Raw genomic sequence first — 223,879 nt, 5'->3', positions numbered from 1 at the left:
ACTATGGTAACAATGCTTCTCAACCAATCAGAATACAGGAAAGTTGTCAGATCTTACAACTTGTCGGACGAAAATATTTATGAAACACCACCCCGGTCTGAGCGTTTCTGGGCGACCGCGCGTTTGTTAGCCGACACAGCATGCAAATTTGCCATTCGGTTTTAGTCTGAAATGTATTCATTAATACTAATAGGCCCCCATTCCACAGAACGGAGACCATTGAAAGATTGGTGAGGTCTTACAGCGGTCTTCAAGATCAATGAAATTTGTCGACTCTGTGGAATGGCTCAGAAAGACCCCTCAAAGAACTCTGAAAGACTAGTTGGATATTTCTTGTCGTACTGGTCTTAGACTAGTCCTCTCGAGATCTTTCAATGGTCTTTCAGAGATTTTTTATGCAATAAGTGATCTTTCAGAATTCTTTCCATGGACTTTGCCTGGTCTTTCAATGGTCTTTCAATGATCTTTCAATGATCTCTCATGAGTCTTACAGTGATCTCCGCAAAAATCTTGAGAGACTGCTGAAAGACCACTGAAAGACAATTTTCCTGTAAGACCGTTGTAAGACTGTTTTGAACCGTTTCAAGAAGTTTTGGAGCCCATGAAGACCACGAAGACCACTGAAAGATTGGTCAGGACTCGCGTAAGACCTCAAAGACCATTGTAGGTTCATTGAGAGACCTCTGAAAGATCAACCAAAATTCATGGTCTTTCAAAGGTCTTTCAGCGGTCTTGTTTATTACACTGTAATAAGATGGAAAAGGGGCTTATCAAAGGTATGTTTCACAGAGGGACATGTTCGTCAAAAGACGCAAGGCTTACTATGATGTGTAATTGCCCCGTCAGGGGCGAATTTTTTTTCATTTTTGACAAAAGAAATGACAATTCTTAGGCAGAAAAGTGCCTTCATCGTTTACTTTTGTCCTTAAATAATATCATTTTTCTACTTTTAGGGGGAAAATTGGGGGGGGGGGCAAAATCTCGTTTTGCCCCCCCATAATTTTCTTTGGGGGGGCAAGTGCCCCCCTGCCCCCCCGCTTCCGGCGCCCTTGGACCTATACATCTCTTTATAATGTTCTTATTTATTTTCTCTTCGCCCCCCCCTTCACTTTTCGAAAGATCTTAGCGGTGGACGCCACTACCCCCCTATAGTATACAAATGATGCACGTAAGCGCGTGCAGGGCCAAATAATGAACGATGTGCGAGAAGAGCTAATTGATATACCGATGATATATTTTATTTAAATTCTAGTTAATTCTAGATAATTCAAGAACTCGTACTATCCTGCACTCTGACGTCAGAGTGCAGGATAGTGCATTTTGGATGCAATAGTGCAATACGGTGAACACCGTGTGATCCGATTTGGACCAATCAGATTACAGAACTTTCTTGGGAGTTCTATAATACTTACCAGAGTAGTAAGTAGAATATCGAATGTCAAAACCTGGTAGTGACCCATGAGCTTCTACGTCACTTCAGTATCAATTTCGGTTTGCAAAGTAAATGCGGTGGACCATGGACCTATGCTACTCTGTAGTAGGTCCATGGTTTGACCGAGAGCAGATGATACAAGAGTCCTCGCATTATAACAATCTATTGTGAATGAATGAATGAATGATGGTAGTAAAAAACAATGATGTTGCTTGTGAGAAGGGCCCCAGTATTATGTATAACTATGAAACAAATTGGTAACTTTTTTTGCTTTTTGCCAGGGAAATTGTATTATGCTGCGCAGACCTTGTTCCCCAGAGCTTTTTATCACTTACTTTGAATTACAAGACTCGAATATTATATCATTTTGAAGAATATCCGTAATCGGCGAAAGCGTATAAATACACGATGCCACACTTTTTTCACGAAGGATTTCATTCAAATAAACGCAAGATAAGTAGAAACAAAATTGACAAATCTTATGCAAAAATATTTACCAAAAAAGTGAAGCAAGTAATGATGGAATTAAATACCTTAACAATATATAAATATATAGAATGAACTCAGCCCCGACCCTCAAGTAATCTAATAATACATAATATATTGAAAAATTTGCAGAAAAAAAAACACACACACGCACCCACACGCATACCACTGGCGTAAATCCGTGTTGATGGGTGGGGGGATGACTGAAATATTTTGGCTTTTTTTTTTTGCAATCATGTTTTTAGATATGCAAGGAATTGTCATTGATATGTCCACACTGGCGTTCCGTGGGTCACGGCATTGTAGGGGCACCAGCAAATTTTTTGAATCACTGAGTGAGCGTGCGAAGCGCGAGCTAAATATTTTATATTCACACCTAAAAAGGGTCATTATAATCAAATTTATGTAATCATGATAGGTACCTGTCTTGCTAAACAATGCGAGCGCGAAGCGCGAGCTGAAATTTTCGTATATTTTGACCCCAAACAGCGATATTTTAAGGAATATATTTTAGGAATCCATTAAGAGTATGCATATCTCACCATAGTCATCTAATGCGAGTGCCAAGCGCTTGCTGATTTTATTAGAATTACATCTGAACACATGAAACACTTTTTGTAGTCATTGCAATCATGATTATCATACGCATCTCACCAATCAAATATTGCGAGCGCGAAGCGCGAGTTGAAAATTTAGATAATTCAGACCTGAAGTGGGGCATTCTAAGGTTTCTTTGTAGGGATTCACTAGGACCATATAGGTATTTCATTAACCAATTGATGCGAGCGCGAAGCGCGAGCTGAAAATTTTTGATATTCAGATCAGAAGAAGGGACATTTTGATTAAGGACTGATTTTAGGAATTCATGAAGAGTAGACATATCTCACCAATCCAATAATGCGAACGTAATCACGGACAGGAAATGTTTATATACGAAGACCTTAACATGGGGCAATCACTTTTTGAGTCATGTAAAAAAAGAATATGTCACTATATGATAACTCAAGTGCTAGGAAATATGTTTGGTTTATATTGACTTGAAAACGTGATGTTTTAGTACAACAGGATTATATATCTTGTTAAACAGACAATGCGAGCACCAGGAACAATGTAATAATAAGGACAGAAGTATTTCGTTTGCAAATGGTGAACTGGCTCTTTATTTGCATTTTATGATTCAATAATATTGTTTTATTTGTTAAGCGGTATTTTAGGAAGAATTTTCACCAACAAAACAATTATCTCTTGTGATTTTTTTTTCATTTCTTCCATAAAAAGTGGGGGGATGTTTGTACAGGCCATTCCCCCTCCTCGAAAAGTGGGGGGATATATCCCCCCACCCCCCCCCCCCGGGGATTTACGCCAGTGACGCATACCCACAACTACCGAATGCCATCCGATCTGATTTTTTTTAATGATTGCAAAGAGCTCATGGTAAAGATAAATATAATTCAACAAAACAATGTATAAAGCAGAAAATAACCAATAAAACATATGTCAACCATTTTAACCCCAGAGAAATAGCTGTGCAAAGTCCTGCATTGAAAATGATTAAAAAAAGTGGTTCGTGTATATTTTCGAAACATTGGTACCAACTACTAGTACATCAATTATCGCAATCCTTGAAATCAAGGACTTGGCTTTATCAACTCCACTCGAAACCCCCGAATAATCCGACTTGAACTCTACACTTCAATGACTCGGCTTACTTCACTCGACTTAAAATCATTCTGAGCCCAAAACAATTATCTACGATTCGGCTTATATCAAGTCCATAACAATGACTTGACTTACTCAACTTGACATGAAATCATTCTGAATCCTTAAATAGTTTGGCTCGACCCATAATGAAAATCCTCGTCCAACCTGGATCAAAGTGAAATGTAAGGAGATAAAAGGTTTATATTCCATCCTGCGGTGAAAAGCGGTTGCGATTAAAGATGTGTGACTAGGAAATCAACATCAACTCTAGTTTCGGAAAGTGATTTCAGAAGTTCGGTTTTATGTCTTGGAGTCCCATATCGTATCATTGTGGTACAACGCCCCAAGATCGCCGAACTCAATATTTTCATACATGTCAGTATCATCAGCCATCTTTCTATCACTGGGGACGATCTGGGTCATATCGCCTATGTTGGTGTATTCCGCTTCACGATAGGAACAAGGCCGCAGGTAGTCCTGGTTCTGATCCAGCTTATCAGGTTCTGGGTAAGGACCGGTCCTAAGCTCGACTTGTACTGAAACAGGTTCACCGCTGTTGTTTCCGGTATTCGTAATATTGGCATTGCCGCTTTGCCTGAAGTTAAAGAAACGAATATCGTTCTAATATCTTATTTTCCTGACGCAGGTTGGTTCCTCCCAAACCCTTGGGACTTTTGTGTGTTTAATGCCGAGTTTTCTCAAACATTGTCTCAATCCTTTTTTTTTTGTTACATCAAGTACAAATAACATGTCCCCCATTTAACCCCACACCTACCCGAGCCAATGCAGGAAGGAAGGAATTTGAAAGTGATACGATACTCTCCTGAATATATACACAACAAAAAAAGTAAGTCCCCCCTAAATCAAATTGCTGTACTTTTGAACCAAACTATTTTGAGATATGATATTTCATGGGTGGTTTTGTACACTCATTAACCAACTCCTGAGGAAAAATGAGATTGATCGGTTGAGTCATGCATGAGTAATTAAAGATTGAATTAAAAATGACCATTTTTGAAAGTCACAAGAGTCGTTTTTCAGATTGTGTAAATAAAAAAATTGGGCAAAAATTGTTTTTAGGTGAATTTTATGGTGTTATGCTGTTTTACCATCCATCATTTAACCACTTCAGACCAAATTTTGATATCGTATGTTCATGGTTGAGTGAGCACGATGTATTGCAGGGGCCGCGGAAGCGGGGGGGGGGGGGGTTCTGGGGCTTCAGCCCCCACTTTTTTCCATAAGCAAGTACAAAAATGTAATACGATTGTGATTTTTGGCATGGTCAGCCCCCCCCCACTTTGAAAACTGCTCTGTGGCCCCTGTATTGTGACGTATCATCATAGGGTTTTTTTTGTAGTATCTTCTACAACTTGTTAGATCATGTTAAAATTTGAAAATGTTGATGGCTCCCCCGATTATAGGCCCCTCCCCCATTTAAAATTCTGGATCCACCACTGATCTGTCCATACATTCAACTGATCCTGAGAAATTGTTAGGAAAAGAATACATTTATGCAGTATAGAGTATTCATTCCTAAGTTTTCGAATGTGCTCGCTCAACCATGAAAATGGTTAAAGTTCGGAAAGTGTTTGGTGATAGAAATGATGGATGATAAAAACAATAGCAATTAAAGACACATTTGAAACCAAATTTGCCCCAATACTCACTTTATTACCCTTTAAAATGAGTCTGTGACATTGAAAATACCAATTTTCCCACTTTGATGCGTGCTCACTCATCCATAACTAAACAAATCGATTTCATTTTTGCACAGAATTCTGCCCATAGGTTGATAAACATTACTGCCAAACGACATTGCTAAAGACAGCCTTGAAAAAAAGTTCCACCATATTGAATAAGGGGTTACGTATGCTTAAACATATGCACCCATAATGTATACAAGTCTATGAGAGAGGAAGTCAAAATTTTAACAAATATGAAATGAGGGTTTGTTTCATGGACGGTTTTTGTTATTTCTGCTAACAGTTATTTCATGAAACTTCGCACATGGCTTCAGAGTAACACTATCCAAAAAGTGCGCACACCAAAATAACCATTCGATATGGTACAGAGTGGGGCCAAGGCCTTGAACTTTCTTCTCATTTGCATAATTTTCGAATATTGTGTGCTCACTGATGCATTAAACATCGGGATTTTCATAAAAATCAAATCAAATGAACTGTACAAGGAGTTTTGTGACAGATATCCATAGTTACAAACTGCATTTTTTTCCAATAACGTAAAAAGAGCTAATCACATTCCACATGTTCATTCAAGCGTAAATGTTTAATTTGACACTTTAGAATCATTGAAGCATGTTAATTGGTCATGAACATAACAAAAAGTTGAGAAAATATCATTTTCAGTTACCAAAATGAAGCAATACTTGCCTACGATATTTGAAAATCGCATTTTTTGTTTCCAATAAATGTTCATTGAACCGTGAAACGATGAATATTGTTGAAGATAGTCTTCCCCAAAATAACTGTCATCATATTCTAGCATTTTTATTGATATAAATGTGTAAAAATCCAGTTATAGCAAATTTGGACTTAAGTTCATTCAACCGTGAAATTTAGCTAAAAAAGTTGTATTGTGTTTTATAAAGTACCTTTTACAAGCCTTCTGACTATTTTTCATAATGAGAATGTGGAATTAGTTCTAATAAAATGGAATCAAAGTCATGATATTTTGCTTGTGACTTTTGAAAAGTGACATTTTTGCCTTCTGACGGTGCTCACTGAACCATGACGTAAGATACGTCCACAACATTTACGCAGAGGGTAGCTTATAAAATTACCTACACGCTCATGTAAAAATATATCAAAAACTCGCATTGGTTCGGAAATTATTGATGTTTGTTTAGGGGGGGACTTACTATGTTGTCGTGTATAGATGTAAGCTATGTCATGCGAGGTGCAAGCAACATGTTCAGGGCAGTAGTCATACTGTTAAAGTGCTCAAAATTAACGGTATGAAGATATGTTCACACTGTGGACACCTCGACATTGTGACTGTTCACAGCATGTTCACATGGTCCACTATGTGAATATTTCATTCACATTGTTGAAATGCTCAAATTTAACAATGTGAAGGTGATTTCACATTGTATTTCACATTGTGAACACACCGTGGCACACACTTTGGGATATTGTGTTCTTTCCAGTAGGGTATATTAGGAAGAATCTTGGAAAATGGCGTTTGTGAATAATAAACAATCAATCACAATATAGGCTATATATCTTGAAATATGCATCTTATTTCCCAAGTAAAACACGTAAAGCAGAACTGCACTATGAAAGTGATTAATCCTTTTCTGCGTATGTTTTGTACAATGTCTAATCACGTAGTGTTTCTTTCAAACCATGAACTATATAGGCCTAATTGACGTTGACCATCATAGAATCAAAGTAGACGACTTTAACGAGAATGTCATTCAGGTTGAGACTGACAGTAAAAATCTATAAATTAATCCATCTCTTCGTACAAGTCCATTCTCTGAGAATCCAACTAGGGGTTACTTTAGGAAAATGAATTTTAATGGCGCGTTGCAAGAAACTTTCGGGTAATAACAAACAGAGCTCAAGTCCCCCAAAAGAATAAATATCCCTTTAAACTGAAATTTTCATTTGAACGCAAGTTACATTCATTCCTGTTACGAGAAACGCGCGATTAATAGCTTAAATCAAGCGCAATCTTCGCAATTTATTAAAAATCACACATGATAACTTAATACATGTTAGATTAGGGGGTACGCGAAAAATTCCCTTACATACCTTTTTGTTTTGAATACGCCCATAATTGCCATCAAAAGAACGACAGCAAGAAAGCCAATGGAGACACTACCAGCCAACACGATGATAAGCATGTAGTTTGGAAGGGATCCGGCACCTTTATTGGGTTGAAGAAAAAAACTGAAACTAAAGACAAATTATTTGATGCTGTATAATTCTTACGGCTTTACTTGTTAGTTTAGTGTTCAAGACTGGTTTGTCGTAGTTTGTAGATATTTCATATTAAGTGCACTTTGTCACAAAAAAATACGACCCCCATTGGGAAATAAGCCATGTCGGCTTTCATGGGCTATCCTGTCAAAGTATTTCGATACTTTCTGTTATTCCTGACAAATAAAATCAATCTTGAAGATACCGCACAGTTCTCATATTTTCGTTCACTCTACCCCTTACCTTATCAATATCATACCCTATTCTCTCTCGCAGGTGACCAGTAAAGTTAATAGATTACCATTATATCCTGCGATTTCTTATAGAGAATGGTAGGGAATATATCGCACAAGGTTTTCATGCAAGTCTGCAAGACATGAATTAGTGTGGGACAAACAATAATAGCATGTCAATGAGGGACATTTATGAACGATTTGTTTCGAATGTGTTAATAATAATAGTCATGATAGTTATGGAATTTCAATTCAAGCCCAAAAAAGTGTTGGACAAACCCAAATGTCTTATCATTTAGTGACATTTGTATAAAAACAAAAAAAATCGGTTTCCAATAAAAAAAAATCATGGCACAATATGCAGGAGTTAAAGCACCACACACCAATCCCGTGAGTTGCATTTTTCCTCGAAGTAACCGTTTTATTAAATGCAAATCTTACGCCCCCGCCCCCACCTCGAAGGGGGAATGTGAAGACCCTATGAAAAGGGATCAATATTTCCGAATCATGTACCTGATGTCCCTTCGTCAAGTGGTGTCGTTTCAGGGGTTGTAATGGCATCCATGGTGGAAGTTGCCATCACACAGAACGTGTTGCCGACGGTGATGAAAGGACGTTGCGACGGTCAATCGTGGTCGCTGCAATGTTAGGCAATGAAACAAATCAAAGCAAGGCAGGAAACTATCTCTTTTCCATGTATGAAAAAATAAATAAACGAATTCCAGAAACCAGGGCAATAATACTTCAGTGAATTTTGTACGACTTCCAATGTGAGAGGGTGCACTGTGAAAACTGTGGTGTTAAAACTGGCACCAATTGGTGTTAATAGAGGACCACACCCTGAGGTGTTAAAATAACACCCTAGAGATTGAACATACATGTAACACCAAAGAGTGTAAATGTAACAACCATAGGTGTTGTAATAACACCTATAGGTGTAAAACTAACACCACCAATTTAACACCGGTGTGAAATAACTGGTGTGGTCCTCTATGTACACCGGTTAACACCAAAAATTTTGCTGTGTGCCTCTCATATTATACAAGAAAGACATTTCAAGTCGTAACCCTCCTGAAATAAAAGCTTGTATATCATTGGCTCTACCATATCCAACCGATTTATCATAAGACTGTGACGAAATAAAAAGTTGTAAAACGAGGTAGATATGCTCAACAAGTGTTCTTTGGAAGAATGGACAGGAATTAACAGGTTGTATAGGCCTACAATTCATCACAATCAGAGAAAGGATACTTTAACATGTTTAAGGGATAATACTAGTATTTTATGATGATAATTGGTGTAATGCGATGTCTTGCTCATAATGGTATAAGGTACGGAGACTCGAATTCCAGACTTTCATGTTGTCATTTTTTTTTTTTGGGGGGGGGGCATATCAAACGATCATCGTAAATCTACACAATAACTGATTATAATACAATCAACCTCTCCTTTAATAACTTTATATATATATATATATTAGATAGAATTATGGTAACTATCATGGTAATAGGGCCAAGCAGCCTAATAATGACGAATCACGATTAAGACCTCCATGGTAGGTAGCAATAAGTATTATGAAGTTGCCATAGTTGTATAAGTTTTGAAACGGGTCTAAGGATAAATTGATCCCACGTACACAATTCGCATCCCATTGGATAGGCTAGGCATGTTATACATGTTTGAAGTATTCCGATTCAAACAAGTTTCCACTTCCAATTAGACGAGTATATTGGGCTCCATTGAGCAAATAGGCCTATGTGGGCTGGTATAGACCGGTAAGCATGCAAGGTAAGCCTATTCGGTGTAGTTAAACAAGATTGGGGTTAGTATACAGTATCTTGATAGGCTTGATAGCAAATCCTAGTTATACTTACATGGTACTCCTTACAGTATGGTGCTTGAAAGTGGAAACTAAAAAGTGGACCTTTCTTCTTCTAAAAAGTAAATCCTCTCTCCTCTATCCCAATGATCGTGATAAAAAAGTCATTTCTTTCCCGCTTGTCTTAGTTTCGATATGCGTTTTGTAGTTGAAAGTTTGATTTAGGCCTATATTTGTCTTGCGGTGTGGATCTCTCCATACCGTATCCATTTCCTTGTTGTTTTATGAAAATGCCATGTCATCCATTAGACGAGCAGTCCCTCCATGTTAATTAGCATTACCACGAAACCAAGAAAACATATTTGTCATGATTGTTAAATTGTTTACAATTTGAATAATAATGTCAAACGTGTTATACAGTACTCAAGGTTGAGGGAAGTGCTACGAGGGGAATGGTCAACATAAAAAGAGAAAGGAAAAAAATATCAAAGGAGAAACATTGACTTGGTAAATAACACTATTTATTCAAGGAGGAAAAATAGTTAAAGGAGAATGAAATCATTGGAACAAGATAGCTTGTGTGAAAACAGAAAAATCAAAGAAACAGATCAACAAAAGTTTGAGAAAAATCAGACAAATAATGAGAAAGTTATGAACATTTGAATATTGCGATCACTAATGCTATAGAGATAGCAAATTGGCAATGAGACAAAGATGTGTGATGTCACTTGTGAACAACTCTCCGTTTACTTTGGTATATATTTCACTAGAATTGCCTCTTTTATCACATCTATCCATAAATAATGTGTTCTGTTTACATGAGGGCATGTAATACATATTTTTTAAGAATACATCATGGATAAAGAGTTTGTATCATCATAAGAAAAAGCAAAAAGAGACATTTTGAGGGTATTTTATAGTCCACCAAAGGGAAAGTTGTTCATCAGTGACATCACACATCCTTGTCGCATTGCCAAAGTGAGGATCACTATAGCATTAGTGATTGCAATATTCAAATGCTCATAACTTTCTCACTATTTGTCAGATTTTTCTCAAACTTTCTTTATTCTTATTCTTTGATTTTTCTGTTTCTACACAAGCCTATTTGTTCCAAAGGTTTCATTCCCCTTTAACTCCCTTAGGCTTTAATACCCACATAGGTCGTTTTGCTCCCCCTCCCTATTGAAATATTTGGCACAAATTTGAAGTTTTAAGCTGGTATGGCAGGTGTCGAAAAACATAAGAGAATGTTGAGCCTTAGGCATGCAAGAAGAAAAGCCATTGGTCTATGTCAATCCCCCAAAATGTGTGATCTTCTTGCAATTACTTCTGAGCAGCAATGACTTGTCTCTACAATGTTATTACAGTTTTCTTTCCAATTAAATGTCTATGCCATTCTTAGTAATTGAAGTACATGAATATAACTTGTGAGTAAAAAAATACTTGACACTTCACATATCCCGATTTAAGGAAAAATATTAATATCATAAACGCATAATCATTATAAACTCCTCAAAAAAAAAGTTTGGAAATCTGAGTTTGGCCATTAATTTCTCCCAACTTCCAAGTTTATATGATTGGATAGAGTATCTTCTCTCAAATAACTTGATACCACCATGGACCTATCATAGGTCCATGGTACCACACATGACATGCCATATTTATGGGGTATGTCTTAACGCTTGGATGATCAGGAGGTATTCTGTGCAGTGATGCAAATTTAGATTTAAATCTTGCGCCAAAATATATATGCAGTGAAGGAATTCCAGATGCCAATGATGTCATAATCCTACACGAGTTTGCAAATCCCTTTTCAATGAAATTAATTTGAGAATTGATACTAAAATGTGTTTATTGAATAATTGTGATGTAAATAACTGAAAAGGGTGTTTTGAAATGGATTTTAATGCAACTCTTGTAGGATTAAGACATCATTGACATCTTAATTCATTCATTACCGCCATGCCTTACTTTGGCGCAAATCAAAATTTGCATCACTGCAAATAATTCTTCCTGACCATCCAAGCTTTAACACATACCACATAAATATGGTTTCAAAATATTTGGGAGATGTTCTTTCCATTGATATATAATGATAATGCATTCTTGACATTTTTATTTTTGAGGTGTCAAGGTTTTTTTTTTACTCACACCATTGAGTATTGGCAAAATGTAGTTGCTGCTAGTCAACCCTATCTATCTGAGAATTTGGACAAACAATCGTGGGGGGGGGGGGGAATGAGCGACCTCATTCGTACAGACCCTTCCTATATATTACTGATTCTTTGATATAGATAAAAACTTGAACAAAGAATTGACTCGAAAACGAAAAAAAAATAGGTTTGCTAAAATAATTGGGACTTAAATGCCGTGAAATATTTTGAAACTGTAGGCCTATAGAAAGGGCCTAGAAACGATTTCTGGCGACCACAGTAAGATTTAAAATAGGCACCCGTTTCACTAGAAAAAAAAATCAATCATAATTACAGATTGTTTCTACGTAATACACTTTATTTACATTATTTTGCATATTATTGTAAAGAATGGTTACACTTAAATCATTTAAAATCAGTGTGTGCTACATCAACCAATTGGTCACCTTGACCTATACCAATAATGTAGGAACCTTGCAGCATTGCAAGCGAAAGATTATGAAAATAGGTTAAATATCACGATCGTAAAAAATTGAAGTTTCATCACGGTGACGTCACAAGTTCACTCACATAAGCCCTTTCAGTGATATTGGAACTTACAGAATTCACATATGGGATATCATCGAGAAGGGCAATATTTATAAAGGTTGCTTGTCTAATTCTCTAACTAATTTGTATTGTTTTTGTATTTGATGGTTAAACCAATATATTAAACTGTACAAAAATGGATTGAATCCCGACATGTATACTCGCTCTCTGAACTGAGGTTCCTATTCGTCAACGATAGTTGGGGATGAAGAAATCGAACAGAACAGAATCAGATTCACATTCATATGAATTTACAGGCAATTTTTCAAGCCGTAAATCTGTCTATTCTTTCAGGAATACTAATACATTGGTCACATTTGCTCTACGGCGAGTCGAAAACAGCCCTTTTATTGATTTTTATATATTATTATGTAGCTATTATAAAAAAAAAAATGTCAAACGGCTGTTTTCGACTCGCTGTACGGCCGCCGTAGAGCAAATGGACCACTCCGTTTTTCCAACATTTTTGATATATTATCCTCTGTATGAGGTGCATATTCTATATATTTGGTTTACTTGAATATTTATCATTTGTATTTTCTGATGTTATGTTTTATTTATTGTAATTATTGCTTCTTAATTTCGTTGGAAAAATTGAATAAATGAATGAATGAATGTGACCGAGGTATAAGTCTTCTGATCAATTGCCAAAATTCCACCAGTATTTATGATGGGTACATACTCAATAATTGTTAAATCAAATAGACGCAGATATCAATCATAGTAATAATAAACAGTTCTTGCATACCGATTATAACATTATTATGATTATAACGTCTCTGAGCGGTTCAAAAGGACTTATTACAACGGATTTAGCTTGGTGGCCGTAATACATAATTACAGCGTACTCGCATAATTAATTCCTGTCCGGCACACACCTACCCGCTTTGACTGCAGCACAGTGTGGATCAATTTCATGACTTTGACATGCTATTCAGAAAATGATGTAACAATTAACCCATTTATCTTTTACCTCTCTCTTTTTGTCCCTTTTTTATCTTCTTGATCTTGAAACTGGGTGGGGTGCATGACCTAGTATGCAAGCAAATACTCATATTTGACACTTTAATCAATTTTACCATTTCTGAAAAAAAATAGACTGCAAATTGCAAAACTCTGTTTGTGCAAGATAAAAGGTGGCAATGGTAAATAATGAATCTAGTCTCACTACTTCAGACTCTACACTATGCGAGTTGCAACAAAAATGTCTGTGCATGCAGACTAGACATAGCACCCAAGCCCCCTTCCACATCTGTACGCCAGTGACTGCAACGAATATACCATCGAAGGCTTTGGATGTTTGGCGCTTTATACCTACATTGGATCCAATACGTGAAAATCTAAGACATATGAAACACGATATATTATGTAACAATGATTCTAAATGATTTTAAATGGTAAATCATGAAGAAAGCAGAAGGGGGAAACCAGCAAAATGCAGCTTGTGCTGGGAATACCCAAGATGATTCAAACATACTTCAAATTGAATATAAAGAGCGTTATGGAAAAAATGTTATATTACATGCAGTAGAATATGCAAGAGACACATAAACAGGGGAGGATTCTGATATTCTTCCCACAACTTAAAATTTTGGCAAGGGTAATCTATTTGGAGTGGATTAATTTTCCAATCTTACAAAAAGTAAAGAGACCATTGCATCTTTGTTCTGTTGATCTTTTCCAAATGCTGAATTTCGAATATTGGGCTAGTGACCGCCCTTTCTTAGAAATGTTTCATTACCTTCTTCTGACCCTTTAGCAATTATCTTTTAAATCTGTATAGTGATTAGACATAAGACGGCCTTCAGATAATAATGGCATCCTGTGAATGATCATTCTATGACATATGGATTTATATTTGAAGGATACACCGAGAAATCTAAATTTATTGTTCAACCGATCAAACAAAATGTTCATACCTTATCACAAAATTTATCCAATAAAACGCATTTGTATTTGTCTCGTGCACATTAGACTTGTTTTAAGGCAAACATAAAAAGATAAAATTTAACAATCAATCTCCAAAGTGCATTGGATTACCATAATTTTTAACAGACCCTTAGTTCGATAAGGATTAAAATGTTCTTGACTCTGTATAGCTAATCTTCTTGGACGACAAAGTACTCATTAGGCTTATCCTTAGCTTCCGAACGGGGCCGATGTTCATAATAATGATGATTGAGGTTCTTTGGCGCCATCATTGGTGAGGGCGTCATGTCGACGGGAGCGCGTTGGTAGCCTATCCTTGACTCGTACATGTTACCCACGGCAGGTGTGGCAAGCTCACCACCCGAGGGGGTAGGATCACAAACAGAATATTCCGGTGGGAGATCATCAACTTTGGGTATGTCTGGTAATGCTCCTAACCTACTCCCTTCAGAGGTACGGGGAATCTGTGTTGAGTATGTCGATGCGTAGTCATTAGAAAGTACATCCTTAGGAGCAGCATAGATGGGATCATCCAGGCCTAATATCTTGCTTTCAGCGCATGGCTGGGACCTACGTCCTACAGCACCCATTGGTACATTGGCAGCAGAGTTGGTATTACCGTGGAGGTCGCTGGCTAATGGCAGATCCCGGTTTCTTTTATTTACAAATCTGAAAAAAAAATATTAATAATATTGAGGTTCAGAATCACTTTTAATCATTTTTTCTCAAAAAGGATATATTGTAATCAGTTATTTACTCCTCCAGTAAATTACATGTAAATACCATTATATCAACACACAAGGTCTGCTCTACCACTGGCTTTGTATGTCTTCATTCATGAGGAGCTGATTTCTTGGATAAGGTACACTGTCTATTTTCCTTTTAAAAAATGTGCAAAGCGAGTGAAAAAATATATCTCATTATCCACTCTGTCACCTTCATATACATCTATCATTCCTGGCTATACGTTATATTTATTTATTTATTTGTTTGTTGTTTCCATTATATCATAATGCAGGGTAGGCATGTTCAGTTATGCAAAACTGCTTTCCAAAGGTGCCCTGCAAAATAACTCATCATCAATCGTAAAGTAAAAACAGAGTGAATCAACGAGTATTATGGAATCATTACATCAAGTTATTCAGTGGAATTACATGTACTATACAGTCAGAGGGAAGTGCATTTTTGTATATCACGAGGGAGCGAATTACATAACACGGCAGCACGAGAGATTTGCTTTCATAAACCGTCCTTGGGCAGGGTATATGAAGGGGACATTGTTAAGAAAATCGTGTTTTATAAGTAAATTACGTTATGCTGCATATGCTGTTATTATGTTATTATGCTGCATATACTGTAGAGCCCTTAGAGACTACTGACAAAGTAAGTATTAAGCGCTATATAAGCAAGTATAATTATTATTATTATTACGTTTGCAGATAATATTAATAATCCACTTTAATATAGCGTTTAATACATCGGAACGACGTGTCTAAGCGCTTAACAGATATTTTTCATACTCAGAATAATTTCTTCCTCCCCACCCCCCCCCCCCACCCTCTCTCTCTTCTCACATCATTATTTATGCAAACCGGGAAATATACTCACTTGTATAGGAAACATAGGCAGATTCCAATTAATAGAACGAACAATGCCCCAGCCACAATACCTATTAGAGCTGATATTGGCAACCCTTTTTCATCTGTGCACAAATAAAAAAGAGATAAATATATTATCAATCATTTGATAAACCTTGTATTTCATCTCTTTGCTGAGCATAAATTCAAGAGAAAGAACTAATACTTCACCGTCAAAATAACGTCAGATATGCTTTTATACCAATACTAAGATTATTTGTAATGATTTCAAGGCGATTCTAGAAGTAATCTACAATAAGAATAATTTATTCGTACATTTATAGTATAGACCTTTCCCGTGACACTAATTTGTAATGCATCACAAACACTACAATTTAAAATTAATGATTAAAAAATATGACCATTTACAGTGCATAGAAAAGTTCTTTGTATTAGAGCGTTAATGCAAGCTAAAATTTCCAAACTACATAATATTTATAATGAGGCTAACATCTTTACTGCTTTCATCAATTGAGAAATGTATTTGCCTGAATAGTTCCCAGCTAGCAGTGGCCAAATATTTTACATTTTCAAACATTCCATTGACATAGATAGGGAACGCAAATATTTCTAATTTAACGACAATTTCGAATCAAGCTTGTTAACAGAGTATTAGACACGGCAAGAGGATTTTGAAAAGAAGTTTACTTAATGTATATTACATGGAGTTTTGTTCGGTACCTGATTGACAATCTAGATCGGCCAACTGAATCCATTCTCCGGTGGCGCCATTACATCTCCAAACGACAGACGCATCTATCTCATCGCATTCGATCGTGATCAGAGCTCCTGCCATGTACGTACTCTGGGGTTGCGAAACATGGCTAAGAGGATGGTTCGGCAACGGACACGTGATCTCTGAAAAATCGATTAAAAGAAATGTCAACTTTACGCCCATTTTCCGCCATTAATTCGAGGAGGCTTTGACTGTTTAAAATGTTTGCATAATGCGAGTGGAGAAAGATTATAACGACGGTAGCTTATGATTTACGACTGTAGCTTTCCATAGGTGACGAACGACCTTGGATCCACTTAAAATTATTTGCACATATTAGTAAGGTATTTGTCCCAATCACAATGTCCCTCAGAAAGGACTTAAGTCGTGGTAAGTCATTTTACTTACTTCTATTTTTTTAGATAAAAGGGTGGTAAATGAATACCACTTAAAAAGCCAACAAACCTTCACTGCATGTGTCTCCGGTAAAACCCTCAGCACACTCGCATGTATATCCTAGTGATTCTTCCATGCAGGTGGCTCCATTCGTACAGGGTGACGGGTCGCAATAAGTAATGTCTGTAAACATGGCAAGACAAACGATGAAAATAAACTTCGGATAAGTAGTGTTACATCATAAGCGTGTTACTCTTTCCATGGACCTAGGTCCATGCTCTTTCAATGTGGATAATCATAGTCAGGAACCATATCATTAAACAATTTACTCCCGCATGTCTGGTGCATTTCCATCATAAATGTGAAGAAAAATAACCAAAACCCGCATGAAGGTGTTGGTACTGAATTTTTGTCTGGCGTGATTTCATTATGGTGGGGATAATACACACTTTTTTCTTTTCTTTTCTCTTATATTCTTGAAATCATTTCTTAATCCTCTTTTTGTTTCTATTTTCGTGTTTGTTCTTATACCTCTTCGTATAATTCTTGTTCATCCCTTTTCTCCTTCAAAATGTTTAGCTCGTTAATTTCTTCTCAATCCTCCTATAAATTTTCTTCCAATACATGTATATTTAATGATTTTTCCTTAATATTTCATCCCGGCATCCCTAGCTCTACATCAATGAATACATTGATAATAATAAATAAATAATTGACAAATCTTCCGATCTCTGGTTTGATTTAAAATATTGTGCAAATCAGTAAAAAAACAAATAATGGATGCCTCACAATTAGATTAAAAAGTATTCTTTTTAAGAATACTTAAAATATTCTGCCAAAATTTGACGGTAAAAAAATTATAGTTATCATTTTAACAGAGTTATGAACGGTTTTAGGGCCAACAGTTCTATGGTCCGTCACGTTTGAGTAAACATATTTAAGCCACGATCTTAAACCACAATTCAATTGAAACCAAACTTCAATATTATGAACATAAGGGCAATGAAATCCGTATTTTTTTAATGACAGATAGACTAATGTGTATTTCTCAACTGAACCAGATTATAGTGAGACTAAATGGCTTCCATTGGCTTTACATTCTGCATAATTCGTAATCTCATTTCAATAATAGTATACGTACTTATTTCGCAATTTCGGCCTGTGAATCCAGGTTGACAGGTACACTCGTAAGAAGCAACTTCAGGTTCACTACATCTCCCATGAATGCAAGGCGATGAATCGCATTCCTTGATATCTGTTGTCATGATAATGTTATAATCTTCACAATCTTCATAAGTATTTCACTGTTATCATTACTACCTGCCTAATGACGCACATGATGAATCGACGTTGGGGAAACAATGAGTATATTCCCTTAAAACAATAAAACGTTAAGGGTAATTGAATCTACGTCAGAGGGAATTTTGAACAATATAAGAGGACGAAAGATGTCCCCTACCGTGTGATGTATAGTAAGAAGTAGCCTTCTTTGCTGCTGCTGCTGTTGTTGTTAGTAGTAGAAGTATATAGTAGTAGTAGTGGTAGTAGTAGTAGTGGTAGTAGTAGCAACAGCAGCAGCAGCAATACTAGTAGAAGTATAGTGGTGTAGGTAGCAGTAGTAGTGGCGGTAGTATCAGTAGTAGTATAGGAGTAGAAGTAGTAGTAGTAGTAGAAGTAGTAGTAGTAGTAGAAGTAGTAGGTAGTAGTAGTAGTAGTAGTAATAGTAGTAGTAGTAGTAGTAGTAGTAGTAGTAGTAGTAGTAGTAGTAGTAGTAGTAGCAGCAGCAGCAATAGTAGTAGAAGTATAGTGGTGTAGGTAGCTGCAGTAGTATAGGAGTAGTAGTAGTAGTAGTAGCTGCTGCACAGCAATAGTAGTAGAAGTATATTAGTGGTGGTGGTAGCAGTAGTAGAAGTAGAAGTAGTAGTATAGTAGTAGTAGTAGTAGTAGTAGTAGTAGAAGTAGTAGTAGTAGTAGAAGTAGTAGAAGTGGTACAAGAAGGAGAAGAAGAAGAAGGAGAAGTAGAAGATATAGTAGCGTAGTGCTAATAGTAGCAGCAGTAGTAAATTAGTAAAAATAAATTATGTTTTAGATCTAAAAAATACAGTATATAGTGCAATTGTCATTCCAGATCAAATGGCCCGTATCCCCTTAATTTCCGATGCTGTCGATTAAATAAATGAAGTAATATGTTCATTTTCTTCACAAAAAATAGCAAGCATTCACCGTTATACTCTATAAATAATCATAGAATTGTACTGAACTGATTTCGCAAAAAAAATAATAACATGCACGGCATATCATTTATACATTCGAGCGGACTCTCATCCCTTTCTAACAGTCTCAATACGCCTCTTTGTCATTTTTCTTTTTAAAGTTTTAATACTTCCTGCATTATCATTGTTTAAAATTGGGTGCGGCATACAGCATTTTGAAAACCGAACTTGCCTTCATCGCAGTAAATCCCTGTGTATCCAGGTCGGCAAAGGCATACAAATTTGTTCTCAGGTTGCCGAGTAGTCAAAACACATGTCCCCGTGGCGGCGCAAAGGTTGAAGCCTGGACAAGTTGTATCTAAGAAATTGAAGAATTGAATTAATACGCATTATAATAATAATAATAATAGTAGATGCTTATATATCGCATAATATTCTACAGAATCTCTACGCGCTTTACAAAGGAGGTAATTAAGTCTAATACAGGTATACTTAGAATTAAATACATAAATACTAAATGAAAGATTAACAAAACATTGCAACATACCTATCCTAAACCAAATAATCTAATATGAGAACAAGTATGTTTTTAAAGATTTAAGATAGGTGGAAGTACATGTGATGGCCCTCAGATTATTAGGCAGTTTATTCCATAGTACAGGTGTTGCTAACTGAAAGGCACGATCACCAAACGAACATGTTTTAGATGTTGGTACAGTTAATAAATTCTGGCTAGAAGAACGGAGATTCCTTTGTGGGACATATTCAGTAATCAGATTATATAGGTACAATGGGGACTTACTAACTAATGTTTTATGACATATCGCTATTATCTTGAAAACAATCCTCATTATCGTCGTTCATTAATTTTTAATCATATTAGCTAAACTTGAAAAGTGACTTGGGGTGTACAAAGGTGGATTCAAGATTTAGTTTTTAAAGAATAGAAACAATATCATACAATTTTAGCCTTTCCACAAAATTTAACATTGGTCTATATCACTTAAAAATAAAGTATTTTTCATGATTATGTGAATATCACTGACCTTATTCATGTAATTGTACATTGTTATGTAAAGCAAGACCCTGCATTCCCAAAAGCATGTTTTAAAGAAATATATTACAACTGTGCATGCATGATACGCCATACTCTCAAAATCATATCATGTAAATCCGTATAGGTTTACTTTTATTCTTTCGTTCTCTCATCTCTCCTTTTTTGAGGGGGGGGGGGCTTAGACAATTTAGCTACAAGTCCACCTGCACCACTCCAGGGCCCCGTCTTACAAAGAGTTACGATTGATCAAATCAATCGTAACTCTATGGAAATCAATTCATGTCAAAATTTTTCTACATGAAATTTGCAAAATGTCCTTTTTAAACGAAGGAGAACACATTAGATTGTCAAGAAATCAATGAATTTATGGAAATACATTAATATCTACAGTAGATTAAAAAAAAACATGCATTTTAAATGTTGACTTTGCTGGCTTTCCGTAGTTGCAATTGGTTGGATCAATTGCAACTCTTTGTAAGACATGTAAGACGTGGCCCTGATCTGCATTTCGAACTGGCGCCCATCTTCATCAAAAACGGTTTACTAATTGGTGCCCTTTTAAAGACAGCTATATGACTGCCCCGTCTATTAAGTAATGTTTATGATTTATTTAACATGATTGCAGGATTTTGACAATTCAAATCACAGATGATTCAGGTACTTCACGTTCATTTTTTTTTACATTAGGTAATATGCGATGATAAGGTTTGTTATTTTGGAGAAATATAACCAAATCAAACAATGGGTGGAATATAATCTTTAATAAATTCACAACAGCATCACACTCTAAAACCCCGACCACACACACACACACCCAAACCCTCACCAACGAGCACACACACACACGTACTCTCCCCCGTTCCTTCGAAAATAAATCTTTCGACATGAAAGGGTTACCTGAATAGATATGAATATCAACAGGTGAGGGCAAAGCACGATCAATTTGAGCCAGGCTGCGATCGGGATAGTCGACAAGATACACAGTTTCCGATAGAATGTCGGAGAAATATAAATCCTCAAAATAATTTGCGATTCCAAACGGATGAATATCAAGGTTTATCATGAAATGTATTGATGTCGTCATAGTATCCAAGTTTATGCTTTCCAGGCTGTCTCTGTCCGTATCGGTCCAATAAAGGTTCGACTCTGCATGGATAAACATGAAATATTGAAGTAATGTTAAAATCCTAAAATAAATCGTCTTTGATTCTAGGAAAAAAATATTTTTATAAGCAGGCATACACAAGAAAATATGGGCTGTTTGTCAATGATGATCTTACGCAACATTCTGAAAAACAATCTATCCGAAATTTAGAAAGGTCATCATGCCCAGCAATTCAGTGGGCTCTTAAGAGCAAAACAAAATTAAAGAACATTATACAGATTTTATACAACGTGGTTAACTTTTACAAATTACGGTTTTAGGGCTCAAATAAATGTTTTAAGGATTTTTTACTTACAATTTTCAAGTTTTTTAGGCAATAGGCCTAAATATTAAAAAGCAAACCAATCTGTCGCTGTTGATCAGCTCATTCGGCCCAGATTGTATAATAAAGCGTCTTTATAATGTCAATCACTTTCAGAATGGCTAATTTCTAAGTGATAAGATTTATGTCTGAGGTGGAGGGTAAGATGACTTGATATTTTAAACAGTAGGCCTACACTGTTTATCTGCATGGTTCCCCCAACACAACCACTTCAGATTTTGCTTTAATTCTAACAATTTATCTTCAGATATTTTCGGTCGATTATACTATTATGTTAATGAAAAATGCAAACATTATCATCACCAGCGATTTTTTTTTATCAATATCTATTCCATTTGTAAGGGGGGCACAACATATTCTGGCCAACATCATGATTTTGAGAATGAAAATTGTTGATCATGAAAAAAGGGATCGCCTTTAAAGAAAGCGAGGATACGGTGCGAATCAACAATAATAAATAATAATAATGCGCCGGTAATCCGGTATCCATCATTAAAAGACGCTCATGGCGCAATACAGAAAAGAAAAAAGAAAAGAAAGATAGAAAACCTACTAAAAAAAGAGGGGGAGAATAACAATTACCTAAAAGCTTGTGTGAATAACCAGGTTTTCAGAGAACGTCTGAAAGTGGTGAGACAAGAAACATTTCGCATTTTTTTGGAAGTTAATCCCATAGGAATGGCCCAGTTGAATATGATTGATTCCCCCAAGAATTATGAGATTGTGGTGCAGCAAGTAAGGATGGACTAGAAGACCTAAGGTTGCGAGAGGGATTGTAAGGAGTAATCAAGGAATTAAAGATTAACGGGGCAGTGCCCCCCTCCCTCCTGGTGAATTCATTCTAACTCACCTGGAGAATCGAGGCATATTCCATTTGGCTTTACAAGTTGGGAGCTATCAACTAGGACTTGGCGACCGGTGCCATCGTGGTTGGCCATCTCAATTTTAGGCTCCGGTCCTTGCTCTGTCCAAAATATTTTCCTGAAATAGAAGGTCAATGTATACAATGCGATCAAATCAAAGTAGACCAATGTTTGAATGGAGTAAAGTGATTTGGTTACTTCTTAAAATAGATCATGATTAAATCTTAGTTTTAGAGGCCAAAATGCATTAAATGATTAAATCCACCATCTGCAAGCTTCTAAAAATTACAATTATTACACGGAGATGTACAAGATTTGGTCAAATTAAATTCAATAAAACTATTTCAGTGTCGATACCTTCTTATTCGTGAGTAAGCTACGCCAGCCGCGTTTGTGTTGAAGCCAGTTGATATCAAAACCTCTCGATTAGAGCCATCCAGATCAGCAATCTCTATCCTATCGCTATATTGATCAGCCCAGTAGACCTTATCTTCATCTAGGTTCAGGGCGATTCCAAAAGGATCTGAGAGGGAAAAAATCAAATTTTAATGTTCGCATTTGACAAAGTATACCAAAATCTATGTTATGGCTTTTATTAAATAAGTCTCGATGAGCATTTTCTGTTGTACTGTATTTTCCATATAAGCTGCTATACGTAAATAAATGCTTTGAATGTCAGGCATATCAAATGTATAAATAATTTTGGCTAATCTAAATCGAGGCAACATATCTTTTAATTGTTAAAAGAAAATAATATATAACACATAATATCTAGGGACGAAGCCAGGAGACTTTGGTAGGGCAGATAAACCTGAAGGCGGCGTCATATTTTTTAAATATGGATTATATGACCAATATTTCTTCTTTTATGATTATATTTTTTCTTTACAAATCCATTTCCCATATCGTCAGTACATAGAAAATCAAATTATCGGAGACTCTTGAACAACTGGGCGGCGCGGCGCCCCCAACCTACTTTATTATCTGAAGGAAGTAAAGGCCCGTAAAAACCCATAATGCTTGCAATTGTCGTGATCGTATTTTTTTTAACATACATTCAAAATCTTCTGGTATGCTTGTCTGGTCCAGTTGAGCGATGACCTCCTGCATAGAACCGTCAATGACGGCTCTGTTAATGGTGTGCAGGAAAGCGTCCGTCCAATACACCATCTCTGTCCTTGGATCATACTCCACACCGATGGGCTGTCGGAGTCCAGTGAGGGGAAGTGTGCTGAAGGTGGCATTGACGAAGCTTAACCCGTCGGTTTCGGCCATGAGGATGCTCCCGCCGTTCTCGTGGGCATCGGCAACGAATAACTTGTCAGCTGCATAGCAATAATGACATTTTTGTTTCGTAAGACCGTATCAAGAAAATTGCTTCACTGCAAAAAACACCAGCCCGGAATCTATATAACTATGTCCACACCAGAGAATTAGTGTTAATCAACACCAGTTTCGTTTTGGTGTCTAACACCAGATAAGTGTTTATACAACACAAATTAGTATTAAAACAGCATCGGTTTGATTCCAAACTGGTGTTTCAAAACTTCTCTGGTGTGGAAATGTTCCGGGCTGGTGTTAAATCAACACCGAAGTTTTTGCAGTGTGCCATGTGAGCGCATAAATAAATCCAACTCAAAATAGCTTTAATAGAAATTTGTCAAAAATAATACAATACACACATTCCTGGAAAATATTAATGTCTATACCTTATATCCTTACAAGTACACAGCAAAATCTGGTGTTAATTGCTGTACATAAAGAAACACACTAATCAGTTTACTCTGGTCTTAAAACAAAGTATTGGTGTTAGTTCGATACCTATGGGTGATATTACAACGTATTGCACCTATCATAATATAAACCAATCGAGATCTTGTTTTATCGAACATAGTTTACATAACAGGGTGCATACTGAAGCTTGACTCTGGTGATGTCACAAAGTGCTGCATTTTCAAGGATTTCCGCCAAATTTTCATTCATATTTTTATGATCTACTGCCCCGTTTTTATTCAATCAAACTTAACGGCATGGTGGACTCCCATTTAACGGGTCATTCGGAAACAATTTTCACACGAATCGCTCTTTGGTAATATTCTGACATCACTCAAAATACCATATCTTATGCTACGTTTAATTTTCATTCCGATTTTCAAGTATACAATGAAAACGCAAATAGATACTTACTGGAACTCGATGGAACAACAAAGAGATGCACAGTTATCAAGGAGATGATGCAAAAACGCCTCGTGATGTCCATTTCTATTTTGATCTGTCAAGGAAAAAATCAATATACTATCCGTAACATATTCTGTCAGATACGCCATTCTTGTATATATCGTCGGCGGTCATCCGAACCGTCGTATCACACATACAACAGTGCAAACCCATTTCAGAGAAAATCGACTTCAAAGTTTACTAGAATTTTTTTACGCTTAGTTCCCCAGCCTTACAATATATTCATTGCTATAGAAAATACATGGTTGGAAAGACTAAGAAAATTGCTTGACATTGGTATGTTTATTTTTACACAAAACTGAGGATCCGAGAAAATATCGCAAAAGAGCTTAATGCTTGTAATTTTGGTTTCAGCGGTTTAAGTTAAATTCTCCCTGTACAAAATAGGGAAAAGCGATACAACGTTTTGACTGACCGCGATTTCAATGCGCTTGATCAGTCAAAACGTCGTATCGCTTTTACGTGCAAAGTGGTGGTGCAAAGTGGAGGTGCCGTGGCCGAGTGGTCTAAGGCATCTGGCTATACATGGAAAGTCCGGGGTTCGATCCCCGGCCGCGGCACCTATACCCGTGGGCAAGGCATTTAATCTACAATGCTCTTTTATCCTGCTTTCAAATAAATGGAAATGCTATATGCATTATTGGTAACTAGGTGTGCACTTGTTTTAAAAAAAGTCAATGCAGTGCCCAGCGCCGATACGACGGTTTGGCTGACCGCGAGCATTAAAATCGCGGTCAGTCAAAACGTCGTATCGCTCTGTTACAATACACGTTTCGAATGGGATTTGCGCATTTTATCAAAAATTTGTATGTCACCGCCATGAAAAATCATCTGATATCTCAGAAAATGAAAAAAAATTGCTGCCTAGAAATTTAATTATGAATAGAGACGGACTTTCATTTTCTACTGATACGACGATTCGGATGACCGCCGACGCTGTGTGCTTCTTTGTCAATCTTTGCTCAACGACTCTGTCAATGACTGTTTTTTTTAGTAACGCTAATACCTAGTTAAACTCTTAAACAATTTGATGATAATGAAACTGAAGACTATAATGACGATGATGATGATGATGATGATAATGGAGGTGGTGCATGAGGATAATGATGACACTGCAATGAGAGATCAATGTGGAAACATAGCCGTATGCAACCGTAAACGTGGGGCACAGGGGCATGTTTCCCATCCCCCTCCCGAAATTTTGAAAATGTCTTAATTTTGCTGAAAGTTTCACAAAAATTCACTCAAAGTTTTGCACGAGTAATTTTCACTTCAGGAAATGCAAGAGCGTCCTAATAAAAAGCTGGGTCGCTTTGCTCCTTCGCTTTCGAGCTTCTTTTAAAAAATGTGTCTTGCCCCCCTTCCCCCGAAATAAAATTCTGCGTACGGCCATGTGTAGCAATATGATTTAATAATGAGTATACATGTAGTCTATTTTCAATAGTGTAAATCCCCTCTTTTCCCTCCTCTCTCTCCCAGGGGCCGCGGAACGGTTTTGAAAATGGAGGGGGGGGGGCTGACCATGGAAAAAAAATCACAATCAATTGGCCATTTTTATGATTTTGTACGTGGTTTTGGAAAAAAAGTAGGAGGCTGAATTCCAAATACACCCCCGATTCAACGGCCCTTTCTCCCTCCCTTCCTCGACCCCCCCCCCCTCTCCCCCTCTCCCTCTCTCCTCTCTCTTTGTTTGTCTCGCCATCATAATTGCTGCATAACAGAATACCATCCGCGTAAGCATTGTGGGTCAATAGATAAATTCTGTTGTTATCACGTACATTTATTTGTTTTTCCACAGCATGTCTGGTGAAAATCAGGACCTGTTCAACGGTGGCGTAATCGGAGCCACAAATTTTGAGTAGGCTAGATATGGCGTATAGCGTAATTTTTTTTTGCAAGTGAGCGAAACGAGAGAGCAAAATTTTCGACATTTTTATTGCACAAATCCAATTTTGTGATAGATATATTATTTTCTAAATATTACATCAAAATGTATCACAAAATTGGATATTCGTTATAAAAATGTCAAAGTTTGTGCTCGCTCGCTTGCAACATTTCCTAATTTTCATGTGAAATCAAATTCTGTGGTAGATTTTGTCATAATATTCATAAAATAATATCACATTTCACCCTTCTTTCTTTCCTTGTCTCTTTTTTTTCTTGGTCGTAAGAAATTCGAGGGCATCATAAGCCACCCCCCCCCTTCCCCACATCTGTATGCCAGTGCTCTTCAGCATACATGGTTAATTACATTCGATACGTGCTCACAAGATTTTCAAGAAATAAATTACATTCATCAAACAAAAATGGCGCGAATGAATACAAGTGACTTCAATAGACGTCAATACAATTGTATTCTAGTTCGGTGGCATAATGAGCCAAAAGTTTTGAGGGGGCGTGGCATGTGGAAGTAAACTAGAAGCCCATAATATTATGTTCTTTAATTTTGTTCTTGGTTACAGAATTGCTTAGAATGTCGAGTTTTCAGTTTGCAATATCACAAATTTTAGGCTCGCGCTTCGCACTCGCATTATTCGATTGTTTCATCAGTCACTAAATGCAGTCGTTATCAGGTTCGTTTTCTGGTCGGTATAACATTTAAGTTAGATACACATCTTTTTCATGTTAACAAAAACAGCTCGGAATGTTTAATTTCCATGTCTAATTTATTACAAGAATGTTTGAACTCGCGATTCGCGCTCACAACATCCCTAAGGATGCCCTTTTAACAGTATAATTAACGCCTTGATTGACCAAAAAGCTAATTTCACAACTTCAGATTTGATTTTTTCTAAACCGCTCGCTCAAGGAATAAATCAACCCTAAACTATGTACCGGTATATTAACAATAAAGAATAATTTTAGAGGCTTTGCTCAGCTTATTACTACAAAAAACACAACTACTTCACGCAGACGAGTATCCCATGGTGAAAATACCCGTTTGCATCAATATGGCCATTTCGACTTTACATGTAAGTGCCTTTTTATACCGAAATTACGTTCCGCCGCCCCTGCCAGAACCTCCGCCTCCATATTGTACGACAGTCATGGCTGGTGCAGATGTTTATACATCTACATTAAAAATGATGAGATGCACGCACATCCCACCTATGTTGAGCACGTCATGAACAGAATAGAAGTTTTGCCAGAATCTAGATGGCATATCAGAGTAAACATTAGTAACGGTGACAATTATTGATTCCAGTAAGCAAATCCGCGATACGTAACACGGCGAGGAATAAACTTTTGTCAATGCATTGAAATACTTGATTAATGAACCGTTTCTTTAACATAGAAAATGTTGAATTACAAAATGCTTTAAAATGTAAATGTGTTTGCATTTGATTTCTAACGACATCCAGCATGTCCAGAGACTTGTTCTATACTCGCTTGTTGTATTGTAATATAAATGGTGTACAATCCAATAACTCATACTGCAGTCTCATTTCCCCTACGGGAAGTGCCCTTTTCCGAATCAGTGCCCTTTTTTACTCAAAATGTGCCCCTCACGAACGCGTTCTGTGCCCCTTTCATACCTGAGAAGGACCCGCTTTATGCCTATAGCCAGTGCTCCTTTGCCTTTTAATAAGTGCTCCATCTCGTATTAGTGCCCCCTTTTGCCAAAGAAAAGTTTCCCTCACGTACGTGTTCTGCACCCCTTTCACCTAAGAAGCGCCCGTTTTATGTGTAAACGAGTGCTCTTGAAACAAGAAAACAATGTTCTCATTTTTATTTTATATGTTACTACTTATGAAGGAAAAACTTGTAAGAATATGAGTCTCATGTTAGTGGGGTAGATAAGCAGTGGCGTATACAGATAGGGGGGCTTGGGGGCTCTTCCTTCCCCCATATTTTTCATGACCAATTAAAAACAAGAGAAACGGAAAGAAAACGAAAGAGAGAAGGGTGAAACATGGTATTTCTTCTGAATATTACATCAAAAGGAATCACAAATTTGGATTTTCGTTATAAAAGATGTCAGCTTTTAATCGCTCGTTCTCTCAATTGCAACTTTTCATACTTTTTTGTGGTATATTTGGCATAATATTCATAAAATGATATCATATTTCAATCTTCTCTTCTTCCTTGTCTCTTTTTTTTTCTTAGTTGTGAAAAATTTGGGGGCATCATGAGCCCCCCGCCCCCCCTTCCCCACATCTGTATGCCAGTGCCCTTCAGCATACATGGTTCAATTCCATTCGATACGTGCTCACAAGAGTTTCAAGAAATAAATTACATTCATCTTACAAAAATGGCGCGAATGAATACAAGTGACTTTGAATAGACGTCAATACAATTGTGTTCTAGTTCAGTGGCATAAAGAGCCAAAAGTTTTTAAAGGGGGCGTGGCATGTGGAAGTAAACTAGAAGTAAATAATATTATGGTCTTTCATTTTGTTCTTGGTTACACAATTGCTTAGAAATGTCTAGTTTTCAGTTTGCAATATCACAAATTTTAGGCTCGCGCTTCGCACTCGCATTATTCGATTGGTGAGATATGGGTGAGATATGTAACTTTTTCATCAGTCACTAAATGCAGTCCTTATCAGATTCGTTTTCTGATCAGCATATTAACATTTTAGTTAGATACACATCTTTTTCATGTTAACAAAAACAGCTCGGAATGTTTAATTTTCATGTCTTATTTATTACATGAAAGTGTGAGCTCGTGATACGCGCTCACAACATCCCTGAAGGATGGCCTTTTAACAGTATAATTAGCGCCTTGATTGACCGAAAAGCCAATTTCACAACTTCAGATTTGATTTTTTCCAAACCGCTCGCTCGAGGAATAACTCAACCCTAAATTATGTATCTTATCAATCAAAAATACTTTAAAAGGCTTTTCTCAGCTTTATTACTAAAAAAAAAAAACTGCTTCACGCAGATGAGTATCTCATGGTGAAAATACCCGTTAGCACCAATATGCCCATTTCGAAATTACATGAAGTGCCTTTTTTATACCGAAATTACGTTCCGCCGCCCTTGCCAGAACCCCGCCTCCATATGTACGACAGTCATGGCTGGTGCAGATGTTTACACATCTACATTAAACATGATGAGATGCACGCACATCCCACCTACGTTGAGCACTTCATAACAGAATAGAAGTTTTGCCAGAATCTAGATGGCATATCAAAGTAAACATTAGTAACGGTGACAATTGATTCCAGTTAGCAAATCCGCGATACGTAACACGGCGAGGAATAAACTTTTGTCAATGCATTGAAATACTTGATTAATGAACCGTTTCTTTAACATAGAAAATGTTGAATTACAAAATGCTTTAAAATGTAAATGTGTTTGCATTTGATTTCTAACGACATCCAGCATGTCCAGAGACTTGTTCTATACTCGCTTGTTGTATTGTAATATAAATAGTGTACAATCCAATGACTCATACTGCAGTCTCATTTCCCCTACGGGAAGTGCCCTAAGTGCCCTTTTCCGAATCAGTGCCCTTTTTTTACTCAAAATGTGCCCCTCACGAACGCGTTCTGTGCCCCTTTCATACCTGAGAAGGACCCGCTTTATGCCTATAGCCAGTGCTCCTTTGCCTTTTAATAAGTGCTCCATCTCGTATTAGTGCCCCCTTTTGCCAAAGAAAAGTTTCCCTCACGTACGTGTTTTGCACCCCTTTCACCTAAGAAGCGCCCGTTTTATGTGTAAACGAGTGCTCTTGAAACAAGAAAACAATGTTCTCATTTTTATTTTATATGTTACTACTTATGAAGGAAAAACTTGTAAGAATATGAGTCTCATGTTAGTGGGGTAGATAAGCAGTGGCGTATACAGATAGGGGGGCTTGGGGGCTCTTCCTTCCCCCATATTTTTCATGACCAATTAAAAACAAGAGAAACGGAAAGAAAACGAAAGAGAGAAGGGTGAAACATGGTATTTCTCCTGAATATTACATCAAAAGGAATCACAAATTTGGATTTTCGTTATAAAAGATGTCAGCTTTTATTCGCTCGTTCTCTCAATTGCAACTTTTCATACTTTTTTGTGGTATATTTGGCATAATATTCATAAAATGATATCATATTTCAACCTTCTCTTCTTCCTTGTCTCTTTTTTTTCTTAGTCGTGAAAAATTTGGGGGCATCATGAGCCCCCCCCCCCCTTCCCCACATCTGTATGCCAGTGCTCTTCAGCATACATGGTTAAATTACATTCGATACGTGCTCACAAGATTTTCAAGAAATAAATTACATTCATCTTACAAAAATGGCGCGAATGAATACAAGTGACTTTGAATAGACGTCAATACAATTGTGTTCTAGTTAAGTGGCATAATGAGCCAAAAGTTTTGAGGGGGCGTGGCATGTGGAAGTAAACAAGAAGCCCATAATATTATGTTCTTTAATTTTGTTCTTGGTTACAGAATTGCTTAGAATGTCTAGTTTTCAGTTTGCAATATCACAAATTTTAGGCTCGCGCTTCGCACTCGCATTATTCGATTGGTGAGATATGGTGACTTTTTCATCAGTCACTAAATGCAGTCCTTATCAGGTTCGTTCATGTTAACAAAAACTGCTCAGAATGTTAAATTTTCATGTCTTATTTATTACATGAAAGTGTGAGCTCGCGATTCGCGCTCACAACATCCCTAAAGGATGCCCTTTTAACAGTATAATTAGCGCCTTGATTGACCAAAAAGCTAATTTCACAACTTCAGATTTGATTTTTTCCAAACCGCTCGCTCGAGGAATAAGTCAACCCTTAATTATGTATCTTATCAATCAAAAATACTTTAAAAGGTTTTGCTCAGCTTAATTACTAAAAAAAAAACTACTTCACGCAGATGAGTATCTCATGGTGAAAATACCCGTTAGCACCAATATGCCCATTTCGACAGCATGAAGCGCCTTTATTTTACCGAAATTACATTCCGCCGGCCCTGCCAGAACCCCCGCCTCCATAATGTTCGACAGTCATGGCTGGTGCAGATGTTTATACATCTACATTAAAAATGATGAGATGCACGCACATCCCACCTATGGTGAGCACTTCATTAACAGAATAGAAGTTTTGTCAGAATCTAGATGGCATATAACAGTAAACATTAGTAGCGGTGACACAATGGATTCCATATCTCACCGTTGTCATCTAATGCGAGTGCCAAGCGCTTGCTGATTTTGTTTGAATTACATCTAACACACGAAGCACTTTTTGTAGTCATTGTAAACATGATTATCATACGCATCTCACCAATAATATTGCGAGCGCGAAGGAAAGGAAATTCAGACCTGAAGAAGGGCATTCTAAGGCTTGTTTTTAGGAATTCACTAAGACCATACGTATTTCACTCACCGAATGATGCGAGCGAGAGCTGAAAATTTTTGATATTCAGATTAGAAAAAGGGACATTTTAAGGACTGATATAGGAATTCATGAAGAGCAGACATATATCACCAATCCACTATTGCGAACGTAAGCACGGACAGGAAATGTTTTATGTTAAGACCTTAAAATAGGGCAACCACTTTAAGTAGTCCTGAAGAAAAAGCATATGCCACTACATAAAAGCAATAATAACTCGAAGTGCGAAGAAATATATTTGGTGTATATTGACTTGAAAATGGGAGGTTTTAGTACAACATGATTATATATCTCATTAAACAGACAATGCGAGCATGCACAGAGAACAATGAAGACATAGGCCCTGAGCAAATTATGTTTCATGAAGTTATGAAAAAAAATTATGTAATATAACATAACATAATTATAAATTATGATAATGAACAATAATTTCTTCTTTCCCGCTAAGTTTCTTTTCCTTTCTTCCTCTTTTTCTCTCTTTCCTCATTTTTTTTTGCCAGCCGATGGGGGGGGGGGGGGTCACGTGCCCCCCAATGCCCCCCCCCGTAGTTACACCACTGTACATCTACATCAAAAATGACATCCCAACTATGTTGAGCACTTCATGAACAGAATAGAAGTTTTGTCAAATCTAGATGGCATATCAAAGTAAACATTAGTAACAGTGACACAATGGATTCCAGTTCGCAAATTCGCAATACGCAGCACGGCGAGGAATAAACATTGATCAATGCAATGAAATACTTGATTAATGAACCGTTTCTTTGACATAGAAAATGTTGAATTTCAAAATGCTTAAAAATGTAAAGGTGTTTGCATTTGATTTCTAACGACATCCAGAGAGATGTTCAATACTCGCTTGTTGTATTGTAATATAAATGGTGTACAATCAAATGCTGCAGTCTCCTTTCCCCTACAGACAGTACCCCAAAAGCCCTTTTGTCGAATCAGTGCCCCTTTTTACTAAAAAAAAAAGTGCCCCTCACGATTGCGTTCTGTGCCCCTTTCATACCCGAGAAGGACCCGCTTTATGCCATTATATAGCAAGTTCTCCTATGTCTTTTAAGTAGTGCCCGTTTTTACCAAAGAAAAGTGTCCCTCACGAACGTGTTCTGCACCCCTTTCACCCGAGAAGCGCCCGTTTTATGTGTAAACGAGTGCCCTTGAAACAAGAAAACAATATCTCATGTTACTACCTATGAAGGAAAAACTTGTAAGAATAATCCTACGTGCCTTAAGTTTCATGATGCTCATGTGATTGGGGTAGATAAGCAGTGGCGTACACATAGGGGCGCTCTTTCCTCCCCCATATTTTTTCATGACCAATTAAGAACAAGAGAAATGGAAAGAAAACGAATGATTAGGGTGAAATATGATATTATTTTCTGAAAATTACATCAAAAGCTATCACAAAATTGAATTTTCGTTATAAAAAAATTTCAAAGTTTTAGTTCGCTCGCTCTTCTTGCTCGCAACTTTTCATAATTTTGTTGCAATACGCCATATCTAGCCCCCTCAAAATATTTCGCTCATTACGCCACTGTAGATAGGTCATTTCTTCTTTGTTTTAAGATAGTGCCCTTTTCGAAAGAAAAGGTGTCCTTTATTCCATGTGCCCCCTACTTTCAACTTCGCTCCGCCGCCCCTGATCCCCTACACTGAGATTAAAACATGTGACACCGTTGGAAAAAATCAGAACTCTCTTATTTGTTCAACTTTGTGCAAAATTTCATTTATCTATCTGCTTCTCTTATTTAACTATTTCCCCGTTTTAAATAATGTCATAATATGGATTGGATCTTGATTCCCCATTTTGATTTATTTCGTCGTTTTCTTCTTCTCTTCTGTTTATACCCCTAACCCTTATAAGTTTGTTCATTCAATCAGTGAAGGCAAGTTTATCGCGATGAAATTGTATCAATATCAGAAAAAAGGGGGTGGTAAAGATTTGATGACAGTCATCAACGAATAAGATAGTTAAGATTTTTTTTAATTTAAGAATGATTTGATTTTTTTGGCGTCTTATGCGAGCAGCCGCTCCATAGTGAGTTTTTACTCATGTTAATAATTCATGATGACTGAAAACATACATGTTTTTTTTCGTATAGAATCAGGTTCTCAAAAGATTGATGATATGATAAGTGCACCGGTAAAATCATTCTCAAAATTCTGAGAGAACTGTATTTTATTGAATTTATATCACATGACCAATGGGACAGCTGCTTGTATGTGGCGTCAGAGAACCCAAACTTTGAAACTTCCCTATATTATCTTAACCTGTCGCCACTAAATTTTCACCAATATATTATTGTGTTTGTTTATATAAAACCATCTTCGCGCCAAAAGAAACTTCATAGTAATTTTTTGGATCGCATAAACGTATTCCTTCCCCTGTCATTATTAAGGATTACCAATCCATTTCACCTTTTTTTTTAAGTGATGGTCCAGGCTGGAAATATTCATATCTCAATAAATATAGTAAAATTCAAAACGCAAAATGCTGAAAATTTGATCAAAATTGGATAACAAATAACGAAGTTATTGAATTTTATTATTCCAGTGAAACAGTTCTTGGCATGTCTTTTATGAGATGGGCTCATGACGTCATATCCCCACTTGTTCTTTTGTATTTTATGATATGAAATTAGGTTTATTCAATATTTTTCAACCAAGAACTAAAACAATTGGATGGACAACTGATTAAGGGCATTAGGTATTTACTGCCGCAACTTATTTTATCATAATGGAGACACATCATTTACGTATGTATGAAAAAATGAAATATTTATGTTTCCATGTAATAACATATGAAAAAGGAAAGTGAGGATGTGACATTATCAGCCTACCTAATGAATATTCATGACGATATAACTATTCACAAATATTGATACAATTTGAAATTCAATAACTTCGTTATTTTGTTATCCGATTTTAATGAAATTTTCAGCATTTTGTTCTGTGAAATTTACTCTATTTATTTAGATATAAATATCTTCAGCCCGGACCATCCCTTCAATACCCCCTCCCATAAAAAAAGTAAAAAAAAACAACATTCATTTTTAAGGGACCAAATGTCATTTGCATTGTTAGGATACTAATATGCCTATATGCGTGAATCGGTTTTTTTTTAACCATGAAAGAATATAAATATATTCCCATTTTATACGGTCATGACTCGATCTGCTCAAAGTGCATGTCATTGTGACATCACTGCCTTTAACTCACCATCTTTGTGCGAATCGATATTCACAAGAAGTTTACTTTCAGATTCTTTTCAGATCCTTGTTTAAATATGAGTTGAATTTGCATTGTTTGCAAGAGCTATGACAACCAACATTATTAAGTTGATGTTTTATGCGTCATATTCTCAACATTTCATTGGAACAGCAATGCAAGTCATACTACTTATTTTATCTTTAACATGTTTAATCTGTAAGGTAAACATTCAAAATGAAAGGTGTTAGTCTGCACTTCAGAATTCAATTTGTAATTATTTCCGGTGCAAAAGTGGTCGCCCTCTTTTGGATTCACTGGATTTGTAACAGTTATTTTTAGTCCTGATATCATTATTCTCCACTTATTTTAAAAAATTCTCCCTGTCTTTATTTTTGTATATTTCGATTTGTATTTTTCATTCGAATACCTCAACAGAATGTTACCATCACTTGGTGTGTTATAATAATTATTAATCTCAAGACATATTCTATATTAAGAACTATAAAAAAAACAATGGATTTGTAGGCCTCAAAGATTTTTTTTAATCAAGTTGCGAGGGAAAAAAAACGATTACGATTTTCAGAGGGCAAATTCCTAAGCTTTTGAAACCAATGAGCATAACTTTTCTTTAACAAACTCTCTCACACACACATAAGGCATTAACTTTTTCCACTTTTTAACTGAAAAAATACTATCTACATTACAAACTACCTACTCTATTCGCTATTATAAAAAATAACAAAGAGGGGGATTCCCTTACACTGTAAAACGCTATCTAAATTTTCAAGCACGTTGTTTAAGAACTACTGTTTAAACATGTTAAACAACTGTTTAAACTGTTAACATATGTTGTTTAAAAAGATTTAACAATTAAAAGAAATGAACAACTTTTTGTTAGAGTGACAGGCCTAAACAACGTGCTATTTTTTTTCCTGTGCATATACAGTAACTAACTGAAGCATAGTCTTATAAAAATCCTTATGAAATACACCGAAGGGACAATATTTTAGTCTCTGAAATTCGAGCACACACACAATACAACGTATCATCGTACACCGACCCCATCCCAACCCCCCCCCCCAAAAAAAAAAACACCCACTGGCCTGCAAATATATATATTTTCTGCCGCTAGGTGCTAGCTTATCATAAGGAGAAACTTGTCTTTGCGTTTACTTCTTTTTAAAATGTGTTTTCAGACTATTGAACCTATATAAAACAAATACCAAGTTACTTCTACAGTGTTCAGAGAATGAGGTAGTAAATCAAATCAAATCAATACTCACATTTCTATACAAACATGCAGGTAATAAAAAAAAGGTCAATAGAAAGTTAGACCAGGAGAATTTGGTGTTGACATGGCACAGTATCCGTACGCGAAGGTGCAAAAAGTAAAATAACGGGATATCAACATCGGTTGCAGACTTGTACAGTATAAAAGGAACTCGGAGACAAATGTTTTGAAACCAATATAATTTCACTGTCTATTGTGTGCATGCTTGAAAAACCTAGGATTGCACGATGATAGAGATAAATACAAAAAGCCTCTCGACAAAAGCATAGTACGCTGGCTGGTACTCTGGTACAGATAGTACACTCGATTCGCATGAGTGACCAAACGCACCCCCATGAAGTTCCCCCTTTCATTGTAAGCATTACTGCACGGGACAATAATGCTTCCACTTTACTTTCCGAAATGATTTTCGGGCATCAAGTTCCTCTTTTTATTCATAAGGTTGTTTCCGTAAATTAGGGACTCAATAGCAAAATACCACCTTCAGTGACTTCATCAAACCATAATTAAGAAAGTACAAACCCGATGTCATTTTTAGCTTTTACTTTCCTAGTTAAATTGCAATGATAGGATTGAAATTTAATTTTCCATAGGAAAAGCATGCATACTTGATGGGGGGGGGGGGGGTAAATAATTAATCTTTAGGCAGAAATGTGTGACATTTATTCTTATTTGTTGTGAAAATACTAGTCTACAGCCTTGAATTGGAGTAGAATAGATTATACAGTCTCATAAATTGTACACAAAAAAGCTGATTTTGAAAATAAAAATCTGAAATCATTTAAGAGATGATTATTAGTTGGCATTAGTGAATCTCTAATGTCTTCACCGTGTAAGCTTTGCTGTCCCCAAAATCAGTTACACAGGAAACATTGCCCATTAAGTGTAGAATCAAGTTTAACCTTCTAAAGTGAGATATTTCAATTCTTAGCCTCGTCATAGTTTTTAATATATCTAAAGAATAATTATTCTAAGATTATGAAAATATAGTCATTATTACACTTTGCAGATGACTTTGGCGCCCCAACTTAATGCTAAATTGTGACATAGCAATGGTACCATTTTATGTTATCAGTGTTATTTGCTAAAGATGATTTTTTTATTAATATCGTATTATTGGTTTCTATACATACATAAATAAAAAGTGACCACTTCAAACACACTTTAAAAAAATGGAGAATAAACATTTGGCGACCCCATATAAGTAAAACACTGAAACATTTTTCCAGCATTACATTCGATTAAAAGGGTATATTGTTGAGTAAATGAATCGATGACTGACCTAATTCATTATCTGATTATGACCTCTCTTTCGGAAATAAGCATAAAAATCTTACTTCACTTGTTCTGGGGTGATCATATGTAAATGTTTCATGTTGGTGTCCCCATTCATTAGAAACACAATTTCTGTCCCTTAACCAGTATGGTGATTGTTTTTTCTGCTCTGATTTTAATTTTTTCTATCCGGTTTATTTCAATTCGAAGGGACTTTCTCAATAAGATCATTTCTACTAGTAGTTTTCAACAAAATGATGGCTATCTGATTCAAAAACGATCTGAAGATACAAACAAAATTGCACATGCAGTGTACATTGCAGGGCCCTCTTGCATAAAACTTACTATTATGGTATAACTTTACCATCCAGTGGTATATGGTAACATGACCCATCAGCAATATCAAGGATTTCATGAAAAATACAATTGGCTGGAAAAAAATACTATATTATAGCAACGGGGCCCGTTCTTTAACATCATGAACATGAAACAAGTACCCATTTTTTAATGAGGCGGGCGCTCTACCGCTGAGCCATCAAAGATCATTAATTCTCATACGCTCACCGTGAAACAATAATATAATTGCAGTTATATTGCATTTACCTCGAGTGCAAAGTGGTTTGCGATTGTAAGAGATTTAACTCTTGTCACTACACCTTGGCGTGCTGTTTCACCCCCCCCCCCCTTTATATGCTAATTAGATGATTATGCTAATTAAGCTAATTAAAAAATTGCTCAAGGTTGCCAAGGTGGCAACCAAGCTGAATTTACTTCAATACCCATCTAGAACACGAGTCAACAAAAAAAACTTGTACTTAACAACTTTTCCAGGTCTTGTACATGGCCTATGAGACCGTCTATTGGACTATTTTGATGTCATTTTGCGTCCATTTTAAATTCACAATACGGCTGTTTTCTCGTTTCTTATTTGTCCGATCTCTAAGACCTTAATTTTTCATAATGCCAGTCACGATATTTGTTGTCAGATTTCTCCAATGTATTTTTAGATAAACTAAAATCATTATGAACTTTGAATATATTATTCACTCTTTATCAACATTAATCGGTGCTTTCAACATGTTAACATTATTATTATTCGGTGATGAATTAGATTTGGGGCCAGTTGCATAAAAATTACTATTATTACGATAACTTTGCCATCCAATGGTAACTACCATGGTAACGATGCTCATCAGCCAATCAGAATCAAGGATTCCATGCTAGTTACCATTGCATGACAAAATTACCATAATGCACGTGGCCCTGGGACATATTTCATGTCATATTAACAACTTCGTAACGATGGTAATTACCATGGAAACTTATAGTACCTTTTAGTTAAAATTTGTCACACCAGCCCATACCCTCACCCGTTTATAAAAATGTCCCGTTAACTTATTAAAAAAAATACCTTGCAGGAAAAGTTTGTGCCGACATCGCTTCCTTTATAAGCGAGATTTTCTTTCCATATAAGTTGTCAATTTTTAATTGTTCTGACAAAATCCTCTTCAGGATCAAATATGCCCCTCCCCCTTCTATAAGCAATACTTGATATGTCCTTGGGTAGAGGCAAAAAAATATTCCTTATCCATATCAAGTTTATGCCGCACAAATGCGAACTCGGTTGTCCTTTTTTTAAAGGTTGGTTGACTTTGATACAAAATGGTTTTAATTGACTTTATGATTGACATGAGTATATACGGTAGTCTATTGTTACTCAATGAAGAACACGAGGTACGTGTACACAGGTAAGCGGGGGATGTGTACAGAATAAGTGGTGTGCTGGAAAACCTCGCCAGGAGGGCAGGGGTGGAAATCTCTCCCAAAAGGTAGGGGGGATAAGGGGCTGGAAAATTTGACAAGCAAAAATAAAAAAGGGTATTACCCCCAAATTTGAGGTCAATTCGACGAAAATAAATTTGACAAGCAAAAAAAAAGTTCTCATCCCCAAATTAAGGTCATCTCGTCCTAAAATACATGTTTTATTTTGATGTTTTAATGATGTATTTCTTACCATCATAAAAGACCACAAATAGTAGGGGGGGCATTTGATACTGTGCCCCCTACTACTTTGAGTAGGGGGACGCGTCCCCCTAGGATTTCCGCCCAAGCAGGAGGGGCAAAATATTCGGAAAAGCAAAAAAAAAATGAAATGAATAGGGCATAAATGGATAAAGTGATGATTGATGATGATGATTAATGATGATGATGATGATGATAGTAATAATAATAGTCATAATATTAATGATTCGGAAAAGCAAAGAATAAAAATGAGTAGGGCAGAAATAGATGATAATGACAATAATAATAATGATGACGAATGATAATAATAGTTATAATAGTAAGCCTACTACGAAGTGGGTTATAGAATGATTTAAACATAGATATAGATTTCACAAATATCATTATTATCATATACAACCTGATTTACTTACAAGATCAAACATATTTTTGATGATACATTGATAATAAATCTTCCTGGTCAAATTACGATTTAAGCAGCAGGCCCTATAAATAGTGCGTGTGCATTAAGAAAAACTGGGCCATTTCCTGTTATTCGGAATGATGACCGTTGAATATTAATATACCTCTCGTTTCGCTTCCACACTGACCATTTCACTAACGGGTGGCGCCGGAACGTTTTGACAGCGAGAGGTACAAGCGACCTAACTATGTTATTTATTTTTCTCAATTGAATAACAGATTAATCATAATAGCTCGCGGTCCGTTCCTCTTCTTTTGATACTCTTGCTTCTATACCTTCCCTTTTCTTTCTTGCATTACACATTTTCTATAATCTGTTATTTTCACATTGTTGGAAAAAATCATAGGGGGATATGATGCCCCTTCACCTTTTTTTTATTCCGCCACTGACTTCGCTCTGTCATCGCAATTAATACGAAAATGTCCTACTTCTTCAATCACACCCGAGTACCATTTCATCTCATTACACAAAATTGATGAGAGAAAAAAAGCACACATCAGTCAATCTGTGAAAAAGCAGCGATATTATTGGCTTAATCATTACCGCAGCTCAAATCAGTTAATGGAATGATTATGTCCAAATGAATAGCCCCGATCCTCAGAAAAGGACATTGAAGTGCTAATTTAGCCGAGATTTAAGTAACGTCGAACACAGCCATATTGCATGCATATAGCATTCCGACTTCCGCTGACAAGAACTACAATTTGTATTTTTTAATATTTGGTAAGATTGTTTTTCTTTACGTATTTTCATTGTATGTTTGTATAATAATCTAAACTCAATGCAATAAAGAAAGCGTGCAAACCAAATATACTGGGCATGCAAGCGTAATTTCATGTAAAACTTGCATTCATTTTAGAATTGGTAGTATGTTAGCTTATCCTATACACGGACATAATAATAAATTTAGTTTGAAGTGTTTTTTATGTCATTTTATCCTATTTTATAGCATCGGCCAATTACCATGGCTACCGAAGGCACCCTTGAAGACCGAGATGGTGGTGTATCGCAGGGAACGATGTTTGGTCCAATTTCAATCATGCGCACAGTACTTTTCGCCGTTGTCCCGCTCATTACCATAACGATAAACCTCTTCATCGCCGTCGTTTTGGCCGACGATGATTTGGACTTCACCGACGTGGAAACCTTTCTATACAAGCTAATCATTTCACTCGACATCGTTTCCTTGATCGTCTACCCTGTCATTGGACCCTTCTTTGGTTTTAATGTCCTCGAATCTCTGGATACTATTCAAGTGGTTCAAGTGTGCTTAATATCGTGTTTCGCGTTTGCTTTTCTTCTCCTCCTTACCACTTGGATGTTGTCCGCCATCGCAATCAACAAGTACATTTACATCACTTTTCCACTAAAATACCCGATTTACGTTACCATTAGGAGAGTGAAAGTATTCACCATCCTTACTTTTCTGCTTTCTGTGTTGTGTGCTCTGATGTTCCTGCCATTACGCCACTTTCCGTTTCTCGACATGCATGAATGTTCCCCAGAAGGCTTTCAGGCAACACTGCCGACGACTCTCCCATATCTTCTTATGCTGCCGATGTCCATGTCATTGCCATTGAGCTTGATAATATTCTTCAACTTCGCTCTGATACAAAAAGCGGTATCGCAGTCCAAACGCTTTCGCCGTGTAGCGGTTCAACAACACGCCGATGACGAGAACCCATCGAGGGACAACTTACGCGATGATGTTCAAGGCGTTCGAGAAGGGATACGACATCGGGGACTAAAGAACGTTATTCGCCTTGTGTCGGTAGCGTTGTTTAGCTTTATGACGAATGTTCTGACCATGATAACGCTTTGCTTTATTGATAACGATTCAAGGGTTGATGCAGTAGTTTTCCTCCTGAACGATGTGTCACAGTATGTTTGGAATAGTAAAATGGTAGTCTTGATGCTTAGCGATGTCAAGTTGAAAAGGGCCACGAGACAGAGAATGAAAAATATTGCTCGAAGGCTTAAGTTCAGAGGACAAGAATACTAATCAAATGCGAACTCACAGGGAAGATATGGAAGTAGGGACATGTGCCCCTCTTGCCCCCATCCCAAAGTCACGTATTTGTCATCCGAGTATGAGGTATTCACATTATTTCTGTTATAGCAGAAAAGAAACACAATTTATTTTTAAATCAGTGAAGAGTATAAAAATATGTCTTGTTGACTTCACCCAACCCCCCCTGCACTATCTCTCTCTGTGGGTAACCGTCTCTCCCACGCATCAGACACATTTTGTTTTTGTCTATTACCTCTTTCATTTCCCTTTTCACTCTCTCAATATCACTTTTTTTCTATTGTCTTCTCCCTCCTTCCCTTTCTGCATCCTCATTTTTCCTTTTATCACAACCTCCTCTTTTCTCACTGCCTCCATACCCACACTCTCGCCCTCTCACTCATATCCAAACTTTCTATGAATCTGTACCCCCCTCCTATCTTCTCTCTCTCTCCTTCTCTAGGTCAATTTGCCTCTCAACCTCCTCTTCTTGTTTAGTCCCCCTTCCCTAACCCCATCTTTCACCTCACCCCCTTCTTGCTCTCTCTCCCTGTCAATTTACCTCTGATATCCCCTTATCACTATTAATTTTCTTCCAACCCCATCCCATACTTTCCTTGTTTACAGATATTTTTCCAGGCATTGGATTATATGAAACTTGTATTGTCTTTATTATTATCAACTTCAAACTATAATACACTATGTTCCATTTTGATGTAAAGGATAGCAGACAAAGAGAACAATTCGAAAGTAACGTTCTTAATACAAAAATGAGCCCTCACCTTGACCTTACTGCAAAACTAGAATTACATAATATTCCAATGAATAATTTTACATCATCTTCTGAGTTGACTTGGAATTGGTTCAGGGCAGGGAGGGGAAGGGGGGGGGGGGGTGATAACAGATAGCTTGACGATGTTACTGGAGCCATGCACAAGTGATCATGTGAAATGGTAGGCCATGTACTTTGAGCTACATACATTCATTATAAACAAATATAATAAAAGACCGATCATTACACACTCTAAATTGGCAATGCAATTAAAAGTAAATGATTGTTTAAAGTGAAAAATCGAAATGCCTTTCCATATGAAATGTTAAGGCTTGGGGATCGTATATTGTAAATATCTTCTTTTTTTTTGCTTGTACCCAGTACAGATTGATTGATCTGATAAAGATCTGAGTAGAGTTATCAGATCTTTATCATATCAATCAATACAATTTTATTTACTGGGAACAAGCTAGAAACTGAGTATACAATATGGACATCCATAATTACAATTGAGGCCAAAAGTTAACATACACCCATAGAATTCAGTGATATTTGTTTGCTTGTGAAACATCGTAAAGTTTACAAAATTTGGCATTAGATGAAATAGCATATTAAGTTCTTTCACATGGTTTTGAAGCTGTTAGGATTAAAGTATATTTCAAGTGGAATTTTCTTTGATGAAAAAAATAATATTTGTGCCAAACGCATTCTACTGTTTATAATTATATTTTCAAACATCATTTCATAGAAATATATATAAATCTATGATTTATATAACATTTTCTATCATGATACATGTATGTCACCACTAAACAAAACAGTGAAATCTGAAAATAGTTGTGTTGAGAAGTAACTAGCAAAAATATGAAATGCCTTTGTCAAGTGTTTATTTTTAATTTGTCTAAAATATGAAGATTTGGAGGGAAAGAAGTGGAGTGCCTCTGGCATTCTCGCCTGTATTAAGTGAATCAACATAGCAGCAGTGCTGACTATAAAATGACTATAAAATGATTATTCCAGCTGCCCATAACTTAATATTATGTTTCCAACTGGAAGTGCATGCACAAGGTCTCAGTTCAAGGAAAAGTAGAACTCGGTCAGGGGCCACGGAAACAGGGGACTTTTTTTCAAAAACCATGTACAAAAATGTAAAAATGACCATACAATTGTGATTTTTATGAATGGTCAGCGCCCCCCTACTTTTGGCTCGGCCCCCCCCCCCACTTTGCAAACCGTTCCGCGGCCCCTGTCGGTAGACAAACGATTATCAATCCATCTTCTACATGAAACCTTTACAATTCCATAAAATGACTGCACATGTTGATTATCAAGTTTTGAGGTCCAACTTCTCTTTTAGAATTTGGACTGCATTTGATGTAAGCTTGGCAACGCTCTTATGAGATTCCTGTAACACCGTGCGTATCCTCTCTGTGGCATCTGCATTTCCACAATCCGCAAGGCTAAGATTATGTGATAAGAAAAAGGAACAGAAAAGCTTTCTTAGACATGATGCTACAAAGCTTGGCAAAAAAAAACTTAGCAAGATATAGCCTTTTGACAAGGCTTTGGAACCGAGGTAATTTTCACTTTGCATGCCACGCAGGAAAGTGAGAATAGACTCACTAGCAATAATATATTACACAGGAAGCACAAAATTTATATTTTACTTTAGGGGGCTAATTTTCACAACTACATCTGGAAAATTGAATAATTTTTTTACAATGTAGTGAAAGGGGTTTTTCCGGGGCTCTTTTTCTTTTTACTTTTCATGGCACTTTTGAGCAATTTGGAGGCAATTTGGTCCCTGTGTAAATTTTGATGTGACCCGGTGAATGTACCAAATCTCAAGGTGTCTTGGATTCTGGCCAAGACATGGGGCAAGGGCTCACTGAAGAGAATGTCATGGTCGCTAATTGGATTCTACATCCAAAGGAATGGATTCAATCCAGGAACAATGGTTAACACAATAAATCCTAATCAGTTTCCTAAAGGGTCTGTGGCTGGTACATTCACCATAGTTTGAGCGGTTAGTCTCTTTCTACTCATCACTGGGTTTCTGATATAAACATCATGGCCCTGTCTATTAACTCTTCATGCGTTCACCTGTAAACCCCCTGTGTGTTGCATTATTTTAGCAGTGATCCCCTCTACGCAGTATAATACAATCTGTTATTTAGAATGCGATAACTTTTTATCTGATCATTTTGAAAGAAAATGTGTAGCAAACTTGTAGAGTGTTTCCTTAGCTTTCTTATCGTATATAAATTTATTGGATAAATTATGGAAAAATGTATAGTAAATTACATTTTCTAAATGCTTTCTCCTAATACTTCCAACAAAATTTAGCCCCCCTTTTACTTTGGTTCTTGTGTTAGTGGCATGATTTTTATTTATCCACTTGGACTGTTCATTACATAAGCTTTGTATTGATACCAAAATCATGATAATCTGATAAAAATAGCCCATATATAGTGGAAAATAAAAGAGAGTAAATTTTTGCCTGGTCAAGGTACTGTACTCCATTGAAAGGGTCTCATTCACAATCGTGCCATGAGTCACAGACTCCTAACAATAAACCTGGCCATGGTATTGTTTGTGAGGAGGGTTTTATTGATTTTCTCCTCTCCTTTTTCAATGAACTTCCTGGCTGTGATCAGGATGTATTGATTTTTTGGGGGGTTACCTCTGATCTCTATACTATACATGTAGTATAAAGACCAGTGGGGGTTACTAGAAAAGATACAATAAAGTGGTGTTTGAAAGAGAATATATCAAAGAACCCCAGTAGTATGCTCCAGGGCATGCAATTGTTCGAAAAACAATGAGACAGGGGACGTCTATGGGAAATGTGTGGTTTTGCAAAAATGCGAACGAAACACGCCTACGGATGTGCAATAATGCGAACGTAACGCATGAAGAGTTAAAGGCTAAGCAAGAGAGCTCAGCAACATGTGTTTTTTTCATAAAATAGGATACAAGTCAAACACTGCTGCAGGGGTTTGTACAAACCAATGACATTCATCCCCAAAGACCACAATTCCTTCTGAAATTCCAGATATAAAACTTTCTGATTTATAAATTCCTATTCAATTACTATCCCATTACATTGCTCATGTATCTGATCATTTTGCGTGTATGGATACACACCTGTCAGGAGGCCTGGAGGCCGTTTCATAAAGCTGTTCGTAAGTTCTAGGCCAGGGTATTTTGGGAGTTCCTATGGCCGGGGGGGCCTCCCAGGCCCCCCCCCCTAAGATCTCAGCCGTCGACCGCGCGATCGCGCCGAAAAATTGGCACACGGGTCGTCTGGGACATAATCTACAAGTTGTATAGTAATTTATTTCATGCGAATCGCTATTAAGTGATTATGCTAATTTATGCATAATTAGTATGCAAAATCATACTTTTTCCTCTAACTCCCTAAATAAAGCTCCAAATGTACTAATTTTTGGTATAGAAACTCTTTGTGGTGTCCTTAGCAAGAGTACATGAAAAAAATTGTGATATCAAATCATTTTCTTATGTATTATATTGTTTTTTGCAATTTCTTATGTATTTCATTGTTTTTTTTACCTTTTGTTTTTCATTGTTTTTTCAATGAAATTTGTTGGGGACTCTTCTGTGATCATAAAAATCATAAAATAAATACATTTAGACTGGCAAAACTAAAAATAATCATACATTTATGAATTTTGGTTGAAAACACAATTTGCATTGACTTTGTACACGAAATCACGTTTTTGAGCAATTTTCGGTCTGACATGCACTTACATAATGTTGCGTAATTTCGGAACCACATACCCGGGTGACGCAAAATTGGTCTCAAAAGTTGCGCAAGACTTGAAAGTAAAAACTCAGCGAGCTGCGTGGTCAAAAAATTTCATTGAGCGGGGCCTCCGAGGCCCCCCCCCCGGCCTAGATAGGGCGACTTTAAGAATGACTGGTGAACCTTTCTAACGAACCTAACCAAATCGCCAATGAATATACCATTTACAACAAGAAAGGATCACCAGTCGTTCTTAAAGTCGCTCTTAACTTATGAACAGCTTTATGAAACACCTGCCTGATTAACTAGGGATGTGTTTCATAAAGATCTAATGGCAACTCAAGTCGCACTTGAATTCTAATTTGCAAAATTTGCATAATTACATTTTACATATATATGTATCATGCTCATTAGATGTGTGCAACACTGCTACTGATACAATGGCCCGTATTCTGAAGTAAGGTTTAACTTAGACCATGGTCTAACTCTGTGCTAAATTATGGGAAGCTTAATGTGTCAAATTATTTATTAATTTGTATGTTTCCTATGTTTACTGTTGTCTTTCCTGATTCATCGATGGTGAATACAATCATCATTTATACTTCCTACACAATTATGAATGATTTGAGAGCCAAATGAGCTGAAATATGATATCTCTACCGTTAGTGATTTATGTAACAATTGGCTGTCCATACTTAAACCACAACTTTAAACCTGAGTTTAAGTTAAACTCGACTTCAGAATACGAGCCATAGAGATTATGTGTATTCGCATCACTCTTACTTTTTGACATGTTTCACAAAGATTCCAGTGTGACGTAGAATCGCACTTGAAAGTCTAGTTGCATGCGGTATAATAGGCTTGACCGCATTGTCAGATCATGAACGTTATATATCACATACCGTCGGCATTTAAGTGCGACTCTAAGTCATACATAAATCTTTGTGAAACACCCCTCTGGTCGGACAGCATTCCTAGGTCAGGCTAGGTAAAAACACAAATTAAAAATATCAAACATACCTGACCAAGACTAAGGCCCCTCTATTTATCCTGAGCCAAGATTTGATGTTTTCATCTGATAACTCCTCTAGCAGACAACTCGATAATGAGCTTTGCACATCTATAACAAAACACATCATATAGCAAGATATTAATGGCTATTATTCAACACATTTATCAATTATCAGACAGATTCAAGAGGAAACTCGAAAGCAGATCATTGATGGCTATTCATCTAAATACATCAGACATATTCTGAAAGAAGCTCTTGCCAAATGAAATGTTATTACTTTATCCTGAAAACAAAAAAATAATGCAAGATTATAATTTCTTACCTCCTTTTTCTCTCTCTGTTTTCTCATGAGCCAACAGCCTTTTGAAGAGAAGATGTCCAGACGGATGCTCAACAATGTGCATCTGAGAAGAGGGAGGAGAAAATGAAATTCAATTGAATCTTTTAATCATATCAAACTGATTCAAATAACATAAAATTAAAATAAATTAGATATCGAATTTATTATTGAATTTAATACTAAGAACCGTACAAAATAATGTGGTTGAAACAAACATGAACAATATTCTGCAAATAAGGATTGTACATGTAATCAAATTTTTTGGCAAGAAAAAAAAAAGCCCACACTTAAAGGTTAATGTGCAAGTGATAAATTTCTCTGTTTCCCCTTCTTTAAGTCCTCCCTTCATGCGCTGCAGATACAAAAGTTTGACCCAGGAGGAAGTAAAGGTCAACTCTAGAAAGTATTCAATTCCAAACAAGAAGGTCATTAAATATGAATGAATGGGATCTCTGTTGTATTCAATAAACTCTCAATACAGTGCGTATCAAAAAAAAGTTTACACTTTGAAAAAATCCTGTAAGATTATACATTTGCAATATCCTGAAGATTTTTGCACATTTTAACATTGGTAAAGATCCATTTAAGCAAATGACGATTTTACTGACAAAAAATATTTCCGCTTGAGTGAGCACCACTTACTTTTGAAAAGTTAGTGAAAATGATTTGCGCAGAACTTTGAAATAGTTGTGCGAATAAAAGTAGACCTTAATCATGAAGAGCACGTTGAATTTAGCTAGTAAAAATGATTTGAAGATATCTTTTATCTTTTTAACTTGTTTCCTTGCCCAAAACACTTCGAAGAGTGCATTGCACCCCACCCCATTCCCCCGCACACCGAGGCCATCGTGAAGATATTTGCTTTACACTGAACTGTGATTTACATAAAATGGCTAAGGCTTGATTTTCATTTTGCTAATCATTGTCAAGCTTGGAAAAGGTGTGGAGAAACAATCAGTTAACAAAAAAATGAAATGTAAACCCACTTTAAATGCTAAAAACGTGAAAAGTGCTGGAGATATCTGAAATATTTTTTTTTCAGATTTAGTTATGTCCTCAGATCCAGCCGGCACAAAAAAGGGTAAATGTTGGGCTTATGTTTTTTAATTTAGGTCGCAAAATTGTTACTAAATGTTTGAATGTATCTGTTTTATTTCAATTGACTAAAAGTGCAAGGGAAATGTATGAGAAATGTTCGCCAGGTAAATTTGATTTCGCCCTTTCCCCCTGACACAGCGTGAAAACAAGCATTTCTGCGCAAACAGATTTCTGCGAGCTGTACAAAGATCGACAGTGCTCACTCAAGTGCAACATTCTGTCAAAACTTTTACCTTCATTGGATAGATGAGACCCAAACCCAAGATTATATATGAACAAAATACCCACATGCTGTATATTTTTTAATTCCTGGGGCTTTTCCAAAGTGTAAACTTTTTTTGATACGCACTGTATATGTATGTTGTATGATTGCCTTTCAAACTATTTCATGTCTCTCTCACCATTAAATGTAATGAATTTGCATCCTTAACCCTAAACCTAGCCAGGCTTTTTTGATGTTATATGACCGGGTCGAATCAACCCCCCCTCGGGATCTCAGCCACCGATCACGCGAATGCTGTGAAAATTGGCATGATAGTCGTGTGGGATGTGATCTAAGGCTGTATGGATAGTTTTTCAAAAATTATATTTTTTTTTCAATATGAATTAATTATGCTAATTTATGTTTAAATCATACTTTTGCTCTAATTCACTAAAAAAAGCTCCTAGAATGCCAGTTTGAAAAAACTTCTGGTTTGAAAATGAATTTCTTATGTATTTTAATGTGTTATGAATTTCTTAAGTATTTCTTTATTTTTCAACCTTTTGTTTTTCTTTCATTTTTGTGCCAAATTTATTGCAGAAACTTTGTGCCACAATCAATTAATTTACCGGTAAGCTGATGAAAGTTAAAATAGTCATATCATTATGAATAGGATGAGAATACTCAATTCATATTGACTTTGTAAACAAAATCAAGTTTTGGAGCAATTTGGGGTCTGACATGCACTTTACATATATATGTAATGTTGCATTACATGTACTTTTCAACCGCATACCAAGGCATTATAAATTTCGCGCAGAGCAATGGTCGCGGAAATGTCGAGGGGTGAATCACCCCCCCCTATTTTAGGGTTTTGATTCATAGACAAAACTGAAGTAGCCATGGAAGAGAAAGGAGAAGGTCCATCCTCCAGATAGTAAATTACATTCCTCCTTGTTTACAAATTAAGACCTGATATCAACACCTGTAATTTCTTGTACATTTCCCATCTCCTGTAATCTACAAGCTTGCCATTATTCTATATCTTCATGGAGTAAATTTCATGAAAGCATGTCCTGTGTTAATTACATGTAATCTACAACCTATCAATCAAATTGTGATGATGATACTCTCTTATTCTACAACCAGGGCGCAGGAGTAACAAATATAGATGATTGCATTTGAATGTAATGCTCTCAAGCATTTTGCTTATGATAGCTGGCCACTGCATTTTGTTTTATAAGTTATTTATTGCTTACATGTATATCTATGTAACTTATTCTTCTATTATGTAATCGTCACAATTTGTAATTCTTTCATTTATTTTTGTATTTCTTTATATTCATTATGATTACAGTGTGTTTCATATTTTGAATTTTCAATAAATGCAGAAACACCTGCCAAATGTTACTTATTATATATATTTAGCCACAGACAATTGAGCTTACTTTAACAATTGATTCATCTTTCATGTCATAGGACCTAAGAAAAATGAAGAAAATAAGATCCACTAATGACGGAAAGAAGACTTAAAAAAATATACATGTATTGATGAAACAGAATATAGTTAAAAAAGCTTCTTCTATTTTGTTTTACTTACATCATCCATCTTACTAGGATCATTGACCAGAATTGGAATGAGTTCCTCAGCTGCCAGTGTGGCCAACATACTGTATACTGCATTCTTATCACCTGTGATATAGTGAGAATCAACACATGCAGAACAAAAAAATGTTGAATATTGGTAGATCAGAGGTCATCAGGAAGCAATTAAACACTCAATATTATACTTCAAAACAAGTTTGATGCAGGCCTGCCGACATTTGAGAATGAAAAAAAGGGCAGTCTCAATTTTTCTGCTCAATGAAACGTGCTCTCCCTCTCTTTTTGTTTTGGTAATTAAGACAAGTTTAGCATTTTTATATTTAAACATTAAGAAATTATGACTGTTGAAATACAATATTAATCTTACATCACTTCCCCACATCACAAATACATATTTGGGCTGATTTATTTTTTGTCTTAAAAAAATGGAAAACGGAGTACTCCTCTTTTTGGTTGATAAAAAATCTTTAAAAAGGGGGATAACTCCTGGAAAAAAGTAGTAGTTGGCAGGCCTGTTGATGCCTATGTATTTCTGCCCATAAGTCAAAATCAACGAAAAGCACATATTGTCATCATTCTTGTCTATTCAGTCTTTAGAGTAGAACTCAGTGTTTTTGTTTAGAGGGCTGTGTTTGATTGCAAAACATCTGATGTTTGTTATTCTTGTTTTAAATATCTTTGGGCATGTGATCTACATAGGAGACGAGCATGAACAATTGTGTGTCCTCTTGCACACACATGCAAAGTTGTCAGGTGTATGTTCTCAATAGGATATTTTTATACAAACATAGTTTGGAAAAAAATATTTGTTATAAACATGAGTTTGTGTAGGAATGTTGATATTTTTTTGTTGTAATCACATTTCCCATGTACATGTATTCATTAGATTTAATTTAAGAGAATATCTGCCTGTGCATGAGAGGATAATAGAAAGACCGGAATAAAGGGAGGCTGGATAAGAGAGGTCAGACTGTAATATTTTAGAGAGAGTATAAAACTTGCATTACATAGAGTTTACATTCATATTTACCATGTATATGTTGAAGCATAGCCAGTGCTAGTTGACTATTTGATTTACTATAAGCCATTTCCTTGGTGTGTGTGATGAGAAGCTTCAGTAGAGCAGGAGATACAGCTTCCAACAGCTCCTTTCTTCTCACGACACTGTCCTTTTTACTGTATTTACAGCATTAAGGGAAAACAAACATATCATCATGATCAAGCCAGAACAAGCATGTAGTGCTTGAGATTTAGGTACAAACTTTAGTAGTGTATACTGTCAATATGTAGATCTGTAAAAGGATGGTGGTTGTGGTCATGAGGATGATGAAGGTGATGGTGATGATGGGGATGATGATGATGGTGATGATAATGGTGATGATGGTGATGGTAATGGTGTTGATGATGGTGATGATGATGGTGATGATGATGGTGATGATGATGGTGATGATAATGGTGATGATGGTGATGATGATGGTAATGATGGTAATGATGGTGATGATGATGATGGTGATGATGATGATGGTGATGGTGATAATGGTGATGATGATGATGGTGATGATGATGATGATGATGACGGTGATGATGATGGTGATGATGGTGACGATGGTGATGATGGTGATGTTGATGTTGGTGATGATGATGATGTTGACGATGATGGTGATAATATGATGATAATAATAGTGATGTTGATTATGATAAGATAACAAATCTGATAATGAAAGTGATGATTATAATGTTGTTGTTGAGGGTGAAGATAGTGATGTGATTTTGAGGTGTAAAGTTTTTTCTGATACACCTGCATTACGGTAAGAATATAATGTTTCTTTTCTTGCAATTCAGCATTTCATTACCATATTTAAATAGAGCACGATGAAAAAACCTTCATACCTATTTTCGACAGAACCTCTTTCATGTTTGCCCAAGTTACAGCACATACATACCAAATCACTCCGAATGAAATTAGTGTAATTGGCCAAGTCCACAACTCAATTTACAATCATTTCACTGGGGGTACATAAATATTCAGGCAGCCACATTGATCACAATGGCATACAAAATACTAAAATGCAAAAAAGGATGGCCCTTTGAAGACTAGAAGCAAATAAAAACTGAATTACCTGATTTGGTTACCATCCCCTTTCTGTAGTTGCTTTACAAGATCTGGATGGAAGTGAGAAGCATCTCTTGGAGCTAAAAGGTATAGCAAGACTTTCCGTCCGTACTGATCTGTCGCTACTTCATATGCATTCTTCATCATTTCCTACGCAATTGGAATTGAAAATACCATTGCATTACACATCAGATCTACGCAATTCATAGGTGAGCCAGCAGTATTAAGACATTTGTGTTGATCGACCAAATCATTCTTTTGGCAAGTGGATTCTATCAATTCCCATGGCTTTGTACAGGAGCCACTCTGTTCGAGCTTCAAACACATCAATAAAACTACTATGTAACTTGATGACATTATTGGGTCAGTCAACCTAAACCTCAATGAATTCAGACACTGTATATATATTTCAGATTAAGCCAGGATGATCAATAAATGAAAGGGCATTCAGTCCTCCATGATATCAAAGCCATTTATGCATGCATAAAGTATGTATATCTTTCATGACTACAATGTGAAGCATTGTTTTCCCAAATTGAATATCAGGGAGCCTTGGATCGGTGATGTAACATCTGTTACATTGGCAAAAAACTGTTGATATACACATGCGTGAGGCAGATGCTCTTGATCCATATCACATCGCTTAAATTCTCAAAAGAATTATCGGGCTATTTATCATCCTGTCAAATCGGTCATGTATTCCTTTGAGCTGCACATGCTGGATTATTTTTTTTTAAGTATACACATCATGACAACACTGGGTAGATGTTCCATAAACCTTACTATAAGTTACAAACAACTCTATGCATGACTAATGACCCTTTCCTTTTGTAAATGACATGCATTCTAGTTTTATGAAAAAAGTAATTCATAACTCAACGAACAGCTTTATGAAATGCCCACTGGTCAACATGACGCAATTAACTATAAAGTGCACACATGCCTGAAAATCATGGTTATTTATTGATTACTGAACTATTTGAATTAAAATAATAAAAACAAAAAATTACCTCAATGATGACTTTGCTAACAATCTTAGTATCATCTACACAATCAAAGAGTGCAAAAAGTACTTTGTGTCCAAACTCTTCCTTGCAGATCTTCAGAACAAAGGTTTTGAAAGACTTGATCATCACTTTCCGATCCTGTTCAAGGAGAAAAAGTATACTTGTTAAAAGAAAATCATATTCTGTTTATCAATTTAATATGATATGATAATGGTGATGATGAAAGTGGTGGTGATGATTATGGTACTGAGGATGATGTTGATGGCAACAGTGATGATGACTGGTGATAATGGTGACGATAATGATGTGATAACTGATAATGATGTAAATGATTTTTTTCAGAATGGTCAATCACATTATACTCAACACCATGCACTAAACAGAGAGCTCCAGTGTTTCTCAATATAGAAACAAACCCCATTTAAACCCATCAGGTTTCCTAGGACTTCACATCTGCACTACAAGTGATCAATCCTTAACCTTCCCTGCACTTGGAATTTATCATTCAGTTCAATTTTTTTCTTTGATTTGTCAGTCCTTACTTGTGGCTTATCAGGGGCCTGGGAACATCTGTTTTACAGGGGGTGCCAATTTGAAAAGTCAATTGGTCCCAAGAAATTTGATAAGCAAAAAAAAAAGTTCCTCTCAAAAATGCACATAATTTTTCTTTTATTTACCAGTTTTGCTACATTCTACCAGAATTCCAGGTGCTGCTGTCTATGGAAAATAACACACACAGCACCCCCCAAGATTTTCCTTGGAGTTGCTGCATGTATTATTTTCCATAGGCAGCACCCAAGCTTTCCAGGGCCACATGGCCTATGCTATTTCATATAAGGAAAAGTGGTTGGCCAAAAAGCCTCTCATGACTATGTAAAGAAATACAAGAATTGATCTATTACAGAGATGCTAACTGATAGCTCAAAAAAATCCTGAAAACCCAGGCCGGGGGTCCAGGGGCCCGCCCAGGGCCCCTGGCAGGGTCATGCAGGGCGAAGCCCCCTGAAGCTGGAACGTTTTCTTATTCTTTAGAGGGCTGAAATCATTAATCTACAGTAGTACATAACAAATAATTAATGACATAATAAACTTCATATCATAGGCAAGAAAGGTGCTCAAAAAAAAAAAAAATCATGTAACCCGTACTCATTACGGTACGGGTTAACCTGCTGCGGGTTAATATGCTGCGGCCAATGGGTGCGACTCGGGACGGGTGTATGTAGCAGCTGGGGTGCCCTTTTTCACTCACTGTATGGTAGTGGATCGTATTACCGAACACTTTTCATGAATTTGATCATATCAAACACATTATTCCAATAAAATTCACCAAACTTTCACCATAAATACACAAATACCTACAAAATATAAATATGCAGAAATTTTGCCGAAATTGTTTTTCATTTTTACGACATCAGCTTCCAATCGGACCCCTCTTCGCAAGTGAAATATTTTGGTCACTTGAAAAGGTATCGTATTACCGAACGTGTGTTTTCTATGGGAAAAGTTGGGAAAACAACAAAGTCACTCATGAGCTACAGTATTTTGACCATATTTTATTGTTTTGAGGATATAAAGACTTCGAAAGTGTGTTTTTGATAATTTTTCATCATTTTTCTATTTAAGTTCCCTTTGGAAGGAAGTTGCAAAGGTTTGAGCGTATTTGATTATTTTCTGACGCATATGATGCGCGCGTTCGGTAATACAAGGCCGGTCGGTAATACAATCACTCACTATACTCATCAACAAGACAATCCTATACTATTGAAAATCCATAAATCACAATTTCTATCAAAATGATGGATAGTTCACACATATGAATTGATGAATACGCACCAGAGAACACATATTTCATGGTAGCAAATAGGTTTTCAGCTGAAAATACAGGAAAATATGCAGTTCCACGCCGATTAGCTGAAATCCCGTGGCAGACAACCAATCACTCACGCAGCAGCAGGCAATCGCAGCCACACCGGGCCGTGCTTCGAGCGGTTCTACCGGGCGATCGCCCGACTGGGATAGCGCTGACACCCGTATCCCTGCAGGGTATAGGGCGGCGTTTGCAACTGCTACAATGTATTGCTCGCGCGTACCGTGCAAGTACAGTACCAGCTAAACTTCATGCTGCGCACAACGCTAATAATTTTCCGTCTGCGCAAATTGGCCATCCAAAATTGAAATTGCGCTCTCCGTAGCGAACTCCGTGACAAGATTTGGAGGGGAAATTTTTACGGATTTCACTTTGACAATCAATTTTTTTTTCCGGAATATTTTTCAGCAAAGGAAAAAATCCGGAAAATTAGCAACTCTGCTTTTACCTTTGCTGAGCCAAACCAGAGACAATGCATAGCTGCCCGTGCCCCATCCTGTGTGTGAAGAATCTGGACTACAACATCCCTCATAGCTTCAATTAGCTCCTGTTCAAATTAGAGAGAAAATGTATGAACATCTGACTTTATAATACTACTAATATCGGCACATTTACCCAGGGTAGCCAGTTCAGTTCTGAAAACTGTTCTCGCAGCAGGCTCTGCTATAACTATAACCCCGGCTTTAAATAGCTAGGCTCCCTAGGCGCTCAAGCATTTAATGAATTTCTTCCTACCGGGTATCCATTCACCTCACCTGGGTTGAGTGCAGAAGAATGTGGGTAAACTTCTTGCTGAAGGAACACACATCATGGCTTGGAATCGAACCCACATCTCTCAGACTGAAAGACGAGAGTCATGGCTAATAGACCACAACGACACCCATAAACAAAAAATAAAATAAAAATAAAAAGACTCTAGAGTTGTGGTTCATCAAGCTGTTCACATTTTAAGCATGACTTAACACAAGATTGGTAACACTTTATTGGGCCTTATCAGATTCTAAATCCTTTGGAATCACATGCATCAGCAGAAGGAAAATCCAATCTTTCTTGATTAAATTTCTTGCTTTTCCTTACCAACATGTGGATGCCTTGTTTATTATTCACCAATGTTCGATAAAGGATTTGGGAAATTCAGTCTTTGTTGAAACACCAGAACAATATGGTGTATCCTCTAATGATAAGGAAGGATCAACATTTGTGCATTAAGTCATGCTTATTTATTTATCTTACAAAGAGCCTTGAGAAACGGCTCCTGAAAAATTACCAGCCCCTAATTACAAAGGAAATTAGTATCATGACAGCACTATTACTGTAATGAAAAAAAAAACATATATAGAAACATTCTTTTTTATATCTCTCAACTTTTGAATACATAAAGGATTACTAACAGGGGCAAATTATAGATTCACAAGGGAATTATGGGAAGTGTCTTTTTAGAAATATTCATGGCACCTTTATATGGAATTCAAAGAAATGTAAAGTGAAGAGACTTCATGTCTTTGATTCTTTGAATAAAAAAAAATAATCTAGTTAAGTCAAAATTTGAAAAAAATATAGTTAAGGATATTTAAGTCATCAAAAATTAATCCATCACCATGCTGGCAGAAAAAAAATAACATCATGGCGATGTTGCCCAATCAAACAAGAGAGGGGGAACACATTTTCTAATATATTCTAAGATGAAAAATTATCATTATACAGGTTACTAAAATATTCTTTTGAGTGATTATTCTTTCATACCAATACCCTTTTTTCCAAAAAGGTTTGAAGAAAATAAATAATACTTACTGCTCTCATTTTATCAGGGGCATGAAGTAAGAAATCATATATGGCTTTGTGTACGATTGTGTGCTTGATTACAGTCCTAGAATGGAAAAAAAAGAACAGTGATGAGTAACAATAATACAACATATCTGATAAAAGCTGTAATCACATTGAATGTGATTTTTGTTTCAAGAATTTTTAACACTTTAACTCACTTTATGAATGCTAATTTTTTTTGTGAAAATAGCAATTACCACATTTCTAACAAATATCTAAAAAAAATGCCAAAACGTAATTAATTTCCTTCGCATTTCATTGTTTTTTTTCAATTCTTATGAATTTCTGTGTTTTTTTAACCTTTCTTTTCTATTGTTTCTTTCAGTGAAATATGTCAAGGAACCCTTTTGCAATCATAAATAGCATGAAATGGATCCATTTCAACCAACAAAAGTAAATATAATCACATGAATGATTTTTTGGTTGAAAGCTCAATTTGCATTGACTTTGTACACGGATTCACCTTTCGAGCAGTTTGGGTCTTACAAAATGTGACTTAAAAGTTTCGGAACCATGTACTTTGGTGCCGCAAATTTGGTCTGAAAAGATGTGCAAGTCTTAAAAGTAAAAAGTTACCAACCAGTGCAGTCAAAAGATTTTGTGCAGCGGAGTAGTGACAAAATTCATCAAAGGGGGGTGTCAAATTTCACCTCCCCCCCTGTTAAGGGTTAAATCATAATTTATACAAGAACTCTTTATCTATTCGAAATAACCAGTGACACATGGTCCCTAAACATATATGTAAGCCAGATTTTACTAGCAAAAATGCACTCTTCAATTTCTTAATAAAATCTGACTGGGTTAAATGAATGAAATGAAGATAATAATTAGGGAATACTTTCAAGAAATGTAAATTTTTATTGTTGATTCTTCCAACATTGGGAAAAACGGCACTTTCAAACCCACTTCCTACTTCTGGTTTGCGGCTAGAAGACATTTTCCCTCCAACAAGAATAACATAACAAGGTGGGGAAGGGGAAGACTGGATTTGGGGTGAAATATATGTATATAAACGATAGCATATTGTCAACAGGTTAGATCTTTCTAAAAGTGGGGTGGGGGACGGGGGAAAGGGGGAGGTTGGTTTACGGGTCTCATTTGAAGATAAAATAACTTACTTATCAAGAAGAGGAGTGAGTGTTTTAAGCATATGATCCATGATGCCTTGTCTGAGGGTTGGGTCTTTCTCAAGGATTTCCTCAAGGTTGTGTACATCTGAGGACTGAGGAAAGAAAATGGGTACACAAAAAAATGAAAAATCCGAAAATCCAGAATTCATTGTCTGAAATAGACATGAAATGAAATACTCCAAAAATTTGCTTTGCCCAATTGATCGTGGGCCCGGCAGCCACTGTGCAGCACCAGATCGATGAGGCTCTATCCCTTTAATCATTGAACGCCAAACAGGGTAGCAGCAACTCCCATCTTTTAATGTCTTTTGGTCTGACACGGCCGGGGTTTGAACCCCCGACGTCCCGGTTGTGAGACGAACGCTCTACCAACTGAGGGTACACAAAAGAGATCATTAAAATATTTGATCCACAATTGTAGAAGAAAAGACAATGTGATTAGCATTTCAATGAGTTTTGTGTCATTTTTTTTTTGGTAATGACTTCATAACACTTGATACCACAAATAACAGTCACACAATATGTTGAAATATTTAAAAAAGGCAGTTTTGATCATTTTAAAACAAAGTCTATAGCTTTTGGTCCCCAATCATACAGGGATATGTGAGAGCATTAAAATGTGGCCTACTTATACCTTGAACTCTGAAAACATAGCTCTATACAGATGTCATAGCATTGATCATTTTAAAACAAAGCTTGCAGCTGTCAGTTCCCAATCATATATTGATATATGAGAGCAGTAAAGACATGGCCTACAATAATACCTTGAAGACAGCAAACCTTGCTCCATAGAACTCCTCCAAGAGAGCCGACCTATCCTTGGCATTGGCGTGGTTGTTGTAGGCTTCCTCCAGCACTTCTGCAGCCTCCTTGTGCCTCACCAGTTGACAGACCTTGCCATGGAACGACTGCATTATGGCCTGTCGCTGCTCCTTCGACCCGTAGCGGAACATCTTCAGCACGTAGAACTTGGCGTACTTGCATTTGGCGAGCTCCACAACGTGATCTGGAGGGAAAATGAAAATTGGAAGAAATTCATATTGTACCAGGGGTGTGAGTGATCACAAATGAAAAGATCTGAAAAAAGCTGAAGAGTATTGAAAAAGTCTGAAATAAAAAGAGCTCCCATACTTTTTGTACGGAAAAAAGCCAAATATAAGCTGAAATTCAGTTGAAAATCAGAACAAAAAAATCTTAAATCAGATAAAAATCTGAACTCTCACACCCCTGGTATTGTACATGAAATTGATTGTCTGATTCTTAGCTGCTATGTTTCAAGAAGGACAATTCACAATTTGCAAAGCTTTATGGATAAATCACAGCATCCTACAGATAAAAATGTGGCTACTCATGTCAGAACTCTAAAACAGACCTATTTCTGAACTGTCTCAAGTCTTAAATTTGAAAAAAAAAACTCAAGTTTTCTATTTGTGTCAAACAGAATGAAATTACTGTAATAAATGCAATTTCAGAAGTAACCAAGAATGTTCATTGTGTGCATATTTGTAAGAGTAAATACCTTTTATTTCCTCAAAGATCTTTGTCCTCTGCTCAGGTGTCCCAAACTGAACACAACATTGAATCACTCGAACTGTGTCATGTGCCTTCACTAACTGCGTGAATACAGAAAACAATCAAGCAAATAAGAATTGTGGATCTGCATGTATCAGGGTTAAAACACATGAATTCAAGATTGATTTTTTTGCATTTTCATTCCTTTCTAATAGATATATATAAGCAATTTATTTTTTGTGTCGTTGTGAATTCATAAAACCACCACCATATTAGCATAATCATTGTACAGAGTATATTTACAACTTGTGCGGAAATAGATTAACCATTTTCACATAATTTGTCCAGCATTTTAAGTACTTCATGAAAAGCATAACTTACATCTAATACTCGCCCATCAAGAAGTTCACATAACTCTGTTATGTGCTTGGTTCTAGTTTCCGGTTTGCAGTTATGTCTGAAATAAAAACCACGTAAAAGACTACAATAGTCAAACCATGCCAACAGAAATTATTTGAAATCGAAAAAGAAAACAGAAATAAAAAGCTATCCAGAAGAAAACAGGAAATTTTATCAAAATCAAAAGTAAAATAACAAAAAAAGGTATTTGACATACTTCTGTTATTTTCAGAAAATAATGATACACACATCATGGATAGTATGCAGATGATTGAAGTGAGAGGCAGACGTCACACATTCACTATTTCCTCTGTCTGGAAGTATTATATTATTGAAATTTGAAATATTTCAATTTCAGTAGTATGATTTTTAGTTTTTAATATTGAATGGTTTCTCTCGATGACATATTGATTGAATTGATTTTACTTCATTCATTTCATACATGTACACTGTATAAAAGTCAATACATGTAAGTAAAAAACAATGATGAATATATACATACATGGTTATAGAATAACAACATAAGAGAACAATTTATGTCAAATGAGGGGTCAACAAAAAAGAGCAGTTTGCCTTGTTGAGTGTTGACCCAAAATAAATACATGATAGTGAGGAGGGTTGAACAAAAATGAAAAAGTAGAAGTTGTGGATTGTGGTAAACATACATGTATAATTTTAAGTTACTGAGTACAAGTTTAATATGTAACAAGCCAACATCCAAATTTTAATTAGAGACAATGATTGGATATTGTGTTCAAGATATCTATTACCTCTTACATGTATATTACGATATCGTTAAAATTTGAGATTTTAATGTGTTTCACTTTCAGGCAGAAAAAAAAATGCTTCGAAATTCTATGAACCCCATGAATTATCCCCACTGATGCACTACCCATACATGTATTTAATCCATCAAGTTCCCAAAGAAAGGGTAAAAAATGACATCTGTCATCTCTACAATGCAAATAGGTTGGAGAGACAACTAAAACTTTTAGGGTATGTTTCTACAAATATGTGTATGTACAGAGAATGGAGGCTTCAAAGAAGCAATACGAGTACCTACTTTCTCACAACCTCCCAAGCATTTTTGGCTTTCTGTGCTAGTTCAAAGTTGCTCTTCACTTGCTTCCTGACTTGCTTTCTCTCCTTCTTCTTCAACTCCTCCAATTTGAGCCGTTTACTCTTTTCTGGGAGGAAAATGGTCAAGGTGAAAAGAAAAATAAGGCGACAATAAATGCTTAATTCTGTTTATTTTTATATTTCAATTTTGCTTCATATCAACATGATAATGAATGAAAAGTCAAGATCAACAATAAATGAAACATTCAAAATATTTATGCTATGCATAATGTGACTCAAATGGAATATACACAAAATTATCATCAGTTTGTGAGCTTTAAAAGGAGAATGAAACTCTTGGAACATGCTAGCTTGTATGAAAACAGAAAATAAAAAAAAGATGCATGAAAGTTTGAAAATGACTGAACAAACAATAAGAAAGGTATGAACATTTCATTGTGGAAATCACTGATGCTATGGAGATTCTCCCATTGGCAACGCGACCAAGATTTGTGATGTCACAGAAGTACAACTCTCCCCTTTGTACACTGAAAATACACCCCAAACATGTACATGTATGTCATCCCATGAAAATAAAACACCTGACATACATGTACATGTATGGATAGAAGTGATCTATAACTTAAAGTACGTAGAAAAGTAAATGGAGAGTTGAACAAGGGTGACATCACACAGTTTGGTCGCATTGCCAATGGGAGGATCATTACTGATCTCAAAATTAAATGCTCATGACTTTCTTGTAATTTTTGCAAGCTTTATCAAACCTTCACTGCTCTTGTTCTTTTATTTTTCTGTTTTCACAGTCAGGCTAACTTGTTTCCAGGGTTTTAACTTTCTTCAAGTATTGAATAACATGAAAATTTTTTCTTTCAAATGAAAACTTAATTGTTCTTCTTTCTACAATATAATTTCTATTATTTCTTTATAGATTTAAATGAACACGAACTAAATAAAGCAAGCAAAATTGAATGAATACATTGACTATGGATACAAAAATATAGTAGACAAATCTTATGAATGAAGATGATCAAGATATAAAATACAAATATTTCATGAGTTAATACAAAAAATAAAAAAAATATTACATGTCATTGTCAGACAAATTGGTCATTATTAATTGAGAAATTTTGAAATTTATCCAGGAACAAAAGAAAAATGGTTACTATAATGAATTACAGTAGATGCATGTTTCATCTGTCAAGATGTCAAGCATAATCTTTTATGTATGGTTGTCTTCTACATGTATCTCAATCTGACATTTTAAATTAGGTTGAAATCTATGCAAAATTACGAAACAGTTACCTATGTCATCCTTGCCTCCTTTGCGCTTCTGTCCTCCTTTCCAAGGTTTATCCTTATCTTTCTTGAAGTTCCCCTTCTTTGGGAATGACTTGCCTCCCTTCTGACCTGGCTTACCAGCAGAATTCTCCTTTGACTTAGGAACTGGTTTCTTGGCACTTGGCCTCCTCTTGTCCGAAAACTTGGAGAGCTTATCCTTTCCATCTGGCGTCTTGGTTGCTTTTTTAGTCTCTGCTGTCCTTTGAGCTGGCGATTCTGTCTCTCGCTTGATCTTTTTTATTTTCCTATCCTTCTTAGCACTATCAGTGGAGCTGTCCATGTCCAAATGCTTTCTCTTTGGGGATCCCTTTCCATCCTTGGTAAGATCTTTGAATGTCATTTTCTACTAGGACAAAAAACCAAAAAAAAGTTTTTGTTGGCATTATTACGGTCTGTTCACCTGCTTGACAAGATATATATTTCAGGTAGGCAGTGTTTAAAGTGTATGTGTCTTAAACAAAATAGCATGTACAGCCACTTGTGTGTGGTTGTATCCAATTCACATCAGAGGTGATAAAGCAGCATGCCACTGTTAAATACACCAAACAGCAGATTCCTTATGAAAAATTACACCTTTTCACCATCTACTTTAAAATTCTGTCTACTTTTGTTTTCATAAGGATTTTTTGCTATCATCCAAGACAATATGGGCTTCTGACCTCAGGAAAAAAAAATCATCTCTTTGTTTGCAAATCAGGGGCCCCGTTTCATAAAGAGTTACAACTGTTGTAACTTTACCATTATGGCAACTACCATGGAAACCTTGATTCTGGTTGGCTGCTGAGCCCTGTTACCATAGTAGTTGCCATTATGGCAAAGTTACAACAATTGCAAGTCCTTTATGAAACGGGGCCCCAGATCTCCAACATGGGAGATTGTCTTCCATATTGGAGAGTCTCTCATACTGGCCGCTTTCCTGATTCATCGCACTTGTTCACTGCTACCACCCTGCCTGTGGGGAATCTAGAGGTAGGACTATGGTATGCTAATGTTGTACACAGCACACACTTTAAAAAATCATTAAAATATCACTTTTGTGACCAAAATTACTAATTTCCATACAGTTGCAATTTATTTTTTGTTAGTAACTTGAGAATAATTTTTTTCATTCACCAGAGTGCTCAAAAACTTGAATTTTGGGCATATATTTGGGTACGCCCTCTATTGGTGGAAAGTAATATGGCAAGAAAATTTTCATTTTTTGATCTCCATTTTTAATTAAGAAAAAAATGATTTAAAGAATCAAATTTAAATAAGAGCTAAGTTGTATGAATAATAGGTGTAATGGAAACTGTCAGTGTAAAAAAATCAAGCATTTGCCCCAAAGAAAAAGAGAAAATAAGCCAAACATTGCCACCCTTATTTCGCCACACATGGAGATATAACTGAGAACAAGGTTATATTATAACCTTGTTCATTGAATGAGTGCTGGCCGCGAACATCTACGGACCCACTCATCCCATGCACAAGGTTATGATATGAGTATTTTTATGATAGTGGAGAGATTATCCAACAGAGTTTTGAACATGTCATAAGTCACTGTTTTTGTTCCTTATAACTTCATTTTTCTCTGTTTTTTGGCAATTAATGCCAAGAGGGAATATAAATTTGCATTTTGGTCACGTTAATTTTCAAAATTTTTATTCATTAAAGACAAATATTGAAGAGCCCCGACGGGGGATTTTGCATTGCAAGTCCCCTAATGGTCGCTGCACGATAGCAAGCCGTCTGCGTACGACTACGAGGAGAAAAAAAAATGTTTAAAAAATCCTCGAAACAGACGGCTGTCAGCTGTCTACGCCTAGACTAGAGTATTAAGTCTGTATGGAAAGGGATTCAAGACTCCAATGATGAAGAAGTACATGTCAATTTTTTTAAAGACATCATCATGGAGTCCTCAAGACTAGGTAAGTATAGGGGTGTCGCCAAGAATGAAGTGGAGTGGAGCCTGCACGAGCATCGCTTGAGGTAGGGGCCGACAGTCTAGCTACAATGTATATTACATGATTTTTTTTTTTTTTTAAATACAGACAAATTATACATCACTTGAAAGGTTTTTTCAAGACAAATTCAATGGTGAAGACCAAATTACAATTGGAGCACCATAACTGAAGATATGGCCTCTTAAAGGGACGCTATACGCAGAACTTTTCTGCCACCCAAAACAAGTACCCATTGGGTGGCAGATCTACAGGTACTTGTAGATCTAAGAAACTTCCATACTTTTTTTTCATGTAGGTTACTAAGTTAATTTGACTAAAATGCAACACAAGAGGTGATCTTGTAGAGCATGGCTGTGTTACCTTCATATTTTTCTTATTCAAACAGCTTCTATTTGTGAAAATATAGTATACAAGAAGAAAGATAACAAATTAGAATAAGACAAGAGAAATGCATGGAATGCTTTGCGTTGTTAAAAAAAATTAATCAACTCTTGGGGGTCTCATTCCTCAACAGACTTTAATCAGAAAATAAAAATGAATGTCCTACTATACTTCCCGGTATCTGTAAGATTTATATCATTCAAAAGTAGAAAATTAAGTTTTGCAAGTAAATTTTTTTTTCTTTCTGTTTGTCCATGTTCACTCTGTATTCTGTATAATTACCATGATGTCTCTTTTTGTTTGCAGATCTGAGAATGCGAGATCAGACAGCTGGAGCTGCAACAGTAGCTAGAAATGTACTCCACTGCTTAGAATTATAGAATATATTAACATTAAATATATTGGAATATATAAAGTTAAAAAGCAAGTCTCTGACATTATCTGAATTTCTACTACATTTAAAATCACATTTACAAAATAATCTCCCTCCTAGTAAACATAATAAAACAGGGACCCATTATTGTGTACATCATGTGAATTGATGAGACAGCTTATTGATATGATGACACAAAACAACAGAATATAGATATAGTCATGTATCTATTCATTTTAATACCAGTACCAGGCAGCAGTCAATGCATGGTCTGCGCCTGTACACCATGAAAAAAATGAGACTGGAATTAAACGTGCTTTAATTCCCACCTGTTTTTTTTTCTTGAAATATTAAGTTGAAATTATCATTAATTTATCATCAATACACATAATTCATGCAGAAATCAAATGCACAACTTATCACCTACAACTAATTTCAATGGGTTTAACAATAACATACATGCATCAAGTACCACACCCACGGCCACCACGCCCACTCACTCCTTTCGGTCAGCCATGGCACCAAAATCACACTCTAGGCGGCACAACATGGGCTTGCATTCGCCTCTTGCGCAGCTATGCGACACATTCTTATATATCAAAATTAGATTTTCTGATACAAATACACTTCAAAGAATTAATTCATATCTGATATTTGACTGTTCCCTGGGAAATTTTCTGTTTATACGGCTTTGAAGTAAGAAAATAGAAACACGATTTACCGTAACACAACGAACAATTGTCCATAGACTGTGTACAACGGATAGATCGTCTCCGCACAGCGATTCGAAGACCGCTGATTGGTCAATCGCGCAGATCACGTCATGACCACGTGGTCCCAAAAATAATTCCTTCGGACTGCGTGCGGAAGTATCGATAGCGATAACGATATCCGGTCACGTTGTGTACGCCGTAGATAGTTTTGGTTCGTGATCGGATCGCTCCGGTATCGATCGAAAATTATCAAAACTCTGCAATTTCATGCATATTCACGCGACGCTCCGAAACCCGGAAGCCAATTGACTTTGTGCACGTTGCGATAGACTCTACAAATTCCAACGAACACGATGGCATATAGACGCTAATTCGTAAGATTTTGACAGAAAAGCAAGAAGTAATCGAAATTTGCTTACCTGTGCAGTATCGGTGAGAAAATAGATCCTCCGAGAATACCTTTCATAATTCATATAAAATACGGGAAAGTGAAATTCTAGGTCGATTTTGGTACGAGGTGATAGAGAATTGCACACTTGTTTTGGTGGAATTCTGTGTGGGGAAATAAAAGGCTTGCACTGCGCATGCTTACTATATTTTCATTCATAAATTGGTTCTCGGCAGGGGCTGGATGACGTCATGTAATAAGCAAAAATGTACACGACCGCTACGTTCACGCTCCGCTATCCGTTGTACACAATTGTTCGTTGTGCGTAAGTGTCCAAAAAACTCCTTTTTGTAACGAAAAACATTGCCGACATTGAACTGAAATCATCACTAACTTGTAGAAGTCTGCCGATTTTAATGATACATAACACATGGTTATTTGATGCCCCTAGAGGGTGTCAACAAGTAAAAGTAACTTGCAAGATTAACCCGGTTCTGGAGTCATATTTTCCAAAATGGCGACTTCCATCGTGTGACGACGGACAGGTGGTGCTCTCGAAAACGGCCTTAAAAACAACATTTTGGCGATGCAAATGTGAGTAAATTGACTAGAAATAAGAAGTTTAGATATAATAGAAAAAGATCGTAACATTTTATGAAAAAAGGATTTGAAATGTTGATACACTGGCTCAATGAATTTTGCCCATTTTGTGTGTTGGCAGAATAGGAAATGTGTTAAACGCGAACCCGTTGCGATCGCTACCGACACAATTTTTAGTTGCCGGGACTGATATTATTAATGTTGTGTGACTGCACACTGTCACAGCCTCTCCAGGCAAACACGTTTAAACATTAATGAAACCTGTAATTTCAATGATTATAACGCATTTTCTGAAGCGTAAGAACTAACATTAAGATAAGCAATCATACTTACCAATCTATTCTGTCACAATGATAAATACTTTGTCGGAATTACAGCAATTCCACACCCAAGCCGAGATCCACGTGAGAGTATGTATGGTAGCTTCAAGAAAAGCTTGTTTAAAAACATTAGAAAAAATATGGGGAAAATTTCGAGGAAAATAAGAAAGTTATTAAAGTTTTTTTTATTTGTGACGTCATACACGAACAGCTCTCCCATATTTAATAGAATACAAAGTGCAAATGCCTCATTTTTTTTAATGTTCATGAATGATGAATAAACTATTCTTTTTTTCAAGGAGCGGGTGAGAAATAACTTACCTATAAGCAGAAGCGTTTCACGGGGGGGGGCAAAAAAAGGTCTTCAACCACAAATATAGGATTTCGTACCAGAAAAAAAAATGACTAGCAAAAAAAAAGGTCTGCAAGCTCGTCGGGGGGGCAGACTGCCCCCGTAGGTACGCTAGTATATGGATATACTGAAGGTACAATAAATGAAGTTTTTAGAAAATTTCGTTTTTTTTTGAAAAATGGCATTTCCTTTACTTTTTATCATACAATATGTGGAAAGGTTACTCTTATATGAATCTACAAAGTATTAAGAAAATAAATAACTTTTTCAATCCTTGTTATTTCTGCTATTTTTACATTAACTTTTTATCAGGGTGAACTTCCCGGCCTTTAGGTCATTACAAATCTTGCTAGCGTAACTGAAGCTCATTAAAAAAAATCTTACACCAATGACATTAACAATATCGCCCATGACACTAAAAGTCTAAAATAAACATGTTAGAAATATTGACTGTGCTATTGTGCAAAGTCATACAAAAACATCTCAAATGTCCAAAACTGGTAGCAATGTTTACAACTATAAAATAAAATTTTCATGTCAAGTGAATGAAGCTTTGTACAGGTTCAAATTCAAACTTGTCTCACTGGTGTACAATTGGGGGTATAGGTGCTTGTGCTCCCTCATGACCAAGGAAATGAAAAAAAACAGGAAATATAAATAGTGAAACATTATTGTGTCCAATTTTACACAATAAAAATATATTTTTGTATTTAGTAAAAAGGTCTAAATCCTTTTGCTTATTCTCTTCGCTTTCTAGCATTAAAAAAAATCTTTTTTGGACCCCCCAAAACCTGTTACCCATAACGCAACTGCTGCCTGCCCTCTATAGGTTTTGATGTACACTTTTAACCTTTGAATAGAATCCTCGATGTCTTTTTTTTCTTCCTTTTCTTTCTTTTTTTTTTTGCCAAAGTCATAACAAAATAACGCATATTGTGGGGAATATTTCGTGCAATTGAGGAACCCCTTTCCCCCATTTTTTTCTTTGAACAAAATGGCTAGTGAAACTTTTTTTTGGCTTATTGTCAAATCTTTCCTGCCATAGGTCCTACATCACTAATGATTGGAAGTGAAGACTTTTTTCTGTACAAAAATGCCGCCCCCGCCCCCTTGCCCCTGCAACCTGACCGATCGTTCACACAAAAGCATGTCTGGAACTGGTTTCGCGGTTGCGACAGTACGTACAATTGAGCCCTTTGATGAAAGCTTTATCAATTGAATTTCAAGTTAAAGGGTCGAGTCCAGTGGTCAAGCTCAATGCATCGGTATCCGATCATTGTCAGAGTTTATTTCACGAAGAGCCTTCACAGTGATTTTCATTTACAATTGTGTTGCAAGCTACGAATTTCCTTCCATTCGATTGGCTGGTACTATTTTACTGTGTGTGATCACTGGCAGTGCTAGTGTTCCATGAGAAGTTCCCTCGTTTTAAAGCCGGGACTTTTGAATTTTGGAGACTCGTATACGAATTCGGTAGGGTGAACGTGATCTTCCTCTCTTCATTCATCTGTGGATCTGCGGGTAATGCCGGGGTAATGTAATATCAAGTTCTTTTTTAAGTCATATGAACAAAATAAATTCATTTTTAGGGCCATAGGCCGAGATAGCTTGTGTGAAAAAGAGAGAAGGTGAGGATTGTAATTGCCGTTTCCGGGGCCGGACTTCAGGCCTATACTCACTCGTTATATGAGGGGGCCTATACTCCCGGGACCCTACTGCTATTGTACGTATAATATATGTAGTTTTTCAAAGATAGATATTGAATTTGCCAAGAGTTTGGGTTTTTTATTCGATTTTCCCCCTATTCTGTTATATGTGCAAATGATATTCAATTCATTAAGTTAATTTTGCCGAGATGTTTTTATGTTTTACTGTACACATACAATATTGCTGTGTCTATCCATCACCATTTCTGCACTTCATGACCATGATGTGACTCCTTTCAGTGGCTCACTTTATTCATCATCCCAGAATAGTTTCTGTATGAGCTGCCAAATGGATTACCACATCAAGTATCAAGTACAGTAAAAAGAGATACGATTGATCCAATCACTTCAAGTATAATGGCAATCCACCAATCGTCATATTTTACAATGTCCTTTGTAAACACACAAAAAATAGAAGGTGCCAGGTAAAAATGGCAAAGGTAGAATGGCAGAGGGAATAATGACAGAGGTAAAAATGGCAGAGGTAAAATAACCATAGGTGACGTGTTTCTTATAGGTACCATTCTATCGATTTTGAAGGGGAAGTTCACCCTGATAAATGGTTTACTGTAAAAATAGCGGAAAAAATAATATTGGTGAAGGTTTGAGGAAAACCCATCAAAGATTAAGAAAGTTATTAGAAATTTGAGTTTCTTATCTGTGACGTCATATACGAACAGCTTCCCGTATTCTATGCACCAAAATGTATATAGGTCTACTTTTCAAATTTTGGCTAAAAAAAAATCTTTCAGGGGTGGATGGGAAATGATTTGTATGAGTATATACTTAAGGTACAATAAAAAAACATATTTTCATTTATTTTTTTAGAAAATAAAATTTCATTGATATTTTTACACCGTATACGGGAAAACTGCTCGCAAATGACGTCACCATTAAAATATGAAATTCTAATAGATTTTAAAATCTTTCATGGATTCCCTAAGACCCTCACCAATATAATTTTAATTGTTTTCTGCTATTTTTACGATAAACTTTATGTCAGGGTGAATTTCCTGTTTAATTAAGTACAATACTTGGAATCCAAAGTGTGCTTCAAAGAGCGATTTGACATGAGAAGACCGTGCATGTAAGTCCAGGAAAGAAAAAAAGAAATACTAACTCAAGTGTTATCAAGTTGATGCTGAAAATCTACAGGATGATTTAAAGAGGTTGCCCTTTTCACTAGTCCAACATTTTAATTGTAATCTTCTTCTCAGAACATTTCTTATTTAATCTAATGTACATGGAAGGGCTTTTGGATTTTTTTGGCATGGGGTTTAAGTCTAAATACCTCTGTGATCTTTTTTTTTATCTCAGCCATGTTTACCTCTGCCATTTTTACCGCTGCCATTTTTACCGCTGCCATTAATACTTCTGGCATTTTTACGTTTGCCATTTTTACGTTTGCCATTTTTACCTATGCCATTTTTACCTATGCCATTTTTACTTTTGCCATTTACAGTACCTCTGCCAATTTTACACCGAGTTGCATATATCATTATGTAGAAATGTTAAATAAACACGCAGTTTAGATGTTGATGTTGCTGTCTTTATAGTTGTTGTAGATCTCGTTGTTGATTGCATCAATTGTAGTTTCTTTGTAAGATGGGGCCATACACACGAAAAGGTTTAGGCTATTTATAAAGACCCTTGATGGGGAATAATTCAGTTTTATACCAAATGTATTTATGTCTTATGATAAATGAAATTGTAATTTCATTGTCTAATGTATTTCTGTTTGGTGTCAAGAATTTATTTATTGCAGGCAGTGGCGCAACTACGAGGGTGTCACATGCACCCCCCCCATCGGCCGGCGAAAAAAAGAGCGAAAAGAGAAAGAGAGAGAAAGAAAAAAAGAAAGAGAGAAAGAAAGAAATAAAGAAAAAGAAAGAAAGAAATAGAAACAGATGAAAGAGAAAAAAAAGGAAGTATACCCCATATCTTTTATTACGATTCACTTTGGTTTCAAATTTATAATAAAAAAAGTAAAATTGTATATATTCTACGTTAACTGCTTAATTTCATGCAATCTGTAGCCCTATGAATTTTGTATTTTTGTTGGAAATGAGAAAAAAAAATCTGAAACTGATGCTATGTAGATGTTCACCGTTACTGTCGCTCGGATTGTCTGTTTAATGAGATACATAACCCCGTTCAAGAGAAATATTATGGCTCTAAATCATTTTGTTTTCAAGTCAATATACACCAAATAATTTTTTTTCATGCTTCGAGCTTTTATTATTGTTTTTGGCACACGCATCTTTTGTTTTCTAAAAGTGCCTGCCCCACGCCCATTGGGTCTGAATCTAATTCCTCGTGCTTTGAGCTTTGTTTTTGACACATGCTTCTGCCTGCACCCCCCCGTGCGTTAATCAAAAAAAAAAAATACAGCTCGCACTTCGCATCATATTTTTGGATTAGTGAAATACTTATGCTCTTTATGAATTCCTACAAACAGTCCATAATGTCTTTTTTCTGATCTGAATATCCAAAATGTTCAAAATGTTCCGCAATATATTTGATTAGTAAAATAGGTATCACGTGCATGATTACAAAAGTGCACAAACCAGCCCTAATATGTTTCTTTTCAGGTCACTTTACCTGCCTAAAGGATGGAAATTACATGTAAGTTTGATCTTGCCCCCTCCTTGTCTTGACTCGCGGTGCGCCACTGCTTACAGGGGTGGTGGAGTTAGTTGAAAGCGGGGGGCACAGGGATCGAAATGTACTTTTTATTCAGCTGGGGTATGCCAAAATCTATTAAAAAAAATATGGCAGATCTAGGCCTACCACACTCTAAATGACAGAACGCAAACATTTTCAAACTTTATGAAACTTAAACGATAGCCCAATGTGGGATCAGAGACGGTACGACGGAGAGAATTTTACTAGACGTGGGGAAGAGCCGGGGTGCAATATTACTCTCCACAGACACACGCACATATAAAATAGACAAAAACAATGATATGCTTTTTTTAATCGACAAATGATTAATACTATTTTAAATTCGTTGATTCATTCTATAAATGCCCTTTAAAAGGTAAAACTGCTCTACTTTGTACTGATTATTTAAAAACCCCGCAGAATTTCTCTTGCGCAACCGCCCTACTCCCACGCTAAATCTTATATTACATGAATCTCCGAATTGGGCCGTTACGAAAGTGAATTGTATCTGCTGCATTACGCATCACGTGAGAATGGTCGAGTCAATTTATGAATAAGGCCTATTGCCTGATTATGAAATATAGTTATTAATCTAATTATAAATCCTTTAAATACTCTGGCATGAAAGGAGATATCCTATCTTGGCATTTTTGGGCAGGCGCGGCTCCAGGCACCTTTTCTGAGGGGGGGGGGCGGACTCGGCATACCGTGGCTTGGGTCACGGTAGGGGGGAGGGCACCACCAACATTGAGTCACTAAGTGAGCGCGCTCAGTTGCCGGTATACTGACATAGTAGAGACATTTTAAGAACAGTGCCATTAAACGCCTTGTATTTCCTGATTACTTAATGCGAGTGTGAAGCGCGAGCTGAAATTTTTTTATATTCAGATCTAAAAAGGGATATAATATGCATTGTTTTTTTCATTATATGATACGTACCTGTCTCGCTAAACAAACAAAGCGAGGAACAATGAAGACATAGGCCCTGAGCAAATTATGTTTCATAAAGTTATAAATAAAATGTTTCTTATGTAATAATGAACAGTAATTTTGTTCTTCCCCACTAAGTTTCTCTTCCTTTCTCCCCTCTTTTTCTCCTTTTCCCCGTTTCCCCCGGCGATTGTGGGCACGTGCCCCCCATGCCCCCCGTAGTTACGCCACTGGGCGGACTTCTGGATGCTTGAGCCTAGAAATTTTGAAAATTTAGTCATTTAATACAAGGTATATTGCCTCTCCATCATTCGTAGCACGGGGATGGGAGACTATACTGAAGCAGCAGCTGGGAATTTGTGTCTATACCCCCTCCCCCTGGCGCAGGAGCATTTCAAAGTGCATTGGATGTCTTTCTGATCCATTCACGTATGTGCTTAACACCAATTGGGGCTGATGTGTGGGTTGCGGCGAATGGGAAGATACATCCCCCAATTTCCATGAGGAGGGCCTGTGTACAATCACCCCCTTCCCGTATCAAGGTCGAAAAAATGATGAAAAATCCGCTTCTTTATACGACATAAACTTACGCACAGTAATACCATCCTCAATCAGCATTGTTAATATACATTAGTTGAATGAAGTAAGGAAAGGATTTTTTTCTTCGCACGCATCGCTGTCATTATAAATTAATAAGAAAAATCAGGCAGGAGAGCTTGTGTACACACACTCCATAAGTTTACATGTTTGCACACTTTCACACACAAACACATTATACACACAATGATGTAAAGATGGGGTGGGAGGTAACTTCCCGCTTAACCCCCCCCCCCCCGCCCTCACCCAAAAAAGAGTTCCTCAATTAACAAAGAAAATTATATTAAAATTAAATCTAATATATTATTCATTGAAATTTTGATTTTAAAGATGTTGGAAAACCCTATGGAATCACATCGATTCTCACACAGCATGCCGTCACGGTATTCATGACGCCACGCCGGTAGGAAATCACAAGATAATTCATTTTCGAAGCCCGATAATTGGAGCATTTCTTCAGCAAATTGCTCAGCTGAAAAGTGGTGAAAATGCATAACAAGTGGAACGCCTCTGAAAGTCTCGCATGCTTTACGCAATCGGAAATAGCAGCAGTGCTGACTTTGAAAACAGCTATTGAATAATTATTCACAAAACACAACATTCATATGACAATGGGTGACTTCAAGTTCAGTGTTGACCTTCTGGTGTTGGTATTAGGTAAATTTTTAAACGATTATAACACCAAAGATGGTCTCGAAAAGTCACTCACTAGTTGTTGAGATGTCAATAATGTGATCTGGATCAGTTTTTTTTTTTCAATATCTGAATAAGTTTTGAAGCTAGGGAAAGCAATCCAAATTTCAACACCAATACCAAGGCCAACATCTGGCTTGAAACCACCCAATATGATACTATGTCAATTGACCCGAAATGACCTTTGACCCTGATCATGTGACCTAAGACGCGTGAAAAACAATCATTCATACCTGATTACCTTTATGTCATAGTTTCATGAACTACATGTGTAGATCCGTAAACTTTCTAAGTTATGATGCCAATTCAAAAAATACCCCCAACACGACCAAAGCTCATTGACCTTTAATTTTTGATCTTGGTCATGTGACCTGAAACGCGCACAGGATATTCGGGAGACATTGGTTCACTTATGTCCGATTTTCATGAACTAGATCCATAAACTTTAAAGTTATGACAATTCCTCAAATCCCCCAAACAAGGCACAAGTCGTTGACCCTAAGTGACCTTTGACCTTGATCACGTGACATGAAACTCGGACAGAATCTTCAGTGATAGACTTTTACCATTATCTCTAAGTTTAATGAACTAGGTTCATATGCTTTCTACGTTATGACGACATTAACCTTACTTAAGATTTCCATATTGATTTTCCCCCAACATGGTCTAAATTCATTGACCCCAAATAACCTTTGACCTTTATGTGACCTGAAACTCAGGAAGGATGTTCAGTAAAACTTGATTACCCTCATGTCCAAGTTTTGTGGACAAGGTTCATACACTTTCTAAGTGATGGTGACATTTCAAAAACTTAACCTTGTTTAAGATTCCAATGTTGACCACGCCACCGCAATCGGAAAAACGGCGCCTATAGTCTCGCTCTGCTATCCAAGCAAGAATAAACTATAGGTGAACCGAACGCTCTGTAAGAATATTATTTTTTGTATTTTAAGTATCGTAGAAATAATGTTAATTTCTGTCTGGGAGATGGAGTCCTGAGAATGATGAGCCTACTGGGCTTGCCCTTTAAATTGTAGGTGAACGGAACCCCCAGTCAGATTTTTTACTTTTTTATTTAAGGTATTAGAATAATGATAATTTCTGTCTCGGAGATGGTGTCCTGTGAATGATGAGCCTACTGGGCTTGCCCCTTAAATTGTAGGAGAACGGAACGCCCAGTCAGATTTTCATTTTTTTTTACATTTTAGTATTGTAAGAATATTTTTTTTATTTTAAGTTTCGTAGAAATAATTTTACTTTCTGTCTGGGAGATTGGTGTCTTGTGAATGATGTGTCTACTGGGCTTGCCCCTTAAATTGTAGGAGAACGGAACGCCCAGTCAGATTTTCATTTTTTTTTACATTTTAGTATTGTAAGAATTCTATTTCAAGTTTCGTAGAAATAATTTTACTTTCTGTCTGGGAGATTGGTGTCCTGTGAATGATGTGTCTACTGTGCTTGTCCCTTAAATTGTAGGAGAACGGAACGCCCAGTGAGTTTTTTTTTTTATTCAAAGTATTAGAATAATGATAATTTCTGTCTGGGAGATGGTGTCCTGTGAATGATGAGCCTACTGGGCTTGCCCCTTAAATTGTAGGAGAACGGAATGCCCAGTCAGATTTTTTTTTTCATTTGAAGTTTTGTAAGAGCAATGTTAATTTCTGTCTGGGAGATGGTGTCCTGTGAATGATGAGCCTACTGGGCTTGCCCCTTAAATTGTAGGTGAACGGAACGCCCAGACAGATTTTTTTTTCTTAAAGTATTGTAAGAATAATGTTAATTTCTGTCTGGGAGATGGTGTCCTGTGAATGATGAGCCTAGCGATTTTTTTTTTATTTAAAGTATTAGAATAATGATAATTTCTATCTGGGAGATGGTGTCCTGTGAATGATGAGCCTACTGGGCTTGCCCCTTAAATTGTAGGAGAACAGAATGCCCAGTCAGATTTTTTTTTCATTTGAAGTTTTGTAAGAGCAATGTTAATTTCTGTCTGGGAGATGGTGTCCTGTGAATGATGAGCCTACTGGGCTTGCCCCTTAAATTGTAGGTGAACGGAACGCCCAGTCAGATTTTCATTTTTTTTTTTACATTTTAGTATTGTAAGAATTCTATTTCAAGTTTCGTAGAAATAATTTTACTTTCTGTCTGGGAGATTGGTGTCCTGTGAATGATGTGTCTACTGGGCTTGTCCCTTAAATTGTAGGAGAACGGAACGCCCAGTCAGATTTTCATTTTTTTTTACATTTTAGTATTGTAAGAATATTTTTTTTTTTTTAAGTTTCGTAGAAATAATTTTACTTTCTGTCTGGGAGATTGGTGTCTTGTGAATGATGTGTCTACTGGGCTTGCCCCTTAAATTGTAGGAGAACAGAATGCCCAGACAGATTTTTTTTTTCTTAAAGTATTGTAAGAATGTTAATTTCTGTCTGGGAGATGGTGTCCTGTGAATGATGAGCCTACTTGGCGTGTCCCTTAAATTGTAGGTGAACGGAACGCCCAGACAGATTTTTTTTCTTTAAGTATTGTAAGAATAATGTTAATTTCTGTCTGGGAGATGGTGTCCTGTGAATGATGAGCCTACTGGGCTTGCCCCTTAAATTGTAGGTGAACGGAACGCCCAGACAGATTTTTTTTCTTTAAGTATTGTAAGAATAATGTTAATTTCTGTCTGGGAGATGGTGTCCTTTGAATGAGGAACCTACGGAGCTTGCCCCATAAATTGTGTGAGAACGGAACGCCCAGACAGATTTTTTGTCTTAAAGTATTGTAAGAATATTGTTAATTTCTGTCTGGGAGATGGTGTCCTGTGAATGATGAGCCTACTGGGCGTGTCCCTTAAATTGTAGGTGAACGGAACGCCCAGACAGATTTTTTTTCTTTAAGTATTGTAAGAATAATGTTAATTTCTGTCTGGGAGATGGTGTCCTGTGAATGATGAGCCTACTGGGCTTGCCCCTTAAATTGTAGGTGAACGGAACGCCCAGACAGTTTTTTTTCTTAAAGTATTGTAAGAATATTGTTAATTTCTGTCTGGGAGATGGTGTCCTGTGAATGATGAGCCTACTGGGCGTGTCCCTTAAATTGTAGGTGAACGGAAGGCCCAGACAGATTTTTCTTTAAGTATTGTAAGAATAATGTTAATTTCTGTCTGGGAGATGGTGTCCTGTGAATGATGAGCCTACTGGGCTTGCCCCTTAAATTGTAGGTGAACGGAACGCCCAGACAGATTTTTTTTCTTAAAGTATTGTAAGAATATTGTTAATTTCTGTCTGGGAGATGGTGTCCTGTGAATGATGAGCCTACTGGGCTTGCCCCTTAAATTGTAGGTGAACGGAACGCCCAGACAGTTTTTTTTTTCTTTAAGTATTGTAAGAATATTGTTAATTTCTGTCTGGGAGATGGTGTCCTGTGAATGATGAGCCTACTGGGCGTGTCCCTTAAATTGTAGGTGAACGGAACGCCCAGACAGATTTTTTTTTCTTAAAGTATTGTAAGAATAATGTTAATTTCTGTCTGGGAGATGGTGTCCTGTGAATGATGAGCCTACTGGGCTTGCCCCTTAAATTGTAGGTGAACGGAACGCCCAGACAGATTTTTTTTCTTAAAGTATTGTAAGAATATTGTTAATTTCTGTCTGGGAGATGGTGTCCTGTGAATGATGAGCCTACTGGGCGTGTCCCTTAAATTGTAGGTGAACGGAACGCCCAGACAGATTTTTTTTCTTTAAGTATTGTAAGAATAATGTTAATTTCTGTCTGGGAGATGGTGTCCTGTGAATGATGAGCCTACTGGGCGTGTCCCTTAAATTGTAGGTGAACGGAACGCCCAGACAGATTTTTTTTCTTTAAGTATTGTAAGAATAATGTTAATTTCTGTCTGGGAGATGGTGTCCTTTGAATGAGGAACCTACGGAGCTTGCCCCATAAATTGTGTGAGAACGGAACGCCCAGACAGATTTTTTGTCTTAAAGTATTGTAAGAATATTGTTAATTTCTGTCTGGGAGATGGTGTCCTGTGAATGATGAGCCTACTGGGCGTGTCCCTTAAATTGTAGGTGAACGGAACGTCCAGACATATTTGTTTTCTTAAAGTATTGTAAGAATAATGTTAATTTCTGTCTGGGAGATGGTGTCCTTTGAATGAGGAACCTACGGAGCTTGCCCCATAAATTGTGTGAGAACGGAACGCCCAGACAGATTTTTTGTCTTAAAGTATTGTAAGAATATTGTTAATTTCTGTCTGGGAGATGGTGTCCTGTGAATGATGAGCCTACTGGGCGTGTCCCTTAAATTGTAGGTGAACGGAACGTCCAGACATATTTGTTTTCTTAAAGTATTGTAAGAATAATGTTAATTTCTGTCTGGGAGATGGTGTCCTTTGAATGAGGAGCCCACGGAGCTTGCCCCATAAATTGTGTGAGAACGGAACGCCCAGTCAGATTTTTGTTAAGTATTGTAAGAATAAAGTTAAATTATGTCTGGGAGATGGAGTCCTGTGAATGATTAGGCTACTGGGCTGCCCATTTAATTGCAGGAGAACGGAACGGCCAGTCAAGAGTTTCATTTTTTTTTACATTTTAAGTATTGTAAGAATATTATTTCTGTCTTAGAGATAGTGCCTTGTGTTGTTCTAGAACTTAAAAACTTGATTGGCTAATTTATTTATTTGTCAGATCATCATTGAAAATCTATTTGTGAAAATTAAGGGGACATTTTTAAATACAAAATAATAAATGAAATATGGATAAAAATTGGGGTACGACATCATCGACCCACCTATTGCTTATTCATAGCGACATGAATTAAATTATTTTCACGTAATATTGGGAAATTTTTGCAATTCAATTACTTTTTATATTTTTGTAAATCAGATTGGATGATTTTTTTTTTCATTAAGTTTTACTCTTTTCATTCAAGTAATATAATTTCCAAGCCTTCAGGCCGGAGTACGTCCTTAACGCTTAGCGAGGCGAACAGATCGTCCCGTCAATTTATATATTTGTTAAAGTATCTATAAAAATGTAGTTAATTTCTGTCTGGGAGGTGCACTCTTAGAAACAAAACGTGCGTATCGGAACTCTCTTGTCCCGAATTTGGAACCCTCGAGATAGAGGGTTCCCGTAAAGGTTGTTAATTTGCTCAAGAACCAAAGTGGTTTGTGGTATGTCGTAACATTCTGGGGAACTATTAAAGGTTTCAAATATGGAGCAACCATAGATCCCTCTCCGAAACTTTTTTTTTCAAAGAATATATTAGTCTCCTGAACCCCGGATGCATTTAAAAAGTTACCATTATTTTAACTTTGCTTTGCAATGGTGACTTGCATGGAATCCTTGATTCTGATTGGCTGTTGATTAGCGTTACCATGGACGTCACCATTGAATGGCAAAGTTACCATAATAGTATACAAATAATGCATGTAAGCGCGTGCATGCAGGGCCAAATAATGAACGATGTGCGAGAAGAGCCCATCGATATATCGCACTGAGGTCTGCAGGACCGAGTGCAGTAAATTCATTAACAAGTAGAGCACAGATTTCATTATTTTTGGGTCCTCTGTGCATGAAAATGCGTGCATTATTTTATACACCCCCCCCCCTTCCGACCCCATGTTACTGAGTTGCCCCTATAATGCTATATTTGATCTTAATTCTAGATAATTCTTAATTCCAGACCTTACACTCTCCCGCACTATGACGTCAGAGTGCATGATAGTGTATTTGGTATGACGTCAGAGTGCAGGATAGTGCATTTGGATGCCATAGTGCAATTCGCTGAATATCATGTGATCCGATTTGGACCAATCAGATTACAGAACATTCTTGGAAGTTGTATAATAACCGCTATATAACGGGGCTCTGGGACTGTCCCTTAAATGTTTGGAGAACCGAATGCCCATGCAGTCGTATTGATATTTTTTTTATTATTATTTTAAGTATTTATACGAATATTTTTAATATCTTTCAAGAAAATGATGCCCTGTGAATGATCAACCTAATGGGCTATAGCACTTTAAAAAGTAGGAAAACGAAACATTCATGTATATATAAATGTTGTGCAGCGTTGTGGCCCAGTGGATTGAGTCTTTTAAACAGAGAGTCGTAGGTTCAAATCCCAGCCATGGCGTAATTTCCTTCCGCAAGAATTTTATCCACACTGTGCTGCACTCAACCCAAGTGAGGTGAATGGGTACCCGGTAGGAAGAAATTCCTTAATGCTTTGAGCGTCAAGGCAGCCCAGCTAAAGCCGGGGTAATAATAGCAGGGCCCACTGGGAGAACAGTTTTTAGAATGAAGGTGGCTTCCCTGGTTAAATATACCTATATCACTATTATTATTATTATATATGATTACATATATATTCATTTCTTGCATGTACATGCACCACCTGTGGGAAAACGAGTTTCCAGGACCCTGGGATACACATAAGCCTTTATATTTACACATATTGTAAGGTTCAAGGTTGACAAAGATTCCAATAACAACATTGATTTTTTTTATATCGGTTGGATTGCATTATTGAATTATTTTCTGTGACTATACTACAACCTCTTGAGGTTTTTCAGATACGCGCCCCTGAATGAAATCACGACATGTTTTTACTTGATTGCTAAAAAAACATGAATTCTGGCAAGCAAGGAACCAGATGACCTGAGCCTATATAAACATCCACTCCGAGGTACCCGGCAATGAGGATATATGCCTTGCCAAAGGGTACTATTATAAAAGTGGGAATCGAACCCGGGTAATCGAAATCCGAACTGTTATAAGCTTGGCTTGTTAAAAAGAAAATGAAAAGCTCAAAGTGATTGATATTAAAACAGTATCGACATAATAAATCCTTTCTTGCTTTCATTCCTCAGATAAAAAAATAACTTGAATATAATTGGGTCACAGTGACTCCGTAGACAAATGTTTTGGTTTATGGGGATTTTATGTGCTAAACGATAGAGAAAGAGGATCGAGGCACACTAACATGACTAAGGTTAATGGAAGATCCAAGCAATCGCTCAAATTCGAATTTAATTACGCCACGCCTCTCCAGGATGGCTTCCCTTTCATCTGGAATATAAATCATGTAATATAGAGCAAACTGTGTTTATTTGAAAGAGGTAGACCACTGAAAAGATGATTTACATGAACATGGTGAAAGAAAGAATATATCCCAGCTGGAGTGAAAAGAACATAGTGTCCGTGTCACACAGAGAGATCACTATGACCGTATTCTGTTTGAAGTTGTAGTTTAAGTATGGGAAGCCAAAAGTATCAACATTTTCATTAGGTTGTATTTTTCTTGTGTTTACTGTGCTCTTTCCTGATTCATCGATGATGAAGACAATCATCTATATACTTCCTCGACAATCATAAATGATTTGAGAGCCAAGTGAGCTAAAATATGATATCTCTACTGTTGGTGATTTATGTAACAATTGGCTATCCATACTTAAACCAAAACTTTAAATCCGAGTGTAAGTTAAACCTACTATCAGAATATAGTGGATTATGTGAAAATATTATTCACACTGTTAAGATGCTCAAATTTGAGTGTGAAAGGAATTTCACACTGTGGTTGACTCCATGTTGTGGAATTTCAGTGTGCTGCCATAGTAGACATATGTGTTCTCATAGTGGATTATGTGAAAATATTATTCACACTGTTAAGATGCTCAAATTTGAGTGTGAAAGGAATTTCACACTGTGGTTGACTCCATGTTGTGGAATTTCAGTGTGCTGCCATAGTAGACATATGTGTTCTCATAGTGGATTATGTGAAAATATTATTCACACTGTTAAGATGCTCAAATTTGAGTGTAAAAGGAATTTCACACTGTGGTTACCTCCATGGTGTGGAATTTTACAGTATGTTGGCATAGTAGACAATGAGAACATGTGATTCACACTGTTTAAACGCTCAAAATTTGAAGGTGATTTTACATTGTGTGACACATTGTAGAACACTGTGTTCTTTCCAATAGGTGTAGTTTAGAAAATTGGTGACGATTTAACGAGTATCAGCAAAATAATTTAAGAGCTATGACCTTGATCAGTTTCGATTATTTGTGGCGACATATGTAATCAGAATTATGAATTCCAAATTCCCATGTAATTTATTAATTGTTCATACAAACATTCATGTTTGTTTTTCAGATACGAGTATGTGAAACGGCGTGTCTGATGATACACTGAACCCACTTTTTTTTAGAAATTTTGGCTACATGAGGAAACTTCTCGCAGCACGCATGTGACGTCATAGTATTAAAGCTTTAATTTCCGCCAAAACATCATTAATATGTTCTTTGTTTGGCTGCATTAAATAAAAGTAACTTTACGTCAGATGAACAATCCGTTCAAGGAAAAAATTATTTCCTAGGTGCATAAAGTCTTCTGTGCCGATAGATTCATAAAAGTTGTCAGGATTCAAGCCTATCATGCCTATAGCAAGACGGGTAAGGGACTCAAGTACCACTGAACATTATTTGTGAGTTTCATGTCACATGGCCAAGGTCAAAGGTCATTTAGGGTCAATGAACTTAGATTATGTTGGGGAATCAAAACGAAATCTTAACTAAGGTTAGTTTCTAATAACATGTTGTGTTATACAGGGCCCGCTGGTAGAGCAGTTTCCTAACTGAAGTGGATACCTCGGGTAAATAAAACGTTATTATTATTATTTCTTTATCATAACTCTGAAGGAATATGGATCTAGTTCATGAAACTTGGACACATAATCAAGCATATCGGTGAAAATCATGCGTGAGTTCAGATCACATGACCAAAGTCAATGAACTTTAGCGGTGTTGGGGGTATTGCTATTATAACTTAGAAAATTGATGGATGTAGTTCATGAAATGTGGACAAATGTGTGATCAAGTATCACTGATCATCTTGCACATGTCTTCGGTTACACGATCAAGGTCGAATGTCATTTAGGGTCAATGAAAATAGTAATTTATCATCATATGAATGGTATTTATGTAAATGATTATTCTATAGTCGTTTCCAAAGTCAGCACTGCTGCTATTTTTAGTCGCGTAATGCAGGCGAGACTGTCAGAGGCGTTCCACTTGTTTTATTCTGATGTATTATGTATATTATATATATATATATTATATATAGATGTGTGTGTATGTGTGTATTAATATAAATATTCTGCTACGGCTTCTAGGGAATAAAATAATCACAACTGGTATTAATAGTATAGTGCCGTAAAATTAAAATTGAATAAATTGAATAATATATTTTTGATGAATCGCTTCATCGGTATCGAAATTCCAATCCCCCACTCAAAAAATCCTGGATCCGCCATAGGGGGGGGGGTGGGTTCCGCCAGGTGGACGCCTGTTGAACCCCGCCCCCCCCCCCCCCGGTCTGGACGTGGTGGACATATAGCCCTATGTCGTAAACCGATGTATTGATTGGTTTATGATCAAAGTTATTACAATATTTTGTAAACGTTGGAATCATACCACCCATGGATGACTAAATGACAAATTATAAACATTATCACATGATGCAAGGGGTATAGTCTTTGCAACAAAGCTAGACGTAGGTATTTTGTCATGGTCAAACTCAGATGTGCATGTAAAATCAAGCGAAAAAGTTTGAAAGAAATCGGACAAGAAATAAAACAGTTATGGCTGAATTTCAAATTGGCAAGAAGGTAATTATTTCAATAAGTAGATATCATTTGAGGTAAAACTTTTGGATTTTTTTTTTGGGGGGGGGTGAATTCACCTTTAAGAACTTTTACGACATTAATAGATATGTTTACGCATTAACAATAGTCATGGTAGTATCCATCGTTTGATGATTAAAAAAGTTTCTGTCGTGAAAAGTGCAAGGAGGGGTAGTCACTGTACAGGTCATTCACCCTCACCGGCCGAAAATTGTGGGGGAGGGGTGGGGATACCCTCCCCTTGAATATACGCCAATGATTTGCGTCTTCCCTGTTCTTGTGCAAATCGTAATCATTTCACCTGAACGGCCAGAATATAAGCCCTAGATATCTTATAAAATATTCGGGAGTACGGACAAAAGTAGATGGCCTACATGTTGTCTATTGCAAATCAAATGATATTTTACTATATTGAAGAAAACTTTCAGCACATACACAAAACAATAGTTGAATTCTGCTAACGTAATGTCAATTTCGATTTTATGGTTCATTTTCACTGCTATAATAGACTACTTGTGAACCAATTAAAGCCAACCTCTCTTAAAAAAAAGATGTAAAAAAAATTGTTTACAGAAATGTTCGTGGCCCCTCTGAAGTCAAGATGTTGTGATTTACGAGTAAACAAACATTTCGACGAAAAAGGTAGAACATGGAAAAGCTATTGTGTTTTTTTATCTTGTCATTGTTTTAAGTAAGACCCGTTTATTGGTTCCATACTGGTCAATCATGAATCCACAGCTGTATATAGGCTAATGAACTTGATGTATGCTCTGAATTATATTAGCTGAAGAAAAACTTTTCGACCTTCAAATTTGAAGAATATGAGTAATTATTTTGATAAATAGTTTCTCTATTGAGCAGATTCCATTTGCTTCTAATTAGTTGTATCTCCCCTCGTCTTGTTCCATTTTGGCTTAAAGCTAAGTCTTCGCTTTGACACTGTAGGAGGTGACCTCGTGAACTTGACCCCTTGCTAGAGGTGGAATACCATCCTACTTGCCCCACCCCCTATTGCAGCCTTATAGACATGATAGGGCTACATTGGCCTTCCGTGATTTGTATAACATGTATTGTGATTTTCCCGTTCATCATCATCATGATGATGCTGCCAAAAATATGTGTAGGCCTGATCCTTTTAAAGGACGCACTTACCGCGCGTATGTCGACAAATAAATGAATACCCCAGCACTGGTATATTGGGAGGAGGGTGCTGGTGCGTTGAGCCCCCTCCTCCTCAAGTATTTGTAATCACTTCTTTACATTTTGAAATATCTTTTATTTTATCAAGTTTCTTTAAAATCATCTCGTCTGTCTGACCTACTTATTTTTACGCATAGTCTGGTGGAGAACAATGTCAAGCTTTTTGTTCTCTCGCGAATGTTTTTAAAAATACCTATACTGCTTTCTATTTAAACAACATCCCCCCATAAAATTTCATATTATATCCATGTCGATTTTCTCACCAAGTCGACTAATAGACTGTTGTATGGTATCAATGGTATCAATGACGACAAACAGGCATAGCTATTTGTAAGCCGGCTGCTAAGATAGTTGTCGCCATGTCGCATCAATCTTAAAAATCGACATGGCAAGCTACGTTGACATGTTAACGTACTTTTAATTAGTTTAGGGAGGATAGTTTGTCGACATACCGACAAAAATCGACACGGCAAGATATCTCACCATCTAATCTAATAAAAACTCGTACTTCAGAGTTCACTTCTTACGTTGTTGTTCTTGTGAATTTCATAACAATGCAACTCAGTAGTCTGCATGCACAGACCCTAAATATCCCTATAATCTACAAAAAATGTCCTAACAGAAGTATACTTCAAATTCCAACATATGATGCAATTTTTTAGTTTACGCATGCTGCGGGAAACAACTATATCAATAAAATTCGGCCCAGGGAGTCTGAAAAGTCAGATCACTTCGCGTGTTTCAAAGAGCCTTATGGCTTTAGGATTGCAGATGAAAACTAGCAATTCACCCGAATCCGAGAACAAGTTGAAACCGGGAGTAGCAGCTTCACATACTCAAATTAGTGTGATGAAAGTAGCAGTAATAATGGTCGAAGGGGAAGGTCGATTACCAGACACCGAGATGATAGTAATGACCAAATATGATTTGAATGTTACAAAGGACAAAGAAATTGTCATCGAAATTGGAAAAAGACTGTGGTAGAGGTTTCACGGAAGCTTTCAGTGTGATATCTTGAACCCTACAAATTTTTGTGTATCACGTGACACGGGTGATGCTCAGATGTGACGTCACAAAACTAAAAACTCTATAATTGTAGGATATCTGTAGAAATACCCTAGACAAATCGATTCATGTTCACCTGAAAACTGACCCTCATCTCATCTTTATAAGAGAGACAGGATGCAATGTCCCAAGGGGCAAGGGGTCCCGAGTTGACGGTATTTACAGGAAAATCTGAAGTTAATTGAACGCCCCTCTGCGCGGAATCTTTCTTTCTCCCTCTGCCCCCCCCCCCCTCTCCCTCCCTCTCTCTCTCTCTCCCTCTCTCTCTCTCTCTCTCCCTCTCTCTGCTCAGACTCTTACCATGGACCTATACGAAAGGGGGCGGAGACGGGTACAGCTATGCACTCGGCGGATTAACGACGTGGTCCAATTTCTGCTACAGTGCTACTCCACTTTCTCCTCAATGTTGGGATCTAGAATGCTGATGATCACACCTGTTCACAACCATAGGGACCAAACATATTCTCTGTAAGAAAAAATGGCCATCCAAATGTTGCTTGGAGTTTGCAGAATTGGAAATTATATTATTGTTGTGATGTTATTACTATCCCTCATCAGGAATCATGTCTATTCAGGTAATATAATCTTTTATTTACTTCAACCCCTTGATACTGTAATTGTCCATGCACAATTCCATGGTCGATGCTATATGCCAGGGAATTGAACATGGTTATGTATTCAGCTGTTTCACAAGGATGGGAGGACTTTCGGGGGAATTGAATGAACACTCCCCCACGGTCCTCTATTTGGCCGAAGTTATAAGTAATATTGCCATAGTATTTTCTTGCTGTCTTTATATATTATATAATTATATATATATATATATCACACACACACTATTTAAAATGATTTTACAAAAAAGAAGATTTTGCAGAAAGCATTAACAGAATCATAAATTCATAAAACATGAATTTTTCTGCAATTTAACAGAACAAAAATGAGAAAAGGGTGTTTTATGAATGAAATGTGTAAGGTTCCATACACCAAACACTCCCTCTGGTAAGATTACAGCTGTTTAGAGACTCTGCTGCAGGAACTTCTTTTATAAGGATAAATTTTCTAACAGTTTATATATATGTATATCCGATGTATAGTGTTGTATAAATACCCGGGGTATAAATATCATGATCATTTGAACATATATATTTCTATCCCATGAATACAACCACGTGTCGATCCTCCTCTCCAGTATTCTATATATGCTGGATCAGGGGCCACTTATAATTTTTCAGCCTGGCTTCATATGATGCAAGAAATGAAGTATATCCGGGATGGTACCTTGAATTGAAGTTTGATTTATCTTGCTTTCAAACTCATTCCATGAATTTTTCTTATGCAGCCTCATAATAAAGTCGTGTAATATGTTGCCATATATTTGGTAGCCGTAATAACTGCAATAAACATCAGACCGCGACAATTAAGAACCACCATCATCATCACCATCATCGTCATCATCAGAGCGATCACCATCGTCATCATCATCATCATCACCACACCACCTAGTTTGTTACGCAGACTAGCTCTGAATGGCTCGTGAGGTGGGAACTCAGGCGCTCGAAGCGCGCTGAAAGGGCGAGCGTAGCGAGCCATTTGAGGAAATTGGTACAGCTGATCTCCTAATATTTATAGGAAAAGCCGTGTTCTACCTTCATTCTTGCTTGCCAGAGTAGAATGGGATCCAGCGTGGGTCTACAGTTGTAGACTCACCACCCACCACCACCACCGCCATCACCATTTCATCATCACCATAGTCATAACCAGGGACGTCCCTGCTCTAATCACGACTGCATCATCATCATCATCATCTACGTCATCTGTATATACCACCAAAAGTGATCATCATGATAATCATCAGCACCTTTTCCCCATCATCCTAACTATCATAACCATCTCCATCTCGATAGAAGCCAAGCCCATCCACCATCATCACCAAATGTTATTATCGTCATCATCTTCATCAAAGCATGGACCTATAGGTCCATGATCAAAGCCATCATCGTCACCAGTCATCCTCATCATGTCCTCACAACCATGCATCATCCTCCTCATTAGAATCATTCATCTTATCACCGTCAAAATCATACTCTTCTTTATCACCTTCATCATCATCATCATGCACAAAAGCAAAAACACCGGCAACAATATTTTCAATAACCAACACAAAACCCCGCACAAAACGAAGATATGAAGAACAAATTTTCTGAAGAACAAATTTTCTGAAGAACAAATCTTCTTATGTGTACTGTCAAACTACTTGTCTATTTTCAAGGCCTGTTCAAGAGCCAGATGTTTGGCCAAGATTATGAGACTTAAACCGGCGACCTAAGCTACAAGGTGATCGGGGACTTGGTTTCCCCATGCGATTTACCGCATGAGAAAAAATGGAAAAGAATAAAGGTGTGGGGAAACATTATTAAAGGACAAGTCCACCACCAACCATTAGTTGATTTGAATAAAAAGAGAAAAAATCAAACAAGAATAACACTGAAAATGTCATCAAAATCGGATGTAAAAGTTATGACATTTTAAAGTAATTTCACAAAACAGTTATATACGTACATCCTTGTCAGCATGCGAATGAGGAGAGTGATGACGTCATCCACTCACTACTTTTGTATTTCTGTATATGAAATATTAAATATTCTAATTTTCTCCTCATTGTCAAGTGAAACAAAGATTAATTCCTCCCTGAACATGTGGAATGAGCACTGTTATAATACTATATGGTTCAGTCAAGTTGGTCCTTTTTGTAAAATCTGTAAAAATGAAATATTGTATAATTCAAACAATAAAAAACAAAAGAAATAGTGAGTGATGGACATCATCGACTCAATTTTATTCCTACAAGATTTTTGCCATAATATATCCCTATATACATTTAGAGTATTACAAAGTTTATACCCGCTGCATCATGGAACTGTAAGTACTTACATTTTCGATTGGATGATACCAAAGACTTTTAAGTGGGGTTATACATTTGATTATAAACCAAACTCAAAACATCTTTCGAATAAATTGGCGTGATGTGGGGGGGGGGGCATTTTTCTCGAAATTTTGAATGCTGCATCATCTCCAAATGTAATCTTAAATACTATTTAGAATATTTCCTTTCTGCAATATTTTTTTATTGCTATTGATAATTTACCGTTATCATCCTCTGTAATCTATGCATATCATTTTAAACGACTGAAGCAACAAGCTTTTTGAAGGCTCGCTTACTACGCTCACTCGCCGCATTTTTTTAAACAATTACACACAACTTGAAAGACGATTTTGGTCATCATTCTGTCTTCCAATTCTTAAAATTTTGCTCGCTTGCTCGCAGAGTAATATTTACTGTAATCCCAACAAATACATTACATAAGTATTATGTACACGGTTATATACCCCCGAATACACAGCCGGTGATCAGACCCTTATGGCAAATTTCATACCGAATTTCATTATTTCACTTTTAAAAATGGAAAGTTTTCCTCTTCAGGTCGCTTTGCTCTCTTCTTACATTCAAATAATTGTAACTAATTCTTGGATGGAATGACGTCATACTTAACCTCACTCCCATTCTTAGTCTCCCCACCTGGCCAAAACCAACGCCCCTTTAATATGATTTTCATACTGTATTTCCTTAAACCCATACTATCCTAAGTTTACCCCATACTATTTTTTTTCAGACTGTCTGTCGTAACCACACACTTTTCGACTGCTGTGATTGGCTATGATGCTTAGCCCCATCTTTCCTTAGCCCGTTTTGGTTTCACACTGCAGATCTTAGCACCGCAATAAAACCGGCTAACCCTGCTTTTTAGCAGGGCCAGATAGTACCGTACTACATCCGTGCCAGCCCACTTTGCTAAAATGTACTAGTAGTGTGAAACCGCAATGGGCTATAAGCTTAACCCCGGGAAATTGGTGGGGCTGAGCACCCCCCCCCCCCCTTTAGCCGCGCCTATTTCCCGGGGTTAAGGAAAAGTTCTGTAGTGTGAAAAGTATTTAATTTTGTATTAGAGATTAATGATTATGATTAGATTTCGTGATCCTGAGGTCACCGGTCCAATAAAGTATGTCACAAAGTCAAGGTTTGCATTACATTTTTTTCCAGATTTCAGGTTTTGATGTCTCTACCCTTTATAAAATAGTATATCGACACAAGTACTAGAATTGGTTGACTTGTTGACATAACGATATAAATATTTCCACAAAATAATGCAAAAAATGTAGGAGAGGAAAAAATAAGGGGTGTGGGATAGAGATATGTCCCCCAATATTTCACGTGGGATGGCCTGTTAATTAACCCATCCCATGATTTACGGTAGGAAATTGTAATAATTATGATGAATGTCATAATATGACTCCAAAATTATACTTCCAATTGATTCGAAATTGGTGTCAAATTTATTATATTTTTGTTATGTTATGAAGTCTTTATTAATTTGTCAAAAACTTCAATTCATATACAAAATAAAATATATATATCTCTTTACAAATTAATATACACTTTACATATTCCCCTTCTTTGCCCTGATTGTATGCTACAATAAAACTATATAATAAACTAAACGTACTCAATTTTTTTCTAGTGTCAAATATAAACAATATATGGAGGAGGTGCGATAGCTCAGTCGGCAGAGCGGGGGATTCGTATTCCGGTGACCCGGGTTCGATTCCCACTTGGTGCGCTAGTGCCCTTTGGTAAGGCATTGATCCCCAGTACCAGGTCCTTCGGAGAGGACCTTAAGCCGTCGGTCCTCTGGTTGCTTGCTTACAAGCATTCATGCTTTCTTAGCAATCAGGTAAAAAATCACCAATCAAAATATGTAAAAAAAAAAATGATATTACAAACACACACAAATAAATCATTAATAAAACCCAGTCGAATTAAATTTTACACCCCTCCCCCTCGTCATTTCCACTCATTTTAATTTACTAGTAATTATCAATTCATTTTGATGAATGCGGATTTGTTTATATTGTTTTGGGTTTTTAGGATGCGTTTCTTACTCAATGTTTAATTGCAAAATATTTCATTTTTTTTGTTTCTGTATCCCTATTGAATCTAACATTTGTGTTCTTAACTGTAGAGGGGGTACGGTTATTACCTACTTTACCCATAATTCGTCCATATTGTGTTATATTATCTATGTCACATATTGTTGTCGATCACTCGTGACGCATGCTACACCCCTAGTATTACGAGTAGTTTATTATTGTTTAGTTATTAATATAAATATTGCATATCAACCATTGGAATTGGACAGGAGGCTTAATGCCACAGTAATCTAGTTAACCTTTTCTGTCCCTGGCGTTCCAATGGTGATATTTTCATTTTGTATTCCTTATACTGAAATGTATTTTTGTATTATTTACCGAATAAATAATAATACCCCATCACGTCCACCTTATAACACATGATATTTCATATCCTAACCGCATAATCTCAGCCCTGGGCCCTTCCTACAACCCCTCCCACCGACCCTTTTTATTTTGTAATTTTTAAGGATGTTTTTATTGTATACTCTCAAAACAAAATACACATTCACACTCCATGAACAAGTTTGACAAATTATTGAAACATGATGATAAATTAAAAATAATTCCATACAAATATACATCAAACTTAAAAGATATTGGAAATTAACACTGACAATTACAACAATTACAAAATGAAATATTTACATGTTGTTTTAAATGACAAGAGAGGAAAAAAATGATTAAAAACTACGTTTTCATTTCAATGTTCGACCTATTAACTTAATAACTATTGACTATATCGTATTTGAAATTGATTGACTTGTGTGTGTGTGCTTTAAATAATTGTTTAAGTCATCATCTACATAACAATGTCTATAATAGATATCATGTGGCCAGCTATTATTAACCAGTAACACGATGGTTTTTCTACCAGCAATGTACAGTATAATCCCGAATTAATTTTTAAGCATTATTTATTCATCTTTGTCAAGTCTTGTGTGCCACATTAGGGTGATAGGGGAATGATCTTGTAACAATACTGTGTATTTGTTATTGCATTTGTGAACAAATCAAACTCCATTTGTAATGAATTTGACTGGTTATTATTGTATAATGTTTCTGTTAATGTATCCTTTTGCTTTGTTGATAATCCGTGAAGAGTAGTATTAATAAAATTTTATATGAATTTATATGACAAGGATGATCATGATGAAAAAGAAGTAGATGATGACCTGAGGATGGTGGTTCACTAGTTCATGTTTAATGTGTTTTATTCATGACATAATCTTTTCAAAATTTACCTCTCCACGTAACCAAGCGCAAGGGGTATGCTTCGTGTATTTTGCCAACCTTTTGAATATCACTTTTTTTGTGGATGGGGGGATTATTTATTCAGATTTATAATGTAAAATAATTTGAAAATAAAACATGAATTAGAATTTAAACTTCAACCGACAAGAGTCCTTAAATTGCCCATTATTGATCTCGTCCTTACGATTTAGAACTGTGAAAATACCAAAAATGTCAGGTAAAACTGTATGTGTGTGTGGGAAGGGGATGTGGTCAATGGATGGATGATAACTATCAATGTCAAGTAGTTCCAAATTGGTAAGTGTATTTCAATTTCTCAATCTTATGTCTCCCATGCCTGTTTACCATTGTAATTGTATGCATTTTATCTTTTTTATGCAAATGTCAATTAAAATTAATTATATCGAACTGAATGATCATGCGATGTCTATATAATTCAATGTTTCTATTACAGAGGATTTCGAGTGCAATTTCGATGAACCAGATTTGTGTGGTTTTACACAAGATACAAATGATGATCTGCAGTTTCTTCATCAGAGTGGGTTGACTCCAACAGAAGGAACGGGGCCACCAGGAGATCATACCTCAGGTTCGTACCACCCCCTCCCCCCCCCCCCCTTCATCACCAGCTAAATGTAAGGAGCGATTCTAGAGGGGGCAGGGGCCACCCTCCTGTCGATTTTTTTTTTCAAGTAGTAAAAAATGGGGAGAAACGGAAATAAAGGAGAACAGTAGAAAGGGACAGTATCTTTGAAAAAGAATGGTTTTGGTCGTGTAACCATCTATAACCTCTGTAATTCTGTCGAGAAACAAACACCCCCCCCCCTTGTCATGGTACCATACATGTAACTGACACCACCCCTGAATAAGATAAGAATCTGATAAAACGATATCATCAGTGCCACTAGAAAACCAGATTCTTTCCCATTATTACTATTAGTTCTAGAAAGATGGTATTCAGGGGGAGGGGGGGGGGGGCGTGTTAAACAGGTCATCGAAAGAAAGGCACTATACTGGTGACACTATCTTGCTCTTCATCAGTTCCTCAATACTTTGAAATTCTTTGTTTTTTTTTAGATTAATCCTCGTAGTTGCCAAGCATATGATTTTAATGTAAGGGTTATTATTGGTCAAGATGAAAATTGACTCCCTTTAGGCCCCCAAAAATGTCTCATTTTCCGTAACATAGAAGGAAAAATGGGAGGATCCGTTGATCGGTATTGATTTTCTTTCAAATACCAAATATGTATCATATGAACTATCTCGATATTGACCCTTGGTTAACGAAGGTTGGACACGAATTCCAAGCTCGTGCAGGTTGAGGACAATGGTTTGCAGCGCAATTTACTAGTTTTTATTCAGTTTGTTTTAAAAATGTTCATGTTTAAGTTACTGAAAATTATCAAATTGTTGTCATGTTTTATTGAAAAAAAAAACAACAGGGAAATATTTTAGGTTTTCCAGCAAGGAGGGTCACAGGTTGTATAGGTTAAGTCGTTGGTAAACGGTCGCATTCATGCACTATAGTCGTGAAATATATATACACATCATTGTTTTCCACCGGGTTTACGCCCCCTATCATAGACTCCACGAGGGAGTAGTACAATGATAGCACAGCTCTGATTATTTATCCATATGCTCATGACTAGTCCGTTAGAAGTTGGAATCGAAAAATCACGATTATTTTAAACAATTACACCATATAAACATTGATCTAATATCTCAGGGGCACCGTCAGGGTACTTTGATAGGGGGCGACGAGGCGACATAAGGATACGTCATGTTTATATTAAATTACGATTGAATAACAAGGATAATAGATTCACGACCCAGTTTTCTCGTTTTGGTATTCGACCTTTTAAGATTTTTTTATCACTTCGGGAAAAAAAGAGGTAATCAATATTCTTGGGGCAGTGATAAAGTCACTATGAAATCCAAATAAAACCCAGCAATGTAGTAACCATTACCGGCGATCTTAGAGATGCCCCCCCCCCATATACCCCTTCGATTTTCGAAGTTTGTGCAGTATTCTGTTTGAGACGTTCATGCCCCCCCCCCCCGATGGATCGAAAATCTCAAGAAATCACCGCCAGCGGTAGTTACCATTTTGTTAGCAAATGTTACAATACTCGCTTTTATTGAAGTTTTTACCCTCGCAATTGCCTTCTATAGTAGCTCAGTGAGCAAAATTATTGATACATCGCTCGTGGCAGTGGCGTACCGTGGGTCACAGCATTGGGGGGGGGGGTGGGGGCAACTGCCCCCCTGTTACACCCACAAATGTAATAATCGCCCACAAATGTAATAACGCCCACAAATGTAATAACACTTTACCCACAAATGTAATAACGCCCACAAATGTAATAACACTTTACCCACAAATGTAATAATTTTTGATCGCCCACAAATGTAATAACACTTTACCCACAAATGTAATAATGCCCACAAATGTAATAACACTTTACCCACAAATGTAATAATGCACTTTACCCACAAATGAAATAATGACTTTACCCACAAATGTAATGAATTTGAAGTGATTTTTGGCGAATTCGTTCTAAACTAATATCCTATAGTAATGCGTTCATATAGCACAAAAGTTCAAAGTCTTTTTTCCAGACCCGGTTAATGAAATATTACAGTACAAGTCCAAGTCTTTTTCCAGACCCGGTTTTTCAAAATTATAATATACGTCCAAAGTCTTTTTACCAGACCCGGTTGTTTCAAAATTATAATATACGTCCAAAGTTTTTTTTCCAGACCCGGTTAATTCAAAAATTATAATGCAAGTCCAAAGTCTTTTTTCAGACCCGGTCGTTTCAAAATTTATAATATACGTCGGTGAGGGGTAAAGACAACACTCTTAGCCCAAGCATTTTAAGTGGGTTTAATTTTGAAGATTGGTCTCAGCTGTCATTTTTTCAATATTTCTTTATCTTTTAAATAACCGGATCCAGACGAAAGACAAAGCATAATTCTCGTGTTATTCCACAAGAATAAGAATATGAGACTCTTGTTTTTAGGATTGTTTAAATCATTTTTAAATCACCGGGTCTGGAATAAAGACAACGCTCTAAACATGAGCTTTTCTACATGCATGGTCTTAATTTGGAGGATTGTTGGTTCTTAGATTCGTTGATGGGGGTTGAGTTTTATTGATTTTTTATTCCTGAAATAATTGTGTCTGGAGGAAAGTCGACCTTCGACAATCGGTCTTCATGTTGTTCCACAGTAATTAGATTATTGGGTATTCGTTTTATAATATTTGTAAAAACTATTTTATTTTTCAAATAGTAACCAAGTCTGGAGAAAGGATGTCTGCCTTACCCACGCGTTATTACAATGTTTTGTAGGGGTAGTAGTATTATTTTAAAAAGACATATTTTTACTGGGTGAAACTTTGGAAATTTGGTCTTAGATTTGAAGTTTTTCAGTTACTTTTTTTAATAGCCGGATCTGGAGGAAAGAGTACGGTTTAAAACTCGTGTTATTCCACGAGAATATAATATAAGGTCTTATGTCAGAAGATTTTTTTTCGTAACTGTTTTAGGTCTGGAATAAAGACAACACTCTAAACCTCTTTTAAAACAGGTTCTTAGGTTGAAGGTTTGTTTGGTCTTAGACTTTGATTTTTTTAATTCTTACTATTAGCGTTTTTTTTTTTTGAAGAAAAAAATGGTCGGGCTGAAAGACTACGCTAAATCCAGCATTAATAAGATGAAAATGAAAATCCATAATTTATTGTTCGAAATAGACATGAAATACTCCGAAAATTTGCTTTGCCCAGTTGATCGTGGGCCCGGCAGCCACTGTGCAGCGCCAGATCGACGAGGCTCTATCCCCTTAATGGTTGAACGCCAAACAGGGTAGCAGCAACTCCCATCTTTTAACGTCTTTTGGTCTGACGCGGCCGGGGTTTGAACCCCAACACACCGGTTATTATTATGGGGTCTTTATACTGTTTTTAAACTGTTATTCATAATGTTTGAATAACAGGTAACCGGGTCTGGAGAAAAGACTACGCTTGATTCTCAATTTACTCTTAGTGCATATATTCACTATATACACCGTATAAGTTGAAACAACAACAAAGACATTAATTCCCCCAGTTTTAATTAACTGGGTCTGGAGAAAAGACTAAGCTCGATTCCCATTTTTTCCACAGGAATATCATTATCGTATCTTAGTTTGGACTTATGTTATAAATTTTGAAATAACTGGGTCTGGAAAAAGACTTTGGACTTATTAAAATTCTTGAAACAACCGGGTCTGGAAAAAAGACTTTGGATTTATATTATAATTTTTTAAACAACCGGGTCTGGAAAAAAGACTTTGGACTTGTACTTTGATGTTGTATTAACCCGGTCTGAAAAAAAGACTTTACACTTTTGTGCTATATGAACGCATTACTATAGGATTTTAGTTTAGAACGGATTCGCCAAAATCCCTTCAAATTTATTACATTTGTGGGTAAAGTCATTATTACATTTGTGGGCGATCAAAAATTATTACATTTGTGGGTAAAGTGTTATTACATTTGTGGGCGTTATTACATTTGTGGGTAAAGTGTTATTACATTTGTGGGCGTTATTACATTTGTGGGCGTTATTACATTTGTGGGTGCAACAGGGCACCAGCAAAAATTTCGAGTCACTTCGGGAGCGCGCGAAGCGCGCTCAGTTGTCAGGTATTCTGACCTAACAGAGATATTTTAAGGACATGAAGGATATGTATCTCACTGATGAAATAATGCGAGCGCGAAGCGCGAGCTGAAAATTTTTGATATTCAGAGCTAAAAAGGGACATTATAAGCATTTTTTTTGTAATGATATGTAACTGTGTATCTAAACAAACAATGTGAGCGCGAAGCGCGAGCTATTTTTTTATATATTGAACCTAATTAGAGAAATTTTTAGGACTATTTCAAAATCCATTAAGAGTATAAATATCTCACCACAGTCATCTAATGCTAGTGCCATCCTTTGCTGATTTTGTTAGAATTACATCTAAACACAGTCATGAAACACCTTTTGTAGTCACTGTAATCATGATTATCATACGCATTTAACTAATCAAATACTGCAAGCGCGAAGCGCGGGATGAAAATTTAGGAAATTTAGACCTGAAGAGGGGCATTCTAAGGCTTGTTTGTATGTATTCCCTAAGACCGAATGTATTTCACTAACCAAATGATGAGAGCGCGAAGCGCGAGCTGAATTTTTTATTTATTGACCCCAAACATGGATATTTTAAGGACTATGCTTTTTGTGAATCCATTAAGAGTATACCTATCTCACCATAGTCATCTATTGCCAGTGCCAAGCGCTTGCCGATTTTGTTACAATTACATCTAAACACATGAAGTACTTTTTGAAGTCATCATTGTAATCATGAGTATCATACGCATCTCACTAATCAAATACTGCGAGTGCGAAGCGCGAGCTGAAAATTTAGGATATTCCGACCTGAAGAGGGGCATTTTAAGGCTTGTTTGTAGGAATTCACTAAGACCCTACGTATTTCACTAGCCGAATGATGCGAGCGCGAAACGCGAGCTGAAAATTTTTGATATTCAGATCAGAAAAATTGACATTTTAAGGACTGATTTAAGGAGTTCATGAAGAGCAGAAATCTCACCAATTCACTAATGCGAACGTTAGCACGGACAGGAAATGTTTTATATTAAGACCTTAAAATAGGGCAATCACTTTAAGTAGTCATGAAAAATAAGAATATGTCACTACATAAAGCAATAATAACTCGAATTGCGAGGAAATATATTTGTGTATATTGATTTGAAAACGGGAGGTTTTAGTACAACAGGATTATATATCTCGTAAAACAGTCTATGCGAGCACCAGGAACAATGAAACAAATAATGTTTCACCAGGAACAATGAAACAAATAATGTTTCATAAAGTAATGAAAAAATGCTTATGTAATATAACATACAACATAATATAATATAAAATTATAATGAACAATAATCTCTTCTTTGCCCACTACGTTTCTCCTCCCTTTTCCCTCTTTTTCTCCCTTTCCCCGTTTTTTTTTTGGCCAGCCGATGGGGGGGGGGCACGTGCCCCCCCCCCGTAGTTACGCCACTGGCTCGTGGTGTTATTATCTCCCCCATCATCAGCACAATTTTATTAGCTTTTGCATCACCATTAACACGGTACCCCAACATCATTATCACAATCACCTGAATTACCATCGCCATCATCGCGTTCATCATCACCTTCACAATCATCGCCATTACCATCATTATTATCTTCATCATCGTTATCGTCATCATAACCATCATCTTCATCATCACCATCCCAATTATCATTGATCATCACCACCACCACTATCCTATTAACATTACCAAATCTTTTATTTTTCATTGTTCTTTTTCTAAAATTGTTAATTTCTGCTTAATGCTAATTCCTTTTTTTCTTAACTATTTTCTCAGGTTTTGGTCATTACATGTACTTCGAAGCATCGGGTGCAACGTTTGGATCCAATGCTCGCCTCATCTCCCCTCGATTTGTAGGTGGAACGAGCGCTGATGATGAATATGACGGTGTGAAGATCACCTTCTGGGCGAGTAAGAATGGTGAAGAAATGGGCGACCTTCGTTTGTTTAAGATGGATGCACCCAGCGGTACTGAAACAGTAACAAGCACCACTTCCACAATGCAGCAGATTCTGGAAGTCCCCGGTGTGCTTGGGCCTCAGTGGGTTAAGAAAAACGTCACTATTCCGAAGCCAGCCGGAGATTTTTATGTACGTTGTATTTTCGGGTATTCCGGGTTTTTTTTTTTACTTCCATTATATGAATTATGCGTAAAATTTATTTTCTGTTGAAGTAATATTCCCATTTGACTCTACATTGAAATGAACTTTGTGGTCATGTTATATATAATCGGAGTATATAGCTCCATCAGAGCAAGATAAAGTAATGTGTTTATTTTGTGTATGATATACCGCCAGAAATATCCTGGCATATCCACGGACAGGGAGGGGAAAAGGGGCACAGGTCCAGGGGAGCGTTTCATGAAGGGACTTTGTCCGACAAGTTCTGTTTTATCCGACAATTACCATAGTAACAGTATGTCTCAGCCAATCATAATCAAGGAAAGATGTCAGATCTGACAACTTGTCGGACAAAAATGTTGATGAAACGCTCACCTGGGCAGCACTTTCAGGGGGTGTCAAGAATTATTTTAAAATGAAAAGGTATCGGGGAAAAAGGAGAAAAATCATTTGATCAAAAATGGAAGGGGTGCGATTGTATGTCAGTGGCTTCAAATGTTTACCAACCTGTAAACTTACGTTCCATGAAATTGTAAATTTCTAGGTGTAAGAATTAAAAATTTCAAAAAAGTTTACGAATGTTTCTGTCAAAGGGAATATGTATAATTCTTAGGTAAATTAATTTCTCGCAGGAATGGTATACCTATTAATCTCGAAGCTACCTTGCGAATGTTCTATTTTTACTCGATATTTAGTTATTTGTACTCAATATTATTTTTTGAATAATAGTTCATACACTGTTATATATTACCTCAACAGATCGTTTTCGAAGCCACGTGTGGAGCATCTTCCGCAAGTGATATTGCTATTGATGACGTCACTGTGAATGATGACATCATCCCAGGTGGGAATGGCTTGTTGATTTATTTCACCTTAATTGCCGATTGGTCTGCTACATCCACTTTGTGTACTTTCTGTGTTATCTCTTCTCACATGGTCTAGTCCTACGCCATCTACAACCAGTTGGTCTACTAAATCAGCCATTTGGCCCAATAGCCATTTAGACAATTAATCATTTGGCCTAATTCCAATTGGTTTATAGTCTGTATGAGAGATGAACTGTTCAATAACCAACTGATTATAATCTCAACGTGTATTATATCAAATTTGTATATACTTGATCTTATTGCAAAAAAAATACAAAAATGTATTAAACAAAAATAAACAAACTCCCATAGTTCAACCCCAATATAAATACTCACCTATGGGAACAGAATATAGGTTATGGATATAGTTTTGCTCTTAAACACATGAAAACATAATTTCCTCCTTTATGATACCTTTATTAACGATAATCAGAAAGACCCCAAACAAATCAATATACATGAACATTTTCGTATGGGGGAGGAGGCCACTATTCACTAACAATTAATCTCATTTGTCATCAATTTCTGTCGAATGATTTTGCCCATTCTTGCAATTTCTAATGGAAGGATTTGTTGTTCGTTGACTTATCTTGTCCCCTTTGTGTTATTCATAAGTTGTAATTTATAACTTTTTTATATCCAATTTTAGATATTACATCAGCAATGACGTGCATGTCATGTTTCGTCACGATCGCGCGATGAACAACCAAGATTTGAGGGGGGGGGGGTAAGCTCCCCGGGGCTTAATGCACCCTTAATTGAAGGGATTTGAAGAGATCCAAATGGACTGAAGTTAGGGACCAATCGAATTCTGGTTTTAGTTTGAATCTAACAGATTCATCTTTTAAATCTCAAAGGATTAAAATTTTAAATCCCTCTAGATTTATCTTGTCTTGTCTTACTGTTGAAGCCGACAATCAAGGTGTTGATTATTATGGCAAAGTTAAAAAGAGTTGACTTGACATTGTCTGCGATATCCTACTGTACTGTTGAAACATTAGATAAAAAAGGACATTGCTGGTGATGCCGTTAACATGCTGACCTTGTCACAAATTTGTCGAGGGTTGCAGCATCGCACTACCTCAGCTGGTAGCCCGCTCCAGTCCTTTACGGTGCGATGCAGGAATGAAGATCCTCTGTACTGGGTTCTACAGGTGATCAGCTGGAACTGTCTGTTTCGAGAACGACGCAGGCGAGTTGGTAGTGGGACAAGTTTTTAAGTTAGTTATTGGGCAATGTGCAAGGTTGTTGGTTATTTTGAAGAGCATGGAGAGGCGTGTGATCTTTCTTCTCTGCTGAAGGGTCTGCCAGCCGAGGGTCTTGATCATCTCACTAACATTTGAAGTTTTGTGGTACTTGTTCATGACAAAACGTGCAGTACGTCTCTCTATAAACTCCAGCTTATCAATGTTTTTCTTTGTAGAAGTTTATCAAACTGAGGAGGCGTACTCGAGCACAGGTCTCACAAAGGCTTTAGATGCTCTCTCTTTGATCTTTGCAGAGCTTATTTTCAGATTTATTCGTAGGAAACCAATGGTTTTGCTGGCTTTACTGCAGATCCCACTGATATGACTGTCCCAGCCCATGTTTTGTTGGATAGTGACACCAAGGTACTTCGCAGCAGTCACCTTTTCCAGCATGTGACCATGCAGGTGGTAAGATTGATCAAGCGGATGTGTGCTCCTGGTAATAGACAGTGATGTGTACTTTGTGGGTTGGAACATCATGTCCCAGTTTTTCTCCCAGTCACTAAGATGTTGAAGGCCTTGCTGTAGGATATCTTGGTCAACATCACTATTCACCACCCGTAGACTGTCGTGTCGTCAGCAAACAGATAAACATTTTAGGACACACACTTGGGTAGGTCATTTATGTATAATGTTAGGAACGGGCAAGGGCCGAACACGGACCCTTGCGGTACGCCCGATTTCACATGGATGCAGGACGATCTTTTGCCATCAACTAGTACGGCTTGGTACCTTTTATGAAGGAAACTGGCTATCCAAGAAAGTGTATGGCCACAGAGTCCTAAGCATTGTAGCTTACATGTATGTACTAAAAGGCTGTGGTTGACTTTATCAAATGCATTAGCAAATTCCGTTATCAAGATGTCAGATTGTTTTCCATTCTCAAGATGGTAGGTAAGATCCTCTGTGAACTCTAGTAGCTGTGTGTCACAAGAATGCTGTGTACGTAAACCATGCTGGGTCTCTGCCAACACCGCATGTGTGTTGAATTGGTCCATCATTTCACTGACAACTATGTGCTCCATGATATTGCATGCAACTGAGGTAAGTGAGATTTGCCTGTAGTTACCTGGGTCGTAGAGATCGCCCTTATTGAATACAGGGGTCACATGAGCAAATCTCAAGTCTGCTGGTACAAAGCCTGTTGTAAGTGAAGACACAAGTGAGAGCCGGGGCAAGCTCTCTGGAGAGTGCTTTAAGCACTCTAGCACTTTTGCCGTCAGGACCGCTAGCCTTATAGGGGTTTAGATTTTCCATCGTTTTTTCTACTCCTTGTACAGATATCACAAATCTCATCCATTTTTGGAATTCCTGGATCTGTCATGTCTGTCTTTTGTAGAAATTCATCATTGGTAAATGATTTTCCATCTCCGAAGACTGACTGGAACTGAAGATTGAGAATATCTGCCTGCTGTTCGGGGTCAGCTGTCAAGTGACTATCGTTCTACAGTGGAGCTACCCCAGAGTAGTTTGCTCTGTTGTTCTTGATGTAAGACCAAAGCCTCTTGTTTCCTGCTAGCTTTGAAGGGTCATCACCTGGGAAGATGTTGTTCAAATACTTCCAGTAGTTCTGCTTTGTCTGGGTCTGTATCTCACGCCTCAGCGTTTTAACTGCATCTTTCAAGTCTTGGGGTCCAGACTTCTTCAATAGCCTATACAGTCTGTTCTTTTTGTTGATTAGTCTCCTCAGGCTCGCATTGATCCAGGGATGGCTAATCTTTGTTCGAGAAGTTTTGTACGGGATGTAAGTCTTAATGGCATCAAGAAGCTTCTCTTTGAATGTGGTCCACAAATCTTCTGCTGTGCATGTATCCTTCATGTTAATAAGATCAGCACTCATATCTCTGGCTACGTTCCTAAGAGAAGCTTGTTGTCCCAATCGCCCTTGTCATACAGTGGAATTTCACGAGGAGTTTTTCTTTTTGGCACATTGACATTGAACTCACAATATGGAATGCAATGATCCGACAGGCCTGGTCTTACTTCCACCCGAGGAGAATGTTCCAAGGTGTTGCCCTTTTAATTAATTATAACTTAATGTTAGGATTCAAAATAAATTCAGAATTCGATTGGACCCGAACTACAATCCATCTTGCTTTATTTCCAATCGCTGCAATATAGGGGTTAAGAAGATGATGTGCAGTGGCGACGATGGGGAGAAGGGAGGGGGGGGGGCTGGACGTCCCCTGCCATATACTAGTATAAGTTTTCACAGGATTATTGGTTTGTAACTTGTCACATTTTTTACTTTCTTTTCAGGACCTATTCCCCTTGAAATATTCAATTGCACTTTCGAGGAGCCCGACACTTGCGTATTAACTCAGGATGACACCGATGATTTCAATCTTTTGAAATATGTAGCATCGAATAATGCCAATCCGCACGCTATGAGGAAAGACCACACCCTCGGCGATGACACAGGTAACAAGAGATCAATCACTAGTTTGTTTCTTATAAACACAAGGACGTAGGCTGGGGTGCACTGGACCCTCCCGCTGAGGCAGAGGAGTTCCGATACTGACAAGCAAAATGAAATTTGTACCCCTTCTTTTCTTTTCAACAGCTGATTTTCCCAACTGTGCAACCCCTATACCACTTTAGTACCACCTCTCTAGGTTGTGCACCTCCCCATGCTCAAACCAGCCTTTATGCCCTTGTAAACATACGAAAAGTGTTTTTCAATACCCCGCCCATGATCTGACTGTCACATTACCCCCGCCCCGTCCCGTATACCACATCTTCACTTTGTATCTGGTGAAATTTATTTTTCTTCAACAGGGAGCTATATGTCCGTCGATGCATACATTCATCGTTTGGATTGGTATTGGTGGGGTTGGCGCATGACATCTGCCGATCAGTCTGCTGGTCAGGAGGCTCGACTGATCTCACCCATGATCTCTAAGGTCAATGAAGGCGAAGATCCCGCTTGCTTACTTTTCTTTTATCATATGCACGGAGGCGATGGTGTCGGTCAAATAAGAGTCTTCATCAAGAATGAGACATCAGAAGATCTTGGCGGTCTGGAGTGGTTCTTGGGTGGTGAGAGGGGTAGTGTTTGGCGGGCAGCTGAAGTCAGGATTGATCAACCTCTCGACTTCCAGGTACTGTTCATAGGATTCCAGATTGGGGTTTTGGTGGGTTGGTTGGGATTCTGTCTTATCTTATGCGGGACTTCGTTGATGCATGGACCTGTTAATATTGTAGTGGGTCCATGGTTTGATGCAATCCTGTCGTGAAATACCCACGATCTTCCTGTAGGAGTCGAGGTGAAAGGTAGTTATACGTTCCTGTAGGGAGTAAAGAGAAAAATCATTCTTTCCTTTGGGGCCGCACAAAACAGTTATCATCGATCAATATAGATAAGATTCTTTCAAACTTCTTATCGACGAGGGATCGTTTTTTTTTTATTATATTCATTCATGAAGATTGAACACTAAAGCTTTCTGTTTTTTGTAGACAAAAAAAGCTGGGCTATGCTATTCTGATTCAGAGGATTTAATTTTATCTAAAGATAATCTTGACTCGTATTTTTAATGAAGGGGAAATGAATACTTGTTTTATATAATATATTTATTTTAATATTTCACTGCACAAAAACTTTCAAGGTCGGATGGCACAATCGCGAAGTCACCCTCTAACCTGAGTTACATGATGCACTGTTAGATAAGAATCAAATGGCACACGAAAGAGGTTAAACGATTATTGTGATAAACAACTCCTTTTCCTGCACTGTTAGAAAAAATAAAAGAAGTTCCTGCAGCAGAGTCTCGAGAACACCTGTAATCTTACCGAATTGCGTAATCTTACAGGAAATTGGTATTTGATGTATGGAATCTTACAAATTTCCTTGAATAAAACACCCTTTTCCCCTTTTTAAACAGACCTGTTCTGTTAAATTGCAGAAAAATTCTTGTTTTATGAATTTACAGAATGATTCTGTTATTGCTTTCTACAAAATCTTCTGTTTATTTTCTGTAAAATCACGGGTTTTTACCAATTTCCTGTAAGATTACGCAATTCGGTAAGATTAGAGGTGTTCTCGAGACTCTGCTGCAGGAACTTCTTTTATTTTTTCTAACAGTCTGTGCCACAGTGACACACAAAGTACTATGTGAAAATGGGACATTCCCATGTGATATTACACAGTGTATAGGGATGTTTGTTCATAGGTGTGGGGACAATAATTATCATATAGCGATTCACATGTCATGATGAAAGTTTCGTGCTGCATACTGACATAAGAGTCAACTTAACAGAGGTCCATTTGGATTCGCCTTAACCCTTAACATGCTTAGGGTCGAGGGGAAGGGGACTTATAGGGTTACAAAATGTCGTCGTAAACCGGCCTTATCTTTGTAATATAACTATCAACATACATATGGTAGAAGAGCGGATAAGCTCCAAAAATCACAAGAATTGTGCAAATTTTGACTAAAGCATGAAACTTTCACAAGTATTAGTATATGCCATAAGATTTATTTTAAAGATGGGAGGTAAATTTAAAAATGCCATTTTCGGCCGTTGCCATGGCAACGGAATAATTTCTCAAAAATGACATACATGCCCATGTAAATGGTAAATAAACATGATATAGATGAATAAAATGATAATTTTCAAGCTTCCAATTGAATATACATAAAATTTATAAACATTCAAAATCAATGAGATAGTTCCAATTGGTCCGTTGCCATGGCAACGGCTTGTTTTTCCCAAGAAAAATAAAAATTTTGATTAAAAAAACGTTGTAGAATATGATTTATCTTTAATTTCCCCTAATTTTACAGTGTTAAACAAAGATATTTTGGTTGCTAGATGTATAAATCATATCTCAAGCCATTGCCATGGCAACCAAATAACAGTTGATTTACAAAATAACATGGTTGACAAGACAATGGGCAGGTGGAAAAATCAACTGGAATTGACTTAATCTGTATGCTTTAGTTTTGACCCCCTCATTTGAACCAAAAATACAGAAAGTGTTTTGCAGGAGTTCTTTATAAAGATAAAACTTTATGTTGCCTTGTTAATGCTTAAATTAAATATAAAAAAAAAACAATGTTGCAAAGATCCCGTTGCCATGGCAACAGCTTATTTCCCTCTAGAAAGGTAAAAATATTGATAAAAATGTAGAATACATGTATGATCATCAGTCCATTTTCAATCATTTTTGAGGTACTAATCGAGATATGCTTGTGACTAAATTTATAAATATAACATCTTAAGTCATTGCCATGGCAACCAGATAACATCTAATAAAAAACAACAACAACAGGGATGACAAGGTTATGGAAAGGTGAAAAGTACAATGAAAATTAACTTATATGTACATGCATAAGGTTTGACCTACTCAATTAATTTAGGGGAAATAATACAGTGAGTGTTCTGCATGAAATAATTGGAATGATACAGATTGATGTTGCCTTGGTAATACTTGAATTAAATAAAAAGAAACAATGTTGCAAAGAGCCCGTTGCCATGGCAACAGCTTATTTCCCTCTAGAAAGGTGAAAATATTGATAAAAATGTATAATACATGTACGATCATCATTCCAATTTCAATCATTTTTGCCTACTAATCAGAATATGCTTGTGACTAAATTCATGTATATGTAAAACATCTTAAGTCATTGCCATGGCAACCAGATAACATTTAATGTAAAAGAAACAACAACAACAACAGGGATGACAAGGTTATGGATAGGTGAAAAACACAATGAAAATAACTTTTATGCATAAGGTTTGACCTACTCAATTAATTTAGGGGAAATAATAAAGTGAGTGTTCTGCATGAACTAATTACAATGTCCAACATTGATGTTGCCTTAGTAATACTTGAATTCAACGATAAATATCAATGTTGCAAATGACCTGTTGCCATAGCAACGGCTCATTTACCCAAGAAAAGTACTAGTTTTGATAAGAAAAATGACTATAGACTCTGATTTTTCTTTCATTTCTCCTAATTTTGTGATAAGAATTGATATGTTTGCTGTTAACATACAAATAATATCTGAAGCCATTGTCATGGCAACCAAATTACATCTAATTTGAAAAAAAAATATGGTTGACGACACAATGGACAGGTGGAAAATACAATTAGAATTAATCTGTATATGCTTAAGTTTTGAACCCCTCGTTTGAACATAAAGTACAGAACGAGTTCTGCAGGAGTTCTTTAGAAAGATAAAAAATTATGTTGCCTTGGTAACGCTTGAATTAAATTCTTTTAAAAATGTTGCAAAGGGCTCGTTGCCATGGCAACAGCTTATTTCCCTGTAGAAAGGTAAAAATATTGATAAGAATGTAGAATACAGACATGTATGATCATCTTTCCATTTTCAATTATTTTAAGGTACTGATCAAGATACGTTTGTGACTAGATTTATAAATATAACATCTTAAGCCATTGCCATGGCAACCAGATAACATCTATTTTTTTTCAAAAACAACATGGATGACAAGGGTATGGAGACTATGGACAGGTGAAAAATTCACTTAATGTGCATGCATAAGGTTTGACCTCAATCTCGGGGAAACAATACAATGAGTGTTCTGCATGAACTAATTAGAATGATAAACATTGATGATGCCTTGGTAATACTTGAATTCAATTATAAATATCAACGTTGCAAACGATCTGTTGCCATAGCAACTGCTCATTTCCCAAGAAAAGTATCAGTTTTGATTAGAAAAACTGTAGTGGTCCTATGTGTCCAAGACCTTGAGACGGCTTCCAAAAATGGAGTTTGAAATGGCTGTTGATATATAAATGGACATAGCTCACTTTCATATCCGTCTGGGATAATTATATGATTTCGTGTCTAGACCATGGTTTCAATGGTCAAGTAATACACTATGACAAGTTACACGGACAGTCAGTTGTCCTGTATATTAAAAGAAATCCAAGATGGCTTTGAAAATGGAGTCTAAAATTGCTGTTGCTGCATTAAAAAACGTAGTTTGTTTAATATCTTGGAATAAGTTTATGCCATAGTGAAATGTGTCAAACTATACATAAGGACAAGTTAGTGGTCAAGTATGTCCAAAAATCCAAGGTGGCTTCCAATAATGGAATATAGAATAGTCCCTGTTACTAACAAATGGACATATTTCGTGTAATATCTGCCAAGTGCATATTATTTTGATATCTAGTTTTAAAAGTCAGTAAATACACCATGTACATTGGAACAAGTTACAAGGACACAAGGACAGTCAGTAATCCAGTATGTTCCAACATCCAAGATGGCTTCAAACAATCGGAGTCTATTGAATTGGAGCCTGTTGCTTAAAAATTGACATAGTTCATTTAAATCCACCAAGGAAAACTGATTTTGGTGTTCACACTTTGGTTTTAAGTTTTAAAAGATATGTTTAGACTTGATACAATGTATCCAATCCAGTTGTCCATTTTGCCTAAAAATCCAAGAGGGTTCCGAAATGGCATCCAAAATGACTTCTATCACTCCAAAATTATCAGAGTTCATAAAACCTGTAAGAAACAATTTTGGTGTCTACACTGTGGTATGAAGGGTCCACTATTACATTAGGACAAGTAAAAAGGATGGTTAGTTTTCAATTTTGTCCAAAATCCAAGGTAGATTCTCACAAGTGGATATCATATCCACTTCAAAGTAACAGTCGCCATTTTAGAATCTATTTATGGAAGCCATCTTGGATTTTCAGGCAAAATGGACAATTATACATCATTTTAACCAGTCCCAACATATCATTTGATCCTTGAAATCCTAGTGTAGACACCAAAACAACATCCCAAGGTGTATTTTAATGTACTATGTCCACTTTTAAGTAATTCCATTGATTGTCCTTGTAACTTGTTCTAATGCATTAAAAAATGGTTTCATGATAATGGTTGAGACATCAAAATCATATTCCCCAGACAGATATTGAACAAACTATGTCCTAATTTATTATTTGACTCTTGTAACTATGGTTTAGACACCAATATCACATCTCACAGGCGGATATAGAATGAACTACGTCAAATTTTATTAAAAACAGTCAATTTTAGACCCCATTTTTGTAAGTCACCTTGCGTTTTTTTACATACCAGACCAATGACTGTCCTTGTAACTTGTCTTAATGCATTACACGACCCTTTAAACTATGGTTTAGACAGCAACATAATATTCCCCAGACAGATATTGAACAACCAATGTATATTTGTAAGTAACATTAGACATGGTTTTACAAAACTTTTTTGTAAGCCATCTTGGAAATGTGGACATACTAGACCACTGACTGTCCGTGTAGCTTGTCCTTATGTATTGACCCTTGAAATAACAAATCATATTCCCCAGACAGATATTGAACAAACTATGTCCTAATTTATTATTTGACTCTTGAAGCTATGGTTTCAACACCAAAATATATTTTACAAGTGAATATAAAGGAGCTATTCCATTTTCAAGTATCAGCAACCGTTTTAGAATAGTTTTTGGAAGCCATACTGGATTTTCGAACACACCTGACTGTCATTGTAACTTGTCCTAATATTGTTAGACTCTTGAAACCAATGATTTAGACACCAATATATCATCCTCTAGGCCAATATGAAATGAGCTATGTACGCTATCAGCAACCATTCTAGATTCAATTTTTCGAAGCCATCTTGGATTTTTGGACATTCCAAACCACTGGCTGTCCCTGTATTTGGCCAAATGTACTACTTGATCCTTAAAACCAATGAATAGAAACCAAATTAAAGCCATTTTATCAAGTAATGGATAAATTGTGGATTTTTAGCTCACGGCAGCCAGTGAGGGCACCATCTTGGAACACCCTTGAGTGCTTAAATTATTTTTAACCTTTCAACCAGTAAGGGTATATTTATCGTATTTGACCAGTCTACTTTTCATGTAAAATAACCAGTGAATAGATTAAACTTCGTGTTGAATAGATTCATACGTTACTTTAAAAATTATCACAGTATTACACAATTTTCTTCGTCAAAATCAGCAGTGTAATTTTGAGGGGGCCAGATATGACGTATCGAGCAAAATTTACTTTAAAATGTTCTCACCGAGCCAGCGACAGAGCAAAAAATTTCATTTTTTTTTCATTTTGGGTACATTATTCGTAAAATAATATTTCATCCATCTCTCTTTCACTTTCTCTTTATTTTTTTTAGTAATGATTTTTTTTGGGGGGAAAAGGGTTGCTAAATTACTGGGAATTTCCTTGATAGAAACTTTCCATCGGAATAAATTTGACTTTTGTGGGAATTTTTTAAATTTTTGGGAATTTTCAGGAATTAAAAGAAAATGATGGGAATTTTCAAAAGTAACAATTTTCTGATATTTATATGCAGGAAATAGGCGTATCCTGGCAGATGATGCTTAATAGTGCTTTGATATCATATTTCAAGCCAAGTATGCTAAAACAGTCAGACAAGGCATGATTTCAATGATCTCCATGTAAATGATGATTTACTGTATTTACCTTGATTTTGATATCAAGACCATGTCGACTCCTTACATAGACCTATGATTTTGAGTTATCAACCCCTATAATCCCCTTATATATTGATATGATGAACAGCTTTAAAACACATATCACCCCAAGACGCTTTCTTAAAAATGGCCGCCTGCGAATACTTTGAACGAAATTGTCCAGCATCGAGTTTAGGGCATTTATTTGAGCCTACAAAACTCTGATACGATTTTTGTAGGTCTTATTTCGATACCATGTATAATGAAACAAGATTGTGCTTATCATTTAGCATTTTTATGTTCAGCACCCCTTAAAAAGGGGAAAAAAGAAATAAATAAACATATTTTTATTAAAATTTGTACTTGTCTGGAGCCATTTGCAACATTGATATTCATCATTATGTTCAAACATTACCAAAACATAAGTATTTTTGTCAACCTAATGAAACAATGCATAACACTTATTATCACCCGTATCAGACATCTGAGCTGGTCATTTACAAAACCGTATTGCCCTACATTTTCTGAATATCGGGAAGGGTAGGTATATTGTTTGTATTTTCCTCGGTCTCAATGTGCGCATTTACTTTGCATGCAGAGACGACGCAAAATATACCTTTGTATTTTCCCTGGTCTCACATCCGGGCATTTGTGGATGCGTATAAAGAGATACGCTCCATAAGGATCCGCGCACCAACAATATACGTCATAATATAGACAACGCTGGATCCGAGAGCTTGCAAGTACTAGTACGTCATAATGGTAAAGTGCAGAGCCTAGACCGATATTAACATGACACAATAGAACTCTATTTTTAAAAGAAATATCCCCATTATCATGATTTTTGCTCTAGATATCTGATTTGGATGATAATAAAAATATTGACTGGCTCTTCTTTCGGGGAACATCAAATATATTGCCCTTAAAAGACCCATATTGCCCTCGTCTAAAGACTCGGGCCAATATGATTCTTTTGCTGGCAATATATTTGATGTTCCCCTCAAGGCCAGTCAATATTATATAAATGTAACTCTTGTTCAAAATTACATGTAAAAGAGCAGGTCCAATCTTGCGCATATTAAGTTAATTTTATTGTATTTTCCGTCTGTCCATTATTTTGTCAGCTATAGTTTTTGGGGTAAATTAAATGTTATGTTATTGCAATATCAATGCCTCAATATGTTATTTATACATTTAACAACAAAAATGTACCCGTATCTTTGGCACCCTAACTTTAGTGGAAATAAATGAAATATAAGATTCTACTAGGTATTTTTTTCATCAAAGATGGTCTTTTCTGGAGGAAAAATGATCCGTTGCCATGGCAACCGAACACACATTTGCAAACATCGATATCATTTAGTTCAACCATTACCAAGGCAGCATCAGTTTTATCATGCTATTGTACTCATGCAGAACACTCACTGTAATTTTTGTTCAAAACTTAATGACTGGTCAAACATTATGTAGATTAAGTAAAATTTTATTTTACATTCCACCTGACCATTATCATTTCAACAGTGTAATTTTTTTGTATTTATAAATTACATCTTTATCTCAGTGGCTGAAGATGTTATCTACATATTAACAACAAGCATATAATGCTTAGCATCCTAAAATTAGGTGAAATGAAAGAAAAATCAGATTTTACCATGTTTTTATCAAAGCTGCTGATACTTTTCTGGGGGGGGGGACATTTGAATTACTAACATTTGAATTACTTATATTTATCATTGAATTCAAGTATTACCAAGGCAACATCAATTTATTATTCTAATGAACTCATGCAGAATACCTAGTGAATTTTTTTGTCCAAAATTCCAAACCTTTCACACATTGAGTTATATTGTATTTTCCACCTGTCCATGATATTGTCATCCAAATTAATATTTTTGTAAATTAGATATTATTTGGTTGTCATGTCAATAGCTTCAGATGTTATTTAAACATTTTGCATCAAACATATCGATGTTTAACACACTAAGATTAGGGGAAATGCAAGAAAAATAAGATTCTATAGTCCTTTTTTAATAAAAATTGGTACTAAATGATCCGTTGCTATGGCAACAGGCCATTTTCAACATTGATCTTTATCCTTGAATTCAAGTATTACCAAGGCAACATCAATCTGTATCATTCCAATTAGTTCATGCAGAACACTCACTGTATTATTTCCCCTAAATTAATTGATTAGGTCAAACCTTATGCATGTATATATAAATTAATTTTTATTGTACTTTTCACCTATCCATAACCTTGTCATCCCTGTTGTTTCTTTTTTTTAATTAGATGTTATCTGGTTGCCATGGCAATGACTTAAGATGTTACATTTATAAATTTAGTCACAAACATATCTCGATTAGTACTTAAAAAAATTATTGAAATGGAATGATGATCATACATGTATTCTACATTTTTATCAATATTTTTACCTTTCTAGAGGGAAATAAGCTGTTGCCATGGCAACGGGTTCTTTGCAACATTGTTTCTTTTTATTTAATTCAATTTTTACCAAGGCAACATCGATCTGTATCATTCCAATTAGTTCATGCAGAACACTCACTGTATTATTTCCCCTAAATTAATTGAGTAGGTCAAACCTTATACATGTACATATAAGTTAATTTTTATTGTACTTTTCATCTTTCCATAACCTTGTCATCCCTGTTGTTGTTGTTTTTAATTAGATGTTATCTGGTTGCCATGGCAATGACTTAAGATGTTGTATTTATAAATTTAGTCACAAGCATATCCCGATTAGTACCTCAAAAATGATTGAAATGGAATGATGATCATACATGTATTCTACATTTTTATCAATATTTTTACCTTTCTAGAGGGAAATAAGCTGTTGCCATGGCAACGGGTTCTTTGCAACATTGTTTCTTTTTATTTAATTCAAGTATTACCAAGGCAACATCAATCTGTATCATTCCAATTAGTTCATGCAGAACACTCACTGTATTATTTCCCCTAAATCAATTGAATAGGTCAAACCTTAAGCATATACATATAAGTTAATTTTTATTGTACTTTTCATCTTTCCATAACCTTGTCATCCCTGTTGTTGTTGTTTTTAATTAGATGTTATCTGGTTGCCATGGCAATGACTTAAGATGTTATATTTATAAATTTAGTCACAAGCATATCCCGATTAGTAGGCAAAAATGATTGAAATTGGAATGATGATCATACATGTATTCTACATTTTTATCAATATTTTTACCTTTCTAGAGGGAAATAAGCTGTTGCCATGGCAACAGGATCTTTGCAACATTGTTTTTTTTTTATATTTAATTCAAGCATTAACAAGGCAACATAAAGTTTTATCTTTATAAAGAACTCCTGCAGAACACTTTCTGTATTTTTGGTTCAAATGAGGGGGTCAAAACTAAAGCATACAGATTAAGTCAATTCCAGTTGATTTTTCCACCTGCCCATTGTCTTGTCAACCATGTTATTTTTGTAAATCAGTTGTTATTTGGTTGCCATGGCAATGGCTTGAGATATGATTTATACCTCTAGCAACCAAAATATCTTTGTTTAACACTGTAAAATTAGGGGAAATTAAAGATAAATCATATTCTACAACGTTTTTTAATCAAAATTTTTATTTTTCTGGGGAAAAACAAGCCGTTGCCATGGCAACGGACCAATTGGAACTATCTTGTTGATTTTGAATGTTTCTAAATTTTATGTATATTCAATTGGAAGCTTGAAAATTATCATTTTATTCATCTATATCATGTTTATTTACCATTTACATGGGCATGTATGTCATTTTTGAGAAATTATTCCGTTGCCATGGCAACGGCCGAAAATGGCATTTTTAAATTTACCTCCCATCTTTAAAATAAATCTTATGGCATATACTAACACTTGTGAAAGTTTCATGCTTTAGTCATAATTTGCACAATTGTTCGGCTAATCCGCTCTACTATGGATCAATGTTTTGTTTCCTTTTGTTAGATCATATTCCAAATCACGGCTGGGAACTTGGAAAATATTGCACTAGATGACATCAGCCTGTCACGATACGAATGCCCCGGTGAACGTGAGTATACATTGTATACGATGCGTGTATACGAATATTATTATTAATGTCTTTTGTTATCGTTGTTTATTATATAATGTTGAGGATGATAATACATAAAACAGTAAATAAAAATAAAGTTTGTGACAATTATAAAGAATGGAAATGATACTTGATTATGTTGTTAATAATATTAATAATAGTAATGATGAATAGAATTGCTTTGTTGCCGATCTTCTCAAAGACTCTGGAAAAAAATAATGTACAAAAGATTAAACGATTATTTGCTTTATCATAATATCATGACACCGCATCAATTTGGCTTCAGGAAAAATTGCTCTACTAGTATGGGTGTATTAAACTTGGTCAACACAATTATCACTGCTATGAATGATGGAAAATTTTGCCTTGGTGCATTCCTTGACTTAAGTAAAGCCTTTGACACCATTGATCACAGTATACTCCTAATTAAGCTTGAATATTATGGCATTCGTGGGATGGCTGTAAATTGGTTTAAAAGCTATCTAGAAAACCGGTCCCAATTTGTGGTTATCAACGGTGTCAGCTCAGAATATAGAAATATTAAATTTGGAGTACCGCAAGGATGGGTTCTTGGTCCGTTGCTTTTCCTAATCTATATTAATGATATCGTTAATTCTTCCAAATTGCTTACATATTCTTTATACGCTGATGACACCTGTTTATTACTTTCTCATAAGAATTTGCAAAGTCTTATTCGGGAGGTAAATACTGACATTTGTCTTGTTTTTGCCCGGTTTTGTTGTAATAAGCTGTTACTGAATACAAGTAAAACAGTTGATGAATACTTGTCATGGAATTATCACCTTAATAATGTATTTTCTAAAGTATCTCGTAATGTTGGTGTGTATCAAAAGTAAGATATTTCTTACCTCAACGAACATTGGTTTCTTTATATAATGCTCTAATTGTTCCACATTTAATGTATTGCAATATTGCTTGGGGACATACATACAGGACTCATGTACATAAACTACAAGTTCTTCAAAAGAAAGCTATAAGATATGTCACAAATTCAAATTATCTGGCTCCAAGTTCCCCACTTTTTTGCAGTTGAATATGTTACCACTTAATGAAATGGTCTCGCTGAATTGTGTTATTTTCATGTATAAATACCAATCCCTGCATTGTTCTTTCTTACAAGAAACTTTTGTGGTTAATTCTAAGATTCATAATTATAACACACGTCAGAGACATCATATTCACCAACCCTTTGCTAGAATTAATGCTACGTTGAAATCATTCAGAACAAATTGTGTTAAAGAATGGAATATGTGTCCTGCTGATATAAGAAATAGCAGTACCCTGTCTCGGTTTAGGAAATTATGTCATAAATATCTACTTGATAAATTTAAGACTAGTTGTTAGTTGCACCTGGGGGTGACATGTTTGGAGTGTGAATGTGTGTGTTTGTCTGTGTGAGTGTGCGAATGCTTGCGTGTGGGTTATGTTCCTGTTGTGATCTTTAAATACCTTGTAATTTTTATCATTTTTTCTCATAGTTGTTCTATGTTTAAGTAAAATATCACATGCAGGGGCCCCTGATTACAAGCTGTGCTTCTTTGGGGTCCCAAACCTGTCATTTTCATCAGTTCTTAGTAATGTAACCATTTTATTTTGTTTGTACTTTTGTACTTTGTACTTTTTTGGACTGGTTTGAATAAATTCAATTCAATAATAATCCTATGATAATTAAACTATCTGTGTATCATGATTATATGTATAATAGTGAATTCATTGATAACATGATAATATCGAAAGTATAGTTTTTAAATAATCATCTTCTTTATTCGATGTAAACACGATTCTTGTCTTATCCATTCAATTTTCTTGTAATATCATTTCCATCCTTCTCCAGACCCGGTTGCCCTAGTGCCGAGCGTCGATTGTGATTTCGGAGAAGCAGAAATTTGTTACTACACGCATGACCCCACAGCGAACTTTAACTGGATTTGGACTAATCGTGCGACAGATAGCTCATTTACTGGTCCAGCTCAGGACCATACAAGAGGGGACGAATTAGGTAAGATCATGGAAGTTTTTCATAATCTTGTTCTTGAGTTACGAATGACTTTACGCACGACTGTATTTGCTCCTTTTATGGATGTATATTGTTTTTTATTTTTCCATGCTATTTAAAGGTCAAGTCCACCCGGAAAATTGTTGACTTGAAACGATAGAGAAAAATCAAACAAGCAGAACGCTAAAAATATCAAAATCCGATGTAAACTAAGAAGGTAAAATTTCGCTTATTTCATATATGCTAAATTCAGTCACAAGTAAATGAGAGAATCGATGATGTCCCTCACTATTTCTTTTGTCTTTTATTGTGTTAAAAATACAATATTTCAATTTTTACAGATTTCACAATAAGGACCGACTTCACTTAGCCGTAAAAATAATGCTAAGCAGGAATTCTGGTAGGTGTGGAAAATGGGAAAACGGGAAAATGGCCAACATTTTGTAGTGAAATCATTTCTTCTTCTTTTTGCGCTTGCCAAATTTCATGGCACCATAGCGACCTTCAATTTGTAGTGAAACTTTTTTTTTGCTTGTCAAATTTCTTGGCACCAAAACGTTATTCATTTTGTAGTGGAAAGTTTTTTTTTCTTGTCAAATTCACTTCAGGACCCCCAGCAAAAAAAATAAATCGTTCCCAGGCCCTGGGGAGCGTTTCATCAATATTTTCATCTGACAAGTTGTCAGATGTGACATCTTTCCATGATTTTGATTGGCTCCTATATGGTAACTGTCGGATAAAATGGGACTTGTCGGATGAAACGTCCGACAAGTCATCCTTGCATGAAACGCCCCTCTGATCTTGAGGATGATTTTTATCATTTCTATTTAGGATTCTATGTGCATATAAGTAGCAGAGGGCAACGTCCAGGAAGCAAAGCTCGACTCATCTCACCTCTTATCAACCCCCAAACAAGCTCGTCTTGCCTTGAATTTTGGTATCACATGTATGGCAGCCATATTGGACAACTCAATGTCTACTTGAAGAACCATGACGGTACCCTCCCTAACAAACCGGTTTGGTCACTTTCTGGTAACCAAGGCAACGTGTGGCACAGAGCATCTTTTGTGATGAACAGAATGACGCAAGATTTTCATGTAAATATATCACTCACCTTTACTTTATGTGTATAATAAGGGGAGAGAGTGTGAGGGTGTGTGTGTCGTTGAGTGTGTGCGTCAGTGCGTGTTTAAATGAATGTGTGTATCAAATATTTCTGGTGCGATGTACATATTACCATAGTCCATATTTTTGCAAAGCAATAAAATGGTACAATAATATATAGTGGCGTACTGAGCCCCCCCCCCAAAAAAAAAAAAAAAAAAAAAAAATTGAGATGGATATATATGTTACATCGGCAAAAAGTTCGACATTTTCATTACAAATATCAAAGTTTGTGATAAAGAACCAAGAACCACAAAACGATGAAACCTAATTTTGGGCTCTAAAAAGGCTCTAAAAATTTGTAAATTTACGTAAAATTACCTTTTAACTCTACTAAAAGTAATAATTTTAGGAAAAAACAAATGGCCTGCTCCCAAAACATATGAATAGACACCAAAACCAGAGAAAAAGACCACCAAATAATGAACTTGTGGCTAAAAATGTGATTTTGGGGGGCGGGGGTTAGCCGGCCATTTTTGGATTTTGGCCCGGCACACCTATTTCTTGGACCCAAGACAAAAAAAAATATAATGTCATTTCATGATGAGATAAGGTAAATGAACACAAAAATCTGTTGCCACAGTCAATCCTAAAGGCCCGAATTCACAAAGGTGGTTTCTGCAGAAACCATGGTTTCTAAAACCCACGGTTTCTAAAAAAATATGGTTTCAAACGAAACCACCTTTGTGAATTCGGGCCAAAATCTCCCATTTATTGCCCAACCTTATATCAACTTCAGAATGTTTCTAGAAGTTTGAAAATATATTCCGTTGATTCTAAGTGTAACGAGGTATAACTTTACACACAACAATGTCCGTTGTAGGAATTATTTTGAATACGTTATCAAACTTAACGAAATAGATCTAGCTAAGAATATGCCTGTTGACTATGAAAATTGAATTGTTTTATTTTCTCCTTGAACATCCGCCTTAGGTCGTATTTGAGGGTGTACTTGGTCGATTTTATCGTACCGATATTGCAATAGACGATGTGGCGTTTTACCCTAATTCACCTTGTCCATATTGTAAGTATAAGGTCTGTAAAATGAAATATACAATAAAGCTTATGCTTTTATAAAGCGCTTAATTTTTATTTGTCATTTTCTTTATATTTCTTCTTTGAATTTCTTCCTTAGTGTCCCCCACTTGGTCATATCTCGGTTAATTTGTGTAAACTTAAATACAAAAGGTCTTTTGATAAGTGTATTGATAAAATGTTCTTAATATTCTCCCAAATAGTCATGATGAAAGACAGATGAACCTGGATAATAACCGGATATGACAAGACAAGTGAATGGGACAACACAAAACGTTACAAGAACAGGACTGAACCACAAAAGAACAAAGTCATAAGAAAACGATACATGAACAAGACATAACAGGATAATACAAGAAAAGGTATAACACTTAGATACTTAATTCTATTTAGATCCTACACAGGAGCCTATCCCGACAACGATTCCATCAGGACTTCTGTTCAATATGTCATGTACCTTTGAGGAAGACTCCTGTAACTTCACCCAAGCAACGGACGACATCTTGGATTGGCAACGCGTCAGAGCCAGTTACCTGCAGCAAGATTTGAATGGATGGCGTTACACGAACATGTTGAGTCGACGCTTTCCTAATTGGAAAAGACTCAGGGGACCGGCCACCGACCACACAACAGAGTCTCACGATGGTATGGTATTATGGAAGCCATCAGGCTGACTCCACAAGGGGGGGCAGTGACCCCCCCCCCCCCTTTCTCGTGATTTCTACGTGCTGAATTCAAGGGAGGGAAAGGGGCAAGGGGGACAAGGAAGACGAGTATCGAAAGTGTTTGCTTGGTGATGCAACTATAATTTCAAGATCACCTGCCCACCTTAACCGCTGGTTCTGCCCCTTAATTTTGAAGTGCATATTGATAACGATTTCCTAAATTTATTATACTCTAAAAACGATGAGCATATTTGACCTAATCTTTATTCATTCATAGTTGCCCGCCGCGCTTTCGTCATGCCAAATACCAGGGTAAAAATTTGAATAAACATTTGAAAACATTAATAACACTTTGAAAATACCCACTGTTTTGTCACTATTCTTGTTTTGTTGTGTAGATAGGAGATCACTGATTCACGTGTGAAATATATCATTAAATTTTGTTCTAAATTTTTGAAAATGTATATCATAAAATAAAAATGTCATTTTAAGAAAACCTTCTTTTCGCTCGCCTGCGACTTTCAAAAAAATGTTGCCCCTTCGCCGTACTTTGCCCCTTAAATCTTTTAGCTCATTTTGCCGCTGATTATCAAATCATAATTATCATTACTATCACTATTCTAACATTTTTCTAGGATGGTTCATGGCTTTCTGGTATCGTTGGAATTGGTACAGTCCTCGGTTAGCCAGGAATGATCAGTCAAGGATCATATCACCTTTGATGAGTGGATCGGATCAACCTAGATGCCTCACATTCTATATATTCAAGGATGGTTACACCACCGATTTCATGAATGTTTACTTCCAATACTACGGAGAAACTAGGGAGATTGATCCAGACTGGGCATACTTTTGGCCTTCGTATAAATACTGGATGAGAAAGATGGTCGATATCCCTCCTTCTGATAGACCATTCAATGTAAGGGAAAAACATATTACTAACTTTTTTATCGTAAGAGGAAATATTGTATAAATGTAATTTCATCTGTTTTTTTTTTCAACGCTATTTTTAATAATTAGTGCCGAATGATTTAGAAAAATGACTGTAGAACTATACAGTGCGTCCCAGAATAAACGAAACCGAGATTAAGCGATGATTTATCATAACTTAATCACAAATACAATAGACAGATGACCTACCAATGTAAAGCTTAGAATCTCCTCTTTCATCCAATATTACTTAGATTGTTCCCCATTCACGCATGAGTGAGCAAAGACAATTTGCAAAAACGTATACCAAAAACTCATTTGGCGGGGTATCTGAATTTCAAAAAGAAAATCACATGCCTAAAAAGTTCAATATCTGATCTTTTGTTTGATACCTTAATCACAAAAAATGGTCGAGCAGTAAAAAAGTTATGTTCCCTCGAAACAATGTTTGTATTTCCATAATTTCATAAAATAAATGTGTTTTCACCGGTTTCCCATAGAAGCAATCGCATGGTTAACAAAAGACTTAATGCATGGCTATTCGTCAACAAAACGGAGTGTCAAGTGAGTTTGAACGCTAGCCTGTAGAACCTCTTAATTTTATGAAATTTAGGAAATTCAAGCCTTATTTCAAGTAACCAGAACTTTGTTATTTCTAGACTATTTTCTGTAATTGAGGTATCATTGTAGCGTCCCGGTGTAGCGTGCGCCAAGGGAAAGTTACAATTTGTTTTTTGGAAAGGTTCGAAGCGCCCTGGTCACATCTTTCGGATGGTGACGCTAAAGGTCGGTCCAGACGTAAATAATCATACATGTATCTGATTGATATACGTCTCTGACAAACCTCAATGACCAGGCGCGGACCCATGGGGGGGGCCGAGGGGGCCTCGGCCCCCCCCCTTCGGCTAAAAAAAAGAGAGAAGGAAAGAAAGAGAAAAAGAGGGGAAGAGGGGAAAGAAAAGAAGAAAAAGAAGAAAGGAAGAAGGGAAGAAAAAAAGAGAGGAAAAGGGGGGAAAGAAAAGAGGAAAGGAGAGAGAGGAGAGGGGAAAAGAAGAGGGGAAAAGAGAGAGGAAGAGGGGAAGGAGGAAGAGGGAAAAAAAGAGAGAGGAAAGGGGGAAGAAAAGAAGAAAAAGGAAAGAGGGGGAAGGAAGGGAAGGAGAGAAAAAGGGGAAAGAAAGAGAAGGAAAAAGAGAGGGAAAGGAAAAGGAGAAAAAAAAGAGAGAGGGGAAAAAAGAGGAAAGAAAAGGAGGAAGAGAAGAAAAGAAAGGGAGAGGGAGGAAAGAAGAGAAGAAAAAAGAGAGGGGAAAAGAAGAAGGGAAAGAAAAAAGGAGAAGAAGAGGGGAAAGAAAGAGAAAAAGGAGGAAGAGGGGGAAGGAAGAGAAGAAAAAGGGAGGGGGAGGGAGAAGAAAAAAGAGGAAGAGGGGGAAAGAGAGAGGAAGAGGGGAAAAGGAAAAGGAGAAAAAAGGAAAGAGAGGAAGAGGGAAGAAAAAAGAGGAAAAAAGAGAGAGAAGGGGAAAAAAGGGAGAAAGGAAGAAAAGGGGAAAGGAAGAGAAGAAAAGGGGAAAGAAAGAGAAGAAAAGGGAGGGGGAGAGGGGGAAGAAAAGGAGAAAGGGGAAGAGGGAGGAAAGAAAAAAAAGAGAGGGGAAAGAAAAGAAGAAAAAAGGGAAAAAGAAGAGGGGAAAGAAAGAGGAAGAGGGGAAGGAAGAGAAGAAAAGGGAGGGGAGGGGGAGAAAAAAAGAGGAAGAGGGGGGGAAGAGAGAGAGGAAGAGGGGAAAAGGAGAAAAAAGAAGAAAGAGGAAGAGGGAAGAAAAGAGGGAAGAAACAAGAAAGAAAGGGGGAAAGAAGAGAAGAAAAGGGGAGAGGAAGACGGGGAAAGAAAATGATGTTCGAACCAAAAGGGCGCTGAAATAATGTTCGAAGAAATGTCAAAATGCTGTTCGAACTGGGGGCAGAATTGATGTTTGAACGGGGGGGGGCGAATTGATGTTCGACGTAGGGGCGCCAAATTGATGTTGGAACTAGGGGCGCCAGATTGATACTCGAGCTAGGGGGGGGGGGTGACGAAATGGTATTCGAACTAGGGGCGCCAAATTGATGTTGGACCTACATGTAGGGGCGCCGAATCGATATTCGAACTAGAAGGGCGCCAAAATGATGTTCCAAGGGATGCCAAAATGATGTTCGAACTGGGGGCCAAATAGATGTTCGAACGGGGGGGGGGGCCGAAGTGATGATCGACCTACATGTAGGGGCGCCGAATTGATATTCGAACTAGGGGTGCCAAATTGATGTTAGACCTACATGTAGGGGGGCCGACTTGATATTCGAACTAGGATGGCGCCGAAATAAAGTTCGAAGGGATGTTAAAATAATGTTCGAACTGGGGGCGCAAAATTAATACTCGAACTGGGGAGGGGGGCCGAATATATGTTCGAGCTAGGGGAGCGCCAATTGATACTCAAACTAGGGGGTCGCCGAATTGATGTTCGAACTAGGGGGGCGCGAAATTGATACTCGAGCTAGGGGGAATGATATTCGAACTAGGAAAGGCAAATTGAGTTCGAAGGGATGCCAAAATGATGTTCGAACTGGGGGCCTAATTTATGTTCGAACGGGGGGGGGGCCGAATTGATGATCGACCTATATTTAGGGGCGCCGAATTGATATTCGAACTAGGAGGGCGCCGAAATGATGTTCGAAGTGGGGACGCCAAATTGATACTCGAACTAGGGAGGGGGCCGAATTGATGTTCGATGTAGGGGCGCCAAGTTGATGTAGGGGGCGCCAAATTGATACTCGAGCTAGGGGGGGGGTGCCAAATGGTATTCGAACTAAGGGCGCCAAATTGATGTTGGACCTACATGTAGGGGCGCCGAATCGATATTCGAACTAGGAGGGCGCCGAAATGATGTTCGAAGGGATGCGGCCAAAATGATGTTCGAACTGGGGGCCAAATTGATGTTCGAACGGGGGGGGGGGGGCGAAGTGATGATCGACCTACATGTAGGGGCGCCGAATTGATATTCGAACTAGGGGCGCCAAATTGATGTTGGACCTACATGTAGGGACGCCGACTTGATATTCGAACTAGGAGGGCGCCGAAATAAATTTCGAAGGGATGTTAAAATAATGTTCGAACTGGGGGCGCAAAAATAATACTCGAACTGGGGAGGGGGGCCGAATCGATGTTCGAGCTAGGGGGGCGCCAATTGATACTCAAACTAGGGGGGCGCCGAATTGATGTTCGAACTAGGGGGGCGCCGAAATGATGTTCGAAGTGGGGGCGCCAAATTGATACTCAAACTAGGGGGCGCCGAATTGATGTTCAAACTAGGGGGGGGGGGCGCAAAATTGATACTCGAGCTAGGGGGGGGGGCGAAATGATATTCGAACTAGGGAAGGTAAATTGAGTTCGAAGGGATGTCAAAATGATGTTCGAACTGGGCGCCGAATTAATGTTCGAACGGAGGGGGGGGGGCACATTGATGATCGACCTACATGTAGGGGCGCCGAACTGATATTCGAACTAGGAGGGCGCCGAAATGATGTTCGAAGTGGGGGCGCCAAATTGATACTCAAACTAGGGGGCGCCGAATCGATGTTCAAACTAGGGGGGGGGGCGCAAAATTGATACTCGAGCTAGGGGGGGGGGGGCGAAATGATATTCGAACCAGGGAAGGTAAATTGAGATCGAAGGGATGCCAAAATGATGTTCGAACTGGGGGCCGAATTGATGTTCGAACGGGGGGGGGCAAATTGATGATCGACTTACATGTAGGGGCGCCGCGCCGTACTGATATTTGAACTGCCGCCTTGTTGTTGGCTCATTGTTCTATATATTGAAAGTTTTTAAATGCCTTAGCCTTGAGGTTTTTAGGCCTTGGGGTTCCATGCCTTGGCCTTGGCCTTGGGGATTGAAGCCTTGGTCTTGGGTATTAAAGCCTTGGCCTTGGAGGTTTGAGCCTTGTCTACAACACTGATGGATATATTGATAGATATTATTTACAGAAATTTTGAAGTTTACTTGCACACACTAAGAAATAAAGGTTTAGAATTGAACCCCAAAAGGCTGATGCAAAATCAGCACCCTATGGGTTCAAAAATTGAACCCCTGATTTGGGGTTCAAAAATTGAACCCTGCGGTTGGGGTTCATTTTTGCACCCTGCGGGTTCAAAACTGCACCCCTAGGGTTTCAATTTGAAATTTAGGGGTGCAGTTTTGAACCCGCAGGGTGCAAAAATTAACCCCAACCGCAGGGTTCAATTTTTGAACCCCAAATCAGGGGTTCAAATTTTTAACCCATAGGGTGCTGATTTTGCATCAACCTTTCGGGGTTCAATTTTGAACCTTTATTTCTTAGTGTGCAATATGTAAAAGAATAAATGAAACATTCATTGTAAAGGTGAAAGTTTCGGATGCGTGTTTTATTTTTTGACGAATCGTCAAATACTCAAATAACTGAAATAACTGTATGGTTTTTATCGTTCCTATATTGTTGTTTCATGTAGTAATGCGTAAAAGACAGCTATATACAGTTCATGATACGACACCTTTTCGTTTCCAACCTACAGTGGGAAATCACGTTTTATTATTTTTTAACGAATTCCACTGAAACTATACACAACAAAAAAGTAAGTCCCCCTTAAACAAACATCAATAATTTCCGAACCAATGCGAGTTTTTAATATATTTTTACATGAGCGTGTAAGTAATTTTATAAGCTATCCTCTGAGTAAATGTTATGGACGTATTTTACGTCATGCTTTAGTGAGCACCGTCAGAAGGCAAAAATGTCACTTTTCAAAAGTCACAAGCCAAATATCATTACTTTGATTCCATTTTATTGGAGCTAATTCCACATTCTCATCATGAAAAATGGTCAGAAGGTTTGTAAAAGGTACTTTCTAAAAGATGATACAACTTTTTGGACTAAATTTTACGGTTGAATAAACACAAGTCCAAAATTACTATAATTGAATTTTGTACACGTTTCTATCAATAAAAATGATTATGATGACAGTTATTTTGGGGGAGAGCATCTTCAACAATAACCATCGTTTCACGGTTCAATGAATATTTATTGAAAACAAAAATACGATTTTATAAATATCATAGGCATGTATTGTTTCATTTTGGTAACTGAAAATTATCTTTTCTCAACTTTTTCGTTATGTTCATGACCAATTAACATGCTTCAATGATTCAAAGGCGTTTAATTACACATTCACGCTTGAATGAACATGTGGAATGTGATCAGCTCGTTTTTACGTTATCAGAAAAATGCAATTTGTAACTATGTATATCTTTCACAAACCTCCTTGCATAGTTCATTTGATTTGATTCTTATGAAAATCCCGATGTTTAATGCATCAGTGAGCACACAATATTCGAAAATTATGCAAATGAGAAGAAAGTTCTAGGCCTTGGCCCCACTCTGTGCCGTATCGAATGATTCTTTTGGTGTGCGCGGCTTTTAGATAGTGTTACCTTGAAGCCATGTGCGAAGTTTCATGAAATATTTGTTGGCAGAAGTAACAAAAACCGTCCATGACACAAACCCTCATTTCATATTTGTTAAAATTTTGACTTCCTCTCTCATAGACTTGTGTACATTAAAGGTGCATATGTTTAAGAATAAGTAAGCCCTTATTCAATATGGTGGAACTTTTTTCACGGCTGTCTTTAGCAATGTCACTTGGCAGTAATGTTTATCAACCTATGGGCAGTCTTTCTGTGCAAAAATGAAATCGATTTGTATATTCATGGATGAGCGAGCACGCATCAAAGTGGGAAAATTTGTATTTTCAATGTCAAAGACTCATTTTAAAGGGTAATAAAGTGAATATTGGGGGCAAATTCGGTTTCAAATGTGACTTTAATTGCTGTTGTCTTATCATCCATCATTTCTATCACTACACACGTTCCGAACTTTAAATATTTTCATGGTTGAGCGAGCACATTCGAAAACTTAGGTATGAATACTCTTTATACTGCATAAATGCATACTTCCCTAACAATTTCTCATGATCAGTTTAATTTATGGACAAATCAGTCTGTCAGTGGTGGATCCAGAATTTCGAAATGGGGGAGGGGCCTATAATCGGGGAAGACATCAACATTTCCAAATTTTAACATGATCTAACAAGTTTTAGAGGATACTACCATAAACCCCTATGATGATACGTCACAATACAGGGGCCGCGGAACCATTTTGAAAGTGGGAAGGGGGCTGACCATCCAGAAAATCACAATCGTATGATCATTTTTACATTTGTGTACATGCTTTTGGAAAAAAGTGAGGGGCTGAAGCTCCAGCACCCCCCCCCCCCGCGGCCCCTTCAATACACTGTGCTCACTCAACCATGAACATACAATATCAAAATTGTGTGTGGAGTGGCTAAATGGATAGTAAAACAGCATAACACCATGAAATTCACCTAAAAACAATTTTTGCCCAACTTTGCATATGCACAATCTGAAAATCGATTCTTGTGACTTTCAAAAATAGTCATTTTCAATTCAATCTTTAATCACTCATGCATGACACAACCGATCAATCTCATTTTTCACCAGGAGTTGCTTAATGAGTGTAGAAAACCAAAAAACCAAATATCATATCTCAAAATAATTCTGTTCAAAAGTTACAGCAATTTGATTTAGGGGGGACTTACTTTTTTTGTTGTGTATTTACTCAGGCCTAAACTGCATTGCTATCATTTACATTTATTGTTACATCTTGAACTAGTTGATGTATACAAGATACATGGGACCTTGGAATTCATGTTTCGCTAGTATCGTATGAAAGAAAGAGATTAGAACTTATCGTCCAAAATGATGCGAACTTAAGAGCATTGTTTTCATATTTATAAAGACACTGATAATAAAGAATATTTTTACAGTATATTTATCTTTAGTATCTTATTTTCTATTTATATACACCGTTTACACGCATTCTGTTTCTTTTGAAAATCTATTTGGAGTATATAAAATTTGAGCAAGATTATAAGATACATAACCTTTTGATACTTTATATGATTTTGCAAGAGCGGAAGAGCCAATGTTTGTTGATTAGGATTGACAAGACAACTCACTGTTTTGAATGGATTTCAAGCGAATAACAAACGATTATATAATATATCCAAACACAGATCTAAGTAGGCAGTGCACTCCCAATTAGTAAATGCTGAGTGCTGACTACGGAGTCTACCTCAACTATATAATAAAAAGCATGTTAATTTATATCTTTTGAAGAATATCTTACCCAAAATAAAATATTAATTTTCTTTCATGCAGAATATGCAATTTAGTTATTGCACAACCAGTTTTCATACGTGGCGATACAGGGGCGTCATCCCCCTAAGATTTTTCAACCCTGAAACAAAAAGTAGAAAAAAAAATGGGAGTACCCACAGGAACGAAGAATGCCTACAATGCAAGAGAGGTTTCTGTGAGAATTAACTGAACTAGACATTACCCATTCGGCAATGGGAGTCAATATTTCGGCACGATTATTACTTGACTTAAAATTAGGGCCCCCTAAAAAATCCTGGATCCGCGCCTGGCTCCCGCTCACATAATTCTAGCAGGGCCTACTCTGATGAGAAATTAAACGAAATTGAAAGCATCAAATGGTTAAAATACAAATCGCTCGAGTTTCCCGCTCGCATTGATTATTTTTATAAGTGATATTACATTTATTCATGAACACATCATTATAAATCCATTATTCATTTGCCTCTTCTTCATGCATAGGCGGATCCAGGTGGGGCCCGAGGCGCCCGCGCCCCCCTATTGGTAGAGCAAAAAAAAAGGGGGAAGGAAAGAAAAAGGAAGGAAAAGAAAAGAGAAAAAAGAAAAGGAGGAAGACGAATGAATAAAATAAGATGAGAGGAAGGCTTGGAAAAAATATTTCATGTCACTATATAAAATTTTCGCTCGCGCTTCGCGCTCGCATTGCCTGTTAAATGATCCACATATCTTGTTCAACGTGGAGCTTAAATATCAAGTTTGGAAGTCAGTATACAAAACATATTTCTCCTTGGAAATCGAACTTTCATTAATTTTTGTGATTTACATATTGAATTTTAAAAAGTGCTCTGTAAAAATGTCAGTTTTATGGTCTGAATATTAACATTTTCCAATTGCACTGTGCGTTCGCGAATTTGATTTATCAGGTACCTATTATTTTCATGTATTCCATAAAGTTTTCAAAATATCCCTTTCAGGTCTGATTATCAAAACGCATCAGCTAGCGCCGCTATGCTTGCATTTTTTATTGGCGGGTTATGTATGTCTCAATATTGATTGTATAACAAACTACCTAAAATCCCCTTTTCATGACAGTTTATCAAAAATTTCGGCTCGCGATTTGCGCTCGCATTAATGGTTAAAAATATATCAACTAATTAATGATGCATCCTATTCATAATAAAAAGGTGCTTGAAATGTACAGTGTTCAGGCCATAATATCATCAGATTCCGCGCCCTCATTATGCATGTATACTAAGATATCAATTTAATAATTAAATTGTCCCTTTTTTTTAATCTCGCGCTTAGCAAGATGAATAGGAAGATATATAGTCATCATATTCATATGATAACATGTCCTAAGGATGGCAAGGTCCTATGTCTCAAAATTAAAGTAATAATGAAACATATCCGCTCTTTATCAAGTGCGATTTATATCCACCTTACAAGTTTCCTATAAAGTGTTTGAAATATCAGATCGGAATATCAAATATTTTAAGCTCGCGCTTCGCGCTCGCTTTTATTTTCATGATAAAAGATTATGTAGAATGCCTAGATTATAGGTCTAAATCTGAAACACGCGCGCGCATTTTCATTCACTTATCCAATTTCAGATCACAATATAAAAAAAATCCGCTCGCCCTTTGTGCTCGAATTATTAATGTAGGAAGATCCCCTTTCTCATCCCTTTCATGATTTAAACATGAATAGAGTATCCCGTTCAAGGTCGAAATCACGATTTTTTTTACGCTCGCACTTTGCGCTCGCATTATTAATATAGGAAGATTCCATCTTATTCATCTCTTTCATGATTTAGGAAACAAATCTAGAATTTTTCCGCTCGCACTTCGCGCTCGCATCAATTGATTTGATTTGATTTATTGCTTTCTTCTGCATCCATAACATTCGTATAATACATTTTTCATAACATAATAAACATAATATTAGCATTTTTGGCATGAATCATAAATAAAGAGTACTAAAAAAATAATTCCAGACAAAATTATTAACTATATGATATTCACAATTTGCAGGAGAAGGATTGTCATCATAAGCAGATTGCTTGAAAAAATGACAATCCCAAACTTATACTAATTGAATTAATACATTTATAAAGCAGAATGGGCATATATATTTTCAAATACGAAACATGAATTCATGCAATATCATAGTGTGAAGATGAAGATGATAAAGCTGAGGGTGACGGTGATATGATGATGTTGTTGTTGTTGATGATGATGATGATGATGATTATGATGATGATGATGACGATGATGAAGGCCATGGAGATGATGGTGGTCATGATGAAGATATTGGTGATGACTAAATCGAAGGAGGAATAAATTCACGATAAAAAGGATACGACACAGAAATTTTACTTCAAATATTCTGATAATAACATAAATTTAACGTTAGCCTTAAATGAGTGAAGAGACGAAGATTGTTTTACAGACTCTGCTGGTAGAGAGTTCCACAAATCTGGACCATGGTGTCTTATGGATCTCTGCGCAATAAGCAGTTTGGGGTTGATTAAATGGAAATTTGAAGAGTAACGGGTAGGGTATGAATGAATAGATGTATTAAGAGTATAAAAATTGTGGAATGAAGGTGGGAGCATGTTATTTACGTACTTAAACATAAGTAGTAAACTTTGAAGTGTATTATGTCAAATACTGTTAGAGTCTTTAGTTTATGGGATAATGGATTTGTGTGTGATAAATATTGGGAATCAGTACAGATTCGAATTGCTTTTTTCTGTAATAAGTATATTGTATTAAAGTTTTCCATTCTTTATGTAGAAATGTCAAAAATTTTCAGCTCGCGCTTCGCGCTCGCATTATTTGATTGATGAAATATGTAATGTCTTCATGGCTAAATGCAAGCAGTCCTTAAAAGGCACCTTTCGATCAGTTCAAAACGTATACAAACATTTTCTGCTCGCGCTTTGCGCTCGCATTCTAGAATTCTCGCAAATCTAGAATTTTTCCGCCCGGACTTCGCTCTCGCATCAATTGTTAAGTAATACTGTATAGCTATCCTGTTCATGATTACAAAAAAATAATTAAAATTTTTTATGTAGAAATGTCAAAAATTTTCAGCTCGCGTTTCGCGCTCGCATTATTTGATTGTTGAAATATATAACGTTTTCGTGGCTAACTGTATGCAGTCTTTAACAGGACTGGTAGGCCTACCTTTCCGATCAGTTCAAAACGTTTATCACAAATTTCTACTCGCGCTTCGCGTTCGCAGTAATTATTGCAGGCACATCTTTTTTTCAGAAAGTTCAAATTTTAGGAAAGAATTCATGCAATTTAAAAAAAAATTGCTCGCGCTTCGCGCAGGCATTATAAAATAAGGATTATGATATTATACATTTATGTTGATTTAAAGAATAAAGCTAAGATGTGACTTGTAAGACTACCCCCTTCAAAGAAACAAACCCAAAAAAAATCTTCGAGCGGCCGATCGGGGAAAATATGGCTGAAAAAAAAAAATTTGGGCCCCTTTATTGGCGAAAGCTGGATCCGCCCCTGATTCATGTGCCTATGAAATAAGATAATTTAACATGCATTTAAGGCACTTATGATTGCCTGGGGAGGGAGGGGCCGCCATTTTTCCGAAAAGTACACAGGGGCGCCAAAATCAAGTCGAATTTGGGCCCCCCTCCCTACGAAATCCTGGATCCGCGCCTGTCTGTGACAAACCTGAATTACACACGCACATGCAAACAAACACTGTTGAAACGATAGGTAACTTGTTTTCATGAGACAGACCATTCACACCATTTTCCTCGAATAGAGGGTTTGGGTCACTGCAAGCTAATTATTACCCATCCCAGAGCCTCGGGTGTTTCACTGGGATAATTACAACTGGCAGGCAAAATATATTCTTTTTCACAATTTTTTAATTTGATATTGCTGATTGACAAAAATGAATGAATGTGATTGACAATCTAACACTGATTATAGGGAGTGTACCTACTGACCTTCCTTTTTTAAAATTGGAAAGTAATATCACTACTTTGGAAAGTAATATCACTACTTTGGAAAGTAATATCACTACTTTGGAAATATTTTTTTTTACTGGCGGAACAATTAGGGCCATATTACTCTCTCAAGTGACGATTTTGATCCCGTCAATTGTAGTCTTCATAAATGCCTATTTATTTGTAAAATGAACCGGTCGATGTACTCTTTTCTGGTCAGAAATGGAATGTGAGACATATGGTAGTAAACATTCAACCCTCGAATTTCCTCCTTGTTTTTTTTTTTATTTTTGTTTAAAGTGCCACTTTAACACACGAGTCTGTGGGAAATGAATGGAAATGAATTATGCCTGTGACACCTATACACTATAGTATTGTAGGCGCCACCTCATCCACCCCAAACTTTCTAATAATGCTGGTTGTGACTCTACTTCAAAGTTGTTAAACTGTGTAGGGGCCCGTCGCAGAGAGAGTCGCAATCAAACACAACTCAGACTAAAAAGCAAACATAATCTTATTTTTAACCACTTTAACACGCGTATTTAGGGACTCCCCCCCCCATCATCTTTTTATTTATTTACTTTTGTGTGTATGTGTTTAATGGCGACCTTTATGTAACGTACACAAAGCAGTAAAATGCAGAACATAACTATTATTTTTTATTGAAAAAACCCACTTCGGAAATCGGAAATCGGACAATCTTTTGTGAATTATCTGGATCCGGTAACCACTGGTTCCTGGTCCGTGTTTTGACAAAGTGTGCCATCAACGATGAACTTGATTGGACAATGAGCATTTAGCGATTGCCATTAACCTTCGTTACAGAGCTCAGTGGAGCGTTTCATCAACATCAACAACTTTCGTTGATTTTGATTGGCTGAGAAGCACGGTTCCTATGGTAACTATGGGATAAAACGTCTGAAAAGTCCTTTCATGAAACGCTCTCCTGAAATACCTCGAAAGTGATTAGTTAATAATCCCGTCGTCAACAGTCATTACACAAAGGAGTTCTCCAGACTGAAAATAATATGGTTTGAACACATAAAGTCTAAAAACAAAGCACTGAATATTTAATTGAAATCAAAAGGAATAACAAAATTACGACACTTCCAAGTTTTTCATTATTTCATAACTAGTTTTTAAATTATTCGCTTCCTGACGACTAACTTTTGCAAAGACAATGGTGTATTTTGTTTTGTGTTCATATTTGTCTTTTAGATTGTTTTTGAAGCTGTTGTGCCAGGCCCAAACAGCCGGTGGAGACAGTACATGATGTTTATCATTGATGACATCAAAGTTGAAAGTGGAGTCTGTCCGAGAATGAATAGTAAGATTTTACCTTTTCTGTCGTCATACGGACCGCATTACATAAACGCAGTTACTTGTTACAGTTATTAAATAACCTACCAAAAGAGCTGCATGGTTAAGGGGTTAATGAATTCGTTAACAAAATGCGTGGAAATACTTCATAATTGCTAAAAAAATTGTTCACTGTTTCGCCAATTTGATTCTCAGTTTATAATTCTATATTGAATAAATTTCAAAACCTGTAACACATTAACCCTTACTTAATTCTGGGTGTAAATTTGACACCTACAAATTTTGTCACTGTACAGCCGCGCGATTTCGTTTTTACCGCGCCGCTCGCTGACGTTTTACTTTTAACCGTTGCGCATCTTTTGAGACCAAGTTCGCGACACTCAGGTACGCGATTCCGAAACTATGCAACATTTTGTAAGTGCATGTCAGACCCAAAATTGCTCAATAACATGATTTCGCGTAGAATGTCATTGCTAATTGTGTTTAAAAACATAAATGTATGATTATTTTCACTTTTGCTGGTTATACCGAGGACTGATTCAGCCCCCCCCCCCACACACACATTTTTGCGATAAAGACGCCTCGCTGATTTGCTTTCAAGTCTCGCGCAAATTGCAACCCCGGGTACGCGGTTCCAAAAATTGCGCACATAAGTGCATACACTACCCCCAAATCGCTCAAAAACGTTAATTCTTGTACAAATCCAATGCAAATAGTGTTTTTAGTCAAAATTCATAAATGTATTACCTTTTCCCCTTTTACTGATCAAACTCAATTAATTTCATCTTGTTTATGGTCACAGTAAACTCCCCCGACGTTTTTCATAAATAAAAAACAATAAAAAAAACAAAATTTAGAAATACAGAAGGAATTTAGAAAACAAATAAATTACATAATGAAATAAATGTGATATTGATATTATATTAGCATAATTGATTAGAAATAAGATTTTTAGAAGAATTTGATATGCCATGAAAAACGCGCGTGCCATTTTTGTCTTACGCTATTGAGGGTCGGGATCATAGGGGGGGGGGGGCTGAATCAGCCCCACCTCAGTCTTCTTAGTCGTAGAAATAGCCTAGTTTTTTGGGGTGTTGCAAGAAACTTGCGATCAATTGAAAGTCAATTTTCGGTCCCTAAATCATTGTTTTGCAGTTAATTGCTAATTAGTGATTGATTGCTAATATGCTCCTTGGAACAAGAAGCTTAATCTGATTTGCTACAGCTAACGTTGATCTATCAATTGAAAAATTACAATAGAATATTTACAATTGATCGCAAATATTTTCTTGCAACACCCCCTTTGAAGGGTGAAATGTATTTTGTGTTTGATTTCATTTATGATCGCAAGTGTCCCCGACAAAGTTCATCGAAAAACGATAAAAACAAAGGTTCGAAAAAACGATGAAGTATATACGAATTAAAAAAAAACTATAAAATACATAGTAAATTAATTACGTTTGGGCAATTTTTGTTGTTCCTTTCAGGAAACCCTGCATCTTGTGATTTTGAAGAAGACACTTGTAATTACTGGGGTCACTGGACAAGAATAAGCGGCGAAACCCCGTCCAGACATACCGGACCGCCGAGTGATCATACGATCGGAAATTCCAGTGGTAAGTAAGATTATCATTTTTCAACTCTAAAGTTTATTGCCTTGGTCGCCCTTAGGCCCGAAGATATTCTCACATTTCAACTTTCCTTTCTCTTTCTGCGTCGTTTTACTCTGGACTTAAAAATCATTATTTTTCTATTTTTGGTACATTATGTATTATTATTTATTACTTTTTTTTTACTTTATATCTCTAGATATTAGAAATACACATCTATTTTCATTCGAAATTCACAGACTATCATCCGGTAGGCTTTTCATCATAACATTGGATATTCGTCAGTCGTTATTAGTGTGATTATGGTTAGTAGCAGTTGTAGGAGGAGGGGGAGTAGAAGTAGTGGTAGTAATAGTAGTAGTAGTAGTAGTAGTAGTAGTAGTAGTAGTAGTAGTAGTAGTAGTAGTAGTACAGTAGCAGCAGCAATAGCATTAGAAGTAGCAGTAGTGGTAGTAGTAGGAGTTGTAGTAGTAGTAGTAGTAGTAGTAGTAGTAGTAGTAGTAGTAGTAGTAGCAGCAGTAGTAGTAGAAGCAGCAGCAGCAGTAGTAGAAGTAGTAGTAGTAGTCAGGCGCGCCGGAACACTTTCAGTTTTGGGGGGGCAAAATCCCGAAGGGGGCACAATATTTTTGACAGCGTGAGTTACCGAAGCGATCGAGGGGGGAGGGTGTGGGACCCCCCCCCCCCCCCCACGGTAAAGACTTTGTGTAAAAATGGAGTTTAAAAGTAACGTTTTTAAGAGAATTCAAAAATAAATTTCTTGAGAATTAAACATAGAATTCACTACAAAAGACTATACTCAGAGTTTATGAGAACCTATGAAATCTACGCGCAAAATGATCGCTTAATTCGGAATGTGGTTTTCGTGTCTGATCAATTAAATTACGCAATACGCTTATATTGACTCAAAATACCAGAAATTACATTTTTCATGCAATATCCTTTCAGAAATATTTATTTATGTACATTTACATACACGGACGACGCGAGAGAGCACAATTATCATAAGTTTCAAGGAGTGTATATTAAGCAGAAGAAGCGTAACAACAGAAACAAAATACATTCTAATGAATGTCTTTTTAAATTCAAAATGTCATACCGTTCTGACGTGGCAGACGACGATAAGCGCTTAAATCCCCATTCTATTTAAATCATTTCTGACCTCAGCATTGGAGAGAGTCCCTGATTATCCATGCATAGGCAAAACGTTTCATATTTTATAACTTGAGGAAAAAGAAATATGACTTGCTTAATTATTATTTAACAATTTAAAACTTTTCTAAAAATTTAAAACATTACTCGATTTATGTGTTTCTTTTGGCATGTTTTGTATGGCTGGGAAGCACTTTTGGATGACCCCTTCAAAATCTTCTTTTTCTTATCTTCTTTCTTTACATATTTTCTGGGGAAAATGTGACCATAACTAGGAAATGATGAATATCAAATTCCAGGAAATATTCATATGTAAATAATCATGAACTAACAAACTGCGGCAGTTCATAAGGTACATTTTGTAACATTATTTAGAAGAACAATTACATTCCAGGAGGGAGGGCGCTATGCATCGGAACTTGTGAGTACACACTTTTCTTGGAGCTCCAAATTTTCGTTAACTTTTCACATTTTCCAGAGCCGAGTGTAAGTTATCACTGGATAGAACTGTTATATTTGGAATAAACTACGTTTTGGTACTGGACTCGACTCGTTAGAATCTACAGAACAGAACCGAACAGAGGATTTTGAGTAAGTGCTCGACGTCCTTTTTATTTTCCAGTACGGTACTGTAACACATCCGTGTCTAGTGCATTACATATGGCCGCTAAAGCTTCTAATTTAACCCTCACAATGCCATCAGAGACGCAAATGCTAAAAGACATATGGCATAAAATGCCAATTCTAGATACATTGTTATCTAATATGCAGGCCATCAACAAGAGAGTTGACGACATTGAAGAGAGAGTTAAGATTGTGGAAACTCAATACTCAGACTTGGACAACGGGTTTTCCTATATGGAAACACAACTAGAAGAAATCTCTTCTTCCATCGAAGGAAAGGCAAGTAGATCGGGAATGGATGAGTTAAAGTCACAGATCATAGGCATTGTAAACCGCAACAAAAGAAACAACGTTGTGTTACATAACGTGCCCGAGATGGCTGAAGGTAATACTGTCGACTGCTCTACATTTGTGCACTCCTTAGCAACACAGGTGCTTGGAATACAACATTCTATGGAAATGGAGAGAGCGCATCGCACACCGATGGGGAGGGGTGCGCCGAGTCGTCAAGGCAACGAACGGAACAGACCCAGACCAATCCACGTACGGTTCCTACGATATCGCGATCGCGAAACATTTCTACGAGCAGCGTCATCAAAAGGAAAATCGCTTAAAGTCAACGATTCTCGTATCTTCGTAAGCGACGACGTCCATCCATCGACTCGTAAGGAACATCAGATCTTGATGAAGAAAGTTCGCGAGCTCCGCGCTGCAGGAAACTTCGCCTTTATTCCATGGTCAGTTCCCCGTGTCATCAAATATAAAGATGGGAAAAAAGATGATCCGGGCGCTTTGAAAACTATTAGGCCAGACGACCTTTAACTTGTTCGATTATTTGCAAAGGAAAATGTAAACACTGAGTGTCATATATGGAGCTCCATACACTGTTTGGCAGATGCTAATCATCAGTGGTGTTACTTTTTTGTTATGTATTTATGAACAATACAGTTTTTTACAGTGTCCTCTACACATGATACAAAGAATCAATTTATTTAAGGATACGGATAGTAGAATGAAATTATTTTCCGAAGTGATATACACGGGATGTAGTTTAATTCAAATGATTTTCAAACCAAAGAAAATAACTTTTATGAATGACCAGTATTAAAATCATATCACTCAATGTATGTGGTATAAGGAATTACGTTAAAAGAAAGAAAATTTTTAATTTTTTGCAAAACCAAAGGGCAGATATATTCTGCTTACAAGAAACGCATAGTACAAAAGAGGTGGAATTATTTTGGAGAAACCAAATGAAAGGTGACTTCTTCTTTTCTCATGGTTCTAATTGCAGTCAAGGTACCCTTATATATATTAAGAATGGTTTTGAATATGAACTAAAGAGATCGATTTCCGACCCGAATGGTCGATATAATCTTATTTTGATTGAAGTTGACGGAAAATTACTTGTTTTGTTAAACATATATGCACCGAACATTGTTACAGAGCAGAGAAATTTTTGGTCTCGTATACAAAAGACATTAGAAAGTATTGAGAATATTGAGGAAACAGTGTTACTGCTAGGCGGAGACTTCAATATTAGTTTGGATCCTCAATTAGATAGACTTGGAATTACAACTGTAGATAACTACAAAGAAAGTAGAAGAGATTTGATATCTCTGCTCTGTGAACATGACCTGGTGGACATATGGCGTCGCCAAAACCCTAAATTGAAGAGGTATACATGGAGAAGGAATGACTTAAAAAGTCAGAGTAGATTAGATTACTGGCTAGTCTCAAATGAGATTCAAGATTTTGTGTCAGATGTTAATATCATACCATCGATCGCTACAGACCATTCTGCGATTACATTGTATCTTAATTTGAAAAAAGAAAAACCGGGTAATGGATATTGGAAATTTAATTCTTCTTTATGTTCTGATGAAAAATACTGTGAATCCCTTATGGAAGATTTTGAGATGTGGAAACAAGAATGTGAATCATTCGACCCTGCATTTACATGGGAATATCTTAAATTTAAAATCAGAAGAATGACACAAACATTTAGCAAAAAGAAGGCCAAGTTGGTTAAACAGAAACGTGTTGAGTTAGAAGATAAGGTGAAACAACTCGAATATGTCATCGGAGAAGGGGATAAGAATAAGATCTTACAGTACGAAAAAGCTAAGGAAGAATTAGAAGAATATTACAGAATTGTCACAAATGGATTAATTATTCGATCCAAAGCTAACTGGTCAGAGTATGGTGAAAGAAGTAATAGATATTTTTTGTCTCTTGAAAAGCATCATAAAAACAAATCTACCATTCGCAAGCTTGAAGTACAAAATGAAGTTCTAGAAGATGAAAATACTATTCTTAAAGAAATAAAACATTTTTATAAATCATTATATTCGAAACAGCATGTTGAGTTGGACGATTCTAATGCCAGATCTTTTTTGTACAATGAAATTAAATGTTTGGATGAAGAATCCCGGGATAGCTGTGAAGGTCTAATAACAATAGACGAATGTCATGCAGCGGTTAAAGCTATGCCAGTAGGAAAATCTCCAGGTAATGACGGACTCACAAAAGAATTTTATGTGAGATTTTGGGATATCCTGTCTAGCCCTCTGGTAGCAGCATTAAATTATTCTTTTACAAAATCCGAACTTTCCTCAAGTCAAAAACAGAGTGTTGTTACGTTGATACTTAAACCAAATAAAGACAAAAGATTTCTGGAAAACTATCGACCTATTTCATTGATTAATGTTGATGTCAAAATATGCTCTAAAGTACTTTCTACGCGCTTACAAAAAGTAATACATTCAATAATCAATCCAGATCAACATGCTTTTATTAAAGGAAGAAATATTGCAGAGGCAATTCGGAATGTACACGATATGTTTTACTACCTTAATACTGAAGAAAAGGATGGTTACATTGTATCGATCGACTTTAAAAAAGCATTCGATTCGATTGATCATGAATTTATTTTTAAAGCCCTTGAATCGATAGGTGTAGGTCCAATTTTTATCAAATGGGTCAAAACACTATATTGTAACATTGAGGGGTGTGTACTTAATAATGGCCACTCTACTGGTTATTTCCCTATTTCCAGAGGTGTAAGGCAGGGGGATCCCTTATCTCCGTATCTTTTTCTGATAGCCATCGAAATTCTAGCTGTTCGTATAAGACAGGAAAGGGAGATTATAGGTATTAGTTTCGGACCATGTGAATCCAAACTTTCAATGTATGCCGATGACTTTTGTGCTTTTTGTTTAAATTATAAGTCAGTGAAAGTCTTATTTAAAATACTAAGACAATTTCAGAGTTGTTCCAGCCTGACTTTTAATAAAGAAAAGACACAAATACTAAAAGTTGGCAATTACAGAGATGGCCAATGTATTGATGGAGTTAACACAGTAGAAAATATAAAAGTTCTCGGAACAGATGTTGGGTATGATGCTGCAGACCTCCAAGAGGGAAAAATTAGAGATCTATTGCTATCCACAAAAAGGGAATTAAATATGTGGAAACAACGGAATTTAACCTTGTTTGGAAAAATACAAGTTATTAAGTCATTTGGGATATCAAAATTCATATATCTTTTCTCATCAATTATTTTGCCTAGCTGGGCAGTGAAAGAAATAGAAACAATTTTTTATGGATTTTTGTGGAAAGGAAAAGATAAAATAAGGAGAAATGTACTTATTCAACAGATTGAAGAGGGAGGCCTCAAAATGGTTGACGTTAAATCAGCAATTTCTGCTCAGCAGCTAATGTGGATTTTGAGAATAAAAAATGGAAGCAACCAAGCTTGGTATAATATTTTCAAATTTTATACATGGAAAGTAGGTGGAAAATTTTTACTTAACTGTAATTTTGAAAACAATCTATTACATTTACAGCTACATTCGTTTTATATTTCTGTATTGGAAAATTGGCAATTTATCCGTTCCTCAAAAGAAGATGAATCTCTTGCTAATCAGATTATTTGGAATAATTCAGAGATACTGCTCAACAAAAGAATGATTTTTTCTCATCACCTATTTGATAAAGGGATTATAACCAGGCATCATATTTTGACATCAGAGGGCTCTCTGAAAAGTTATAATTTTCTTAAAGATCAATTTGATATAAATGGAAATGACTATTTACTACTGAAAGGAATATACTATTCTATTAAAAAGAACAGTGATCAAAATGTTATTCAATTCCATGTAGACGAAATTAATTTTCTAAAAGGCAATATAATTATGCCGATTACTTTTAGAGAAGCTAAGTTTATACTTAGCAAAAACTTTTATGATTATTTGGTTAAAAGTAAGAGAGAACAATCTCTCAGTTCTTTTCGATTAAAGAGTAAATACAATTTAAGTGATTCCGAATTGCATAAAGTTAGAAAGAGAATGATGAATACAACCATTGATACAAAAACTAGAGAATTTCAGTTCAAAGTACTAAACAACATTCTGTTTTTTAATTATAGGCTGTTTAAAATGAAAATAAAAGATTCACCAGAATGCTCTTTAGGCTGTAAAGACTATGAAACCTTAGAACATGCACTATGGTATTGTAACTATGTAAAAATATTTTGGGATGAATTTAAAGCCTATTTATCGATGTTGGATTTTTCAAACCTAGACGAGCAGACCATAATTGTCGGATTTTTACATAAACAACAAGATGCTAGAATAAAGAATCATGTCTTACTTATAGCAAAGAGATGTATTTACATAAGCATAAACGGTGACAATAAGCCAAGCATTGACTATTTTAAAAGAATGTTGTTTTCTTCGTACACAGAAGAAATGCACATCGCTAAAAGGAAAGGGAAGTTGAATATCCATGAAAGAAAATGGAAATGTATTATGCCACTATTTACTTCGAATCACTGCTAAAGAAAAACTGGCGATTGTTTCTCTTTTTTTTGTTATAGGACTATACTTCTTTTTTTATACTTCTTTTTTTTCTATACTTACATGTATCATTTAAACAATAACTGTACGTAACAAACCTGTACTTACTTTGTTATTTGCAGTACTATATGTAAACACAAAATGTATGAATGTATCCTTACTGATCTGTATCATATGTTTTTATTGGAAAGTATCAATAAAATACTATTGAAATATAAAAAAAAAAAAAATTACATTCCAGGAGCGGATGTGGTTGACGGTACACCATGTGGAGTTTTCGAAAAAAGTGGATAGAGGGAGAAGTGAAATTGATAGGAGGAAGTAGACAGTTAATAGTCGAGTAATTTTTTGTTCAAACGAGCGTATAGTCCTGATAAAGACAGTAAACCAGAAAACTGAAGAAGAGGCTTGATTAGTTGATAGATGAGTACCCCTGCTCTGCACTCCATTCGCCGACTCAAGCTAGCATCTTCTCATTTATCCAATAAACAACTACTCAATCCTCTTTAACTCTTTAAACTTTTCGGTTTTACAGCTATTTCCAGATTCCATATGTTGCTCGAGTAACTAGCGTTCACGCGCGTTGGTGATATCGGGTCCGGGGAGCGTTTCATGAAAGGACTTGTAGGACGTTTTATCCGACAAGTCCTGTTTTATCCGACAGTTACTATGGTAAAAATGCTTCTCAACCAATCAGAATACAGGAAAGTTGTCAGATCTTACAACTTGTCGGACGAAAATATTGATGAAACACAACCCCGGTCTGAGCGTTTCTGGGCGACCGCGCGTAAGTTAGCCGACACAGCCAGCATGCAAATTTATAGTCTGAAATGTATTCATTAATAGGCCCCCATTCCACAGAACGGAGACCATTGAAAGACCACTGAACAATTTTCCTGTAAGACCGTTGCAGCCTGTTTTGAACCGTTTCAAAAAGTTTTGGAGCCCATGAAGACCACGAAGACCACTGAAAGATTGGTCAGGACTCGTGTAAGGCCTCAAAGACCATTGTAGGTTCATTGAGAGACCTCTGACAGATCAACCAAAATTCATGGTCTTTCAAATGTCTTCCAGCGGTCTTGTTCTCTGTGGAATGGGGGTTTAAAAGGTTAAACGTTATCTTACTGTAATAAGATGGAAAAGGGGCTTTTATCAAATGTATGTTTCACAGAGGGACATGTTCGTCAAAAGACGCGAGGCTTTCTAAGATGTGTAATTGCCCCGTCAGGGGCGAAATTTTTTCATTTTTGACAAAAGAAATGACAATTCTTAGGCAGAAAAGTGCCTTCATCGTTTACTTTTGTCCTTAAATAATATCATTTTTTCTACTTTAAGGGGGGCACATTGGGGGGTCAAAATCTCGTTTTGCCCCCCAAAAATTTTCTTTGGGGGGGCAAGTGCCCCCCCTGCCCCCCCGCTTCCGGCGCCCTTGGTAGTAGTAGTAGTAGTAGTAGTAGAAGTAGTAGCAACAGTAGTAGTAGAAGCAGCAGCAGCAGTAGTAGTCGTAGTAGTAGAAGAAGAAGAAGTAGTAGTAGTAGTAGTAGTAGTAGTAGTAGTAGTAGTAGTAGTAGTAGTAGTAGTAGTAGTAGTAGTAGTAGTAGTAGTAGTAGTAGTAGAAGAAGAAGCAGCAGCAGCTACAGAAGCAGGAGTAGTCGTAGTAGTAGTAGTAGCAGCAGCAGTAGTAGTAGTTGTAGTAGTAGTAGTAGTAATAGTAGTAGTAGTAGTAGTAGTAGTAGTAGTAGTAGTAGTAGTAGTATTAGTAGTAGTAATAGTTGTTGTTGTAGTAGTATGGTCTTTACCTCCTCTGGTCACTACACAAGTCATGATAAGTGAAGGGTACAAGATGTTAACTTTGGTGTTGAAAGGTTCCAGATCTATGGCAGTGCGTGGTTATGGGGCGAAACAGAGCAATTTTGGTTGCATTGTCTTTCCTATCTGGATTCCAAGACTTCTCCACCCCTGTTAATTGTAGCCCCGTTTCTGCGTAAGGACAGTATAATTTTATTTTGTTCCAGCCCTAAGGCGTCTTAGATATGATAATGGAGCCTGGATGGACAGATTCACATATAGGAGAGCCCGTACACCACAGATTAGAGGTAGTTTGACCAGAGCAGGGGCGGATCCAGCCTTCGCCAATAGGGGGGGGGGCCGGAATTTTTTTCAGCCATATTTTCCCCGATCGGCCGCTCGAATATGATTTTTGCCGGGATTCTTTGTTTCTTTGAAGGGGTAGTCCTAATGGTCACTTTTTAGCTTTATTCTTATGAAACATAAATGTATAATACAATAACCCTTATTTATATCATGCGAGCGCGAAGCGCGGGCTAATTTTTTTGGTAATCTTATGTACTTTTTCCTAAAATTTTGAACATTCTGGGAAATGTTTGTTTTCCTGAAAAAAGATGTGTATGCAAGTTAATAATTACTACGAACGTAAACAGTGAGCAGAAATGAAGTGATGGAAAAGGTACTGTTAAATACTTGCTTGCAATTAGCCATGAAGACGTTACATATTTTTAAATATCAAATAATGCGAGCGCGAAGCGCGAGCCGATTTTTTTTGACATTTTTACCTAAGGAATGGAAATTCTTAGCACTTTTTGTAACTTAACAGAATAGGTATATAATTAAACATGCGAGCACGAAGCGTGAGCAAAAAATTTCGAGATTTAGACCTACTGAACAAGACACTCTATTCAATTAGTTTTGTAAATCATGAAAAGGATGAGTAAGTGGGGATCTTCCTTACATTAATAATGCGAGCGGAGAGCGCGATCAGAAAATATTTGTATACGTTTTGAACTGCTCGAAATTGTACCTGTTCTGAACTGCTTGCATTTAGCAATGAAGACGTTACATATTTCAACATTCAAATATTGCTAGCGCGAAGCGCGAGTTGAAAAAATTTGATTTTTTTTTTTACCTGAATAATGGAAATTCTAAGCACTTTTGTATTCTTTGAAGGACTCTAAGTATATAAACTAAACTTTTTTATGCGAGCGCGACTGAAACGCGAGCGGAAAACTTCTGGACACTCTATTCATGTTTTGTAAATCATGAAAAGTTATCAATTTTCATAAATAATGCGAGCGCAAAGCGCGAGCAGACAATTTTTTGATATTGTGATCTTAAATTTGATATTCCGAATCTTATTCCAGCAATGCCGTGCCCCCATCTGTTTAATATCCGTACTGATGATTTTGTTTTATCCATTATAGGTAAATTTGAGTATCCACTTTTGTTTGTATAGTGTGTGTGTATGTGTCTGGATGCGGGGTGAGTGTGAGCGCATGCCTGGGTATATGACTCTTTAATGAGTGTGTCCTTGTGAATATTTTTTTTCTTTTAAATAATTCTTTTTGATAATCAATATTCCTTTAAGTAATATGCAATGTACAATTTTATTGTATTTTATTGTAAATTCATGGCGCAATTTAGTTTTCAAAACTACTATGCCTGTATGTATTTTATATGTGATTTTGTATTAATAAAACCATTTATATATCTATCTATCTATCTAGATAATGGTTTAAACAGAGAACAATCTGCGTATTTAAATAAACGTGTGTTTTAGATTTCAACCTAGAATTCGGCGAGATATTCTAAGTACCTTTCTTATCATGAAAATTAATAAAGCGAGCGCAAAGCGCGAGCTAAAAATATATGATATTCCGATCTATAAAGGGTCAATTTAAGCTCTGTATTGCAAACACTTTGTGGGAAAATTGTGAATTGTGATGGATCACAGTTAAAAAAGAGCTGATGTATTTTATTATTATTACTTTGAGTTTTTACATAGGACCGGGACATTCTATAAGGGCATTATGTCATCATATGAAAATGATGACTATCTTCCTATTTCTCTTCCTAAGCATGAGAGCGCGAAATCTGTTAATATTATGGCCTGAAATTGGACATTTAAAGCACTTTTGTAATTATGCATAAGATGCATGATAATGCGAGCGGAAATCGCGAGCCGAAATTTTTGATAAACTGTCATCAAAGTAGTTTGATTTAGAATTAATATTGGGATATACATAACTCACTAATCAAAATGCTAGCGTGCAGCGCTAGCTGATACGTTTTGACAATCTGACCTGAATAGGGATATTTTGAGAACTTTATGGAATACAGGAAAAACCTGACAAATCAAATTTTGCGAGCGCGCAGCGCAAGCAGAAAATGATAATATTCAGACCATAACACAGACATTTTTACAGAGCACTTTATAAAAGTCAATTTGTAAATCAAACAAAATAATGAAAGTTCAATTTCCCAGCTGAAATATTTTTTTATATATTGACTTCAAAGTTTGATATTTCAAGCTCCATATTGAGCAAGATATGCAAATCCCCTAAAAGACAATGCGAGCGCAAAGCGCGAGTGAAAGTTTTATATCCTAACAAATAGATTTTTCAAAAAAATATTTTCAAACTTTCCTCATGGTATTTTATTCAATCACGTTCCTCCTCTATGTTTGCCTTTCTTCTTTTCTCCTCTCTTTTCCCTTCCTTTTCTTTTTCCTTTCTTTTTCCCTTTTTCTTTTTTTGCTCCGCCAATAGGGGGGGGGGGGGGGGCCGGGCCCCTCGGGCCCCCTGGATCCGCCTATGCAGAGGGTGATACTGGCTGTAGACAGAGCCATCAATTAACGGATTCGGTTTATTGGAGAAAACTGAGTTTTCCCTTTTACTGTAGTTTACTGTAGCTTTTTTGTTTCTTCACCAGTGCACTTTTTTCCATTTCCCCCACTACTCCTTGACAGCCAAAGGGGTCGATAGCCTCTTGCCTCCTGTGGCGCATCTTGCAGTAGTGGTAGTAGTAATGGCAGTAGTAGTATCTTACCTCTATCATTATTCCCATTGTTTTACCACAATCACTAGAAATATAATTTGTACTTAATATTGTGTTTTATTCTACTGTGTTCTTGACTTAGGGCACTACATGTACTTCGAGACGTCACAGCCCGTGCGGCCGCGGTCCGTCGGATATCTGATGTCGCCTCGAATGCACTGGTATGGCAAACAATGTGTACGGTTCTACTACCATGCTAGTGGCAATGACACCCGTAGAATGGAGGTGTATTTGAGAGAGCAAGCTCAGTGGACTAATCAGGGTCAACAGCTCACTCAGTTGAAGTTGATTGAAGGCAAACAGAAGGATGCTTGGGTGCCCGTCAATGCTGATATTGAAGTTAGCGGTGACTTTAATGTAAGTAGTACCTCCAAAAGTATTTATTCCCTTTATTATCCTTTACCCTTGACCTGACTTTAACACATCATTTATCGGATTATACCTGAGTACTTAAAAAAGTCTAGATTTATCAATGATCCGGCCTTATTAGGCCAACTGATGACTGGTTAGGAAACTTTGGAAACTGTACGGAACAAGCCCGCTTTCCGGTCACTAATTACAAAAAAGACAATCTCCTTCACATTTCTGCCCATGATTCTAATCACATTATTCTGTGGCTTTTTACGCAGATTGTATTCAAAGCATATGCTGGGAGAGGCTACCAATCAGATATAGCTGTTGATGACATCATCATTCTAGATCATCCTTGCGTTGATCTTGTCACGGAAACATCGTGTGATTTTGAGCTAGGACCCGACAATTGCGGATTCACCAACTCTGCTAAGAATGAAATCAGCTGGGACTGGTATGACGCCATCTACGGCAAAGGTTTTCCACTCCTCAGTAGATCAGTGGGTATGTTGTATCAATTATTTGCTATTGCATTCCTCCTGTGAAGCCAAGTTAAAGAAAGAAGATTATTGTTTACGTGATATTGTCCTTATAGGGATGACAGGGACGAAGAAGGGGCAGAACTCAAATGCAGGGGTGAACCTCAGCCTCCACACCTTCTCCAGTGTGTACAACTGCATGTAGTACGAACACGTTAACAAATACCTCATCCCTCTTTCCAGTTCTTAAAAATATGTTGAGAGATTGCTTAAAGTTTGGTATAATCAAAAGTGTTGTCTACGTGAAAACTTTCTACCGTATACATGTTCTTAACCATGAAAGTCTCTCTTCTCCTTCGCTAGCTACCAATTCCTTCATGTATCTGTCGCTATACAATTCGTCATCATCAGAACAGCAGATTAACGAACTGTACTCCGGTCACCTGACTGTTTCACCCACTACCCGGGATCTGTGTGTCAGCGTTGAATACTTGATAGAAGGTACCAGCGATCAAACAATAGATGTGATCGTGGAAGAGAAGGATGGAACAAGAAGACAGGCTGGGTCTGTGAGCAATAAGAACATGACCGAATGGAAGATGTATACCGCATCCTTGCTACAATCCCACTCTCTCAAACCTTACATTGTTTATAAGGTAACATTTTCAATTTCGTCGTTGATTTTCCACGAGTAAAGAAAAAAACGCGCTAACATCTTGACTTTGACATACAATAATTGTTGTCAATCTTTTGTTCATAGCATGTGAAAAAATACGAATCTACAGTGATTCGTATAGTTATCAAAACAATATGTAAACCTAATACGGAGGCAAATGACATCCTTACACGATGTACAGTATAAAGAGTCCTGTAAAGAAGAATAACTTTTCCACTAAGCAATGGCGGAATATATATTACGTAAGCACAATCATGTATTGTGTCATAACCAATTTCCAAATTTAATTTGTAAATGTTACAATTTGTCTAATACTCAAAAACGTGGTTCTTAAAATTGGAAATTTGATTTTTTTTTAATTCTTTCTTTAGGTGGTGATATCTGTCGAATCTACGGACAATGCAGCCCTCATTGCTGTTGATAACTTTGTCGTGTCATCTGCAACCTGTGCCTCGCTTGGTAAGTGGAATAAGAATATGATGGATGGATGGATGGATAGATAGATAGATAAGTAGGTAGGTAGGTAGGTAGGTAGATAGATAGATAGATGGATAGATAGATAGATAGATAGATAGATGGATAGATAGATAGATAGGTACGTCGATAGATAGATAGATAGATGGATAGATGAATTGCGGAGACATTTTCTTTTTCCACGTATGAATTGATAAATTGAGGAACATTTTGGACAACAGAGTATGTGAAGGGTGTGTGCGTGTATGCGTAAAATATATTTGAAGAAAACAAAAGTTTCTGATTAGTTTGGAATTAATGGAAATTTTGGAGTTAAGATGTACACTTAAATGTTATGTTAATTAATTTCATTCTACCCACACACATGGTAAATAATAATGCATCAGGTAGCCTGAGACCACTAAGACCGAATGAATTACAAATATTTCGAAAAAAATATACGCTTTTATGCTTTCACAGACCATGCAGTCAGTATCATGAAACTTTTTTTTTTACTTTTGTTACAATTGTGTATTTTTTTCTGTTTTGATTTTGTTTCTGTTTTGTTTCATCCTCTTCTGTTTTGTTTATAGAATTTTGTTTTACTTATTTTACTTTGTTATGATTTGTTATTCTTTATATTGTTTGTATAATGCACGGCCTCTCTGGAAACCAGCCATTGGCTGATCGAGGGCTTTTTACCGTGTTTAAATAAAATAAATCAAATCAAACTATTTTTTCCGATGCAACGCTTGTGAAGAGCTCATTCAGCAAAATATATTTTTATAAGTGCAAAAGAAGTACCTCTTTTCTTTCGCATGCACATAACAATTGGTTATGCCCCCCCCCCCCCCCCCCCGAAAAAAAGACAAAATGAAAAATACAAACGCGTCATTGGAGTTCCGCCAGTCACACCCACAAATCCGGTTCCAAACCGATGATATGTCATTGAAGAAAACACAATATCTTTGATCGCTTTACGTGTTTGTTTCAAGCTTCTGTTTTAACTTTTCTCTCTCTCAAAATGGTCAGGATCCATGAGTAGTAGTAGTTCATCACGAAGAAGTAGTCGTTCCGGTATGGCTGCTGGTCTCACCTTCCTCATCCTCCTCATCGTAGCCGCCTTGGCCGTCCTCGCTTTCATCTATCGAAGTCGTATTCAATCCCTCGTTCATCGCTGCTCTCAGTCTGTTACCGAGATGAATTACAAGCGCTCCGATGTCGCTTTCGTCAACGAAGACAAGAAAGAATCGGTCGAGATTTCCGCCACCGGGAACCAGGAATCGCCGACTGCACCCGAGTCTACCATTGAAGACGATAAAAAGACTCAGATGAACTAGGAAATATCGAAATTATTGTTTTGTGATGGAGCCAACATAGGACATTTCGTTCACTGTTCTAGTCACGCGTGCCATTCAGGAATGCCTTCTAGCTATATAAAGAAATACGTGTTGTTATTGTATGATATAGCAACATATATGGGATGACAGTATGATGTTTTAATTGGTTAAAGATTCTAGGGATATTTGATATGTTTTTAACAGCTGTACCTTCCTTAATGTTATCATGATATATATTTTACTATAGCAGTTTATAGGAAGTTGGTTGAACGCCACGTACATGATGCATCAAGTAGGACCTCTTATAACTTGAAATTGTAACATGAATGTTTGTTATTAAGCATTAGATATTGAAATTTGGGCGTTAACGTTGCTAATCCTGCCTTTCTAAATACTTCTTTGAGTATAAACAGATAGGCTTTATCGTATTAAGGGGCAACGTGACCGCCGAGTGTAGTACTATTTTGTAATGATGATTATGATGATGATGATTATGATTTCGGTGGAGTATGGAGATGATGATGGTGTATAATCATTGGGTCCTGTATAGCGCTACGAGAAGATCAAAATAACAATGACTGTGCTACTACATCTATATGATTAGGATAATAACCCCCTACAGCTCCTACATGACAATAACATAATGATAACCATTACAATAATACATGATGATGATGATGATGACGATGAGGATTATGATGATGATGATGATGATGATGATGATGATGATGATGATGATGATGACGATGATGATGATGATGATGATGATGATGATGATGATGATGATGATGATGATGATGATGACGATGATGATGATGATGATGATGACGATGATGATGATGATGATGACGATGATGATGATGATGATGACGATGATGATTATGATGATGACGATGATGATGATGATGATGATGATGATGATGATGATGATGATGATGATTATGATGATGAGGAGGATGGTGGTGGTGAGGAAGATGATAATGATAACAATACTCTTAATGGTGCATATCAATTGCTTGTTTATAGAACAACTTTCAAAAGTTTGACAATCTTTCAACATTTGTATATTCACATTATTATATAAAGTGATAAATTCTATGAATGTATAATACATTCCAAAACAATACCGCACATTTTCCTTCTATTTTGCTTGTTTTGTATGTCATCGTATTATTATATCAAATATTGCATAAATGTTTTACGTACATGTATTTCATTTTATATGGTTTTCATCAGTATTGTCATTGTTTTGAACGTAGGAAATTCGAATTTCACAAAATTGTCTTATTTCATGTGTTTCGTCTTCTTTTTAATGTAAAAATGATGGATATTCACAATATTAGTTCTTATTAATGTTTGTGAGCTTAAAACACTTTTAAACAAAATAATATAGCTTACGAGCAGATCACAATTTAGTTAGATGTGGCATCATCATATGGTGATTCATAAAACTTATTCATGACTTTTAGTCTTTTTATCTGGTAAATGAGATGCCGTATTTCTTCTTTTTTTGGGGGGGATAAGAGTTGTATTTGAATAATCGTTTACCAGAATTTCAATCTACAAATTTCTCTTTTTTCTCTTCAAATTTAGTTGATTAATTAAAGCGTCAACGTTCATGTACAGATCACTGATAATAGTGAGTAAAAGTCTTTGGTAACTTACGAACAGATTTATCAAACATCATACCCTGGATATGCAATATTTTGTTTGTGTTTGTCCTGAACTGCATCATGGGAGTGCTTGTGTGAGTCTGGAAAATATGAGTATTCCTGCTCATGGACTGAAATGGAACGAAAAATAGCAAACGTATGACAATATGAACATGATGATTTTTTTTTGTTTCCCTCAAAACAGGACAAGGCTTTTGGGGGTACAAATGCTTGTATTGACATTAGGACTGCTATTTGTGATTTATTGAACTAATCCACATGATATCTTCACTCCACATAATCCATGATCGTAGACATTTGTGATCAGTGATCACATGAAACCTGTAGTTTACTGAATTTCGTGATTTCTATAGGAAACTGGCTTAAGACATTAGTCCCGATCGAACACTCCACGATTCGTGTACAAGTTTTGAATCCCGACTTGAATCTTGAACGTGGACAGCGCGCATTGATTAGAAATGACGCAACAATAAATTAGAGCACTGTATCATTGCGTTCAAACTGGTCTCCGATTCGATCTCCCTCCGAGAGAAACCCCATTGAATACTCGTCGCTTTGTATTGCTTTTTGTTTTGTTACATAACCTTATTGTCGTTTGCTGAAAACGAAATGCGCTCGATAAAGCTTTTACATGCCATTTGGCCTGTCATAGACTATATCAATAATAACGAGAAAGGATACTTGACGTCGAATATATAAAAATGATGGACTGTTCTCTAAAGTAGTACCAAGGAGAAGAATACATCGACGCAAGAAGTACCTTCAATGATAAATCATACATGGAATGGCTTGTTGATATAGTTCCCGAAGAGAAGATACATTAGATGAGCTACGTAACATGGGTATGATAATCGTGCTTTTATAGTAAACTGCATGTGTTTTAATTGCACTGCCTCCCTAAACTCCTCGTCTGATCACAAACTTAATTGGACCCATATAGATCAGAGGTATTGCACTTTTGTTCGTGGAATTTACTTCGTGTCTATCATCTTATTTTTATTAAGATTGATTATAAAAGAAAGTATTTTCCTCAGCTTTCCTAAGATAGAAGATCGTGAAGAACATCATAAAAACTTTCGCAATTTTAAAATATCATGATTATTGAAAAGAAAAGATGTCTAACGGTTACTATCACAATGGTAACTGTCGAAAGATAACGTTTTATATAGCTTTACGAAACGGTCCCCGTTTAGCTTGTCTATTAAGAAACTGAAATATTCAAAAGTGCTATAAGCAGGATATTTGCTATGGCAAAAGAGACCTACATTGTTAGGTACACTTGGATTTAACCATATAGGTTGTAAAACTAACATGGCTCGGTATTACGAGAAGATTTTACCGACAGGTGTTGAAACTGTACTGTGATGGTGTTAAAATAAAGCACCTCCGAGTGTTAATTCGATATTGTAGTTAGTTAGTAATTTGCACTTAGGTAGTATCGCTTCAATAATGACACTGTTGTGTTGTTTTACACAAGTGGCAATTTCAATAGTGTAACGCCGATTAAGTATAAAGATGCGTTAACATTGATTATTTTCATCATTCGGGTGAATTAGCAGGAAATATTTGTTCTCTCTAAGCTTTTGAATTGACACCAAATTAATGTGTTATTATAACATAGGATCACACCAGCTTATAGTGTTGTACATTTAACAGCAAACCATTTGCAGTTTAGGCTTTATTTTTGTTAAAGATCGGACTATAATTGTTATTATAGACGAAAATTTTAATAACTAACCGTTGTGTCCTAAATAAAATTCGTTTGATATCACAGCTCGGCGCTACCAATTCCGGCACAAACTGACGGTACACCACCGATCATCATCTTTCTACACCGAGAATGCCAGTATGTTGGTCATTTTGGCTGTTGCCATGGCAACGATCTTCACGATAAGTTATTTCACGGCTAATGCTTCAGAACTGATGGCCAATCGAGCTAGACCTGTTGGTACGTCAAGATTGGCGACACCCCCGAAAACACCTCCACCCGCAGAGCCCATGTCGAAACATAAGTAAGTTGCCTTTAACGTTATTAAAAATTTAATATGGTTGTTAAAGAGATAATTAGTGTACTCTGGTATAATTGTATCGATAACGGACGATTGTAGAAAAGTATACATGATTAGGGCATTGCAGAGTGGTGAAAGGGGGCATCTTGGTTGATCAGGGAATTGTCATTAAAAATGTCCTGATTTGGGGATGTAAAAAAAATGACTAGCCTTATTTCAGCAATCGAGATATAGAAGGGTTCGTAACACCAAGAGAAATCAATGGAGGTTAATTGCCGCCAACTCCTTTCAAAGAGTCGGCACTAGATCCTCTGATGTTGATGCTGATGATGGCAATATGATTTCTAACAGTGGCGGATGTATGGGGGGTTAGGGGGGCTGCCAAATACAAAAAGTAATGACCTATATTTTATAAACGACCCCAAATTACCTTGTGACCCCCCCCCCCCTTTATTTTTATTTTTTTGGCTTGTCAAATTTCTCGGTCAAGCCCCCTCCTTGGAAAAAAAGCTAGATCCGCCTATGCCTAAGTTGAATTATTATCATGCTTTCCATTTCCCTACCGCATGAATTTACATGGAATTTAGTTACTTAATTCACTTCCAAAACGTATATGATCTTGGCACCTCATCCAGTGTTTTAAAGCGTCATTTCTAAATTTTATCTACCAATGTCTAACATTCAAGATAGGGCACTTATTTTGTTTAAAACAAATCAACGAATCCACTCTTTAATTCACCATAGTAATATCAACATCATGTTTTTATAATGCATTCAATATAAACTTGTAGATAATTTTATTTATTTGCTGTATTGTGGTAAAAGTACAAAGTTTTAGGTAAAAACGGATGTCATTCTTTTCCTAGATCGTGATATGAATTTTATTACTACTGCAAGTGTTGCCTTACGTTACTTTTTGTTATTTTTCACTCTCAGATCTGACCAGCATTTTACTCCAAATTTGTGGAATTTTGTGGTAAATGAGGCAGAGAAGCTCTTCCTATACCAACATTTCTTAGAAACACCATGGAAACGAAATACAACAAATGAACAATTATGGAGGTAATTATGTGCACAATACCCTTCCCTCTGAAATGTTGACTTCTCGATCTTTTCAGACAATTAACAATGACTTATTTATTTCATTGGAAGATAATTACTGAAAGATTTAGTCCTAAATAATTAAAAATCATCTTTCCTAAATTCTCTTTTACTAGTATTTTTTAGACAATAAATCCGGCTATAGGGAGACACCATCTTCTTCCAGGCGCGTAGCTAGGGGGGGGCGGTGGGGGCGGTCGCCCCCCCCAAAAAAAAAAAAAAAACGTCCCCAAAAAATAAAAAAGAAGGAAAAAAGAGAGGAGAAAAGGAAAAGGGAAGGGAGGAAAGGGAAGAAAGGTAGCTTTGTGTTTTTTTATCCTTTTTATCCTTTTTTTTCTCAAAAGAGAAACTCCTTCATTCTCGCTCTGTATTTTTATATGAATTTTGCTTCCGCGCTGCGCGCGGTTAAATGACAATATTGAAGTGCTCCATTGTTTCCCCCACCCTTTCTCTAACCCTATTTTCCACCTCAGCTATATGTGTTTCTTGCCAGTTAAAGTTCAACTGTATATAGGGCATGGATTTTAAGTAAGGTTAGGCCGAAGTATATGAAGTTATCCTATTTTTATTGATCACGCAACTTCTGGTCGGGTCGGCTCCGGGCGGGTAAAATCGTTATATCAGTTTCTGCCGTCACCTCCATAAAGTCAACTTCTCCTGCTTTTCAGCTCATTACTAAACAGCCATAATTTTGGAGCAAACAGGTTCCTAATTTTAAAAGAGGAAGGTATAAAATTCGTGTCGTTTTGAATAAAAAAGTATAATTATTTTTTATCAAATTCTATTAAATTTCATGTCATTTCCCTGCACATTCATCTCCTGTCCTGTTTTGCACCCTCAGTTTTAATTTTTGAAAGACACTTACGTTTCTTTTGATTCAAAATGAAGCGCTTCAGGATAGGTCAAAGAAATTAGGCATCCTTTTTTATATGATTTCAATAAATCACAGAAGTTTAAACTTTTTTGCGCACTATTTTCCTTGTAATGAGGTTCAATAATCGTAGAAAATCAATTGAAATAGAGCCGATGGGGTACAAGATACCTGCATTTGATGAAACGTCCGCCCTTTGAAATTTCAGAGTTTCATTGCTCTGCGCGGGAAGGAATATCTTCCTCCCGACAAATACATTTCTTCTCTTCTGTTTTGCGAGTTTAAGTTATGCGCTGTCGCTAAATTGTTTGTAATCAATTCTGATCTTTCCAAGAGAAGTATTCAATATATCTTTGAGAATACCCTTTTCTTTTTCCATGGAAAAAATGATAAAACGGTTTAGCTTCCGCGCTTCGCGCGGGTTATCAGTATTTTAATTTCCTCCATTGTATTCCTTTTTTGTGCGTTCACAATCACTTCGAAAAGAAGGTTCAAAATCGTCAACTGAATTAGAGCTGATATAGGTACTAGAGACAAGAGAGATGGCTCCTTTTTCATTTTAATTTCTGAATCACCAAAAGCTTCGCGCTTCGCAAGGGAGGGGGAAACTCCCCCTCCCTGCACCCACCCCCTAGGGAGCGCGCTTCGCGCGCTCTGTAAGTGTTGGCACGCTTTGCGTGTATTTACCGCCCCCTCCAAAATGAAATCCTGGCTACGCGGTTGTCTTCTTCGAGACAATAAATCTAGAGCCGATTGATGTAAGCCTGTTTTAATGTATACCAGAGTGGAATATTTCCACCAACTTGTCTCGAACGATATAACTATAAATAAAAGAAGTATATCTATTTCCTTCCCCGCAATAGTCCCAAATATTGTCGGATATTTAGGGCAGCGATGGTGGCTCACAATGTAAAATTGGCAGTAAATTGGCTTTAGTTATGAGTTTTGAATGTTTTGAACCCATTACACAAATTATTTGCTTTTAATTATTAAATATTACCGTCCTTCATTTTTTTTAATCATTATTTCTACTTGTGGCATCGTTAACCACCCCAAAGCTTCTTGACTTAAAAGTTGCAGTCAATCGCTATAGAAGCAAATGACCAATCAAAATCACCATTGCGTGAATATTTTATTCAAAACACAAACAAGGAACCAACCAGAGTGGTTCTTTCATATTTGCAATTCATTGCAAACCTTTGCGTAACAGGACCTTATAGCATATTTTATATTACTGTATTTTAATCAAATTGTCTCTTTTTTCAGATCGGAGTGGCAGGATTTATCTCCCAATTGTACTGCAGAAAAAGACTTCGTCTTGACACAAACAAACGTAAAAGAGAATGATTCCCTAGTTTATAGCTTGTATCGAAAGGTGAAAGGAAAAGCCATGAAGCAGTTCAAAGTCACCAAACAATTGATGCAAAATATTCCAAACGTAAGTCATAAGTTGTTCTTAACCATTTGTGTTGGTTGAGTGCGAGCTCACTGATATCGGCTATGCATAAATTGTTGGTTAACGCTAGGCTGCTGAGTAGCACTAATGATACTGCCTTCACTCAAACCGTTGTGTGACTGGAAATTAACAATCAATCTTTGCTGAAAAGTCATGTGCAGTGCCCATTTAACATTATAGTTTTCATATAGAAAGACCGAGGAGACCACATGTTGTAAATAAGGGGCCAGAGTTGGCGCCACCCCCATCCTCTCAATAACTGCCTTGACCCTCTTTTGTGATACTTGTTTAAATTGTGATACCCCACGCACGCATTGCGGAGGCACCCCTGAATAAAAAAAAATAATACAGCATGGCGAGTATCCCTCACTGCGTATTATAGTCAAGTTTCAGGCCGTCGGTCTCAAAACTGGGTTGAATATAATTATGAGCCGTTATTGATATCCATGAAGAATTTAAAAAGACGCTTTTATAAGTTATAAGATTTAGTGAATGCTAAAAACTTAATAATTAAAGTTTTCAGTTTTATTTTGTTGCGTCACACGCGAGAAGGCCATCCATATCACATGCTAGTCAAACTTACTTAAAATGCAATTTTTCTAATAAAATATTTTGTTTTTAGATATATTTGCATTAACATAGTATATTTCATATATGCTTCAATTATATGAAAAATGTACATGTTGAATCTTTCTCCATCCCCCCTCCCCCCTCTCTCCCTTTCAATTCCTCTCACTTTCTCTTTCTCACCTCGCAGGCTTCACCGCTTGATGGCGTTCGACTCGGTCGGTGTAGTTTAGTGGGGAATAGTGGCATCCTACTCAACAGTGACTGTGGGAAACAGATTGACCAGGCAGATTTTGTATTCAGGTATAATGTATATAACATGTTCTCGCTTATTAAACAATTTGATCAATATTCCCCTCTGTTCTTGACAGCTGCATTTATTGGATGCTTAGATAATACTTCTTGTACAAATTCCTCGCTTAAAGGGGAATGAAACCTTTGGAACAAATAGGCTTGTGTAGAAACAAAAAAATCAAAGAATAAGAATAAAGAAAGTTTGAGAAAAATCGGACAAATAATGAGAAAGTTATGAGCATTTGAATATTGCAATCACTAATGCTATGGAGATCCTCCCATTGGCAATGCGACAAGGATGTGTGATGTCACTGATAAACAACTTTCCCTTTGGTGGACTGTAAAATACCCTCAAAATGTCTCTTTTTGCTTTTTCTAATGATACAAACTCTCTATCCATGATGTATTCTTAAAAAATATGTATTACATGCCCTCATGTAGAAAGAACACATGATCTATGGATAGATGTGATAAAAGAGGCAATTCAAGTGAAATATATACTAAAGTAATGGGGAGAGTTGTTCACAAGTGACATCACACATCTTTGTTGCATTGCCAATTTGCTATCTACATAGCATTAGTGATCGCAATATTCAAATGCTCATAACTTTCTCATTATTTGTCCGATTTTTCTAAATTTTTTGTTAATCTGATTCTTTGATTTTTTCTGTTTTTACACAAGCTATCTTGTTCCAAAGGTTTCATTCTCCTTTAAGGTTCATAAGTACACTCACAATCATATATATCAATATTAGACAAGTCATATTATGGACTTTTTCTGACTGTCGTTTCTTATGGCATTAAATGGACTACTAAAATTTATTACATACTGTATATATTTCAAATGTTTGTTATGAATAACATTTTTAATGTGTATGCATCTGTGAAATTGAAAATTTGGTTTCCATTTGACTTTCAATAAATGCACTGTGTCCATTTATTACTCTTTACAGGTGTAACACGGCACCCTTAGCGCCTTTTAGATCTGATGCTGGGGTGAAGAGTAACCTTACAACCATGAACCCAAGTATCATTGAAAGAAGGTATGATTAATTATTGGGTTCATTCATCGGGTTCTCATATGTCGTACAATTTTCTATACTTTATACATGTATGTTTATGCAGATTTTAAAATATGATACCTTGGGGAGCGTGTCATGAAAAGACTTGTCGTACGTCTTATCAGACAAGTCCCATTTTATCCGACAGTATAGTTACAATGCTTCTCAGTCAATCAGAATCAAGGAAAGATGTCAGATCTGACAACTTGTTGGACAAAAATGTTGATGAAACGCCCCCCCCCCCACTTTTTTTTGCTTGTTTATAACCAAAACATGACACCGAAAAATATTAACAACTGATGTACCTGATTGTGATCCAGTTTTCATGCACTGTAAAAACTGTGGTGTTAAAACTGACACCAATTGGTGTTAGAGGACCACACCCTGAGGTGTTAAAATTACACCCTATAGATTGAACATAACACCAAAGAGTGTAAATGTAACAACCAAGATGTTGTAATAACACCTATAGGTGTAAAACTAACACCACCAATTTAACACCGGTGTGAAATAACTGGCGTGGTCCTCTACATGTATGTACACCGGTTAACACCACAGTTTTTGCTGCGTGTGATTTATATTCCAAAGTGTTTCTTCATGTATGTATCACACACACAAAACATCAATCTCAGTTTTTCGCTTACATTTCTTTTCCCTTTTTTTTAGATTCAATTTTCTAAAAGAAGAAGAAAACATTACGTCATTTGCCAAGGCGGTGTCGCAGTACAACGGTGATATCTGGCTACCGTGCTTCGGAGTCCAGTCACACACGAAAACATGTTTGAAAGCACTGGATGTATATGAGGAATTCAATCCAAGATTATTGGTCGCTAATCCAGCACACTTTCGTCTCGTTTGGGATTTCTGGAAGCAAAGGAAGTTTGGAAGTGAAACTCTATCTACAGGTTGGTGATATCTTTTGTTAAGATCATTGGCCAAATCAATTATTCAAAGAACGCGGAGATTTGTAGAGGGTTTAATGACATTAAGAAAAATATTGATACAACCTGGGTAAATTATGGGAGAGAAAATCATTTAAATAAGTAACGACATACGTTCATGGTAAAGCAAGTTGATCGCTGCAAGTGAAAGTGGTAAATTGTTGATTTAACATTTCAACTTTAGCGTATATGATCTTATCGATTGTGTGTTGGGGTAGACCGGAATCATAGGGTAGTTTTGTTGGAATTATTTAAGTACAAATTGATATTTAAGCAAATCCAAAATCTCAATTTAACTCTTAAAGAGGAAGGTTGGTACTAGGACTTACTTACAGCTTGAATGAGAATGCATTTATTCACCGTTTATGCGATGAATCATAAATTATTTTCTTACATCAGTCTACAGAGAATATTTAACTGATTTTCATCGATGATTACATTAATTGAATGATTTGTATTTTTTCCGGCTATACAGGGTTCTATTTGGTGCACATTGCACTGAGCGTGTGTGAAGAAACACATCTCTATGGATTCTGGCCATTTTCATCTCAACTAGACCCATTTCCTGGACAGGTCCATGAGGTTCCATATCACTACTTTGATGGTCTTAAATTCACCAAGAATCATGACATGAGCAAAGAGTTCCAGGTTCTTCTGCAGATGCACAAGCACGGTCTGCTCCGAATGCACGTTGGAAAATGTCCATAACTTTCATGTAATACCTTGATTATTGCAAGGACTTTCAACAGGGACTATTTACCTTTCTGGCAGTCTGACTGTTGATCAGAGAGCAATGGAGTCGATAACCAAGCAATTTGAATACTTCTCCTGCGCATCGGGAACGCTACGGCATGACATTCTTATTAAAGAAAAAAACGGCGACACAAGTGTATCTTGCGTGCCACCAAAACGGGTCTTGGTTATATACAACGTGGGTATACTCGACATGCTGGATGGATTCGTGGATCTTCCAATTCGTTGTCAGCCATACACGCTCCCGCCGTATGCAATATTGTGCTATAGTCTTGCCTTAAATTGGTGCTGATTGAATTTGGCTTTGACTTTCATTTATTTCTATTAGGTAATTTGTATATGTTATAAGTTTACTTTGTGACCAACCATCCAAAAACCAACATTAAGTCGCCAGGGAATATTCTTGATAATAGCCAATATAATTTAGTCTTCAATATGCATAAATCAGATAATTGGTTTGTCTAAAAGATTAATTTCTTTTATACTGTCAAACATTGAATTTGTAAAGTTTAATAAAAGAACACAAAAGATTCAAAAGTTTCTTTGATACCATTTGTGCAGAATGCTTGGAGGTTTCACTGAGATTGTATAGTCAGTGTGCACATCTCATGCTTCAACCTCAAACCTTGTTTCTCCGAAGCTGTTGCTAGTTTTCTTATGCATTCAGTCAAGTGCTTGTGAGGTTATGTTGACCGATTTTGACAAGCTACATATCATTTCAAAGCTTAGGATGTGCTTTTTTAAGCGCAATGAAAATCTCAAAATTCATTTTGAAACTAAAAGAAATGTTAGTTTTGAGGTGGATGGTAACCTATAATCCTGTTTCTAACTATCCTGTATATCTTTGTTAATTGCAAATTCATTTCGAACTACATTAGTCCGAAAAAATATATTTTAGCATGTATTACTGGCCGTAGAAAAATGAAAATTGTCCTCCAATTCGCAGATATTGTGGCTCGTATTCTGAACTAGAGTTTGAAATATGGTCTAAACTTCTGTTTTGGTACGCTATTGACAGCCAATTTTGACACTTTTTTTAACTAAAAAGGGTACAATCTATCAGCTCATATGACACATAAATCATTCATAGCCGTCTAGAAGTGATGACTAAAACAATATGGGCAGAGGTAATCATAAAGAAAATACATTTCAATCAACAAAACAATTGACATTTTCTGCTTGTCATAAATTAAACACAAAGTTTCATTAGTCAATCTGAACTTCACAATACGATCCTATTCATTTGTAGTGCTTTGAACTTTTTATGAATTTCAGTGAGCGAGTGTGATTATAAGGGGTTTTATTTGAATAATGAAAAAATAACGGCGAAATATTGTTCAAACTTAGTGATATCTGGACATTTAGTAATGATTTGTGTATAATTCAAAATTGCATTTGTTTTTATCGACGGAATAAAAAAATGGTAGAATATATTTAAGACAATCAAAGAACTTTGCTCATTATGCAATAAAACGAAACCTCTGTCAGAAAGTGTAGGGTTAGTGGACGAGTGGTGAAATCATTTCGACACTCTAAATATTAAAAATCATTTGAATCAATCGGTTGTGCTACAGGGTGACAAAGATCTAGTTCAACATTCGAGTGATAAACTACCTCATCTTACGTAGAGAAAAAAAAACGAAATAAATGGTGAAATGCATGTTAGAAACCTGTTTCGTCATTTCCATGAGTTTCACATAACACTTTTCACATGATTTCGTGTCTATAAGCACTTTGAGCTTCCATGACTCCTCACGCAAGCTCATGAAGTAGTAGTTTTCAGGGACCAATCCTACAAGAAGCGACCGGGAGTTACAGGCTTGCGCCTTCATCCCGTACCAGATGATGATGATGATGATATCATTTTTACTCAACAAACATGTTCTTTCTCTTTACCGAATATTGGGTATACTTTTACTTAATTATTTTAGTTAGGGTCTAGACTGTTGAATACGTTTAGATCACTCCTCTAAGGAATTCTAGGCCTTATCTCCTTAACGTATCATTCATGACAAATGTTTACTATGTATATGTACCTAAGTATTCACTGAAATTTATTTTATACTCTGGTTATTATTTTCTTTAAAATTCATCGGGAGTAATTTTTTTTTGGGGGGGGCGACACTATCAATCACTCAGAATTTGAATATTATTCATCACTGAATGTGAAGGAGTTGGCTACGAGTGCTCAATAAATGTGTGGTCTGAGTTTTCAGAAGACCTTCATGAACATCGTTTCCTCAGGTTTTTGCTTTTATTAAACTAAACTTGGCGTCATAGTACAACAAGATTGATCGTAGTCGGATCACTATGGCATCTCGCTGCTGTAAAATAATACCATCTGACTCCGTCTGACAATGTCTTCAGGGGCCCGTTGCAGAAAGAGTTGCGTTTAAACGCAAGTAAAAAGTCAATCGCAAGTCCCAAATGCGCGCTGATGATTGGTTGAAAATCAAGTTTCGCATGATTTTTAGAGTTGCGATTGATTGCAACTCTTTCTGCAACGGGCCCCAGATCGACAATTGTATTGATGGTAGCAAAAAGACTAGTTCATTGTAAGCTCATGTCTTTGATGACCTCCAATCTCCAAATGTATTTTAAGACATGAAAAAGTCATTTTACCATATGTACCATTTTACCATATTTTACCATATGATAAGTACCATATCAAATTAACAGTCTGAGGAGTTGCAATGAAATTTAAACATGTTACTTAATTAAGGCTATTTGGGGAATTAATCCGTCTCTGAAAAGTCTCGGTGACGCCTCCACAACGTCTACATCACTTGCGGCGATTATTCTGTTTCTGAGACGTCGCAGAGACGTTACGGTGTTTCCAGGGAAATTATCGTACAGCCGCAACGTACGAGGCATCCCAGAGACTATCTTCGACTTCCAAGAAAGATTGATTGGCACCTGAAGTGAAGATGTATCCCATCAGTCTCCTGAATGTTGCGCCTTAACGAAAGCGTCAAAGCTATTCAGTCGCAGAGGCGTCCTGGAAAATCATTTGTTTTTTTAAATATCGCAGTGATGTCTCCACTTGTGAGATACGTAATATTAATAAAAATAACATATATAACGCAGTTCTTGTATAACGCATATCAAATTATGTCACAACGTCCCTACGCACTTCCAAAGGACTTTGATATTATTACCCTGCACAGCAAAAACTGTGGTGTTAACCGGTGTACATAGAAGACCACACCAGTTATACACCGGTGTTAAATTGGTGGTGTTAGTTTTACACCTATAGGTGTTATTACAACACCTATGGTTGTTACATTTACACTCTTTGGTGTTATGTTCAATCTCTAGGGTGTTATTTTAACACCTCAAGATGTGGCCCTCTATTAACACCAATTGGTGTCAGTTTTAACACCACAGTTTTTACAGTGTGGCTTTGAAACCGCAGCCTTTTACCATGTTTACAGCGCGCTGGCATCTCAAGGAATAAATTCCTAACAGGTTCCCATTCATCTCACCTGGGTTGAGTGCAGCACAATGTGGATGAATTTCTTGCTGAAGGAAATTACGTCATGGCTGCACTCAACAGGTCTATAAGTCAATTGGAGACCCAATTAATTAAAAGAAAGTCAAATTATAACGTTCAAGTATCTCAGACGGTATCGATTACGTGACGAGGAACCAAGGAATCGTCTCTATTTAGGATGTATATACCCATTTATGAAGTGTAACGTCTTTATTAATAGCTGATAGAAACCTAGAAGGATACAACTGAAACAAACAGTCTCAGTCACGTGATCGCATAACGATGCAGTGTGGGACTCTACTTTCACTTGCAGCCACTTATGCACACCAGTGGTCGGTCGGTTGCAAAAAGAGTTCGGATTAAATGCAGTAGGAACGTAATCAAACGCAAGTTCTATAGTACTCGCTTCTGGTTAGTTGAAAACCAAGTTGCGTTCGATGTTTTGGAGGTGAACTTGGTTGCAAGTCGTTTTGTAACTGGCCCTCAGGAACGTCCATCATCCAGCTACCCATTTCACTTGCTTGTATAATAAAATATTGTGCTCTCGAATAATAGGCAATCCGAAACCGACCAACATGACCAATAGGCATCGTCTTAAGCTAATTAATAAAGATTCTTAATGTGTGTGATACTTGCCCGTTTAGATACACTGTAGCCTACACCTACATAGCTTGTCTGTATCTCAATCCATCTTGTGGAATTATTCCGACTATCCTCAACCTATCATCAAATTGGTGTACTTCAATCCATTTGGACTACCTTCGTATTTAGTTTAATCTCAGTATTAATTTTCAATACATGCAGTCTCTTCGTCGGGGCTGAATAACCGATTCCTCTTAATCTTTTTCGCCATCAATGGAATCATCTTTGCAAAAAAAAGAGAATGGCGTAAATGTGGCTTCAGTTTAATTGTTTGATTTTACAATATTGCAGATCAGGCCATAATTCGTGCCGACCCGATTGGTAAGTCATTATATACTCTTAATATTTATGTGACTTGAAAATGTATACAACCAGCTGTCTAACATTCGTCTCTAATTCAAATCATTATATTGCAACTTCGAGAATAAGCTGCTACTCCGAATTTGAAGTTGTAATAGATAGCGATATGCATATACCAAACAGTTGCAGTTCATTCGTGAATAACACGTTACTAAAATGCGTTTTCTCGTTTGATGTTCATCGGATACCTTGACAATCGTGTACTTGAGATAATACAGAGTTTTGTTCAATTAAAGTGGTTTGTTTTCGCTGTCTTTCTTGGATTTTCCCCATCAAACATTGGCAAGGAATCAGGAACTGTTTCATGGTGTTAATTAATGTATCAAGCAATGTGATACCGTATATTAGATATGGAATGTACTTCCGCGTGGCTTATTAACATGACAAATTGCTGAAGCATTCTCCTAAATTGTCGTACTCCTCTTGGGATTTTTGGATCAATTTAAAGGAATTACTGAATAAAACATATGTGCCCTTTTAGCAAGCTATTCTGCTATTGGAGTTTAGAGTATGCTGCGTATGCTATTAAAGCCTGGTATGACATTATGTATGTAGGTTAATTGATTTTTAATAAAAGATACCAGCATAATTTCATTTTGTCTTAATTCTTATTATTATCAAGAGAGCAATTCAATATGCCTTATTTTCATGGTAGCTTAGGTTTTTACGACCCACTAAAAACGTTAAGAGTGGAAACCACTTTCCTCATTATTGCCATTATCATGTTTGTGTATAGGTCTAAGATTAACTTTTGGAAGAGTATAATGAGCTCGGGGGGGGAGGACAGTCAAATGTATTGCTGTACACAAGAGTGACACACACAAAAAACGCGTTTAAAGGGGTGGGTTTTTTTCAGTTTTGGACGAGGGCCACGCGTGCACTCGTTAAGGGTATCAAAACACCGATTTTTAAGGAAAAAATGTGGTTTTGAAAGACAGGTCGATGGTCAATCGCGGGGTCGAACGTATTTAGGTTTTTTTTTCCAAAGCTTTTTTTTAAGACTGCCCAAACGTGTTTAGGGTTTGTTCTTTCCCCAAGCTTTTTTCCCCGGGGTCATATTCTGGCGACAACTTGTTTAGGGGGTGTTTGGAAATAATTTGGTCACGCACGTGTACAGCAATATATGGGACCCCCCCCCCCGCCCCGGGTTTGAATGGACTGGATAATTCACGATTTTTTAGTTTTAGAGTTTTGCAAAAGGAAGTGTCAATTCACCTTGTTTTCAATTTGAAATGAAATACAGTAAAATAAAACAAAAAAGATACTAAATAGAATTTTTGGTTAGAAGCAATAATGTAATGATATTTTGAAGATTGGTAGGGAATAACAGACTGGTATGAGTTACTTTGCATGAGCCCCAACACAAAACATGAATTGTGAAACTATTCTGAGTTATTATGCTTTGATCAGAAGAATGAATACAGAAAAGACTAACCATTGGACTAAACCATGAATTATATGTTAAGCGAATGGCATTAAATGTTAGACAGCGGATGCTTGGAGTAAATTGAGACAGAAAAATAAGGCCTGCAGTGGTATTTGGTTTTAGCAATACTACGAGGATCCCCCCCCCCCCCGGGGAGTCAAATATATTGCTGTACACATGCGTGACAAAAAAAATGTGTTTAAACATGTTAAAGGGGTGGGGTTTTTTCAGTGTTGGACGTGGGCCACGCGTGCACTCGTTATAAGGGTATAAAAAAACCTATTTTTTGTCTCGCCTGCATAGCAGAGCGAGACTATAGGCGCCGCTTTTTCGACGGCGACGGTGGCAGCGTTTTTGAATTGTCATCATAACTTTAGACCTAGTTCATAAAACTTGGACATAAGGGTAATCAAGTATTCCTAAACAGGTCACATGACCAAGGTCAAAGGTCATTTAGGGTTAATGAACTTGGACCATGTTGGGGAATTCAGTATCGAAATCTTAACCAAGCTTAAGTTTTTGAAATGTCGTCGTAACTTCTAAAGTCTACGGACCTAGTTCATTAACTTTGGACATAAGGGCGATAGTGTATCACTAAAGATCCTGCCTGAGTTTTAGGTCACATGACTAAGGCCACTTAGGGTCATTGAACTTTGACCATGTCGGGGGTATTAATTGAATTACCATCATAACTTTCAAAGATTACGGATACAGTTTATGAATTGTGGACATAAAGGTAATCAAGTACCACTGACAAGTCTTATATCACATGATCAAGGTCAAATGTCCTTTAGGGTCAATGAACGTCGTATTGTATCATTATATAAATGGTGTTTTGTGTGAATAATTATTTTTTAGTAGTTTTTCAAAGTCAGCACTGCTGCTATCTTGAATCTCGTAATGCATGTGAGACTGCCACAGGCGCTCCACTTCTTATTTTTTATCATTTATTTTTATTGATTTCTTGGGCTTATTACATCACTTATTATACCCGCCATTCGTCGCATTGGAAAGATTACGTATGATTATGAAGACTAAAAAAAATTCTCAAGTATGCCATCATTCACACGTAAACTACTAGTGCATCAAATCGGAACAGACTTGACATATTATCGCTATACAACACTGTCACTACATTACCAATCACATACATTTTGCATGTTCTGGCTTCAAAATATGACCATTCATTGCCCTTATCCACTATATTATCTAAATTTCAGATATATTGATTCTTTGTAACAGCTCTTCAATCCGTCGAAGGGGTGAAAATTGTGCTCGGATTCATGGCAAAATAAGGTAATATTTGAACACAGTCATGCATCTTGTTCGAGGCCTACATCAATATTACAATAGGCCTATACACTATATTATTTTAAGAGAGAAACGTTTAGATACACTGTTTTGCATCACCATAATCGTGATAATGGCAATACCACATCGTTCGACATGTTCAAATCACAGCTTCATGACAAAAGCAAGGGTACTTGTGAAGTTTCAGTTTTGATTCAGATCAAATTGTCACGGAAGTACGTATTACTTATTACACAAAAAAACAAATCTACACATTGGAGTATGTAAAGGTTAAAGGATATAAAGATCTTACTGATTTATCATTAACATGACTAAGCTAAATAGAAAGCGGTTTTTACATCCTGCATAAATGGCAAAAGTCCCGCAATTTTGGAGATATATGAACTAATTTGGTTTGCGTGCTATTTCTATGATAATGTACATGTATAACTAGGAGAGTGATTTATGCACTGGCATACAATACACTTGGCTCATTGCATAATCGATCGTCATGAGTTACAATGCTCTGAAGTCGAATTCATCAATTTGTGTTGATAATTTTTTACAGAAATTTCCAAAATGGCATCATAAATGGAAGCTAACAGTGAATACCTATTCTTCGTGCTTATCTTCAATGGCTCATTGCAATGTCTGATACCAATACATGTATCAGTTGTTCACTCTATACAAATATTTATTGCGTGTGTTTTAGTATTTTGTTATAATGTTGGTAATGAAACCACCTAATTGGTTCAATAATCATGATAACGTACGGGAAGCTAGACAAGAATAAGTTTCAGTTGCTAAATATATCTACTTCCAAACTCAAAAATGAAAATAGACCAGTTCAGAGTTAAATCATGGGCAATTGTGGGCAATTGACCTTTCACATTTTGTTTTTCATTATACTTTTTAGGCAGATTTCAAAGCAAGATATGATGTAAGCATGCCTTACATAGCAGGGTGCAGAAATTGCATAGAAATTGTATAGAACAGGTGACTAGAATAGCACACCAATTAACACTCTATGAGAGTATATCTGTTGCATTTCTACGTTGAATAGATTAGCATGTTACTATTATAATGATGTGCATGTACATTCGTAATTCTGAAGCTTCGTTATTCCGGAGGTTCGTAGTTCCGAAGGATCGTTAGTCCGAAAACGAAGTGAGGTTCGTAATTCCGAAGGTTCGTTAGTCCGCAAAAATGATTAACTAACCTTATTTCGTTTTCAGACCAACGAACCTTCGGAACAACGAACCTTATTTCGTTTTCGGATTATCAAACCTTCGGAATAACGCCACAAATGTTCGGATTAAAGAACCCTTTTACGTTTTTGGATTAACGAACATCGAGGTATAGGCAGTTTACGTGTTTCAGAATTACGAACCTTCGGAATTACGAAGTGTAACCATAACGGTACTTGGCCATCTGTTAAATACCACTTGTTAGTAGAAAGTATATGGACCTAGTTCATGAAACTTGGCCATAAGGTTAATCAAGTATTACTGAACATCCTATTAGAGTTTCATGTCACACGACCAAGGTCAAAGGTCATTTAGGGTCAATGAACTTAGACCATGTTGGGGGAATCAACATCAAAATCTTAACCTGAGGTTAAGTTTTTGAAATGTCATCATAACTTAGAAAATATATGGACCTAGTTCATTAAACTTGGACATAATAGTAATCAAGTATCACTAAACATCCTGTGCAAGTTTCAGGTCACATGATCAAGGTCAAAGGTCATATAGGGTCAATGAACTTTGGCCCAATTGGGGGTATTTGTTGAATTACCATCATAACTTTGGAAGTATGTTGGTCTAGTTCATAAAACTTGGACATAAGAGTAATCAAGTATCACTGAACATCCTGTGCGCATTTTAGGTCACATGACCAAGGTCAAAGGTCAATGAACTTTGGCCATAATGGGGGTATCTGTTGAATTACCATCATAACTTTGCAAGTTTATTGATCTGACTTTTGAAACTTGGACATAAGAGTAATCAAGTATCACTGAATATCCTGTGCAAGTTTCAGGTCACATGATCAAGGTCAAAGGTCATGTGAGATCAATGAACTTTGGCCGCATTGGGGGTATTTGTTGAATTACCATCCTATCTCTGTAAGTGTATTGGTCTAATTCATAAAACGTGGAAATAAGAGTAACCAAGTATCACTGAACATCTTGTGTGAGTTATAGTAGTTTTCAAAGTCAGCACTGCTGCTATGTTGAATCGCGTGATGCAGGTGAGACGGCCAGAGGCATTCCACTTGTTTTTGATACGCACTGTTATTATTTTAAGAGGGAAACGTTTAGATGCACTGGTTTGCATCACCATAATCGTGATAATGGCAATACCACATCGTTCGACACGTCCAAATCACAGCTTCATGACAAAAGCAAGGGTGCTTGTGAAGTTTCAGTTTTGATTCAATATCAATTTGTCACGGAAGTACGTATTTCTTTACAAAAATCTACACATTGGAGTATGTAAAGGTTAAAGGATATAAAGATCTTACTGGTTTATCATTAACATGACTAAGCTAAATAGAAAGCGGTTTTTACATCCTGCATAAATGGCAAAAGTCCCGCAATTTTGGAGATATATATGAACTAATTTGGTTGGCGTGCTATTTCTACGATAATGTATAACTAGGAGAGTGATTTATGCACTGGCATACAATACACTTGGCTCATTGCATAATCGATCGTCATGAGTTACAATGCTCTGAAGTCGAATTCATCAATTTGTGTTGATAATTTTTACAGAAATTTCCAAAATGGCGTCATAAATGGAAGCTCACAGTGAATACCTATTCTTCGTGCTTATTTTCAGTTGCTTTGTTTAATGGCTCATTGCAATGTCTGATACCAATACATGTATCAGTTGTTCAATCTACCGGTATACAAATATTTATTGCTTGTGTTTTACATAACTAGTATTTTGTTATAATGTTGGTAATGAAACCACCTAATTGGTTCAATAATCATGATAACGTACGGGAAGCTAGACAAGAATAAGTTTCAGTTGCTAAATATATCGACTTCCAAACTCAAAAATGAAAATAGACCAGTTCAGAGTTAAATCATGGGAAATTGTGGGCAATTGACCTTTCACATTTTGTTTTTCATTATACTTTTTTAGGCAGATTTTAAAGCAAGATATGATGTAAGCATGCCTTACATAGCAGGGTGCAGAAATTGTATAGAAATTGTATAGAACAGGTGACTAGAATAGCACACCAATTAACACTCTATGAGAGTATATCTGTTGCATTTCTACGTTGAATAGATTAGCATGTTACTATTATAATGATGCGCATGTACATTCGTAATTCTGAAGCTTCGTTATTCCGGAGGTTCGTAGTTCCGAAGGATCGTTAGTCCGAAAACGAAGTGAGGTTCGTAATTCCGAAGGTTCGTTAGTCCGCAAAAATGATTAACTAACCTTTTTTTTCGTTTTCAGACTAACGAACCTTCGGAACAACGAACCTTATTTCGTTTTCGGATTAATGAACCTTCGGAACATCGAACCTTATTTCGTTTTCGGATTATCAAACCTTCGGAATAACGCCACAAATGTTCGGATTAAAGAACCCTTTTACGTTTTTGGATTAACGAACATCGAGGTATAGGCAGTTTACGTGTTTCGGAATTACGAACCTTCGGAATTACGAAGTGTAACCATAACGATGTACTTGGCCATCTGTTAAATACCACTTGCTAGTGGACGCAAGTCTTTTGAGGATAATGAAAAACACAATTCAAAAGAATATATGAATAATCAATGCATCTAATTGGTGCTTATATCATCAATTATTAAACCACCGCGTCACTTTTTGACCAATGACCTCCTGATCATGCGCAGAATGGAACTCCGAACTGGCTTATAGAAAAAGTTATGTTGACTGTTTATACATGAAATGTAAACCTTTCAAAGATAACTAGAATAAAGTTGTATATGCAAGGATTTGTATCATCATGATAATACAATATCGCTGCAAATACGTTGATACTTCCTGATTTTCTTTTTATATACGATATGAAACCGAAAGATTGATCGAAAGGTGTCTTTGCCATTAATTAATGTCTTGTTGAATAACACAATGGCATCAGGGACATGGGAATAACGGTCTGAAGAGTATACCAGCTTTCTTATAGGGATATTATATGCCCATCTCATATGGGGCGCTATGGCAAGTTTATATACTCCCCGGCCCTACTTCAAAGTGACTCGTTATTTTATTTGTGTGTTAAATTAGAGTGACTTGTTCTTTTATTTGTATGTTAAATCCACGCATTGCCTTTACAAGATGTTCGGAATCATTAATTGACATTTTTATTTTTTGGAGTCCGTGAGCAAACATTAAAACCAGGCACTTTATGAATTGTCCGCATTATACTAAAACGTATATATAGCGAAAGTGAAAAGTATATTATCGTGATGGTCTATGATCATACCTACAAATATTTCCGTTTGAATTCAATAAAAACTCGGATAAAGATGAAATGTGGTCAGGCAGAATCCTTGCTGCATTTAAAGGGGAAACAACTCTGGTAATAAAAAGTATCAATGTGAAAAGAGGTTGATGTGAGAATTAGACAAATTTAAACTTAATTAGACAATGAATTTTATGGATGTTTGCAAAAATGAGGTCACTAAGACAATGAAGACTGCAATCCTTCATATTATTGGTAAGCATACTTTTTGCAAGTGGTGTGAGAAACTATTTTTTTCTTTCATTTGTCATGTACTATAACTATCCTCTTTGATAACATTCTGATTTTGAAACTAAATAGCATTATAGGCTATTTCTGAAAGTGGGGCAAAGTGAAAAAGTAATCATCCTTCAAATTCATCTTGGTATGGGGACGTTTAATTTGTTATTGTTTTCTGATCTTGTTCGAATTTTCACTTATCACCTTTTCCGCCTTTTAAACAGTTTACTTTTAGTCAACTATTTATTTTTTCAATTCGTTTTTGCCGTTGTCGTTGTCCAGCGGAATCGATAGGACACTTTCTTATCCGCTATTGGAGCCTTATACAATGCAAATTAGTTGAATAAAAATAACCACATATATATTACGTTAAAAAGGAATGAGCACCCGTGTTTGTTTAGTGGAAATTTGGCCCGTGTAAATTAAAAAATACATTTTGTATGTAATTCGTAAATTCTAACTCAACATTAGCAATAATTGTTTCACAACATTTTGTATCCATTTACCAACTAAACATGCAAGTTATTGGGCAATAATATATCACATACATATATATATATATATATATATATATATATATATATATATATATATATATATATATATATATATATATATATGATTATTGTTATCATTACATTATAACTATTATACTGTAGTTTCACATTTTTATGTTTGAAGCTTGACCAAGGAGAACTTACTAAAGAGGATTCCACGCATCATGTTATCCATTACATCATATATGTCAGGTGAGCTCATTGAATACTAATGTATTTATGTAATCTAATAAACTGAAACATTACAAATAAATCTTCGAAAATAGTTATAAGAGCATAACCGATGTCTAACCACCGCGGTGGTGCCGGCTTTCACCAGTTAAAGAGTTGGGGTTGAACACTGAGCTGTATAATTATACAGACAAGTTGGTTGGAACCATAATGCTATCATTATTAGAACAAAAGTCGGAATGACGTCAAATAGCAATCGAACGATTGGCTAAGATTTGAAACTGAATTAGACTTTACTGCATATTAAAGGCTTGCAATCCTCCAAAATTGTTATATTGGTATTCTCTCAGGTTAATTTGAACCTCCAATATAATGATACTTTACATTCACATTTTCAGAAAATGAGCAAAATGCAATTTCAAATTGCATAGGTTCGAAATCGGATCGTGAACCAGCCGCAAGATGAGGTGTGCGGTGGATTTTACACATAACATGATAATTATGATACTTCCATATATAAAGCATTCTAAAGTCATATTCTTCTGTTCTACGGCTAATCATTTTATGTCCTAACATGAATGTTATATCCCAGTAGCGTTTACACCACCATCTGATTGGTTTGACCCATATAAATACAGATTTTCAACTAGCAACCATTGCAGTATGCATTCTGTGTGTCACCATTATCACCTTAATATGGTGTCTGTGGTAAGTAATGCTATATTTAATTAATACCTCTTCCATTTTTATTCTGTCATTATTACCTTTTCCATTTTCACCTCCACATTTTTTTAATCTGTCATTTTTCCTCTGCCACTTTTAGGCCTACTTCTGTCGTTTTGTTCTCTCTATTTCTGCTATTTTTTGCCTCTACCCTTTTTTATCTCTGTCATTTTTGTCGCTGCCATTCCTTCCTCTGAAATATTTTACCTCTGCCTTTTAATTTCAGTTCTCTGCCATTTTCCCACCTTATGAAATACACTTATCGTTTAAGTGGACTTAAGCAATGTTAAATCATTATCAAAAGGACTATGTTAAGTTTCTGTACAGCTTTTATTTCTCTTATTGCTGCGACACGTTTTTCAATAACCAATCATTCTTAAACAGATCTTGAATTCAATTTAAAAAAGACAGCATTGGACAATAACTGGCGATTTGAATGCGCTAATGTCTGAATAATTCTAGGTAAATTGCCAATTCGTCTACTGCCCACTCGTCCACTCACCACACGGTCTACTTCCATTCATTCTAATGCTATTCCGTCCATCAACATTTCGTCTACCAACCATTTGGTCCAATCATCACTTCGTCTAATCACCATTTCGTCGATGACCAATTCGTTTCACAACCAGTTGGTCTATAATATCCATTTCTTTTTCAATAATTTTGCACAATAATCACTGAGTCAAATTAGACAAAATGGTATATGGACTAAATGGCTATTGGACCAACTGGTTATTAGGCGAAATGGTGAGTGGACGACTTGGCAATTTAGACAATGTGGATAGTAGACGAACTGATAGTAAATCAAATGATAGCATAGACGAGTTGGCAATTGGACGAATTGGCATTAGACGAATTGGAAATGAACCTAATATTTATTCCCATCTAAATTACATTGATTACCTTGACAAACTATATGTCTTTGTCTCATGAAACAGGATAAGACGATCCCGGACACCGCGACGGAGGCAGAGTAGGATTGACATGGAATATGCTGTCAAGTTTTCTTATCCTCGAAGATTGACTCAATCCGGGACTGGTAACGGTGATGCCACGACTGGTATGTAGTTCAGAATGTCATGTGTTCAAATCCCACCCAAACACTAAAGTCCGATATAGATGATAAGGTGTTATCGAAACTCTTTACCATGCTGCATGCTCTCAAGATGCAATAAAGAAAGAAACACACATAAAAAGGGTTCATGACCATAAATAACGGTGATTTTGTTAAAGAAATATTTGACTTTCCATAAAAAGGATCTAAACTTCCTAAGGAAGGTGATTTTTTTAATTAAATAAGAAATCATGACAAGCCAAAAAAAGAGTGTTTAAAGGTTTTGATTGCAAAATGAAGGTGATATTGTCAAATAAATGACAAGCAGAAAAAAAGAAAATTTCACTCTCAAATGAAGGTAGTTTGGCTAAAATCACTACATTTTAGCATTTCAGGCGCTATTTTCGTGGAAATGAGATCGAAATTAACTTAAAAGTAACTAAATTTAACCAATTTGAATGCCACAAAATGATATAGAGATTTAAAGTGATTCATTCAATCTCATAATTACACGCAATATTGTTGCACACGATACAGACAAATCCTCCGCAATTGTGTCTATTACTCAATATACTCCGGAAGTTCATCCACGATCCGATAGCCTGAGGGCGGGAAACTCCATTCCTCCTCTTTCTCCTCCTGAAACGAAGGCATGTTATGAGGGGATATCTGCTATTGAATACAAACACGTGGAGCTGGAACCATCACCAGCCGAACATCGAGACGAACATCGAGATGAACAACGGGGTGAACAACGAGATGAACAAGTAGATGAGGCTTTAAGTCGGGTAGAATCAACCAAACTGGAGGAGAATCCTAAAACTTTCCAGTCCCAAGTTTCTACCGAGTCTCATGGCTACGCACAAGGAGGTAATATAGGCCCTGTATCCGTTGAAGAGTTTGTAGACCACGTCAAGGAAATGAAGAAAGACAGTGGACTTTTCGACGATGAATGGGCCGTGAGTTATGTTCATAAAGAAATATTCTTAATCACTTCATTGCTACTCCATCAGATCAATAACCAATCAGCGCGCATCCAATTCGTACGGCGTCACGCGCGCTGCCACCAAGAAGTTGCGAAAACTCTCTTATTGCAGACCACAGTAAGGGTACGGGTCGTTCAATCGCGACTGACGTACAACACTTTATCACTTCTTCGTTGCTGAATCCTCATTTTGGCAGCCTCGGATTTGCATCGGGCAGTTTTCGCAACACTACACTGTAAAAACTGTGGTGTTCAAACTGACACCAATTGGTGTTGATAGAGGACCACGCCCTGAGGTGTTAAAATTACACCCTAAAGATTGAACATAACACCAAAGAGTGCAAATGTAACGACCAAATGTTTTGTAATAACGCCTATAGGTGTAAAACTAACACCACCAATTTAACACCGGTGTAAAATGACTGGTGTGGTCCTCTATGTACACCGGTTAACACCACAGTTTTTGCTGTGTACGCAGACGCTTTCTGGAACGTGATAATCTATTGTCAAAAGAAATTCACGACAAAGAAGTCTTTGTCGAAAATTGGTGAATCAAAACAGCAGTTTCGTCCATGACTCTGGAAAGTTGCAATTTTTCGTCAGGTGAGAATCTGGGGGGCGTTTCATGAAAGGACTTGTCGGACGTTTTATCCGACAAGTCCCATTTTATCCGACAGTTACCATAGGAACAGGGCCTCTCAGCCAATCAAAATCATGGAAAGATGTCAGATCTGACAACTTGTCGGATGAAAATATTGATGAAACGCTCACCAGGACGACCAGCTGTTCCGGTTCATCAATTTTAGATAAAGACCGCTCAGCTATTTATTGTGATTTGCCGGGTATTTTTATTATATTTTACTATGTTTTGGTATCCCTCCCCGTTGCAAGTGCAAAAGTTCCCTATAGAAACTTAATTTGTGACGCGGTTTATTTGGCAAAATAAATGTGCAAAGGGCCTATTTGTCTATATACGCGCATCGCAAACGTTGTGTGGAAAATCGAAGGCTCCTACACTGCCGTTGACATGTAGAATGAAAACTGTTTACTGAGAGAGAAAGGATTCGGGAAAGGGGGGGGGGGCATTTGAAGAAAACAAAGAGAGAGCGAGGGGAAGGAGATATTGCATTCGTAACATGATTTGTCTTTTCTTTACAGCGATTATATGACCATAGATACATGCCACAGTCCTTTGCATTAATGGAAGCAAACTTCAAGAAGAATCGATACAAGAACATTCTTCCGTGTGAGTAGGAAGCTTTTGAAATTACATTTAATTTAAGAATATACCATTCAAGTAGTCATGTAACCATCCCTTGAAAATATTTTTACGAAACTAAATCTTGATATCAAACCATTCTCCAGGAGCTGTACATTACACCTGTAATGCATCACGTGCATACGCTCTTGAAAGTTGTGTCAATTTCCGTACAGGATTTTTTTTTACACATTGCCTTCTCGAACTGGGCTGACCCCTGTAAGAGCCTGTATGAATAATAAATCAGTAGTCAACGGGTTAAAAACGTAGGGCGTGAACCCTCCAAAGGTGACCCCGGCATAATTATGAATTTGCTAATAAAATTATGATTTTTGTGATGCCTCTTGCAAGCTGATAGATTGTGCGTCCACAAATCATATGATTTTTTTTGTCATGATTGGATAACAGATTTCCTTCTACGCATGTAACTGCATGAATAAGTGTGCTTGAAAAAAAATATATATATTCAGATTTACTGGCCGACTTCTTTTTAAAGAATTAATTTCACCTTGTAAAATATGCAGTGCACGACTAGTTTATGAAATTTATACACGACATAATGCAGAGAGTGAAACCAAAAATATTTGACATTAATATATCGTGCAACATAAAAATTCCATAATTTATGTGAATAAAACTCCAAAAAATATCATTATATTGTGAATTTCTCTAAATTATAAACTGTTGCGGTTACTTACTTGCAGATGACCATACAAGGGTCATCCTTGATTTAATCAATGGTGATCCTAACAGTGATTACGTCAATGCAAGTTATATTCAGGTGAGTCAACCCACATGGAAACATATCATATCGAAACATATCGAAAAAAAATAGATTACAAATAAACCGAGCAGATGTTAAGGCATTAAGTTGGATTAATGAACTCAGGTTGTATTTAGCAGGCATTTGTTTTTGTGCTGATGTATTTTATCTCAATTTATATCTAATAAATCAAATACAAAACAGGGCTATTTTGCAACTATACCCTTTTTAACTAAATACAAAAACATTTAAAAAGTTGTTTGGTCAAAATTGAATATCATAGGCTTGCCATATTCTAATGGTTCTTTAATCTTTACATAATTTACGGTTGACAGCTCCAAACTGAACGATATCGCCAAAAACTTGAAAAGTGATTGTAAAAACTCACAGAATTGATCCCAAATTATAAATATTTAATTATTAACTGATGCCCTTTTACGACTTTTTGGACATTATTTTGTAGTCTGAAGGCGTGTTCCTTCATTCCGGTAACACCAAGAGCTTAGATTCTGAGGAGAATGAGCATGACGCCTAACGACACATGTCGAGATATAAACTGTAAGCACACGAAGTGAGAGAGCAAAAGAAAGGAAATATAATTTTGTAATATGTGGCATGTCTTCATGCAGATTGGGACTATCAAGAAGTGATTTCGGATATAAAGCCCCAATAATTGCTTTTGGTACCCTAAAATGGCAAAATTGACAACAAAATCTTCAAAGTTTCCTCTGCCTCTTGATATACATGTATTTTCGTCATTATTTGGACAAATTTGGTGACGGAGATCACCAAACGTCCACACTGGCATGCCGAAGGGTACGAAAGAGCATGCTAGTTAACGCAGATTGTTGTTCTCTTTTTTGCAGAGTTTCTCAAAGGAAAAGACATACATTGCATCACAAGGTAAGAAACACGGTCATTCATATTAAGACAATTTTTAATTTTCAACTAATAAATCAAAGATCTGTTACAATATAAAATAAAAAGTAGGCATGTGTAGTTATTTCCTTTTATTTCTTATCCAATGCCATTATAATCACCGAGAGCTCTAAAATTTGTGAATAATAAAGTAGTCTGGATCTCAGAAAATAAAAACACATAATTGGCATCAGAAATATTCTCCTTAATTGCAATTTCCAATGATTATAAAACGCTATCATATTTACAAAGATTCGTATTACATAATGCTGTTCTAAATCTACTACATGTATTCAAAAATACCCTGATTTTCAAGTCACTGGAAATTCTTGAAAATATGAGTCTGACCTCAAAACAGTATGTCAGGAAATGTATGCAGAATCACAATTGGTTTACCAACCACAGCCTCAAACCGCCCAGTTGTAATGGAACTAACAATATCTGTTCTTTCACCTCATCAATATCCCAGGGTTTTACCTATATCCAAATTCGAAAAGGATAGTTTTGTAATTTAAAATAGACATGGTTTTCTTTATCGCCCCTCCCCATTTCCTCGCCCTTCTTGCCCCCCCCCCTCCCTTATCTCTCTCTCTCCTTTCTTATATCATTTTCCCTTCTCTATTCCCAGGACCCAACGCGACTTCGATATCAGATTTTTGGAGGATGGTTTGGGAGAAAGAGATAGAGACTATTGTCATGGTAACCAATCTGGTGGACAAGGGCAAGGTATAAACACATTCCTTTTATTTGATGTGACAACGCGTTACGACTTTTTTCTTTTTACAAGCAAACGAATAACGTGACATGCATGAGGCCATTCTTGTTGAATAACGTCAAGCTCTGTTATATTTTTCAATTACTGACTGAATAAAGAGAAGCAATCAGTGAAAAGGTGATTGCCTATTTCTTTAAAATGTGCTCCCTCCGTAACCCGAATTTAGTTATGGCTACGGTTACGTATCAAGTTCTGTCGTTCAGTTAAATAATTTTATCAATACATTGTCACATGCTAATACATTTTGCCACGATTGATGCATTACCTTAATAGTCATAACTTTCAAGGTCGAGATCATCCTGGAAACGATTGATTTAAATATTTAAAAAAAAAGAAAAATCAAACATTCATAACGATGAAAACGTCTTCACAGGCAGATGTAAAATAAGAAATTGCATTTTAGAGTTGTTTGGCTGTGTTTAGTTTCACAAAACAGTTACAATCACATTATTGGAGTGAACTTGACCTTTCTTTTCTATTGCTTATTAGTGTAAACAAAATGGTTCATCCCGGGGGCCGTTTCATAAAGCTGTTCGTAAGTTAAGAGCGACTTTAAGAACGACTGGTGACCCTTTCTTACACGCTTTATCGCCAGTCAATATACCATTTACAACAAGAAGGGATCACCAGTCGTTCTTAAAGTTGCTCTTAACTTACAAACAGCTCTATGAAACACCCACCGGGTCCCTATTCACAAAACCTTTTTATAATAACAAATGCATAATTTCTACAACAACTTCACAATTGGCCAATCAAAGTGAATGATACAAGTAGTTTTAACAATTTGCTATGAAACGGGCCCCGGATGTATATACAAACACTAAATCAGAGATATGATTTTTCGTTACAGATAAAATGTGAGAAATATTGGCCTGATCAGGGAGAGGAACTATTTTTTGAGGATATGATAGTGAGTTGTGAAGCGGAGATCCATGGGATAAATGACGCCAGACGATCACTCATCATTCACAAGGTATCATTCCGCCAACAGATGTTCGTCTAAAAACTACAGCAGTCGTATAAATTTGTTTGATTATTACATTTCATGACGACGTTACATATGAGCATTTTATGATGTGCCATTTCATCATACAGTTTAAAAATATACACGTGTATTCAGTATAATAATTACACACATCATAGTATATCATGACAAGAAAAAATATAAACCATTTGAATGAGAGATGGCAATTCGTATGAGACCTACATAGCACATGGGAGCGATACCATTCTATTCTAATTGGAAATCTCATTATGCATTATTGAAATTGACATTGAGTATTTCTTGTATCATTTATTTGTTGACAAGGGCGATGAGATTCGTATCCTGGAGCATTTTCATTTCACACGCTGGCCAGACAAAGGAGTGCCGAGGAATGTTTCCGTACTACTTAGATTCATACAAGAAGTTAACAGATCACATGACCAAAAATCTACACCCCTATTGGTTCATTGTAGGTGCGTCATTTGTTTGGTGGCTTTGATGAAAGTTTTTTTTTAGTATATATAATTCATCCATCCATTGTTCATTTGTTCATAGATATGTTTAAAATAACAGGGCATTTTCATCTTGTCTTACTGAATACAGAGATTTAAAAAAATCGAGTCAAGTGGCCTTATTTATTAACTGAACACATAAGTAAATATCAACCGTACAAGTATTAATCCTTCTTCATGACGATATACCTGGGAAAATTGTTTAGATCAATTTTGTATTTCTTATACCTCCCGATCTCATTTAATATCAATGCTATTTCTATAACTTTTCACCAAGTCTGAGCTTGAGATGTCATCACCTTTTTGTAGTATAATGTTTTAATAATAATAAAATTATCATTCAAAAAGAATACTAAATTAATGGATAATGAATCACTCAAGCTCTAAAAAAGGCTCAAAGAGGGGCAAAAAGGGAAAAATTGGAAATTTGCTAAATTGCGAAATGATAAAGCTATAAGACACTCCTTCTTTCATTGAGAAAAAATATGTCAGTGTCCCTTTATGGTTCCCTTTTCCCAAGCTTTACATGAATACCAACTATAGTTCTTTTTTTCTCCATAGTGCTGGCGTTGGTCGTACAGGAGTGGTGATTGCATTGGATAATGAGATGAGAAGATCCAAACAAACTGGTTTTGTCGATATCTTCAATTTTGTCAAATCAATGAGACAGTGTAGACCTCAGATGGTGCAGACACCGGTAAGTAACCGTTTCATCGATCAAGATATTTGATGAGTGCATGCATGACGTCACATTTTTATTTATCTATTTAATTGTATTTATCTTTTTATTTATTCATTCATTTATTTTTTTAATTATTTATCCATTCATTTGTTCACTTATCTATTTATCTATTTTGCATTTGAGCGTTTTTGGTACCAAATCTCGACGGATCATGATGAAACATATTTCCAACCAAAATTTTGTAGGAATCGGTCTGTGGAACCCCTAATATGACCATTTTACTCCCTATAATTAGCTTCATAAAAGTCAATGTACTATGTTGGTCTGGTTCTAATAGTGTGGGTGTTATTGTGTGTGAGGATTCTGGGTAGGGGTGTGGTATGGCTCGGCTCAGAACAGAAAGTCATCGAAGGATCATGAAGAGGGTTACATCAAACTGTGGATGAGTGAGTGAGTGAGTGCAGTGAGTGAGTGAGTGAGTGATTGATTGATTGATTGATTGATTGAGTGAGTGAGTGAGTGATTGAGTGAGTGATTGATTGATTGATTGATTGAGTGAGTGAGTGCAGTGAGTGGGTGAGTGAGTGAGAGATTGATTGAGTGAGTGAGTGATTGATTGATTGATTGATTGATTGATTGATTGAGTGAGTGAGTGAGTGCAGTGAGTGGGTGAGTGAGTGAGAGATTGATTGAGTGAGTGATTGATTGAGTGAGTGAGTGAGTGCAGTGAGTGGATGAGTGAGTGAGAGATTGATTGAGTGAGTGATTGATTGATTGATTGAGTGAGTGAGTGAGTGAGTGAGCGCAGTGAGTGGGTGAGTGAGTGAGAGATTGATTGAGTGAGTGAGTGATTGATTGATCGATTGATTGATTGATTGATTGATTGATTGATTGAGTGAGTGAGTGATTGAGTGAGTGAGTGAGTTGTATGAGGTTACGTGCGTGAGAGTGTAGTGGTTGTGTGTTTGTATTTGTGTGTACCTTAGTGGGACATTGTCGATGTGTGCTTGTGTATGAGATGGGAGTGTGTGTGTAGGTGTTAGTGCCATACCCCTATATCACTTTCTCCTCCACACAACCAACACTGTAAAAAATGATGTGCTATTTTAGCACTTAAAGTGCCTGTATAGTGACTGCACTACGAGTGCTGATTTTCTAGATTTGATATTCTAAATTTGAACTAAAAATCGGCACTCGTAGGGCAGTCACTATGCAAGCACTGTAAGTGCTAAATTAGCACTTCATTTTTTACAGTGAACGCACAAATACGCATAATTATGATGATCTTCACATTTTTATTTCTTTAATAGTAATCAGTGTATTATTTTCTATTCAAAATAGGAGCAATACGAATTCATCCATGACGCCATGTTGGAATATCTTGTTGGTCACGACACTATGATACCACGTGACCGATTCGTGGAACACCTCACTGAGATGGAAATCAAACCTGAAGCAGAGGGTGCTGTTTCAAAGTTACACCAAGAGTTCAGGGTAACATAGACTGAACCAATCCCTCCCTTTTTTTCGTAAATTGTCAACTTGACCTTGAAGATGATAATAATTTTTATTTACACAAACATTTAATGATTAACGAGAGATTCCTGTGGAATTTCGAGAGAACGACGCTTGGAACTAGCATGTTCACATTAATTACCGGACGGTCTTGACTCTTCTCTTTATATTTGCTAAATTTCCTTTTGTATTGGCTTTTTCAATTTGTATATAGTTGGAATGAAGTATGTGAGGAAGTTAATAGAACCGAGAAATTACAGTATATTGTAAAAACTGAGCCATAATGGTTGTCATATTTCCCAAGAGCCTTTAGCACTAAACGGAAATTGACAAATGCGATCTGAAAGTTTGAATTATCATAATCATAGACATTCTCACCCCTGCATGGTTCAATGCTCACTGCATAATTTTGACCAAACTTTGTCAGAGAAGATTATCGGTAGATGAGTTGTTGTTTATGGCATTTTTGGTTACTTCATAAGTCAACGAAGTTAGATAGGTTAATATTAGCGTTGCGGTCCCATTGTGCCTCTAAAAATACCATGCCTTTCATAGCAGTCCAAACATCCATTAACATCGTTGATTGATTGAGATGCAAGTCCAAGACCACGGCCTTGAATACTTTTCCGACTGGGGTCTGAACGCTCCTATCACCGAACTGTTTGCCAAATTGAATCCCTTTCTAATTTCACCTATTCATCTGTGGCCTATTGGAAGAAAAATTGATACTTTTCCCTAAAGCTTTCAAAGTGCGAGTAACAATTTTTTTTCTCTCTCTCTTTTCTTTACAGATCCTGAATCAAGTCTGTCATGAGCCACCGATTGATGCCAGTAACATGGGGAGAATGGAAGAAAATTCATCAAAGAATCGATATCAAAACGTCCTTCCTCGTGAGTACCGATAAATAAAGGGGAAAAAAGAAATTTGGCTCTTTTTATTCCTGCGCTGTAAAATATGAAGTGCCAATTTAGCACTAACGGTGCTTGTATGGTGACTGCACTACGAGTGCCGATTTTCTAGTTCAGATTTAAACTAGAAAATCAGCACTCGTAGTGCAGTCACTATACAAGCACTGTAAGTGCTAAATTGGCACTTCATATTTTAGAGTGATAAAGGTCAAGTTTACCCCCAACAAAGAGTTTATTTCAATGAATAGAAAAAATATCAAACAAGCATTATATCAATTTTATTGACTTTCATAAATAAATTTGAACATGGCCATTACAATGTCACATTGTCTAAAAATAAGCAGATGGCATTTTTTTATATAAGGGATATCTTTATTGATGACTTTTGTGTGAAAACAAGAGAAAAGAGTCTTAGCCATAATAAAGAACGATTTTTTTATGTTTAGGAGACACACATCGACCTCTCCTGATATCCTTCAGTACCGATTCATGTTCGGAGTATATCAACGCAACATTCTGTCAGGTATATCGATAATTTTTTTCTACAAATAAATGTAGATTCGTATACTAATACACAGCGAATAGTTCACACGTGTCTTTAGATGCTTCATATTTTGCCACCATTTATCAATTTTTTGCCCACAAGTAATTTTCTTCTTCGATCATACAGAACCCTCTTCGGAAATGTTATGTTCGTAAGATATCTGTCCTTCAGTAATCAGTAAAAAAAATATAACTAGAAGGCGGAAATGATCAAAGTGTTACACTGCAAACCCTCTCCAGTGTTAATTGAACCATCAACCCTTTATTCAAACAACAACAATTTAGTTTCGGCTAAATCCTAGATCAAACACCTCCATTCAGTGTTAAACTTAAAACAGCATCGGTCGGAGACTAAAGTAGTGTTTGTTTCCAACACTTTTCTGGTTTGAGTGGTACATAGTAAAGATACCGGGTCGGTTTGCACGTACTGCTTTCCGCTCAGTGCGAAATATTTAAACATATTTTAATTACTAAAATCATGAAAATGTTAAATATCGGCGAATTATAAATGAATATATCACACTGACATGCTTAATGTATAATAATGCCATATGTGAATTAAATTTTTAGGGATACAAAGATCGTGAGCGGATCATTACGACTCAGATGCCCCTCCCACAGACGGTTACGGACTTTCTACGACTGATCTACGATTATCGCATTAGCACCGTCGTGATGCTTAACGGGCTTTCGGACGAAGACGTAAGAGTATATCAAGATACTGCATGTATCTTCTCTTTCTATTGTTGTTATTGAATCGATGAATTTCGCAACCCCCTATAACCATTCCCAAACGAAAAGATGAAAGGATATACAAATCTCCTTAGATCTGTGACTTGCCATATCTTTTCTCCGCCCCTTTCTCTCCTGTTATTCCTTTAATATCTTAATTCACCAGGAGTTACCATATTCACCTTAAGTTACTATATTAAAAAAAGTTTTACCATAATACAACTTCAACTGTTCAGGTCAAACTGTCCATAAGTCGACTCCTTAAAAAGAGGGTGTTGGAGGGAAATTTAAACCAGGATGTTTGTCCCTGTAGAAGTGCAAGAATCGATTTTCTATCCATTCCCAATATGGTAATTGTTTCTATTTTTATTTCCTTTTCCATCATTAGAGTTCTTCTATGTACTGGGACGGGGATAATCCAAACATTCTTCTACCATTTTCAATCGATGTATTGGACGTCGTGAAATCTGATCATTGGACAGAGCGTACGATAGAACTCAAACACAGAAAGGTATACAGACCATGTGTGGTACTCGCGTTGGATAAGTCATACCTCAGTCACATACGGCAAGTCGAAAACGGCCGTTTTAACATTTTCGAACCAGCTATTACTACATGACATTTGAATAAAAATGAATAAAACGGCTGTTTTCGACTCGCCGTACGGCCGCCGTAGGGGAAATGTGACTGATGTACATGTACATTTGTATAACATATGACGGGCCGTTCATGCCATAAGCCGTCATTCGTTCACTCACTCAAGTGAGTGAATGCTTTGTACGTATTATACCATCACTCACTCGTTATAGTGAATTATTGTACAGTTTTTATCCAGTCAGAGAGCCTGAATTGTTTTTGAGGCCCCCTCACTGAAGTAGTTGTACATTCACTCGAGTTGTTGTACATCCACTCGGATGTACAACCACTTCAGTGAATGGGGACTTGATAACGATTGTTAGTTCTCTGATTGGATAAAACTATTCAATCAATCACTCTCTCTAGTGAGTGATGGTAAAATACGTAGTTTCATTCACTCACTCCACATGCTCGAGTGAGTGAATGAATGACGGATTATGGCATGAACGGCCTGTCATAATATGATGTCATTTCTAACTTACCATCACTTGTGATAATTGAATCATAAAGCAAGTTATCTATGCCAAAGATCGTAGTTACTTTTCCTAATCAAGTTTCGTCTCTTCCATTTTTTTTTCTAGAACACCAGGGTTGTTCAACATTTCCAATTTCAATCGTGGGAGAAAGTGGATTCTACAGAATTCTACCAGACATTACTTGATTTTATGAACATCGTAACCTGCCAACAAGGTGATGATAGTCCAATCCTTGTTCACTGTTTGTGAGTTAATTCAATTGAAACTTCAAATAGTTTACCGATTACTCGCATAATACTGAATCTCTTGTCAAAGTCCCATTTGTTTTAGGATGGACAATTGGATTGCGAGTTTTGATTTGAAATTATGATGGTCATTCTATCGTTTGCGAAGATAATATTCAAGTCCTTTTGAAGCACTTAGGGACGTTATGACATGATGTGATATGCGCTATACAAGAACTGCGTTATTATTATTATTATTAACATTATTCAAACGTTTTTATTTCTGGGTTGATATTTTGGCATAAATATGGTGAATCGCATACATCATGTCTGACAATATCGTCAACATGGTCAAAAGTAAAACTAAGCGTACGCATTCGTAAAGTGATTCAAAGCACTCACCACTCTAAACGATTACAAAATTCGAAAGGAAATTTAATTCATGCTTATAAAAACCCAACAAAACCCCACTGTAAACTCTTAGCATGGATAGAAACTCAAAGATGGAAAATAGATGTTAATATTGTTATTGGCCACGATGCATTCACTTTAAAAAATTTTACTACTCGATATTTTCATTTGAAAAAAAAATACCAACTCTTATATAGGAGTGGGGTTGGCCGGACTGGTGTATTCTGTGTTGTGAAGATGTGTCTTGACCAGCTGGAGTATGAAGATGCAGTGGACGTGTTTCAGATTGTCAAGACACTGAAGAATGATAACTTCCAAATGATACAGAGTTTGGTAAGATAAACATATTCTTCCATTTCATCTTAACCTACATATAATCCCTTTTTTTCTATTTCTGTCTCTTCGACCCCCCCCCCGTCCCCCCCCCTCCTCTCTCTCTCTCTCTACCTTCCTCTCTATCCCTTTCCCTTCATATCCCTTTATCTATTTTCTCTATCATTTTCTCTCTTTCTTTTCACTTCTCTCTCAATCTTTAATTCATCTCAGAACTTTCTAGCCCTATCACTTTTCCCCCTCTCTATAATCTTTTTAAAATGCATATTTTGTTGAAATTTTATGCGAGCACAAATTGTGACTTCTTTCGGGATTATTCATGATTTTATTCAAAAGTAGGTCAGTAGTTTTTTGACGAAGTGCGTGAAAGGTATACATTTGAAACTGATATGCTAAAGCTCTAACAAAAACATGATATCGATTGAAATTAAAACAAATCATTTTATTTACGACGAAGTTCTTAACTAAATGAGGTGAATTAGATGTTTTAGCTCGAGTAAAATGTTTTTTACATAACTGTTACATTTTGTATCGTTCTACCATGGACCTATTAGGTCCATGGTTCTACCCAGCATTAACACACTTTCCATTCTGTTTTCACCCGGTATGCTTAGTTCACGATGACGTTGTCTTTTCGTGTATTCACAGCCTTGTTGGTTGATGTCATATTCTCATGACTGATTTTAAATTCGTTTTTAAAGACTTCTCAATCTTAATTTTGTTTCAATAACTTTAGGAGGACTACAGGCTGTGTTACCGCATCTTGAATCATCTCATGGCGATGTCACAAGACTCTACTTTACAATCTGTTCAAGATTTCCAGATGGAGAAGGAGGAATGTCTGTCTGAGTCTCTGTCGGCAAAGACAGGTGATGATCATGATGATGGTGGTGACGATGACGGTGATGTTGTTAATGAGGAGGAGGAGGAGGAAGATGATGACGTAGATCCCAATGCATACTACGCTCATACCGATGATGATGACGATGATGGTGGTGGCAATGGTGAAGAAGAAAATCTAACCGAAGAAATTACTGAACTTTAACAATGAAATTATTGTCTTTTAATACCCTTCGTAGCCTAATATGGTACTTGATAAATTTGACTTCAGAGCGCTGTCACTCTTAGACTCCAATTATTGTGGGGGGGAGGGGTTCCAATGGAGAACAAAGATATATTTAGTGGGTTATGCAATGAACCATACTGTGTTGTGTCATCGGATGAATTATTTTTGTAAAGCAATATTTTTAAGCCACCAAGTAATTAATCAATTGCTATAATTACAGCACACAAACCACATTGGTCTACATTTTAATAAAATGGACCGATGTGGGAACGAATGGGTTTCTCGCATAGTTCAGAATCATCAGATGAAACATCGTTTTGGTGAATTATGTAGGTCATATGTTGTTTCTAACAACTGTCTAACGAAAATATGTCAAACCATCATCGCAAATATTTGTTCGACCTGGGCCCTACTGCATAAAAAGGATTTTATTATGCATTTACTTCCATCAATTACCCTGATTGGGCAATCTAAATTCACTCATTCATTCTTGCCCGTTTAGAGAACAGAACATAAGAACTGAAATAATAAAAAATATTATCATTTAAGAAAATTACATGAACGTTGACAGACAACCCCAGTATTTTCAAATTGTGGATGTTTTGCATGTTTTTTAGTTAAATCTCTAAAATTTCACTTACATTAGCAGTTTAAGATTTGTAGCGCAACGAAAGAGTTCCTGTTTAAAGTTGTATATATTGTCAATTCAAACCTGATATGAAGGATTGTCTTGTATCATTATGAAATTATTTATATTGGTAGTTATGTCACTTTTCATTCAAAGTTTATAATGCAATATGTGATGAAATATTTTGAAAAAAACGAGGTTATGCTTGATCACCTTCGTATTACAGCAAGAGGCAGGCGAACCATAATGCTGGACTGGTAAATCGTACTAAAGAGTGATCCCAATTACATGATTAGTTGATATAATGTACACGTGACTAGGCCTTTATTTTGCCTGAAACATTAAATTTATTATGATTGGCGTTAAGCATACTTGTCTCAATTTTAGGCCTGTCAAATTAAAAGGATCCACAATATTTTCTAAAAGAAAGATAATAATAGCAAACACCACTGTTTGTTAATGATCCACACTCGGTACTTTCCAAAACCCGAACACATGTGTTTATTAGGTACATTGCGTGGGTTTGTTTATACTATCACTTAAAACTCCTCACGCTCTGGCGTTGATAACGATCCTCGATTCATACTTGCAATTTGTACTTGTAATACATGTATGATCCCTGAATATATGCTTTCATCGTGAAGAAACAAAATGTCAATTAAAAGTTGCAAATGGGCCTTATTCTTATTCTCTTGTTGATTTTACCTTCTTACATTATCACAGGTTCAAAGTGTGTACCGTGTCATTTTCTTAAAATGCATTTGGAACTCCTTTAGAAGTTGAATGTTAATGGGTTTTTTTTAAGAAATGTAAAGTGTAGGACTACTTATAGCATGGATGGTGTTTTGAGAATTCTGACAGGACATCATTAATGGGACGCCATTCTTTTGTTCAATGGTTACGTAGAGTTAATTGACCTATAGACCTCTCATTGGATGTCAATCTTTTCTCCCTTTTCCTTTTCCCACCTTTATCTTGCCCTCTTTCGTATTGGGTCTACTCTTTCTTCCAACAACTAAAAAAATCGAGTATTGACACCCCACCCCCTTTATTATAGCACAGCAATGTCCTTTCTTGTGAAGTCTTTGCACCATCATGTGGCATTGGTCTGTGCGATGTGTGACACCAAGTGACACCATAAGAAACGTTACAGATACACAGTTAACATTGAAGTTAACCGTTGTATAAAGGGGACCAAAAGGGTCATTTTACTCCGGTGTTAAATTTACAGTGTTGGTTCAACACTATATTAAGAATACATTTTTGTTGTTACTTCTACACCTTTTGTGTCGTTTTTTTTAATTTATAGGGTGTAATCTTAACACCTCAGGATGTAGTCCTCTAGGGACACCAAATGGTTTTGATTTTAACACCTAGTATCTACAGTGTAACACGACACAAGAGTGAAAAATAACACGGTTCATTTTTATATACCATTTAGTGTTAATGGAGGTTAGTGGAGAAGTATCATGTAATTGTGATTTTTTTTAAATTCTTGTATGTGTAAACATGGAATTTTTATTTCTATGGATAAGAAAACTATTGAAATCGTTTACTTGGTAAAATACAAAATGATCGTTAAATCAAATGACAATTGAACCTATTGAGATGATTGGACCAAATGGTAGATAGACCAAATGGAAATTGAACTATTTCTCACCCCCCCCCCATCCACCCCCTTTATCTCTCTCTTTCTTTGTTTCTTTTACTATCATACTAACAGTTTAGCAATGATTGAAATTCACAGAAGTTATTTTGGACAAAATTTATGGAGATTTGTTTGTATTAAATGAAAGATTGAGCACTCTTAAATATCAGGTGAAGTTTTTTGTTATTCTCATGTTCAAGTATTGATTTAACGAGTGCTCCTCGACCTTGCCCTCATCATCCCACCCTCACTCCCTCTCAGACACACCCCCACCCTCACCCCTACACACACTCATGGATAACGTACAATGTACACATGTTTACATCAGAATAGTCGGCCGATATGGAATCCCATCCCCCCCCCCCCCCCGAAATTATATAAGATCTGTCACGGCCACTATTTTGTTTTACACAATGTGGATGAAAACGATATGGCTCTGACCGAGGAATTTTAAAAAGTTCTTGCTCGGACTTAATTAGCCGACGACAGTCTGATTGAAAGGAGGGAGTCATTCGAATTTATAGGCAATCATCGCTTTTAAACAGTCAAGAGGATTAGAATGGATAATTTAAAGATGAATAGAGAGGGGTACAGAAACGGAGAAACCAGAGAATACGAAGGTATGGCGATACAAAGTCTAATTCAAATTCAAATAAGACTCGGATTCCTTAGTGACGACACAAGGCGTGTGAAGTAAAGAGTTAATATCTGGATTTGATGTACTGGTCATGCTGCTGGCTGAAAGTACATTCATTTAACTGAAAAGGGTGGAGATGGGAGAGTGTATACAGCTAGAGCTCTGAACTTTGTGTTAATGTCATGGGAAATGAGCGAACGGCACTCAACAGTCAATTAATGATTAATACCCGAGGATTAGAATATCCGATTCTGATCTAGTATATTATCTTCAATTGATAATCAATGGTAACATCTGCATCTTTCTCAATGCCCTAGCAGTGGACTAATATATTTATCCGTTGATGTTAGAAGATAGATCATTATCCATTGAGATATTGGACAAGATGGCTGTCCTCCTTCAAGTCGTCGCTTTGTTGCCTCTCTTCTTGGTTTCAACAAATGCATATCAGGTCAAGAATCCTGACATATCACTCTTGCAACCTCAAGGAATTCGATTCGCATATCCCGGTATGTATTTTTTTACATTTCAGTCGAAAATTGGTGGATCAAAATAGCAGTTTCGTCCAGACTCTAGAGAAATGACATATTTGTATATTTTTTTAATCAGGTTCGAAACTTAAGACGAACTGCTGTTCCGGGTCTCCAATTTTCGACGAAGATTTCCAGTTGTCCGTTTTCACTTATGAATATGAATTTCAATACATTTACTGTATTCTTGGCGATATGAAACTCATTTTTAATACGAATGACCGAGGGCGTACGAATTGCATGCACGAGGTGCTTTTGAAACAGTTTGATCATGCACGGTCGAGGGCGTATGTACTGTTTCAAAGGTAACGATTGTCTTCCTATTTTTTATTGCCCGAGCAAATGGTGTGTATTATTTGTTTTATAAGATGGTGGATTGGATAGTTGCTATTTGATAAACGATCCTCACCTCAACTATGACCATGCAATAAAAACAGAAGTACATAATATAGACCCACCAGAACTTAGCAAATTTCCCTTTTTGCTAACTTGGCTGATGACATGTTTGATTATATTTATGTTAGATATGTTTATATGTGAATACGTATTTGTGCTATTGATTATGTAAATATTAATGATTCAATTATATTAACAAATAACAAAAGAACAAATTGTATTCATGCAGGGCCGTTGTGTAAGCAGTTCCGCTGAAACTGACAATGCTACCCTGTATAGATAAATCTACAAATAAGTAAACAAATAAATAAATTGAATGCATGAATGAATACATAAATGAATTAATGGGTGGATGAATTAATGAATGAATGAATGGACTGATGGATGGATGGATGAATTCATTAGGATTCATGTCATTTCAAAAAACTTAGGTGCCCAAATCAAGTCAAGCTTGAATTACCACAGCAGCTATACCAAATGGTCTCTTGGTATATACACAAAACTATAATGATCAATATAGGCCTCTAACAAAAGTAAGGATGATATACCACCTAAAACTAAAACGGTGCATGTCCAGTGAAAAGTACAATGATTGAAGGGTAATGATTTTGTTTTATCAGGGTATTCATTATAATTTTTAATATACTATTTTCATGCCGATTATTTCCACTATACATACGTCGACATTTTCACTATAACTTTAAAGCTGTAAGCCTATTTTTGTTTTTCTATAGATGAGCCCGGTGTTACTTTAGTAGCTTTCCATTACAGTATTAACAAACCTGTGGAGGGTGTTGCTGCTGGGGACTACAATTATGACGTCAATACAAAGACGGGTAAGTCGTTCATTCCACTCCAAGAAGTCGTTGGCGAATCATTCATTACGATGTCGTGATTGGCATCTTGTCACAAGAGTCAAACTAAGACAAGGACAGGAGCCAGCAAACGATTTCCTACAAGAGGGTTCTAGTTTGTTAAGAAAAATATGACAACCCCTCCTCTGCCAAAAAAGGTCTTCACTTCAAAATAAAGGTGATTTTGGTTGAGAAAACCCTGACAAGCAAAATCAAAAAAGGTTTTGACTCCAAACGAATGTGATTTTTGGCCGAAACTCTACATTTATAGCAGACCAACCCAATTTCTGCGCACCCCCCCCCCCAAAAAAAAATATATGTATATATAATTTATATATATATATATATATATATATATATATATATATATATATATATACATATATATGAAGAGTTTGTTTGCAAAAGGGGTTAGATCCACTTTAGACAATTCCTTTTAAAAAAAATCATTTTTTTTAATCCCCCATATTGAAATATTCTTATGCGAAACCAAATTGTCATGATAAACTACCATGTGAACATAAAATTGAGTATAAGAGAAATCCGACTTTTTTTGTTAATATTGTTTTCAAAAAATTACCTTTGTGGATCTAAATTTTTTTTCCTTTTTTTAATGGGATTTCAAATTTTCTTTGGTATCATCTTATAGAGCTACTAATAGTCTATACATTGAAACAAAAAAAATATCAAATGGATCTAACCCCTTCTGCAATTGAGCTCTTCATGTATATATATATATATATATATATATAATATATAAATAAAAAAAAAGCACCCCGCCTCCCAGGGCCATTGACTAGGCATAGGGACAAGGGTGTGATCAAACGCAATGAAAAATGGACCATTTGCACTGGCTTACCGGGGGAAGGGATTATGATGCACCTTCCCGCTCTTAAAGCCCTAAGAAGAGACGAGATTTTTTTTTAATCCAAAATTATTTTCGATGTTTTGAAGAGATGTCTGATAATTTTGCACGTAATGTTTGATGCAGAAATGTAACAAATAGCAATATCGAATGTTACCTGTTGTCCTATGCATCAACGTGTACGAGTTTTTAAGATCTGTATATCGCCCCCCTCCCCCCTCACGAACGTCATGCATGGTCTGGCCTACTTGCCGTAAAACAATGTCTAATCGTGTTAACTAGACCGGACAGAATGGGTAAGCCTATCTTGAAATCAAACAAAATGGTAAATGGGCTAAATATGGCTATTAGAACAAGTAGTTCGTAGACGAAATAGGATTAGACCATGTGGGTTGAGACGAAGCAATGGGAAATTCGCCTTTAAATAAAATAAATGATGTCCGTTATATAGAGTCAATAAAATCTTACAATCTTACAATCAATCTATCTATAGCCTACTTATATAATAGCATTTGACATGGCCCTGACATATTAAACCAGAGATCATTGGTTGCATTTTCTTCTCTCGATCAATATATCTGTCATTTTCTATTCATTATGATTAGAGATGTGTTATTTTTTTATTCCAGGAGCGTACTGGGTCCATGAAAATACTAACGTGATGGTTCAAAGCGGTGATGTGGTCTATTACTGGGTGTATGCCCTTATAGGTGGAGCAGGCTTTACCCTCACTGACCAATCGTGGACTAATGCTGGTAAGTGAGACTGCTTGTTGCATAGATTAGAAACTCAACCTTTCCACATCGGAAATTGAAGGAAGAATGATGTGAGGGTCAGTGAGGCGGTGCGTCATCTTTCCGAGCGCTGCATGAATGAAATGTCATCAAAAACTAATTTCAAGCTTTTTGAGTGACACGATATTCATCGATGAATTATTCAGCACACTGAGAAAGAAAATCAAGTTTGCGCCACGCTGCAACACTGGCGGCATCGTTGGGGGGGGGGCAAGTTCACATTCGACGTGAAAGAGGTGCAAAATATGTGTTTTTTACGTCTTTGCACAGTTGTGGGTGTTTTGCATAAATGAGCTCCAAGTGTTGCATTAAAAGGTTACAGATATGCACTGTTTTCTATATGTGTGATCGGACGTAAAGAAGAGAAATATTTTTTGGTGGTGTATTTTTGTAAATCGAAAGTTGTTTAAGGAGCAATCAAAGGGATTATGGAATAAAAAGTAAAAAGGGTTAACAAAAAATCGGTGGTAGTTCTACCGTCAGATGCTGGGTTCATAGGGGAGTCTCAATTTTAGCGCCCCTGAGCATATGCCGAGTACTGTATCAATTGGAATGTCTAGCGCCATCACTAACTCACTTTAATACGAATCAGTAAACCATAAAACCTAAAGTTTGTGACCGGAGGAGCATTTCATGAAAGGATTTGTCAGACGTTTTATCCTACAATTCCTGTTATATCCAATAGTTACCATAGTAACAGTGCTTCTCATCCAATCAAATTCAAGGAAAGCTGTCTTGTCGAACAAACGTTGATGAAAGGCTCCCCTGATATGCCATTAGACGGCAGTGTATAATTATGTATAATTATTGATCTTTTATATTTATTTGGTGAAGTGAATATGAAGGAATTCCAAAGAAGGAGACAATGTTGATATTTTCATGGAAAGTAAGCAAAGTAATTACTGATAATGTCAATCGTCAAAACGTAATAATAGAAACTGAAAATTCAGACCAACGGTGGTGAATGCACGCTAAGTAAACAGTTGTGACAAATTCAGATTTACGCGAGGGTTGGTGACTGGCGGATCGCTCACAGTGGTCGCGGTGGTAAGTGTGGTCGAGGCGGCTGAAGTTGGGTTGGTGGGTGACTGGGTGGTTGTTGATGGAGCCTGTGAAGGTTCTGGAAAAAGAGGAGGGGGGGGTGGTAATCAAAGTAGCATCTGTCATAATAATAATAATAATAATAATATATATATATATATATATATATATATATATATATATACACTTTGAAAGGGGCGCGATTTCATCACTTGCCCCGGACGCCGTTTGTCCTACATAAACCACTGTCGTTAACCAATAAATATGACAACCTTTCAGTCTCAAACGCTCGTAAACAAATAAATATGACATAATTTCAGGCCCAATCGCTCACCAACAACAAAGTACTGACAACACGACGGGCTTAATCGCTTGGCAACTACTTAGTATGACAAAACTTTGTCTCGATAAGCGCTAAACAACTAAATTTTACAAATGTGCAATACATGTAAAGGTTTTCTAGAAATCGAAAGGCTTTGACACAAGACAAGGTGTTTACTTTATTTACGATTTAAGAAGTAACTTAAGCATGACAAAAGCTATATTGTCAATGATAAGGCGCTTGATCAAATACACCATCTTAAAGAAATAGCTATGCACTAACCTTTTAAAATATTAATAAAAAAAGGTCAATCGGTCATGGTGACCTAAAAAATTTAATTTGACGTAGATGATTTAATAGAGACATGATTTAATAGAGACATCATCGTGATTTTGAAAATCCTCACCAATTATGGAATCGTTCTCACTAGGGTTGGTGTCCCCTAATGTTAGAACCAAAGCTGTGATGACTACTGCGCCGATGGCCAGGACTACGACCATCCCAAAGGCAAGCCAATGCGACGACGAACTTTTCATTGTCTTTTCTTCAATAATCAAGTCGCTCTTAGAGACAGAGTTCCCATTCGATTTCATCTCATACTTTGCTTCCGACATCTTTGGATGAAATAACGCTGGTTTTCAAATAAATTACAAGACTTTATATACGTTGATTCGAATGAATAGAAACTGAGAAATGAAGTGATTTAGGCGACCGGGTCACTACACACTTTCTTTCGTGTCCAGACTCGACTCTTGTTTGTGCTGCTCTTCAATAGTTCAACCCTAATAAGCCTATAAGACTAAGTGGCTGATTCAGCCCCTTCCCCCATATTATCGCCATAAATCCGCTGCGCAAATTATTTTGACCGCGTCGCTCGCTTTCAGTTTTTACTTCAAAGTTCCGCAAAACTTTTGAGACTGAAAATGCGACCCAGGTACGCGGTTCACGAATTACACATTTCGTAAGTGCATGCCTACCCAAAATTGCTCGAAAACGTAAATTCGTGTACAAATCCAACGCAAAAAGTGTTTTAACAGTTGTTATAACCAAACTCCATAAATGATAATTATCTTTCCTTGATTAAAATCAATTAATTTCATCTTGTTTATGGTCAAAATAAAGCCCGCGAAAATTTCCACTGAAAAAACAATAAAACAGAATTATATAAGAAATTTAGAAAACAAGGAAATGCATAAAAAAGTAAATGTGATGTTGAAATTTTGTAATATACATTGCATTTATTTTAGGCATAGATTAACATAATCAATTAGCAATGAAATTTTTCGAAAAATTTGTTCTTAGAGTTTTGTAGATTATGCAATGGGTGACGCGTACGCCAATTTTCGTCGCGATCGCACGATCGACGGACGAGATCATAAGGGGGCCGAATCACCCCCCCCCCCCTCCCCCTGTCTTCTTAGGCGTCGAAATAGCCTAGTCTATGTAGGGTTAATCACATGTTTGCTTTTCCATAAAAAATCGTAAAACATAGATATCAGCTAAATGGTCTAATGATAGATAAACCATTTAAATATTATATGAAGTAAAAATTGGGTCCAATTGGCAATTTGCAATCAAATTTAGGAGGATCTATAAACTTTCAAGAAGCAGCTAAACTATTGGTCAGTCTTATCATATGTTACGCAGTTGCACAACGATGTGAATACTGAACACTCGCGTAAAGGGTTAAAGCTAGCAAAGTAGTAGCTTTAGTAGTAGTAGGAGTAGGAGTAGGAGTAGTAGTAGTAGTAGTAGTAGTAGTAGTAGTAGTAGCAGTAGTAGTAGTAGTAGTAGTAGTAGTAGTAGTAGTAGTAGTAGTAGTAGTAGTAGTAGTAGTAGTAGTAGTAGTAGTAGTAGTAGTAGTAGTAGTAGTAGTAGTAGTAGTAGTAGTAGTAGTAGTAGTAGTAGTAGTAGTAGTAGTAGTAGTCTACTACTACTACTACTACTCAGCGGCGTCGATCCGGGGGGGGGGGCAGGGGCGATCGCTTTCTTGAAGTCGAGATATAATGCGGAATGTGTAGAATTGACTCTGTTTCAGGGGCATGACTTCATGTTTTTCATGTTCATCTCGAATTCGCATCATTACGTGAAACCTTTTTTTTAAATCTGATAGTGGTTGCAAGAAAGAAAAAGAATTCCGCCCTTGCACTTAGACATTCTATAATGGTTCCTCTTGGAATCTTTTTACATTTTATCATTTCTCCCAATGTTTTGACCTTATAATAGAGAACAACACCCCTGAAAAAATCGTCCTGATTCGTTGTTCAAACGAGACACGCCCCTTAAATATGGGTATTTTATTAGGTCTCCTATCCCCAATTTGGTCCAGTCAATATTTACCACCCGATACAAGATGGTTGCCCATACTTGTATAGAGTAGTTCTATTGTAAAACATCAAGCTGCAACAATTAAAAGACATATTGGACCAGGCATCGTGACATTGTCATTTTTTAATTGAAGATATTAGGCAAATGACAGTTTGAAGAGTAGTCCAATTTGAACTATTGAAGAGCAGCACAAACAAGAGTCGAGTCTGGACAGGAAAGAAAGTGTGTAGTGGCCCGGTCGCCTAAATCACTTCATTTCTCAGTTTCTATTCATTCGAATCAACGTATATAAAGTCTTGTAATCTATTTGAAAACCAGCGTTATTTCATCCAAAGATGTCGGAAGCAAAGTATGAGATGAAACCGAATGGGAACTCTGTCTCTAAGAGCGACTTGATTATTGAAGAAAAGACAATGAAAAGTTCGTCGTCGCATTTGCTTGCCTTTGGGATGGTCGTAGTCCTGGCCATCGGCGCAATAGTCATCACAGCTTTGGTTCTAACATTAGGGGACACCAACCCTAGTGAGAACAATTCCATAATTGGCATAATTGGTGAGGATTTTCAAAATCACGATGATGTCTCTATTAAATCATCTACGTTAAATTAATTTTTTTAGATCACCATGACCGATTGACCTTTTTTATTAATATTTTAAAAGGTTAGTGCATGGCTATTTCTTTAAGATGGTGTATTTGATCAAGCGCCTTATCATTGACAATATAGCTTTTGTCATGCTTAAGTTACTTCTTACATCGTATATAAAGTAAACACCTTGTCTTGTGTCAAAGCCTTTCGATTTCTAGATAACCTTTACAGGTATTGCACATTTGTAAAATTTCGTTGTTTAGCACTTATCGAGACAAAGTTTGTCTTACTAAGTAGTTGCCAAGCGATTAAGCCCGTCGTGTTGTCAGTACTTTGTTGTTGGTGAGCGATTGGGCCTGAAATTATGTCATATTTATTTGTTTACGAGCGTTTGAGACCGAAAGGTTGTCATATTTATTGGTTAACGACAGTGGTTTATTTAGGACAAACGGCGTCCGGGGCAAGTGATGAAATCGCGCCCCTTTCAAAGTGTATATATATATATATATTATTATTATTATTATTATGACAGATGCTACTTTGATTACCACCCCCCCCCCCTCCTCTTTTTCCAGAACCTTCACAGGTTCCATCAACAACCACCCAGTCACCCACCAACCCAACTTCAGCCGCCTCGACCACACTTACCACCGCGACCACTGTGAGTGATCCGCCAGTCACCAACCCCTCTGGGGAAACGGCTCCACCCAACGGTGGAGGTGAGGGGTTAATAACGTTTTCTAATTAAAAAAAATGAATTTAAGAATTTGCATAACTTTATTCACCACTTGACAGGAAAACCCTTCATAGTCCGGAAAGATAAAGAGAGTTTGGTTGAGGATCTTCGACAGAAGGGACCTAAGAGCATGGAAAAAGGAGCAAGAAAAACACAATTTATATTAATTCGGAGATTGAACTAGGATTGAACTGCTGCAATGAATATACTCCATCACTGGAGCAATGATGGATATTATGATGATGAAATAATAATAATAAAACTGATGATGATGATGATAATGATGATGACGATGGTGGTGGTGGTGGGGATGATGACGATGATGACGACGATGATGATGGTGATGATGATGATGATGTGTGTGTTTTTTACGTCTTTGCACAGTTGTGGGTGTTTTACATAAATGAGCTCCAAGTGTTGCATTAAAAGGGTACAGATATGCACTGTTCTCTATATGTGTGATCGGACGTAAAGAAGAGAAATATTTTTGGGGGTGTATTTTTGTAAATCGAAAGTTGTTTAATGAGCAATCAAAGGGATTATGGAATAAAAAGTAAAAAGGGTTAACAAAAAATCGGTGGTAGTTCTACCGTCAGATGCTGGGTTCATAGGGGAGTCTCAATTTCAGCGCCCCTGAGCATATGCCGAGTACTGTATCAATTGGAATGTCTAGCGCCATCACTAACTCACTTTAATACGAATCAGTAAACCATGAAACCTAAAGTTTGTGACCGGAGGAGCATTTCATGAAAGGATTTGTCAGACGTTTTATCCGACAATTCCTGTTATAATCCAATAGTTACCATAGTAACAGTGCTTCTCATCCAATCAAATTCAAGGAAAGCTGTCTTGTTGGACAAACGTTGATGAAAGGCTCCCCTGATATGCCATTAGACGGCAGTGTATAATTATGTATAATTATTGAGCTTTTATATTTATTTGTGAAGTGAATATGAAGGAATTCCAAAGAAGGAGACAATGTTGATATTTTCATGGAAAGTAAGCAAAGTAATTACTGATAATGTCAATCGTGGGTGCATCGTGGTCTAGTGGTTCTGACTCTCGCCTTTGAAACAGAGGGTCGTGGGTTCGAATCGTAGCAATGGCGTGCTTTCCTTCAGCAAGAAATTCATCCACGCTGTGCTGCACTCGACCCAGGTGGGGTGAATGGGTACCCGGCAGGAGTAATTCCCTGCATGCACTGAGCGCCGGTGATGGTAGCTCGAGCTAAAGCCAGGGTAATAATAGCAGCGCTTTGTATCCTTTGGCAAAAGCGCTTTATAAATCCAGCTATTATTATCATTATTATTATCATTATTATTACTATTTATTATTATTTATTATTTATTATTATCATTATTAATATTTATTATCATTATTATTATTATTTATTATTTATTATTTATTATTTATTATTATTATTATTATTTATTTATTTTTTTATTTTTATTTTTATTTCTATATTTATCTTTTTTTATTTTTTATTTATTTTTTTATTTATTCATTTTTTTTATTTTTTTTTTATTTTCATTTATTTTTATTTTTATTTCTATTTTTTATTTTTTGTTTATTTTTTAATTTTTTTTATTTTCATTTATATTTTTTTTTTATTTTTTTATTTTTTTTTTATTTTTTTTATTTTCCAATTTTCATTTTCCATTTTCCGTTTTCCATTTTCCATTTTCCATTTTATTTATTAGTATTATTATTACTATTATTATTATGACAGATGCTGCTTTGATTACCACGCCCCCCCCTCCTCTTTTTCCAGAACCTTCACAGGCTCCATCAACAACCACCCAGTCACCCACCAACCCAACTTCAGCCGCCTCGACCACACTTACAACCGCGACCACTGTGAGTGATCCGCCAGTCACCAACCCCTCTGGGGAAACGGCTCCACCCAACAACGGAGGTGAGGGGTTAATAACGTGTTCTAATGAAAAAATGAATTTAATAATTTGCATAACTTTATTCAACACTTGACAGGAAAACCCTTCATAGTCCGAAAAGGTAAAGAGAGTTTGGTTGAGGATCTTCGACAGAAGGGACCTAAGAGCATGGAAAAAGGAGCAAGAAAAACACAATTTATATTAATTCGGAGATTGAACTAGGATTGAACTGCTGCAATGAATATGCTCCATCACTGGAGCAATGATGGATATGATGATGATGAAATAATAATAATAAAACTGATGATGATGATGATGATGATGATGATGATGATGATGACGATGGTGGTGGTGTGGGGATGATGATGACGACGACGATGATGATGATGATGACGATGACGATTACGATGATGATGATTAGGGGGAAGGCATTTCATCTCAGCCCCCAGAAGGTCCCCTCCAAAAAAACTCAGTCTAGAACCGCGCCTGCGTTTCATACATGCATATTATCGTGTCAGAATAATAACTGATACGGGGAAGCTCAAAATATGTCCACAGCTTTTTCAGTAATGTAAATTATAGTGGTGCATCATATGCAATCTAAAGTGTGGTAGGCATTCTTCCGTTGGTCGTCGTTATCGTTCGTAGACGGTCCGTGAAAATTTAAATTTAATGATTGAAAACATAAAGCACCTCTCATGTTAATGTTTGTCTAATTTTTAAGACCACTTGAACAACTCCTTTAGGAATTCAGTAATTCAGCATATTACACATCCCAACATTTAACCCTATCTAGCCCTCAACGAATTGCGCGATATCTTCGCCGTGCGAAATTTTTTGACCGACCAATTTTGCGTCACCTGGGTACGTGGTTCCAAAATTACGCAACATTATGTAAGTGCATGTCAGACCGAAAATTGCTCAAAAACGTGATTTCGTGTACAAAGTCAATGCAAATTGTGTTTTCAACCAAACTTCATAAATGTATGATTATTTTTAGTTTTGCTAGTCTTAATTTATTCATGTTATGATTTTTATGATCACAGAAGAGTCCCCAACAAATTTCATTGAAAAAACAATGAAAAACAAAAGGTCAAAAACACAAAGAAATACATAAGAAATTGCAAAAAACAATATAATACATAAGAAAATGATTTGATATCACAATTTTTTTCATGTATTCTTGCTAAGGACACCACAAAGAGTTTCTATACCAAAAATTAGTACATTTGGAGCTTTATTTAGGGAGTTAGAGGAAAAAGTATGATTTGGCATACTAATTACGCATAAATTAGCATAATCACTTAATTGCGATTCGCATGAAATAAATTACTATACAATCTTGTAGATTATGTCCCAGACAACCCGCGTGCCAATTTTCGGCGCGATCGCGCGGTCGACGGCCGAGATCTTAGGGGGGGGGCCTGGGAGGCCCCCCCCCCCCCCGGCCATAGGAACTCCCAAAATACCCTGGCCTAGATAGGGCTAAGATTGTATCCTAACATTTACAACCCATCATTGCCAATAACCATGATTTCAATCAGTTTTAAACAGAAAAAAGGCAGTTACTCTTATTGTAATCTAGTGACGTAGAGTTAATACACATCCTTGTTGGTGGTTTTCTGGGTGCTTACCAAATTCAATTAAGTTTTTTAAGAAAGTCAAACAAACGTGTCACAGTATTATGAATCGAGTGACATAGTAAATGTTCTCGTTTGGGGTTGTCTGGGTGGTTACCAAATTCAGTTAAGTGTGTAAGAATATTGAAGGTCAAGTCCACCCCAGGAAAATGTTGGTTTAATTCATTTGAGAAAAATCAAGGAAGCATAACGCTGAAAAATTCATCAAAATCGGATGTAAAATTATGAGGTCTTAAAGTTTCGCTTCTTTCTCACAAATCGCAAATCAGTGACATGCAAATGAGAGAGTCGATTATGTCCCTCACCCACTATTTCTTTTGGGTTTTTTTTATTATTTGAATTATACAATATTTCATTTTTTTCAAATTTGACACGGACCAACTCGACTGAACCATAAAATGTCGAAAATAATGGTAGTTCGACGTGTTCAGGGAGGAATTAAACTTTATTTCACAGGACAATGGAGAAAAAATAGAATATTTCATATAATAAAAAACAAAATAATTAGTGAGTGAGTGACGTCAATAGTCCCTTCATTTGCACACAGACCAAGATATGCGTATTAACTGCTTTGTCAATTCAAGCGAAATTTTAAAATGTCCTAACTTTCTTATTTTTTTTATTTTTATGAAATGTTCAGTCTTATGCTTGTTGGATTTTACCCTTTTTATTAAAATGAACTTTTTGTTCGAGGTGAACTTGTCCTTTAAACTAAATACAATACACGGCAAATATTATCATGTATCAGAGTGTTACAAAAAACAGACTTTTGAGGTAAACTTTGTACAGCTTATTGAAAACATTAAACCCCTCTCACGTTAATGTTTTTTTTTTCAATTTGGAGACCCCTTGAACACCTCTTTCAGATATTTAGTGATAACACATCAGACATCCAAACAATGATGATATCCTGATATTTACAACCCCTCATTGCGCATACCCATGCTTTGAAATAGTTTCAAAACAAAAAATATAGTTATTATTATTGTAATCAAGTGACATAGAGTTGATACACATCCTTGTTTGGGGTTTTCTGGGTGCTTACCAAATTCAACAAAGTTTTTAAGAAAGTCAAACAAAAAATACACGGCAAATATTATGGCGTATCACCGTATTACAAAATCCGTTGAACTTTAGACTATTATAAAACCGAACTTTTGAGGTAAACTTTGTACACCTTTTCGTTATGGAGATATCAATCGTTCGGGTTGATTGTGTTTACCTTTTATCTCTATTGTCTCAATTAGACTGAATGTGTAGGCGAGAACATCTGGATAGTTTTTCATGGACGTAGATAAGTCTTTATTGATAAAATGTGGGCAAGTTATTCATCCATGTCACCAGGTAGGACCGTCGTGTATAAAAACCAAGATTAAGTAACGATTAAAAATAGGATACAATTACATTTGCTTTATCATCTAGGGCTCTTCGTTATGAAACTTTACTGTGCTATCGCGTCCTGCCATAACATCATACTTTTTTTCCCGAATTTGAAGAGTGAGCGGAAAGCGAAAACTTGAGCGGGATCGAACCCACCCCCCCCCCCCCCTATCCATGAGAAAAACTCCTAACGACCGTTTCCCCCAATGAGATGTACATGTACGCAGGGGCGGAAATCTCTCCCAAAGGGTAGGGGGGCAACAGGGGCGGATCCAGCCTTCGCCAATAGGGGGGGGGAGCGGAAATTTGTTTCAGCCATATTATCCCCGATCGGGCGTTCGAAGATGATTTTGGTTTGTTTCTTTGAAGGGGTAGTCATAATTAGTCATTTTTTAGCTTTATTATGAATTAATATATAATATAATCCTTATTTATATGATGCGAGCGCGAAGCGCGAGCTAATTTTTTTGGAAATTGTATTTTTCCTAAAATTTGAACTGATTCTGGGCACGGTTTGTCATCCTGTAAAAGATGTGTATGTAACTTAATAATTACTACGAACGCAAAGGGGAGCAGAAATGAACTGATGGAAAAGATACCTGTTACAGTAGTATTTAACAATCAAATAATGCGAGCGCGAGCTGATTTTTTTTTTTTTTTTTGGGGGGGGACATTTTCACCTAAGGAACGGAAATTCTAAGCACTTTTTGTAACTCAAGCAGAATAGGTATATAACCAAGTAAACAATTAATGCGAGCGGAAAATTTCTAGATTTAGTCCTATAATATTTACTGAACGAGACACTCTATTCATGTTTTGTAAATCCTGAAACATAGTATTAATAATGCGAACGCAAAGCGCGAGCAGAAATTTTTTATATACGTTTTGAACTGGTACCTGTTGAAAAGGTACTTGTTAAGTACTGCTTGCACTTAGCCATGAAGGCGTTACACATTTCAACAATAAAAAAATGTGAGCGCGAAGCGCGAGCTGAAATATTTTGAACTTTCTGAAGAAAGAATGGAAAATTTTAATCCGTTTTTGTGATCGTGAACAGGATAGCTATATAACTTAACGACTGATGCGAGCGAAGCGCGAGTAGAAAAAAAATCTTGAGACTTAGACCTAGAAATGGGCCACTCTGTTCATGTTTTGTAAATCATCAAGAGGATGAGTAATATGGGGTCTTCCTACATTAATAATGCGAGTACAAAGCGCGGGCAGAAAAAAAAAATCGATATTGTGATCTGAACTGGATAATGATTTAAATTAGCAAACAAGTTGAGTATCTGAATAAACATGCGCGAGCGTATTTCATATTTAGACCTAGAATCTAGGCATTCTAAATACACCTTTAATCCTGAAAATCATGAAAGTTTGATATTCCGATCTGAAAAAAGAGTCAATTTCAGCTTTATATTTCAAGCACTTTGTAGAAAAATTATTAGGTGGATATGGATCGCACTTAAAAAGAGCTGATATTATTATAACTTTAAGTTTTGACATAGGACCGGGACATCCTTACGGAATGTCATCATATGAAAATGATGACTATCTTCCTATTCCTAATTGCTAAGCGCGAGATTAAACAAAAGGGACAATTTAATCATTACATTAATATCATATTTATTAATGCCTAATGAGGGCGCGAAATCTGATGATATCATGGTATAAAAATGGACATTTCACTTTTGTGATTATCAATAGGATGCATCAGTTATCATATTTTTAACCATAAATGCGAGCGGAAATTGCGAGCTAAATTTTTGAAATTTTTGAAAAGGGGATTTTAAGTAGTTTGTTGTATAATCAATATTGAAACATTTGATCGCCAATCAAAATGCGAGCGCGCTAGCTGATACGTCTTGACAATCAGACCTAAAAAGGGATATTTTGAAAAGTTTATGGAATACACGAAAATAATAGGTACCTGATAAAACAAAATTTGCGAGCACGCAGCGCAAGCAGCAAATGTTAACATTCAGACCATAAAACTGACATTTTACAGAGCACTTTTTAAAAAACAATTTGTAAATTACACAAAATAATGAAATTTCGATTTCCGAGGTAAAATACGTTTGGTATAATGACTTCCAAACTTGATATTCAAACTCCATATTGAACAAAATATGTTAATCACCTAACAGGCAATGCGAGCGCGAAGCGCAAGCGAAATTTTTATATAGTGGCACGAAAGATTCTTTTTATTTTCCAAGTCTCCGCTAAGAGGGGAGGCGAGCCCCTCGCCCCCCTGGATCCGCCTATGGGGACAAGGGGCGGGAAACTTTGACAAGCAAAAAAAGAGGGTTATCATCGCCAAAGTAAGGTCACCTCGTCCCAAAATACATGTTTTTATTTCGATTTAGAATGATGTATTTCTTACCATCATAAAAGACCTAAAATAGTAGGGGGACATTTGATATTGTGTCCCCCCAACTATTTTGAGTAGGGGGGACACGACCCCCCTGTCCCCCCTGGGATTTCCGCCCATGCATGTACGTTTTCCATTTGTGGTAACTTTCATGGAAACTTTGGATGATTGATTGTTTTGAGGGGCATCTCAATTGTTCCAATATATTTTCGTTATCAAATTTACTGAATGACATACTCTTTAACAAGTATGACCCCGTATTGATATGAACAATTATCGGTATAAAATTTTGCCCGCATTTTTTAACCAATTTATAAAACAAACAAATCCCTTTTTACACTCTTAACGCGTCACCCAATCGTACCCCAACAAGCAGAGATTGCCCGTTTTCGCGTTTTTTTTTAATTGCTTGTGTACAATTAAGCAATGCGGAAAGAATATTTTCCCAGTGTAGTTCTCATTTATTTATCACTGGTTGAATTTATTTTGTCTATATGTAACTATATTGACCTCACTGATTTGTTCTTCTGTTGAAAATGATATAAATGAAATTGAATCGAATTGAAAAAAAATAAAGCCCGCGAAAATTTCCACTGAAAAAACAATATAACAGAATTATATAAGAAATTTAGAAAAAAAGGAAATGCATACAAAAGTAAATGTGATGTTGAAATTGCATTTATTTTACGCATAGATTAACATAATCAATTAGCAATGAAATTTTTCGAAGAAATTGTTCTTAGAGTTTTGTAAAGTATGCAATGGGTGATGCGTACGCCAATTTTCGTCGCGATCACGCGATCGACGACCGAGATCATGAGGGGGCTGAATCAGCCCCCTCCCCCTGTCTTCTTAGGCGTCGAAATTAGGGTTAATCACATGTTTGCTTTTCCATAAAAATCGTGAAACATAGATATCAGATGAATGGTATAATGATAGATAAACCACTTAAATATTATATGAAGTTAAAATTGGGTCCAATTGGCAAATTTGCAATCAATTTTGGAGGATCTATAAACTTTCAAGAAGCAGCTAAACTATTGGTCAGTCTTATCATGTTACGCAGTTGCACAACGATTTGAGAACTAAACACTCATGTAAATGGTTAAAGTTAGCAAAGTAGTACATGTAGCTTTAGTAGTAGTAGTAGAAGAAGTAGTAGTACTACTATTACTACTACTACTACTACTACCCAGGGGCGTCGATCCGGGGGGGGGGGGGGCAGGGGGCGATCCCCGCTTGCTTTCATGAAGTCAGATAAAATGAGGAAAGGGTAGAATTGACTCTGTTTCAGGGGCATGACTTCATGTTTTTCATGTTCATCTCGAATTCGCATCATTACCACTTGCAAGAAAGAAAAAGAATTCCGCCCTTGCACTTTGACATTCTATAATTGCTCCTCTTGGAATCTTTTTACATGTTATCTCTCCCAATGTTTTGACTTTATAATAGAAAACAACACCCATGAAAAAAAAACGTCCTGATTCGTTGTTTAAACGAGACACGCCCCTTAAATATGGGTATTATATAAGGTCTCCTATCCCCAATTTGGTCCAGTCAATATTTACCACCCGATACAAGAAGGTTACCCATACTTGTATAGAGTAGTTCTATCGGAAAAATCAGACTGCAATAATTAAAAGACATATCGGACCAGACATCGTGACATTGTCATTTAATTGAAGATATTAGGCATATGACAGTTTGAAGAGTAGTCCAATTTGAACTATTGAAGAGCAGCACAAACAAGAGTCGAGTCTGGACACGAAAGAAAGTGTTAGTGACCCGGCCGCCTAAATCACTTCATTTCTCAGGTTCTATTCATTCGAATCAATGTATATAGTCTTGTACTTTATTTGAAAACCTGCGTTATTTCATCCAAAGATGTCGGAAGCAAAGTATGAGATGAAATCGAACGGGAACTCTGTCTCTAAGAGCGACTTGATTATAGAAGAAAAGACAATGAAAAGTTCGTCGTCGCATTGGCTTGCCTTTGGGATGGTCGTAGTCCTGGCTATCGGCGCAGCAGTCATCACAGCTTTAGTTCTAACATTAGGAGATACAAACTCTAGTGAGAACGATTCCATAATTGGTGAGGATTTTCAAAATCACGATGATTTCTTTATAAAATCCTTGTTTCATCTACATCTTTCTAATCGATTCCAAACAAATGCACGTCAAATGTATTTTTTAGGTCACCATGAGCGATTGACCTTTTCTTATTAATATTTTAAAAGGTTAGTGCATGGCTATTTCTTTAAGATGGTGTATTTGATCAACCGCCTTATTATTGACAATATAGCTTTTATCATGCTTTAGTTACTTCTTACATCATATATAAAGTATACACCTTGTCTTGTGTCAAAGCCTTTCGATTGCTAGATAACCTTTATAGGTATCGTACATTTGTACAAAAAAAAATAGCTGTTTATCGCTTATCGAGACAAAGTTTTGTCATACTAAGTAGTTGCCGCGATTAAGCCCGTCGTGTTGTCAGTACTTTGTTGTTGGTGAGCGATTGGTCCTGAAATTATGTCATATTTATTTGTTTTACGAGCGTTTGAAACTGAACGGTCATCATATTTATTGGTTAACGACAGTGGCTTATTTAGGACAAACGGCGCAAGTGATGAAATTGCGCCCCTTTCAAAGTATATTTACACACATATGTATTTCAATATCATGACGTTAAGATTTAAGTTAATATTTATTTATTTTTAAATCATAAACGTGATTCCTATCCATTTAAACAATGAATGCTTGCGCGAAACGCGAGCTGAAAATTATTGATATTCATATTTGGAAAGAGAAGATTAAAAAAGATACTTTGTATATGAATTAATACAGATGATAGGTAAATCGCGAAATAAATCGACCGAATACGAGAGCGTAGCGAGAGCATATTTTTATTCTATTTACACAGCCGTAGTAGCTCCATGATTAGGATCCTAAGAACGAATATTCCATGGAGATATTAACACAGATGAATATTATAAACGCTTCATTTAATCATTAATATGATGCATAGCTAGTGATAAATGCGAGAACGAACCTCGTGCTCAAAATTATTGATATTTACACTTATAATCGGAACATGTCAGGAAGAAGTAATCTCACGATGCGTATCTAATTAAGCATGCAAGCACGAGGTGTGAACTGAAATTTGGGATATACTTACCTGAAAGGGGAACATTTTAAGGAATATTTGTAGGAATTCATGGAAAAGGATAAGTCTCTCATCAGCTTAATGCAAGCGCGAAGCGCGATCTGATTTTCTGGCCTTATATGAATTCACCTTAAAAGGGGGCATTTTAATGATTAGTTGTAAACTTTAATGAAGAGGATTTGTATCATATCAAATCAGTGAGTGATGAAATACTTTTAGAATTAACCAGAAGAAATATGTATTTCAGAACTATTTGTAAGAATCAATGAAGAGTAGCATATTAAAATGCAAATCCGCAGCTAGAGATGAAAAATTTATGATATTTGCGTTCGAAAAATGAATTTAAGGACTATTTGTTAGAATTCTTGAAAAAGAAGTATATTACTAATCGAAATTCGGCACGAATATAGGTGCCGCGGCTGGGATCGAACCCCGGACTTTCCACGTATAGTCAGGCGCCTTAGACCACTCGGTCACGACACCCAATTTTTATTGGCTGTCGAGCGATCGAGCCTGAATTGCTGTTATGTTTATTGGTTGATGAACGATTGAGTCTGAAAAGTGGTCACGCTTATTGGTTGACGAGCAGTTGTGCCTGAAATGTTGTCATATTTATTGGTTGACGAGTGATTTGGCCTGAAATGTTGTCATATTTATTGGTTGACGAACCATTGAGTCTGAAATGCCATATATATTGGTTGACGAGTGAATGCGTGTGAAATGTTTTTGATGTTTATTGGTTGACGAGCGATTGAGAATGGAATGTTGTCATATGTATTTGTTGACTAGCAATATAAATTTAAATGTTGGCACATTTATTTGTTGACGAGTGATTGGGCCTGAAGTGTTGTCATATTTATTGGTTGACGAACCATTGAGTCTGAAATGTCATATATATTGGTTGACGAGTGAATGCGTGTGAAATGTTTTTGATGTTTATTGGTTGACGAGCGATTGAGAATGGAATGGCATATTTATCGGTTGACGGGCTATCGAGTCTGTAATGTTATATTTGATGTTTGATGGGTGATAGAGTCTGAATTTGTTGTCATATTGTGTGTTTAGCGAGTGGTCGAGTCCATAACCTCGTCATATTTAGTGGATGACGAGTGATCGAGTTTGCAATGTTGTCATATTTTGTGGTAACCGGACGACGGGACTTGTGATTTTATCATATTTTATGGCCGACGAGCAATTGAGTCCGCATGTTATATGTAGCGGTTGTATAGCTCGCAATGTTGTCATGGTGGTTGTTGACGAGGTAGTGTTGCCAAATTTGTTGGTTGACAACTCAGAAATAAGGACGCAATTAGTATATCTATGGTTGACAGCTGATTGGGCCTGCAGTTTTTGTTGTGTTAGTGTTTGCTGAGGGATTGAGCCTTTTATTGTTTTCTGTTTGACAACCAAGCAAGCCTGCCATTTTATAATATTTATGGTTAACGAGCGATCGAATCTAATGTGTTTGACTGGCAACTTAGCCTGTTAATATTAAATGGTTGATATTGAGTAAGAGCGGTTAATCATAAATTACCTGATTTGATTGTTTATCTTTGTAGGTGTTCCATCACAATGTAGCATGTACCCATGTGACTCGTCATGTGACATGTCGTCTCCACCCTGCAATGGTCTCATCTTCCAAGAAGAATTTAATTCTTTAAATCTAGACATCTGGGAACATGAAATTACAGCTGGAGGAGGAGGGGTATGTAGTAACGAAAACAATATATGACAAGATTTTTGGTTTAAACATGTTAGATAGTCTTGAAACATTTAGGTACAAAATATCTCTGATAATATATAGATCTTAAGAAAACTGGTGGTCTCGACGTTTGGAGCAAGGGAACTCTGCTCTTCTTCAGGAGGAGGAGAAGAAGAAGAAGGAGAAGGAGGAGGAGAAAAGAACAAGGAGAAGGAAGAGGAAGAATAAGAAGAAGAAAATGAAGACGGGGGAGAAGAAGGAGAAAAATGATTATTATTACGTATGTTTTGAAATTGAATTGGAAGTTTATAAACGGTAACTTCCTTTTTACGATTTCTTCGGTTTGCAATTGCTTTTGTTAACTTCTGAAGGTATTCCTGTATGATTTTTTTTTAATTAAAGTCTTAGTTGTTTGCTTATTAATTAATCTATCTTTTTTTCAACAAGTTGTACACATTCATTTCATTTGGAACAACCTGATAGGGAGCCCCGTTTAAGAAAGTGTTGCATATAAACGCAAATTGTAATTAAAACGAAATCTCGCGCAAACCCGAATGCGGACTTCTTATCGGTTGCAAATCAAATTGAATGATTTGCGGAGATGCGTTCAATTGCATCTCTTTTTGAAATGTGTTCCTGGCGCCCTACTTATCCATCCCATCATCATTAATACCCAGTGTTACAGTTCTATGAAGAGATGTCAGTAAATATTTGTGATCAAATTATAAGTTTGCATAGTAAAGATTTCACGATACTCTTTACATGTTTTCTATTTGCAGAACTGGGAATTCCAATATTATACCAACAATCGCTCAAACAGCTACGTCAAGGATGGAAAGCTCTTCATAAAACCGGTAGGCAGCACAATCAATTCCCCCAGGTTTATTCAAAACCTTTTTTTTCTTCGTTTTTGTATACTATTGTAAATATTCTCATTAGCGTTACCGCAATGTGTAACTTTTCCAAGAGTTAGGCCAATATAAGAGAGAAATTTCATGCTCTATTATCATGGTAACGAGTTTAAACTTGCTCCGTGCTTGCACTTTGGACATGCGCAGTTGTTGTTTTCGCCTATTGAGTATGTTTAGTATATGTTCATGATAAACATGATACACAATGCCACCTAGTTTTATAAGATATAAAAGAAGTAGTGTGACAAACTTTTATCTTCAATGATGCAAAGTGCAACAAACGTTTATCCAAGACAGTATTGTCCGTTTTAAATTAGGACCAGGACCAATAGCACTGACAGATCAACCAAATACAAAAGGTTCATGGGAAAAACTCGTGATTAACTTTTGACCAATCGTCAACATGATCCTCAGTATATTGTATTCGATCATTACTTCGGAAGTTTTGATTGATGAACAAGTGATTGATAAGCATTGTGATTTTGAATATTCTTTTCTTGATTGTCCACCCTAACCTTCTTACAATGATCCACTTCTTTCCCCGCTTTCTATCCCCTCCCTTTCCGTGCAATTTTCTTTATTATTTGTTTGGCGTCACCTGTGCCTGGGAGGAGAAAAGCAAACTGAATCACTATGACCCGCAGGTCTCTCCTCCCGATATAACTGATTGGGGGGGGGGGTGCAGGTGGACCACTACACCGGGGTTTCCCCCTACTCTTATACGAATAGTGTAATGGGTTCATTAAGTGCAAAGGTGGTGACTCTCCTCTACAAGGGGTCTCCATTTAACGTCCTATCCGAGGGACGGAGTGTTTTCCATTGTAACATAGCCTTCATCTATAAAACATGGGAGAGACGTTTACACACAACGCACTGGCTTCAGTCATCCGCCCGAGGTGGACTCGAACCCATGATATTTAGTTCGACGGCCAGACGCGTTACCGACTGAGACAACACCGCTACTACTTCAATATACATCTCCCTCCTTCCCCCCTCTCTTTATTTATCTTACTCCCTTTCTCATTCTCACTTTCTCCCCCCCCCCCTTCTCTTTCCAAACGCCATTGATCAGACATTAACCGAGGATCTTTTGGGAGAGGGTTCGGTGACAAGTTCAAGATTAGATCTGTGGGGTGAGTTCTCCTCGTTTGATATACTTAGCTTTATACATGGAAAGGGAGAGGGGAGTTGAGGCAGGGAGGGGGAGGGGTAGATTATAAAGGAAGTGGAGGACAAAGAAGGAAGAGTGGAGGGAGGGAGGGGGAGAGAAAAAGAGTATAGCAAAGAGGGGGGTGGAATGGAAGAGAAAGAGAAAACAGAAACGTTTCGGATTATTCCATGTTTGAAAAATGGTCCTTTGTACAAAAAATGATGCAAGCCAAAATGCCGGGTAACTGGGTTGATTCAGACATTTTGATTGCAGATCTTTCCTACTTGCATCAGATTTTAGATCGCGCCGTTCGCACATTTTATGTTAATGTTAATACGTGAGATTTGTATAGCGCACTTTCCATCTTGATTAGATGCTCAAGGCGCTTCAGAGCAGAGCAACAAAGACTATTTACATATAATACATGTCTGAACAATAGGTCAATGTCTTTAAAAAGTCATTCTTGAACAGTTATGTGTTCAGGTTGCCCTTGAAGGTGATCACTGAAGTCTGGATAACAGGTCTAGTTATTAAGAGGTAACACCATTTAGGAGAACTGACTGAATGGCAAGGGAGATAAAAATTTCAGCCATTGTATGGCCTTGCCCCGAACACCTTAACTATGATGTAAATGTTTTATCTTTTATCTACCTTATGATTCAAACCTTGAAAATGAATATCTTTAAATTGATGAAAGACTTTAATATTTACACCCTTGTTAAACATGCTGATGTTTTAAAAATAAATTTTCATTGATGAAGGTGCTTCGCCTGCTAACCTTTGTACTGGAAATGCATGGTGGGGATGTGACCGAACTGGAACTGCTGATAACATTCTGAATCCAATACAATCTGCTCGCCTGCGAACTGTCGATTCGTTCTCCTTTAAGTACGGACGACTGGAGGTGGAGGCTAAGCTACCTACCGGTGATTGGCTGTGGCCTGGTATGACGTCATTATGTTTTGTTACCTATCAAACATCGAATAATAAATAATGAGATTTATTTTATTCATACACGGTTGAAAAAGCCCAAACAGTTCACAGACTGATTCCCATTGGGGCCGTGTGGAACATAATATTTAAATGACATAGTAAACATTTAAAAGCCAGTGTTTAACGGACAATGAAAAATATGTTAACATAAACAGAAGCATCAATGAAATATTACAAAGGAATTATAGAAAGGTGAAGAGGAGGGGAGTAAAAGAAAAAAAGTAGGAGAAATGGAGAACGAGAAGGAAAAAGACAACAAAGGAAAATAGAAGAAAATGAGAATAAAAAAGTATAATAAGAAGAAAACGAAGAAATGATAAACCGTTCTCCAAAACATCAAATTAACTACCGTAAAACCCTTAATATGGCACGATACAATAATTACAATCAAATAAAGTGTGTAATATAAAGTTGGAGTGGACGAAATAAAATCATATTTTTGTTTATATTGACAGCTATTTGGCTTTTACCTACTCGCAATGCATATGGAAATTGGCCTGCTTCGGGAGAAATAGATCTGGTTGAAAGCAGAGGTGAGTTGCATCGTCAAATTAGAATGAAAATAACTCAGTTATTAATCGGAGTAATGCCTATAGGCCAATAAAATCCAGAAAATAATATTGTTATAGTCTGTCATTTATATTGTGAGGGGAGGGACCAGATAGAGGTCCACATGCTCAAGGGGTATATTAACTTTGGGTCAATTCCTTCTAAATTTCTGACAAAATAAAGAAAAGTACCTATTTTTTTAGAAGTAGAGGCAATATGGGAAATCAGATTTGGGTTAACAAAAATAGGGCATGCGCCTAAATTCCCCCTCCCTTCAGACCCGTGCCTAGGTTGAACAGTTCGCAATGATGATGATGATGATGATCATCATCATCATAATGATAATGATGCTGATAATGATATTGATGATGATGATGATATTGATGATGATGATGATGATGAGGATGGCGATGATGATGATGGTGATGATGATTATGCTCCTGCTCATTACAATGATACCGATGATGATGATGTTGATTGTGATGCTGGTTCTGCTTATTATGATATTGGTGTTGATGATGATGATGATGATGATGATGATGATGGTGGTGATGGTGGTGGTGGTGATGATGATGTGATAAACTTGTAATAACCATGATAACATATCTCTTAAATTCAAACTAAATCACTGACACATAATATACCAATTATGCTTCCCTAACTACCACACACTTTGAATGATTGAAAAAAATATATACCATAATTCATTATTTTTAATATGGTTGATTTATTTTATTTGTTAGGTAATGCAGATATGAAATATGGTGAGGTATCAGCTGGGGTAGATCAGATGGGATCAACTATGCACTGGGGACCATTCTGGCCTCTCAACGGATACCCTAAAACACATGCAACAAAGTAAGTTCATTTAAACATTTTAAGTACTCTAGAAAACGCCATTGAAGAAGACAGGTCTTTAAAGGGGAATGAAACCTTTGGAAAAAGTAGGCCTGTGTCGAAACAGAAAAATCAAAGAATAAGAACAAAGAAAGTTTGAGATCAATCAGACAAATATTGAGAAAGATATGAGCATTTGAATATTGCAATCACTAATGCCATAGAGATCCTCCCGTTGACAATACGACAAGGATGTGTGATGTCACATGTGAACAACTTTCCCTTTGATCATGGACCTATTTGATGGACTATAAAATACCCACAAAATGTCTCTTTTTGCTTTTTCTTATGGTAATACAAACTCTTCATCCATGATGTATTCTTTAAAAACCTGTATTACACGCCGTGCTATAGAAAGAATACACGATCTAATGATAGATGAGATAAAAGAGGCAGTTTAAGTGAAATATACACTATATTAATAGGGAGAGTAGTTCATAAGTGACATCACACATCCTTGTCGCATTGCCAAAAGGAGGATCTCCATAGCATTATTGATCGCAATATTCAGATGCTTATAACTTTCTCATTATTTGTCCGAATTTCCTCAAACTTTGTTGATCTGTTTCTTTGATTTTCTGTTTTCACACAAGCTATTTTGTTTCAAAGGTTTCATTCTCCTTTAAACATGGGGGGATTTGATATCGGTCAACTGCACCATGTTTTAAAGGGATGGTCCAGGCTGGAGATATGTATATCTCAATTAATATAAAAACTCACAAAGCAAAATGCTGAAAATGTGATCAAAATCGGATAACAAACAACGCAGTTATTAAATTTTAAAGATTTTCATTATTTCGGTGAAACAGTTCCAGGCATGTCTTTATGAATATTCATAAGGTGGACTAATGATGTCATATTCCCACTTGTTCTTTCTAATTTATTTTCTGAAATTAGGTGTATTTAATTTTTTTCTTCCAAGAACTAAAACAATTGCATTGAAAACTGATTAAATGCATTCGTTATTTATTGCCGCAATTTATTTCGTCATAGTGGAGACATCATTTACACATGTATGAATAAATGAAACATCATTTCATGAAATAATATAAGAAAAAGGAATATTCATGACGATGTGCATATAACTGTCAAAAAAAATATTGATACACTTTCAAATTCAATATCTTAGTTATTTGTTGTCCGATTTTGATGAAATTTTCAGCATTTTGCTCTGTGAATTTTACTCTATTTATTTAATTATAAATATTTTCAGCCCGGACCACCCCTTTAAGCATTTGTGGATATGGGAAGCGGGTGTCAGTGCTGGGGAAATAGCCCCAAAGAGTTAAATTTGATCAGTATGGTATAATGTAGAAATTTGGCCCAAATCACCTTCATTTTGGAACGAAATGCCTTTATTACTTTTAATTTTATTATGTTTGTTTTTTGCTCTGCAATTACTTTTCAGTGACCAAAATCACCTTCCTTTTTTTAATTTCTGTCTTCTTTTTTTTTTGCTTGCTTGTCAAACTTTCTAAAATAAACTAGCAGCTTTTCTTTCAAAATCAATCCCAGGTCCTTGTATGAATGTGTGTGAGGGTGTGTATGTGAGTGCGTGTAAATTAATAAAGACTATGTACCGTCGTGAGACTTGAACCCCCCCCCTTAGTGATCTATAATCCAAAGACATAATTATTATTCACTTCACCACAGTACCTCAAGCTGAAATGTCATTTATTTCAGAAATCTCCCTGATGGTCAAACCTTTGGAAGTGGGTTTCACAAGTATGTACTGGACTGGACTATGGATTCAATGAAGTAAGTTGTATTACATTGTAATTGTTATTTTGGAAGTTTATGATATAAATACTGTTTGATAAAGATCGATCGAGGCATGTTAGTTAATTTAACACACGATATTCAGACAGAAATGAAGTGATAGTTGTTATGGACTATACAAAGATATTGTCGTCCTGGCAATTTTTAAGTTCATGCAGTTATATGAATAATAACGTCATAATAACAATCATGTTCTTCTATTATCACTGGTTATTATTATATCATATTATATGTATCACAATAAAAATCAGTGTTGCCATGTGTAGATCATCATCGCTATTGAAATTCCAACATTATCAAAAAAAAACTACTGTAACTACTACTACTACTACTTCTTCTTCTACTACTACTACTACTACTACTACTACTACTACTATATAAAACTATACTATATACGACTATTTCTACTACTACTACCACTACCACTACTAATACTACTACGACTACTACTACTACTACTACTATAATACTACTACTACTATAGTACGGCTGCTATTTTTGTACTATATTTTCTCTTCCTTCTTACACTACTTTACATTAGACTACATAGATTATTTTATTCTTGCAAATATATTTAAAACAACGATTCTACTTACTACATTCAGGTTTTTCGTTGATGACGAGGAAATACTGTCTGTAGACCCTGGCAGTGGCTTCTGGGAGTTTGGTGAATTCGCGGATCAAGCACCGGGTATTGACAACCCATGGGGACACTCTACCAACAAATTCACTCCATTTGACCAGGAGGTATAGATGCTTTCAAAATTGTACTCTGGTGGGTGTTTCATAAAGCTGTTCGTAAGTTAAGAGCGACTTTAAGAACAACTAGAGATCCTTTCTTGTGGTAAATGGTATATTCAGTGGCGATGGTTAAGCGCGTATGAAAGGTTCACCAGTCGTTCTTAAAATCGCTTTTAACTTACGAACAGCTTTATGAAACAGCCCCCTGGTTTTATCGTGTTCCGAATCAGATAGACATGCTTGTCAATTACAAGCCTGATCTATTTCATTATTTTCTAATTCTATATTGCACTTCATTCTAAAGAAATCATTATTATGCAGTCAACCAACCAAAAACTATATTATTTTTTAAGGTCCTGGTAAGACAATTGCACTGTGGGCATGGTGGGGAGACACGTTATAGACATATGTATTCCAGATACATATTGATGCATAGACCTGTAACAATTTTTTTTAATCACTTTATTTCTATCCCTCTTCATTAGTTTTACTTGATCCTGAACGTAGCCGTTGGAGGAGTAAACTATTTCGGTGACACAGCAACCTACAACCCCCCTAAACCATGGACGAACGATTCTCCCACTGCTGCCCGTGATTTCTGGAATGCTAGGAATGATTGGCTACCTACTTGGGATGGAGAAGAAGCTGCCATGCAGGTTAACTATGTCCGTGTGTACGCCGAGGACGGCCAGACGACCTACCACTTGCGCGACCGATAGACCGACCGATATCAACCGATCACTCTTGCATGACGAAATCAATTTTTTAATTCATGTTAAAAATCATTCATTTCTTCATTTTTTTAATAATCCGATTCATGAACATGGATTATAAACAGAACGTACGACGCAAAAAACAGGAATTAAATCGTCCAGGTTTTCCATGGTAACGTTAAAACGATTAAACGTCATCACTTAAGAAATGATGAACAGATCAGGCCAAGAGCATTGTCTTGGTTTATTCTGTAAAATGATTTTTGACAACATAATTGAATTGTAAATAAGACGTTTCTCAAGTCGATTCATAATTTTCTCTTTAATGGGATGATAGGTTTCTCGCTATCAACATCTGTCTCTGAACACTCTTTGATCTTATCATCCAAGACATATATTTATGTGAATAAACAATTCCCCCCCCCCCCCCCTCCACACACACACACGCCCACCCTCACACACACACACATAAAAGAAGAGTTGACCAGGGAATTACCTGTATAAAAAGTTCTGAAATATTACACCCTTGATCACTGTAGAGTTATCCTGCTACTTTCAACATTATTCTTACCTGATTAAATCAATTCTTCATTATATCGGCATCGAATTGTGTTGTGTGGTGAATTTATTCTTTAGTAGAGCAATCATGTTGAAGAAGAGATGAGAAAGATCAAAATAGGAAGGAGAACAAAATGGAAAGAGAGCAACGAGTAGGCTAGAGATGGATAACAAGAAGTGGCTCGGGGTAAAAGGTGGAGGGAAAAGAGTGAGAGAGATAGGAGAAGGGGGTGAAATTGAGTGAGGAAAGAAAGAGGCAAATAGGAGGAAGGAAAGAGAGATGGGAGAAAGAATGGAAAATAGAATAGAGAGGGAGGGTAAGAAAGACCGACTTGAAAGATGTGCAGAATAGATAAAAGTTAACCAATATTTGTTGTAAATTATTCCCCCATCAAAAATCAAACAAATCAATAAATGGATAGATAGATAGATGGATCAATACAATGTTGAAAAACTATATTAAAAGAATAAAACAGTTTTGCTATAATGTGATGAATACTGCAGATACATTGCAGATGGATTGACAAAGACCAAGAAAACAGAAAGTATCTGACATCTTTCTATAACTATTTCATTTACTGCCCCCTTTCTATCCCGGGATGAATCTCTACCAGACTGAAGCAACAAATTCAAAATCAGTCAACCAATAAAGAAGAAGCATTTTTTGTGAATTTAAAAAAAAATTGCATGAATGAGTCTCAAAATTCTTTGCAGAAGTTTTGAATCCCCCACCTATAGTGCTATCATGTAAAGCAAACAGAATTGAAATCGGACTTGAAATGGCGAAGAATAAGCATTTTGAAATTGTGGACAGACGACGGACGCCACGCCACGGCATAAGCTCATCTGGCCCGAAGGGCCAGATGAGCTAAAAAAACATCACCCAGATTTTCTTTATACAATCGTATGGAATCACGACGCTTCTCACACAACGTGATATCACGGTCCCAAGGCCCGTGAAATGCCTGTTTTCTAAGCCTGATATTTGGAACTGTTCTTGGCAAAATACTCAGCAGTTAAGCGGTGAAAATGCATAAAGCTTATAGCTGTATTTAGTAGTCTATACTCAACAAAAAAAGTAAGTCCCCCCTACACCAAATTGCTGTAACTTTTGGACGGAATCATTTTGAGATATATTTCGTAGGTGGTTTTCTACACTCATTAAGCAACTCCTTGGGAAAAATTAGATTGATTGGTTGAGTCATGCATGAGTAATTAAAGATTGAATTAAAAATGACCATTTTTGAAAGTCACGAGTCGTATTTCAATGTGTGCAAATACAAAGTTGGGCAAAAGTTGTTTTTAGGTGAATTTTATGGTGTTAATGCTGTTTTGCTATCCATCATTTAGCCACTCCACACACAATTTTGATATCGTATGTTCATGGTTGAGTGAGCCTAATATTGCAGGGACCGCGGAAGGGGGGGGGGGCCCCACTTTTTTCTAAAAGCATGTACAAAAATGTAAAAATGACCATACGATTGTAAAAACATAAAGCCCCCACCCCCCGCCCACACTTTTGGCACAGCCTCCCCCCACATTTTGAAAAACGTTCCGCTGCCCCTGTATTGTGACGTATCATCATATGGGTTTTTCGTATTATCCTCTACACTTGTTAGGTCACATTAAAAATTGTAAATGTTGGTGGCTCCCCCGATTATAGGCCCCTCCCCCATTTTTGAATTGTGGATCCACCACGGATTTGTCCATAAATAAAACTGATCATGAAAAATTGTTAGGAAAAGAATACATTTATGCAGTACTAAAGAGTATCCATTCTAAGTTTTTGAATGTGCTCGCTCAACCATGAAAATGTTAAAAGTTTGGAAAGTGTGTGGTGATAGAAAATGATGGATGATAAAAACAACAGCAATTAAAGCCACATTTGAAACTGATTTTGCCCCCAATATTCACCTTATCACCCTTTAAAATGAGTCTGTAACATTGAAAATACCAATTTTCCCATTTTGATACGTGCTCACTCATCCATAAATAAACAAATCGATTTCATTTTTTTGCACAGAATTCTGTTCATAGGTTAATAAACATAACTGCCAAATGGCATTGATAAAGACAGCCGTGAAAAAAGTTCCACCATATTGAATAAGGGGTTACTTATTCTTAAACATATGCACCCATAATGTACACAAGTCTATGAGAGAGGAAGTCAACATTTTAACAAAAAATAAATGAGGGTTTGTTTCATGGACGGTTTTTTGTTACTTCTGCCAAAAGTTATCTCATGAAACTTCGCACATGTCTTCAGAGCAACACTATCCAAAAGGCACGCACACCAAAATAACAATTCGATACGGCACAGAGTGGGGCCAAGGCCTTGAAATTTCTTCTCATTTGCATAATTTTCGAATATTGTGTGCTCACTGATGCATTAAACATCGGGATTTTCATAAAAATCAAATCAAATGAACCATGCAAGGAGGTTTGTGACAGATATCCATAGTTACAAATTGCATTTTTTCCAGTAACGTAAAAAAGAGCTAATCACATTCCACATGTTCATTCAAGCGTGAATGTTTAATTTAACGCCTTTGAATCA

General features: G+C 36.5%; 6 protein-coding genes across 13 annotated transcripts; 4 read left to right on the top strand and 2 right to left on the bottom strand.

Annotated features, from left to right (window-relative positions):
• Positions 1-12,119: 12,119 nt before the first annotated feature.
• On the bottom strand, positions 12,120-42,428 carry LOC121423882 (pro-epidermal growth factor-like). Of its 2 annotated transcripts, none has more exons than XM_041619401.1 (12): positions 41,907-42,428; positions 24,844-24,928; positions 23,712-23,981; positions 23,014-23,179; positions 22,644-22,774; positions 21,204-21,452; positions 19,482-19,607; positions 18,178-18,291; positions 17,106-17,219; positions 16,607-16,783; positions 15,897-15,990; positions 12,120-14,957 (listed from the first exon to the last, which is right to left on the bottom strand). In XM_041619401.1, the coding sequence occupies exons 1-12, from the start codon at positions 41,970-41,972 to the stop codon at positions 14,459-14,461; spliced, it is 2,091 nt and encodes a 696-aa protein (XP_041475335.1). In that variant the 5' UTR covers positions 41,973-42,428; the 3' UTR covers positions 12,120-14,458. The 2 variants fall into 2 exon arrangements, with proteins under 2 accessions (XP_041475335.1, XP_041475336.1); XM_041619402.1 differs by lacking the exon at positions 41,907-42,428 and adding an exon at positions 36,717-36,998.
• Positions 42,429-44,133: 1,705 nt separating this feature from the next.
• LOC121423859 (pumilio homolog 3-like) lies at positions 44,134-68,387 on the bottom strand. Of its 3 annotated transcripts, XR_005971319.1 has the most exons (17): positions 68,289-68,387; positions 63,522-63,900; positions 62,203-62,326; positions 61,122-61,197; positions 60,748-60,841; positions 59,993-60,234; positions 59,217-59,320; positions 58,066-58,141; positions 56,723-56,821; positions 54,411-54,545; positions 53,408-53,550; positions 52,318-52,463; positions 51,283-51,374; positions 48,365-48,446; positions 48,051-48,150; positions 44,519-44,724; positions 44,134-44,362 (listed from the first exon to the last, which is right to left on the bottom strand). XR_005971319.1 is itself a non-coding variant. In XM_041619369.1 (16 exons), exons 2-16 carry the CDS (start codon positions 63,895-63,897, stop codon positions 44,592-44,594), a joined length of 2,022 nt encoding a protein of 673 aa, XP_041475303.1. In that variant the 5' UTR covers positions 63,898-63,900; positions 68,289-68,387; the 3' UTR covers positions 44,134-44,591. The 3 variants fall into 3 exon arrangements, 2 of the variants coding, with proteins under 2 accessions (XP_041475303.1, XP_041475304.1); XM_041619369.1 differs by having other exon boundaries at positions 44,134-44,724; XM_041619370.1 differs by having other exon boundaries at positions 44,134-44,724; positions 63,522-63,903; positions 68,289-68,367.
• Positions 68,388-70,024: 1,637 nt separating this feature from the next.
• LOC121423732 (MAM and LDL-receptor class A domain-containing protein 1-like) lies at positions 70,025-151,359 on the top strand. 2 transcript variants are annotated; one of them, XM_041619191.1, is made up of 19 exons: positions 70,025-70,148; positions 93,890-94,024; positions 99,890-100,203; positions 100,993-101,077; positions 104,606-104,767; positions 105,125-105,447; positions 115,765-115,849; positions 117,726-117,890; positions 118,719-118,984; positions 119,985-120,075; positions 120,480-120,731; positions 121,387-121,670; positions 134,134-134,242; positions 135,723-135,851; positions 147,411-147,685; positions 147,958-148,183; positions 148,522-148,814; positions 149,206-149,293; positions 150,320-151,359. In XM_041619191.1, exons 3-19 carry the CDS (start codon positions 99,904-99,906, stop codon positions 150,625-150,627), a joined length of 3,441 nt encoding a protein of 1,146 aa, XP_041475125.1. In that variant the 5' UTR covers positions 70,025-70,148; positions 93,890-94,024; positions 99,890-99,903; the 3' UTR covers positions 150,628-151,359. The 2 variants fall into 2 exon arrangements, with proteins under 2 accessions (XP_041475125.1, XP_041475124.1); XM_041619190.1 differs by lacking the exon at positions 70,025-70,148 and adding an exon at positions 87,453-87,731.
• A 1,548-nt stretch (positions 151,360-152,907) lies between these two features.
• LOC121424354 (alpha-N-acetylneuraminide alpha-2,8-sialyltransferase-like) lies at positions 152,908-162,565 on the top strand. The gene is made up of 8 exons (XM_041620004.1): positions 152,908-153,142; positions 154,075-154,312; positions 155,246-155,371; positions 157,548-157,719; positions 158,495-158,607; positions 159,552-159,641; positions 160,326-160,564; positions 161,076-162,565. The coding sequence occupies exons 1-8, from the start codon at positions 153,139-153,141 to the stop codon at positions 161,306-161,308; spliced, it is 1,215 nt and encodes a 404-aa protein (XP_041475938.1). The 5' UTR covers positions 152,908-153,138; the 3' UTR covers positions 161,309-162,565.
• A 2,416-nt stretch (positions 162,566-164,981) lies between these two features.
• LOC121424077 (receptor-type tyrosine-protein phosphatase F-like) lies at positions 164,982-191,949 on the top strand. Its single transcript, XM_041619663.1, has 20 exons — positions 164,982-165,809; positions 173,969-174,036; positions 174,654-174,723; positions 175,677-175,798; positions 176,330-176,751; positions 177,936-178,023; positions 178,740-178,816; positions 179,665-179,701; positions 180,345-180,442; positions 181,342-181,464; positions 181,801-181,949; positions 182,550-182,685; positions 184,012-184,164; positions 184,977-185,076; positions 185,541-185,617; positions 186,208-186,339; positions 186,758-186,880; positions 187,587-187,726; positions 188,314-188,449; positions 189,186-191,949. Exons 1-20 carry the CDS (start codon positions 165,739-165,741, stop codon positions 189,492-189,494), a joined length of 2,631 nt encoding a protein of 876 aa, XP_041475597.1. The 5' UTR covers positions 164,982-165,738; the 3' UTR covers positions 189,495-191,949.
• Positions 191,950-192,532: 583 nt separating this feature from the next.
• On the top strand, positions 192,533-221,366 carry LOC121423836 (beta-1,3-glucan-binding protein-like). 4 transcript variants are annotated; one of them, XM_041619341.1, is made up of 14 exons: positions 192,533-192,937; positions 194,089-194,190; positions 195,703-195,828; positions 200,720-200,863; positions 202,652-202,795; positions 212,889-213,034; positions 213,811-213,885; positions 215,015-215,075; positions 215,854-216,036; positions 216,541-216,618; positions 217,378-217,492; positions 219,215-219,289; positions 219,916-220,057; positions 220,537-221,366. In XM_041619341.1, the coding sequence occupies exons 1-14, from the start codon at positions 192,772-192,774 to the stop codon at positions 220,768-220,770; spliced, it is 1,791 nt and encodes a 596-aa protein (XP_041475275.1). In that variant the 5' UTR covers positions 192,533-192,771; the 3' UTR covers positions 220,771-221,366. The 4 variants fall into 4 exon arrangements, with proteins under 4 accessions (XP_041475275.1, XP_041475276.1, XP_041475277.1 ...); XM_041619342.1 differs by lacking the exon at positions 200,720-200,863 and having other exon boundaries at positions 192,535-192,937; XM_041619343.1 differs by lacking the exons at positions 192,533-192,937; positions 194,089-194,190; positions 195,703-195,828 and adding an exon at positions 199,879-200,110.
• The last annotated feature ends 2,513 nt before the right edge of the window (positions 221,367-223,879 follow it).

This window comes from Lytechinus variegatus, chromosome 11, assembly GCF_018143015.1.
Source record: "Lytechinus variegatus isolate NC3 chromosome 11, Lvar_3.0, whole genome shotgun sequence".
In the NCBI taxonomy this organism is placed as follows: domain Eukaryota; kingdom Metazoa; phylum Echinodermata; class Echinoidea; order Temnopleuroida; family Toxopneustidae; genus Lytechinus; species Lytechinus variegatus.
This window is presented reverse-complemented; position numbering and strand designations above follow the sequence as displayed.

Bases quoted from the DNA above. Each gene is read 5' to 3' on its own strand.
- LOC121424077 (XM_041619663.1), top strand. From the start codon at position 165,739: ATGTGGCTTCAGTTTAATTGTTTGATTTTACAATATTGCAGATCAGGC. The intron at 175,799-176,329 runs GTATGTAGTTCA...CACACGATACAG, and splicing joins TAACGGTGATGCCACGACTG to ACAAATCCTCCGCAATTGTG. The intron at 186,340-186,757 runs GTAAGAGTATAT...TTCCATCATTAG, and splicing joins ACGGGCTTTCGGACGAAGAC to AGTTCTTCTATGTACTGGGA.
- LOC121423882 (XM_041619401.1), bottom strand. From the start codon at position 41,972: ATGTCGAGAAACGGAAAGTGGCGTAATGGCAGGAACATCAGAGCACAC. The intron at 17,220-18,177 runs GTACGTATACTA...CCATGTTTACAG, and splicing joins AGGCCGAAATTGCGAAATAA to ACATTACTTATTGCGACCCG. The intron at 14,958-15,896 runs GTGAGTATATTT...TTTTTTTTTCAG, and splicing joins TGCCTATGTTTCCTATACAA to ATTTGTAAATAAAAGAAACC.
- LOC121424354 (XM_041620004.1), top strand. The intron at 155,372-157,547 runs GTAATTATGTGC...CTCTTTTTTCAG, and splicing joins ACAAATGAACAATTATGGAG to ATCGGAGTGGCAGGATTTAT. The intron at 160,565-161,075 runs GTTGGTGATATC...CCGGCTATACAG, and splicing joins AAGTGAAACTCTATCTACAG to GGTTCTATTTGGTGCACATT.
- LOC121423732 (XM_041619190.1), top strand. From the start codon at position 87,635: ATGGCCATCCAAATGTTGCTTGGAGTTTGCAGAATTGGAAATTATATT. The intron at 115,850-117,725 runs GTGAGTATACAT...ATCCTTCTCCAG, and splicing joins ATACGAATGCCCCGGTGAAC to ACCCGGTTGCCCTAGTGCCG. The intron at 121,671-134,133 runs GTAAGGGAAAAA...TTTGTCTTTTAG, and splicing joins CTTCTGATAGACCATTCAAT to ATTGTTTTTGAAGCTGTTGT.
- LOC121423859 (XM_041619369.1), bottom strand. From the start codon at position 63,897: ATGACATTCAAAGATCTTACCAAGGATGGAAAGGGATCCCCAAAGAGA. The intron at 61,198-62,202 runs GTAGGTACTCGT...TTTTTATTTCAG, and splicing joins GCTTGGGAGGTTGTGAGAAA to ACATAACTGCAAACCGGAAA. The intron at 60,235-60,747 runs GTATTTACTCTT...TTTTCCCTCCAG, and splicing joins GATCTTTGAGGAAATAAAAG to ATCACGTTGTGGAGCTCGCC.
- LOC121423836 (XM_041619341.1), top strand. From the start codon at position 192,772: ATGTTAGAAGATAGATCATTATCCATTGAGATATTGGACAAGATGGCT. The intron at 213,886-215,014 runs GTAGGCAGCACA...GCCATTGATCAG, and splicing joins GAAAGCTCTTCATAAAACCG to ACATTAACCGAGGATCTTTT. The intron at 220,058-220,536 runs GTATAGATGCTT...CCTCTTCATTAG, and splicing joins TCACTCCATTTGACCAGGAG to TTTTACTTGATCCTGAACGT.